Source organism: Pholcus phalangioides, unplaced genomic scaffold (genome assembly GCF_987345545.1).
Source record: "Pholcus phalangioides strain wild (caught in Gottingen) unplaced genomic scaffold, Ppha-v1.0 ptg000004l_1, whole genome shotgun sequence".
NCBI lineage: Eukaryota > Metazoa > Arthropoda > Arachnida > Araneae > Pholcidae > Pholcus > Pholcus phalangioides.
Genome location: NW_028301597.1, coordinates 494,153 through 782,510, shown reverse-complemented (window position 1 = coordinate 782,510; position 288,358 = coordinate 494,153). Strand labels below are relative to the sequence as shown.

The window sequence follows — 288,358 nt, the reverse complement described above, 5'->3', positions numbered from 1 at the left end:
CTGATATGATGGGTGGGGAAGGAGGGGGGGGGCCTGATAACTTTTTTAATGAAAGCAGTCGAGATTCAGCTGGCAAGCAACATTCTTCGTCCCTTTATAAAAACTTTAGAAGAAAAGCTGGAGAGAATTCTGAATATTCCTCAAGAATCTAACAATTCTAGGATCATTTCCATCGATTAAAACTCTGATAATATTGACGATGTGCTATCAAAAGATGCTCATTTGTGGGGAGGAGGCAAGCCCTTAAAACCGACAGAATATGCTCTATAAAAAATGCATTTATGCCCTAAAAAACTGAAAATATGCCTTAAAAACCTAAAAATATGGCTATGTAAATAGGCTGACTATATTTCCCCGAGGAAAATACAGGAAATTACTATTCATTGTCAAAAATGATGCCAAAAAGGTACGCAAATAAAATTGCCAATCGGTGCTGACATCGCCGAAAAATCGGTAGTCATTGCCGAAAGAAGTATTGCAGTTCCAGTTATTGCAAATGTCGCCGAAAAACCGTGAATAGTGGGAAATGAACTCGGAAGAAAAAGAGAGCTTGCGGGGAAAAAATCCCTGAAATATGCAAAACAATGCTCTTAAAAAAAATATGAAATTATACCTTAAATTCTAAAAATCATCAAAAATGCCTTAAAATTACAGAAAATGCTGAAAAATGACTAAATATAACTGAAAATCATGAAAAATGCTCTACCGCATAAAAGTAGTGAAATATGAAAAATCATGGCACATTTTTGTAAGTCATATAAATCCTGTATACCTATTCGTGAGTGAAATCTGGAGAGATATGGATTATGGATTAGAGATATGGATGAGCGTTTCTTCAAAATTTCTCGCATCTACATCATGAAATCCAACGGATTTTGTCATTTTTATTACGTCATATTTCCAATTCGCAAGCCCATTACAAGATTAAAATCAAACTACAGGCCGAATTTTGCGGGTCGCAACTTCGTTAATTAACTTTTCAAAATCATGTAAAGCAGTGATTCCCAACGTGGGCGTTAACGCCCCCTGAGGGGCGATGGAATGTTCTGGGAGGGGGGGGGGCGGTAGAAACTACGGGTAAAACATAGGATCCTATGGGTTAGATTTCGTTCGAGGGCGATGGGAGAAAAAAATCTGAAGAAGGGGGCGATGGGACAAAAAGGTTGGGAAACTATGGTGTAAAGTGAGGGATGTGTGTATTGAGTGTGACCGGGGTCGCAACTAGATACTTCTTCAGCCGGAGCAAACACGCCCCCCCCCCACCGTAATGTAGAAGGAGAAATTGAATGGTGAATTCGGTGCCGCCCCCCCCCCCTTCTAGTCCAGAGCCCGGGGCACCAATCCCACTTGCCCCCCCCCCCAGTTGCGGGTCTGAGTGTGACCACTGTTCTTTCTACCAATAGTGATCCAGGAGTCATACACCTCTGTTATAATATGTTTACATCTCTCCTCCATCTGCATGTATGGGGTTTGCTTTCTAAGATGAAGCAATAAAATCGAAGTAAGGTGTACAACCCCATCTCGCGAATTATTTATTTTTTCGAACCGAGCGCAACTCAGGTCTATCGCCATCTATGAGCAATTTACTACCTAGTGAGTTGTGCCGGAAGTGTAAGTGTGTGTCTACCTAACAGTCCCGAGTGCGTATCTAGAGTTGTATCTGATTTTTCTCGCCCAGTGCTGCCATTTATATTTCAGAAATGAAGTGAGGGAAATGTAATGATTAATTTACATTTCTGTACTAGGATGGCAAAATGTAACAAGTCACTATTTCAAAATTTCACGAGGGCAAATTTTTAAACAATATTTTGTAAAAATGTGATACTGTGGCTTTAATGACTTATTGCCTCCTCATGAACCGAAAGAGATGGACGAAATTTTGTCACCTTCCAAAATTTGATGAACCAGAATGTGAGCAACTCAATTTTCGGGGAAATATGACTTGTGTGTGACATTTTGCCATCTGACCACAGATTTGTACTAATTGTAGGTCTGTTGTTTTCTGAGGCGAGACTTATTTAAAAGATAGATTTTCTCGCATTCGCACTTCGAAAATGGGAATCACAGGAACCCAACCACCACTGTTGCGCTCGAACCAGGGACATCGCGATGCGAGTGTGTCACTATGACAACTCGGCCGCCACAGCGGCACGAACTTTTATTATAAAATTTCCAGCTCTCATAGTATAGTGGTTGCTAAACTTTCAGACAAGTGACGTCACGCGCGCAATGCTTTTTAATACATAACCAAGCTCTAGACAATTTTTTCTCCGCCATTGCGGAGATGCATTAAAAGTGAAATGTCATTCGTACAAATTTGTCTTTGATGTAAAAAAAGGGGATTAATTATTATTTTTCGTATCATGTTACCCGCGTTTATCTTAATTCATCGCGAATGAAAAAAAATTTTTTTTTGCATTTCCCGTTCATCTATACATACGTTTACATAAGGGGAGGGGGATAAAAGAACTCACATACATTTATTATTTTTGCGTGCGTATGTGTGAATCTACGTGCAAATTAGGATAAACTGGGAATGTTGTCGAAAAATGCAACTTCCTTATATTCTCGTTTACATAATTAGTTAGTTCTCCGTGATTTTCCTTCGCTTCGTTGGAGATTAGAAAGATATACTGTGAGTGTATGTACTACTTCTCTCTGTTCTACCAAAGCAAGTCATATTAGGTTTGCATCTTCTTTCCACTTGATGATTTTCAGCCCTAATTACATGTTAATTAGAATGAGACCGGCCAACTTGGCGGCTAATGAGGCGGCTCACACCCATAATTTGCACGACGACGACGTAAGATATCTTAGACTCTGCGGTTTCGCGGGAACATTAAGCAGCGATTTAGCCTCTTTATCCATCCTTGACATTCGCCAGCTTTGTGTCGTCTCTCCCCCCCCCCCCCCCACATATTGCTTCTGTAAACTCCTACCCTATATAGCGCGAGGGAGCATTTTTATTTTCTATTTTTCACACATTACAGGGTGACTACGAGTGAATGATTGGAGTGAGATTTGAAGATTTCTGTATGTGCATGCTATTTATGTAGAGACATACTCGGGTGTTTTTTGTTAATTTTTCTTTGTTTTTTGCATCCTAAAAAAGTGCTCGATGTATTATTCACTTTTTATGGTTCTGCAACAAGAGCACCTCTGTATCATGCTCGTCTCACATGTGAATGTCAATAGCATGTCCCCGTTGAACTTGATGATACGCACTCAAGACCGCCCTTACCCAGACGCGAGGCCCGGTGCGAAAGTAATAGAGGGGTCTCTTCAAGCTGTGCGTCTTAATTTTAAATTTCATTCCGATAATTTTCAATTATTTGCTTCATTAATTTTGAATTTTAATCAACTCTGGACTATTTTAACTCATTAATTTTCAATTATTTCACCCATTTACTTGCCATCATTTCTTTGGATAATTTTTAATTATTCCTTTGGATAATTTTTAATTATTCCTTTGGATAATTTTCAATTATTTCTTTCAATAATTCGATGTTTCCATCAAATCCGAATTTTCATTCATTCTGGAATTTTCACATTAGTTTCAAATTCTCATTAATTCGGAATTTTCATTCATTTTTGTGTTAATTTACGCTTCTGTGAGTGTGCGTGAATTCCATCGAATTATGAGTTCATATTTCTGTATAGATGTTGTTCAACATCCCCGTACATTCTGTGATAATTTCAATTTTTTTTTTTTTTTTTTTGAGAGAGAGAGAGAGAGATGCCAAAACACAGACTTTTTCTTTGTATGCCATTTTTTACCTGAAAATTACAGTAAAAAAAGTTGAGAGATATAGTACAGTATCACAAACCTGACCACAGTATCTCTTTAACATTTCGGTCATTAACACGCGACACGGGTCAAAGCTTTTTCGGTTTCAAAAATGCTCAAAAGGCGTTCGAAAATTAACTTGCGCCAGTTTTGGGATTGAAAATGAAGTGCGTAACAAATAAAAAAAAATCTAAATTTTTATACGTTCCCCCTGCCATCCAACTTCCAATTAGAAAGTTGTTGCCCCGTGTCTCCTGAGTCCAACAAAAAAAATCAAAAGTGTCAAAAAAAAGTCAAAAGTATTCAATTTTTTTTTCAAAAATATTGCCCAAATTCTTTTGGTGCTGCTTTTCCGTTACTGAGCAACCACAACAAAGTAGAAATCAAAACTGTTGAAATAATCTGTAGAAGTTATTTGCAACTTGCATACGCAAGTATATATATGGGGATATTTCTATTTTAAACTGATATTTCCTCGTAAATGGGGAATATAGATGCACTAAGAAATAGGAAAGATGCATTTTAAAAACACATCTGCTGTTTTTTGGGTGATGATTTTTTTTTAATGTATATTTTTTTCATTATTATTTCATATTTCAGAATTTTTAACTTTTTTCAGGAGTTTTTTAAGTGCATAACTTATTTTGGATCTTTTATGCATATTTTGGGGGGGGGGAAGAGATTATACATATTTTGGCATTTTTAAGCGCATATTTCGCCACTTTTTGTAAGGGCATAAAATCCGGGCTCTACACATTATGTTTCCAAAATTCATGATAGTTGTCGACGTCAGGTTTTTCAAACAACGAAGGACTCGAAAAAAATGATAACATCGAATGCAAAAATGTCCATTTTAATTATCACAAATAATATACATACGTATGAGGTAATCGATAATCACATCCCCTAGTGGCATCAATTTTCGCACAGATATCTTTGGCTAATATTTCAAGAACCAAAGATATATATATATATATATATATATATGCACACACATATCCATCCTCATTCAATACTTTTATGGCGGTGTTTCTCAGCCGAAAAACAGTAATGGCAGAGAGATCTGGTAATGGATTCTAATGAACACTGCTTCTTACCATCATTTCCCCCCCCCCCCGTAGTCTCTTTCAACAATATTTTATTCTTCGTGGCCAATGTGTCTTATCTAGGGGCTTCCAACCTAGCTGGAACAAGCTGCCTATCAATTTGCATCCCCCCCCCCCACAAGGGTGGAGCCGACAGAGCTCCAACCTTAGGGACTAAGGACGATTCTTATCATTTTTTTTCAAGGAAGTGGGGGCCTACCAAAGATCCAAGCCTAAGGGCCCTGCTACAGGAATAAGAAAGGGGTATGTAGACAGCCCTGGTTGTATGGACAGTTCTGCTGGATTCTGGAATTAGTCACGCTTTTTCTCATCATATTTCACTTGAAAGTTCTATGGTTTCACATCTGATTTTTTTTTTTTTTTTCACATCTCTCTATGCCTACCCTAAGCTGTCTGTCATGGCTCTACCTCATTTGATTATTTTTGTCACACCACGGTCATTTTCTGCACACGGGGGTTAATTAGACCGGGGCCTGCAATTTATTGCCGATTCCCAAGGCAGCCTTTTTTTTTATATTCATCAAGAGGTTGGTGCGCTAACCCGTCAGTGCGGGGACTCCGTAAGGATGCAATCTTTTTCTGTGGTCATGTCGCCGTTTTTGTTGTACCCCCGCGCCAGGAAAGTTTCTGACTGGGATGAACTGAATATCGAACTCGCAACGCCTCTAAACATCCTTTAGGAGAGTATCTTATCGACCTTTGCTTCCACGTCCATGGCTCTCCCTCAACATGATTTTTATTTGTGGCCCCCTTTAGAATATCTCAGGACCACAAAGGAGTCCATATGAACGCAGGTTTAGGACCACTGGTCTAGACAACTCTTTCAGCGCTAGAGCAGTGTTTCTCAACCTTGGGCCAACCACAAGGGAGCCTAATGGCCTCCTTGTAGGTCCTGAGATATTCCAAGCGGGTCATAGGTGAAAATCGAGTTGAAGGGGGAGCAAAGCAGTTGACATGTTGCTAAGGGGGTCCCACAAAAAGACATGCAAAAAATTCAGACGTAGAAGCTTCTAAGTGAAATATGGTAGAAAAAGTGTGATCACTTTCGGAATAAAGCAGAACTGCCTACAGAACCAGGGAACTTCCTGTTAATGATTAGGGGCCCCACACAGACACAGCAAGAGGACTTGGAGCAGCGCCGTCTTAAGAGCATCATGGCCAATTGACTTTTCTGTGAGTCCCAATATAAAAAGTTCTCGAAAATTTCAATCAGTTGTCATTTTTGTCAGGCCCTCTTCTCTTGAGGCTATCGCGCCGTGCCCGGGTGGGCCCATGCGTAAAGATGGCACCGACTTCTAATGCGTAGGAGGTCCCACGATAATGGCATCTGATACTATGTTTTCGAGAATAAGACCCTGCATACAATCAGATTCATTTCAATGCATGGGCAGGGCCGTCTCAAGAACATCATTGGCCCCCGGGCCAATTTGTCTTTCTGAGGCCCTACCTGGAAAATTCTCGAAAATTTCAATTAGTTCCCATTTTTGTGAGGCCCCCGGGCCGTGCCCAGGTGGGCCCATGCGTTAAGACGGCACTGTGCATGGGCCCATCCGGACATGATGACCCTAAGCCTGATGTCAATGGGGGTGGGGGGTTACATGATGTGATCTGATACCATGATTTCCTAGATAAAGTAAATATTCAAATTGTTACTTCCAGCTAATTACGGAAGCCCCGAACGTCATTTTACCAAGGGTCCATGGTGTTCAGACCGCATTGCATAGAACACCCCCCCCCCCCCCACAAGAATCCTCATTGAATCAGGGGCTGACTTTACTCATGAAATTCTTTTATTATGAATTCGATCAAAAAAATCAATTCAATAAGTAGTAAGTGTCTCTCTCCTTGATTGGGAAGGGGGTTCTGGATAAGACAAGGGGGCACACGAGAAAAAAAAATAAGGTTCAAAGGGGGCCATGGTCAAAGAAAGGTCAAGAAACACACAGCCCTAGAGCATTTGCCGGAGAAGCCCTCGTTCCCCACCCACAGGGGCCGAAATGTTTACGTTGCTTCTTGTGACAGAGCCTGGGTGTCTCGCGGTTTCTCCAGCTCTAGTCAAGAGAATAAAAAGGTTGAGAAACGCTGCCCTATATTGGTAATATAGTCTCTATACACATTATACAATACATGAAATTTGAATGTTTTGAGAGGAATTGTTCGTAAAATAACGATAACTGCGGTTGCGAGTTCGAATTCCGGGTCGAATTACATACACCATATATCAAGTGCTTTTCTGTCCCTCATGCACATGAATATCGCGCATCTAATCGCTGCTTGCGGAGTTGAAAGTGGTTTGTTTCACCTTGATTGGCTATTGAAGTGTGGGTATATATATATATGCACTAGGATCACGTTCGGTACTTTAAATAATTCACGGTTTGGTAGCCTCTACGGCAGTTATGGCACACACGTCAAAATATCCATCTATACGGTAAAATAATAGTCACACACATTCGCGTTAGAAACAGTTGACTAATCACACGAAAACCGCCGCTCCTCCTGTAATTTTTCCGTCTGAGCGAATATCTGCAATCGCTTAACCATCAGAAGCTGTTGAGTGGTGCAGTCCTCCTTCGTTTCCATCCACTTGAGAACTGTGTCGAAAGCTGCGCAGGCTTCTCCTATGGACGGGCAAGCGGAATCTTCCGACGACGTATCGAAATCCGCGCCATCCCTCTTGGATTTCAATAAATTGGAACCGATGGCATCGATCCGGCATCTTTTGGAGCTCTCATTGAACACCGAATCGACATCGTCAGGAATGATGACCTCTTCCTGCTCGCGAGCGTTCGTGGAAGAAGAGCGTTGTTCATCCTCAGTGGCGTCATCGTCTTCGACGCGACACCACTGCCGGACGCTGTCTTCTTCGAAGCGCAACGGAAAACATCGGACAGTCTGCAGTAGTTCGGAGAGATAACTGATGGGAGCTATTTTCAGGATCGACTTGGCATGTGGGAACACTTTGCACCACGTCTTCATGATGACCGCCGGATCCAGCGAATCCCAAGCGTCCGCGGCGTAGTAACCACAGTCCTTGAACGGCATTTTGTTCAGCACGTCTTGCAAATCAAACACGCTACCCAACCGTTGGTCATTCAGTAACGTGTTCTGCAGCAATATCTTGCGGTACTGTGCCGTGAAGGATTCGACGAAATTTCTGTTCAGCAACTGAAACGATTGCGGCACGTCCGTGGGCATGATGAACAGCCGGAAAGATCCGCCTTCCCTGGAGAAGTTTTCGATATCGTCATCCACGAAATTGTCCGGAACGACTAGTAACACTTTGGATTTCTTGTCGGTCGGACGGTTCTTCTTTCTGACTGTCGGCACGAAATTGCAGTCGTACCAATGCGAGAAAACAGTCGAGATGTTTTCCAACTGTGGGTGGACCTGCCTGTACCAGAAAGGAAGGGCCACCTTACCAAGGACGGACGCGGGTTCTCTATTCTTGCTGTAGAATAGCAACGGCAGTTTGTGAGATCCATTGGCATTGGAACAGAACAAGATATGACAGCGGTTTCCTGTGTTAGCGGAGGAGGGCAGTGAAGTCAAGTCCAAGGTCGCGCGAACAGCGAAGTAAACATCGTCGATAACAAAGTTTTCCTCTGCGAGCATGTTGGTGAATTTCTCCTTGATCTCCTTGGCCGTCAATTCACCCTCGGACAAGTTCTCGCTCCTTTTCTCCAAGGCTTTGATGCCGAACCGGGCCTTGAATCGTTTCAGCCATCCCGCACTGGCCTTGAATTCCGGATCACCTGACATATCGGCGTTCATCTGAAGGGCCATCTTGCTCAGGGTAAAATTGCAAACGGCACCTCCTTCTGCCTTCTCTCTCTTGAACCACGAGAACAGGGCCTCTTCCAGGGCGGCGTTGTCCCCTTTTTTCATGGTCTTCCTGAGGTTGGAGCCATTATCCCTGGCGAATGCGAGGATCGAATCGCGCTTCTTGCGTATGTCGCATATCGTCGAGGCCCCGATGCCGTATTCGTTCGCCAGGGCGGTACTGCTCTCGCCATTGTCCAGTCGCTGGATAATGTCGGCTTTGTTCTTCATGGACAGCACGACGCGTTTTCGTTTCAGAAACATCTCCATTTTTTCTGCCTCCATTTTCCTTTTTTTTTTCCGACGACGGCGTTATCGTTGCCGGAACAGGTTCCTTTTATGAAATGAGTGAGGCCCTCGCTCGATTCTCTCAGCGGAAAAGAGCTCGGTTAATCGGAATTAGATGGCGGGCTCTCCCGGAAAAAAAATGAAAACAGGTTTTTTTTTTTGCCTACGCTCTTTTACACTCAAGTTGCTCGGCAACCTATGAAGTAAAAAATAAAATAAAATACTTAGTGCGTGTGGTGTGCGGGGTGGAGAAGAGAAGCTCTTACACACACACACAACACCGAGAGCAGATGCTTGCGGCAGCGATCGATTCGGTTGATCGACCTCTTGTAGAATCAGGCCTTTCGGATAATCTCTAAGCGGATAATCGACCAATGGCATAGCGACACGAGGGGAGCGTGGAGGCGATACGCATGCGCAAGGGTGGATTGGATGACAAAAAAAAGAAAAACGGAAAGAGAAGGTCGAGTGTTAATACTTTTTAGAGGGGCGATCTCCCATTTAAAAATCTGGGTATTTCAAGATCTTCGTTCAGAACTATTATAATACAGTAATTTCTTTTCTTTCGGGGAAAAACTGATGTGAATATACTGATACGCCTCTAGAATATGTCACAGGCAGAGGATTGCGCAGGAGGGCGCCCCATAAGTGAAATAAATGGATCAACGAATGTTTTTGTAAATGCTTTCTTGATCAATTTCAATTTTAAATGCCACTTTTTCGAAGGTGAGTAATTCGAAATTTCTCTAGATGTTTCCTGTATTCTCCCTCTTCCCCCTTATCCACCGGTAGGTCTGCTCTACTCCTAAAGGTAGGTACTGCGGTCAAATTTCATAGGGATTCCACTTCTCAGTTCCCCCTCCCCACAAGGGCTGGGCTGGCAGTGGTCTAGCCCGGGGGGAGCGGGACTGTTCTTATCACTTTCTGTCTTTTCCCACAATAAATTCACTATAGAGAGACCTGTGAAAATTCTGGCCAAAGATAAGAGTATAGAGCCCCCCCCCCCCACACGCTACCGGATGTCACGCCCATTCTCTCGGTAACGAAATGAAAATATATATATATATAGTAATTACAAATATTTTTTGTAACAATAAAATAAACATACCTGTGCGCTTCTACCATGAAAATCTAAATAGGTAATATTCCAGTATTATAACAAAAATCATTCGTCCGACGAAGATGTATTGAGTGATTTTCTGCGAAAAATCGTTTTTTTCTGAGAAAATAAATAAACAAATCTGATATTCAAGCATAATCACGGAATTATTGCTGATATAATTGAAGGTTATTGAATGATAATCAACTAAGAACTGTTTTATTCGATCGAGACACCATTTGAAATGGAACTACACTGATTTTTCAAAGGCTACATCAGTGGTTTCCTACGTAAAGATTGCAGTGTTTTGCAGGAAAAAACGTAACCCCCAGAAGGAAAAAAAATCTGAAATCCCCTTTTGAGAAAATTCTGCGTACGCCTATATGCACACATTATTAGGATTCAATTAAATCGACCAAAGTCACCCTCAGGGGGTGTGCGGCAGGTAGGTACGAAAACCCCGTATCTGTCGCACTCCTTCAGGCGAGGGGGGGGGCACACGGGGTTCGCATACGTGGTAATTTTAAAAAAATTAAATTTTTCAACAACAATAAACAGGGTAGCTATGTTTCAACTATATAAATAATGACTATTTCAAATAATACATCAAACAAAAGAGGACAGGTCTGGTCCCGTTCAACGCACACGAGCTCTAAAGAGAGAGGGTTCGTTGTTGGTTTTCTAGTCTAATGGTCTAGGGGCGCTCACCTGGAAAGTGAGAGGACGTGGGTTCGACTTCCCGCAAGACGAGTTGAATTTTCTTTCCTGAATTCATCTTCGTATCAGCCAGCCGTCGAAACCTTCTTTAAAGAGAATTATTCGCAACATAAAAAGGAACCCCCCCTCCCAGATAATTTTCCCTACGGGCTTCGCATCTGGTGGTGACCCTTGAATTGACTTAATCTTGAGGGTTTACTAAAACATTTTATTTTTGACTTGAAATTAATTCATCTTGAATGATAATTCAGTTATCATAAGCTACAATTAAAACAGTAGGCGGATTAAGTACAACTAATTTTTCAGCTTATTTTTTTACCCTTAACCCTTTAAGCAGCAATGACGAGATATCTCGCCTCCATAAAAGCCTCATATTTTAGCATTGACAAGCCCAGATGTTTGTAAAGTTGATTTCTCTATGGAAAACGTCTCCCTATATCCCCCCCCCCCTCCAGTTTGCACCTGCTTAAAATCAGAAGAAAGCCTACTTCGTTAGAAAAGGTATAACATTTTGAAGGGCGGGGGGGGGGGTGTTTTAGTGATTTCTAATTACCGCTTTAAGGGTTAATACCTTCTTGTTTAGTTATTTTTTCCTTCCTTTTCCATAAATTACAAATGCCTTTTTGGCTGCTCATTTCGATGATTTTTAGTGCTTACACTTCCGGGTCCTAATCATGACTTTCTCAACTGAATCTTTCGAAGTAAATTAATTCAAAATTATATTAATTATAAATTATAACCAATTACAGCAACCCAAAACAGAAACGATAACGAAGAAGAAACTGAAGAAACTACTCCCTCCCTCCTTCCCTCTCTCTCTATCAATTTTTTGCAAAGCATGACCTGTGCAAGTCTGAGTAATCAATTTCCTGTCATCGGTCATTTCATTTCATTGGTCATTTGGGGGTGACATTTCAAGCCAAAGAAAACCTGAATTATCACAATTTACTTCACTTCGATAACCAATAAGTGCTCGAAACCTTTTCCATATCTCGGATGAAACACGTCTTTTGTCTCTCCAGTAAAGTGATTATATTTTCTCTCCAAACAACGAAACAACTGTTATATAATTTTTAAATTTTTCTTAAACCCATTTCATTATTCCTTCTGATTCGCTCCAATTTTTGGTTGGTTTTTTTTCTCCTGCCCCTATAACCTTCTTTTATTTGAATTAAACTATGTCGGCATGTTTTGTATAATAAGATTTTCTCACGTTTGATCGGCAGTTCCATTTCTCTGTCTTCTCGAGGCCCAGTTCAACACAATCCAAGTTGTCAATACAAAATAAAAAAAATTGAATTATCTTTTTATTATTTTCAGATTTATTCCGCGCACTTACGGAAGTTTAATTGGGAAATTTTTTCGAGCGGAAAATTTAAATTGCATTTGGAAAAAACCGATGATTCAAACACAAACATTCATAAAAAAAAAAATTTATAGATCGAGTATATATTCTTTTTAATAACTTCATTGAATGTAATACTGTATGTTCGTGCTGGGGTTGCTTCCAAGTAAAACTAGTTAATCAATTTTATTTTTGAACAATTCAATTTTATTTTTCTATTCCGAATTATCCTCAGAATCTTCGAATTATATTTGATGGGAATCATTTACGTGCATTACATTCTTATTTATTTATTTTTACAAGGAACTTGAACTCTAAATTCTTGGATTCTTTCAAGCATGTATTTTTCCAATTACTCTATAAATAATTTATTTTATTTTTTTTCATTTCTTTTTCTATACGGAAGAGAGGTTTTTTTTTCATGTATGATCGATCTGATGTGGCTGTGAATTATTTTGTTCAGAGATAAATTTCTGTACTTAAAATAAAGGCACGAAATTAAATTACAGTATATGTTTTATAGTGTACAAAAAAGGATGGACGTGAAGTCCTGGGAACTTTTAAAAAATTAATAAAAAACGTCAACCAATTGACATGAAAAGGTGCAGTTTGTGCTAAAATTACACAGGTTTGTTTATTTGTTTGTTTTTTCATAAAATTTAAAAAAGGTTAAAATTTCCCTCACAGATGTCGCTGTAACACGAAAAACTCGATATCAACACGCAGAATGTAACACAACATAAACATCATTAATATTTGCCCGAGCTAAAAGGTACGCTTATATTGAAATGTGATAGTTCTATGTAATGCAAATTGTCATGAGCATTATTTGTGCATTTTGGTGTTGAATTTCATATTTTTCATTTTACAGCGCCACCTGTGAGTAAAACTTGAACTTTTTTTTAAATTTAACAAGAAAACATTCTCGACCATGGTAAGTAATTTAGTGCAAACCGCACCTTTTTTATGTGAATTGATTGATTTGTCATTAATTTTTAAAATATGTCCAGCGCTTTTTTCGTCCTCCATGTATTGCTACGATATTCGGTATAATATTTTAAATTTTAGTATAATATTGTAAATCCCATTCTCTAAAAACAGTAATAATCTCACATTTTATAAGCAATTTGAAGCGCTGTTATAAACTATAAAACACAGTTCATGAACTTATGTTCAAATGCTCGTGAATTTTCAAGAACGTTTGATTAAACCGAAATACTTTGATCTTTTTTTTTTCCTTCGTTAATCTGTTCCGGGGATTTCAATTGCATTTTATCTGTATTGTACTTTTTACCTTGTTCTTGGAATAAAAAATTCACGAAAAATCTAAACTACAGAAAAAATTTACGCATGACAACCATACACTTTAATTTCTCAAATTAATTCATTATTCTCATTTAAATGTTAATTAAAACAATCGTGGATACAGATATATTAAGGCACTAAAATAAGCTTTCATCAATGAGTAATACATGAGTATACCAAACATCTATTTTTTTTTTTTTACCTTGAAGTTTTCAATATAAAAGTTCATCAAGAAAAACTCTCACCATGGTCGGAATCACAAAGAAGGTAGTGATATATATTTGGGAAGTAAATATTGCTTCAATACATTTATTATATGTGCGTTTGTTGAGGCTTTGCACGTCTTCGGTAAAGCCCTGTGTAAACAGTACAATTCGAAATGATTTTTTTCGGCTTTCGATACGTGTTGTTAACTATGAAAAAAATTATCAGTTCGGAAAAAAAATTGAGCATTTAACCTTCCAACGGGCGCGCGTACGAGAATTAAAGGAGAGTGCGTATCTCCTACATACGCGCACCCGCTGGAAGGTTAACGGTTAATAACCCCCTTTATGGTTCACACACCCCCCCCCCATTTAAAAGCATTTAATTTCTTGTTTTTACAAAAATGGATGTAAATGAGTGCTGCTTACATATTTTTAATTGAAATATAATAAATCAACGCAGCAATCAATTAATTTGAGTGAAGTTTTTAATAAGCTAAAATGGCTAGCTTTTTTTTTATGGTAAAATATGCAATTTGCCTTGATTTTTATGTTGTCTATGAACAGGTAAAATATTACTTAGCAAAGTTAAATAGAGTTATTTCTCCTTTAGATAATTTTATTTTCAATCCCCTCAGTTTTTAGTGCGATTTTATAAATCTCCGAACACGTAAAATTTCAGCAGTTCTTAAAAAATGTCATCGACAACATTAAATGCAGCCACATTTTGTACTGATGCTGCACTAAAAGATATATTGTCTAAAATATAAAAATAATTAAGAAAAAAAAAAACCTGTATAATTTGTTTGGCTTTTTTTTTTCTTTTTTGACTTTTTATTTGCCATATATATTCAAATTTACACGGGATCACACATAGAAGGTAAAAGTAGTCCTCGATGGATAAGTAAGTTCTTACTGAGCGATTGATTGACACTGACTCAATTCACTATGATGACACAAAATGAGTTTTTATCGATGAGTAATAGATGAATATACCCAATCATGCAAGATATACGAGTATCTTTTTCTCCGTCAATGGTTAAGCTTGGCTATTCGTACAAGACGGGACAGAAATAATAAGCACTAACAAAAACAAAAACAAAAAAATCGATAGCTCGTAGTGCGTTTCATCCCCTCATGATCTTGTTGAGCCACATCATGCAAAGAAATTCCAAATAACTCAGAGGAGAAATGTAGACGAGATGCAGATGATAACGTTGTATAAGAGAACAGACTCCAAATGAGGCGCATCGTTCCGAAAGAAAAACACAGAACTAGTCATTTTGGCGAACAAAGACTAGGATCACATATTAATGCATTATTTATGCTTCTCTTTTCTCTTTCGCAAAGGAAAAAAAATTTCTTTCTTTTCAGACTTGATGCATGAGAATTGAGAGACGAACAAAAAAAAAAATGTGAATTTGTGGATGGTTATGATCCAACGATTTGAACCCGTCTTCCGGATTAAGTACTAACATACTACGTGTGTATAGGCCTATACTTTTTTCTCTCTCTCTCTTTATCCAGTATTTATACGTAACCATGATTTTCTTTTTTAGAGGTAACTCATTCAAGACTAATCCTCCCCTTACATCAAGCTATTCTAGCATTAAATTTGTAAGCTGGAAATCCTCAGAAATTGGAGGAAGGATGACATCTTTTTTGCTATTCATCCACTTTTTTTTGATGTGGTGGTTCTTATTTTTTTCCGTAGGATTCACCAAAAAAAAAAATATTCGGTTTTGCGTTTGAAAAGAAATTTCACAACTGGTATGTTTCGTCCCGGGTACATTTCACCCCCGGACATTTCGCCTGTCTTTACCATATGAGTGACCGGGTAAATGGGTGACTGTGTGAGTAACCAAGTCTTTGGGTAGTGACCGTATGAATGACCACACTCACTTGGTCTCTCATACGGTTACGTACTTTCACTCACTCATACTGTAACCCATTCATTCATACGGTCCCTCACCCCCTTCAATTGGTTGCTCTCATACGGTCACTCATTCTCTCACTTGGTCACTCACACATTCACTCGGTCACTCATATATATATATAGTCACTCTCTCTCTCTCTCTCTCTCTCCCTCTTACTTGGCCACTCACTCACTCGGTCATTCATACGTTCACTCACAAATTCACTCGGTCGCTCATACGTTCACTCACCCACTCACTCATACAGTCACTCTCTCTCTCTCTCTTACTTGGTCACTCACTTACTCATTCAGGCAGGCGAAATGTACCGGGGATGGAACGTACCAAGGGTAAAATATCGGTAGCGAAATGTCCGTAAACCGACTCGACTGTGCATTGCACCAGAGCTGATATCATCATATCCGAGCGAAACGGTTGATTCAAAATAAGCTGATTATTTTATAATTCAGTTGAACTTCACGTTAGGCTCAACACTAAATTTCTGCTCATTTGATTCGAAATTAGTCTCATTTATTTATATGAAAAAAAAACTTAAAACATGAGAAGTCGGTATTCGGTACTCGTATGTGCAGTTGGAAACAAAAAGGCAGGTATTCCAATCCAGTATAATCTCGTCAGAACCAAAATGCATGAAGCTTGTTTCCGGCCTGGTGCGAGTATTGTACCATTTTAATCGCTGAATACACGAAACACGATACAGCCACAAAATTATGCTTTGAAAAAAAAATAGGTTTCACATTCGAAATAGGTGGTTATTAGATTGTGGTAGGATGCTAGTATTCGTGCGACTAGTAGTGCGGAGCTGTCCCCTCCCCCTCCCCCTTTCCTGTAAATATTATTCATTCACATTTTATGTTTCGTGCGATATGCCTGCCATCCGGTCAATTGTAATTGGTGATATCAGTCGCATGACCACGTGATTATTTCTCACGGATATTTTATGGAAAGAAAATATCTTTCATTAGATGAGAAGGGAAGTGCAAATAAAAATTATTGTATTATGTATGCAAGTTCTGAATTGTGTACAATGTTTATATGTGCGGAGTGTTTCACACGAAGAGTTTCCGAAACGAGTGAAAATTGTGCGGTTGATTTTCGAAGTGCAGTAGACTTACTATGATCAATCTGGTACATATTACCCAGGGTTATGCCGGATAAACGAAATCACCAGATTACTGAAAGGCAATTCAAAGGAACCCATTCAAATAATATGAACTTCTGTTCGTAGGCACGCATACAGAACCCGATATCTACATGGGCAATCAAGGCATTTGTTCAGGGTCCTACGATTTTGGAGAAGCCCAAAATTTAAACAATGTACAAAGTGCATAGGTAACAGGGCGTATGTCATTTCACTGGTGAGCCGTCGATCCTAAAGGCATACTTCCAATTAGAAAATGTATCCAAATAACTTTTAATAATACTCAGATATGTCATTCATGTTGCAAAGAGATGTATAGTTATTAAAATAAAAATGTTAACTTTTTCATACGTACACCCTGTGCCCAGAAAACCCAATTAGAAAGTTTTTGCTCTGTGTCTCCTGATGACTTTATATGTCACATTTATATGTCAGATTTTTTCTTTCCCTAGACTGATGATTTAAACTATGACTGAAGCCAAGGTAGGGAGAGAGAGCTGCAAGTGGAAAAGGTTTAAGAACCACTGAAATAAGCCATTGAATTAAAAACAAAATGGATGCGTTTAAGGTATAAGTATGAATGCTTAAGTCTAACGCCCCCCCCCCCCCCCACGCCGCAATCTAAAATCCAATCGAAATCTATTCTGAAATCCGATTTCTAATGTGTTCTCTTTTTTCCTTTCTTTTGATAATCTGAGTTGGACTAGGTCTCGTTCAGCTCAGATTATCCAGACTCCGCTGTACAGTATATTTCAGTGATTCCCAACGTGGGCGTTAACACCGCCTAGTTCTAGTGGGCGATAGAATGTTCCAGGGGGGCGCGGTAGAAGATACGGGTATGACATGGGATCTTATGGGTTAGATTGCGTCCGGGGGGCGATGGGAGAAAAAGATTTCTGGTGAAGGGGGCGATGGGACAAAAAAGGTTGGGAAACTATGGTATATATGGTCATCTGGCAAAATTGAAACTATCGAAAAAGGTATGAATATGAAATTAAATCGAAACTAGTCAAATAAAAAGAAAATTTAACCAATCGTCAATAACCGAAATTCGTTTCTGGACCGTTTCAGTCATTGAGTTGAACGTTCGGTGCTCTGGAATTCCACTACGTGGGAAGTTGAATGGAAAAAAAAAAATACTGTTGGCATACACAGGCACCTTAGAGTAAGTATGTCATGCATTGGGAGATTTTTTTGAGAGGGAAAAAATATTCATTGAAAAAAAGAAAAAAAATCTAGAGCTATGAGATAAGCAGAAAAGATTATTCCCATCTGGGACGTCTTTCAATGTGACGTTTTTCATGACGTCACAATCAACTTTATAGCGTAAATTTTTTTTTCCTCTTCCTCTTCTCTTTTTTTTCCTGCTCCATCTTTAACTTGGAACTTGTTTGGCTTGGTAAAAAAAAAAGGCGGTCCGGCCTACCGCATTGCAAGCCAACAACCAACTCGCTGTGAGTAGTACAGTTGCCGCTCGGCATTCAAAGTGAACATGCACAGGACGGATCCGCTAAAACTCAACGAATCGGTGAGTCACCCATTAAGATAAATTTCTTCTTCTTTTTTTTTTAATAAATATTATTTGCTTTCGATGATCCACAAGTATATTATCTTTGGAAATATTCATTGATAACTTCATATTTATTATCATGCGTATAAGAGAAGGTATTAAGTGGATACGCAGGTTCTTTAAAAAACTACGCTAGTTGCAACAAGTGCATTTATTATAATCTCTCGAAGTAAGCCTGTAAAAAAGATGATTTTTCCTTGTTTTCAAAAAATGATTCTCTTGTGAAGGGGAATTGGTTTCGTGAATGTCACTTCTCGCAAAGGAAATTACAATCGAAGTTAGTCATTAATTTTATCTAAATTTTATTCTGTTTGCGTAAAATCTTTACTCCTTGAAAACATAATTTTCAACCCCCGAATCTTAATCGTATCTCTGAATTTAATTGTATCATTGGTATTTTAGGAATTTGTTGTTTGAAATTGAACAAATCTGTTTCAAATTTAAAAATAAAAAATTATGAATTGTTGATCTTGGACGTCAAAGAAATATGAAGTTTGTTTACGTATAAGGGAATCTATTTCTAACAAACTGGAAATTTTATCTTTACGCAATTCAGGTCAAGGCAATGAATTTATGACCTAAAAATATTAAAATTAGCCTTCTAAAAAAATATTTAAAATGAGAATTTCCCCTCCCTGAAATGACGAGACACGAATAATACGGAAAAATTAATTCTGTGCCGATTTCATACGGTCATTATATTTACAATAAAATACAATATTTTTTCTTTTTTTTTTAATATTACAAAAAGAAGTAAATTGAAATTGAAAAATTCAAACTGAATAATTTTATGTATTAAGTGGATATGCTGGTTCTTCATAACTACGAACTATGCTATTTGCAGCAAGGCTTGGAAAAGATTTTTTTTTTTTCCTCTTTTCAAGGATGATTTTCTATTAAAGGAATTGGTTTCGTTATTCATTATTTTCACTGTGAAAAATTATAATCGAAATTATGAGTAAATTATGAATTGGTTTACGTATAGGGTGACGCTATTTTTTACAAATATGAAATTTCATCTTAGCGCAATCGGGCCAAGATATAGTGATATCGGCTTAAGGTATCCGACTACCTTACTCAGCTTTTTTCTATAAAATGATACCGAAGTGGACTTTAATAACATTTTTTCATATTTTAAGCAAAATTCATGTAGTATTTGAAACACGATTGTGTGTGGAAAAAAAATTCTATGAATGAAATGTTTCGTTATTTTCATAATACAATTCGTCAGTAATGATGCAGGTTATGGAGTAAAATTTAAAGGATTGTATGGTTTGCTCATAATTCATACTCGAATCTGTTGAAGCAAGCGTGAATTTCTTGGAATTTCATTTAACGTCTCGTACTAACTGTAATTAGACAAGTACGTGTGATAGACCCCATAACCTTAACAAAATATGGCAGAATATCACGCTAAAATTTTGAGAATGATACAATCGATAGATTTTTAGGAATCATGTTTCAAACTCAAGTAAAATGTCTAAAATAGCATTATTCGTAAAATTCGTAATTCGTTAATAATTTTTATTCACTGTTTACTTGATGCAAAAACGCAACGCTGAAGTAAAGGTAACTTCGGTTCTAAGCGTCATATAAACAAAACAAGGTCAATTTTGGAATCACAGAAAATGGGGCTTTCATTAAAAAAAAATTAATGTTTTCTATTTTCTTCCAAAATGATGTTTTTGATGCATTTGGGTACCGCACCTTAATAATTGCGTAAATAGTTTGATTGATGTGTGAGTTTAATTAACTGACATTTTACATTTTTGAAACGATTAAATTGATTAAAGTCTATTTGCAACACAACAAATTAATTAAATATTTAATTCCGTATCATAACGCAATGTATCATGTAGTTTTCAATGTGTTATATGTTTTGCATTATTTTAATATGTTCGTAAGCCGATATCACAACAAAGGCAAAGAATTCGTGATCAGAAAATATTAAAATTATTTTTGTCAAAATATTTGACAAAATAAGCACTTTTTAACTAAGATTTTACCAGACGAATATTAAGAAAAAATAATTTTCTCCCTGTTATCATAAGGTCATTATATTTACGGAAAAATACAATATTTTGTCTGTTTTATGTATTGTAATGATAAATAAGTTGAAAATGAAAAATTTTTGAATTCAATAACCAAGTTTCATTCTGTAATATAGCTAAATAACTATTTATCAGGAGCATTTCACAGTACGTATCGGTGATGGAAAATCATATTTATGGTTTTGTGTATAAATTTTGAAACCATTTGCAATTGGGTATTATTGTTCTATTGTTTCAAAAGCGCGAAATATTTTAGTCTATTTTTTAGTCCTCGTAAAAATATACAATTTTTTTTGTATGTAATTAACTTATTTTATGCATAAATCGGGATTTTATTAAGTGCCTGTCTAGAAAGAGAAAATGAAGAGCATATATTAAGAAAAATAATTATGAATAGAATTGTGTTAAAGAATGTCTGAAAAAATCTTTTAGTTAAAATAGCCCTTATAATTTATTTTGCTTTACGGTAGTTACTAGAAAATGTTATTATAGATTATACCATATCCCCCCCCCCCCAATATATTTGTCATAAATGCATGTCTGTCGTTTCGACATTTTTCTCTTTTTTTCTGTGAAAACTTTAAAATCATCAAGTTGAAGAAGATTCAATGAACTTGAATTGAAAAAACTTTTGAATTTTTATGTATGCTCAGGGCACTTTCCGCACCGCGTTTTTAAAAGTTTACGTAACATTTCTTTGTTTCTTGGATTTAAATGAGGTAAATCACACTGCCGTTTGTAATGCGCATCCAAATGGCATTTGCTTGAAATCAAACATCAGACTAGCTTAATGTGAATCTTGTATGCAACTTGAATAGGATGATTTAATTGAGGTGTCGATCAAGACCTCGTGTGCACGAAACCAAACCCTATTATCGGGAAATCTAGGGCGCTTTAGTGACTAACAAGCGTAATCCTTTCAACTCATTGTATAGTTGATACGAGTATGTTACAATTAATCAATAGTAAATTACTCCAATAAATTGACAAAAAATTAAATTATTTTTTTGTCCGTTCAAACAAATGTTAAATTTCAAATTGAAAACGTAATAAAGGAGATGGTAAATTATATACCTTGAGATAAAAACATGGTAAAAGATGGTAAATTTCAAATTAAGATAAGTTTATATAAGTTAAAATTAAAATTCATGTATTAAAGGTTCAAAAGATTTCTTTTTCTATAATATTTTTAGTGTTTGTCAACTTGTCCATTGAATCGCATTTCAAGGATTATTCAAAAATTCAGATAATGATAAACCCGTAGTTTCACCCACCATGAAACGCAAAACATGTTGCTTATGATCATTGTCAGTGATAAATTGTTAATTAAAAGTAGCGAATATTAGGATGAATCATATATATATATATTAAAAGTTGTATTTTTCTAGTAATTTTTCAGAAATAACTGAATTTTTTTTAAGAAGCAATTTTTAATTCAATCTATTTTTTAATAATTTTTATTCACGAAAATTCAAAATTAAATTATATTGTTGATCATAAAGATCAGAGCTTCAGTGACAATATATGCATGATTGATAAAAAAACGATGAGAAAGAACAGTAAATGCACACCACATAAACTAACTCAGTTGGTCATTTCCATGGAATCCGTGACATGAATAGTACCATGAACTTGTTACTATCCATCAAACTATCCGTCAAAAAATATGCGGAAGGGAAAAGTTGCAACATGTCAGATATGATTTCAAAATTATCCACGAAATTCGGGCATCTTTTCGGAGAAAATGAGGCGATACACTTTTTTTTTTTTTAAATCCAGCATCGCGGTAGACTCAACTACTAGCCCATTGACTGAGTGGATTCTTCTTGAAAATTGTTGTTCGAGGTGAGGTTGTTATGTTACCTTGGAAATGGAAGTAACTCTAACTGTCTCATCGGATGATGATGTCACTCAAATATTTATGAGAGGAACTCTTTTCCTCCTTCCGTTCAAAAATACTGATGTCGGTATATTGTGTAAATGTGTATGTTACCATCTTTTATCTGTAACCGATATCAGATAAGATTATGTTCGTTTTTTTGTTCTTTTCTGCTCCAACTTAACCGACTGAATCGCGTGCATTTCTCAAGCAATCGGGTTGAGCACCCAACCGTATCAAGTAGGGCTATAGGCGTGAATAAAAGAACGACTCGGGGAGCCCCCTCGAGGCTCGATTCAGATTTATAAAAGATTATCCTTTAACAAGGCTTCCGGATCATTAATCCTTATAGATCCTCCCCGGAATTATATAGCCCCCACGGTAATGTTATCTCATTAGGGTGTCTTTTTCCTTGTGAATATGTATCGGAGGATAATAATGTCTTACTAATGAATCAAAACACACAAGACCTAACTAGCATCAATATCATGACAGTATACGATAAGGGTGCTCACCCTTTTGGTGAGCGCTGGCCACTTGAAAGGCTTTTCACGTGCTCACGGTCCACGATGAAATAAAATTGTTCAAAATCCCCGAGAATATGGAATAGTATAATATTAAATGATAATAAGAATCAGAGTCGTCCAAAGGGTGGAGTGGGCAAACGAAGCCTCGACACGGGTACCCGAATCAAACAGAGGCCTCTAATCATTGAAGTTATTTTAATGATATTCTGAAAATATTCGTTGAGTTTTTGTTAATTTCTTCAACATTTGATGGTTGACGATTCCCATACTATGGTTACCAAGAAACGGCAGTTTTTAAAGACGATAAAAGTTAAAAAAAGGAGCACCCCCCCCCCACCTCTAAAAATAGTCATGCCTCGAACACTGCGAACCAGTCAAGGTAGCCCTAATTAGATTCCCATTTCCGGATGAAATTAACGCCGCCGCCTCCCCCCCCCCCCCCCCACGTCAACATTAGACTTCGATTCTTTCGAAAGCGGAATAGTTTCCAGTTGAAATATATAATATTGCACTGCATATTGATATCCATCAAAGACTGCGATATTGAATAGACTCCTTGCGTCAGATGCCTTAAAGGGTCACATTTAGGCAGGTGGACACGGGTTGAGCATGTATGGTACATCAAGTGGTTCTCAACCCGGGACCATGTGGGTCCTCTTTGAAAAAACGAGGGGTTTTTTTCCGTGGGGAGACCTTACATGATGAGATCTGGTACTATTATTTTCAGGAGTGAGTAAGTAAATATATAAGCTGTTTCCGACCCCTGATAATGAAACTGTGGTGCATGGCGACCTTCCCGCAAGAGAAAATTTCACCGAATTCTTGCTCAGGGGTCTCTGGAGATCAAACTTATTTATAAAAATTTTGTTCACTCAAAAAAAATGAATAAATACATTCAATAAGTAGGGAGTGTCCCACTTAGTTGAGGAGGGTGTGGATAAGATAGAAAGCCACAAGAATAAAATATAGTTCCAAAGGACGAGAAAAGGTTGATAACCACTGATATACAACGTGAAGGGTAATAAATACCCAATCTTCGGAATTAGAAAAAATTTTCTTCCTTTTAATTTGAATTTTCCTTTGGTTTTTATGACATCTTTGTGCAAAAAGATTCCACTATGACGTCAGTAAGAGGAAGAGATCAATTAGCAAATTTTCATCCAAATCTAAAAATCTTCTATATTTTAGTCACAGAAAATGTTGAAAATTGAATTCCATAGCTTACTTATACCGTACGAATATAAATAGAATCTATATTCACATGAAAAAAAATTGTAGATGATAATTGCGATTTTAAAGAAGCTTTTGTCTCGTTTTTGATTGCAAACGCGTTTCAGTCAGTCCATAAATTACGATATCTGTTCCCAAAGTTGATCGGAATTGAGAGAAAAATGACGCTAAGAGAAAGAAATCTGAAGACCTAAATAACATCAATATCATAATAATATACGACGGGATATAGATACCAGACATTAAAAACTAGAAAAAAAAATATTTCTTCTTCCTCTTAATTTGAATTTTATTTTGATTTGTTTGACGTCTTTTTCCACCGAATAGAGATCCATACGCAAATTTTCGTTCAAATCTAAGAATTTTCTTACTTTAGTCCCAGAAAATGTCGAATATGGAATTCTACAGATTATACTTCATGATCTGTATTCGTGAAAGCATAAAAAATTTGTTCTTGTTGAAAATTGCTATTCTAAATAAACTTGTTAGTGTAATCACAAACTCGTATCTCACTCCGTCCATTAAAATTTCAATATCTATTCGCAAGGTTGATCGGAATTGTGAAAAAGAAATGCCGCCAAGAGAAATGTAAAGACCTAAATAAGATCAAAAAGCGCTGAGAAATGTTTAGACTTAAACGATGTGAATATCATGACAATATATGACGTGAAGGCGGGGGATATAGATACCCGATATTAAAAATTAGAAAACATTTTCTTCCTCTTGACTTGAATTTTACTCTACGACGCCTTTTTCCACTAAATGGAGATCCAAATTAAAAAAATTTCTGCACTTCAGTTACGAAAAATGTTAGAAATGTAAATTCCACAGCTTACTTATACTGTAGGAATATAAGAAGAATCTGTATTCATGAAAGGATAAAAAATGTGTTTGTTTTTGCAAGAAAATTGCAATTTTAAAGAAGCTTTTGTTTTGCTTTGGTGTAATTACAAACGCGTGTCACTCCTTCCATAAATTACGATATCCGTTCTCAAGGTTGATCGGAATTGAGCCAAAGAAAAAAAAAAATGGCTCGGAGAAACGTTCATTAGTTTCGTTGAGAAACTTGAGAAAAATGTTTTTCTTTCTTTTTTTTTTTTAAAAACAAGTTAACTTAATTTCTTGTGACTTATTTATTCCAGACGCCATTTCAATCTGAGACTTTTGCCTCGGAGAAACATGCGCATTATCGAGAGTGACTTGATGGATGATCAGGGTGTAAACATTCCCCAGCAGTTTTCTCAATGTTTTTTTTCCTTCTTTCAGGCTTTGGCTTGTTTACTTTTTTTTTTTGGCTCCTGTTGCTGTTAATAGTTTTCTAATTAGCAGAATGGATTAATAAATCAGATAGCCTTCCGTCGCATTTTTAAAAACGTTTGTTATTTGACTCTTTCTAAAGTCGTTTTTCGAACCAAATACGATTTTGTGAGCCGAAAAAAAAATCAATTTTTCGTGGAGCTTTTGATTAATGATCGAAAATACTGAAATTTTTACTTCTTTTCTTTTTGTTTTTCTTTGTTCTCTTTAAATCCTAGGAGTATTTAGAAAATTTCATCGCCGTGATCTTAATTACGTCAAGTAATTGTATTAACATGTTTAACTTGAGCATTTTTTAAAAAATCTTTACACAGATCTCGTGAGGACTTAAATTAAGAAAAGACACGTTTCGATGACAATACGGGGAGTTGGAATTAGCGTTTGAACCTCTCGCTGCCATTTAAAATTTTGATATCCTGACAGCGGAGTGTCAAATTCCTTGAAAGTTCAAGAATTTGGTGTTATATCTATTTGCGTGAAACTATGTGTAATACCCGGCGCGGGTTTTCTCAACAACGACTTCTGGAATGTTTACTTTCGTTAGTGTGGTTCCCTAACAATACGTTTCAGACATGTTTATCCCTTGACAATAGTTTGCCAGTTTCTTATGCTCCCAGTCAGTGCTGTAACTAGATGGGGGTGGGAGCTTCCCCTGACGGCCAAATTTAGAGGGCGGCAATTTTAGGTGGAGACAAAGAAAACCATCATAAATTTGTCGAATTTTATTGTGGTGGAAAATCATGTTTGCCCCGGGTGGCAAAAATCGTAGTTACGGCCCTGCTCCCAGTATATGGAGGAAATCCGGGCAGCACCGTATATTTTTGCTAGTCTATATGTATAAATTTGATTTTCTGTCTATGTGCATGTTCTATATACAAATCTACAATTTTGGTCCGATCTTCGGCATATTTTGTATATACACCAAACAGGACCCTACTCGAACGATAAACTACTTTAAAAGTTCATCAGAGCTACGAAAATGCACGAAATGGGCATAAACTGTCGAGCAGCAATGGTTGATAAGTCTCACCAATACCTTTTAGAATGCTTATACCTTGATGGAGAAAAAGAAAACCATGGTTACCATGGTTCCTAACAATACGTTTTAGACATTCCTTTATCAATGGTTTGTTACTTTTTCAATGCTCCCAGTATATTGAGAAAAACCCGGGCAGAGCCAGGTATTATAAATAGTGGATAAATAACATTCGATAGAAATTTGTCGCTGCCGTGAATAGAATCTTTGGGCGTTGCCCCGCCATCTCGTAAAGGAATTTTTCATTTTTATTTTTTTTCCGTTTGATTGTTCCTTTTCGTTGAAGTAAATACTAATAAAATAAAATAAAAAAAGAATCTTAAGCAAAGAACTAACTCAAGACGCGTTGCTGAACCTGCTACGAGGAGCAGGGGTCGAAGTTCAAGGTGGATTACTACGTTCGGGCTATAGAACTTGACTCAGTATAGAAAAAAAAATGGAGGGGGGAATTCCCCGGCTGAACCTGCATCAAACAGCAGGTTTTCCAAGGTCTCTCTCACATCCAATCACTTTCTTTTTATATGCCTTTAATTCTAAAAAAAATCGCTTACCGTACGCACCTTGAAGTACGGAAAATGTGAGTTCATGGAGAGGAACACACACAATGCGGTCTTAATGCATGGCCAGGAGGCCTCAAGTGCACAGGGAGCCTCGTGATATTGAGATCTGCTTAAGATTTTCGAGACTAAGCATGAAAATTAGTAAGTAGGCATTTATAGTCAGGTGGGGGCCTCAGAAAAATCGTTTTGCCCGTGGGCCCCATGATGCTCTTAAGATGACCCTGTACAGTGCACATAAAGGATGTTCAACCTTTAGGACAGTGCGGGCCCCTTCATTTGTTTGAAAACGTGGCACGGGTCGCTTGAGCTATCTAGAACTACACCGCAGGTCACTTAAGTGAAAAACATTTCTGCCGCGGATCATTTAAATGATCTGTAAATGTGCCGCAGATCACTTGGGTAATGTGGAAATGGAAATGTGCCTTAAATTATCTGGGAATGTGCGGCGAGCCACTTAAGGGACGTGAAACTGCACCGCGTGTCACTTAAGTAATCTGGAAGTACCGCCTTAACGCATGGGGCCCAACCGGGCACAGTACGGAGGCCTCAGGAGAAGAGAGGCCCCCACAAAAATGAGATTTGGTTGAAATGTTCTAGAATTTACTTGGTAGGGCCTCAGAAAACCACTTGGCCCGGAAGCCCATGATCCCCTTAAGACGGCCCTGTGTGCCACTTGGTTAATTTTTACAAAACTAGGTTTGCAGTCGTAGCTCCGTACGGTCCGTAGGCCATTGGTCGAACATGTATGCTGGACATGGTCATTTTGATCATTTTTGTCAAGCTACGATCATTTTCTGCACACGAGAGCTAATTAGACCGGGATGTGTAGTTTATTGCCGATTCCCAAAACGGCAGCGTTCGTCATTTTTGTCTTTTAGCGCCAATCCTTCGGTGTGGGACTTCCTGCGGTAGTTTACAATCCATCGGTACTTTAGGGGGAATATGTTATCGACCTGAACTATTGCGTCTTCTTGTACGTACAGAATCGTGTTCACATCACGTTAACATGTGTAATATTCAGTAATGAGGCAATTCTGTTAAAAAAAAAAATGGGCGCTTTGTGTGTCATGAAAAATGGGAATCAACATGATAAAACAGTAGTGATGTCATTACTTCGATTTCGTTTTTGTTCGTTTTCGTGGAAATACGCGACATAATTTCGATTGTGAATACGCTAATCGATTTTGCCTATCTTTTTTGGTATTGGCGCAATTGGGATGGATAAATAAATAGCTGTTTAATCATTAATTCACCAGTTTGTTTGCCATCTGCGTGGATAACTTGAACGTTATCTCCTTCAAATTTTGCTCAGGAACCGTTGGAAAAATAATGAATGTGATTGAATTTCATGATTATTGTTATTATTTCGCTCTCCACCAGGGCTTGACAAAATTGATGAAAAATTCAATCACCGGAAGAAATTCCTACCTCTCCGGGAACTGATTGTCACTTTTTGATGTTGGCATGAATTTCGAAAATTTCCCCAAACCACTAGTAATCGCTCGTGCAAAATTTTAGGTACTAATTAATATCAATTTTTCAAGCGCCACGTGACCTTCCACCTGAGACGATTTACGGAAAATTCATCAATAAGAAAAATCGCGACAAACAATTCACCGACGGAAAAGTCACCGGAAGGAAAATTCATCAACAGTTCGTCACCAGTGAATGAGTGATCGAGTGATTGAGCAAGTGAGTGAATATATTGTTGGTAAGTTGGTAAATGAGCTAACGAAAAAGCTAGAGTGAGTGTGTGAGCGTCCGTTTGAGTGACAGAGCTAGAGTTTGAGTAAACAGAATAACTACATGAATGATTGAGTGTAGGGGTGAGTTACGAACTGAGTGAGCGATTGAGGGAGTGACCGTATGAGTGACTCACTCACTTACTCATTTGGTCACTTACTCATTTGCTCACTTACTCATTTGCTCACTTACTCATTTGCTCACTCACTCACTCACTCACTTACTCATTTGCTCACTCACTCATTTACTTACCTGCTCATTCACTCATTTGCTCACTCACCAACGCCCCTGACTCACTTGACCAATCACTCACCCGCTTACTTTCTCACTCACCTGTTCATCCACTCACTGATTATTAAACTTTATAGATGATTTTTTTTGTCGATGAATTTTCCTTTTGGTGAATTTGGTGGCGGTGAATTGTTGTCACTGTTTTTTTGTGGAGGTGAATTGTCGGCGATGAATTTTTTGCACACGGCCTGAGATTTGTCAAACCCTGCCGAAAATATATGATTTTTGCTTTAGGCTGTTCGAAAACCTACTCCTGGTGAAGTTTATTTCAATAATTTTCGTTTTTTCTCTTTCATGAACAGAGGAACCAATTCGTTCCAAGTCCAGGAAGTCCGTTATCACTGGAATCTTGGTGCATGGCCGATTTTGAGAGTTGGCTGTGCGACAGTACGACGGTGCTCCGCTCGTCGTACTCCGGCGTCAACAGCCATGACGAAATGTCCGTGAACAAAGTTTCGTACCAACACCCGATGCACGTAAGCGTACCGTCACCATCGTCTTTACCGGGGCCGATGTCGGCCGACAGTCCGACAATGTACGAGTCACCTCCACCACCTTCATTACTGGCACAAGCAGCGACCTTACACCAGCAGCAACAGCAACAATCTGCTCAGCAAGGCTCGTCGTCATCATCATCCAAGGGCCAATATACGTCTGGTCCGGCACCTTACGTACAGATCAAAAGAGAAATCGACGAAATGGGTTACGGTTGCTCCGGAGGCAGTAGTAGTGGTGGTGGTGGAGTTCCGAGAACCATGGGCTCACCTATGGGTGGTGACCTGCTCGGTGCCATGACAATCGAGACGCAAAATATCGTGAAGAAAGAAGAGACTGACGAGATATGCTTGTCCAGGGACAAGATTGAGCAACTCAGATGTTTGGCTTTGGAACAAGCCGCTAAGGATATCCACGAGGCTTGCGCTAAACTTGGAATTACACCGGGTAAGAAAATATTTTGCTATTATTTATTTTATTTTCAATTTCTATCGTTAAATTCGTTTTATCCGATGTACGGAAAATTCACCACCAATTCATCGACAAACAATTCCCTGATGGAAAAATCACTGCTGAGAAAATTCATCGACAACAGTTTGTCACCATTGAGTGAGTGACCGAATGATTCAGCAACTGAATGAATGTGTGAGCGAGTGAGTGACCAAATGAGTTGGTGAATGAATGAGCCTCCAAATAATCTAGTGAGTCAGCTAGTAAGTATAAGCGTATAAGCTAGTAAGTGAGCAACCGCATGAGCGACTAAGTGAGTGGGTGAGTAACTGTTCGAGTGATTTTATCAATCGCTCATTTCCTCGAGTGCTCAGCCACTCGCTCATTTTCTCAGCTGCTCACTCACTAATTTCCTCAATCGCCCCATATCTCACCTTCACTCACTTTGCTCATTCAGATACTCCAGTGGTTCTTAAACTTTTGTCACCCGTGGCTCCCTTGCCAGATTCATAATTCATTTACGGCTCCCCAGAATAATTTGATAGATATTTTCCAAAAAAAAACCACTTTAAAGCATAAATAGGCACACAAATCAATTTCTCCAGCTCACCGCAATGCCTCTGACAAAGGTTGGCGACGCCCCTGGGAGCCGCGAAGCACACTTTGAGAAACACTGACCTACTCCCTCACTCACTCGCTCATTCTCTCATCTGCTCACTCACTCGATCATCCACTCACACATTCACTATATCACTTTGTGTAAGAATTGTTTGTCGTTGAGTTTTCCGGCGGTGAATTGAAGGCGATGAATTTTCCTCACACGGGTTTTGTCCATCAGTTTGATATTTGAAAAATAGCCAAACTAAAATCCCCATGTTACGACTGCTGTTGTGCCATGAGTACCACATACCACTACTCCTCATCTGTAGATACGTTTTCTAGTTCCCGTAAGTTCGTAAAAGGCAGACTGTTGCAACTCCTAAATGGCGGAGGATGAATTTCAAGAGGATGGCTCAAAATATAAGTTGAAAACCCATTCTGTACTTGGGCGTGTTTAGGTTTGTAAACTGTCGCTACCGGGATCATTGAACTCGAAGGAGGCTGTTTCTGTTTCAGGGAATTTTTTGCACCTTTTCTTGTTCGTTTGTGTGGTATACAGTCGACACCCTTAGAGAGTCTGGGCTGCCTTATAACATAAACATTAAAGATACTCTTATTTTCTAAGAATAAGGCTTTTCTTTCAAAAACAATACACATGCATATGCATCTTCTTTTCTCTTCTTCCACCTTCGACTCGAATAATGGGCAAGTAACTATTGCGGACCTGAATTATTTGAAAGCAAAAAAAACTTCTTTTTTCTTCACCTTTCCTTCTCATCCGTGTTTTGATTTCAGTGACATTGGTCCGTCATCGAAGATGGGAACAACATTTTCGAATGAGTTTGATGAATTCATTTCTTGATTTTTTTGTGCCTTCGGGGCTAGAATTCGGCAAAAATGCTTGGCTGACTTAGTGAGTATCATTTGCACTTAGTAGCTGTTATTGGCTTCGTTTCTTTCTGAACCATTACAGCCCTAGTTAATCACTGTAGAGCAATTCACCAAAATTATTGAATGTCACACAACAGCTCTGTAAGGTCATCAGATTTTCAACTCAAAGTAAGGATATAACCTCTGATCATATTAGTTTCAAAGGATAATTAGACATACAGCAAATCGGTGCCCGCTGACTTCCAATAAGACTAAATATGGGATTTTCAACGTTTTTCGAGTTGCACGCATCGTTTATGCCGATTAGTAGTCGACGAGTGCACATTCGGCTACTCAGGCATGTACCAAAAGTCAAATATGCATTTTGGTATCCTTGGAATTGGAGATGTCGATCAACCGTGAGTACGAAATCGGGAACATGCATCGAACATTCTCGGGTGATTCTCTTGGCACTGCGATGCTCCGTAGGCAACCGGGTAAAGAATTACTTCATTGTAACGATAAAAATGAAACCACGCCAGGGAATTCGGGCAGGAGTGGCTCGAGACAAAATTCTCACCCGTGAGAATTTTCTTTTCGGTGCCCCTCCGCAAAGTCGCGATTGTGAAATTATCCTGAAATCTTTCAGATTTGTATAGGCCATGCGTATACACACAAAAAAGCTAGTTTTCTCAGCAAATTATTTCTGTCATGGAGGGGGGGGGGGTGTCGTTAAAGGGTTAAATTTTGCTGAATCGATATCCTGATCCATGGGTTGGTATCTAATGTCACACAATCAATGCTAATCATTCCATCTCCAATGCATTCATAGAATTTAACAGGTGATTTTTTTTTTCCAAAATGTTTCCTGCAATTATTATTATTCCTGGTTTTTCACCCCGCACGGATTGCACAGCCAGAATTCGGGACCAAAAACAGAACGTTTGACCAACCTGTCACTGATTCTGAAACTTTAATTTCTGTCACACAATTTGCCATAATAATTCAATTTACAAAAGGTTTTTCTCATTGATTAATATTTTGCAAAATGCAGGTTTTGTCTACCTTAAAATGGTGTCGGAAACATGTTGTCTGAACTTAGGACAAACCTCAAAAATTGGCAACCCAACAGCGAGGTGAATGTTTAGGTAAACATCATGTATTTAAATGAATACAAATCTATCACAACATTGAAGAAAAACAAACTGGAGTAATGACCGACCTGAGTAACGCTTCGGTCATCTCTTACGTAGGAAAACGCGTTTGTGGAATGTTTATCGACGTATACGCCACCCTCGGTGACAAAATACATAGTATGTACTAATAAATGAGGAAATCTGGCATATCACATGCTCACATATTATAACTAGGTCGTTCATCCCACTTTGTACTTGCATCATGCCGTGTTTTTTTTTTTTAATGTGTATCATGAGAAAAAGATGCAACATGGTGGGAGGGAAAAAAACTCTGAATTCACAGGGGGGTTTTTCCCAACTGAGCGTATTTCGGTTTATTATTTTTGCCTTCACTGCGACCAGAAATCCATTGACCTATTTTGGAAAAACCAGCGCCCACAAGTGTACTTACTTACTTACTACTGCGCACAAGGAGCAAATTGTTGGTGTGGAACAAATAGCCACGGTGTGCGCCAGAGAAAAAGATTTTCCAAGACCCAAACTACAGTAACTGACTTGTGGAAACTGGGCCTCTTTTTTTTTTTTGTTCCAGCCTCCAAAATACGTGGCACTTTTCCTCCTCTTCTATTTCTTTGAAGGTGTGACAGATTTATTGATGTCTTTGTTCTATTCCCGCGAGGAATTCGGTTCTTAAAGCTTTTGTTAAAGCTCTTTTTATAAAATAGAAAGAAAAGATTGTCCATGATGCATGGCCAAAGTTCTTCAACTCCGAATTGCTCGACCACGAAGCTTGGAAACGTATGCGTTGAGACGTAAGTTTCGGGAAGATTTTCCCACAAGAAAAAAATAAATAAATAAAGTCCTTAATCTACTACACAATAGGAAATATTAACCTTAAAAGGAAATTCTCTGTCAGTACGAGTTAATAACTATTTGTTTAAGCGGAGAGTTTATCCCAATAAATATTCCGCTTAATTTATGTGTTTATTTCAATGACGTAAGGAGATACCGAGTTGTGGTAATATAGGAAAATTTTCGAGCTATTTTGAAAGGGAGGAAGTAAAATATATATACATACTACACTTATGCATTATGTAGCGGTTGTCACGAATATCCGAAGGGACAATAAATTGAAACTAGCCGGAGGTGAAATGTGTTTCAGGATTTCAGACTACCCATGCAATAGGATGTTTTGAATTTCGCGTTGGAATTTGGCAAACTTTTTTCGAACATCATCTTCTTAATTTAGAGCAGTGTTCCCCAAAATTAGCAATAATTTCGCCTCCAAAGTTTCGTACCCGACATTTTGTCCCCCCAGACACTTTGCTTGCCCTGACCGTGTGAGTGACCAAATAAGTGACTGTATGAGTGGCCAAGTGAGTGACCTCTGAGTGACCAAGTGAGTGATTATATTAAGGATCAAGTCAATGGGTGAGTGACCAAGAATGAATGCGTTAGTCACCGTGTGAGTGATCGCATGAGTGAATAAGTGAGTGGGAGGGTGAGCGTATGAGTGAGTGACAGTATGTGACCATATGAGAGATAAAGTGAATGTGGTCATTCATACGGTCACTCTCCCATTTATTTGGTCACCATTATAATATACCATAAATACGCCATGTTTTTTTAAAACACGCTTTAGAATATGCAATTATGTATAAGAAATGGGATTTATATACATAATTAGAAATATTGCTGAACAGCTCTTAACTTATTGATGAACAACCGATATCTAGTTTTCGATTTCATGAAAACTAGCATCCCGTAGCAATAATCTTCAACCTGGTGCTTTTTTGAAGTTTTTGAGTGTGCTCGAGGTTTGTACTAATAAAACCTTGAGGTTTTGATAAACTCCCGAATTAGACACTCCTGTTCGAAAATTCACAATATACGGCCTGAGAATGGGCACGCGTCAGATTCGCTCTATGTAGGTGCTCTTTTTTTCTTCTTTTTTTTTATATCAGGCATAACAGATACACATAACTTACAAAAGGAAAAGAGCGGTTTCCAACTTGGGTAAACAGTTCCATTCGGTATTTCCTACATGAAGTTTATAAAAATTTAGTCTATTTCCTGAAAACGTCGACGTTCTCATATTATAACTTTGCGATATTCATTGAAAACCGGAGTTTCTAAGAAGTTCAAAGGCTCAACAAAAATTGAAAAGATAAACGATAGATGTTATTGAAATTTTTCTCAAAGCTTTGAGGACTCATAAATAAACTTCTTAGAATTCCCCGACCAAAAATCTAGAAATGATTTTTTTCATATTAGTCTTAGATTTCGTATCTGGGATGTAGGTATATATACCATCTTTGAATAAAATAATTGCATTTGATCGAATAAACGTTCAACTAATGGACGATGGGGAGATAGAAAAATAGAAAAATAAAGAATAGAGCAGTCTATACGTGACTGACTGATAAGCATAAGTTTACTCTTTATTCATTTTGGCTCGTCTCTTAGAAAGATTCTCTCAAAAGATAACGGGCATTTTAGTCTCGTTAGGAGTTTTATAAGCATAAAGGGATTTTCACTAACGGTCTTCTTTTTGTAATATCCTTTTTACGGATTCATTTGAACGTTTTCGAAATCTCATAAATAGATTTACCCTTTTGGAAGTTTTCGAGAAACTTGTTCGAAAGTTGATTAACCAAATAGAATTCCTCCCTATTTTCAGTATTTGTGTGTGTGTGTGTACATATCGGCTCTTGCGAAATTAGACTTCAAAGTCAGACTCGGAGGGAAAAAAACTCTAATAATGCTTTCGAGCTGAAAAGTATTCAGTGGTGTATTGTGCAATTCTTTTATGGATGAGAATAAACGTGGCGTGATCATAAGCTTTTATCACAAAAGAGAATGCCTTTTTTATTCTATTTTCTTTTACTTTTTACTGACTTGGCAGGTGCTGTTTTAACGTGTTATACCGATAACGTGTTGAGCGTTGTGACAGACAGCAGCAAAGGCCGTGTGTATTTATTTCACTTCATTAACGTCGGTTTTCATGCGTTTATAACAAAATATATCTCTCTCTCCCCCTTTCGTTGCACAGAAATTTTAGGAAGAGGAGGTTGGAGGAAAAAAACAAACTCCGACGATAACATCATGAGATGTGTCAGACCTTATCTGATATTGCAATTTTGGATTTCATCGTCACGTTTCATTGGGATATTTTACATTCGGGGGAACACACATTGTGAAAAGTGAAGTCCTTATCTCTCATACACCAACTAACTTTCAAAACTTTGATCAGAAATACATACTTGCAAATGCAAAATTCGAATAACGAATAGATCTAAGATATTGAATTTGTTTTACTAGAGATATTGCACCCTTGTCCCCCACAACTTACTATAGAAAATGTTTGCCCTAAATTTGAGGACTCGAACAGAAAAAGGTTCCACTCCATGTTCCTACTATAAATTAAATATTGACCGAGATGTTCGAATTTAAAATTAATGATTTTCATGACGTTCAGCAAACTTATTTCAGTGAAGAAATTCATAATTTAGTGCAGTGTTTCCCAAAATTGGCAATGGCGCCCCCTGGTGGACGATGGAATGGTCTAGGAGACGATGGAAGCTAAGAGTATAACATCTCACGGGTTCATTTGAGTCGGAGGGCGATGAAAGAAAAACATTTCTGAAGAAGGGGGCGATGGAACAAAAAGTTTCGGAAACTGTGTTTTAGTGGATCAACTATTACTTAACCACACATGCACCTCGTAAACATTCCTCTAGAGAATTTCTAACAAATTGGTATGTTGTGTGTATGCGCGTGGCCCTAATGTATTTGTATTATCAGAGTTAAGCTTGTTTCGTGTTATACTAGTGCTGCCCCCTGTCCTCAAAATTTTTAAGGAAAAGTGGAAATGCCTGCATTTTTAGAGAAGCAACTGTTAGAAGAGAGGTTAATGAGTAAAGCAAAAATACCATTTATTTGAGATTCAAACCAGGAAATAATCAAGTTCAAAGTCTAAATTTGTCTTTAACCCTCTATCTATTGACGGTATTTTAAAGTATCAGGTTAGATAATTTGTTATGTAATTAAATAAATTCACATATAATTATTTAATCCATCTTCGTTGTTTAAATGAAAAAATTACCTTCTAAATAGTTTACGTGATAATTATTTGCTATTATCATTTTATATTTCACTATTATTTATTGTTATTATTATTTTCTTCTTATTCTAATTTTTTTAATCTGGTATATCAGGGGTTTTCAACCTTTCAGACACGATGGGCCAAATTGAAACTTCCTTCGAAGCCCGCGGGCCACCAACTCATGTAATTTAATGACATCTTAATGAAAGAGGCCAACGGGCCCCTAAATTAAACAGGGACAAAATAATTGAAGACTTATTTATTATGAAATTGTTTCTTTTATTAATTACCAATATTTTAGTTCTTAAATAATTTTTTTCTGAAATTCAGAAAAAGTTTTTGATTAATTACTGATTAAATTAATTAACTTTAATCTGAAATCACTTTGAATGATTCTTTTTAATTATTTATTCCAGTTATTCTGAAATTATTTTCTTTCTCGATATATCTTTAAATCATTTCTTTCAATAATTATGTAATTATTCTTTCATTGGTTGTGAAACAATTTCTATTAGAAATTACGAAACTATTTCTCTCATTGATTGAAAAATTATTTTTTTCACTAATTCTCTGAAATTATTTGTTTCAAAAGTTTTAAAATTACTTCAGTAATTTTGAATTTTCATCAATTTGTTCCGGAATCATTTCTTCTATTTGTTGTAGAATTATTTACTTATTTGCATGTACAGTATGAAATATAAAGATGTAAAATAAAAAACTGGTTGTCATAAAAAAGTTACAATGTGTAACAAAATTTCTTTCACTAGTTCCGAAATTATTTCCTTCATTAATCCTAAAAATACTCGGCGGGCCACGAAAAAAAGTCCCGATGAGGCCAGCGGGCCAATACATTCGAGACTAAAGGGCAGAGATATAGTTAAACTGTATAATGAAATTTTTCTCACATGCATTCTAAAAGCATACTAAATGTTTCAATACGTAATATTCATGATATCTCAGTAAATGTTTCATTTAAAAACATTGAAATGTATTCCTATTTTACTCATAAGGTGAAAGATAAATAGTTTCTAGTTATAAATTATGGAAGTTAAGATGGAATCGCGTATAGAAAAATATAGATTTGTATTTCAATTATTTTCAAAGCTCCTGGGCATTGTTCTGCACGATGCAGTTCAATTGATGGAGCGGAATTATTTATCATAATAAAAATAATTGATTTATAATACTTTCATGAACAAGTTACAAATGTTTGCTCGGTGAAAAATTATTAGGCAATTTTTAAGGGGAATATTTCTAGATATGTGAAATAACAAAATAACATAGAAATGCATTTTTCATAATTAATACGCATTTTTCGAGTTGTTGTTTTAGTTCCTGAAACTTAGATATTATAATCCTCTCGGCGGTTTCCTGCGAAAAATATTTTCCTTTTTTCTAAGAACACTGTCATTATTTTATTGGATTCAGGACTTGATTTTCGAATATTAACGGTCTTTTTTTTATCCTCTAGAAACATTAGAGGCATTAGAAGCATTTATGATATGAATGTATATGTACGTGTACAGTATATATTCGAATTGCATAGTGTTCGAGAAAACTATGATTCTTTTTCAATTCTGAATTTTGATCAGTTTCAACCTAAATCGTATCGACTTAATTTATAACGAGTTACTTTGAAATGAAAAATGTCCATATTTCGATTCATTTTCTCTATATGAGGGAATTTGAAGAATATCCAAAGCTGCCCTTAGGGAGCTGTCTCTCCGCAGGGCCTCCAGCTAAGTGTGGGGAGGACCCCTCCCCCCAACTCGCGGTAATAGAAATAAAAAATTTGCGCAATAATAAAAAAAGTTGGCTGTTCTTCAGCTATGGGGGAAAGTCTATATATATATATATATAATATAAAGAATTAGCGGAAATTATTCGACCCGCAAGAGGCCCCCGCGATTATTTTCACACCAGGCTTACACGTCTGGTAATGGAAACTCTGAATATATATTTTCTGATATTTTTCTCTGTTGGGTATTTCTTTACATCCTTTGTTTCCACTGTCGCCCACGTGGGTAATTCCATTTTTCTCTCTCGTTTCCACCGCGTCCCATAATGTCCACCGGCGTCCTTGCAAACAAAAACCTACTAATAATGACAATTACAGGTGAAAGGAAACACGGTTCGATTACCATACATGACGTAACATTGATAATAACATTCATTTCCGGTGGTTATAATAATATCCCATGGATTTATTACTGTGTAACAACCATTGTTGTGTGTGTGTGTGTGTGTGTGTGTGTGTGTGTGTGTGTGTGTGTGTGTGTGTGTGTGTGTGTGTGTGCATGGTTTCATACATACATTTTGGTTCTCTCTCTCTCTTGTTGGATCGGAAGGACTTGAAAATTATCGTGAAAGTTTTTTTTGTTCGAGTCCATAACCAAATTCTGGATTTGGTGTATGAATTGACACGGTTCGATGTTCAGTGAGTTGTTGCCACCATCTGAATACAGCGGCCGGAAAATCATTGCGGTTTCGTCTGGTTTCCCCCCCCCCCCCATTATTGTCTATTTTTGGGTCTGGTTGATATGATGTGACTTTCTTTTAATCCCAAAATAAATCAACTCATTTATAACAGATCAAATTGCTGGAAGCAAACAAAAAAAAAATGTTAGAGATGTCTTGGACATGATGCACGATAGGCGTCATGAGAGCTCGTGAAATCGAATTACATTAACGACGCCACGACGTCGTTACGCCCTATCCTGGAACCCTGCTGGTCTTCTGGGTGTAGTTTTCGTCTTCTCTGCGTAATTTATGCCATCACCATTTCAAATAAAACAAAAGCATTCATATTGGAAGCTGCGCCATAAGTTCATATTGGAGGCTTGACAACTCTCCTGACTATTTACTGAAGGCCACTAGTGCAGTGGTTCTTAACCAAAGGTCCTTAGAGAGGTTTTAGTAGGGTCCGTGAACTTGGATGAGAAAAAAATGAATTGTTTTTACATTATTGAATATTATTGTGGCCTTCATTTCATCGGCAATGGGAGGGGAGGCCCTCTGGCCTCCGTGTTATTGGCACAATGGGTCTGCGAAACGCAACAGGTTGAGAATCCCTGCACTAGGGATACAAAAATCAATTCTCGTAATAAATGACAAAATTGAAATTAATTATCTTGACATATTTTTTTAAATTCCACAAATATATAAAAAAAATTTTATTTTGATATATTTTAATTGTACATATAAAATATTATATATTTTATTTAATGTATAATATTATTTTTATTTTAAAATAAATATAACATTTTTTATAATTATTTAAATGTTCGGGTAGATTTTTTGCACTTATTACAACTTCAATAGCTTTGCTCCTTATTTTTTTTTCTACTTATACGAATATGATTCGCCATTTGGGGGTTTCCTGGAGAGAGTATTTATTTTCTCAAAAAAAAGAGAAAAAAATAGATTCACTCACATATCCTACCCCAGGGAGCACCATAAAAATCTCGCGAAAAGCAATTTGTTACCCATTTGGCGCCAACATTGAGTATTTTACATTCTTACATGAAAGAACATACTTAACCTTTTACGCGGCAATTATAGAAATGGCTAAGCCCCCACCCCCCTTCAAAATGCCATGTCTTTTTTAATGAAGTTGACTTTCTTCTGATTTCAGCTGGTGTAAACTAAGGGGTATAGGGAAAAGTTTTCCATTGAGAAACCAACTTTACAAAACATGTAGACATGTCAATGCCGAAATAAGAGCCGAGATATCTCGTCATTTCCATTTGAAGGGTTTTATATGCATACACATGAAAGCCTTAAGTGTATGCATACCCACTAAACAGTATGTTTCATCCAATGGACCCAAAACGCTTTCTCATTTTCCAATGAAGCCATAAATATGGTTGCCCTTAGTATATGCCAATGTGTATTTTAGAGACAAAATACAACTTGTAATATTATGCGTGATGTACTATTTCGTATTCGCCAAGTTGCTACGAATAAATGTTATCGATTACGATTATTCGAAAATTCAATTTTTTTCCCTGTCGTTATGTTTATAGACCCTGTTTTATGGACGGCAAGAGACGTCAAGGCTTGGCTCAGATGGGCTGCCAGGCAGTACGAAATTGAGCCGATGTATCTACAACGCCTGGAAGCGTTCGATGGCATCACCCTCTGTTCACTGTCCGAAGAGTTCTTTCTGCGCAACTTGCCCCAAGGCGGCGACAAACTCCACGCACAGCTTGAAATCTGGAAAACAGGTGAGAATCCACTACAAATTTTTATTCATATTGTTGTTGTGAAGACTCATATTGTCCATATAACGCAGGGCTTGACAAATCTTAAAAACATTTAGGTGCCAAACAAATTACTTACAGGCCCTAAGATTATATTTTTCTCCACAAAAACGATCTACAACCATTATTTTACTACTTTTCCTAAACTTATTAACCCTTTTTTTTGTATTAGTAGACATGCTAAATTTTGCTAAAACATGATACTCCGAAAATTTGTGTAGTCTTCAAATTTAGTAATCACTAATGAAAAATTTTAGGTGTCAATACCACTTTTCAGTCGGCATGACGACCTGGCACCTGGGATTTGTCAACCCCTGATATAACACAATTAGAATCGAAGTCGATTTTTTTCGTACTATGCTCGTCCAATACGCCGGAAAAACAGTATTCGAAAGTAAAATAGTTAAGCATAACGTCATCTTGAAATTATGTTAATTATCTATTGGATCATCTCTTTTCAGAAACTGAATAGGTTATGTGTAGGGTGGTTCCATCTTTGTTCAATTCTTAAATTCGCTTTCTGGACGTTCAAAGTGATCATTGTTGGAGTTGAAAAAAAAAACTATCATTTATTCCCCAAATTACGAAAATCCCATCGGACATAATTAGTGATTCAATCATTAATAATGATAAAATTGTAAAAAAGTGGGAAATTTCAGTGTTAGAAATTTGAAAGTAAAATGTTTTGTCTTGAGAATTTCCCGCTAGTATTTCGTTCACGTACTTGAAGAGGGGAAAACAAAACATTCGATATATTTACTGATTGATAAAACAGAGATGAAAGATGCATTGGAGCTTGAAATGAGTGTTTACAGAGAGAGGTTGCCATAATATATACCCTGGTTAATGCTTGGAATAATTTTCTTTCGATGAGGGCTCATCGGTGGGTGAGGGAGAAATATACAATGCCATTCTAATGCAACTTTAAACAAAATGGCGGGAAATGACATTGTATTTCTTCCTCGTCCCCGATAAGTACAGTTTCCTAAAAGACCAATCTTTTCATCCATGGTAGCCAGTGGTATTACTTATTAACTCTCCCCCGCACCCGTTGCCCCCCCCCCCCCACTTTAAAAAATCTCGGTGGAATTCCATTCGGAAACGTTTTCCTCGCGACATTTTCTACGACGCAGACTTTTCTTGACGAGGTTTAAATTGGAATTTTCTAAATTTCGTAATTAACATCGTCCTTTTCTAATTTAGCTTCCGCTGACATCTCTCGAATGAAGGATTGTTAACGAACCGGGAAATGGAAGGAGGCTCGAAAACTTAATATCACGCGAACTCTTTCTCTCTAAGGAAAGAAGCCTCTTGTCACTCAACCCAGCAAGATGCTGGGTTTTGTCAGGCGACTCTCGAATTGACTTGGACCTAGTTTAATTTTTAATGGGAATTAAAATTAGAATGGACGTGGAAACTATTTATGCGCAGGTTTTGTCTTCTCTGTGGTACTTGGTATCTAAAGGTATCCGAAAATTCCAAAAACAATGGCTTGTCCTGAGAAAACCTTACATGCTTAGAGTTAAGAAGTGTGCCCCGTCAATAGGTTTTTAATCAAGTTTTCTACCATGCATGCGCACTGTCGACAGCTGCTTCGAAACGCTTTTTCCACAGCTGATGCGCTGACTGACCGATGTGGACACTGTGGTCTGCTGAAGTTGGATTTTTGTCGTTTTCGATTCGAAAAAGTTTACACATAATACGAACAGGCAAAAAATGAACTGCCGAGTTGTTTACTTCAGAATTCAGAAGGCAGATGGCGGCACTTCTGGAACACATCCCAAGATGGTCTCTCTGTGCAGTCAGCGGTCGAATCTGTCTATCTGTCTGTCTGCTAGTGCAACTGCACAATGACTAAATTTGTTGCCAAGGCCTGTATGTAAAAGGGTTAAACGCCATGTACGAACTGAAAGTCTCACACAATTGCGACAATTTAATAATACTTCGAATGCTACTTAGGACTTAGAGCACCATCCGACATCTGCAGAGCTACTAACGGTGCTCACATTGAACATCATTAACTTTAAAACTTGACGAGTTGCCCTCTTCAATGCAACTTGAATGTGTAAGAAATCGTGTGTGGTTCTCTCACTGCAGGCCTTAACTTTTATATACCTTTACTCAGAACACCCTGTATTTTACCGAAAGTGTTTTCACCGAATTGAGCTGATTCTTTATCAATAGTAGTTGGACCAAAACAAAATCATCATGATCATGATAATCTCGCATTCATCAGTTTTCTTATCTAGACATTTTGGGCATCACTGTCAGCTAAACCATGTCCTTACCATCAATTTCAGTTTGAAAAAAAAAATCGACCTGGGACAGCAGAATCAGCCTAAAAACATGGTATGACTCATTGGTTTCTAATGTTTTCCACCAATGTTTAAGCAAAGGTTTCGGTGACTCGCTGTTGTTCTCGATCACCATTATCCCAAGGAAAACTTGTCACATGGGCGTTTTCGTGAGGAGATCCAAACTCTTGATGGTGATGGTGTTTCCGAAAACAGACAACAACCTTTCTTTTCTTTTTTCTTTATCACCTGTGTTTCGCAAGCAGGTTACTACGGGACGAGCCTTTAATAAGCTACCATCACCATGCATTGAATAATCGCCTATTATTAGCTCTCTTACGCAACCGTGAAATTCCAGCTACGACGTCGAGGTTCGTAAAAGAAAAAGATAAATATACCTATATCATATAACCATAAAAAATAAGAAATGGTGTCAAAACGAGTTTTTTTTTTCTTTCTTTCTTTCTCAAAAACAAGGGAAGAAAGAAAGGAAGAAAATCAGTTTTTCTAACCTGATGAAAAAGAAAAGGATGAGGCTCTATACCTATCTCTCCCTTTGAAACGGGAGGTCATTGTCCAAGGCCGTGAATTCAAACGTATTGATCCAATAACAAGTCAAGTCCAGAAACTTGAATCTGCGCTGCGAAATTGTGTGATGCATCTATTTCAGTTCGTATTGGGAAAAAAAATACTAATTATCTCAATAAATAAGGATTCAAATACAATTGTGAATAAAATACAGGGTGTCCCGCAAATTTGTAGATAATTCAAAAAATAATAAAAATTAAAGGATTTAGTGTACTTGCGAAAAGTTATTCTTTTTTTTTTTTCTGTGGTACACAGAACAAAAATTATTTCAAATTTTCGTCGATAGAGCACTCTGCACCAAGCAGAATCCTTTTAAAATGCAGGATATTCGATTAATGCTCATTTCTAAATTTTTCCTGTTACTGGCGCAAACAAAGGGTTTTCATTGTGGTACTGACATTGGTGGATAAAGCACTATTTTTTGAAGTTGTTTTATTACAGCCGCGGATCACCGATTGAAGCTTTACGAACGTTTCAGATACAGAAGAGATTGGAGAAAGGTTCGGGTCAAGACTCCTCTGATTTGCTTTCGTAGAGTGCCCTCTGCGGACAAAAATTCATTTCTATTTTTTCTGAATCAAAAAAATCCCCTATCGTGAGAATAATTTTTTCGTAAACTGCAATCAAATATACTAATTCCTTCAACTTTCATGAATTTTTAAACTATTTACAAATTCATAGGACACCCTGTATTTTATGGTAGTTTCTATAATGTTCCCATTTTCTCAGCTGTCTACAGCCATGGAATTTGAGAATTCTTGTTGAAGAGATAGATCAATGAAGAAGTAGACCAGTGCTCGGACTCACAATATTTCCTGGAAAAAAAATAAGAATCCCATAGGTAATTGGCAAAAAAGTTGCCAAACATAAGCAAAGTTGTCAGTTGTCAATGAAAATCGCTGAAAAAATCGCCACTTGCGAGAATTAAAAGCTCTTGCGCAAATCGCAGTGGATCAAAATGTTGAGTTAATCCCGCTTTAAGCGGATAATCTTAACAAGAACTAGATGAATAGAAATTGAAATAAGCTTGGTTGAAAATGAGGGAAAAAAATCGGGGCGTTTTTTAAAAAAAAAAATGTTGGGCTGACGAAAATTATAAGAAAACTGGGAGAGTTTCCAGGTCATATGGTCACCCTAATCATGATACATTTCCTTATGCAATGACAGCGTTAAATGCTAACTTTTGCGATTATGTGAGTCATTTCCTCAAGCTTCATTGCAAAAGGTATCTAAACATCTTTGCCAGAACCATTGCTATTCTCCACTTATGAATGTGACTTTTAATACCCAACAGCGCACAAGTGTAGAATTCTTTTACGAGGAAGTTATTCGGCACCAGAACCTATTCGTGGGGATTTTCTGTTTTGACGAGTCTTCGAAAATGTTCACAATATTTGCATTGAAAAGTTTCCAAAGTCTCACGGCTTTCTTATGGGTAGCTACTGGCTGTAGACAGCTGAAAACCGGGACTGACTCTACACAGCCCGTATACATCTCATACTCCAGTGTGTAATGCTTTCCAAAACGCTCTTGCACAAGTGGATCTCCAGGAAAAAGTCTGTGTTTCAAAACGAGGAAAACTCACGAGATTATTGACTAGACGAGACGAGAATCCACGGGGAAAGAAAAATGTTAGAAACCATCAAAAAGCGTTTATTTCCTCTTTTCTACAAAACTCAAAAAAGAAGGCAATTTTTGAAACGTTCTATATGCAAATACACGGGTTTGTTTGTTTTTTTCACCATATTTTTTTCTCTTTTTTGGAAAAATTTACACAAAGGGGAAAAAAATATCGAAACCTTGAAGATCCCCCTTTTTTTTCCATATTTTTTACATTGTTCTGTATATACGTAATATGGGAATCTATTGCTGAATATGATTCGAAAATTGTACCTTTTCATACTTTCATGCTTAAATTAAAAAAAGTATTACGAGTTGGCTAAACAGCTTTAAAATCCTCTCTGTGTTCTCGATCAAGATCGGTCTGATAGAATGGTTTCATGAATTATAAAAAAAAAAGCCATCTATATGGAAGGAAATGTGTATATTAAGTACTATATATATCCATAATAATAACTTATAATGAGAGAACCACGCATACACTTATTTATGAAAGTGTTATGGTGTCGATAAGCGATTCTCCGAGTTTTCTACCAAAGTCCCGCATGTGCACTGTCAGCAGCTGCTTTCGTAGCTGTCGCGCGCTGACTGCCAATCAGCACATGAATGCCACAAGGCAAACATCATGTACGAACTCAGTGGAATGTGGAGGCTCCCACATCCGTATCAACAGTTTATTTCTGCAGCAGTTACTCTAATAACTCCTCAAATTCTATTAAACACTTGGCAAGACACAATCGAGCACCATTTATTCATCCATAGAACCAATAAAGGTGCTCCCATTGAACTTTATGAACATGCAAATAAATTTGAGTTGCCTTCTTTAATGCAACTAAAATCTATCTATAAGCCTTTTGAATAACTTTAGCCCGGACAACCTGTATAACGGTTGATCAAATGAAACAATTTAATCTGAATTCACTTTTTCACGAGCATGCAGATACTAACAACTATGAAAACTTTGGTTGGGCTGTTAGAATGATTCATTGAGCAAGCTTCATTAAGCCATGCAGACTAAACGACATGCTTTCACATGTCATTTGATTTCGTTGCACGAAGACGCTTGTTTGTGTCACATTACGAATATTGTGTAGGATGCTCCAGCAAGAAAATGACTTTCTGCACCACCTATAACCCAATCTGTCACCGTGATATTTTTATTCGTTCAAATTCGTTGACAAAAGCTCTAAAAATACATGATTGAGTGCGAGCATTTTCGTGCAGCAAAATCAGAACACGCGAAAGCAGGATGAATCACTTAGTCGTGGTGGTTTTATGCATCTTATCCAATGTGTCTAACGTAACTTATTCGTGAACGATATCTGCGTTCTGCTAAAGTCAGATGCCTGTGGCGCTCGCTTTCTAACGAACACAAGTGTTACAGATTGCTTTGATTAACCTTGCCATACCATCAGAATTTCTTTTCCAATTAATAATTAAATAATTAATTTCTTAATTAATCTATTTGGAGGGTTTCATTATGTTGCAGAAATTTTGGTGACATCGGTATGTGTTGAAAGTATCGGTATGTTATTAGCTTTTCCCTGACAATTGAATTATTAATGACGATTCATACTGTATTCTAAATTTTTCGATTCTCATTTCAGCTGCCCATATGCAACAGAACACTTTGACCCAAAACCTCATAGCATTCCGACCAGAGGATAGCATGCTGGACATGAGTGTAATCCTCGGTGCTATGCAATGGGGTAACAACGGCAGCAACAACAGCAATAACAGCCCCGCAACAAACAACAGCAACAGCACCACCACAACAGCCCAACAGCAGCAGCAACAACAACAACAGCATCAACAGGCTGCAGCAGCTGCCTCTTTCCATCGCATGTCACCTCCTGCTGGTTCAAGGGGAGTCATGATCGAATCGTCTTCAGCTCCATCTCCGGACATTGTTCATGATTTCGGCAGCGAAGGAATGCAAAGCGACGGTGAGTGCAGTTGCTATCCTCAAGATAATCATTTTTCCCTCAACTATTATACATTTTCCACGCAATCGTTTGTAGCGTATTTCAACTAGTTAGAAGGATTTTATCAGTGTGAATTTGCAACACTGACAGAATGCGTATGCTCATGCTCTGTATAACTAATTCGTTGAAAGTTGGTAATTGGCATATCATGGACCATTGGCAAGTGCAGATTCGGATAGTGCAAATATCCTCAGGGTTCGCAGATCACTGCAAGAAGATCCTGAGAACTTTTTCAATGATAGAGAATAAATTAGAATGAAGAGTTCATTGCAAGTGGCTATTGTGCGGTGTGCTGTCCTATGGTGTGATGAGATTGGTTATCGGTAAGCAGAGGTGCCGCGAGCTATATGAAATTCCAGTTTCATCATCAATGGCGCTGCGAATGAAAAAGTTTGGAAATGCCTTAGAGCACAGTGTTTCCAAAAGTGGACAATATCGTTCCCTGGTGGGTGATTGGATGGTCCAGGGGGCGATAAAACCTGCTGGTTTAACATAGCATCCTATGAGTTCGCTTTTGGGGGGGGATGAGAGGAAAAACATTTCTGAAGGATGGGGCAATGGAACAAAAAGTTTGGTAACTATGACTTAGAGCATAACTGCCAAAACCTTGCCTGGGGCTATTTGAGGTCCCCCAATAATTAATGAATATACAATGCAATGCACTGTTCCTCCTCCTCCTGCACATGTGCTTGGGTCCCGTATATACAGGACGACTTACACCTTTCATCCTCCCCCCCCCCCTCCAATGTTTTCATCATGTTGTTATCTCCACCTTAGAGCAGTAATTCCCAATGAATATGCCGCAACGTCCTTGGGTGCCATGAGATATCTTGGTAATGACATTATAAAAATTGTAATGAGGCTGTCACGTCTAAAAACTGTGTCACAGCACTTGAGAGTGTGGTCTTGGAGCCTTGAGACTGCAAGATATTTCAAAATTACCAAGTGTGCCGCTAACGTAAAAGATTTTCCTGCCTCAGATTCAGCTTCCTCTTTGAAAGCACAATTTTTTAAAGTGGTCAATCAGTATGAATTTCTTATAACATGGCATGTGTTAGAGAGATACAAACCACATCAGACTGTACCTACACTTTCGTCGTCCATCAAGGCCTTTTCCCAGAATGGATTAATTCTGCTGCTACATCAGACAGAGCTGGAGGTTCGCGAACTTTGAGATGAGGATGAAAAAAAAAATTGCAAAGAAAAGACAGGGCCCAGATCCCGGGCAAAATTCCACAGCAGCAGGTCCACCCAAAAAACTAACAGAAGTGGGGAAAAAAAAAGAAATTACATGGAACAGCTCATACCATGAGGTTGGGGAATGGACTGGGGATGAATAATGCTGTGTGTCTATTGCTGAAGAGTGTTCTGGTTTGAAGCCATTTTTTTTGTATATTATTTTAACTGCTACCTTTGGTGTACCAACTTACCACCCCTCATCTCCTTCTTCAGGTATATCCATCCAATATCAAGCAATTCATCTAGTCGTTGTGGGGCGGCTTCCAAAAGTCGTCGAACAGGTCGAGCGAGATTGTTTCGGATCAGTTTAATGGATCGTAGACTCATGCACAAGATACTTGGTTGGTGGGAAAGGAGAACTCACTGTTCGGGTCATGAACGGTCGTTTTCTTATAACAGCAGCAGCAACTGTACGCTGTAGAAAAGTTTTTATTTTTCTTGTGGAGGCCCTTGTTTGTCTTCTTTTCCCCCCCCCCCTCCTTCTTCCAAAACTTTACCTAGTCTTCTTTTTATTATTATTCCCGGGGACTGTTTTTGCATTCATTCTACGGACCGTAGGAAAGCAAGAAAAAAATCTTCGAAAGTGTTTGAAAAACATCAATAGAAAAATATTTAATGATAATGTTTTTGTTTTGCTATTTACTGAAAAGTAGCGAAAACACAGGCCTGAAATAGATCGTCCATGACCAATTTCACGTTCGAAATTTTCAAGATCAAAGCTCTACTTGCAGATTTCTCGCAGCAAAAAATTTGTACGTGAAGTATGGAGTCTTTACTAGAGATCTTCGGTCTTTTCAAGGCGGGAGCACTGTTCATTTTCTAAGATAAAAAACAAAGGATTAGGGTCCAATCTAATTTACTCTGAATCTAAAAAAACAAAAGAACTTCCATTATAATTTCACAGCTACCTAAATACATCAACCCCAGCAACTATGGTATACAGTTAATGATAGTGACTATGCTCATCCTCAAAATAGTCCAGACTGTATAAAATCCTTCTAATAGAGTGACACTTAAGACCAAAATTTCTATTCCTCTAAAACAGGGGTTCTTAACCCATTTGTGTTTCACTAACTACGAAATGGAGTCAGTTCCTCAAAGGCATAGTGTACTTTTTTCGACACGGTATTATATTTTTGGATCCTATATAGGTAGAATCAAAGCCTTTATAGAATTTTTCTCTTTGTTTTCCAATATACTTATAGATCATTAGTTTATAGTCGAAGCTCTAAAACAACCTGAAGGATCCCGTAGAATCCGGACGCATTTTTCTTTTCAGCTTATGAATCAAAGTTCTTCAGGGACATAATGACGAACAAATTAGAGATTCGAAGACATTTTCTTACTATTTAACGCTGTGGTTTCTTTCAATCCCCCCCCCCCCCACCAGCGCTTTATTTTGTCAACTAATATTTACCATCATATTACGCCATCATATTTTGCCTACGAGTAATCGTCACGGTTTCAGACATAAAATACCTTCTTATTTTATTCAATTTAAATCGTGAAAGGGCTATTGTGATGCACAATGTATCCATTGGTGCTCGATGTCGTAGACATCAAGACTCTCGTATCGTATCGTGTTCATTGAAGGAGGTTCTTTGTGTTGTGAGTCATGGGAAGTTGGTATTACCCACTTCTTGAGCATCATAAGATGGTTTATCCGTGGTTTACTAAAAGAAAGGAGGGGGGAAAAAAGTCATCCCATTTGGTTTCCATGTGGTGAAATTTTTTTATTCTCTCATGTGTGTCTTTTGTATGTTTTTTGATCCTCTGCTTCCCATGATGCTTTTTCTTTTTTTCCCGTACGTGTACTCAAAATGCACACGAAGCTCTCAACTTAACCTTTGACCCAAGTGTCTCCTTACGTCTGTTATGACGTCAAGGAAACACTTGTGCTCCTTATCTAATCCTCCTTCTCGCGGGAATATTCCTTCTTGTTATTTGTATATTTTTCTTCTTTTTTTTCAATGTTTTTCCTTTTGTTTTTGTTTTTTTGCCGATTCTAAAACTGCCTCTGTTAAAATTATCACCACGTGGCTATTTCGCTGGCGTAGTAGTAAAGTGCGATAAGTACTCCGTCGTCCTCTTGTGTCATGTATTTATTTCTCCCTCTCTCTCTTCGCTATAGGCATTCGTTATTTTTTTCTTACCCCTTTCTCTGTTTTTTTTGTTGTTTTTTTTTGTTACAGAAGCCTTTTTTGAATAAACTTTTTGTCTTGGAGAGAGGGAAAAAAAACAACGTGTTGGGGTTTTGACCCGAAGCAATGGCCCGATAGATTCCTCCACACTTGGAGTTGTTGATTGTATACAATACACTTGACCATTGTCTATAGCTTAATCCTTAACCCGTGTGTTCTTCTAGATATTTTACCACAGACCTGCTTTCAAGTTGACAAATAAGACCGGGTTGCATCAGCGGCGCTCAAAGTGTATGTCGTAGCCAATATTGATGAGCATCTGCTTTGTACTTAAATGCGGCTCTTTTTTCCCAGTTATTCTCATATCGAATAATAAAATGTTTTTGGAACCATTTTTCAAGTAGGCACATTTGGCAGTCATGTGTGCATATTTAAATAGCTTCCCTTAGGTTCTCCAAGCAAGTGGGGCCAGACCAGTTTCTTAAGTTTAAAAGGCGTTCTGCACACTCGGCGATAGAAATATATGGTTTTTGAAATACAGGACAAAGTATCTTTTCTTCAACAACGGAAATTTTTGAGAAAAACTAAATATACGTGACGAATTAGTGGAAATAATATTCGTCCCACAAAAAAACTATTAAGAACCACTGTCCTAAGCAGACGAGCAAATATTTACCAGAAGCCAATTGGCATTCACAATGGGAAATGATCAAAATCATCAAAATACTCATATTTCATCAGTTAATTTGCCGAATCAATTTCACATCAAATGACTCAGGGAAAGTCACAGATTGAACATCTATAATGCAGATGAAAATGAATCACCATCTTAACGTCCGAAACGTTATTCGTGATGTTTTCTCCGTTAACTTTTCGTTGCTATTGTTTTTAATAACACCATTTCATTGAATAAGACCAAAAAAATCTATATGAAGAATTTAATTCAGGCGTTTCTTCCACAGTCTGAAAGACCTACTAATGTCGATCAGTTATCTTTCCATTAATTATGAAATTCTGTTCAAGTAACATTAGTTAATCAACAGGAAAAGGAGGGAAAAACCCACTTCATGTTTATAACAGAAACTCAATGTCACCAAGATTATGTAATAATGCCGAGGCAGGAACTGCCATATTGCCTGCAGGGTTTTAGTGGGCAAGGCCAGCAGTCCAACCTTATCCGTGACCTAGATAAAGAGTAGAAAATAAAAACTAAGAAATACTTTTTTTCTTTCTTTCTTGGAGGAAAAAGTTATGTCAAACCTATTTATAACTTTTTAAAGACTCCCTCAGTCACCGTTTTCTTCTTTTTTCCAACTTAATTTATCTCTTGAATTTTTTTTCCTTTTTTTTTTCCATTTTTGTCCTGATTCTTTCGGTGCTGTTCTAAGCTGCTGTTGGTCAAACAACGAAAACAATTTCTTTTAGTTGCAGTAGGGAGCTTCAAGTTCGCGTTGGTGTAAATAAACACTGTAGTCACGTGTATGGTGTAGGTTTTTAACAGTTATTTTCAAGAAAATTTCTTAGTATATATATGTATGGGACTGAGGAGGAGGATTATGTAAAGAGGCATTCTTTGGGTGTATGAACACTTTGTTTTTCTTATTGGTACGCCCAATGAGGAGAGTAGATGTTGAATGAATTATTTCTCCCACATTTTGCGACCTAGAGAAAGAAATATATGTATACACAATATGCGTATAATAGAAGAGTAGAACAAATATGTTTTTGTGGAATCAGCATTTGTCAATTGATAGAGCAAGGTTAGGTAGAGCACATTGGCTTCTTCAATTTTTTTCTTTTAGAGCACCGTCTATGCTTTTTATCTGAAAAAAAACACTCACATGGTGACTCTGATTTATACTCAAAATAAAATCAGCTATTCTCTAATCCAACTTGAATGGGAGAATTAATGAAGACTTCGCAAGCGAAAAACAGGCCCAATATACAGCACATGTTTGCAACTGGTGTTTCGTAAAAACTCTGGGTTCCGTGAAAGCTACTCCGTGATTTCTTAAGCTAGTGTTTCTTAAAGTGTTCATCGCGGCTCCTGGAGGTGTCTCCAACTTTTGTCAAGGAAACAGCGACAAGGTGATGACATTCATGTGTGTCTATTAGTGCTCTGAAATGGTCTTTTTCTAGACTATTGTAGGGAGCCATGAAAAAAACATTATTGTACCGAGGAAACCGCGGATGGCCAAATTTTGAGAATCACTTTCGTAAGCCAGGGCTTGACAAATCGGGAAAAAATCCAGGAGCCAACCAAGTATTTTAGGACTCAAGAGCGTATTTCTTTTGCCCAAGCTAGTAATCACTCACAGAAGTGTTACTTGATAATATTTATTCATGATCAATTCCTATCTGAAAATTAAAACTTGGTTTTTTCCCCCTTCATTAGATGACATCAGTGACGAGTCATGTGACATGGACAGAGCATCGAACACCGGGCGCCCAGGCTCTCACTCCCACATACACCTGTGGCAGTTCCTGAAGGAGCTTCTCGGTCAGCCTCACCTCTACGGCAGCTGCATAAGGTGGTTGGACAGACCCAAGGGCATCTTCAAGATCGAGGATTCGGTCCGAGTAGCCCGGCTTTGGGGCAAGCGCAAGAACCGACCCGCCATGAACTACGACAAGCTCAGCCGATCCATACGGCAGTATTACAAGAAAGGCATCATGAAGAAAACCGAAAGATCGCAGAGGCTGGTCTACCAGTTCTGCCATCCTTACGGACTGTAACTGATCGATGGGAAATATGAGGAGAATCTCGTTCTCTGCATCAATGTAGCTGGTCTACAACAAATGCCCGGTGCCAGAACGAATTCCCTCCTCTCCCAAATATTGTATTATAGAAAAAAAAATTTAATTTTATTATTTTTTACATTTTGATTCATTTTTTTTTTTTAAGACTGGCGACTCTGGTGAGAGGCTGGTACTCAATCCGGGCGTCTTTGAATAATGTTTTGATAATGATGCCTTTTTCTTGTATAAAGTTTGAAACCAGGGTTCGGGAAGGTATTATTCCCTGTAAGAACCCAACTTTTTTTTTTTCTTTAAGGTCCGCAAAATCGTGTCGATTGTAAATCGAGATCATGATATTTTGCGGGCTGGATTTACCGGGTAATTTGCGGTATCGGCTGGTTAAAATTTCGGTGAGCCCGTACAAAATTTTATTTTTGTATCGGGATCCTGGAATGGTCGAAGCATTTCTGCCCGGTGAAGTTTGGTACCATATATCGATGATATATCAGTTGTATGTTCTAAGAACATCACAAAAAAAAAAAAATTGATGAGTGCCTCGGAAGCATGGTTAATGTTTCGCGGGTGTTTAAAATGTACGTTTTTCATTTTTGTATATGTGTATTTTGTTGGGTTTTTTTTCCCTCTCGTGTATTGTATACGAGTATGACTGGTGCATACTCGTATACATCGTAAACAACAATTTAAAGTGGTACGAAACTTTGGTCATGTTTTTTTACACGACTTTTTTTTTCTTTTTTTGCCATAAATGCATGCTGTGTTTTTTTTTTCCTCCTCCTTCCATGTTAATAGGTAATTGGTTTGATAAGTCTGTATTGGAATGTTTCTTAATTAATGTTATGTCAGTGTGTGGACTGATTTTCCTTTCATTTTTGGTACAACGAAATAAAAAACGATGTTGTTACAATGGTTTTTTTTTTCCTGCTTAGTTTCTAACGATGTATAATGTTCGAAATTGTAGTGTTTGATTAAAACGTAGATGTATTTCCTTAGTGGAATTCTGTAGATCAATTTGATTGCAATGAAATAAAAAATTATGGGAAAATTTCGATTGTTTTTGTTTTTTTTTTTTTTTACTGTATTTTAAGTCTCGTTGCTTATCGTCTTGGATTATTTTAGGGCAGAGAACAGTGTGACTCTCTACCTGGGGTCGGTCATACGCCCCTCCCCCGTTGTCCTGAGATATTCTATGGGGGGGGGGGGTGAAAACAGACCGATTTATAGTTTTGCCGCCTTTCTTCTATTCTAGTGTTATTTTCTTGATTAGTCATTCCTCAAACTTGCAATCGCTCCGAGCTATAACCCGCTTAGCTCTCGTCCCAGTAAACACGCTTCTAAATATCACTCCTTTGGTCCCTCCCATTATCAAATGATCACGCACTCTCCAGGTGAGTGTTTCTCTACCTGTGGTCCGCATGCAAACTTGGTAATTTAGTTCCAGCTGAATGAAAAATTATTTAATTTTTGTAATTCACATAATTACAGATAATAATTAATTACCCTCCTAATTTGAAACATAAAATTATACCACCTTATCTGAAGGTAACCATATTTCAACGAGAGAAGTACGGGAAATTGAGATCCTAAATACGGGATATCGCTAGTTTTAGACGAAAAATTTAATTTACGACAAATTTACTGATTCTTGCAGAAATTGCTGAATGACGAGGAAGTAAAGAGCTGCTGCAATCCAGTAAACAAAAATTTATTTCAATAGAAAAACAATCACATGACTTGGGCATGATCATAATTCATTCACAAAAATAGGAGAAATCGGTATATTAAATACGATGAAATCGGAACATCTGCAATTTCCATCAAAAACGTTGCCATAAATAGGTAAAATCAACAATTATTGCTTAAAGATTATCAAATAGTGAGTATTTAAGATTTACTGGAAACCGCAATGAAAATTGAAATGTAGTTCACGAAAAAAAAACTTAGATCATGGAACACATAATGATCATAATGTAATTTAAAAGTTATAAAAATTATCTTTATTCATAACTTTTTGGTGAAGATAACAAACTCAAATATGGTTCGTTGAAAAAAACGGGATAAGTGTGCATAAAAGTCGGATACAGCAATATCACTTAAAATACGGGACATTTCTGTATATAGTGATATATATTTTATTCCTGCATTTAAATTTCCGGTATTTTACGGGACCACTTCACTGATGTTGTAAGTTGGTGGTCCGTCGAATTGTTTGACATTTTACTGGTCCTTGGGTACAAAAGGTTCAGGAGAGGCACTGCTCTAGGTCACACTCTTTTAGTCCCTTACTGACCTGGTTCCTCGCTCTCTGAATCATTCTTTTGGTAACGCACATGCTTGCACACGCCCTAGATCACTCGTTTGGTCGCTCGTCGACCTGGTCCCTCTCTCTCTAGGTCAGGGCTTGTTTCTGACAGGTTCATCCTGATTTCATGCATTCGTATATCAAACTTTCAGTAAGGGTGCTGCTCTCTTCTTGTGATGATAGATACAGGGACAATGCACGCGACTGTAAAAAGGTTGAAGACCTCTGGCTTACATGTTGAGATCCGGTACTATGATTTTGGAGAGTAAGTACAGTGGATCCCACATATAACAATTTTTAAAAAAAATTATGAAAACGTTGTGAACGGGAAATCCCAAGTATGCTAGTAAGAGTTGGTGAGACCAATTCGTACTGAACGGGAAACCGTTCTAAATGGGAACTTTATAAGCGGGATCCAAGGTACTGTATATAAAAATGTAAATTGTCACTTGCAGCCAAGTGCGGGGCATCTTTCCAGCACCTCCTAGAGATAGAAGGCCTCTACGCTGTTTGCCATTCAGACTACCAAACAAGTTTGCCCTATTTTCAAACACAGCATCCTATTTCTTATTTTGGTGTAGAATGATACAGGTTGGCTCACAAATACCGCATAGTGATTGGATTTGAAGCATAGAAATGGCCAATTCTGAGCCCAATCATTTCTTTTCCTCACAACGATAATACTGGCACAAGCAGGGAATTTTTTTTTCCCAGAATATTCTGAGGGAAAATGGACTACTTGTTGACGTCACAAGCAGACTGCGGAGGCCTTCTATCTGTAGGAGGTGCTGATCTATCCCAGAACACCACTTTACCTAGAAGCCCAATGATGTTAAGCGGGCTCTGCATAGAACCAGGACAAGAGGAGAAATGCACTGAACTCTTACCCAGAAGTCCGAAGACCGACCTTATCCATAAAAAAAAATTTCACAATAAATTTGATGGAAAAAATGTAATTCAATAAGTAGAAATTGTCTGATTTCTGCATGGAGAGGGGGGCTTAATAAGAAGAAGGGGGGGGGGGGGTTCGCGAGTGATAAAAAGATTGAATAGCACTGTTGTAGAGAAAACCTTCTTTAAAAAAACCCACGATATTCCTCTCTTCTTTAGATAATGTCCTAGAAATAAACACCAATTGCTAGACGAGAAATTAAATGTGAGAAATGTGGCAGCTATTAAAAGCCTTCCTAGACAATTTTCAACGAAGAACAATAAAACATTCCTCGAGACCAAACACAGCGCGGTAAATTAAAACAGAAGTAAATATCTAGCGACAACCAAATGCAATTTGCAAATGTTTCGCGAGAACCAAATTCTTCCTCGAGAAATTGCGACTCTATTTTTTGTGTGTGTTTCGCAAAAGCATTTTGAGAACATAATTTTAGGTTAAGACAGCATAACCTTCTTTGAGGCTAACATGAGAATAACCAGAGCTGCATGGCTGATTTTATGAGTCTCTCGCATATATTCTTATTTACTTCCTACAACCGCCCTCTTATTAATGTAATTAAAAGATCCTTTTTGGCCAATGTCATCCAAACTGGGCTCTGCCCGCTGTTGTGGGATTTTGACGCGCCCGCGCGCGTGTGTGTGTGTGTGTGTATAAGAGGGCTCGCAGCTAATTCAATGCATGAGTTCTTATTTTATAATTAAAACTATACCTTGTTTAACCATGGTAATTCCCCGTGTTTTCAAAATTTATCATCAGTTTCTATGGATTAGAATAGCGTTTCTCAACCTATGGTTCACGGACAAGAGGCGGTCCGGGAAGATGGTACAGTTGGTCCAAAGGCAGATTTGACAATTTAATCCTAACTCAATAAAAAATAATTCGATTGTGAAATTGATAATCGTGAGGTGACCATATTTCATAGGGAAAAGAATACGGGAAATTGTGATCCTACATACAGGATATCTCTAATTGCCGCCAAAACATGCAATTCTACATAAAATTACCAATTATTACCAAAAATTATTAAGATTAAGAACTATTGTAAATCACTGTAAAAAAATATATATTTCTCGAAAAAAAAACCGCTAAAACTTAGTGATCACATTTCCTTTATGATAAATACATAAAACTTCTCTGAGATCTCGAATACGGCTGAATTCAGAACATCGCCAATTGTCACCAAAAATATTATTACCAGTTGGCAAAATTTTCATTTATTGCTAAAATTTGAAAACAAGTCGCGGACCACTCAAGTGATCTGGAAATGTGCCGCGAACCACTTGAGTAATACAGAACTGTCGCATGGGTCACTCGTTTCCATGCTCTGCAACTGTGTCGTGGGTCACTCAAAAAGTCTATAAATGTGACACTGATCACTCAATTGATCTGGTCGCGTATCATTCGCGTGATGTATAACCGAACCACAGACCACATAAGTGTTCTGAAACTATGTCGCGGGTCACTTAAGTGATCTGAAACTGCACTAGTAAGTAAGTCATTTCATTTCACAAATTCAATTCATTTTCACAAAATTAGGTTAGAGGTCACGGGCTACATCAGATGATTCCGAGGGACATTTAGCACGTGGGCCATGGGTTGAGTATATATAGATTAGAACAATTTTTTTCAACCGCTGGACAGTGAGAACTTCTTGCCGGTCCGTTATTTCTGTCTTGTATCTATCGTAGGGCTGGGAATAATCTCTGCAGTTCGGTTATTTTTCTCTGGTCCGCAAATTATTCATCCGATATATTTATCTATTGCTCAGTCCTCAAATTATTTCTTCCATTAATTTTATTTTTTGCTGGTCCGCAAATCGTTTATAATAAATAATTCAATTTTTCCGGCCGAAAACACATTTTTCCTATTTATTTTTTGCTGGTCCATAAATTATTTCTAACACATATACATTTTTCGCCGGTCCGCAAATTACTTCCTTCGATTTATTTTTTTCCGGTCCGCAAAATATTTCTACCAGTCCGTGAGATTGTTCAACTTCTTTCACCAATTCGCAGTTGTAAAAAAAAAGTTTGAAGAACATTGTAATATACATTACCCATAGTTATAAATCACTTAAGGAATAAATAGCGCGTGAAAAGAATGAAAGAATGCTTCACATAGCATAAAATGTTTTACACATTTAAAAAAGAACTGACGAGAAACACTGATTCTCTGAAATTAGTTTCGGAGTTTTATGTCATTTACTATAGGGTGTCCAATAAATTCGTAAATAATTTGAAAATTTATAAAAATTGAAGGAATCGGTATATTTGAATGTGGTTTGCGAACAAGTTATTCTCACCAAGGAGGGAAATTTTTTTTTGGGTACATGAAAAGAAAAAATAGTTCAAATTTTTGTCGATGGAGGGCCAAGAAAACAAGACCGACAGGACTGATTGCACCTGAGAGAACCTTTCTTCAATTCCTTCTGTGACCAAAACATAGGCTATCCTGGGCGGGGATAGACTTGAAAGTGTCGGGGGAGGGAGAAACCCGATGATGATTGCTGGGGGCATGATGATGATGATGTCAGTTCATATACATTAGATCAGACCGCTCCCCCTTTGACGCTGCCCCCCCCCCATGTAAACAAAACAACTTCACCTATAATGCTTTGTCCACCAATGTCAGTATCCAATGAAAATCTCATATTTGCATCAGTAACAGAAAAATTCAAAAATGAGTTGTTAATCGCGTACCTGTCATTTTATAGAATTTCCAGTGATTTGCTTTTGCGCTGGGCCCTCTTTTGATATAAATGTTAACTTTTGTTTTCCTGTATCAAAAAAAATTATCCCTTCGTGAGAATAAACTTTTTCGCAAACTGCATTCAAATATTCCAATTTCTTCAATTTTTATGAATTTTCAAACTTTTTACGAATTTATGGGGGCTCCCTCTGTATTAGCAACGATATACAACTCCTAGTCCTGTCAATTTATTCTTATTCCTGCATAGTTATCAGGAAAAAAAAGTTTCATTTAATCAAAATAGAGGCAAACATACATCAGAATATCAGAACCTAATGATACAGCATCTGATGCTCATCACGTCTTTATTGTGTAGCATTAGGTTATAAACGATGGCAACGTATCCTGGTGCAGAAGAAAAAAAAAAGACAAGATCCTTGGAACAGACAGGCGAGAAAGATTTATACAAAAAGCCCGGGCATTTCGCGTAGAAGATCTTGCCACACCAGTCGGTTTGTCCAGTCAAAGGTTGTTGGCTCTATCCCGTGCTTGAATGCATACGCATGTATAATATTATGGCTTCATACATACTACATAAATTAATGCATGCCAAGCATTAACGAAACGAGAAAGACGTTTTGGAGATTAATCGCTCGAATGATTAATTCTTGTTACGTTTAGATATGCGAATCTACAGGTGTACTTCTGACGGGCAACAACTTTTTCTTAAGACTTTTATAAGAGTTGTGTGCGTTTGAAATGCGCGACTCCTCTAACCCGTGACGAGGCAAATGATTCTTGTTTCATAAGTTTCTTCTCTTCATTTTTCTTCATATGTGCACGATTTGAACATTTCTCTAGTCATTATTTAACTCTAGAGTTATTATTCTTCCGAAAAGAGGACACACATAAATTGAGTTGTTCTGTTATAAGAAGTCTAAGACCATTCTCTAATTGCATGCTTTATACAGGTGTTTCATTCGCGCGTCATTCGTTTTAATGCTTTATTTTTCTTGCTTGGTTCATACCTTCAGAAATTTTAAATATTGACTTTTATAAGTAATCATTCATATCTAGCTTTGTTCTCTTCGAATACATCGCTTCTTTCACTTATTGTTGAAATTACTATAAACCTTTGCCTTGACGAGGTCAGTTGCTGGTTGCAATATACTGAGTCTTCCCGAAAATTTTGCACATTTTTTTTGTTAGTCTGTGAGTTAAAAACAAAATGTGTTTAAAATGTTCAGCTCTAATTAAATATTATTACTTCTCTTTTTCACAACTTTGAGTTATTTTTCCAGTCATTTCCAAAATGATCTAGAGGTGAAAAATTCATCTATTTTGTTTTTTGACAGCATTACATGGGCGAATAATTTTTCCATGAGATGGATTTTAACAGGGAACGAAACAAATGAAAATGAGATATTCTAATGTCTGATCAGAACGGTGGATGTGGAAAAACCCTCGCAGTCTATCTGGTGGAATTTGGTTAGAGTGAATAGAGCAAAAAAGGAGGCCTTTAAAATGGGCCGTTCACGGTCCGTTAAAGAAACACTTCGTGCATTGTTTTCCTCTGAGTAATTATCTCATAAGAAAATTTTTCATCCATCTATTTTGGTCTTGCTCTTTCTAATATATGTTTATTTTTTCAGCTCCGAAAATTATCTGTACTATTTGTTTTTTTACCGGTACGTAAATGATTTCCAATATAGACTGTATTTTTTTATATTTGCAACTTTTTTTTACATTAACATTTACACATTTTACAGATACATTATTTGCTTGAAATGATTATTTGCATCATGCATTTTCAATTGATGAGATAGATGTATGGAAATGAATAATTCTCCGAAGAAAAATAGAAATTTCACGAAATATTTGTTAAGTGTAATTCTATGCATATTTAGAATTTCTAAGTTTCAAGTGGCCAAGTCTTCGGTTTATTCTTGAGTACCGCCGTCGAGACATCGTCGTTCACTGCAACGTCATTAGCACCGGTCCTAATTTTTTAGACGTCTTCCAAACTTCTTTTGTGTGTCTCATCATTCCTTCTTACAAAAAAAAATGTTCTCAGTGCCCCGTTGTTGCTAAGTCAACCCATTGTATATCATATCTGTAGCTTGTATTATTCCCTTCGTCTATTTCGGTGCTTCGAAAGGGATGATATCATCCACTTTGGGATACACTGTTCTATACTAAAATTTCTAATTTGAAACTTCATAAAACCTTGAAGCTGTTTCATGGGACGCGCCACCTCCATAGACTTTCAAACATGTTTCTACAAGTCTGAACTACTTTGAGAATAATAACATTAAACATTTAAGGTGCAACTTCTGATCAGTAAAAATATGTAAAAATATTGAAAACACTACTACTTAACCGTACAATGCATCTCATACACATTCCCCTCTGCGGAACAGTACACGTCGTGTTTGTATGTGTATGCGTTGCCGTAACGTATTTATGTTGTCAGCGTTGTGCTTGTTTCATGCTTTCACTTGTCCTGTCATCTGCTTCCATATTTTGAAGTAACGATGGTAAATGCTTGTATTTTCATGTCATGTAAATACATAGGAAAAACTCTGCACATTGATCACAATAATATAAGGAATCGACACATCTGTAGACTTTCAACTTCCTCGTGTTGCAATAAGATTTTAACAACAAAAACTAGTAAGAAAAACACACCAGCAAAAGAAACACACCTTCAAAAAACGCTATAAACATTGGAAGAGAAAGACCTAAAGTTTCTAAAATAATCATATGCAAAGCCTGTTTCTCACAGGTTTGGGCCTTGGGCAAACTAAAATTCGTGGGCCCCTTTCTGTGTACAAAATTCTTTGAAGTATAGTTACAGAACATTATTGTGTATAACAAAAATTATGTATAATTAATTCTGAAATAAATTTTGACGTATGCGATGGCCTTGAGCCTTCATAAATTCAGCAAAATGAGAAAGTGGCAATATCAGAAAAATGGGGGGGGGGGGGAAACTAAAATATAAAAGACAGCCAATTTTGACGGCTCCTGAAAATTTGTGTGCCCTAGGCACATGGCCCGTTTGCCCATGCAAGAAACAGGCACTGCTCGTATAAGGAAACTATAAAAGGGTAAGGTGTTATTTGATAGTGTAATACTTGAATAACAATAAATAATCAGTGCTATTATATACTTGAAATTCCGTATGAATGTTTTGGACAAAAAAAAACTTGACAGTAAAACTGAGTTATTACGAGTAAGAAATGATAAAATATCCGCACCAAAGTTAAACATTTTCCTGCTAAAAGAACTACTACATAGTCTATTATTCATACATAGTCTTGAAAACAATGATCTTAATTGAACCATCGAGGTTTTTTTTCTCCGTTTAAGTATTAATAGTTGGGACAAAAAGAAATATATTTTTTCTTTCTGAGGCAACAAACACTTTACTCTACAAAATATCTATATCCTCAGTTCGTAGTTTTGTCATTATGATAATCAACATCAACCTTGCAGCATAAATAGCACATTAAGGATAACATAAAACAATAAAGAGCCAGAAAAAGTGAGGAAAATTCTCAAAAAAATGAATTCTAAGGGGAAATTTTTTTCATAAAAAATGTCTCTCGACCATATTTTTTTCCTCAATATGCATTACTGAAAATTATTATTATCATCATCATCTGATTTTTTGACGTGGATACGTCTCTAAAATTAGCAAGCTGGACCGAAACGGCTACATTCCGGAAAACTCGGCCTAACGAAAACATTTGAAACTAGGAATGCTCAGTCTTTTCAAGAATGTGGTCAACTTATGTGATTTTTGAAACTTATCAAAATAAAATAAACCATTAAAAAAACGTGGGTTTTTTATAATTCTTAATAAATAGCGAAAAAAAGCAGTTTTCGAACATTAAACGGGTCAACCAAAAACCCTGTTTTCTTGAATTTATCTCTATATCCATTAGGACTGGTCCGATTAATCGGTTAATCGGTCAATTGTTAATCGCAGTTAAAAATTTTAGTTGAGTTAATCGATTCGATCGATCTGATTAAAATTTTTATTCAGTTTCCCGAAAACCCCTGTTAGCAAGCGCGGATCCAGAGGGAAGGGAGGCTATCGCCCCTCCTAAGAGCAGAGTAATATAATAAAGTTTGTCTGCCTCGTAAAATGCAGGATCATCCGATGAACTTACACACAAAAGCCACTGAACCGATATCTATTCACAGCTAAGGTATCTGCTACGGCTTCATTCACAGCTACAAATGCCTCCCTCAGCTTCAGTCGCCCTGAAGATGTCTACTTCACAGGCACGGGTCCAGTGAAGGGCGATGAGAACGACCAACTCTTTCAAGATCCAAATAAAATGGGAAAATTTGTCTGCCCCCGTAAAATACGGGACAATGAACGAACTAACACAATTCGCCCCTTCCGTCACATCGCCCTGGATCCGCGTCTGTATTATAGGTTACTGCTCAAAGCACAAACCCCGAAACTAGACATTGTGCCTAGTTTGATCACCCTTTTACAGTCGAATCCCGTTATGACGAACTCCGAGAGACCACAGAAATCACTTCGTTATAACGAAATTTCGTTATAAAGAAATTCCCCAGGTTATTTAAAAAATGTCCCTATGTAAACTTCTCTGAGGGATTAGAAAAGTGTTCGTTAGAACGAGATTTTCACTATAACGGTATTCGTTAAAACGGGATTCGACTGTATTGCTATCTTCAAGATATAGATTTTAAAAAAAGGAAAGATATTCTGATTTTTTTCCTTTCACAAGTTAACCACACAGTCAACCCTTTTTTTTCTCCTTTAATTCTGGTATCACGTTACCAGCACCAAAGGATTCACTTCGGTAGAATCAGCGAAAAAAAAAGGTAGCACCAGTCGTCGTCGTCGCAAAGAAGTGAGTGACCTTGGGAGACATCTTATTACCTGTAGATATGGAGGTTCCTCCACTACCAGCCACAACAAGAAAAAAAAAGTGGAGGAATATAATATACACACACAAGCGCAGGGGTATCCATGGGAGGGAAATAAGGAATATTAGAAGGAATGCTGCACTGCAACTTTTATAATGGCTCCTCTAACGCCACTAAATAGTGTTTGGATACAATCTACTTTTTTTTTATCAGGTTTGGATGGAGAAGCTTATTTTGAGGTTCTGAAACACTTTTTTTCTCCCTCCCATCAAGTCGAATTATATCAGCGAAGAAAGAAGAGTGAGCATATAACAGAGATGATTGCGTCGTGGATAACACAAACCCAGCAGAGTCGAGTCCTACGGAGAAAATTGCTCTCCTTGAATTAGGGTGGATGGCGTCGTTTGGCCGACGACGACGTCACTTCCACGCGTTATAGCCTTCTCTATTAATGTACGTAATATTTGACGACGAATGTAAATGGGCTTGAATTGAAATTCATTCCTGTATATTTATTCCTGTGGTATTTCGTTCCTAAAAACCCTAGATGAAACAATCCAATTTGTAAATCCGTAAACTTGAAGATGGAAGGTTATATACTCAATTATCAGTAAACGAAAAAGATGATTCATTCCCGACACATCGGAATTGTGAAAGTTCGTTGGATCGTCCCGTATTTTTCAGAATATATTTTCATATTATTCGGGAGAGGCGATCGTTCTTATAGATTCCGCAACCCCCCCCCCCCTCATCCTGAGCAAAGGTAGGCATCTTCAGCTGCGAAGGAGCGGAGGCAGGCCTCCCTCTTCAGTTTCAAATGCAGCGGAGGCATACATGCAGCTGTGAACGGAGTGGGAGTAAGTATTTTCAGCTGTAAATAGAATGGAGGCAGGCATTATTTTCAGCTGTGAAAGAAGCCGAGGCACAGGCAGCTTCCGCTGCGAATGGAGTGAAGATAGGCAACTGCGAATGAAACGGGGGGGGGGGGGGGCAGTCGAATCCACAAGGTGATGTGTTGGAAAAGTAACTAATTGTGTAGGTGCATCGGATCACCCCGTGTTTCACGGGACGAACAAATTTCTCTTATATTATTCGGCTCTTGGAGGGGCGATTCCCTATCCCCCCATCACCCTCCGTGCTTGGCTTTAATGTTAAGGAGGAGGAAATAACCATTATAATTGACTATTGTGATGAAATCATACGAAACTGAATCAACAATACAGAAACACAAAAGTCTTGAGAGGATTAGAGTTGGTATTTTCATGAATTTCTAGTAGTAAATACAAAGTTGAAAACCTCATCGAGACCATCACTATGAGTTTGATTTTGAAGTCACTTGGCTTTATCACGGAAACCAGCATAGTTTGTTGGATCCTAAATGGGTTGAAAAGAATGATTCACCCACCCCAAATAACAAGGTGCTATATTTATATTCACACGTGTAGTGCAGAAGCAGATGGAAATTATTTATGAAGATGTTTTTTGAGATAAACTTTATGAGGGGAAACTTCTTGAAAAAGATTGCAAAGTGAAATATTGTGTAACGGGGAAGAAACATCAGAGTCTACGCAATTTTTCTCATACTTCACAATCTGGTGAAAGATTAAGAAAAAAAAAAAATTATTAAATGCACATCGTAGTTGAACTTGGGCCAATGAGTAACCTTCAGATAATCTCCAATGTCACTTGTTTTCAATATAGACAACAAATACAGTGATACCTCGGCTAACGAAGATGATTCATGCCGGAATCCTCTTCGTTAGCCGAAACGTGATTCTCTATAGGTTTCTATGGAAAATCGTTTGATTCGTTCCAGCTTCTGCCCAAAAAATTTAAAGTTAGATTTTTTTAAAACCCCAAGGGAAGGCTATAAAAAACAATAACTGATTGAAGGCGGAAATGAAACAGGAAGATGATAGAGAGACGCTGAAGATCTTTTTATTTCCCAGTATGTACACAACTAACGTTTAAGCTCGCGTTGACACAATCCATCCATCGATTTCGTAGGGTGTCTCCATCCATATGTGATTTGGTCGGGGCTCATTTCTATGTCGTGCATGCAGATGGAAAAGCTATTCTTCTAGAATGTCCAGACTATTCAGTTTGATGCTAAGATATCACGAATGTGGCATATTTTCAATATTGACAACAAATACAGCGATACCTCGGCTAACGAAGATGATTCATGCCGGAATCCTCTTCGTTAGCAGACACGTGATTTTCCACTAAATGAACGCGTGCTATGAAAACATAGGCTCCCTTTTTTTCCAATGCATTTTCTACTAGATGAATCTTTCATTTCACATGAAGTGGTTCAAAGAATTTCAGAAAGTGAAGTGTAGGTACATCTGGAAAAAGATTCCGAGGCGGACACGAGTTAATCGCGCTCTAGTGACTAATTCTGATGAGATGGATGTGAAAATTCAGCTCACGACGTGGCTATTTTATGTTAGTGCGTGCATCCATATCAACGAAAATTTAGCCGAAACAGAAAAATCACGAAAAAAATCTTCGTTGGCCGAAGAATTCGTAAAACGAGGCGTTCTTTGGCCGAAGAATCACTATACTGAAATCTCTTTACATTAATTGCAATCATTAATGGCAATCATTCAGGCAAATGACGGGAGGGAAAAAATGTGCAGCTGCACAAGGTAGGAAAAAGTTTAAGGACTGGAATGTATTTATTCATTCATTTCTCAGAGATGTTGTTGATTATTCAGAAATGAAAATTTGCATGAAATTTATTAAAAAATTTTATTATTTATTATTTATTTTATCATTTATTAAAGTTTTTTGATTGGTTGTTGAGCATCACATGTTCAATGCTTGCTTTCAAAGATATTCTGCCATTAAAAAGTACAGGGTGGACAAAAAGTCCGTAGAAACTTTAAAAATGAATAAAAACCGAGAAAATAACTAAATAAAAAACGGTTTGCAGGGTTAGCATCGCTAGGTCACAGGAATTTTTTTAAACCAGGAAAAAAGTAACTCAAAAAACAGCCGATAGGTGGTATTGGTACGTGCGACTTCGGTGGAAATATGCAAATGAGACGGTTATAAGAACTTGCGCTCCCAATCCACAATCAGTTCGCCGTTGTAAACCGTGCATGTGTACCTGCTGCACTCTGCCGCTGCTGGATTTGTGAATTTGTGACTCGTCCGCAACGTGTTATTCCCTGTGGTGGTGGTCATGTGGAACACATACTGTTGTAATAAACGATTTGTAGGCATTCTGTTCGTTATTTACGTATCTTTTCTTTGACTTGTGTACGTCAGTGCCTCCTACCGGCTATTTTTTTAAGTTATTATTCTTTTCCTGTCTTTAAAAAATTCCCGTAAAGATTCCGTGCGCGATGCTAAGCCTGCAAACCGTTCTTTATTTCGGTTATTTTTCCGTGTTTTATGAATTTTTAAAGTTTTTATGGACTTTTTGCCCACCCTGTATTATGCATTTAAAAAAACCAACAATTTTAAGGCCTATAAAACAGAACTGAAAAATTACGCGAGGCACGCAAAAAGCTTTTGCCTAACTGCGAGCAACTGACACAGTTGCTCGCAGTTAAATCAACTCGAGGCCTAAAAAAATTGGTAGTGTCGGACACTGCCTCAGTTATTTTCGTAAAAATAGTGTACAGTAAATTGAAATCAAATTTTTCGTAGTATGAAAGGCTGTGATGGTGACCTTCGCTTACGTTTAAATACGTCAACAATGTAAAAAACAAATTGTAATCCACATTCATACTTGACCCAGACTCATCAAATGCTGCCTGAGTTTTCCGAGTGCATTTACATTCCCTACAGGCTCTTCCCCAGTTCCTTGGCCGCAAATTACTGGCAAACCGTCAATTCTAGAGGCATACTTCTAATTAGAAAAAGCATCCAAATAAAGTGTTGATTTTAGATACGTCATTCACATTGCAAGGTGTGTTGCATAGTTATTGAAATTTAAAAAAAAATAACTTGTTATTCCGCCACCCTGACCTTAAAAACCCAATTAGAAAGTTAAGTTTCATGTTTCCAAGTGCAATATTCGATATACGTGAATCCAAAAAGAACTAAAAATGAGGGAAAGAATGGCCTAAACCATTATTTTCCCAAACTTTTCACTCCATCACCCCCTTCTTCAGATTTTTTTCCCTCTTCCCCACCCCAACTCAAGTGAACTCATAGGATCCTATGTTAGATCCGTAGCTTCTGTCGCCCCCCCCCCCGGACCATTCCATCGCCCACTGGCACACACTGGCCAAAAAGTAACGGAAAAGATCATTAGGGGTCATTCAAGTATAACGTCAGCAAATTTTTTGCCATTTTTGATGTCAGCAAAACACTGCCCCCCCCCCCGCCAGTAAAATTCCGTAAGCAGCTTAGAATATTTCATAACTTGAAAAAACAGGTGGTTGATGGCGTAAGCAACCTTCAACACCCCTCCCCCCCCCCCCCCGTCATCAAAAGTCAGGAAATCAGAAATACTTGAATGACTCCTTATGCTATTCTTTCACCCTTTTCAGCGATTTTTTGAATTCAAATATATCAGCGAATATTGCACTTGGGTACGTGAATTTTTTTTTTTTTTTTTTTTTTTTTGCCTCAAAAGAACTGCCACAACTTTTTAATTGGATTTCAAAACAGGGTGGCCAAATATTTATATTTACATTTTATTTTAATAATTATACAGTCCCTTGCAACATGAACGACGTGTCCCAGGTCTACATGTTATTCGGATACTTTTTTTAACTGGAAGTATGCCTCTAAGATCAACGTTTCACCAGTAATTTGCGGCCAAGGGACTTCAGGCATCCCCCCCTGTATATTCGCAACAGTACTTACTGCGCCTTGGTTTTGGGTTCGGGACTTCGGGTCCGATGTTTTCTGTGTCATTCAGTTTGGAGTTTTTTGCTCTACGTATTCGTGCCTTCAAATTCACAGCCTCGTATCTTTTACAGTTTTTAAGGTACGGGCTTAAAGCTGAAGCTGCGTTGTAACACCTTCTCTGCTCTTCAAAACAACACTTGATTCACTCGGATAGGATTTAATCTGAGATATATACAATATGTACATATATATACAATTATACATATGATTCATTTTATGGAAAAAGTTGTCGAATCCAGAAATTTACTTTGCTCGCGCGTAGTTCACGACGTCTGGCTGCCACGAATATTGGAATAGTGTTGGCATGAACCACCGTTAACATTGCCATCCGGTCCCACGTTCGAACCGGGGGAAGAATACAGATAGCACGATATTTTCCCTAACGAGCTCGAGGTGACCACCGAGAGATGGCGCCCTCATTTCCAACATAACTAGTTAACGGCAGTAAATTACAGTACAAAGAAATGGCCGGAGTTGGTGTGATTTGAAGTAGACCAAGATGGCGACGGAATGTCTATTTTTAGCCGAGTTATTATGTTTGAGATTACTTTGACCGAAACTGTGGCTCATTTGGATGCTTTCGCCTCTCCTTACCTAGCAACGATTTTAAAGACATTTTCAGGTCAAAAATCCCAGCCAGAAAAATGTCAGGAAAATATCAAAAACAGGGAAAAGATACCCCAGTACCACATTTTCTACCTAGAAGTGCTTGGGAAAAGTTTCGCAACCATGAAAAAAACAAAGTCAAAAAAAAAAATCCACTCATCAATGGAATTTTTTTAAGCCTGCACCAAAAGGATATACTGACTTCACTGAATTGCCGAGAAACTTGGAAAAAATCTCATGACATTTCTTTCAGATTGTATAAAAAATCATGCATAAAATTTTATTTGTCAAACAGAAAAATTCCATAGCCGAATTCTAATATATATATATATATTAATTTCCGTCTCATTAATCACTGATAGTAAAACAAGTTAGCATCAATAATAACAATACTGTTTGGTTATTGGAGGTCTAATAATGCCGCTCACTCCCGCTCACACACACATGAATGATGATGATTGATGCGATGAAATGCGAAGAGAATGATGAAATATCGTATTTTAACGTGTATAAGGAACCCCCCCCCCCCCTGATGTTTTGAGCTTAAAATTTGAAAACGGTTTTGATCAAATATCTTTATTTTAATACATTTTAAAATAGTTAATATATTATATCAATATATATAATATTTTTTTATTAATCATATAGAAACCATTAAATTCCTCATATCACTCCCATCTCATAACACACGTCGCAATCAACTACATCAACTAGTTCCTCCTCATCATCAGAGTCACTCTCAAGGTATTTTTTGCAAGGTATTTATAAATTTGTTAATATCTATAATACTATCCATGTAAAAAGAAAGCCCTCCTATTTTTTGAACCCAAACGTGAGTTCCTTTCACACGGTTAAAATATTTTGATTGGTTCCCCCCCCCCCCCATTGGTCATTGCGGTCACATTCACATATATTCATTATTATTTGACTTGTTTTTTCTGCTTTCAGGTGTGTTCCCTCAGTTTATACAGATAACTACCGAAAATTCTCAAAATTATTACGAAACGAAGGAATATATGCAGGAAATTACAGTATGAGAAAAGGCATGATATATCCTTAAGATGATATCTCATGAATTGTGTATAAAATTTTATTTGTCTAACACAGAAAAATTTCATTGCCGAATTCATACATATAATATTCGCTAATTTATTTATTTATTTTTAATTTCCGTCTCTTAAAACGATCAAAGCAGGTTAGCGTCAATAATAATAATGTTTGGTTATTGGAGGTCCAATAATGACGCTCACTAAATCACACACGCACGTGAATGATAATAATTGATGTGAAGAGATGTGAAGAGAATTATGAACTAATTCCCCCCATTGGTCATTACGGTCACATTCACACATGTTGATTATTATTTAACTTCTTTTTTTTTTGCCATCAACGTCCTTGAACTGTTTCAACCCTTCCGAAGAACGTGTAAACACGCGAGATCCTCGAGGCCTCGTACGCGAGTCAACAGCGAATTTGGTCGTCGTCGTTCTCTTCGGCCAAGGTAACGCTGTGACCTTGACAAAGTAACAAATAATCATGCTAAAAAGAGAACTAACTTCGTTCGTACTCTAGGCCATCTTTCCCTCTCTAGGTCACAAATGAAAAAATAGAGAGAATCATCTCTCTCTCTCTCCAGTAAGTAAACCTACCTGTCGCGAACACACTATACACATCATCCCTCTCTTCTTACGTATTACGCGTGTGCACATGTTGTCTAGGTCAAACTCGAAATGTGCCAATTAGGTTCATCTAGCTAACACACAACAGCAAAACACACACACACACGCCGACGCTACTTACATAAAGTAGATCAGTCTCTCTCCTCTCTACATTTCTATGTATCGGCGATTATGTACATATAACAAGCTTCTTTTTTTTTCTTCTTGTTATTGTAGTTCTTCCTTCCGAAATCTTTGATCTGTGACGAAACCAAATGGGCTTTAAAAACTTGGCTCGAAGAAAATGGCCATGAAAATCGTTATAAGATGTATTTCGAGTATGTGAATCAACGGGGAATTGTGTCATACGTTTCGCTTCGCCAGATGCAAAGCACATACTTTTATTGTAGATCTATATACACACACACACCCATAACCAAAAAAACGTGGATGAAATCATTTTTAGAGGTCTTTGAGAAGTTCACTGGAACAATTAGAATGCAATAAAAAAAATGATAGCACAATCCATGATTGTTTGTATTTTCCGTTCGTGATTTAGAGGCCACTATGGTAATAATAATATCCCAAATGGGCGATAGTATAATCCTATATGAATTATCCAATATCAAAGTGGTTCGTTATTGAACAGTTCGGAAATATTATAATTAGATAGAGACGGTTGGGTGAGTGAATATTTCTTTGAGGAAGCATCTCTCTATGAGAAAATTATAATGATCACTGCGCTACAGGGGAGTGCCATTTTTTCCGAAATGATTTCACAATGCACTTTTCAACCCTTTACTAATACTTCTAATAGCACTGTGAACATTAGAAAAAAAAATTGAAATGACATACATATACTTCTTTGATCACGCTTCGTCTACTGAATTCTCAGATATACAGTCGACAACGCTTATTAAAATCACGGGTAATGTTGTCATATGGGTATTTTTATCACTTTTCCAAAGAACAGACCAATATCATAACATGGGAAAAATCGTTTTTTGTTATCGGGTCACTGTTTTCTCGTCTGAAGGTTCTAAGGTTGAAGTTATTTTTCACCCCTTAAAGTTATCGTTATCAGGTTGCAACACTATGTAGGAGGCTAGAAGGTGTTTTCTTCTCCTCCTCCAATTGTTGAAAAACATTTCTGAACTCCGTAATTGGTCCATAATACTCGCTGTGATCGATGTAGATGTGGAGCTGCTTTTGCAATTATCGTCCTATAGTGAAGAGGCAAATGAATGACGAAAAAAATTCCTTTCCCTCAGTTCTTGATCAGTCTCTTTCAGTTGACCAGATTCGAGGCGTTCTCGAGGAATCTGTGAAACTTATATTGTACAATTAAAGAAACTAATTGATGATAATATCAGTTATTATAATATCATATATTATGTGTTTAACAGTTTCACTCCAACGCCCCACAATGTGGCTGAATGTTATCATAACCCCCGAGTCCCGATGTGATCACATTAAGCGGTTTGGATGTATATTGGCACGTAAATGTCCACTCTTAGCCGACTCACAGATTGTTCCTGTATCTGTCGCCAACCAATCTGAAATACAGTCAAACCACGTTTATACGTCGCTCAATTATATGGGCTTTCATATTTATACCCCAATTGGTTCCAATACAATTGGTTAGAAGTAAATCCCAATTGGTTAAAATAACGATGGGAAACCTCAATTATTCGACGTTTCCACTTCGACTCGAACTCCAGATCTTTTAAAAATTTACAATTATATAAATAATCAAATGCGTGCAATTTTTCTAGACAGTAAAAATAGTTCTTCTTGCATATTGCCACCGCAAACGCCATAAATTTCAGGGCGATTTCTGACATGTATGAAAATAGCCATTAAGCTGGATTATGGCATTTAGAGTGACACCTAGATGACATTAGAGTGGCATTTAGAGGACACCTGAGTGATTTGTTTGTTGCTTGTTTTTGAGAATACGTAGACGTGGCGAGCCCTAAAGAAACGGGTTTCATTTGCTTGAAAGATGACCATATGTCCTCTCAGAATTTTTTTTTTTTTTTATCCCGATGTATTCAGCATTATCTCCAAAGGTTGAGAAAGTCCACATTATAAGCATTTGGAAGATACGGGTCTGCTAATAAGAGACATATACGCAAGCGGAGTATCAGTTCTTTCGATGAATTTCCAGTGAAATTTTCTTTCGTTGCGGTGCATTCTTGCTGACTGTCAAAAAAAGTTCAGGCTTGTGATTTTTTTTTTCTTTTATCTTCAAAGGAATAGTGTATGAATAATCGAGATACAAGCACAAAAAGGTAATATTCCGCTAGTGTTACTTCTTTAAGCAATTGGAAATGCGACTTGAAAATTCAAAATTTTTTTTCCTCGAATATATATGATTGAAATGAGTTTTTTAATAATGGAATTCGAGAGACAATTAAAAAAAACCACATTGAATTTTGCAATATTTTGTATGTCTGTTGGGAAAGGGGGGGTCATTTAAAAAAAAAGTTCTTAGTTGTGCGACTTTGACATTTTTACGACGTTTTGACCAGGCCTCTTTGAACGTCTTATAAATGAGGTTCCTCTGAAAGTGGCTTTTGCGGGGTTAAAGTGCATAAAAACTTCTTCAGGGACGCGTTTTAACAATCGATCAAAATTATACGAGGATTTGGTAGAAAGAAATGATGCCATTTTCCAAAGATTTAGGGTTCGAGTCAAAGTGGAAACGTTGAGTAGTTGTGCGTCGCATAAATCAAATGTATTGAAGTGTACAGGAATGAATCGTGACTGAAGTCAAACGTCGTATAGACGTCTAAATGGGGTCTCGCTGTGTTTTAAATTATCCTACGTCCAATATCGTTGTACAATCAATAATGAAGAATGTTTTTGAAAAAAAATTTCAAAATGCAGATGGCATTAGTCATGCAATGCTAGATGCTAGACCAGTTTCCCAAACCTTTTCTTCCATCGCCCCCTTGTGAAAAAAATTCCCTACTCATCGCCCCCCAATTCAATTCAACCCATAGGATCCTATATTAAACCCAAAGCTTCTACCGCCCACTTAGAAACTTCCATCTCCCCTCAGAGGTCGATATCACCCACTTTGGGAAATACTGTGCTAGACTACGTGCTAGTAGCACGTACTTCTTGACGTACGACCGATGAAGCTAAAACATGGGCGCTTTCAAGCAATGGACACACCAGAAATGACATTTACCGATGCATGCTGAACATTGCAAGAGACGATAGAAGACCAATCACTTGGATGAGAAGCCAAACAAAGGGACAAAATGTCATAGAGACAATAAAGCGATTGAAATAAAAAAGATAAGACAACTGATGGACCCCAACTACAGTATTTCGAATCGGTATCATCAGAATTCTGTATGTCCGAATTCTGAAGTAAGATTAAGATGAAGCAATAATAAGATGAAGCAATGAGATCCGAACTGATGTTAACAGTATAACTAAAAAACATCGGACACAAATGAAAAAAGTTTAGAAGAGATCTACATCCAGCAATAGATTGAAAATGGTTGAAGTTCATGATGATGATACATATTTGGGCATCACCCTTGAATTGTCACTGTCATGAGAGAAAACAAGCAATCGAGGTACCTTGTGACAACTCTTATCTCGATCAGTCAAGGTGAAATTATGCTGGAATTCAAGTAACAAGAGTAATACAAAGAATACACGTCTCTTACGTCGTTATTCTTGCTGACATGTTGAACGATAATGTCTTACATCGCTCACGACAAGTTCGAGATGAATGTCATGGTGTATTTCGCAAAGGAATTATAAATAAATACTGAAGTATATAACGTTCATGAAGACTTATCTAATCTGAGAGAGTTGACTGATTTCTGCAGGTGTTTTTCTTTTGCTCTGCTCACCTGCGTTCGAATTTATTATCTCGAACTCTCTCCGTACACCAACGTGACGTTATTTTGTTTCGGGCTGAACTTACGTAACTCTTTCTCATATTTCTGAGGTGTATAAAAAATTATTATAACCTTCATACACAGTTTGTGCGAAAATTGATAAACAAGCGGAATAAAAATAAAGATACAAAAAACAGCTCTGATAACGACAGAAACTGAAAATTACCCGAAGGAAAATGATACCGTTTCCTTAGTTACGTTTATTTACTGAAAGTTTTCCCTGGAAATGCTGAATATAGATGATTATGTTTTTACTACTACTAATAAACTGTTCAAGCACTACCTCTCGTTCCCATTCCTCTGCGTAATTTTCTAAACGAAGTGATGCAACTCGGGAGTATCGTGCGTGTAGATGTGTGTGTGTGTGTGTGTGACCTCAACCCTCAACATATTCTATGTCGTTAAAGTTTTGCATGTTTTTTTTCCTCGTATACTACCGGTGCTGCCATCTGTCTTCCGTACTTTCAAGTGAAAATGGTGGCGCCTGTAAAAATTTTTTTGTCGTGTAAATATCGTGTTGCCTGCTCTCTGAAGAGAGACTTTTCAAATATGTAGCGTTTTCACTGGTTGTATTCAGACAATTAAAGATCATTCTTTGCAGCTTCACTCCCTGAAACTGAAATATTTGCCCCCTCATGATTGTATCACACAACCTTCATTTCTCATTTTTGCTAAGATATTCAAAATTTTATGGTGACTGACTTGAATTTAGATTTAGCTGAGTATAAGGCATTTGGCTTTCCAACTTTGAGGTGTGAATGCGAGCCAGAGTCTCCCATTTTGAAAGTCTCTACACAGAGAGCAGGCAAAGCTGCCTGCTCTCTGTGTACATATGAATTATTATAGTGCATGAATTTTTGTGTACAGAACACAAAAATTCAGTCATCTGCCATTTTTCACATTAAAGTACGGGAAACAGATGGCAGCACCTACTAAACACGATTATTTTAACAATATAAATGCGTAAAGCCCACACACATATACTCAGGACACACGGCATGTATCAATTCGTTAGAAATTCCCAAGAGAAATGTTTACGAGGTATATGCATGCTAAAGTAGTAGTAGCATAAGACATGAGGTTCAAACGTGTACCTTTGAGCCAAAGTACATCTTCAGTCAACTGATGCTTTGCATCAGGCACGTTCAACCTAGTGATATGTTCCTCACGAGCCCTGCAGTGTTCGTCGAAGCATAAAAGAATGCTCGATGCTTGTGCCCGATTTCGTACTCACGAGGTATTGATCGACACTCCATTCGAAGATTTGTCATTATACTGATTTGAGTGTGAACATATGTCAGAGCTGCTATATAGGTGCTTTCCTTCTGGTTGACCTATTCAGAGCTGTATAACCATTTATCAGAAAGTCATATAGAAACGCATGAAGCAAAGAAAAATTTAGAGGAAATTTGTAGACAACCAGAACATGCTAACTTTGCCCATAGAGGGCGATCGCAACTTGAAGAATCCTCAAGGTTTTGCAATCGTAAAAAAAATTAATTACTATTAAAGAAATTATCAAGAAAGTTTTTTCAGTTTTTTTTCCGTTCTTTAGATGGATATCATCGATCGGAATTAGCACAGCCTCAGTCTGACACACGTTTTGTCCTACTGGAAATCTATCCTGAAAGATTTGTTGCATGGTATGGCATTCAAATAAAGCATTACTTATACTGAAAAAAAATGAAAAATGGATAATTAGCAGTGAAATACCAGCAAATACGGTATATTTAACCGTCGGTACCTATGAGAGAAATAGCCCGGTAACTATTCCGATGGGACGCTTACTTACTTACATTCCAAACAGTCATTTCCTATTCGAATCATTAGCGATGCAAATTATAGGCTCATCCTTCTGAGAACTATTATAATTATTCAAGCTTCTCCCTCTCCCTCCGGCAGTATGACTGCCCTCTGCTAATGATCGCGATTGCTGAGAACCCAAAATGATCGTTGCATACTCGACTAAGCGGATGGTACTGGTCGATTTTAAAATACATGCAAGAATACGCGAGAAACAAATTTTTGTTGTTGTTGTTGTAAATATGTATGTGTGTGTGTGTGTCAGAATGCATGAATTATTTTTTCCTTTTATTATCCTTCTTTTTAATTCATCATAATTATATTTTTGAAAATAATTAAAATAATTTCCTAGAGTTTATCAGTAGATATTCTAAATCAAGTGAAAATGGAATTTAAAAAATTTTCCTAGGTTTCGAAAATTGAACACCAGTTAGTGTTTTGAACTGACAGCTAATAAAGACTGTTGCGTGGTTTTTCGATTATGGCAATAATTTTGACTAATTGCGTCTTTTAGAAATTCATCTTTTTTCTGCTCATTTTTACGTAACATAAAATACCTCATTTTGAATTGCAATGATGCACATTTTTCATTAACGTGACGCTACTTACATTTTCGATGAATACATCCTATTACTAAGATAATATCTTCGTGAACAATAAATGATTAATTGTAACACAAATAATGAACGAGGAATGCACTTATGTAATATTACTTTTTTTTCATACATATTACTTGAACATTAATTTTTAATGTAAATACCGCCATTTTTTAATGTAAATTTTTAATGTAAATAAATCAACCGCTTTTACAAGGGGACACCAGTATCGATTGGTGAGGGACAATGCAAGGTTATGGTGTCGCAGGGAATTTTTCTCTAATAGGGTTGTTAATAAATGGAATAGCTTACCCCCGGATGTAGTAATTCTAACACAATTGACACGTTTAAAAAGAAATACGATAAACATGTTGGGGTAAATCGAGAAGCTATCCATTCTTAGAATAAGACAACCATAAGTATTCTTTATGGGCATTGTATAATATTTTATCATGTGTATATATTGTTTATAATTTGTGTTAATTGCATTTTTAATGGGGTTGCTGTATTTTTGAAACATATGACATCCATATTTTTATGGGCATCTTTTTATCAGCCACCTCGTTGGGCATTTTGCCTGTTGTGGCGTTGTATTTGTATTTGTATTTGTATTTGTAATTTTTATTTATTTATTTATTTGTTTTGTTTGTTTGTTTGTTTATTCATCATTCCACCAACAGAAAAAAATCAATCCAGTTACAGTTGGAAAAAGTGAAAAAAAAAGAACAAAGTGCACAAAAAAAAAACGAATAATAACAAAATATAGCTTAAAAATGCATAAAGCACACGAATAAAAATATAGAGCAGCCTACGCCTCGGTGGACTAAAATATAAAATATATAATATAACTATATATAAAATGAAAAAAAATATATAAATAAATAAAATAAAATTGAATATAAAATATATGAAATTGAGAATAAAAACAGAAAAGTTTTATAGTTTAAAAAGAGGTGATTTCTCTAAAATTTCTGCAAAAAGGAATAAAAAATATCTAGATGCCCTGTTCGACTATTACGTATATAGATGACTGAATCGATAAATGGGATCAAAATTACATATATAAATTTGTTCTGTAACTCTTAATTGCAAATAAATTATAACATCTCGTTCGATACATTGGAACATGTATCGTGTTTTAGAGAATAATCGAGCACTTCAATTGTCGAAAAAAATATTTCGACGTCAGTCACTTTTTTCTTTTGAAAAGAACGACGAAAGAAATCGCTCTGGAACTGTGAGTACACCGTACTAGTCACATTTGCTACTATTAGGGTCGTCAGATTTTTGTATTAAACACGGACAGCTAAAATCAGGTAGATCATGAGAAGTAATTGTTTGCTACTTCTCGACATTGATAATGGACAATTCGTTTTTCGATGGTCCTGTCCGATATGTATCGACACATTATATGAAATAAATGAAGTACAGTCAAACCTCTCTATCTCGAAACTGCCGGGACCGAAAAAAATTTCGAAATAATGAGTTTTCGGGGAAAAAAAAAACGCCAAAAATGGTAAAAAATTCGATTGATAAGGGCTAAAAATATACCGTAAAACTATATTTTACGACTTACTAATGACATTATTGGTTAAGTTACACAATCGAAAAATGTTCAATCACACTATATGCAAATACACTAAAATACGTTCGATTTTTTTTTGTTCAATTCAATTTTATTTGCATACCTTATTTAAAGTAATCAGCGTGAGCTTAGTTTGATGCGTATTTTTTTTGCTCATTGAGCCTTTACAATTCCATCTATACTAGCAGGAGAGCTGCAAATATTTTGGGCCCTACCTTTTAAGTTTGCTCCAGAAAATGACAGCGTTTTTATACATCATTTTTCACTGTTACTTTCTTTTCTAATTCTTCTGGTGTATCTTCTGTATTTTCGTTGCCCGAGTCGGCCAGGCAGTATTTCGCAATAGTTCGCAATATTCAGCAATAATTTCGGTATCAGTCAAGGTGCTGCAAGTTTGTATTGAACTGTCCATTTCCACATAACCGGAAAATGAAATTTTTCGCTTTAAGTGTTTTTAGTAATGCCATAATGTTTGGAGATTCATTGAAATTCGAGTGAGCCACCAGATCTGATCTAATTCATCACTGAGATAACTTGCTTTAATAAAGCTGCGTCTGCGTGTTTGGAACCATTTTGAGTTGTCTGTTGGATGACTTTTTGCCATGCTGAACGTCATCCACATGCCATCCACCCCCTGTCAACCATAGTATCCGCCCACGATTGACAAGACCCATCGACACAATGGACTGTTTTACTAAATAATCCTTTCTTATGTTTCTTTTTCACCTCCGGAGAAAAAACCAAATTTACGCGAAAAGAGAGAGAGAAGGAAATTCCGTGCTTTTTATCATTCGGCTAGGCCTTCGAGATAGAGAGTTTTTCGAAAATCACTTCCAGACAGAGAGGTGAAAATGCATTGAATTAGTACAGTAAATGCAAGGATTTTATTATTTTTTGAGATATGGAGTTTTTCGAGAAATAGAGTTTTTAAGAAATAGAGGTTTGACTTTATATATCGATTTGTCTTTAACACTAGGTTTGCCATGTGAGTTGACACATACCTATTTTTACCAAAGGGGTCAATGACCCCTTTCGGTATTTAATTAGAAAAAATATAAATTGACCTATCTAAAGTAGAAAGAACGAACCTGAATAAAATCACATCAGTTATAATATAATTATTATTATTGTTATTATTATTTTGATATACTAGCGTAAAGCATTTTTTACGAATTGCAATTTTTTAACGAAAAGTTGACACTAACAAAAGTTAACACTTGGTGAACCTAGTGTTAAATGAGAAAAAAAAACTTGTTAATAAAATAGTCATTGAAATGATAAAATTGTATTCCATAAATCTAAAATAAGTAAATGCTTTGAAGTTTTTTGTTACTTGGTTGAACATAAATCTTGATTTTGGTCAAATTGTCAACTTTCGCTTGACAAGATTCCGTCTGGATTATGGTGCAAATAATTTCACCTAATGTTGAGGTCTAAACAGGGACTATTGGATAAATAACTCGATTATGAATGATGGTTAGTCTTCGATGTCCATACTTTATGAATTGAAAATGTGGTAAACCTACTACTATAAGCTACCTGCCTTTGCACAAGATGATTTACATTAATAAGATCGTATTTGAAAAGGTGCTTGGAATATTAGGAAATATTTTTTTTCTTTCAAACCGAGCACAACTGCGATCTATCACCATGGGCAATTTACTACCGAATGATTTGTGCCGGGAATGTGCATGTGTGCACTTAACAAGGTGAGTGTTGGGCGTGAATTTTAGTACTGCCACCTATTTTTCCAACTGTGAGTGAAGTGTAATAATTGAATGATTGATTGTATCGATGTAGGTCTGTTGCTCCCAGTGGCCAGATTTTTAATCAGGGAGATAGTAGGCCTGATTGCTGTCGCTGGGAGAGACTTTTCTAAATGGGATACCGGCTCACATTAACGCCTGAAAGTTTGGAAACTACAGAAAATAAACTGCTTTCTTCCGAATTAGAAGGACAGATGACAGCACTTCTCAGACACACACATATAAAAGGCATTCTTCAGAAACTAACTTCACGTTAGGTGCATAATACATACACATCACACTCTAACATGCTCCAATCCGTTAGAAGTTGCTCAGAATAATATTTACAAGGTGCATGTGTGGTTCAGTAGCGGTAGAAGTTTCGAATACCAGCAGAGCTAACGCTATGCTGTCACTTGGAATGAATTTTGCACCTTTTCTGCCCGAAAAGATCTGAACTACCAACATGCTATACAACGTAATATAACTGATTACTCTTCGTATGTTCTGCATAACATCATAGTGTAGTTCAAACAAACAAAAAAAATTAATTCATCGAAGGCGTCAAAGAAAGAAGTCCTACAGATAAACACAAACAAAATTCAGTTTTAGCCAAAAAGCATTATAGTGACATGATTTCATTGAGGAAAAGGAAAAAAAAAATTCTTCACAAAATCGGTGAAGAAGCGGAACAATGAGGAAGCATAATTATCATATTCACTTAAAATGCGTGATCCCCCTCACATTCTCTCTCTCCCCCCCCCCCACTCTTTCTTACTTCAAATACCTTTGTATGCTATTCCAAAACATCGCACGTGTTCCTGTCAAAGTCTTTACGAAGATTATTCAAGAGCATCTACAAGGTCATACACGCATTCATTCAATTCTGCACTTGGCCAACAAAAAATAAAAGAAGTACAGCAGAGTCTAATTCTTTTGAATATTCATGTAGTGCGATGAGATGTTCCGCCTTTTGATTACTTGGTAAATGAACTTTGACATTTTCTTCACTGATTCCTCTTTTTTTCTTTTGCTTTTAATTTTGCCTTTATTATAAATACCTTTGCCCATGATTAAATAAAAACTCGCTTGTCTGTTTTAAAAAAAAAATAAGAAGAATTACACACATGTTGAATGAGAGAATAACCGGTTTCTTTTGAAAGCTTGTCACAACACTCTACTAGATATATCCTTGAAGTTCACCTAGTTGTGAGCTTGGAAATAATAAATTAAGAAGAGAACCAAGACAAGTAAAAGAACCAGCCCCCTGGCGTCAATCCGGTTACCAGTGCTTGGCAATGACAGCCTGACCAAAGATGGCGGATAAAGACGATAGTGAAAGCCTTTGGTTTTCATTTTGAAGGGGGGGGGGGGGATGTCTCACTGTGATCAAAATAGAAGACATGTCAAAAGGCTAATCGAATGCTGAAAAATCGAGAAATGCTAATGATGTATGAGAAAATACATGCCGAAAATGTGCAAAGTATACTCCAACGTTGACTTCGATAGCAATAATATAAACCAGATGAAATATATATACCGCGGTTTTTCTCGTCCTTTTTTTCGCCCATTGCGCTTTTTGGGCCATAATTTCTTCTCGTTACACCCGTGTCTTATCCGGAGCACCCAATCTCATCCAGGATCCAGACCCTTCCCACTTATTGAATAGATTTTTTTTTTCATAGTGAATTTATAGTGAACACAAGTTTTATAAATAAGCCTTCAGATCCCTGGGCTAAAGTTCAGTGAGCTTCCCTCTTATCCTAGTTTTATGCAGGGAAAATCTGAACATGTATTCCCCGGGCAGACTGATGTGGCAGTAATAGACTGAAAGTAACGGATTGCAAGCTTAAACACTCTCGAAAAATCATGGTACCAGATCTCATCAAGAAGACCCATTCCGGGATAAACTCAGATTGACCCCATGTCAAGACGGCTCTGGTTCTGTGGCTAGTTATGCCGATTCTGAAAGTAGCTACTCTTTTTCTCGCTTAAGAGTTTATATCTTCATATCTGAATTTTTTTTTTTTTTTCACAGCTCTCTGTGCCTCCTCCTCCCTAACTACTCCTCACGGCTCCCTTTCCACTTTATTTTCACCAATTAGCCCATGAGAATATCCCAATACCACAAGGTGAGCGTATGGCGGCCCCACGTTGAGAACCACTGACATAAATAATAATACAGCGTTCCAATTTCCGTAGACGTACGGGCTGACTGTAAAGCGAAGATTTAGCTTGGGAAAGGTTCAGAGAAGTCATCATTAATGTATTAAAAGAAGTGTCTACGGAGCTGGATTGAATTAAGAAAGGAAGTAAAATCAATAATTTCTCTCAGTCATTTGTGTTTTATTTTTACTGTCAGAAATAATCCAAATAAATTGAAAGAAACTGATGCAAGAACCAGAAGAAGCTCACGTGCAAGTAGTTTTGAAAAATGAACCTACAAAAGAACAGTAGTATATTAGAAACCTTGAAGAAAATTTCCTCCAACAACACAGAGATAGAAGAATTACTAAGCTATGTTGCCTGGGACAAGAAATAACTTTGGACAACAATGCCACAAATAAATGCATGAGGATCGGGATTGGATGGAATATTTTGGAAAAAACAACGCGATTCTAAACAGCAACATGCCACTTTGCTTGAAAAAGATATTCAATCAGTGCGTGCTTCACCAGCACTGACTTTCGGAACTAAAACACAGACTCCAACAGATAAAGCAATACAAAAGCTGCAGTCAAAAAAAAGAAGCATGGAAAAATGTATGTGAGACATTGAAACAGGCAGAAAACGAATCACTGGGATGAGAAGTCGAAAAAGGTTATACATACTATTATGTCAAGAAGGGAATGAAACATTTGAAATAAAAATGGGCTAGACACGTTGTTACTACTACTTAACCGTATGTTTGACCTAACGCAGCGGTTCTCAAACTTTCTCCACCCATGGCACCCCCTCACCCTAATCAATGCTTTTTCGTGGCTCCCCAGACCAGTTCAAAAAAAATCTCTCTTTAAATATCCTTTGTCAGTCCGCCGCAGCTCAGTTTGAAAACCCCCGTTCTAACTTACTTATGGTGGCAGAGTTGTGCTTGACAACATTTCGTGTTCTTGCTGACGGTGCCCTCTGCGTCCCCATGTGTGAAGTGACAGTGGCCGATGCCTGAATTTTCGTGCTACGTAAGTATCTCATTGAAGGTCTGGACAATCTCTATAGAGAGACTTTTCAAACAGGCTTAATTAACTAGATGACAAAAACATCTGATGGAAAATCGAAAAATTTAGACCTACATCCACCAATCATTTTAAAATGTGTGGGGAGGACGGCAGAAACGATCGTGCGAATTTCGCTTCAATCATCTGAAAAAAACGAAACGATCACTAAAGAAAAAAACAATTATATATATATAGTGTGTATAAAATTTCATAAATTGCATCTCTAATTCCCTAAAGTATATTTGAATGCGGAAGAAAGGATAAAATGTATCCATATTCAAGCTTAAAATTTCTCGATGAAATTGTACGCGAGAACTAGTTAAGAGAGAGCGCAATCTACTGTATATTTTAATATAAATACTATCTTATTAGTGTATGGGATATAAATGGCCTTTTTTTTCATTTGTCATTAAATAGGAAGAATAAAGTTTTCATGCATGAATCTTGGAACTCGCACGAAGCCCTCGGCGATTCTCTCGTGTGTCCTCGATCTTCCTTTTCATATTCATATAAATATATGCACACACACATATATATATAAAAGTTTATTTACCACTCACGTTTGTGATATAAATAGGAACGAGTTACCATTTTTATTGTGGCTCTTGAAAAGAGAAGGAGGAGTAGGAGTTCTCTTCCGCAAACGAGGACTTTTGATGTGTCTCTCTTTCATGGTAGAAATCGAGATTTCAGCAAGCGACTCGATATCGTTTCAAAAACTGTGCCCGTAATTTGTGGTTCTCCCGAATCGCACAATTTAGGCGAACGCATAAAACTTGCACTGAGAGAGCTCTCCTACGCATACATAACCATCGTAATCGTAACCTATCGCTAAGAACGCGGAATGATCGCTACCCTAACCATTTCGGTGCCTGTACACGTTTATAGTTGAGTTCCCCTATTTCGAAGAAAAGTCTTCAATTTTTACAACGCTGTACGACTTCCATTTCTTTCTTTCTTTCGTCTCTTTTTTTAGAAGTACTGCGAGTAGAAGTATCGAATCCATTTCCATGACTTCTTTAAACCTCTCCTTTTCAAGGGCTGTAAAAATAAAAGGAACAGTAAAACCCCTTGCTGTGTGTCGTTTTGTGCTACGACATCAATGGTAGGACATTGAAGCTTGTGCCACTATTTTGAAAGATGATGATATTCGTCTACAAAAGGAGAAGGGAAAAGCCTATTTATGAGTGAAAAAATAGCTCTTGTCGAGTAGCCAATACAAACTACTGTACGTGCATGAGTTCAGAGAATAAATTGGAATTATACTGCGCTAACTTTTATATTATCGATTGAAACTCGTTCCAAAATGCAATTTCCGTAATGTATGAGTAAGTACTGTATAGTGAAATATAGACTCAATTTTTGCAGCTATCTAACGTTGTTTGCTTCCGAAACTCACAGATTGTTGTTGTTTTTTTTTATTATATAAGGATACAGAATGACTACTTAACTCCCCTTGTCGCATTTTACTGGCGAACCGTTGACCCTAGAGCAGGGGTTTCCAACCTAAAGTTTCTCGTGGAACCCTTGATAGTTATAAGGCGGACCACTTGATGATGATGATGAAGTTGTTCCACTTAACAAACAAATATTTGAATATTTATCCAAAACAAATGTCACTACTGTCGTCTCAAAAGCATCCTAGCCCAAGGGCAAAATGTAAGAGGGCTTTGGGCATCACCTCTAAATAAAACATATTTATTGTCATAAATCATTGTGCCAGATCTTATCGTGGAAGCCCTTATACAATGGGGGTGCTGATAGGGCTCCAGTCTTTAGGTTCGAGATGATCGTCTCTTTCTCTCTCTAATCATTTTTTGCTTTGTTTCTCAACTACAAATTCATAATAGATGGGTCCACTGAAGATCCCAGCTTAGGGTTCTTACTGTAGGATGTGGTGGACATGGATCCCCGTACTGTGCCCCGATGAGACTCATGTGTTTAGATGGCCCTGGGTGGTTCGTAAATTACCCGTAAATTCTGCAATCCCAGAATTCTCACTTCTCAGTGGATAAAAAATTTTCAAAAAAAGAATCAAGAGGTTTGATTATAACCATCACCACACGGTAGAAAAACTCCCGTACAAGAAGTATGGCATATTCTTCAACAAAAAGATGCTAATCATTGAATCATAGGGTGTTCATCTGAGTTGTCGGTGAATATCTTCTGAGTACGGAATCCTCAATGGTTTAAAGAGAGAACCATCATCCCCCCCCCCTTCCCAAGGGCAGACCTGGCAGGGCTCTAGCACGGGGACCCGGGACAAATCTTACTTTTGTTTTGTTTTTTTTACACTAAAAATGCATTCTAGAAGAGGACCACCAATATATCTCAGTCCAGGGAGCCTGGCTCTAAGTTTGGGGGAGGAGCATGGATGAGCACCGACATTCTCGCGGGGAAAGGAAAAACTTTATTCCTGCATTAAATGTGCCCTCTTAACTTTTTTTTCCCCCAGACAGTGGGCGTATTCTATTTTATTTCACCTGCTCAGATTTGATGTTTCTCTGCGCACAGAATTTTGATAATACCTCAATATCTGCACGAAATTACGAAAACAATGAAATGCTACCTTATACAATTCAGGTATCCTTCGCTTTACGGGATTTCTCTAAAACGCGATTTTGAAAAGCTGGTTTTAGAGATTTCCACCTCAAAATTTGATCTGTAGTTTGATTTTAGTCCGAAAATGGGCTTGGAAAATTAGAGGTGACAAAATCCGTTGGATTTGTTGATATAGATGAGACATCCATGTACATGGAAGAAACGCTCAAATCCAACTCACCAGATTTTACTAATGGGCATCTTTTGGTAACACATCGACAATGCCATCAAATTTTTAACCGAAGAAAACGATCCTAATGAATCTATAATTGTTATATTTGAGAGGGATATATATTATATTATATTATATTATATTATATTATATTATATTATATTATATTATATTATATTATATTATATTATATTATATTATATTATATTATATTATATTATATTATATTATATTATATTATATTATATTATATTATATTATATTATATTATATTATATTATATTATATTATATTATATTATATTATATTATATTATATTATATTATATTATATTATATTATATTAAATATATATATATATTATATATTGATGTGATGATATATATAATATATTATATTATATATATCAGCACTTAAATTGTTCTTTTTTATTAATTTTTCACTGATAAATACAAAATATTTTAATTCAAAACGCACTGGTCAAGACACTTCTTCCTCTCACGCAATTCTTAAAAATCTCACTGCCATTTTTCCATCAGCATAAGACAACTACTATAAACTCGGAATCATAACAGAAAAAAGAAGCGTTATTGATTTGTAATTTTCTAGAATTTTTTTTCTGAATATTTTTTTTTTCCTCATTTTCAGAATACCTCATTTTCTTTGAATAAAATTTGTAAGGGGGAAAAAATTGTTTCTTTCATTCTTGAAAGGAATTTTGATCTAGTTTTTAGTTGATCGCGGCTCTTTACAGCCGATCAAAGTTAGAAAATGACAAAGAAGAGGAATAAGAATAAGAAATGTCGAGGCATTTTCTTTTCATGTTTCATTCAAGGGGACATGAAAGAGAGTGGGGAGGGGGGGGGGGAGTTGAAGAAGAAAGGCATGCATGTATGTCTTGAGAAATTCTTTGCTATCACTAGACTCTCCAAAACTTGGGACACGATTCTTTTCCACATTCCATTTCTGGCCCAACGGTTTCTTTTCCCTTTTACGCGTTACTGAGTCAATCGTCTTTTCATTTTGAGTTGATTTTTGTTCCGAAGCCATTTTTCTTTTTCATTCTTCTCTTTCTTTTATCTTTTCCCCTTCAGGAATTTTATTTATTCTAAATCTTTTCTAAACACCAACCTCTAATTTTGTTGTTGTTGCTTCTTTTATTCCTCAACTTTTCTGTTTGATACGATCCAAAATGTCCAGTCTTTTATCAGTTCTGATGGCAGTATATATAAAAATAAAAAAATAGATAGCATCACGTTTAAGAATGTTATAAATTGCATTCAATTGGAAAAAAACATGAAATCTCTCCAATAAATGCTCTGCCTGAAGCACGTTTTTATATTTTTTTTTCTTCTTTTATCTCATGCTACATGCTTTCTTTTATGTATGTCATTCTCGTCTCATTTGTTTTACATGCAATGCATAAAAAGTTGGGGAGGAAAAATTGGGCAATTTTGTAAGTGATGCTCGACAGTCTCATCTATTTCGAAGAATGTTGTACATTTCGGAAGCGGAAGAAAGGAGAAAGAGATTAATAGCTCACTCCATAACTACTGACGAAGATATTCCTATATTCAAATCATTGTTCGCGAAAGGCAAAAAAGTTTGACTCTCGAAAATGGAGGAGCATTTTCATTTTAACGTTACATACGAGCTGTTTTGATGACGTGTTCACAAATAAAGGTTTCCAGATTTCAAAAGGCGAAATACGAGATACAGTGGAACCTCCCCTAACGGACACTCCCCGTTAACGGATACTCTCGATAGCGGACAGTAAAATTAGATAAACTATGATTTTTTTTTTTTTTTGAACTCGAATCAATTTTTGCCCATTAATCGAGAATTTATCGTATTCAACGGTTATTATGTATAATCTCAAGCTCGTATTGATAAATATGATAATCTGGAGATCAATCACTTGATTAACGGAACATAACTATGGTCGAGGATGGTGATTCCGAATGGTAATTGTTTGCACATGTTGATACGTGTGAAGAAAGAACATTACAAGATTGATAATGTTATTATGTTTTTATCTTCTTCACACTTATTTTAATTTAATTCAATTTTCATTGCAAAATACATGTAGTGCACGCATGTACGGGTTAAAATAATTAATTGGTCTAATGAAGAAAAGAAAGGTTATAAATTTTCCCATATTCATCACACTTTCCATTTTTATTTGGGAATTTTGCATAATCCAGGTGAAAGTAATAAAAATGTAGTGAAATTTCAAATCAAGCTTTCTTTATTGAGACAACTGGTGACTATGCATAACTACTGTACCGATGTTCACTTTTACATACACACGCACGCGCGCACAGCAACATATACATTTTAACATTAACATTTGCTGGAACTATTAGCCAAACGTCGTATAAATGTGAAACCTCCCCATTAGCGGACAAAATTTTTGGTCCCAGGGATTTCCGTTATCGACAGGTTCTACTGTATTCGTTTTTTGCAGATTACAAACTTACAGAACGAGAGAAAGAGAGAGAGATAGCAGTTCAATCGTGATGTATTTTTTCTTCCCCAAATTTATCTCTGAACTTATGAGTACAAACCGGCAAACCTAATCATGTGTATTAATGAGGAAATTCTGTGAAATTCACCCTCTTTTACGTTTAATATATGGCAAAATTACTGAATTTTGTTTTTATTCTTTCAGTACTTTTTTAAATTTTTATAGTCACATCGCAGTTACAACTACAAAAAAAAATTAAAAAAATAAAATTAATAGATAAACATAAAATGTAAATAATACTATAACCGTACATGCACCTCGTAAACATTCTTGGGGAATTCCTAACGATTTGGTTACATGCAGGAAACGTGTCTACATGGCCCTACCCTATTTGTGTTGTCGGTGTTATCTTGTTTTGCATGTCATGTTTCTCTTTAACAAACACCAACTCCGGTCAACACCATCTATAGCAATAGGCCTCAGCGCGAAGCTCGTGACGTCACTGAAAAAGTTATTTCACGTATAATCATTGGATATACTGCAAAAAAAACTAAAGATATCGCACGCATCGGCCTGCTGTATCCAATGGCTACAGAAATTGGCAGTGAAATGACTTCTTCAGTGACGTCACGAGCTTCGCGTGGAGGCTTTCTTCTATAGGGGGGTGTATAAGGCTTTCTTCTATAGGTGTTACCCAATCAGAGCCTCAGTTGCTCCTGTCATATCGCTATACAGCAGTTTGCTACCGAAGGAGTTGGGTTGGAAATAAAGGTGAATTCTACCGGTGGTCGCCCGAGGCTCGGTGCGGAAAAGAACTTGTTATCTATATTCTTCCCCATTATCGAGCCCGCGGACCTGGCGACAAACTTCAAGGTGGTAGACGAGCATCTTACCACAGTGCTACTCAGGTGCTTTTTTTGCGTGTTGTATTGGTACTGAAATCTGTCTTACATATTTTGAAGTAAAAATGGCAAATGACTGAATTTTCATGTTCGGAAAGACTTTTTCAAAAGTGGAGACCGTTTCGTAACTCTAAGTTGGAAGAGAGAACCAATTTCTCAGCTGACCACGGTCTTCGAACCCGGATCCTCACGCTGAGCGTCCAGCGCGATGCTCACGTGATCGCACAGCGACTGCAATATTAAATACTTATTTCGACGAAATATAAAGTTTCAATTTTCTTCTGTTTGTATTATTCAGAAAGAAAGTGTGAAATTCTGTTAAAATACAGGATTAACCAAGGATCTCGAAAATCTTTCTCGGACGCTGAGACATTTTTTTTTAATATGAGACGTCAGAAAACCTCGAATGCAAAGTCTCATACTGGCAGAATTACGTTCTTTTCTGGGGCTTCTGTCGGCCTGTACCAATAAAATGCTATTATCATGGAAAATAAAATGTTCTCTCACTTACTTTTTTAGCTTTTGAAAAGTCCCGTCACACTGACCTGAATTATTAGTTAGTTAAAATTTTATATCATCATTCGCAAATTCCAAAGTCATTGCAGTCATCATCAAATAACAATAAAAATCAAAAAATGAAAAGACAATCCACCGGCAAACACCAGGAACCACAAGTATTTTTTTTTAGTTATCCAATCAGAGCCTAATCGACCGAATGATTGTAAATCGTCGATAAAAAGGATAATGGACCAATACTTTGGTGTGTGTGTGTGTGGGGGGGGGGGGGGGGAGAGAGAGAGAGAGAATCTAAGATTGTTCTATTTGGAGAACGTTCGACATAATCGCTGTTTTTGTAATTCGAAATAGCTTGTTTCAAATAGAATCGAAATCCAATTCGGCATGTATAAGCTTCTCCAAAAAAATCTAATCTTAAGATTTTAGTACTGAATAAGATAAATGAAGATACAATTTGTATCGAAACACACAGTTGAGATCGTAACTAAGTACTCAAGTGAGATTTGTTAAGTAGGAGCCTAATCCTCGTGGATATTTTTTCCCAATTCCATCCGAATAGAGCTTAAACAGTTGAAACAACAATTTAAAAAAGGTTCTCCATTTCCAAATGCCATTTGATCTATTTAAATGTTAAATTACAAGGATTTTTAAGGAAATGAAAAATCAGCCAGACTGAAAATTTTTCGAGAATTTAAGAGAGCAAAGTTTTTCCTCTCTCTCTTTCTTTCTTCTTTGAAACTTTTCAAAAACAAGATAATAAAAACGCTAATGAGATATTTCCTGTGAAGCGAATCGCGTTCTTGGTTCATGAAGAACGTTCTCAAATGAATTTTCCATCGAAATCTTTCTTCATGGAAAAGAAAAGGATAGTCATATATATAATTCGAAAACCAGTCTTTTCTTTAGATTCGAATAATAAAAGAATCAAACTAATGCAGAAACATTTTAACCGTGAATAAATTGATAGAATTTGTTCGAAAAGGAAAGTTTCTCTATTAAATAAATGCAAATAATGGAGGGGGGCTAAAAAATCGATAAATGTTAAATAACAACAACTACAATATTTCAAGCTCACAAAAGCTTTCAGTTGTAGCTGGGTGAAGAACGGCCAAACAAAATGATCTGACAACAACTTGGGGAGAAGTTGTTTTCTATGTGTCCTTCTTCTTACATAAGAAATAAAATATTCAACTGGAGTTTTATTCTTCCTTCTCTTTCTTTTAAGTATTCATGTGGTCATTCTACACCAGAGACAAACTTTTCTTGCTTGTTTGTCACTTCCGGTGAAGACCTAAGCCACGTTATTTATTCCTTCATCTACCATATCCGGACAAGCATGTTTCTGAGGGAGGATGAAATACATCTTGGTAATATAACTCCGCTCACATACATTCATAGCCAGTCATACCAAACGCTTGAATTTCCGTAATAACTGCCAAGCGATTTTTTTATGCGCAAGTTTCATATGAAAATAAAAATTTAGTTTAAAAATTTGTTGAGAGAGAGAGAGGAATGATTTTTTTCTTTTCTTACATTTGTAAGAAAATGGTCATCAGGACCGCAACAACGTGGGTTGCAGGTCAGGTGCCCCGGACCAGAAGGGTGCTGAGTGGGTGTGCTGAATTCCCATTTTGTTCCTTCAAACTCGGGAAGTGAACACCAAACTGGGTATTTCTTCGGGTGACAGCACGATTTTATTTTCTAGTTACAACCCTTCTGATGAGCATGATCATAAGCGCTGGAACCTGGGACTGAGACTATTTCGATCCCCCCCCCCCCCCCCTGAACTTCAAGTTATCCATCTGTCTGTTCCAGCTTCCAAAAATCCTTAGTTAAAGCTGTGGAATTTTTTCGATGCACTTTTCACGGGCTCATAACTAATTCTAAAATATCCTAACCCACATGAATTTATGCAAATAAATATCAAAAGAGACAATATGGAGGCATTAATTTTCATACTTGAGAAGATATAAATGAAATCAATGATATTGCTCGAATATCCAACTCAAAAGTACAGGTTTGGCTAATTACTTCATATTTAATTTCCTGGGCTTCGTATATCTCAAAGCGAACTGAATATTTCAAAAATCGAGAATTCAATACAATTTTTAAAATTATTGATGGGGCGGAAAATCCCACTAATTTCCGCATTTCTACAGTAAAATCGACAATTTTAGCACTGATTTCTATGAGGATCACCCTTTTCCTGACTCTCAAAGCGATGCTGATGATGATTATGACGTCTATTCAAAAAGCCTCATTACTGAGAGTATATTGAAAATGTGGCAAACCATTATAAAGGCATAAACTATTATGCATATACTAACAGGATTAAAGAAGTGACAAACCGTTGTAAAGGCATATACACGTCTGAAACGCATTGCTAGGGAACCACGGTAACCAAAGTAAACGTTCGGAAAGTGATTGTTGAGGCCCAAAAACCATTGTTGCTGGACAGTTTTTTGCCCATTTGGGGCATTTGCCCTGGGCTGACGAAATTTTAAAGTAGCCTATCGTTCAAGTCGGGTCCCATTTGGTATATATGCAAAATTTGGCGACGATCGATCTAAAATTGTAGATTTGTATAGAGAACATACACACACACAGACACACACAGAAAATCAATTTTATATATATAGATTTTGCAGGAAAAAACGTAACCCCCCCCCCCCCAACCTCGAGAAAATTCTGTGTACGCATAATGTTATGTTCACATTCTCTATGTTAGTCATCCAAGTGATCTGGATTTTTTTAAACCCGACATATCTCTTTAAAATTCAAAGCAAAGAACAGCTTTGCGAATATCAGCGCAACAAGAAAGATTTCTTCTTTGAAAGCCCTCTGTGATCCAGGATTTTTAAGGGTTCCGTAGCGTTTGATCATGCGAAATCCCAAAGAAACTGTCACGGAACACCAGTTGGAAACCCGTGATCCAGTGATACGTGTGAATTTTAGTGGTATAATGTTACAAATTGTGATAAAGTGTAATGATTGAACAATATTCCGTTGTAGAGTCCATTGTTCCGTATAATGTTTTGTTTTTTTTGGAAAACCTCAGAAAACCAACTTCAGCCGACCATTACTGTGTTGCCACCTGCGACGATCGAACTGAGTTCCTCGCGATGCGATCAGCTAACAAACTCAAAATTTTTCGTAGAAAATTTCATCCGTTTCTTTCACAGCAGTTGTTCAACAGGGGAATCTCGTATAGTACAGTCGAATCCCGTTTTAACGAATACCGTTATAGCAAAAATCTTGTTTTAACGAACACTTTTCTATTCTCCCAGATGAGATTACATAGGAACAATACAAATACCTGGAATTCCTTTATAACGAAATTTCGTTATAGCGAAGTGATTTCTACAGTCTCTCTGAGTTCGTTATAACGGGATTCGACTGTATTTCGTTATTTGGTGTTTTAACCCCTTATTTCGCATATGGCCAACATATTTAGACGATCTGTATTTGAAGTATCGGCGATAAATGTAAAAACTGGTTTCCTTGTTCGCATGTTACAAATAGAAGATAAAAAAAATGAGTGCACAGTAGATTTCTCTTACGTGATCACGCACATCCTTCACCTTCCCCTAAGTGTTCTCACGAACAGTAGAAAGATACATAATATGTGGAGGAAATAGCACTCATTAAACATGAGTGTAGAAAGAAGGGGTAGGGGGGGGGAAATCAACTTCCGTTCATAGGGTAACAATTTAAGCTTCACGATTATGACAAAAGAAGTAAAAAAAGAAACAGGTAGAGCCCGAATGAATTTCTTCCGTTTGCGTTTGCACGAGATATCTCGTCCCTGATCGTAAAGGAGTTAAATTTGATGCTTTTACGCAACCAATAAACTTCACTCAAAAAATAAATTTAAGTAATGCAAATACTGTTTTTATCATTTTTCTCAGCAGTTTTTATTTGAATTTATCATTATTAGATTATCATTATCACATAGACAATTCCCATATGATTTAGCTCAGCGTTTTTTACTTTAATACGTAGATTTCATGAAAATGATTTAATGACCATATTTCATTGAGAAATATAAAATTCGGTTAATTGGGATCTTAAATAATCATCTTTAAAATACGGGACATCACCAAAAAACTCGGCACAATCACCAATCGTAATTAATATTCCAAAAAGTTGAGACCAAAACGCTAAACCTGCGTGGCAAATATATGAAATGGATATTATTTATAATTTCCGCCATAATTATCGTATTACAATTTATACTATGATAACGCCTGTATATATCCACGACTTCTGTAAATATTAAAAATTCAAGTGAATATCCTTAAAAAACGGAACAAATGTATTAAAAAAATCGGAATAATGAAAATTACAGGAATATCCCGTGATACGGGACACAAATGGTCCGTCATATTGTTGCAGACATTTTACTGCTTTTCAGAAAGAAACTCTCTGGTTTAGCTTAAATCTATTGCGTTTGGACGAGGTCATCAACGCGAAGCTTAAATTGTTACCCTATGAACGGAAGTTGTTTTTTCTCCCCCTCCCTGTTCTTGCTATAGTCATGTTTTTCATAGTCTGCAATCGAAAAACAAAAAGCTGTGGAGGAAAAATAATCTTTCACACGCTTTTTCGCTTTATATCTCGATTACATAGAATGATATATTTTATTTTATGTGATGGCATAAGGCGACGCGAGATTGTGACGAGGTGGCCGAGTGGTTAAGGCGATGGACTGCTAATCCATTGGGCTCTGCCCGCGTGGGTTCGAATCCCATCCTCGTCGTGTGACAAGTGATGTTTTTTCACTTCTGTTTGAACGATTAAATACTTTTTTTTTTTACCTCTTTATCATTTTCATTGATCTCCCACCATTTAAATGATTAAATTCCCCTATTAAATGACTACTTGGCAAAAATATGTGCAGCAGCAAATTTTCGAGGAGACTATTCTAATTGCTGAAGATATTCTTACAACGATCGAGGGCTTTTATCCTTCCAGTTTTGTTTCCCTCCCCCACATAAGCCCACAATAATCTACTTCATTTTGAGGTTGACATCACCGCACACAATGTACATACTATAATCACACAATAGCACAGCATATTAATCAGTTTAATAAAAAAATTCAGAAAAACAATATATCCTTCACAAATCGCATGTTTCGTAAGCAACACCTTTGATAGATGGCGCCATGTTATTGAATTATTTTGGCTTTTAATTTAAGTGTTTGAAAGCGGAAATACAGTGAAACCTCGCTACGACGAGATATATATAAACCCACTAAAATATTTTTTTCAAATCTAATTTGAAATTGTCTAATGTTAAACTCTAGATACAGCGACATCATTTTTTTCTACGAAAAATCCTTCTATAATGACATTTTTAAAGAGGTTTTGAAATCGCTACGACGATATTTTTCACTTTTCGATCAAAATCCTTCTATAATGACATTTTTAAAGAGGTTTTGAAATCGCTACGACGATATTTTTCACTTTTCGCTCAAAATCGTCTTGAATTCAGTATTATTAGTCGCTTGTTTTTGTTCCGAGAGCGTCTAGTAACACCGGTATTTTGCAATTTTCCCACTCTTTTCAATTTTTTTTTTCTTCTCATCTCTACCCCCTCCCGTTTCAAGCAAACCCATAGGACCTAAAGAACAGCTTCTACCGCCCTTGGACCTTCCCATCGCCCCCAGGTGCTCGATATGGCCCACTTCGGGAAACCATGGAGCAATGAATGACAATGTACTTTTTTAACCTCCTTGTCGGGAAACACTGCACATGATAACCGAGTGTTGAATTGTTGAAGTTGTCGATATTGCCACTTTCTGTGCGAGACACAAAAGTCTATTACGGTAAACTTCTTTACTGGGGCAATGCGTCTAAATGAATATTCTATGGCACGTAATGATAATGTTGCCTCTCGATAAAATGATAAAATCTCTACAATATTTTTTTCTTGGTGAGCAGAGTATCGTTATATCGAGGTCTCGCACTGTATTTTAAGAACCGGTATATATTCATTCATTTGATTCATTCATAACAAAACTTATACCCATTTAGAAATTCAGACAAAAAAAAAACTGGTTAAAAATTTATTAATACAAGACAATACAAAAATAGCAGTTGGGATCTAATGGGAAAAAAAATACACAGATAATGTGGAATTCCGGAAGTCAGAACGGAGAAAAGTTTCCATACAAAATACACAATTTATATTTTATCCAATCATTAATTGGAGGAAGCTCTTTACATCACAGATGATGAAGTTTTGTATTTGTACTATATAGTTTCAAACATCCTGATGAATGTGATTGATTTTCAGAGTGCAATACATTTTCTGAGTCGATTCTTACCACACTAATTACGTAAAAAACAAGCTCTTTCATTTCAATTTGAAATATTCACCTTCAGGACAAAAAACGGATGTCTCTTCTCAATTTAAATAATGATATTCAATTAAGCTTTGTAAATAAAAAGAGCTAATACATGACAATAGTGATATCTTCACTTTCAATGAGAATTTTTTAAAGCAATCACAACTGGCTGCATACGCATTGATTCTTGTAATAGTAATGTATGTATGTGACATCAAAGTTCAAAGGAATGATGAATATCATCGACAGATGTTCCAAACATATATACTGTCGAAAGTCACAGTTACACACTCTTCTAATATATATATATATATATATATATATATATATGTATTTCAAATGGTCGCTCATGGAAATTACATTTTAGACCTTTCACTCCTACCAGCACATTTAAGTACCACACAGGTTCTGAAATTGGTAGTGAAAGGGTTAAACTATGAAATAAGTATACTTCAGTGTTCAAAGTAAAATTTTAAAACATCCCTGAGAGAATCAAATGCAAACAGATACAGTATTGAACGTGAGGTATGTAAATACAAAATATAGAATTACTTTTCTTGATTCTGAGATGCATCCGTGCAACATGTTGGATGATTCAATGCGCAATGTCTAAGCAAATTAAAAGTTTCTAGATATAAATTGCTGGCAAAGGCACCATATAAAAAATTTAATTTGCACTTAAATGCATGTACCACCCACTCAAAAATTATATATGTCTGTGTGATATTCACATGTAATTTAAATATTTTTCTAACTTAAAGTATGTGTTTATAATAAAAAGTTAACAGATATATAGAGACTTCAGTTTGCACCCTGTACATATATGCAGGAAAAACTTCTGCATCTCAAATGATCAAAATAATTTTTATTTATGCATATTCAGAGAATCAAAGGTATGTGTGATCTAAGAGAATGCAAGTTTGGTGACGAAAGATATAGTGTAAAAATCTTATAAGCTAATTTTGATAGATATACATGTGTATGGTAGGAAAATTGTATAGATAAAAATAATCGAATTTCTACTATGTTTAGCCCTTTATTAGTGTTGAAGGTCCTTATTCCAGTCGTTTTATAAGTGTAAGAAGATATTTATTCACATTCTAAATGGGTTTCCATTTCTCCCTTTATTTTGAGCAAAGGAAAGGTTCTACAGTACTTTAATTCAATTCTCGGTCAACTGTTCTCAGGGTAAAAAAAGCTCAAATAGGCATCTCTTGTTCTTAAAAGCAATAATAATTAATTAATCATTTTTAATTCATGCAAAAAATTAAATACCTATTACAAGAATCAAACAGCAGCAGTTATTTCACTTAGATAAAGCATTATGTTATAAAATTTGTATACAATTCTCTAACCCCAAAAATGAAGAATATTATACTTCAATATATGGATGCTGCATTCTCCAGTAAATAACTGAAGAAGGGTAAAAAATGAACTCTACAAGCAAGAATAATGTAAGCAAATAATGTTATACTGATAAGTATCAGATTGCCGATATATATTATAGTTTTCACATTTTTAAGATTCAAATACAATTCAAAAACAGTGAGAACTACAATGAAGATAGTGCATGCATAATATGATACATTTGGCACACAAATAGAAAGTAAAAATGAAGGGAAAGAATTGAATTTTAAAAAAAAATCTGCTTAGTAAAATATCACAAAAAAAAACGATGGCTTGGATAAAATGAAAAAGGTGGTAACATAATTAGATGGGTGGTACAATAATAAAAACTGAAAAAAATGAGTTGGTGGGTTTTTCAGTGTAAACGCATATGATATTCACAACAAAAACAGTGAACTTTCTTTTGTACAAAATTTTGAGTGTAATATGACATATTTGCTTCATGACTTGATACTGATATGTAAACTCTTGATAAGAAATAATTTTTAGAAAGAGAGAGTCAAAACAAACGAAATTACGAGCACAAGGCTGTAGAGTGCCTTCTCGGGGCCCCAAAGCAACTTTTTCTTGACCCCTGCCCCGGAAAGGGTTATGCTCAGAAAAAGAGGAGGGATTGTCTCCCCCTCTCATTTTTTCATGATTCATTTTGGAATTCAACAATTAACTTTGGTAGCGAGTCTCTCTTGCAGATTATTCCAAACAAAAACTCAAAATTTCTAAAAAATATGAAAAATAAGTGCTCCTCCTCCTATTCGGCTGCTTCTGCCTAGTTACCGACCTGTTCAGGCAGAACTATTTTTGAACCGATATGATTACAAAATGTAACAGTTCAAAAAAATGGAATTCACCCTACCAAAAAATGAATTTTTTGTCCCAAAAATTAGGAAGTTGTCGTATATGAGAATAAAAAATGCTTGTATTATGAAGTCTATCATTTGCCTCCATATTGGGATGGAAATTCTGAAGTTGTCTAATGACAGAGTTGTCTTGTGGTCAGGTAATGTGTGTGTATATATATGTCTGTCCCTCAACTCTAAAAGCCTTATCAAAATTTGCATCTCAAAGTTTTGATATAATTTTGTAACAAAATATAGTCACATAAAATATTTTCTTATAATTGTGCATACAATACAATATTGAAGGAATCTATAACATTTCAAACATAAAATTCTCCAACCAATACGGAATAATTTCCCAGAGTTACAAACATCATAATGAACATCAACCTATTCTAATAATCATCAATTCATGCTTATTGCTCATCATCCTTCATAGATTTAACAGATGCCTTTCTCTGTATTTAACAACTAATATTCCACTTCCCCAGCACAAATTACAGTCAAATGTTATCTCAAAGTACTTTTGGAAATTATTGATTCAAATTATTCAAAATCTGTGTAATAGAACTTCAATTTATGGAAAATATATTTCATTTCAATTGTATATGGATCCCACAAATACATCACAATCAGTTTGATGCATAAAAAATTTGAGATATACAGAAATTTAATGATATTTAAATGTTATATTATACACATATTTTTCTCAGATTTAAATTTTTCACAAGGAAAATCACTTGATATCAAGATTGAAATTTTGATGAATTTGTTGATTCTATCCTTCAGTTTTTGACAAACCTTTTTAAAAGGTGTCAAATGTGCATGCAAAATAAATTTCAACAAAAATTGTCTACAATAATGATAAAAAATTTGTAGTTAAATGATGAAATATGTATAATCTGCCTTTCTTTAAAAAAAAAGAAGTCAAAATTTATAACATGTGAAAAAGTGATTGCACAGCATTAAACTTTCAGTTGGATTATACCATTACAAAGAAGAAAAAACCAATAAGTGGCACTTTTCCTTCTTTCTCAAATCAGAACAGTTATGTTCATAGAATATAACACACACACTAAAAATATCAATCAACAAAGTGTATATATAAGTACAATCACAATCTAAACCTTCACACACAACAACCACACAATCTGCTTCCACCTTATTACAATCTAAACATATTCACTCATACAATGATTAGTTCTATTAGTATGCTTCATAGTAAAACATGTTAAATATGATTACTCATGCAACATCAAAAACTCAGAAACTCTGGACAAGACATCACTCGGCTAATGAATTTTAAAACCATTCGATAAAAAAATTCAATGTGACATTAAATTTAATTAAAAATCATATTGATCAAAAAGATATGATTTTTAAAAAATTTGAAAATCTTTTTTTTTTTTTTTTGTGATTGAAAAATCAAAACGTCATCAATGTTGATATTCACTGGTACACTGATTTCCATAAATTGAAGGAAAGAAAAAAAAATTATGAATAGCAAACAAGAAAAAAAATTCATGAACCCCCACTACAATAAATTACTCATTGTTCTGACTCGTGTATTGTGGGTGTCTGGAGTCAAGGAAAAAGTGAAATATAATGAAAGTGTGATGTAACAGATAATTTTATCTAGGTTAGCTAAATTTTTAACAATGGTTCTAATAGAAGGGACAAAACATCCAAAGATACAATACAACGGAACGAGGGGATACTATATTTTCATAAATAATGAAGTACAAAAAGAATTATCGATCTGCATACATATTTTAAACAAGTGCCAGATAAAAGTTATGTTGATGTTCAGAATATAATATCAAATTGGTCATGATGAAAGAACATTTCGTCATCAGAAAACATCACTGACCATTGCTGATCTATGATCTATAATGATTATCTAAATCTATAATGATTATATTAATTTTATCTTTTTGTTGCCTTCGTCACAATTCTGTTCTTTTTATTAAATAAAATTTCTGAACAAATTTCAGGAATGCTTTGATATCTCTCTCAGATGTGAGGCGGGGTGTGTCTTGTCCATCAATGTTATCAGAAACAAGTACAGTCTAACATTAACTGTCTGAACAAACTGTGATTGGCCAACCAAAGAGTAAGCTTTTGCACCAACTTTACCTTAAATCTGCACTTCCAGGAAATACTGAAGATAAGGAAGTATAACTAAGTTGTACACTCATACATGTCAGCTGGTGTGAATTGTTTTCTTATAAATTAAAATACTGTTTATAAATTTTAATTAAAACAGTTATAGAATTTTCCTTTAATTTATGGAAACCAACCAATGAAATTTTAAATTTCTGATTAATTGAAAACAATTGTCTATTGAAAAAAATGTCGAAAAGAAAACTAAAAAATAATAAGTACTTCACAGTCATCTAAAGCAATAAACACATAAAAATGGCAAAACAAAAACATTCCTTGGTTTAGCAGTGTGTTAAATTGTATACAGAAAAAAAACATAATACACCCAAAATATCTAGGGTATGTGAAACATGAATAACATGATCTGAAAGGATGCTGGAACGCTTCCCTTTTTAATGCCTTTTTCTTGCTAAAGTACAAACTATAATCATGGCAGCTATGATACCAAAGAGTTGAACGAATGCAAAAGTCACACAGACTATTCCGATCAGGTACATTCTTTCCATCAGCCAGGAATGGAGCTTAGGGTAGCATCCCTTTGAACAATTTAAAAATAGAGAGAGCGAGAGAAATCAATATGAAAATATAAGCAAAATGCATTTACAAAGAAACAACTTTTTCAATCAATCGTGTTTGTCACAGCGTGGTCAGATTGGTTGAATAAATAATAATTTAATTTCTGTAAAGCATAAAAAATTATTTAATTAATGAATTTGTAAATTTACATAATGGGACACGTCATTGCAGCACCCTGAGTTAGCGGGAGAGAAATTTCATTCCCCACCCCAAGAGGAATGTGTTGAATGCACCATCAAGTAAACTAGCAGATCAAGATGTCCCAGTGCACTGCTGTGCACTGTTTGGGAACCACTGCCTAATGGTGTTCTGTGGTCTACCTGCCTTATGTTAGTTGGATGTCTTAACCATTTGGGTCTTAATATGCTTTTAAAATTTTTTTTTTTCTCAATATATGAATGCTATCAATTTGATGGCAAATTCAGATTATACTTTCACAGCTGTTGGTTTTACTTACATCATTCAGCCAATGAGATACTTCCATTCCCTGACCACATGAGGTAGTATTAGAAAACTGAGGTAGACAGCATGAGGATGGAACCCAATTTTTTCTCGGCCAGGCAGAAATTCCAAACCAATCTTCATAACTCCTGACACCACAACATTGAAACTATTTTTTTGAAATAAAATGTTTTATTTCCTTTGAAAAATATTTTTAAATGATAATACTAACGCAGTGTTTCAAAGATTTTTTTTTTTTTTGGATATGGATAGGAAACATCTTTCAAAAACAAAATGTACAGACCATCGAGACTTGAAATCTCAGAATATTATTAAAACTCCATATCATTTACAACTTCAAACAGAATTTATAAAGATAAGTCTTATCGCTTGATATTAACTTACTTCAATTTGTATATGATCCCACATTTCTTTCAAACCATGTCTATTGTCCGTAGTATACATGATCTGAATACCAGCCAATAGCTCATCTTGTAAAACATTTCCAATCTTAAGAAAAAAATATTAAAATATACATATATATCAGCTTAAACAGGTGTATGTATCAAAAATGAATTTTTTTTCAATATCTGAAAACTCAAATTTACAAATTAAAAAAAAACACACATACTATCACCATTATAAAGAAAAAACTTACATGTTTGCGATAAATAAATCCTAGGGTTCCAACAGTAAGTTCCAACAGCAGAACAGTTATAACTAATATGAAATACTGGGAAACAGAAACAAGAAAGTGTGTTCAATATATATACAGCATGTTATTATAATTATTTTATGTATCAAAACGTTATTTAAAACATACACACACATTTCCTAGGAACAACAGTGTTCAAATAAAAATAAATTATTCAGACAGCAAAAAATAGTGTAATATACAAACAGAGCCGCAACTGGATGCTTGATCAGCCGGGGCAAGCATGACTTCATTTTCTGTTGATCTTCTGAACAATGTATAGACTTATCAAATGTTTATCTCCTCACAGTGAAGTTTTGTATATAGGGTTGCAACTGGAAGTAGGTGGTCTGGTGCCCCAGGCACTGAATCATGCATGCATCATCATCATCAATCATCCTGCCCCACCCCCAGTTTCGACCACTCACAAGGTCCAAACACTTCCATTGCTCCTGATGATTTCCTTTCAGCACTTTCCATATAAACAAACTGAATTGCAGATTTCTTTAAGAAAAAAAGAAAAATGTAACAATGAAATTAATCTAGTCAAACCTCTTAAGGTACTGTATTTCTCAGTAATAAAGTGGATTCCACTTATAACATCTTTAAAAAAACATTGTAAGCATGATTCAGTGCCTGGGGCACCAGACCACCTACTTCCAGTTGCAACCCTATAGACAAAACTTCACTGCGACGAGATAAACATTTAATAAGGCTATACATTGTTCAGAAGATCAACAGAAAATTTTAATCTATATACAGGGTGTTTCAAAAAGAATCATCATTTAAAAAAATCATAACTATTCAGCTTTTAATCCATTTTGATCGAATAATGTATAACGTATGCCATGCATCCCAAGGTGGATATATTGAGCACCTTTAATTTGATTTTTAAAAAAACTTTGATTAGCCATGTAATATAAAATTAATCTTAAGTGTCTATGTTCAATATTTTTCGTTATGCATTTCAAATCAGATGATTCTTTTTGAAACACCCTGTATATTCAATTCTAACTCATCGATAAAACAAATGAGATTGAAAATCAATTAAAATATGCTATGTTTTTAAAGAAAGTTGATTTGCACATAATTGTGGAAAATATAATAGTTTTGTGATTTAATGGAAGGGCACACATAAATTTGGCCTGGTAGTTAAACCAATCATTCATAAAATTTAAAAAAATTTCTAAATAATTTTACATACAGCTCTTAGAAGACATTTGCTCTCAAACCAAGATCCACAACAACCGAGAAATCCCAACAACAGGGCTATCACTCCAGCTGTAATTATCAAGCTATTTCCACTCAATATATGATACGATGACAGAAGAGTGTTATATCCCTCACTTACAAGGTGCAACCATACACCAACTCCTAGAAGACCACATCCAAAGACCTAAATGAAACAAATTGGAGTTATTAATGCAATGTGTACTCATCATAGGTGTAGGTTATGTTTTTGTTCAAAAAAATTTATAATTTATTTTCATGGTTTCTATTTATTCACATTTTAAATATTCATCAAGATATAGTACAGTCCAGTGTTTGCCAATATGCATCTAAATGTACGATTCATGCAATAAAATTCAATTTTACTCCACTAAATTTCATTGAGGAATGAAAATACTCCTTAAAATTTTATGTGATTTCTTTAATAGTTATTTCTCACTGATAAGAAAATGCTTTTCTTTTTACAAAAATACTCCTCAAAATTTTGTACAGGAGTAATTTTGAAGAATTTTACTCTTCACAATTATTTTTTCGGATAGCACTGATGCAGGCTACTGAGTGCTTACTTCCTCTAAATATCCTAATTAATTCTGCTGAGAAACCATTATGACTTCCAATAAATTCTCTCACATTCAATACCAAGTCATCAATTATAAAAATAATTAATAATGGGGGGGGGAACAAATTATTTTGGTTTATTGAAACATCCCATATCTTATGGAACAGATCACCTTCCCCCCCCCCCAATACTATTTGGATCTTGGGATGCCCAATCACCCCTTCTAGATCCCTTTCTGGTACTGTAAGTCCTACACAATTGGTTTGTATTCTAGTAAGCATGGACATAAACTTGACATAAACTTTGCCTCTCCAACATTTGCCACCATCTCTATAGTAACCTATAGAAATATTAGATTTGAGAACCCCCCCTCCCACTATTTCGAATAACTTTACGCTTATGCTAGTAAGGATTCGTTTTTACATCACTAATGAAATTTTATGAAATGAAAGCAACTCAGATGTTCGTCATGTCTTAGAAAAAAATACCAATCTCCTATATATTATCCACATTAGAAAAAAATAGCAATCTTTCTCCTGTATATCATCTACTTTCTCAAAAAAAAATCATATTTTGAGTATTATTTTTGAAAGTAGTTACAGCATTTTTTGCTCTTTCAAAGGAGGCAGAAGATAACACATAGATTATAGATAGGAAATTGCGCTGTACTTATTTTCTATCGTAGGATTTGAAAAATTTGAAAAATTTGACAATGATAAGTAAGTATCCATGTGTAACAGAAACATTGATATGAGGAAAACATTATGGAGACAGGAGGAATTAGGGGTTTGCGAGACGTCTGTATACATACAGGATTCTAGGGTGCATTCTTTGGATTCATTTATGGATTTCATTGTATTCATTTATGTGTATGAATCGCAGAAGTAAAGGGGGGCAGTTCCAGCACCTATGGTGTAAAAGTTAAATGATAATCTTTTTTTTTTCTCTCACAAGATTTTTTTCTTCATTAAAAAAAGTGATGATTATGAACACTGGAGATTATATTCTCAATGAAACCCTTACACATACATGAAAATACAATGAAACATTTATCATCCTGTATACATAGAAATAATTCAACTGAAATGACAAGGTAGAGTGGGAAAAGAAAGACATACCCAAAACATCAAGTTGACACAGCATAATACATGACGTATGCAGCTGTAGCTGGACATATTTCATGTTTTCTATACTGAGCTACCTGGAATTGATGAAATTTATAAAAATTTAGTTGCACGTTTTCTTTTGAATTGAAATTCATATCACACAGCCTGACATTTTGGTAAAAAGGTTGTCCAAAAAATTGACCTTCACACTAACTCTGGTCATATATTACCATATTGTAATTTCCAACCAATGGAGTTTGGTGGGAAATGAAGGTGCTATCTCTCAGTGGTCACCCCACGCTCTGTAAGTATTGTTTCTGATGTTCTTTCCTGGATTTGAACCCGTGGGCCTTGACAGTAACCTTCATAGTGGAAGAAGACCGCGTCACTCTGGCACAAAAACTAACCAGAGCGGTTTTGTGATTTTTATGGATTAGTATTCTCCCCCCTCCCCCATTGCCACAGTGGCAACAGTGGGGTATGGATTAGTATTAGAGACACTATGATTAAGTTCAATTATACAAGATCGCACAATCGATCGTTCAAGATTATACTTATCTGCTTGGATTTTTGTTATGGCCACCAGAGGACAGTGTGGTTGTCCTATAGTCAGTAAGAGGGTGCTAAACATGAAATAGCTGTTGGTATATTTTTGTATTCTTGTTTGCTAGTTTTTCCTCCTTTTTGTGAACTACTACAGATGTTACAAAAATTGGTTCATGTATTGGTTCATGAATACGGAAATCCGCGAATAACTGAAACCATAGGTTTTTTTTGTATATCTCATTTAGTGAACATCATGAGAGAGAGCAGGGTGACGCAGAAGTAAAAAGGAATGTCAAAGAGGGTGCAGTGATTGTTGGCGATGTTTTCTGAAAGAACATTGTGATTTATATTTGCCATTTTTTCTTCTTCACATCATCAAGTATGTTGACAAGGCTTCCTCCACTAATTTTTCTGCATGTGAAGAACGTAAAATAAAGGGATCTATGTTATGAAAATAATCTATTGCTGATTTGAGCTTGCGAAGCCCTTCTGCTATGTTACTTTTGGTTGAACTTGTCTTCTACTTCTTTATCTTGATCTTCATCTCTTTCAGTTTCAGGACCAGTTAGCTGCATTAATTCCCCCTCGGTCAATCTAGTATCAAAAGAACTTTGAATAGCATGTATTCACTCTCAAGGTACCTCTTGACTTCCGGTACGAAACACTGTTTAAACCAATGCAGGAAAAGTGTTTTCATAATCCAAGCCTTTTTATTGTTCGTCCAAAATACTGGGAGCTTTGGCTTATCCTTCCCTTCAATGCTCATGGATTCACAGATTTGAAAATGATGGTGGGCTTCATCATGTACCCATTCGCATTTGCACAAAACAACATAGTAAGTCTATCTCTACTTGCCTTAAAACCAGTAGCTCGCTTTTCTCTCTTGCTTAACTTCTTTGCGGCGTTTTCTTCCAAAATAATGTAGTTTCGTTAGTGTTAAACACCTGCTGATGTGCATAACCCTTCTCTTCAATAATTTTCTACAAAGTCTTCAGAAATTTTCTAGCTGTCTCCTTGTCGGCAGAAGCTTGATCGCCAGTAATTTTTGTATTGCGTGATCCGAATTGCTTCTTAAACCTATGAAACAACCGTTACTTGCATAAAATTATAATGAAATAGACGTTTCATCAGCCTTTTCCTTATGGAAGAGTAAAAATTTTCGCCTTTTCTGTTATAATACTGTATTACAATCAATTGGAATACCTTTTTTTATCAGTCTTGTACCCACAAAAAACAGCATTTTCTGTACGAGAAACACGTGGATCCCGTAGGCGCTGCAAAGTTTTGACTGCCACAGGTGCAGCTACAGCCACGGCTAAACAAATTTCAGATTCCTTTTTCTTGATGTATTTCACCGTAGATTCGTTGATTCCGTAATGGCGGACCACAGCAGGTATTGACTTACTTTCACCAAGCATAGTTTTCGTCAATATATCCAATTTTTCTTATCAAGTTTTCACTTTTATTAGTCTTTTCAAAGCATTATCAGTAGCATTAGAAGAATGATCCATCCTAAACAAACACAGCTCAAATTTTGTAAACAAAACACATGAATGACGATTGCTGAGTGTTGTCAAAAAAAAAAAATTCCAATAAAGGAAAAAAAAACGCGAATACGGGGAGCCGACTGTATTGGAGAACAGTGTGAACATCTCATGATGGTGTTATATCCTGTTTTGATCATAATATCTGAAAATTCTTCAATGCTGTATAGCAAAAGAAATGGATCCATTGTGTTGGGAATATTAACTACCTGTTGTTATGTGATCACGTTCTCCCAATTCAACCTATGTATCATGGCAAAGAAAACTTGGAGTTTTTTTCTAGGCAATTGTGAAATTTTTATGTCTATGCTCTAAATCAGTGTTTCCCAAAGTGGGCAATAACGCCCCCGGTGGGCGATGGAATGGTCGGGGGGGGGGGGGCAACAGAAGCTATGGATTTAAAATAGGATCCTAAGGTTTCACTTGAGTTGGGGGCGATGAGATGAGAGGAAAAAATTTCTGAAGGAGACGATGGAATGAAAAGTTTGAGAAACTATGCTCTAAATGAAGTCCCCAAACTGCTTCAATAATTCATAGACGTACTGTATTGTGTGCTGTGGGTCTATTTATGATTTCTCTCTAAATATTTTTTCCCCTCATATTTTTTTAGCATTATGCCATTTCATTATGCATCTTGTATTAAAAATTGAATATATTACTAATTGAAAAATAGCATAATCAACAAAACTTACGTTTGATGAACACATGGAAAATTTTTCAAGTTGAAGCCATACTTCTGTTTCTGATTTGTATACTAAAAATAGAAATTGTAACAAAACATTATAATAGACCAATATGAAATTGGATTGCATTAAAATATATGGATAGCAATATATATATACTGAAGTCAAAAAATTTTATATCTCAGAATTTTATAATGCAGAAATTGACATTCTTTTGAGTTATCAAACTTTGATTCATGGAAATTGGACTGCATTAGAGATGTAGAATATTCTCGGAGAACGAGAATATTCTCCTGGATGTAAAAATTGGAGAATAATCGAGAATATTCATTTTCCTTTCAAATAATTCAAATTTTTTTACTAATTTTGTTTATATTGTGAAATATAAATCAGTTTTCAATGCCTGAAACATTTACAACAAAACAATTTTTGGTATAATCACCCCCAATGACAACTTTAGTTCGAGAATATTCTCAGAGTATTCTCCAGGTCATGATGAGAGGTTTTAAAAATTTGGTTTTAAAGATTTTAGAAACCTTTAGTTTTTTAGTTTAGTTAATTTAGATTAAAACCTTAAAAAATTATTTTAAAATTAGATAAATTTTCAGAAATAAGTACAAAACAAAAGAAATTAAATCAAAGTTGATTGATAAAGGAAGCTATTCTTATATAATCACCTTCATTCTAAGATATAGAACTGTTGTTTTCTTCAATGCACATACACTTATAAATATAACTTTTAATTCTATATCACTCACATTTCTTTAAAAGTTGTGCAAAAATCAAATCTGTTGGTTTAATTTTCTTGCTTTCAAACTTTAATATTGTGGTGTCTACAAACTTCAATATTTCCATCTTCTTGACGGGAAGAGAGACGGGGACAGAAATGTTCTCTCCTCTCAAAGGACTATTATAAATTACTAGAGAATATTCTTATTGAAAATAATAATTATTCTCAAGTTATTTATTGAGATTATTATAATACATGTTATTACTGTATTATAGTTACATGTTATTACTTGTATTTGTATTTGTATTTGTATATATTCTTGATAATATTCTCTGGAAAGATTTTTTTGGTAACTGAAGAATATTCTCATCAAGGAGAATATTCTCTGGAAGGACTATTATTTTAATAACTTCAGAATAATTATTATTATTTTCTATAAGAATATTCTCAAGGATATTATATGTAACTATATTATAAATAACAGGAGAATATTCTCAGGAACTTACAAAAATATTCTCAAGTTATTTATGTCCTACCAGAGAATATTCTCAAGACTCATTTTACATCTCAATTCAATTTTACATCTCTAGACTTTGACCTTTGAAAACCAAACACACCCCCGCTTCCCATCTCAATGAGATATTGAAGCGTTCCTGGAGGATGGGTGTGTCTGGAAATTTTATTAAATATCTTCAGAATAATAAATAAAAAATATTACATCTCTAGACTGCATTAATAAAAAAATCATTAAATACAGAATACCCACAGAATTGATTAAGAAATCATGATTGGGTGTAGGCTACCCTACATAAATCACTGAGCACCCACAGGTCTAAACCACTTTTTCTCCAGCCACGGGCATATGACTTAAAACCTCTACTCTGAAGCAGGGTTTAAGCTACGGTCGCATTTTTCGCAAAATGCGAAAGAAAATCGTAGAATGCGAAAGAAGTAGTAGCCATTTTCGCAAAAATGCGTACAGGATGCATGAAACGAGTAGACTTCCATCCATCAATCATTACATTAACATTGTAGCATTTGGCTAAAGCTTTTCCCTTAATTTTCGCCTTTTTGCGAAAGGAATTTTTTATCCAGCTTAAACCCTGCTCTGAAGGTTTTATTTTCTAATTAAAATGCATATCACATGTATTTTAATTACTTGTATCTTCAGTGAGGCTCACTGTTAGACAGGGCTGGACAAATCCCAGGTGCTAGGTCACCATGGGCACTAAAAAATTGAGATTGCCTATTTTTTTTTAATGTTTGATAACTCTGAATTGAAATCTCAGGACCAAAAAATTTTCTGAAACTATGTAGCCTGTCTGCTAGCAGGGGAATTTTAGGGAGTCCCACATAAAAGTCAAAGAATACGCCTATTTTAGAACAATTTTGTTGAGGGGAATGCTTGGCACCTATGAAATTTTGGTAGCACATAATATTTTTCCAATTTGTCAAGCCCTGCTGTTAGATTTATGTCTTTTCATGTGTTTGTAGTCTTTTTTTGTTTACATTGTAATGATGAAATTTAATAAAGTTCAGTGCTTAACACTGAAGCTATCTTAGCTGCACTATGGACCTTCTTGGCTAAAGGCTCATTTACATGGATTTAAGTGATTCAGCAGTCAACTAAGTTTAAAGTCATCAAGTATTCTAAAACCTGTCCCAATGTACCTTTACATTCTTTTATTGGCACACTTCTTATACACGTACACTCACGTATCCAACAATCACCTACAACCAATTTCTCATATTCTTCATCCAGCTCCTTTAAAGCAGCATCAAACAATCAAACATAGAAGCGTATGAGAGGCTATACACTTGATATGCCATGAGAAAATTCATCTACCTCACTCAGTCAGTACCTTTACATTGACATACATTCTAAAGTACTTAAAGGCTTAAAATTTTGGTAACTAATAAATCATTTAACTCATGTAAACAGCCATAAGTGATGCTCTGGGTCCCAGCTAAAAGAACCAGTTTATCCTAAACCATTCTTATTCCACAGAATCATAGTACCTGGCCTCCAGGCCATGATCGAGCTACTCCATGCACTAAGACTGTGGTACTTAAGACATACATCTCCTATCAAGAATAAAACGAAAGGCCTGTTTACATGCAGTAAGTGATTTAGTTGGTAACTAAATTTTAAGTTGCCAAGTACATTACAATGTATGCAGATGATAAGGGCCGTTTACACAGGTTTAGTTGGTAAGTGGTAAGTGCATAAGTGATTTAGTAATTTAGAGAAATAAAGACGGTTCTATTTTTTTTCCGGTTAAGTAGACCTATGCGCATGCGCCAGTGGGCATGACCTGCCACTCATAGGGGTCTTTCCACTCTCTCTCTCTCTCTTTCATGGAGGGGTTTATTTTGATCTCAGGTGTGAACTTGATTATGCTCCGTCGTCTCATACCGTTTCGCTAGAATTCTGCGGAAATACAATATGGTGAAGTGTCCAGGGGACAAAACCTTCAAGTTTGTTAAAGAATATCTTTGCTATGAATGTTTGCTGAACTATAGAAATGAAAACTACCTTAGCAAACAAGCTAAAAATCATTTGATGTTGGAAAAAGCTATGAAATATTCGGTCGACGTGCTGCCAGGAGTAAAAAAAATTGAAGATTAAAAAATATATCGGGTGCTGGTGTGGAGGATTTATTATATATTAAAACTGGACAGGGGAGGGGGTTGGAATATTTCTCCCATCCAGAACGAATTTGCTTCCATCTATTGTAAAAATACAAATATTGTAAAAAATACATCCATTGTAAATCAAATATTTAACATAAAGATAACATCTGCATTAAATTTTTTTTTTAAATTTCAAAATTCTCAAATAATTTTTATGCTTAATGAGTTTTTATTATTCAATTTTTAACCCTTAGAATTTCCTACGAATGCCAAGAATCTTCTCCTATAATCTTTTCGGCTTACATATAATTCATAATTTAAGTCCTCTTTAACTTTGATTAAAATATCATATAATTGATATTTACATCAGTTTATAATATGCTGTGTGTATTCTTCCCCCCCCCCCTCTTGTATAAGTGAAAGTGAATAAATTTATTCTACTTTAAAAAAAAATATCATATAATGTGGCTCTGATCACAGAATTCGTAAGTTCTGCCGGATTACCTTCATCCATTGTTACGGAAGCTATAAGCTTTAAAAAAACACCTCTCTGAATGCCAGATAAATAAAAAATTATTGCTATTATTCTCCCGCGCATTGCATCTCTCTCTCTCCCCTTGGATTTGAGTAGACTGAAGTGTGCATGCACTAGTTGCTCTTGGCCTTCATAAAAATTATCCAATGAGCATCTACTTAATCACTTATCATGTGAACACTCTCTTTTAGAACAATCTGTAACTTAAAATTTAATTACCAACTTAATCATTTACCAAACGGGCCTTACAACTTTCTGCACAATAAATTTGGAACACACAGAATTGCAGTACCACTCATGAGTTTGTTTTTTTTTTTTCAAACCGAGCACAACTCAGGTCTATTGCCATAGGCAGTTTACCTAGTGAGTTGTGCCGGAAGTGTAAGTGCGTGTACCTAACAGTCTGAGTGCGTATCTAGTGTTGTGTATGATTTTTCAGTGCTGCCATCTATATCTCAGAAGTGAAGTGAGTGATGTGTAGTGACTGAATATTTGTACTGTTTGTAGGACTGTTGCTTATTTTGATTCACATGCTTCCAACAGCCATGAAGCATAGAACATAGCCCCTTCCCACCAATCTTGCAGCAAAGCTCCTTGGCTGTATATTTATTGAGACACGGGCCCTGCATAATAAATTTATAGTGTGAAAAAACAAGGGGGCATGGTTTGACAGTTATAATAGCCATAATTTTGCCTCATACTTCTTGCTTGAAATGGGCCCAAAAATAGATTGCACGAGAGGATTAAAACACAAGGGGTATAAGCGCAACGCTAAGTAGAGGCTATATGGAAAACACATAGACAGCCTGTAGCACAAGGGACAAATGGATTTGCCCCTTTTGCTTCAAACACTTGATATATAAGTGAGAACAATTGTTTCTTTCGCGTTGCTATAGTTTATTTGTGTGTTGAATGGTGTTCGTTGAATACATCACCAAATGTTGGATGAGAAACTCGCTAAATTGAGATTAGTACTGATATTCTTGAGTGTTTACTATGACAAAAAAAGTGTTTAAATAACTGAATATTAAAGAGCATTGGAACCACGAGACAAAGAGTTGTCACTCTGTATTATATAAACATCTTTGTATAATGAAATCCTCCTTGAAAAAGCAAATGCACAAAATCAAAAACTTATTTTTAAAAAAAAACGTTTATCACCCATAACGATTTACAATGATGACTAATAACACGTGATAATGTTTATTGTCAACAACTCACAGCTCATGAAAGGAAGGTTGGAGAGCGGATAAACAAACAATGGTGGACAACAAAAACGTCGAAACAAACTTAAAATTCCAATTACAAAACGAATAAACAACATAAAAGGTGGCTGGGGTCTTTGAAAAACATAAACAATATTTTTCATTGTTGTCCAACACAAGATATTTAGTCTTTATGACTTCTCTCACGAAGAGTCTGAGACACTGTAATCGAATACATATTTTTATATTCGTAATCAAACTTCCATATTATAAATACTGCATGTCTATTAAAAAAAAATGCACAATATTCTTGCTTAAAACATTTTTATCAATAATAATAATAGGAATTGATTTTATTCTTTTATTTTGTTCGACCTTGAACTTGTCTTCTGCCAACTGGTGGTCGGTCCGTGACATGACCTCCGTGCGAAAAAAGAAATCCGCATCATTGCAACGAATGGCGGCCTACACTTGTTGGCATGATGTCTTGGACGACATAACGGCACGTTTGAAGAAATCCAAAGCCCTCGTTAAATTCGCCAAGCTCAAAACCAACGAGGAACGTGTCGATTTCTGTCTCAGGGATGACATCTCCAGGTCTGACACCATTAGACATTTGTTTATATATTTTGAAAAAAATTTGTTTGTTTTGAAAGTTTTATTTTGAATATCATGCATATGGTGAACTGCATTGCACTGTGATTAAGGGGGTATTTCTTTGAAATTTGATTCGAATTTCAATATTAGGCGTTATTACCCCAATTCCCTTGTTATTCTACTCCTTTTGTTGTTGAACTAAATTGATTTCCAGTTGTTAAACATAAAGGGTCTACCTTCGAAAAAATCTGTGGCAGAGATTTCAACAAGATTCCTACATAACGTGGAAATTCAGGGCATATGCAAGTTTTTACTTTAAAATATGGAAGACAGGTGGCAGCACCAGTATAGCACAAAACAATCATGACTCTCACAAAATAGATTTCAAGACCACCCCCACATGCAGTAGTCTCAATCCTTCGAAGTACTGGAAAATAATAGAAAATGACATTTTATATGTGGGGTGGGATTATCTATTCATAGCTTTGGAACATAGCTGTTCCATAGCTTTTTCACCCTTAATTTGATGATTGTTTAATTCATTGAGCTACTACCAAGACCCATCCATGGCACCCACATGGGTGGTGGTAAGATGCTCATGTACTACCATGAAGGTCATGCTGTCAGGTCTGAGGTTCAAATCAGGATAATACAGATAAGATATTTTCCCTAATAAGCTTGAGGCGACCTCTGATGAATGGCATTTGCATTCCTAACTCATTAATTGCAGTATAGTGATATGGTCGGAATTGGTGTGTGGAGAAGTGGTCCCATAGGCATAGAATTTATGCCTTTGAGGCTGGTTACATTTATTCCTTGTCTATGTCCACCCCTGACGTGGGGACATCTTCAGAGCATCATGGGGTCCCAGGACCAAGTGATTTTTCTGAGGCCCTACCTGGCAAATTCTCAGAAATTTCAAGCAGTTCTTATTTTTGTGAGTCCCTTTCTCATGAGGCCCTGGGCCATGCCTTAAGATGACACTGCCCTGAAGGCTTGATATGAATGCTATTTTCACACCACAAATTTGCTATAAAGGCCTGTGAGAAATTTTGTTCAGTTCCACCAAAGTATAGGAACCAATACCCCCTTCAGTCTTTCTCAAGACCCCCCTTTCAAACTGAAATTACTCGTACATATTCCCAGGAAACCCTTATAGACCTGTTAGAAGGAAATTCCCCAAAGCAGAATTTACCAAAATCTGTGGCTTACATCGCAGAACCATCTCAGGAAAAATTTTAAGAAAAAAGTTTTTTTGTTGTTTTTTTGCATGAAAAACACTATAAATAAATTTTTACCGCAGAACATTTTCATTCAGCTGAGGGCTCATTGCAGAATAATGCAAAAAATTCTGCTTTGGGAGAAGACATTCATAGTCCCTTGAGGTCAATAGTGAGTGCATTATATGTTTATATATGTAATATAGTGGTGTTTCGTCAGAACATAACTCCAAAATCACAGTTTTCAGATATGAACATTTTCATTGTCATTTAAAAATCAAAAATATGGCATACACACAAATACAAATGAAAATATCATACATTAGCATGTTGTTTAGCCGTACGCACATATTTGGGCATTTATCTCACTTCTAATTAGTTATAATTAGCAAGACTTACTTTTACATAAAAATACATTTTTTGGAGATATCATGTTCTGACCAAACACCACAGAATGTTTGCTTATTTTATGCATGTTTGTATGCATACATAGCTTTGAGATTTTGAGAAGAAATTTAAAAAATTTAGCACCACACAGATTATAATCAAAACCTTCGAGTTTCAAGACTCAAATTATCGAGACTCCTGTACATATACACAACATATTCATTCACTGTTTATAAATTCCCTGGTGGAATGTTCACAAGATGCATGCACTGTTAAATATTAGTTATAAGACGTAAACATGTAAAATCTCATGAACCTGGTTTTGTGCAGATATTTATTTATACAGTGAAACCTCATTACAATGATACTCGATGCAATGATAAATATCTCTACAACAATGTTTTATTATATCTTGTTTAGAATCGTCTATAATCTATATGAGACTCTCAGTGCCCTTTTTTCTAATCAATGTTTATCTGCTGCTCTCCAGAGCAATTTAAAAAATAATCTTTTTGAAAAACCTTCGTTAAGCAAAAAAAAAAATTACTTATTATTTACAAATTTCTTATACCTTCATCGCGACTGAAAAAACAGCGCTGTGCAAGTAAAAAAACCAGTGGGTACTTGGTCTCCCAATTACTATTTTTCTCCATATTAGTATTTTTCCTGGGTTCTTTTCTAGTAAAAAACAAACACGTGCTCATATTCATCCCGAGCCCCATGTCTAGAGCTCTGTCAAGATTGCCCAGGTTGGGTCCATGCTCTTCCGATAGATCCAGCTTTAGCCCATCTTTAAAAATACCATCTTCATGCTGTTTTTGAAATCAATGCTCAGCTGTTTATAATGTACAATTTCAAGCATAATTACTGTTCCCATGAAGTAGCCTACTTGGTTTATTAGGATATGTTAATTGTGAGCATTATTATATCATTTCTCAGGAGTAAAGTCCAACAATGGCTCAGTATCATGTCATCATCCCGCCACAGGAAGTATTGGGAGAAAGCTTCAGAACTCAGAGCTGATGGAAATGTGTGTTTTCAAGAAAAAGAGTATGCAAAGGCTGTGGAGCTCTACTCGCAGGTACTGCTCAGGAAATTTAAAAAAAAACCATCAAATAGAATGATATAAAACATGAAAGAAATGTTCAAATATTCTATTTGATAGATTTTTTTTGCTTTGTAATTAAATTTTTTACCAGTTCTCATTTTATACTGTCATGCATATATAAGTTAAAGTATGCTATGTGTAGAGACAGGAAGTTTAGGCAAAAAAAATGCTAGAATATGTGTTTTTCTTTTGCCTATTTTCAAACATTTTTTAAATACTTCGACATTTTTATATGCAAATTTATGAGTATTCTCTGGCTTTTCCGGAGAATTTAAATATTTTTAGCATTGAAAACTTCCAAAAAAATTTTCTTTTTGAATTCTTCAACCCTTGATATTGGTACAACCCTTAAATTGATACAATCATCTTGGAATATCAGCAATCGTCCATCTGAAATCATATAACAGATGAATAAAATATAAACTATCTACACCGATGGGCAATCAAAATTATAAACATGATTATAGCCAAGTAAATGACACTTGATATGTCCTTGTCATCAATGATCTAATTTGTCTCTTCTTCACAGGTGAACATGAACTTTTTACTAATTTGGGGCCCTTTGAAGGGCCGCAGACACTTTTTTAAGCATAATAGTATTTACTTAGCTAATAATGCAATTATAATCTATTGATCAAACAGTAAATTCAGTGAGTGCAGTCAATTTTTTAGCCAGTTTTTGGACCCTTATTATTGTAGCTTTTATTTACTTTTCTTTTCTTTTTTCCATTTAAATGCCTTTATGCCTATTTTAGGCATTTTCAGTGCCTTTTTGCCTACCTATTCAACCATTTTTAGTGCCACAATTTCCAGGCTCATGCTATGTGTATTCCTCATTGCATTTAATATATCTGGCTTGCTCTCTAAAAATTAATGAGCATTGTAGTTTTTAAATTTGTGATGAAAATGTATTTTATCCTTATTTTACTTATTTCTGAATATTTCTTTCTAGAGCATATTGGCAGCTCCCTTTCCAAACACAGTAGAAGCTGGTGCTCATGATGAAGAGCTATCACTTGGATATGGGAATCGGTCTGCTGCACTTTTTCATATTGGAAAGTACAAGGTAAATACTAAAGAAGTACAGTCATACTTGTTTAATATGCTCACTGTTAATATGAACATTTCTAAAACCATATTTGGTTTGTTATTTGCTTGTATCATAAATTGTATGCTTTTTAAAACAATAAACTAATAAGTCTTGTTAATACAGCCAAATATTTTGTAATTTGTGTGATTAAATCTTTTTGAAACCTTTCTTTTGGTGATAAATAAGGATACATGTGTACTGTACGACTAGTTTTCAAAATTATGAACATGATTTTTCTTTTTAATCTCAGGAATGTTTGGAGGATGTTGAAAGAGCAATCAAATATAATTACCCTCGTGAGCTCAGGTTTAAGTTGTTGCAAAGAAGAGGACAGTGTTACGTAAAGCTGAATAATCCAGCATTAGCTTTACAAGGTTTGGAAATTTGAATTTCATTTCGTTTTTCTTCATTCTTTCAAACCAATGAATCTTTTTTACATTCAGTTATTTTGGGTTATGAATTAGCTGACATGCTAGCTAGAAGGGTTCCTAAGACTCTTTATTGGTCCTAAGTCGCCCAAATAATTTAATACACCATTGGTGTTTGTGGCATATGGTCTTACCATACGCATAAACTTGTATTTGGCCCATAGGTTTGAAGACCCCCCCCCCCCAATATTTGCCATCTCCATATGCCCTATGTAAATATTAATTTTGAGGGGGGATACATTTCCAACAAGTTTACGACTATGGATCTTACCATTTGCAAAAGAAACTAGTTGGTGCAGGGGGGAAAAATTTCAAAGCAACATTGATTGTCATAAGTTTTCAATGAGTGATTAAGTGAGTACATCAAAATTTAATCTTCAAGTTCCACTTCACTCATCTCCTATTTTATTTATTTTTTTATTTTATTTATTTTTTTGCTTTGAATGGGCAAATAAGATGTAAACACACAAACGAAAGTAATCATTGAACTCACTTTTTTCAGCTTTTGATGAATCAATTAAGCTGCTTGAAGATGCTCGCCTGGATTCAAGAAAAATAGGTAAGATTACATGGTTTAATTTTATATAAGATTTGTTTTATTTTTTGTCTTTATACTTTGAGTTATCTTATTCCTAAATCTATATAAAGTTAAATGTGTGTATATATATATATATATAACTAAATCAACATTTTTGTTTGATCTTTGAAAACTTCGGTTGCAAAAATTTTGAATTTCCATTCAGAAGATTGAGTCATGCAAACAAAATCATGCTTTGAAATTATAAAGATGGTAATATGCACATATATAATCATATTTTGTATGCATACATGTCAAAAAATATTCTACAAAAGAAGTAAAAATTGTTTTTACTAATATCCAATTCATTTTTCTTCAAGCTCGTTTGAAAAAAGATATTGAAAGCTCAAGAAATGCTGTTGAAATCCCTGAAAAGTATGTTTGTGGTCTTTTCTAGTCTTGTATCGATTTTGTACAGTGTAGATTTTTTTCATTGAAAAATAAATAAAATCATTGTGAATGAGAAAACTAAGAAATTAAAGTTGGTTCTGAATAGCAACTCTATTGCCAGAGACATTTGGGTCTATTTTCCAAACTTTTCACAAAGTTAATGACAAGAAATGTTTGGCCAGACCCCTGGTTACCGATTTGAACTCTTTACAAACCAAAAGTTGATAGCTAGGAGGTCAAAATCAGTGCATGCATCATTAAGGAGCCCCATATCCTCTAATTGCTTAAAGAAATTTTTAGGTAAAGAGAATATGGATTCTTTTATTTTAAGGGCAATTGTCATTTCATTTGATTTGGGAATGAGGGGTTTACATTTTTGTATTAAACTAAGACACTGTAGACTCACTCATCTGGCACATATTAGACCAGGGTAGCTCCATATTACTGTATGGTAGGTGGGAAAAAATATTTACATAATATAGTTGAGACGCTTGTTATAACAACCTCACGTTATAGTGACCATTGGGATAAGTCTCGAGTGTTTTCGTAGAATGACTGTCATATGAATGTTTTACTTTCAATATAATGTCCATTTTTGATGAAATGAAGGGGATCGTTATATCAGGCAAAGACTATAAACTTTGGCACACAGACATGTGTCATTGCTCGTCGATACTTGAAAGGAGCTCATTTGAAAATGCTAGATCACAGAACGGACTAGGTTAGCGCAAAGCTGGATTACAGTCTTATATCACTATCATTTTTTTATAAACCATGAGACAAGTACGTTTCTCCAAAAATAAGACTGACCTCCAAAATAAGCCCTAGAATAATTTTTCAGCATGCTCCTAATATAAGCCCAACCCCGAAAATAAGCCTTATTTAAAATTGTCAGACTCATTTAGTATGCCTTTTCAACACATGATGGATGTATCGAACAATACTTTATTACTATTTATTACCAATTAAAAATATAAATAAATGATGTTATTGACATTAACACTTGAAAAATAAATTGTAACATAAATTATAATTAAATTTTCGTTAATGCCCAAGCAGGCATCCTTGGACCAGAGGTAAATAGATAAATAAACCTTTACAGATAACAATAACAAACAGATTAATTTTAACCTTTGGCTTTTATCAAAGAAAATGAAGAAACTTGGACGGGTTAAAGTTACAGTGGTGTAAGTCAATAATCTTCATTTTGAGAAAAAGGTTTTACTAGAACCATTGTCATAGGTGCCCATGTTAAAAATTTTGTGATTTCAAAATTTAGAGCCGAACTATTGAAGCTGTTACTTAGTTCATTTTTCTTTCAAAAGTTTAGCACTTCTAGATTGCATTTCTAGACTTGTCAGAATTGTTTAAAATGTGACTTACACCACTATAACTTCAAAATGTTCTCTCAGGGTGTCCGATGATGAATGAAAAAGCAGCATATGACGTATTTCAGCTACCCAATGAATGTCATTGTCATAAGTAAACAACCAGTACAGTTTGATGCCAATGACTGAATTAAGCTATGAGTATTTCCAGCTGGCATGAATGCATAGCCTCGTTTTGTCCTACAAATTTAAACTGGACTTCTTTATTTTAAACGACGTCACCCAAAAGAAACCTTTTATTGTAGTCAGCACTTGCAATTTTTTATCAATTTTTGTGTAACTGTCATTCAAAAATGTCTTCAAAAAGGAAAAGTTATTCTACCGAAAATAAGCCTTAGATTTATCAGGATGCTTCTAATGTAAGCCCTTCCCCGGAAGTAAGCCCTGATGTATTAAGCAAATATTTATGTAAGACTTGGTCTTGTTTTCTGGGAAAAACAGTATTTCTTTGGAGGATTTCAGTATATTTCATCTAAATTAATTTTAGGAATGATGTCGGAAATCAAATTAAATATTGATTAACAATGGGGAGAAAAATAGTTTTAAATTTAATGTTACCTGTTTCTTTTTTCTCCAGCAAAGAAAATGATGAAGAATCAACTGATGAACCTATGGTTCCTTCTATATCATATGGCAATCATTCTTCTCTTTCTTCAGCATCTGTTGCCCTGGATGTACAGTATGACAAACGAAAAGGCAGATACATTGTGGTTAGCAAATTTTTTTTTTTCCTTTGTAAGAATTGTTTTACCCCCCACCCCACCCCCCAATAATGCATAAAGAAAAAATGAGAAATTCTCAGATATGTAGACAGCATACCATACTTATGTGATTGTTTCTGAAAGTTACTTATATCATTAAAATTTTGGCTCTCAAATTAAATTTCATATACAATAGAAGTCTGTTATAACGATAGCTCACAATCACAGGAAAAGTTATGACGAACTTTTCATAAGCAGATATTTTTTGCATTATCTCTTTGACAATGACCTGCAAATAACTCGTTATATCCAGATTGTCATTATAAGCCATACTCGTTATAATGGACTTTTACTGTATATAATATACTGGAGATCCTGTTAGTTTGTTCCCATCATCCTCTAAATATACTTCGTCATGCAAAAATCAGTTGGCATGGTATAGTTTAATGTATTATCTGCCGAATAAAAGTAATTTTGCTTACAAGATTGCAGTAATTGATAAAGTGGTAGTTTTAATATCTTTAAAGCTCCCAAGCTTTTGTGTGTTGAATTTATTTATTAGTACTGGGCCGCCATAATAAATCTGAGGTCGACAAAGCAAAACATGCCAAAATCTGTGACGTATGTCACAGAACAATCAGTGCTGCTGCAGAAAAATCTACAAATTTTAAGTGTAGAAAACACATGGGAATTTTTACTACAAAACATTTCCTGTCAGCCAAGAACTCATTGCAGAACAATGCAAAACATTCTGCTTTTGGGTCTGTGGCTACTTTGCACCAAAGCTGAAAAAAAAAAATTTAATGATACCTAGTGGTTATTCTAATGAATATTTTCAAACAGTTTCAATTTTGTCCTACAGGAGATGTTATCGGTCAGCTCTGTATTTGAGCTACTGATGCATTCGTCAGTTTGTGACTAAAAATTTTACTTTTTTTTGACAAAAGCTCCAGCTAAAATTCAGAAGCCAGCACAAATATGTTTAGCAAACAGTATTGAAAATAGCAGATGCATCATATCATCAACTCAAATACATAAGTTGACCGATAATGTCTCATGTTGAGCAGAATCGAAACATTGAAAATATTCATTAGAATAGCCACTAGGTAGTATATTTTTTATGGGCATTATGATATCCCATAGTATTTTATTGTGTACATATACTTTTTAGATTTTATAATTGCATTTTTAATTGGGTTGCTGTATTTTTGAAATATATGACATTCATATTTGTTATGTGCATCTTTTTCTCAGCCACCTCGTTGGGCATTTTGCTGTTGTGACCTTGTATTTGTATAGGTAATGTTGAATCTTTTTTTCAGCTTTGGTGAAAAACATCCCTGTTGATGTAAAGTAGCACTCAACTAAAGTACTTTTTCTTGTACATTTCATGCTTATTATTTGAATATTTGCTGACGAATTGAAGTATATATTTTTCCTCTAATAATTGCATTACTAGCAAATCGAGACATATCAAAGTACCACTGTATTTTTTTCATTTCAATAATATTTTTGCCATTCAATCATGTTATGATTTCATCAATCATGCTGCAGCCTTTTCACTTTTATACGGAACTGCACCTGCTATCATCACGCATTTTCTGTGAAAGAGAGTTTATTTTCCATCAGTCTATTATATTAGGTTGCCAATGTAGTGTCTAATAAATCCAAATTGCAATATTTTTCAAAGTTTTTTTATTAAATTTATTATAGTAGCTCTTAAACTGCAAGTTGCAGACTGTTGTGACACATTCTGCCTTCAGAGAAAATTAATAATTTTATCTTACTGATTATAGAAGTTTGAGAATGAATATTTTTCATGCTAGATTTACATTTTAATTTTATTAAATAGGCAAACAGGCCAATTACTGCTGGGAATACGTTATTTGTTGAAGTCCCTTATGCCTCTGTTCTTTTGCCTAGTCAGTATACAACTCATTGTCATCATTGTTATGTTCGTGCTCATGCTATTGTTCCGTAAGTGCCTAACTTCTATACTGATGTTAGTTGCAATTTATTTTTTTCTAAGTCTGTAATCTATATAAATGCAATGGCCATGCTTTGCGACAGTTGAACTGGCTTGTAAGAAAAGTTATAGAAAGTTGTAAAAAAAATGTATGCATGAAAAATTCTATAAATCTGAACTGGCTAAAAAAAACTTTTTCCATGAATAAAAAGTGAAATTTATTTATTCTTGGCTAACATCAACATATTTACACGAAATGTGTGAATTGAAACTAAATTAATTAAAATATTTACAAATCAGGCCTAATTGCTCATCTATATTAGTAATATTAATTGTTCTTAAAATGAAAAACTGACACACTAGACACAAATTGTGATTAACAACTCTTGTTTTTTCCCATCATCTTTATTTTTACAAATACAAGTTTTTAACCCGAAATCACACACACCAGAAGTATCATCTTACCTTTTTATATTTTTTTCACAAAAGGGAATGGCAGGTGAGAGGAATAGATTACGTAAGAAAGATAGAGATAAAAAATAGGGGTTATAAATATACATCACAGCATGGGGAATCATTTATGTGAAATACAACTGTTTGTATTATCTTTGTGAATGATTATTGCAATTAGGGAGTTGCAGGTACCAAAGGAAGGAGGTGGAAAAATATATGCATGTTTGCCTCGGCTGACCAAGCATATCTAGTTGGGGCATTGTTGCCAGTCTATAATATGTGTATGCATGTATGTGCAAACACAAAATTATATCTGTTTTAATCTTTCAGTTGTCACCAATGTGCTCAGGTTCGTTATTGTTCTCAAATTTGCTGTGATGAATCATGGGAAAAATACCATAAGTGGGAATGTGGAAACCTTGATTTATTCCACACTGTAAGTTGAAAAGTGAGTTTCTCTCTTTATATGAAAATGATGTGCCACACATAAATTTGATTCAGATTCTTTATTTAAAAATAATCACTAGAAATGAACTGATTCTTTATTTGAGAATAATTGCCAAGGACCAGCTGATTAAGAATACAATGGGTCTAGCTTACAATGATTTCAAAAAACTGTCATTGTCATGAAAAGTCTAAGGTGGAAAACGCCTTAAACAGGAAATCTCAATCACAGTATTAATAAGATTTGATACCTCAAAAATAAGTTGTTCTAAACTGGAAAATGTTGTAAGTGGAAATGTTATGTGTGAAAATCACTGTAATTTCCAAAAACCAACTGATTCTTTAAGAATAATTCCCATAAACCAGCTGATTCTTTAAAGTAAAAATACTTGTACCTACTAAATCCTTTCCTTACAAATAATATTGTTTCTACAAAATCAAAAATAGTACAGTTGAACGTTAATAAAATGATACTCAAGGGACCAGAGTATTGTCATACCATATGATGGATTAATCATATGAATAATCATAAAGGATTGATCTTTGTAGATAAAATGTATCAAAACTGTGAAAAGTGCATCCATACCTGAGAGTAATGTTGTTATATAGACAATTATTGTTTTAGAGTTTATCTGATTATTATTTCAGCATGTAGTAACAAATTTATAATTCTGTAGTTTATAAAGAAATTACCTTAGTGATTGTACATGAGAATCTTTTGTTTTCAGTATCTAAGAACTGTTAATTTTTAAAACTTGTGAAACAGATTATAAATGTTGGTCTTTTCTAATGTGGTGGTGTTTTTTTTTAAGGTTGGACTTGCTCATCTTGGCTGCAGAGTAATTCTTGTTACAGGGTTGGAAAAAATAAAGGGTCAGTGCTATCAATCATTAATATATATTTCATGAATAATAATAATAACGTGATCCACACATATTCCCAAGGGATCAGCATGATCCGTCCAGGGAATTTGTTAGTGTTAGTAAACATCCATGCCCGAACGGGGATTCGAACCCAAACCTGCACAGTGAGAAGCTAGCTCCCTAACTGTTTTTCACAGTTAGAACCTAACTGTTTTCTTCTGTTTTTCACAGAAGAAAAAATTGTTTTTTTTTTAACTTTAATAATTTTTTTAATTTTTGTTTTAGAATTTAGGGAAGAAATTTCCAAGTCTTCTGATGCAACTACCGCTGTGCCTAGTTCTTCAAGTGAAAAGTGTTACGACAATTCATATCGATCTGTTTACAATTTGGTAGCACACATTGATGACATGCATGTAGAGGATACATTGAGATATGCTTTGGTGAGTCCAAGATTTATTTTCTGAAAAATATTATAACTTTTTATGTAAATTCTCTTGGCTATAACCAGAGTAAACCAGGACCTGTGCATTGTTGTGCTATATATTTTTACCGTTAAAAAGTTTCAAATAAAGCTAGATGACCTTGCTAAAAATCATCCAAGTTTTGAAAAACACTTGCATGCATTACTATATGCCAACAAAATGGGGCTTTTCATTTATTCACTGGTTTTAGAATTTTTTTTTTGGCGTGTTAACTTTTACAAAGAACATTTTGTTGGAATGATATGGCAAGAGAAAGTAAAGAAAAAATGACATATGTGCCAATAGAGGTTCTTATTTTACTGTTCATAAAAAATGTGAAATTTTAATGCAGTTAAATAGCAAACTTAACACAGTTTTTAGAAATACTCGTAATAGCTATGATCTCATATAAATCAAGTTCAACTGCGTTCTGAAATTTCTTAGGAATAAGCTGCTCATGGGACAATGAAAGAGGGAAAAAAATGTCCTTAACCCTGGTTTTTTTTATCAAGTTCAACATTTTCAGTTTTTTTGGATAAGGTATGCAAGATACTTAGGCTAAGCACAAATTGAGTCGTTTGCAGCGTTCGCGAGTGGGCGGGACCCGAGTGCGATGACGTCTACACGCCCCACGCGTAGCGAGGGAATGCGCATATTTGAACGCGTTTCAAGTGCAGGAGCTTTTTCAAAAGGAAATGATTTCGAGGCCTGCAACCTTGGCATTTAGGAGGCTCCCGGAGCCTGGATATTATATATTGGTCATTAAAATTTACATTAATGAAGACATAACATTAATTAAAATATAAAGTACGGGAATACGCTGAAAAATATATTAAAATACCGTATATAAAAACGTGAACACGAAGAAATAAAAAAATCAGCATTGATGACAATTCGAAATTAATGAATAATTAAACTATTGAAGATTCCGATTTTTTTAATAACTTATTCCTTAAAATAACATAAATAATGAAAATGTACATAAATTAATGAAAACTATTTACATAAATTAATCGAAATTGAAAATAGATAAACATTAACGTAAATTTTGAAGGGATAAAAATTTTAATCAAAATTCAAGGTTAATGAAAATATAGAATTTATGAAAATTCAAAATTTAGAATGAATCACAATTAATAAAATTAAAGATTATTATATAATTAACAGAAATTGGAATGAATGAATATTCCGAAATTAATGGAATTTAATTGATGGAATTTTTCCGAAATTAATTTCCTATATTCATCCCACAATGAATGAAAATTTGGAACTTGTGAAAAGTTGAAACAAATGAAAGCATTGATCACAATTAAAAATTAATAATTCCAAAACTGCTGGAAATTCATATTTAATTGAAAACCACAAGATTAACACCAGAACTAGTGAAATTAATAATTAAATTTCAGATGTAATGAAAAATTATTCCTCTATCGATCAATAAAATATCATAATTAATGAATATTCGGAATTAAAAAGAGCCAAATTCAGAAATTTAATGGGAAATATTTCGTAGGCTATTAAAAAAATAAAAGTGGATTTTTTTCTCTAAAAATTATGGAGGCATAAAAATTAATTAAAATTCAGAAATAATGACAATTTATAAAATTTGGAAACAATCACAAAATTAGTGAAAATTTGGTGTATCAATGAAAATCCTGAAATTAATGAATTCCAAAATTAATGAATCCCAAACTGAATTCCTAAATTAATGAATCCAATAATGAATTCCTAAATTAATCAATCCCAAAATTAATTCCAAAATTAAAAATAACTCCATAATGAAAGAAAATTTAAAGCTAATGAAAAGTCAAAACCTTGGAAAGAATAATAATATTTAATAAAAATTCTGAACGAAATAAAATAATTCAGGAATTAAAGAAATAATTGATAATTCCATGTTTATGTAAGTAACGTTGATATTAATTAACATTTTTCATAAGAGAATGCGAACTCTATCAAAATTACGGTTAAATTTTTAAAAAACCCCTACCGAATATGAAGCATCGTGCGCATGGGACACGAAAATCTGCGGCTCAACGGCAGCGCCAACGAGTGCACGCATACATGCGCTTAGCGTAGTATCGCCTCGTGTCAATTTGCGCTGTCCTTCTGATTTCCGTTGGCCGCAAAACAGAGTGCTGCCCAGCTTCGTGTCACAAACGCTGCACGTGCCTCAATTTGCACTTTGCCTAACAGCTTGCAGGCCACAAACTGGCGTGCTTATTGTGTTATGTGCATTGATATTTTATTTTAAAACACTTTTCATAGGCTGAATTGAACCTTTTTGTATACCTGAGGTTGTGCCTCATGATTTAAGCTAAGTAGAAAAACAAAACTTCCTACTTACGTTGAGGAAATAAATATTTTTGCACCTATTTTTGTTAAAATATTTTTGAATAGTTATAATTCCTACTCACACATCATTTCTATCACAGATGCGGATAAAATATTAAGATTTTTAAAAAATAGGCAGTGGCTTTAGATTGTAGCCTAAGAGCCAAAATTTGATTCTTAAAACTATATAAGTCCATAGGCAGAGATAGACTTGAAAGCATGGTCATTATTACTGGTGGGGGGGCAGATGATGATGTCAATTCATATGTACACAGATACATTACATCAGTCGACTCCACCTTTGATGCTGGAGATACGGGGGAGGGGGATGTCCCCCTGTATCTCCGCCCATGTATAAGTCATAGCTTTATTGAAAAAATTGCAACAATCTCAGTTTGCATGTATAGCTATTGTCTTTTTTGACTACTATTATGTGCACATTTTATTTTATTTTTCACTCCACACTTTATTTGTTAATGTTGCATGTGTGTTCTGTCAAGTCAAATTTTGTGAATTCCAATAATTAAAATGTGTAACATATTGCTTCATATCACATTTTTTGTTTAATGTAAAATAAAAGTTTCTTCATATGTTCAAGGTAGTGTTTGTCGTGTACAATGTCTTTTAAAGCAACTGTGCAAACTTGGATATTATATATACAGACATTCGCCAACATTGGCTTAAAGCTCGTCAGTAGTCATGAATGTTCAGCTTTGCCATGGGGGATGGAACCCTCCCCCCCCCCCCAGAATAACATTGTAGTACAAAGTACAATAAAAAATAGTCACTCAAAAACTAATTTTTTTTTCATTTCAAAGTTCATTAAATACTGCACCTCAGTGGCACTGGAACCTAGAGGGACTCTGGCCACTAGACCCCCCACCTCCTGAAGCAATGTTCCTAGATCGCTGAGTCCCTTTATAATTCATAAATATTCAATGTGATCCCAACTTGCATACCCCTTTATGGGCCATATATATGCACGTCTAGCAACCCTAGACACCACCCTGGTTTCTCCGTATCTGAGCTCCTGTGGCACCTACGGCGAAACATTCTTTCTGACACAAGTTCTGTGAGCTCGACCATGCACTATGCAAATGAAGCTGGGTCCAGACTCACCGCACTGAACCATTCAAAAACTTGTTTTTATTCCATGGGATGGGACTGTTTTGACAGAAAACAGGTGGTTTTTGCGTGTTTGGGCATTGAGTACAGCCAACACCTCCTATAGCAGAAGTTTTTCGTGTGAAACTTGTGACAAGTCATCCATTTCACCTATAGTAAGTGGATATACTGAAAAAAAAAGTTAAGATTTCACAAACATGGGCCTGCTATGTCCAATGGCTACAGGTAAAACAGACGACTTCAGTGATGTCAAAGCTTCGCACTGAAACTTCTGCTTTAGAAGGTGTTGGTAGAGTGACAGGTTTAGACGCAGCTTTACAGATTGCCTTCCGTGCACAGACAAAACAGATTGGCTCCAAATTTGTTTTCTCTCGAACTCACTCTCATGAGTATACAAATTCATTGTCACAGTAAAGATTGATGCAATTTTATAGAAATAATAATAAAAATAAGTAAAACACTACAAGAAACTCAAAGACTCTATTTTTTAAAACCAATTTCCGTATCATTGAGACTGTTTCCCATTGCTTCGTAGTTCGTTGTGGCCTCCGTAGAAACTATGGACGTAGCTATGTCCATTGCAGTTGACAACTCTGTATATACAAATTCTTTGAAGATATGTGTTTGCAAAAGTTTAAAGATATCTAGTTATGAAATAGTATGTACTGTGACTGTACATGTATAATAATGTGCATATGAGTGTTTGTAGTTTCTCAGAAAATCTTTTCTTTTTTTTTTTATTCAGACAGCGCTTTTGATGCTGCTTTTATTTGACAAGTTAAATTATTTTCAAATGCTAGAGAACCAAACTCTTAGAGACAGATTGAACAGTTGCACGCTAACTGCCAGGGTGGGATCTGCACCATCCACGCCAACTCACAAGTCCCGAAGCCCCGTCCATTCTCGTCTGTCTGTCACATCCATTGATGACAGTGATGTCCCAAGCAGTGCTCCTAGCACAGAGTTATTCACAGGGGGACTTATCCTGCACCACATTGTTCAACTTGTGTGTAATGCCAGTGCCATCACGCAATTACAAGTGACTTCACACTCTGGTGAAGGGGGTTCTGTCTTACACCAGCGTCAAGTCAAAATAGCCACAGGCATTTATCCTTCTGCTAGCCTCATGAACCACTCTTGCAAACCAAATGTTATATCTAGGTAATAATAAGGTTTTAAATAAATTTCTTTTTTTCTCCAAGATATTTTGTTTGATTCTACATTAGTAGGATTAGCAAAATGAAATACATATATTTTCACTGTATGTATTTATTTTTCTAGTTTTCATAAGAATGTGCTTATAATTCGAGCAGTTGAAGATGTGGTAAAGGGACAAGAAATATTCAATTGCTATGGTGAGTGCTTCTGCTGCTTATGCTGGTTTTTCAATACACTTGCAAAAACCTTTTTCGTATCAGGAAATATAATGGGGGGGGGGGGAAAGAGAATATAATAGAAAGGAACAAGAAGGTCTCTAAATTCATTTCAATATTCTAATAGCTGTACAAATCGACCAACAAAACCCTTGTAAAGTCTTTGCATGTTATCTCTTTGTATGTTTTTTACAAAAGCACAAAGAAAATTTACATTTCAAGTGTTCCCTTGTTATATACAAGGAGCTTATTTTCAAAAGGAAACATTTCCACTTTCGCTAAATTTACAGAAGTAAAACTTGTATTCCTCTAGATTGCGTTTGCTTTACAGAAGTAAGCAATCGCCTAACAGGTAGCATGTAGGAATGGTAGAAGAATATTTTAATACTCTGTTTCTTGATCAACGTTCAAGAGAGTTATCCACATTTGAATTTTTTTTGGAAATGTTCTATTTTGAACGAAAATTAGTGGAAATGTTAGTTTTTGATTAAAATTTGAGTTTGTCAAGTGTGAAAATTTCTACATCACCTGTTAATTTCAGAAGGTTTTAACTAGCCCAGGAAGGTACCTTTACTTCCCTCTTGTCATTAACATAAGAAACATGATCATTCTACAATGGAACCTCCCATAATGGACACTCCCCATACAACTCCACAATTTTGATTTACATTGATGGGATTCAATATATCTTACTACTCATTAATGGACACTCCTCTTTAGCAGACAAAATTTTCGGTCCCATAGGTGTCTGTTATCGAGAGATGAAAAATACCAAAGTGTATGTGAAAAAAAGGTGGACATGTTCCCTTTTGATAGGCACGACTAACTTTACATTTTTTTTCTGCCAAAAATATTCCTTGTTTGCATAATCTGGCAAAGCTTATCCCAAAAAATTCATAAACCATTAAAAAGTACATTTCAGGAAAAAGTGGAAATGTTTCTTTTTTAAAATAAGCTCTTCATATGATGTGTTTGTTCATTAAGGTATTTATCATATCTGGATATAAACATAATCGAAGAAAAATGCCTTTTCCATTACCAAAATGCAACTTATTTATGTTCTTTAAAATAAATATTCTGCATATTTGTGTACCACTGTTCTCATAGTTTAATTAAGGAATATTGATTTTATTTATTGATTGAGGACTTTTATTCTCTTGTAGGCCCACATTTCCGTAGAATGCTGCGTGATAATCGTCAAAGGGCTTTGATGGAACAATATTTTTTTCTTTGTGACTGTGAAGCATGTCTGACTGAGGATGATAGAGAGCAGAAATTTCAGGTTGGTGGTGTAACAGTGTCGTTTGGTTCTATTTTAATTTTTTTAATTTATGTATGAATGCTTCTAAAATTGCAGGATTAATATTTTGTTTTCAATTGATCAACTGGCCAATTAATTTCTCCAAATGCTACTACCCGTAGTGCCTCTTTTTTTTTCAAAAATGGGAATGCTTTTTTTCCTGGAAATTTGAAGCTATTAAATTTTTTTTTATTAATTTTTTTTATGAAAACATCCAAACTGAGTTTATCATGTTTTTTCTGTACATTTAAAATCATCATAAAAAAATCAATAAAAGTAATTACTAATTAGTGTTCTAAATATAAATATTGAATTCTTAATTAAATGCAATGACAGCATGAGTTGTTGAAGTTCCAAATGAATGCAGAAAAATATTTTTTCGGTAATTCATTTTAAAAACAATGTATTGAAATTTAAAATAACATGTAAATCAAATATTTTTTCCTTGTATGTTACTAATATTTTGAAAGAAAGTATTGGAAGTCTAGTATTCAGTTTGTGTGTGATATATTCCAAAACAATTGACTCTGACACTAACCAACATCACAATCAGGGCACCAATATTTGGTTGCTTTTCATTTTCCAGTTTTAGAGCACACAACACACTTATAAGAGAGCTTTCTTGTTGCCATCATCAGTCAGCCATTATCACCGTCAAAAAAGAACTAACCAAAAAACTAAAAATTAATTTGAATGTATCAAATAAAAATAGTGGAACTACAAAATTACCAACAACCTTCTAATGAGATGCACAGAGACAAACTGAGTTGAAGACACACTTGTTGAACTGAAAAAGGACAGTGCATATTTATATGTGTTTTATGTGGCTGGCACAACATTATGTATAGGCACCACTGTTAGGTATAGCTGCGACAACCACATGACTGGTTAAAAATCTTTCTTGAAGATATACAAGCATAGCATGTCTAAATCATGCATCCTCTACCTGTGGATTTGTCTGATATGATCTACAACTTCCAAAACTAATAAGATTATTATTATTTTACACAAATATTCCAGTTGTTAAACTGTGACAGATATTCTATTCTAGAGTTCTGTATTGTTTTCTCTAGATCAGGATTCTTCAATGCATGCTCTGCTGAGCTCTTTGATAACATTTATTTAGTACAGCTTAGTCACCTGCTGTCAGACCAGACACGACCCAGGCTAGCTTCAATGAAATTTTCTGTTGCCTGCTTTGTGTCATTTTAATTTTTCCATGGAAAAATTTTAGATCATAAATTTATATTTTGATTTAGCTTGACGATTCAAATATTTGTTTCTCACAGGCTCTGAAATGTGCTTTCTGCAGTGGGGCATTAGGATGTCCTGATAGTAATAATAGAGCTGCTTGCTATGACTGTGGGAAACCACAGGACTGTACTCTGTTATTACAGGTGAGCATAGTATCCATGTATGTGTGTGCAACACATTTTACCTTAAAAAATATATTGTTATATGTATAAACTTTTGAAAAATCAGTATTCAGTGTATGTACAAAGTTTTTACTTTCTTTTGGATACAGTATAAAATTATGTGCGTCTAAATTTTTTTTTAAATAAGTACATTTTCTTATACTTTGTATTTGAATGTTGATTTCTTTATTTCCCAGAAAGTTTTTACTGCACATGATATGTTTGTTCAAGGTCTTCAACTTGCAGCAAAAGGGTCATACAAAGGTTTGTGTAATGTTTTATAATTTATTAATATTTTGGCTCACATATCATGAATTTTCTTTGTGGGGGGGAAAAAGCTTGTTTAAAACATGGCTATCTGTTAAGTGTCTATAATAACCACAATTTTTATGGTCATAAATAGTTCCGAAATGCAGTTAAACCTACTCATTTGATATAATGGGGACCTTAATAAATAATATTAGGGCTAAACATTAAAGAGATATACTTGTTTTTATTCATTAAATTTTACATGAGTATAACAAAATTAGCTTACATAATTTGTTATTTGTTGCATACACCACCTCACCTTATAAACATTTTTAAATATGCTTACATAAAAAACCATTTTTTGATTGATCCAGTTATAAGAAGTTTTACTGTAAATAGGAACAATGTAGTAAAGCATACAAACAACATTTTAAAATATAGAGTTTATGAGAAATTTATTAGAGTTTTTACTTAAAATTTGTTTTAATTTGTGTTTTTATTTTTTATATAGATATACGGGGTGATTCAGAAAAGATTGGAAAAACTTTGAGAGGTGATAGTACACACTAATACATCATGCCATCAAATAATGCATGGTCTCTAATGGTCAATAATGCATGAAACGCACTAGCATGTTTTAAAACAGCCTCTACACAAAAGTTAAAACGGCATATCTGTTGAAATTTATCGGGAGGAAAAGAAAACCATGCATGCAAATGTAACCTGGGGAAAAAAAACAGTATCAAATCTGCATCGCAATGAATAAAAGGCGCGGGCTGGGTATTACTAAAGTTCGCCATTATCCCTTATGTTTCAACTGTTAGAACATTAGAACAGTTGTATGCTGGAATAACTTCAAAGGGCTGGCGTCCATGCCTTTTATTCACTGTGACATAGATTTGCATACAGTTTTTTCTTCAGGTTACATTTGCCTGCATGGTGTTATTTTTTCGCCTGATAAATTTCAACAGAAATGCTGTAGTAATGTTTGAGGAGCGGTGGTTTCGAAACGCTCTAACACGTTTGCGTTTCATGTTAGGCCATGCATTCTTTGATGACAGTTGTTTGTATTGATGTCTACTATCACCTCTTAAAGTTTTCCCCATCTTTTCTGAATCACCCTGTATATATATACACACTATAATAATGTTTGATTGGTATTCCAGATGCCCTTGAGAGGTTGAAACGATGTCACAGGACCAGGGAAAAAGTGATGTATCGTTACAATCGTCAATTAGCTGAAGTTCGGGATCAGTTGGCATGCTGCTATGCTACTTTGGGTAATCTTACATTATTCATAAATACAGTTATACCTAATCCTTTTAATTCAAAAAATGTGTATATTTTTTATGGATGAAAATACATGTTTCCTCCTCCCCCCCGAAGGTGTGAGATTCCAGAGATAATTTAAAAACAAAAATTTTACGCATTTCAACACTCGTGCTGATAATTTTTTTATGAATTATAAATTAGCTATAAATTATTGATTTTGGTCTAATCTGTTTGTGTGTGTTGATAAAATGACAGTAGTGGAATAAAAATGACGAAAAAGTACATAACTCACTCATGTTAAGCTGCCATTTTAACTTTTTCTTGTTATATTTTTAGAACTACCGTACTAAAAAAATCCCTGCTTTGTACAAATTAAGTTTTTTATTTTTTTTTTCTGTTATGCTTTGTTTTAAAATGCTTCTGATTTTGATCACCATATAACCTTGTTTATTTGCAATCACCTTAATTTAGCTGACATTATTTTATTTGAAGAAACTTGAAAAAATATATATATTATATATAGGGAAGATGATGCCTGCAGTTGAGTACCTTCGTCCAACTCTTGAAACCACAGAACAGATTTATGGATCAAACAGCATAGAATTAGCAAATGAATTGCAGAAGTATTCTGACCTACTGATCAATACTATTGCTCAACTTGCCAAAGATGGACCTGTTTATAAAGAAGAAATAATGTATGTTTTGTTTTAGTTTTTTTTTTTTTAATCTTCAAGTTACATCTCTGTCTCATAAGCATGAATGTTTTTCTTCAAGTTCTATTTCATTGTTTTCAGGAATCTAGTTTATGAAGCCCATGAAGTTATGGATCGTTCGTACAAGGTTTTTGCCATACACTATGGACCATACCATGAATCTTTGAAAGAGTTGGTAGCAAAAAAGGAACAACTCAAAATCTTTGAGCAATAAATATTTTTGTCATGAAATTCTGCTGTTGTGACCGAGCCATTTTTTCAATGCATTTCTCTTCTGGCTAAAAATAAATAAAAGCTGCATAGCCAATCAATGTTTTTCTTGTGAAACGTATTTTGAAATTGGCATCTAATTCAAATATCTGCAGATCTACGAAGTTGCACTTCTTTATTGTAAATAATATATTTCATGTTTTGTTATTCATTAGAATGTGTATTTTGTTTCATAAATGTAAATCAAGAGTCATTTATTTGTGTAAGCCAAAATATAAATAGGAATCATATTTTCATCAAAAGATTTGATAATTAAATAACATTCTGATTTTTTTTTTTTTTTCTTAATAGTATTTTCATTTTATACCTAATAAAAGATATAAATCATCTGTTGTAAAACAAATGAAGTAAGCTATGCATATATTTCCTGCGCACACAGTTTTTCTATTAACAATTATATTTAGACAGTCATTACCATAGAAAATGTTTTTTAAGTTTGAGTTATTAAGTTATTTACCCTCAACCTTTAGTTGTCGTAGATTAAATACCCTAGTAGTGTAGCACATGTTTCAACATAAACATAGTTATATTATAAGTAATATTTCTAAACTAAATTAGTAGCAATTCTCTATCATCATGCATTACACTTTCTTTCAATAAAAAAAAATTTCAACACAATACAGAAAAACAATAAACTGATAACAAATGAATAGTTTTTATTTCTTATTTAGTCAATAATATAAACATAGTCGATAAAAATAAAAACATTACTCAATAATACATATTCCAAAGCATTTGTATTACAAACTTGCCTAAAGAAAAATTTTCCACTAAGGTTCAGGTCAATTTCTATTCAATAAATTTTCAACGTAATGATGTTTTTGTGGCATTTTTTAAAAGTATATTGATGCGACATATCTTTTTATTAATCAATTTTCTGTAATGTCTAGCAAGAAGCTATAAATACTTAGATAACACAACCATAATTTTTTTTATGGGCTGTGTATTATACAGTAAAACCTCTCTTTTGGGGGCAAAAAAAATTTGTCCGTAAATATGGGGGATCGTGTCTGAGAGTATCCGTTAAGAAAGTTTTTACTGTATTTATTTTTATTTTTTGGTTGTATATGTTTTTATATTGGGTATTTTGGTTACACAGTCGAATCCCGTTTTAATGAGTACTGTTACAACAAAAATATTGTTTTAGCAAACACTTTTCTAATCCCCCAGATAAGTTGACATAGGAACAATGCTAAAACCTGGAATTCCTTTATAACAAAATTTTGTTGTGATGAAGTGATTTCTCCAATCTGGTGGAGTTTGTTATAATGGTATTCGACTGTATTTGGCATCTATATTTTTTATGGCCATAATTTTTTCAACCACCTTGTGGGCCATTTGCCTGTTGTGGCTTTTGTATTTGTCTAGAAATCTATTTTCGTAGTGACACAAAATAAAAACTGTTATCAATCTCCAAATTTTTTTGTTCTTTTTTTCGTCATTTTTATTTAGTTTGAAAGGTTTTGAAATTTTGATTTTGCAAAAATTTTTCATGTTAATGTTTTTTACAATTTTAACTTTACTTATCTATTATATTGACCACCAAATCTTCCCATACATTTTTGTTGATGAAATTCCATAGAATCAATATTAATTGCCATAAATATTATTTTATTCAATGTTTCTCTCTCCATCAAGTTTCTGATTCAACGTAATTTGTTGATGACATTGTATGCAAAGGAAACAAGCCAAATCCTCAAGATAGTCTTATTTCTATCATGTGTCTTATTGTGTGTACATATTATATTGTGAATACTGCAGCTGCATTAAAATTACAATCTACTGCAGCATCTAAAATTGTGTAAGCATGTCTAATGTTTGTGTGATTGAAGAAAGTTGTGTTATTTTTTAATGGAGATTGTCTTCCAGAAAAATATTATATATTTCTTTCTTTGGAAGTCATCAAGTATTGAGATATTCAACATTGTATTCTTCTATGCAAAGGTGCTTAAGATAAATCATGTTGAAAAAATAATTCAGATGTGAAATGTTTTTCACTGCTCAAAAAGATGCTTGTATCTGTGACTTTGTGTTTCTATTGAAAATTTTCTTTCTTTTCTTTTTTCCCCAATTGTCATAAGTTGTTTGGTTTAAAAAGTTCTTCATATTAGTTTGATCCTTCAAAGAATCTTCATAAATTCATAAGACTTACATGTTCATATTTATAACGTATCTAATTTAAGGTCAGTGATTGATTTTTAAAGGTCTGTTAGAAAGTGTGGAGAAAATGGTAAGTATCAAGAATTCAAAATATTGGAAGTTTGTTGAAAAATTTATTGAATAGGTGCAATTTGTAAAGCTGTGTGTTGTATTGACTATTTAACAGAAGAATTGTTAGGCGAAGTTGCAAGTAAATGTTTTGTGAAATAATGAAAGCTTGTGAATTCTCTTGAAAGAAAAATAGTTTACCACTATTCATAAAATATCCTCTATTATTCTATTCAGTTATGAGTTTTAAATTGAACTAAGTTCAAGCATGACATAATTCACTATTATTTTTTTCTTGTGGCTGCAAAATGATCATAGAAATTTATTCTAAGCACCTATAAAACATTTCCACCGCATACTGTGTATATTGTCTGTTGTACTTAATAAGTTTGAAGCTAAATGTTGGATTTTATAAATTATTAGAAATATTTATATATATAACTGCATCATATTGTGTTCTGTGGATGGTGAAATGATTCTGTAAATGACAATCTCTGTGGAAATGTTATGCATTCTTAGTTATTAATATGTTGTATATATTTTGATGCATTTTGTGCTTTACATTCTTTTTTTATTATTGGTGTTACTAGTCAAATGTATGTTTGTGATCAATTGTTTTATTGCATGTAATTATTTGAAATTGTGCTTTTTCTAAATTGTTGCAGTTTGCATAAAAAAACATATTTTTATATGGGAAGCCTTTTAAAAGAAACCGCTATTTCAATTGTGTGAGCATAAAATGTTGTAAATTGTGTTCCCTTCCCCCCTTCCAACTTTTCAAGATGCAAATATCGGCTTGACATTATTCATGCTTTTTCCATTTTGTCCTTGGCTCAAAATCTATACAATTTTTCTCGCTCTCAGGCAATAAGGCTGTTTTGTTTTGACTTTTTCTTAAATTTGTTATTTATTTACAAGTGGAAATTTAAAATAAAGGAAGTATGCAGTGAAAGAAGAATTTCCACACTAGCTCATTTTTACCATTCATTCATCCATTTCACTATAAGAGGAAATGGAAAAGATGAAATATAATTCTTCATAACCTGGGAGTGAAATAAACAAAAGAAAATCAGATCACCCAAATACTTTACATATTTTCCCCTATTTTTATGATAAATGTTTTTACATGTTTGAATTTTGGACTTGTACATCATTCTTGTACCTGAATTATGCAGTTTTTGAAAAAATGAAAATTTTTTGTATGATTATATCAGCGTAATAACTGGTAATAGTCTGTCCAATATTTATTTTCAATTTTTTTCAATGATAAATGTTGACATGTTATTACATTATACTTTAAATTTTTAAAGCCACAATGCTTCTCATTTAAGGCTTTAAAATTGTTGTTGGGCATCAAATTTTTTTTCAGTAAACTGGTAAAAAAAAACCCCTATTTTCATTGTTTTTTTCTTTCTGTTAGGGCTATGTGGCTTCATGATGATGTGCCAGGAGCAATAAACATGATTGTTACACATTCACTGAAATTCATAAGCGGTTATGAATCAATCGATATGATCAGTCACAATTGTGCTGCTTATATGATCAAATATGCCAAATGCTCATTCAAACTCAAAATTTAATGTACAATTTTCACTATTTTATTCAGATTCACATCTTTAGTGTAGACTAGAGTAATTAACTTAGAGAATAATAGGTCCAGGTTTTGCTGCGTCCAATCTGAATATTTTGTCATCCTGTATTTTGTAAGAGTTTTACATATGTGGCATAGATAGATACATCAACGAATAATAAGTAGTTTATAGCTTATTTTCTAAATACCAAAATGTTCTAAAAACTGTGTAATTTTTTTCTGGCGAATCACTTGATATCCTCAGCCATCCAGTTTTTCAAAATTTTTCATTTGTTTGATTGTGAATACAAAAAAACTGAATTAACAATTACCTTGAATTCTGGTAAATACTTTGCTCAAAATATTAGCTCAAAAGATAAAACTAAAAGCATCAAAATAATGTTAAAAGTTGTCAACATAATCTCCTGAAGCAGGTCTGTTCCCAACTTCCTGTGTGCCCTCTTATGCACCACCAGTTCAAACTTTGGCATTTAATATTTGGATTTTTACCTTCATATGCTGGTTTAAAATAAAAAATATTGGCATTAAAGAGATGGGCAGAAACACCAATCATAGCAGGAATATGTGAGCAATTAATATGATCACATGGAGTGGACGGTCTTTAACCAATCATCTCATTCAAGCAATCTCATTCTTGGGGCTTTCCATTTTATTGATTGTGAAAGCAGACTGACAGTTTTATTCATTACTGCTCCTCACAGCTTCTTCCCACTTCATGCCCATATGAGTGCCTGATTATATATTCTATGTGCTTTGATGCTTTTATTTGTCAAAACCTGTGTATGTACCAAACGAAGCTCTTCATTACCCCCCCCCCCCCCAAAGCAGAATGATTGCTTTTGAAGTTCCACTCCAACACAAAAAAGTTCTCTTATGCATCTTGAGAACAAATTTGGTTTTACACAAAAGGAGTTCAGTCAACTCTCTTCATTATAAAAAAAAATAAAGATCTGTGAATACAGTGAAACTTTGTTACAATGATACTCAATATAATGATAATCTCTACAACAATATTTTTTTCAAGTCTTGTTCGGAAATGTCTATACTCTAATGTTAAAACTGCTGCCTCTTGATATAATGATTAATAATCCCTCTACAATGATATTTTTCTTGGTCTGCAGAGTATCATTATATTCTAGGTTATGTTACTATGTATGTAACACATCTAGGTTACATACATCTTTATATGTATATGAAGATGTATGAAAAAGATGTGTACTGTTATAATAAACAGTTAATGCCCTCTTCTTAAAGCCTCCAAAGCTCACAATTCATGAAAGACCAAGAAGTTTCCTAGAATGTCTTCCCAAAATACCACTTTTTTATTTTTGAGAAAATACTGATGACTTGGAGAACTGCTTTAGTTAAATACCAAAAGAATAGTTGGAACGTCTCGACTAAAAACCAATACTCAAAAATTGCATTTTGGTCTTATAAAGGCAGTTCTAGTGTTTATGCAAAGAAAATAAAATCATTATTAAATATATTATTATTCATCGAGGTTTGGAACTTTTATGAGGGAAGAAAAACATTTTTAAAAGTAATTTTGCTGTTGTTCAAAAAGGATTTCCAAAACCTGTATGAAATTCAAGTCAAAGCTGTTAGTACTGTCATATAAGTATTTTTAAAGAACTCTGGGCTGATTAAATTATATATAAGATTATATTCAGAAGAGCATAATTCACCTACTTATTGAAAAATTGATTGTTAGAATTTTGAGATAAAAATTATGATGCACATATATAATTATTGAAAATTTTATTTCATTTTTTTCATATACATAACAATGCTATTTACAATCTCGTATGTTTTTTTTAAAAAAGGTTAGATACTAGAAAAATATATTAGAGTGTGTAATAATAAAATACTAAAATTCTATATTATCTTTAACATTCATATAGTGAACAAATTTTAAAACTTTCATCGTAAATATTAAATAAATTTTCGAATTCCTTATATTGCTCTGAGGGAACAGTTGTTAAATCATCGCTATTGTTACAAAACAATCAAAAAAGGGGGAGCCAAAGTATGGCAATCATGGAATTGTGTTTTTTCAAGCAATATTGCTTTTTTTCCATTAACGACAATATCTCTGCTTGAGAAATATTAATTGATTATCCTTGAGATTTTCCTCTCATTTTTTGAAATGTTTAAATTCTTGAAATTTTTCATTGCAATTACAGAATTATAATTTTTTAAATTCCTTCTGGAAATATATTCAAGGTCAATAACAGATCAAGAAAGGAATAATGATCTTATGTCATTGTGATGATTGTGATAACAGTTATTGAAATTATATTGATTCCAAAATTGGATGTTCATTTAATGTTCAAAAATGTATTCGGTATGTGTATCCCTGGCATAGGTATTAAGTTATTAAAAAATGTTAGGAAGTCTCAAACCAATATTTCTATGTCTTATGGAGATGATGGGGGGGGGGGGGGGTCCCTGGGTATACTTGACCAAGCCTTTCATGGTTACAAAAATAATAATCTGAAATGGCAGAAAAAACAAGTAAAGTAATAAAAAAACTATGCACAAAATGTGCATAGAAATATGTCTTCTAAGCATATCTAGGGGTAAAAAAGCTACTGATGCATATCTTGGGATATGATATATTCTAAACATCCTATGCATTTCAAGTTGTATACATGTTTTGTAGGCATGCTCAGAGGGTAAGCTAGCCTTCCATACACATTTCAAGAAAATATGTACTTCGCTTATGCGTATTTGGGGTATGCAAGTCTGTGAGCATTTGGGGGGGGGGGGTACTTAAAGGTAGCCACTGTATTATATAAATCGTATCAAAATGATTTGAATTCATCTCAGCTAAAGTTGGGTTATACATTTCTTTAGAATGCAACCAATGTTCTATTTAAAGTTACAGATTTGGAGGGAGGGGAAAAACTTCACATTTCTCTGTGATTGATTACTTAACAGCCATTCAAGGTATTTATAATTTTTTTAAATTAATGTTGAATAGAGCAGTGCACAGATTATAATTTCAGTGTGTAATATTCGTTGTGATTAATGAAATTTCAGCTAGACCTTATTTTTCGAACCTCAAATCAGCACCGATTGTCTCAATAGATTACATGAATCTATTTTTGCAGTGCCAATTTTCTAAAGCTCAAAGCAAATAACTTTATGTGAAAAGAAGATATGAGAATACATATTTTGCATTGTTGGTGTATTCTTAATTTTTCAGGCTTTATACAAATTTTTTTCCCTCTTTCTTCCAGCTTTCAATATTATACAGGGTGCATAGCAAACAGGGGATATGGCATTTTACTGGGGAACCATTCATCCTAGAGGTATACTTCCAATTAGAAGAAATATTCAAATAACATGTGGAACTCAGATATGTCATTCATGTTTCAAGGGTTTGTATAGTTATTAAAATAAAAAATTAACTTTTTATACAGTCCCAAGTATGCCCTAAAACCCAATTAAAAAATTGTTGCCCTGTTTCTCCCAATTGCAAGAAAAAAAATTCCATGCTTCTAAGTGCAATATTCACTGAGACAGCAGTATTCAAAAAATGGAGGAAATTTGAAAAAAAACCAGCATTATATATGAATGTGGGTAAAACGGTTTTTCTGCATTTACAGCTGCTTTTTCGTAACTTTCCTCTATTTTTCATATTTGAATATCAGTGAATATTGCACTTAGAAACAGGGAACTTTTTTTTTTGTTGGCAACAGGAGCAACAGAACAATTTTTTTCTTGGGTTTTGGGGCATACAGGTAGAGTATAAAAAGTTAATTTTTTTTATTTTAATAACATACAACCCCTTGAAGTATGAATGACATATCTGAATATTACACGTTGTTTGGAAACTTTTTCTAATTGGAAGTATACCTCTAGGATCATTGGTTCATCAGTAAAATGCCATATCCCCTCCCCCGTTTGCTATGCACTCTGTATATATATTTTTAAAAATTGAAATTTTCACTTTAAAGTGATCTGTTCATTTGAATATGAAATCTTTTTTTTTATGATAGCATTAAATATGTTTAATTTGCTTGTTTTTTCTTCCTAAAGTTTTATTATTTTGAATGTGTAATGTAAATATTTCATTTTAAGAATGGTTGTGTTTAGAAATCACAAATAATTTTCAATCTTTGGTTTTAAAAGTAATTTTTTTTTTTGCTATTATTATCAAAATGGATGATTTAACTATTGGTCCTGCATCTGAGCAAGTATCGGTCATGAAAGCGCTACTAGGTAAAATATTTAGATGAATAGTTTAAGCTCTTATATTCTATAAAGTCCTCTCTTGATAAACGGAATTTCATACTTATTCTAATAGAAAACATTCTTAGCAATTTTATGCACTTTGGGAACTCGTCCTATTTCAAGACAAAGATTAATATTGTTATGAAATTGTTATATCCACATTATCAACGTTTGATCTGTCTGGAGATTCGAATTGTATTTTTCATGTCTTTCAATTTAATTTGATTATGAATTTTTTGTGTGTTTCATATTGACATCCTGTAACAAATGATGTATAATTTCCCCCTTGTTCCAAGATCTGTTTCACAAAAAATTATATATAATTAAAAAATATTGTCAAACAGCTTCCTTCTTTTCCCCCATACTTATGACATTTTTGTATGCATTAGTTAATAAAAAAATCTGCTTGATGAAATGAATTGTATCATGATTTTATGTGCATGAACAAATTTTTAGACCTATATGAAATGATAAATACTGTAATTGGCTGTGTGCATGTTTTGCGAACAATGTATAGTTGTTAACCTTTGAAATAGTACTCTTGTATATTTTTAATTCGTAGTTCAAAACATAGATGGCAGCACTATAACAAACATTACACAGGCAAATTGCATGCTAGGTTCACAGCACACACATTTAAACATGTACCAGAGGTTCCACAGGGAATATAGACGAGATGCCTGTATGGTTTAGTAGTAGGAGTCCAGTATTTTAGAGCTGTGTTTCTCATCCTGGGGCCATATTCCATGGGCCCTCCTTGAGGGATATTCTAATGGGGCCCATGGGCAAAGATACGGGGGCATGGGAACCAATGCCCCCTCCCCAACGTCAAAGGTGGAGTAGACTTATCTAATTTATGTGTGTATATATAAACTGACATCGTGTGCCCCCAGACTTTCAAGTTTTATCTCTGCCTATGATGGAGTCAACGAGTGGAAAATCAAGTTGAAAGGAGGGTGGGAGCAGTGCAGTTTTAATGCATGGGCCCAAAAGGGGGAACCTCAAGGGAAGAGGGGCCTCACAGAAATGAGAAACGGTTGAAATTTTTTTTAATCTGTCAGGTAAGGTCTCAGGAAAATCACTTGGCCCGGGGCCCATGATGCTCTTGTGATGGCCCTGGGTGGGTGTCATGAGGTGGTTAAGGAAACCCCAGAAGAGTTGTAGAAAAATTTCAGAAGCGAAAAGAGAAAAGCTTCTAAATGAAATATGGTGGAAATATATTATGGTCCTTTCAGAATCCCATACTGCAGAAATGCCCATAGAACCAGTACCATCTTATCGCATGTACCCCCATCTGGGCATAGCCCATGGGGCTTACATGATTATATCTGGCACTATGACATTTTCGAGAGTAACTATGAAAATACTGTATGTTACTTCAAGCAATACTTCGTCTGTAGACTCGTGATGTTGAGCCAACCCTGCATCGAACCCATCACAAGAGAAAAACTCACTGAACTCTAGCTCAAATTTAATCAAAAAATCTATTCAATGAGTAGAAAGTCTCATTCCTGGATAAAATGGGCTACGAAAAAAATGTAGTCCAAAGTGGGAGAAGCACGGATAAAAATAGAACTCTTATTCGACCTGGTCTACGTGAAGGAATAGTTTGGCCTAGATTCAGTTGCAAATATTGTTAATATGCAAAATATATTTTAAAATGGTCGAAATTAAATGCAGTAATTTCGAAATTTAAAGTAATTATGGACTTCTTTGCCAATGTTACTGAGCATAAGTTGTTCAAAGTTCTAATTACTGTTAAAATTTATGTTTGTTCATTGGCTAGAATTTTGATCTTTAATTGTAGGGCAATTCGCAACTTCTTTTTTCCTCAAGGCGTTGCAGACTAGAAGTTGGTGTATCTAGAGTAGCGCAGTGCTGTCTTAACGCATGGGGCCGACCTAGACACGGCCCGGGGGCTTCAAGTGCAGAATGGGCTTCATTATAATGAATTCTGGCTATAATTTTTGGTAGTATGTAAATTTGTAGACGGGTGTTTCTAGCTAGGTAGGGAGCCTCAGAAAAATTACTTTGCCAAGTGCCCCTGCTATTCTTCTCTTAAGTTGACCATTACTACTTTAAAAACTGATTGTCCATAGAGAGAAAAAAATCTGGACATTATTTTCTGTTGTACTTTCTTCGTTACATTCCGATTCATCTCCGTGCAACTTCGGATAGACGAAAAAATTACTAGAATTATTTATGTACGATTCGTTACAAAAGTAACGAATATGTATTCTGGAACGTAAATCAGCAAGACTCGAATGAAAAACATGTTCTTGTTTCAAATGTCGCATGCCATGCTATCATGTTGTAAGATACTGATTTATAAGCAAAATTTGCATTCCGCGCAGCTTGGTGAGAAATTTCGCAGCGTATCCGGTTTTTTTCCGCATTTCGTATGCGATCTCTGGCCCCAGAAGTCAAACTTCGTTACACTATCCACTTCGTTTGAAGGCAGTGCTACTCGGAAAATTTGAATATCAAATGCCGCCTTCTCAACGTAATCAAGGAACACGTCTAAACATTCAAAATACTTCCTTTCTAAACATAGTGGTTGTTGCCGCTGAACGTGCTTGTTTGTAACGTGGAGAGAGGGAGTGGAACTGAAAGGAAGAAGTGTATGTGTACAAAAATCCTATTCTGCAGAAGTGTTGGACCTGCAACAAAAGACTGAATAGTGAAAGATGAAGGCGGGGAAACGAGAAAAAAAAACACTCCTAAATTAAGTTTGTGCATAAAAGAAAAGACACGTTGTAGTGTGTCCTACATACACGCACTCTCCGCCTTTGACTTCGTTGATTAAGGCCTGAGAGTGAGCCATAACAGAATTCTGTTACCCTTTAGAAACTGCTCTTTGATCTGATTGGCAGCCATTTAATCACCACTATTCAGGGTGCTTCCGCGGAGCTTGTCAAACTTCCTGTGATGACGTCACAGCTGCTCAGAGGTCTATTCATTTCGGATAACTCACTTATTTGGAAGTTTATTGGGCTATTCAAGTCTTTGATTACGTCCTCCTCTCTGCTGCTGAAAGCATTCGGGAGAGGTACATTCATTTCCCCCACCCCTCGCGTCTTGTATCACAATGCTGAGGGCACCTACTAAAGTTGTTACTTCTCTTGAATATAATAATGACGACTGTTCATTCGTAACATGCCGAAATACAAGTGTTGACTACAATATTTTGCTCAAATTATCGCTGCTTCATCAATATTGTTGTTGACCTCGTCCCGCGAGAGCCCTCGGATACTATCAATGCCTATTTGCGTTGTGATTCTATTCACATTTGATCGATTCATAGCAAAAAAAAAAAAGGTTTCGCTTTTTTCTAAGCAAATATCGTACAATATACAGCTAGGGGTGATCGCCCCACCAAAGAACCAGCAGGAATACAATTGTTTTTTACCGTAACACACGGGACTTGTATTCACTGTACATCATCCTCTACTCCCTCTCATTCACCTCGCATCTGCAGGGCTGGATCATTTAACGGAATTATAATCCACTGTATGCTACTTAATTTCGCCTAAAACTACTTGATAAAGCCTTAGCTTGAAATTCTATCGATTCATAAGTATTTTGCACCAAAACCATTAGCTTTAGTAGGACCTGACTTTCTCGAGAGGGAGGGGTTGAAATCGGAGAAACGTGAATATTCCAGAAATTACGGATTTCCTCGTCAAGCCCTTGCCAAAGTTATGCTCAGCTAACGTCTCATCAACAAGCACACTAAATCACGGGTTGCCCAATTGATGTTCCGCGGAACCCTTTCCAAGATTCTTTTTGGATTCCGCATGATCAAACACCACAGAACCTTTAAATATCCCGCAACGCTTTCAAAGAAAAAAACTTTCTTTCTACTGATACTCACAAATACGCTGTTTTGTTTTGAATTTTAACGAGGTAGTGTAGATTTTAAGAAATCCAGACCACTTGGATGACTAACCTAAAGTTTAACCTAAACTTTTAGCTTTTTGGGTATGGTAAAATAGCATTAGTAAAAATTTGCAATATCCAAGTTTTTAGTGTGTCATCATATATAATTTTTTCGTGTGACATACCTATGAAAAACCAGTCACTCATTTCAGTTTATCTATATACTGTATATAAAATTTATTTTCTGTGTGTGTTCTCTACAAAAATTATAATTTTTGACCGATCGCCTAAAAGCATCCCCCTGAATCAGGGCCAATTTTGGACATTTTTCAAGTTTAAGTTAATGACATTTTAGTGATAAAAAACGCTCCCTCTCCTTCAGTTGGCACCCTAAAAAATCGGTACATTTCAGTTGGTGCCTTCTGCGGTCTGGTATTTCGCAGAATTCAACATCCGGCCCTGACCTGAATTGATTCATAAATCAAAATTTACTGCGTGAAATTTTGAGCACCCATAGGCTCAAAAAAGTTGAGACTCCCTGAATGTATGAGCCATACATGCAGATAGTTTAGAACAGTGTTTCTCGACCGCGACCCGGTACCGGGCCCTAACATCAGTCAAACCGGACCGTGAATGATTAACACTTTCATTTTTACCCATTTATATTCGTGTGTATATGACCGTGTTTTCCAATCCCAAAGAAGAAATTAGCCGGGCCGCGGGCTTCCGCAGGTTATGAACCACTGGTTTAGATGGCCGCAAAAAAAAAACCTAAGGATGAGATAGAGATGATATTTTTATGTAGAAGATAGATGCATTTCTCTCGCATTGGCTAATTAGGCCTGCAATGTGACTTTATTTTTCTTTAGTCTGATGAGGATGATCCAAGGAAGGGTTGGACGAAATAAGAATCAAAGTGGAATACTCAGTCGAGAAAGAACCCCGGTTTAACGAATCAGTTGACGTTTTTTATTCGTTGAATCGAGGAAAATCATTATATTGAGTGGCGGATCTAGAGCTCGCTGTTGGGAGGGGTGATTTTAGAAATTGCTAAAGAAATTAGTCGAAACACAAGCTTAACATGTCCCACATTGTCCGTTTTTCTGGGGTTTTTTCTCCATCCCTGTTTTTGAAAAATGTCCCGTTTTTTTAGTCGAAGTTTTCTTGAATTTATTGTTTAATTTGTTATATTGAAATATTTTCATATAGAAGTTCCGAAAATGGCATGAATTATCGAATTTATGCTATAATGGGGGGGGGGGGATCACCTCCACCGCCGTAGCGGGGGAGAACGTGTGGTTCTGGTCCCCGCCCCCGAAATGGGAGAAAATGACCGAAAAAAGAGAAAAAGATGGCCAAATCTATTTTTCTGTCACTTTTGTCCTCCCCCGAACGAAATTTCTGGCTACGGGCCTGATCAACCCCCCACCAGGGCCGTAACTATGATTTTTACCGCCCCCACAGCTTTAAAATTCGATAACTTTGTTATGATGATCTTTGTTCGCACCTAAAACTGCCACCCCCTAAATTTTTCCGCCTGGAGCAGTTGCCCGCGACCTCTAGTTATGGCTGGCTCTAACCCCCCCCCCCCCCCCCAATTGATCCGCCCCGAATTCGATATATCGGGTTCCGTTTGTATATACATAAATAGACGACTTAAACTAAAGATTCTCATCGGAAGTCGATTTTTATTGCACGTCTGATTCTTCTTTTTTTAGAAGCGCTAAAATTGTACATAATTTTATTAATCTAATATATTTAACGTTTAATAATTAAATTCCGAACTTTTTTTTTTGCCCCTCAAGCGGCTTGAAACATGTCGCACAAGAGTCGCTCGATCGGTATCGACCCGATGGTCTTCCTGAAGAATACTTCCTCGATAAGGTGAGCGTTGATTTTCCTCGCCATGGAAAGTATCAGCAGCAGCTTCCCAAACCTCACTTTGGATGGCGGCTGCTTCGTTAGGACATATTCGTGCAGCATCAGCTGAGTCTGGTCTTGCAACAGCTCGACTTGCACCGGGTCCCTGAGGCCACTAGCTTCTGGAGGAGGAAAAGACATCGAGGCATAACCGTACGTGGTAATTATGTATATCATGTCATGAATAATGCAGGAGACATATCCTACCTGGTCTGAAGAGTACGAGAGCCTTCAGGCAAGAAAACTCCGTGCTGTCGACTTGTAAGGACACCAACTGGGACATTATGTTTTTCATTTGGTGCAGCTGACTTGCGACTAGGGGCCTCTTTTCGGCTGACTGAATGCTGCTGACGGACAGGAAACCTGAAAGAAGAAAATCGCGGACTTTGATGCATCAAATTTTTCTTGCTATAAACTTTCAAGACATTTGCAGATGCATATTCTAAAGGTACGTCTGCACACACGCGCAGACGGATTTGTCATTTGTGCGATTCTCTGAACTCTCGTATGCGAATGGGAGGACAGATTGCAATGATTTACGAGCAACGAAAGCCGTACTTGAGATTATCCATCAACGGCCGGTGCATCGAAAAGACTTGTGCCTGTGCATCTTGGATTTTTTATAGCTAGGGCTGCACCGCTGCGATCGCAACCGTTGCTAACCTTTTAGAAAGTGCGGGCCACTTCATTGGTATGAAAACGTTGTTGCGGGCCACTTGAGTGATTTGGAACAGCGCCGTCGCAGGTCACTTAAATTATATAAAAAGGTGCCGTGGGTCACTTAAGTTCACTGGGAATGTGCCGCGGGCCACGTAAGTACAGTGGAACTGCACCACGGGTTACTTCAGTAATGTGGAAATTGCTTGAGTAGTCTGGAACTGTGCCGTGACTCGCTTTAGTGGTCAGGAAATGATTCACGGGTCTCTAAGTGATGTGGAACTGCACCACGGGTCACTTAAGCGGCTTAACTGGGAATGTGCCGTGGGTCACTGAAGTGATGTGGAACGGACCCGCTAGTCAGTTAATTGATCTGGTAATGTGCCTTTTAGTTCATTTTTGCCAAATTAGGATTGAGACCGCGGGCAGGGCCGCAACTAGATGCTTTAACGCATTTTGGCTCCCCGTTGTTGAAGGAGAGATAAGAGGGTGAAATTCGCACCCGCTCTGATCCATCTCCCCTAGTTGGGTCTCTGGCCACGGGGCTACGTCATATTACTCCGAGGGCCCACAGGTGTAGCATGTATGATGCAGACGTAACTTAAGTCGGTTCGACTCGAGATTTTACGTACCTTCTTGCAGAGGGAACCCCCACTGAGCTGCGCACAGGATGAATATGTCACTCCAAGAATCTTCCAGGAGAATCGCCTGATCTCGGAAGCAGAGCTGGATGAATGACGGGATCCCTCTCATCCACCTCACGGCAAAGAACAACAGTTTTGCAGCTGCTTCGTACACCGTGTCGAGAGGGCTCGGTGGAAATGGTGCCGCCATGAAGCCCATCGGCAGCGTTACTCCCGGTAAGGGACCCAAAGAAGGTGGGGCAACACCGCTCCTGATGTAAATTTCTGGATCGAAGGAGATTATCGGCGGCCTCGGTATCCCAGGCACGGCTTCTATTCTCGAAGAAAGCGGCGACTGCCGCTGGAGTCCCAAGAAGGACGTCTGATGCTGTGGCGGAATCACTTCGGGTGCTTTGGAAGCCTCCGGAATGACCGTTTCCTGATGAGAGGAAATTTCGGATTCATCGCTGGTGATGCATTCATCAACGCTGCACTTTTCGGTGACGCTGGAAGGAGATACATCTGCAGGAAAAGAGAAACGGGGAAATAATTTGGCATTGAGGAAATCAAGGTTTTCACACGAGTAAACTATCTTCACAGCGCGGATCCTACCTCTTTTCGTGTCAGTGTTGTTGTCGCCGAACTTGGTTCCGGAACTGCATTCCGATGGCCGAAAGCTCTGTAGTAGTGTGTTGCTTCCCACGGTCCTCGAAGGGGTCGTCCTGCTGCCGAAGGTACCGGGAGCCACAGTCGCATAACCTCTAAGCCCGATGATTTCCGTTGCCGGTTGGTAGAGAGGACCCATCGTCAGCGTCGGTGGTGACGAGAAACATGTCGGAGGTAAAGTGGTCGTCCTCGGCTGGAAAGTCGGACCGTCCGAAGTGCTGCTGACGAGTCTCGACCGCCTCCTCGGCTGGGAACGAGACGCCCTTTCGTGCTGAACAGCTTTTTCCAGAAAGAAGAACGGGGAAACTATAAAGTTTATTAATTACAATAACAAAATATTATGTTTCAATTAATCATTTCTGTACATAAAGGTAGACATATTCGTATCTCTTGTGGATGAATGAACGTTTCCCAACAATATCCAATTCGCACGACTGAAAATGCTTTCCAGCACACAGTTTCTTCCACTCAGAAGAAATTCACTGCTGTATATTCTCAACGGCGTCGGAGCCGGGGGTGCCGTGGAGCACCCACGGAAATTTGAAGAGCGTTTCTGAAAAAATAAGTAGAGGCCCGAGGGTTAAACACGTTTATTTTTTAGCAAATATTGCCCTAAAAAAAAGTGGAATTTTTTTGTTTACTTCAGTAGAGAAGACAGGGCAACAACTTGGTTTTTTGAGCGCGTTGTGACCAAAACAAAGAGTGGCGTGCTCCCATCATCCAGGAATGAATGATGAGCGTGGCAGCGCGCTTCATCATCTTGAGATGATCTGAATTTTTTTTTCAAATAAATTTTGTAACAGTGCTATCTATTCATTACCTCCTAGAGATATCCTAGAGATCCTAGAGATGTATCTCTAGGAGGTAGTGATCTATCTTTCCACAAGGAACAACTGAAAAAATTGAATTTTTTTTGCAGCAGCTTTTATTTGAGAATGCTCAAATCGGTGGCCCTAGTTGCATCCGGGATAGCAATACCATTCAACTCGTAAGTGACAAGTGGGTTGTTCTAACCAAAATGAGTGACCATGCACTTATTCCCACGGAAGCTCAAGCTCCATTCTGCATTTCAAGTTCGTCTGCATATTCAAATTCATATGGAGCAAAGTTACATGTTATGGTTATTGTAAAACATTTAATGTGCCCTCTCGACTAGCACCGCCCCCCCCCCCCCCACGCTGAGTGAGCTGAATGTAGGGCACTTGTGATTGTCACATTTGCATCGTCGCTGCAGGAATGTCATAACAATTCTTGTTCGAGAGCGGGGCCGTAACTAGGATTTTTGCCCCCCCCCCCCACACAACTTTAAAATTCGATAATTTTATAACATTGTGCATATAGTCCCACATAAAACTGCCGCCTCATAAATTTTACCTCCAGGGGCAGTTGCCTCCCCACTAGTTCCGGTCCTGTTCGAGAGTCCCGTTGGTACATTCTAATTTATTAGGTGTGTTCAAGTGTGATATAGTAATGTTTGCAATCATGTTTGGATCTGTTAAAGACAGCGAGTAAATTTTGACAAATTTCCTGAGTGATACATACGTTCATGTATTTTACTTGTATAACTGCCATCTTTTTTTTTCCTTCTTCATTACTAGTTAACAGAAATACGCTGCCCGTATTTTTTTTTTTTGTGATTTTTAAAATCTATTATCTCTCTATTAGTATCTCTTACGAAAAGAAAATTAGACGGTACCAGAAATTTTCTCAATATTAGTGGTTTAGATCAGTGTTTCTCAACCCCCGGGCCGTGGCATCAATCGTACCGGGCCGCGAGAATATATTCATTACCCTTTCATTTTTCAAAGTATTGTATTTTCACGAATAACTAATTGATTTATTTCACTGTTATGGTACATATTATTTTAGTTTTTCAGTCTAAAAATCATACAAAGGAAGATGAAAAACCCTCCTAGAGTTCCAGATCAAAGGCTTCCAGCCGCAATTGTAAATTATAAGAATTTGGAGGATTCCTCTTCCCCTTATCGCACTGAAAATCGTTCGTTTTGTTGCAAGGCCCAAAGGAAAGGAATATATATTACCATTGAATACTAAAAAAATATGTTTCAATAACTATTATCACAAAACTTATTATTATACTTCTATTATTATTTACATACTATTAATATCAAAATATTATTATTTACATACTATTAATATCAAAATAGTATTATTTACAATAATGCCTAATTATGCTAATGCATATGCACACATAATCCGGGCTTTACTAATCATAATAAATTTGGTAGGAAACTGTTTCAATGTGTGCGAAACAGATGGCGCCAAAACGTGATGAAACGTTCAGTTTGTTATCGTTTTCTGAAAAGAGAAAAACTCGGTGGAGAAGAAACCCTTTATTTTTCTTTGGTTCAAATTTCGAAATGGAGTTGTTGAGATGATTTCACATTCATGGTTAATTGTGAAGTATTAATCATTTCAAAAGCTATTTCATCAAGAGTAAAAAACGGTACGATTATAATATAATATATATATATATATATATATACAGGGCCGCAACTGGATGCTTGGTCACCCGGGGCAAGTGCACATTTGGCACCCCTTGTAATGTTGGAGAGGGTTGAGAACAAAATTTGCGCCCCCTTTGGTCCAGCATCCGGGGCACGAGACCCCCACCTGCTCTTCCCGACTAGTTGCAGCCCTGTATATATATAAAAAAGAAAAAAATGGTCGTTTTTTACATTTGGAAACAAATTTGTCTTTGCAAAAATAATTTGAAAGAACATCTGCCCTCCCATGGTCGGAGCCCGTTTTAGGGAACTCTGCCTACGATGAGGCTATCCTGATATATCGAACGAAATTTTTTGTTTCCCTCGAATCATAGGTGCCGGAACATAGGGCTGATGCCCTTTGAGGGCCCCCCGCCCAATAATTTCTGAAAAAAAATAATGCAATGCATCTTATCTCTCCTATGTACGCGCTTTTGAGTCCCGTATATACGGGACGACCAGCAACTTTCAGCCGCCCCTTCCCCAATGCTTTCTTCATGCCTGCACATCTGCCTCGAATATAGTGAATCTATATTCTATAATTTTCATTTCTCTGATTCCTTAAACCCTATTTGATGAAATACATAGAATTTTATGGATCCAACCGGGATTACACATAAACGTTTGATAAAAGATCTTTTATGAAACTTGAAAAATGCAACCAATGAGGCTATTGGTTACATACACGCTCGAACGTAACTGATACGCTTATCTGTTGCACTTTTTCGTTTTGTAAAAGATCTTCTATCAAACTTTTATGCTGTAATCCTCGGCCTTAGGCATCACCTCCGGTATTCCACTATAAAAGTTTGGTGAAAGTCCTTTTATAAAACTTGAAAATGCAGCCAATAAGGCCACCGGTTGCATTTTCTAGAATGTAACCAATAACCTTATCGGTTAGATTTTTCAAGTTTTATAAAAGGGATTTTATCAAACTTTTATAGTGTATACTTTTATAGTATATTATATCAAACTTTATAGTGTAAAAGTTTGATAAAATCCCTTGTATAAAACTCAAAAAATTCAACCAATAAAGCTCATAGGTTACATTCGACCAAATGAAACTGATAATCTTATTGGTGGGATTTTTCAAGTTTTATAAAAGGGATTTTATCAAACTTTTAAAGTGTTAGGCCGGTATTACACTATAAAAGTTTGATAAAATCCCTTTTATAAAACTTGAAAAATGCAGCCAATAAGGTCAACAGTTGCATTTTCTAGAATGTAACCAATAACCTTATTGGTTAGATTTTTCAAGTTTTATAAAAGGGATTTTATCAAACTTTTATAGTGTAATACCTGCCTTACATAAACTCCATAAATTCTGATACACAAACACACAACGGGGGAAAAAAAAAAAAAGTTTTATGAACCGCAGTCGGCAGGATTCGAACCTACGCGGGGAAACCCCAATGGATTTCAAGTCCATCGCCTTAACCACTCGGCCACGACTGCATGGAAGTAAATTGCGTTAACTTATCATACATCAAAATTGTTTTAGAAATCCGGTTTTCGGTCGGGGAAACAATTAGTCTTTATTATTGGGCCAAATTAAGATTTAAATTCATTTTTCTACATTTTTTTTCCCCTTCCGATCCTTTATAGTTCAAAGATCTCAACCAAAAAATTTCCCTGTGTGTTTTTCTAGACTCTCCGCCCCCCCCCCCTCATATCCATGGAAACACGCCATCAAAAAATTAAAAGCAACTTTGATTCTTCCTCAAAAAAATAGATGACTTGAAAAACTAAATTTATGTCATAAGCACTTAAATGAATGGAATTTTCACATCATAAACACCAAGTTTGGGAACTCACAAAAAATATCAAGTGGCTTTCAAGGAAGAAAAAAAAAATTTTTTTAATTAATAAAATTAATGTTCCCAATCGGGGCCAAGTTAAAACATGGGCGGAGATACGGGGTTGCTCTTAGCGTCAAAGGTGTAGTCCACTGATCTAGAACTCCTTAATACATGTGAATGAAGGCGTCTTAGACTGATCTAATAATTATGAATTGACATCATCATCATCATGGTGCCCCCCCCCCCTCAGCAATAATGATCATGCCCCCCAGACTTCCAAGTCTATCTCCGCCTATGGGTTAAAACTATACTATATAAGAGTGCCCTGTTATTATACAGTTTTAACATTCTCATGCGGCCTTTATCTCATCTCTTCAAGAATCGCTTCACCCTTTTGTTGTGTTTTCTTCTCTTTCCTTTCTGTCTCCCTGTTTTAATTATTATGGCAAAAGTACGTGGATGCGCAGACGACAGAAAAGATAGCGCGCCACACTAGGAAAACACGAATGAATGAAAACACGATTGAGTTTATACGTTTCTGCCGACGCGAAATGGTCCTATTCGGTTCACGCGGGGCAGAAAAACCTACTTTTAGGAAAAACCGTGCTAAAAATTAAAGGAAAGAAAACACTACAAAAGTAAAGAGTATATCGGTGAAACGCGTGGCGCACGACGCATTTGAGTCCTCCAGAGGCAGTCGACCAAATACATCCGACGTGACGCGCTGGCGTGAAGCGTGTTGAGCGATGTAGGAAAACAGTCGTACTCAAAGCTGAATAAAGATCGTCAAAATCTTGAACCGCTTTGGTCGTACCTCTTTTCCTACTACCGGAGAGTGGGTGGCGTCTCGCACTGGGCGATTCACGTTGCACGCAGCAAAAAAAATCAAATAGCCGGGTTGTCACATGGCCCCCACAAGGGGTGGGCTGACAAGGCTCCAGCCCTGGGGCCCGGGACGATTTTCATAGTTTTTTTGCTTTTCACGCTATAATTCATCATAAAGGGGCCCGTGAAAGTCTGGTCGAGGGGCCCGCAAAAGATCCCAGCCTAGGGGCCCTGCTCAAGGATGTGGGGGCCATGGGTTTTCCTATAGGAGCAGGTTCTTTTGCGCCGCGTGCACTGAATGGGGCAACTTCGCGTCAGCAGAAACGTGTAACTTTATGACACTACGCGTTTGTGTTTTCCTAGCCTGGCGCACAAGACCGCAACTAGGGGGGGAAGAGCAGGCGGGTCTCGTGCCCCGGACCAGAGGGGGCGCAAATTTTATTCTAAAAACCTATTCTTCAAAATTACAAGGGGGCGCCAAAATGCGTGAGGGTGACCAAGCATCTATAGTCGCGGTTCTGCTGGCGCATAATCTGTCGTGTCGTGTGCACATCTACGTATTTTTTCGCGTTAAAAGACAGACAGAAAGGAAGGGAAAGAAAACACAACAAAAGTGAAAAGAAGATCCGCGAAATGCTCGGCGCACAACGCATTTGACTCCTCCAGAAGCAGTCGGTCAAATACGTCCGACGTAACGCGCTGGCGTGGGGCTTGTTGAGCTCCGTAGGGAAACAGTCGCGCCTCTTTTCCTCTCTGCTGGTGAGTTGACGGCGCGCCGCGCTGGGCGAATCACGTTGCACGAGGCGTTAGAAATCTACTCCCAGAAAAACCCGGCTTGTGTGCAACAAACAAGTTTTCCCGTTAGATATATGCTCAGAATAGATAGATTGGCTGGGGGAAAAAAATGGTGAATGGAAATTAAAGATTTTGGGAGTGATAGAAGAAATCACGTGATGTAATTTTTCAAAATATTTTCTGAAGTTTATTTTTGTTTCTTAAATTACAATAAGTCGCCAAAGTACAAGCAGTCGTGGCCGAGTGGTTAAGGCGATGGACTAGAAATCCATTGGGGTCTCCCCGCGTAGGTTCGAATCCTACCGACTGCGATAAGAATTTTTTTTTTTTCCTGCATCAACATTTATTATAAAGTACCGTATCTTAAAGTGTGTAAGGGACCCCGGGGGAAAAAGGGCCCCGAAATTTGGAAAAAAAGTTGAAAGGATAATCTGTAATGTTATCCATGCATAAGAAACCCCTTTTATTTTTGAAACCCAATTTTTGGCAGAAAAGTAGGGGGGGGGGGGGGAGTTCCCTTTATAACAGGTATCTTCAACCCGTTGCTCGCGAGCACCACGGTCACGGTGCTCCCTGAAATACCCAGAGTGCTCGATACTCGTGTCCGATTTCTTGCTCGCGAGCACTTGATCAACGTTCCAATTAAACACTTTGTAAAAATTGTATGATAGAGGATTTAAAGCTTCCTAATTTTTGTATGCATTCGTATGTCAAACAGGCCGTAAGGGGGTGCTCTTCTTTTGATGATGGGTATAGGCAGTGCTCGTGACTGGGAAAAAGGTTGAAGACCTCTGATTTATACACGTTTAAAATACGGTATTTCCTTTTGGAGAAATAGATTTTTACACGGAAGATGAACTCACTGATTTGGTTGGAAGGCACATGGTTTTTGTGCAAGTATAAAGAATTAATTTGCATTTTTTAGCAATGAAAGAGCAGTAGGTTCGAGGTTTATATATATAAAGAATTACGTGTTTAATTAATTAGTTAATTTCTATCCTTACAAGATGCTCGCAACTGTTCTTTTTGATATTTTTTTGTGTACAAATGACTCGAAGAATTGAAATTTGAAAAAGAAATTGGATTAAAATTTAAAAAAATTCAAGATTTAAAAATCGTAATTTTTTTTTTCAAATTTTTTAATCAAATTTATTTTTAATTTTAATTTTTCCAATTTTAAATGAAAAAATCAATGGGATGACAGAGCCAACGTCACCTATCGGAAACGTTTGAAAATTTTTTCCCCATATATGGTATGAATTTTAGTGCAAAATTTTCAAATTCATCAATTTGTTTGATTTTTTAGGAAAATTTTTTAAAAAAATCGAGTGTTTCTTTTAGTTGTTCATGCCTGCCGCGTTGTTTGTTTCTGAATTCGGCAACCAGATGGCAGCACTTCTTGAACTTATAACTACCATTCCTCCAAAACTAGGGCTACCAGGTTCGAAAACTTAGAAAGGGGGACTGCGCGCAGCACACTTAGTAGCCTCACTTATTACAGTTTTCACAACAGATAGCGCCACTGTTCTGACTTCTATTAGTGAATGCGCGGGGGGGGGGGGGGGAACTTATATCAATGAATATGTTTCAAAGTGGCAAAAAAAACCATTTTAACCAGAAAAAAAAGCAAAATAAAGAGGACAAAAGGGCGAATTTTCCGAGACGTAGGAGGACGCTTGAAATGACATCAAAAAAGAGCACGTCCTCCTTTAGGAGGACAAATTTATAACTTTATTTGGTAACCCTATCCAAAACAAACAGCACGTTAGGCACACAGTACAGATTCAACCAAAATTCCGACATGCACCAACTCAGAAATTCCGCAAGACCTGACTCTTCGGTTCCTTCTTCCCCTTCTCCCACTGAAATTGTTTTTTTTTTGGAAAGTGAAAAGTTTCTTTTCTCCACTTTGTTTCGCCCCTAGGTGGAGACAGGGCCGCAACTAGGGGGGAAGCAGGCGGGTCTTCTGCCCCGGGTGCTGGACCAGAAGGGACGCAAATTTCACACTTTTACCTCTCTTTTAACATTACAAGGGGGCGCCAAAATGCATGCTTGCGCCCATGACCCCACATCCTGGAGCAGGGCCCTAGGCTGGGATCTTTTGCTGCCCCCCCCCCCCCGACCAGACTTTTACGGGCTCCTTTATGATGAATTTATAGTGTGAAAAAGCAACAAAAATTGTGAAAATTGTCCCAGGGCTGGAGCCTTGTCAGCCCACCCCTTGTGGGGACCATGCTTGCCCCTGCCGACCAAGCTTCTAGTTGCGGCTCTTGGTGGAGATTGACTTAAAAGTCTGGGAATAGGGGGCATGATGATTATGATGTCAATTCATATATACGCATATGCAGTAGGCGCATCGATTATCCCAATACCGATCAAACGAAGCATCGGTTAACTGAAAGCGGGAAATTCCAATTTGCGCGCCATGTAGAAGGTCCGCTAGCGGCCGCAAATGCTTTTCCCAAATGTGGATACAAAATATATACACAGTTTTGTGTCTAACATCACTGTTTTTTCATTTCATATTGCGGTTATAATACTGGCGGTGCTATTTTTTTCCGTAAATGATCGGTTATTCGAAAAATCAGTCAGCCGAACACCCCCAGTATTCCCAAATGTCTCGGATAATCGATGCTCTACTCTACTGTACATTAGATAAGTCAGCTCCACTTTTGACGCTAGTGGGGGAGCCGCCTATAGTTCACCCCTCCTCCCCGAAATAGCATGGCAGTTGTCCTCCTCCGAAAGAAATTTCTATATACCAGTACACATGCACATTTTTCCGACACAACTAATTCTCCAATAAATTGTCCATGGCGATAGATCGAAGTTGTGTTCGGTTTGAAAGAAAGAAAGCAGGAGCTTCAGTGTAAAAATGATTCGTTCTGTTCCAGTGGTGCGTAAATTTTTTGGAGCGCGACCCTCTTTCGAAAAAAAAAGAATTTATCAGCGACTCCTACATAAGCTAACCATATGGCCCGCAACCCCAAAATTGGCTGCCCATATGTCCGGGTTTTCCGGGACATTCCGATTTTTCGCCAGTAAACGTGCTGCCCCGAAAGCCCTTTTCGGAAAGCTTGTTTCGATTTTAATTAAGGGATATTGTGACTTCCAAATACAAATACAACGCCACAACAGGCAAACTGCCCAACGAGGTGGCTGACTTAAGAACATCATGGATCCCCGAGCCATTTTTTGGAGGCCCTACCTACTACTACTACACCACACATATGCCCCCCCCCGGAACCCCCCAACGAATCGGTACATGCGGGAATGTGCGTGTACGTGTAGTGAACCTGACGTGAAGTTTTGTTGTTTCTCTGTAATGCTTGTTATGTGTAGTGCTGCCATCTGCCACTAGTTTTTCTAACTATGAGTGAAGTGTTATGATTGAATGATTTATTGTTGTAGGACTGTTGCTCTCTGTGGCGAGACTTTTTAACGGGGAGATCGGCTCGCATTTGCGCCTTGAAGTTGGGAACCACAGAAAACCCAACTTCAGCCGACCACTGGTATAATATCCAAAGATATTAAATTTTTTTAAATATCATATTAAAATATTTACTTTGTTTTTTGATGTACTTTGCGTCCCTTATGCGAGATGGAAGTGTAGCGAGGTGTATGGCCCTTGATGTTCGCAAAGTGATGATTCTATACTTGAAATCGACCATAAGAAAAAATTGTTCGTCAAACACATTCCCCCCCCCCCTCCATAAATTCACATAATACTTATCATACTATTCTGTGGTTTTTTTCATTTTTAAGAAACATACAATTTTGAAACCGGAAGATTCTCTCCAAGTCACCCTGTAAAAGTACCAACTTGGTATCGTCCACCGCATGCCAGAAGCACGGATGTACAAATTTTTCCTTTTATTTTTTTTATCAGGTGTTTGGATACCCTGTTGTGCTATCTATAATTCTTATCTGAAAGTTTTTATTTTATAGAATCTCTCGCGACCCCCCTACATTGAAGTAACCCCCCCCCCCATCGCAACCCACGGTTTGCTCACCACTGCTTTATTGAACACGAGAGGGAAAAGCTTTACGCTGGGACTACTGCTGCCACCTATCAAATAAAAACAAAACTATCTGCTACAATTCTCTAAGTGGAATTGATTGGTGGTTTTAAACTGATGTGCAGCACGAAAATAAATAATATGAAGTGTGATGCCGGATATGTTTGTTTTTACACTACATACCGACTAAATTTTATGCGCCAAAATACCGGAAAAAATGTTTACAAGAAGCTTTTACGGCAAACATAAAAACATGTAACAGATATTTTGGTGCATTAACTTTGGTACACCTCCTAACCAGAGATCATGGCGCGCCGCTCTGTCTCAATGAAGAGATTTTAGCAGATGATCTCGAAGAAGCCTTGGGCAATGCTGGAAGCTCTGAGTGTATGCGTTGTGTGAACCTTCTATGTAATGCTTTTGTTATAGTGCTGCCATATGCCACATAAAATGTGCTCCGGTGTGCATGAAAATAAATTATACATGGTATCATAACATATTTTATTCGTTTTCATGCTTACTTTATTTTACTACCAGACACGCCCCGCTCACTCCCCTTCTGACATAGATGTGAAAGCGTTCAAAGATAGGACACGCCTGTAGATCCAGCCAACAATTTTTTTTTTCGCCAACGGGCGAAAATGATCGTGCCGTATATTTTTCCCTCCAACGGACGGGTGTAAATCAAATCTCAATAAAAAATCTAGAATAGATGACATGATATCGTCGGCGTTCAGGTAAAAGTCACCAAGTCTTAAACTTTGCAATTTTTAAATAGATGCAATTTATACTTTTGAGTCATTATGAAAAATAGTAGAAATTATTTTACAGATTTCTAACTTTTACAATAGGTTTACTGATGTTTAGATAACTAGACTCTACTACGAAGCTGGGCTGGAAGACATCTCGGCAACGGGATAAGTCCAGTGGCAAAGTCCTGGCGTTCATGATGTTCAGATAACTGGTTTATGTCAAGATAAAAATTATTAGACGTTCTAATCGAGGACTGCAGTAGCCCGTCAAAAGGTTTTTTCTTTTGTGGACTAATGTCTTTTGCTTTCCAAAATGTAAACTGATTCTATCAAAATTATTTTGACACTAACACTGATTTTATTGCCGAAGATATTTCAATAATTTTAGGGTGACTTTGGGGCGCTCCCCCCCCCCCCTGGCTTTTGAAAATACACACAAAAAATATATAATATAATATATATACTAAAATTATAAATACATTGAGTGTACATGTTCTTTGCCCCCCCCCCCCCCACCTGGAAAAAGTTGAAATGACGGCCCTGCATAAGCAACATACAAATCACATTGAAACTGTGCGAAATGTAAATCAATAATACACTTAAGATCAATACGTATAGACCACTGATGTCTGATGATGATACAAATTTAATAATGTAGTGAATAAAATTATGAAAATAAATAAAAAAAATCAACGCTAAAATTTGAATGTGAGGCGTTTGAACCAAATACATTAATAACGCTGCTGCTGTACAGTATTTTGGTTTCGATTCAGACCACCACATGTGTGGGAGAAAAGTGACTCTTCAGTATTTTCTGGAGGTGTGGCCAGAAAATTGTACAGACGTGTGTTCCACTTTCTAAACTACCACGCTTACCATTTTCTTCATGCCGTGTACAACAACGAAAACCACCGTGATGATGCATATGCCAAAACGTATAATTCGCGCAAGTAAGATCTGCAACTAATGCCTTCTATTTTTTTTTTTTTCATACCGAGCACAACTCAGGTCTATCGCCATAGGCAATTTACTACCTAGCGAGTTGTGCCGGAATTGTAAGTGTGTGTACCTAACAGTCTGAGTGCGTATCTAGTGTTGTGTATGATTTTTCAGTGCTGCCATCTATATCTCAGAAGTGAAGTGAGTGATGTGTAGTGACTGAATATTTGTACTGTTTGTAGGGCTGTTGCTCTCTGTGGCGAGACTTTTTAACGGGGAGATCGGCTCGCATTTGCGCTTCGAAGTTGGGAACCACAGAAAACCAACTTCAGCCGACCACCACTGTGGCGACGGTGGAGCTCGAACCCGGTCCGTCACTATGACCACTCGACCACCACAGCGGCTAATGCCTTCTATTGGAAGTATAGTTCACTAACTGTGTGTATAGTCAACACTGCTTGAATTAGAAGTTAATAATATAAATCACCAAGCCCTTTTAATGGCTCATGCACATCGATAGTAAATCGTCAGCGTTCAAGCAAAGGTCACCGGGTCCAGTTTCGAGATCTTGTCAATTTAAATTTGAGTCGTTGTGAAAAAAATGGTAAAAATTATTTTAAAGATTTCTAACTGCTACAGTAGGTAAGTGCTTCGTGGTCCATATCATGAGGTAATTAATTGCCTAATCAGCAGTCCACCAAAACTTGAGTGACTTTTGCTTGAACGCCAATGAAATCTGCTAAAAAAAAGTGGATCGCTGAGTGGACTTGATGATTTCTGCCAGACGATTGAAATGCCTCCAGGACTTGGTGAAATATGGACAACTCTGTTGCTTAGCAATGGAAATTCAGTTTTGTTACTAATCTTTACCAGACTGTCAAGTATTGATTGAAACATTTGACGCTGGGGGTAATTATCTCGAAATCTCAATTTTTGGACTTGGTGACTTTTGTCTGAACGCCGACGATATAATCTTTGTCATGAGCGTTCTTTGTGCGCATGTCTTGTCGCTTCCATACTTCAAGAGATTTCAATTGATATCCTCTTGGCACAGTCTTCGTGTTCCTGAGTCGATAGCCATCATTGGCTACTACTGAACCAGACATGCACCTCTTCCATATTCCTCTGCGGAACTTCTAACGAATTGGTACATATTGGAATGTGTGTGTATGCGTGTAGTGAACCTTCCGTGAAGTTTGTTTCTGAAGTATGTTTGTTATGTATAGTGCTGCCATCTATCATCAATTTTTCTAACTATGCATGAAGTGTTATGATTGATTAGTATACCGTTGTAGGACTGTTGCTCCCTGCGGCGAGACTTTTTTAACGGGGAGATCGGCTCACACACATTTATTGGCTACTGTCTACATGTTGATGCTCTAATAACCTTGCCTAAACGTCGCGGACAGCTCTTCCGGGCAACAGCCGATGGTAATGATGGCTGCATACACCGTGTTTGAAACCAACTAACTTTATTTTAAAAATTATAACAGATAGTTTTGTTTTCATTTGATTGGTCGCATCAGGAGACTCATATTTTTGTGATAGATATTTTTGCTCCCTAAAGATCCGAGATGATGCTAACCGTTTCAAGCGAGGAAATAAGAACCAACGATTCCAAGAATTCATAAAATATTTCATGGTTTTTGTTTTGTTTTTTTTCAATCTGAGGTTATGAGAAAAAGGTTTCGGTTTTCAAAGAAATGGATCGCCTTTCTTTTTGTGTGTGTGTGTATGTGTTTACCCCGATGTGAGACTTTCCAGAAGAGCTCGAGTGAGAAAGAGATGGAGAGGTACTTATACATAACCCATCGATAAAAGCTCTTTCCTCTCACCCATCTCTCACCAGGAAAAGGCCAAAAGATTTGTTCTGTTTTCAGCAGTGGCTGCTGCTGCTTCATCGTTGGGAAATAGGCGGTCTGTCGAGAGCTTTATCGGTCCACACACATACGTATGTGTATTCGTTGCCCGCAATCGCTTTCTTCTTTTTTCTTATTATTATTTTCGGTGGCAGAAGCTGTTCACCCTTCACCGATCCCTAAGTGCAAACTCTGGTCCAAATATCGAGATGTCATCGCAAAGCCGATCTATAGGAAGCGTGGGCAAATCGGCAGCTGTGATCTGGCTCTGATAGGTCTCACCCCGATATACTGTTCCTACCTACCTACCTCTCTCTCTCTTCCTTTCTCTCTCGTTTCCTCCAAACTGAAATCAGTGATTCCCCGCTCCGCCACGGAAACTGCGATTTTAATTAGAGAAAACGATTCTGGCTCTTTACTTTAATAGTTGTTGCTAATTGAGCAATTTAAAATTGGGATGGGACCGAAACTTCGACAGGTAGAATGTCAAAACAGCGATATTTTAGAAATTGCATTTTCATGAAATTTGTTAAAGTGGTAGCATTTGACGGGAAAACAATCTTTTAGGAAGTGAAGAAGATGTGTGTATAGGCCTACACTCTTAATTAATTCTATACAGCAGTGTTTTCCAGCCTTTCTTAAAACAAGGACTACTAAATTGTCTGAAACAATTTGACGGACCACTTGTGTCCCGTTTACGGGATCATGTAACCTGTATAATTTTCTTTGTTCTGATTTTATCCATATATTTGTCCCGTTTTTTCAACGGTACGTATTTGGATTTGTAATAATTACTAAAGTCGTAATATAACATAAATTATATTATGACGAAAAATTTAGAGACTTTCATCCAGCAGCGGATTGAAAATGATGGTTGATGATGATGGTGATGATGATGTTGCTAATTGCATTTGTAATTGGGTTGCTATATTTTTTTTGGAAATATATGACATCCATATTTTTATGGGCATCTTTTTCTCAGCCACCTCGTTGGGCATTTGCCTGTTGTGGCGTTGTATTTGTATTGTATTTGTATTAGGACGATTATGGCAAAAATGATAAATATTCACCTCACATATTTGTCAGGTTTAACGTTTTTTCCGCAATTTTCCAGCAATTTTAATTACGATCGGTGATTGTGCCTGCTTTTGGCTATGCTTTTTGATGACAATTGGCTATGTTCCGTATATTTTACAATTATTATTTAAGATCCCAATTTACCGTATTTTTCCTCAGTGAAATATGGTCATCAAATCATTTGAATATCTTTTTCGTGAGGTACTGTACATTTTTGAAAACTGTGATTTGCAGCAACAATTTATTTCCAGTCTCCAGCAATTTTAGCAGTAATTAAAAAATTGCATTTAAAGCAATAAATTAAATTTTTTGGCAAAATTTAGTGATATCCTGTATTTAAGATCGCAATTTCCTGCATTCTCCTCGATGACGTAACAGTAAACCTAAGTATGAAGGTGGTATAATTTTATTTGAAGCCTTATTTTGTATTACTAATATCAGTTATAACGGGTGAATAATTTTATCAGTCGGACCACCGGTTGTGCCTGCCTGCGCACCACATACGGTATGAATTTCCGACTGGTGTTCCGCGGAACCCTGGGGTTCCATGACCGCTTTTTTTGGGGTTCCACATGGTCAAACACCATGGAACCCTTAAAAATACCGGAACCCAGACAGCGTTCAAAGAAGAAAACCGTTTTGTTATCAAGAAAAAGCAGCTCTCAAAACTGTTCTTTATTTTGAATTCTAATGAGAAGATAGCGTTTTGTTTTCTTTTAAATCAGACCACACACGATAAGTATACAACTTAGGAAACAGTAACAAATTACATTTTGTTCACTTCGAAATTTCGAACCAGAAGTTCATGAATATCATTTTACGTTTCATCAGGAAATTATAAGTTGTACATGCGATGATATTTCTTGAGAGCGAGGATTGTCGTAAATTCTGTTGAGAGCGAGGATTCTCGTAAATTCTGCACGTTGTGCAGTAGTTCAAGTTATAATGAAACATGAATAAAAATGAGAGAAAAGAAAAAAGGATCGAGTGTGTCATCACTAACCTACGTACTTACCTTCTCGTCGCATGCATACGCTGAGGCATTTCTTGAGCCTGCAGGCCTGGCACTGGTTACGCCTTGCAACGTCCACTATGCATTGGCCTCTCTCTTTACACACATATTCCAAGTTGCGGCGTATACTTCTCTTGAAGAAGCCTCTGCATCCGTCGCACGATGGAACCCCGTAGTGGCGGCCCGAGGCCTTGTCCCCGCAAACTCGGCACAGAACCTCGGCTTTTTCCACGCTGATGTTCATTGCGGGAGGGAAAACAATTCCTCTAGGAATAACAGAAATTTTATATAAAAATACGCGGATGAGACGTGTGAGGATCAGGGCCGTCTTAAAGGAATCATGGGTATTCGGGCTAAGTTATATTGTGAGGCCCTCTACTTGGCTAGAAGTACCTGCCTACCAATATTTATTAGAAAAATATATTACCAGATCTCTCATTATAATGAGGGCTCCCTACGTAGGGATACTCGAGGTCCCTAGGCCGTGTCCGAATGCATGTTACCAAACTTTACATTTCTATAAGTAAGGAGGAAATTTAGATTCCAGTGATTTTTTGATCGAAATGAGTTACGAAGGTGGCAATACACTCATGTCCAAAACTTAAGCATAATGCACAATCTACCACTCAGGATTATGCGTGCAGATGGCAAATCCCTAGGTGCGTAAGCAAGATCGCCTTTTTGGAGGGGGTGTGGAGGGAGAGCACATAAGATTTGGGAAAAATGGGGTGTATAAGAATATCTCTTCTCTCCCAGAGGAATTTTGAATTACTAACCTTCTCAAAAATCATTTTAAATTAACAGAAATTGATTAATAACCGATAATAATTAATTAATTTTGATATTTTAATTTTTTTTTCTTTACGAAATTATTTAAAAATGTTTTGATCGTCTGGGGGAGGAGAAAGCATGTGCCCCTCCGAGCTTACCCCCCAATGACCATGTCTCCACCGATTCTGACGGGAAATCACCAAACACCGTATATCTACAGCAGTATTTCCTTAGAGTGAGCAATATCGCTTTTTGTGCGGAAGGATAACAGTTGTGTGGATACAGAAAAGGGTATCGCTCAGGAAAGAGGGAGGGCGAGGAGAAAAAAAAATTCTGGGGTAGGGAGGCGATGAACAAAAAGAAACACTATGATCTAATTCTACACCATGATTTCCCAAACTTTTTGTTCCCTCGTCCCCTTCCTCAAAAAAATCTTCTCATCACCCCCATCCCAATTCAAACCACCCTATAGGATCCTATACAAAACCTAAAGCTTTTATCGTCCTCTTGGACCCTTCCATTGCACCCTGATGGGGATGGGGGGGGGGCAATATTGCCCGATTTGGAAAATACTGATCTGCACAAACCATAGTTATGCTAAGCCATTGGATGAAGTTCAATAAGACGAAGGTTGAATGGAAAGTTTTCCTTATATATATATATATACATTGCCTATCGTTATTTTTTATTTTCCCCAGCAGACCAGAGGCGGCTTAAGCGAGGGTGCAAGGCAGGGGCGTAGCCAGAAATTTCGTTCGGGGGGGGGCACTTTCATTTCGGGGGGGGGGACCAAAGTGACAGAACAATGGATTTGGCCATCTTTTTCCCTTTTTCGGTCATTTTCTCACATTTCGGGGGGGGGGGGGACCAGACTCCCAAGGGCGTAGCGAGGGGGGGGGGGCCCTCGCTACGCCCTTGGTGCAAGGGGTGCGGTGCACCCGGGCGCAAGTTGTATTTTTACGGTAAAAATTCACATGACATCACGCTTTCGTTGAGCCATAATTCGACAACAGAGAAGAAATCTCGAGAGAATATAGACAGGGCCTCCATCAGGCACGGCTCCAGACAGAATATCTACGCGGACTTATTTGCATTGCACCTCGGGGGGGGGGGGCAATATTGCCCAATTCGGAAAATTGACATAAATTTTACTGATCTACACAAGCCATTATTATGCTAAACTTTTGGACATTGGTGTACGTCAGCATTGGCGGAGTTCAATAAGACAGAGGTAGAATGGGAATTTTTCCTTTTATTTTGCCTATCGTTACTTTTTTATTTTCTCATGCAGACACTTAGTTTTTGTGAAAAAATTAACGAATGAAATACAAAAAAGGTATAAAAAACAGAAGAAAAGCTCAACGTAGAAAGAAACATTGGGGGGATGAATGAGGACGGGGGCAAAAGAAAAAAGTGGTCATTTTAATAGTCTAAAAAACTCCACCGAAATCCACCGAAAAGTGACGTAATTTTTACGTACGTCGGTCATCGTAACCAATCACGGGAGGCTAAGTTTTTTCCCATGCTCGTATCAATGTAAGGCCTGTTAATATGCTGCCTGGATGGGACCCATGCGTTAAGACGGCTGTGCTGAGGATAAATATAACTTCCTAAATTTTTATACCATTAACTCATGATAGAGAGATTCCGGACATCCTTGAAATCAATTCAATGCAGTCGTAATCTCGTTATAACGAACTCCAGATCAATTTCGTTAAAGCGAAATTTCGTTATAAAAGAATTTCAAGTTTATATATGCATTGTTCTCCTATGCAAACTTATCTGGGGGGATTAGAAAAGTGTTCGTTAAAACGATATTTTCGCTGTAACGGTATTCGTTAAAACTGGATTCGACTGTATTTGTTATGATAATACTGTTTCTCGATGCGAAATAAATCGCAATATCCTGTATTAACCCTTCGATGCATGAATTCAAATTTCACTCTGTGTTTCTATTATTTTTTAAACTCTTTTTTAACTGGAATTTACTTTCTTTGAACTAAAATAGGAATAAAAAATCATTTATCAGTTTTTTCCCGGACGTCAACTAAGTGGAATAGTTCATAATCATTTGATTATAGCTATACATTGTGAAGGGTTGAGTGATTTCGGTGTCTTGAAAGTGCTATTGCGGCCACGTTCTCATCAACCGTCCATCGTAGAGGTATGGCTCCAATTCAAAAAAAATGCTCAAAAGGCGTTCAAAAATTACCCTGTACCAGCTTTAAGAGTGAAAATACAGTGTGTGACATAAAAAAAATCTCAATTTTTATACGTAGTCCCCTAGTCCTCTAACTTCCAATTAGAAAGTTGTTGCCCTGCATCTCCTGATGCCAACAGAAAAAAATTCCATGTTTTCTAGTGCAATATTCGATGAGATATTTGAATTCAAATATCGAAGAAAAGTTATGAAAGAACGGCGAAAGAACTAACGGACACACACAACGCTCCTTTCCCTCATTTATGCTGTCCTTTTCCAAACTTTTCTCAGCTTCTTGAATTCGAATATCTCAGAGAATTGGGCACTTGGAATTTTTTTTTTTTTTTTTTTGTTGGCCTCAGGAGATACAGGGCAGCAACTTTCTAATTGGAAGTTAGAGGACCAGGAACCATACAATAATTTAGATTTTTTTATTACACACTGTATTTTCCCCTCTCAAAACTGACGCAGGGTAATTTTTGAACACCTTTTGAGCATTTTCTAAATTGAAATTATATCTCTACAATGGACGGTTGAATGAGAGAAAGGCCGCCATTAACACTTGCATAAATCAAGGGGTCCTTATAATCTCTTTTAACAGCTACCTAAAATCAACAATAAGGTCAATCAATCTGGTTTTAGAAATCTGGTTAAATTTGGCTATTGAAATTCACCCGATACCGAATAATAATAATAATAATAACACCTAATGATCGATTAAGAGAGAATTGGGTATTACTTGATTAGGAGAAAAAGGGAAATACTATTCCTCAAAACTCTGTTTCATTATAGTGAAACTTCGGTATAACGATTCTCCGCTGACTAAAAATGGAATATCGTGATAGAGGGATTAACGTTAACTCCAGAGGTATCACCACATTTTTGCTGTTGTTGGCATCTTTTCTGAACCGGCGATGCACTACCACTAGAAAATGTATTTATTAGCTTCAAAAAAAGTTGTTATTGATTAGTTGATTAATAAAATTCAGTTAGTGCATTGCCGCTGTGGTAGTCGAGTGGTTAGCATGACGGACTCGCATCGCGTGGATCCAAGTTCGAACTCCACCGTCACTATGGTGGTGGTCGGCTGAAGTTGGTTTTCTATGGCTCCCAACTTCGAGGCGAGAATGCGAGCCGATCTTCTAGTTAAAAGTCTCGCCACAGAGAGCAACAGGTCTTTTACAGCGGTACAAATATTAAATTACTCCACTTCACTTACAATATACAGGGTGATTATAAAATAACTATCCCGACATATGGGCCCCTAACTATCATACCATTCACAGAAACTGAATGAAATTTTGGCATAAGGTATTTTGATGTATGCGCTCAAGAATGATATGGAAAACAACAGTGTCACTCTAACAGTTACGGTTACAGTGAGAAAATTTCGAAAATATCAAATGGCAACACCAAGTTTTTTGTATTGGAATGCGATCTCCATTGTGAAAAACCCTAAATAGCGTTCGAACGGCACCTGTAGCATGAAAATCACCGGCGGTAGGTAGGCTAAAAGTGAGGACAACCAATAAGGACAGAGAAGCAGCATAAAATAAAGCATTTTATTGTGTTTCACAAATTTTCCACATGACCTTGTGGAGGACTAATCAGGCTGGGATCTCAGCCGACGAAACGGTGTGACGAATGAAACGAACATTAATGCTCTGGTGCACGGCAAAGTCCTTTTTACTTTTTCCTTGCCTAGCTCCGGGAATTTTCGTGCTACAGGTGCCATTCCAACGCTATTTAGTGTTTTTCAGTATGGAGATTGCATTCCAATACAAAAAACTTGGTGTTGCCATTTGATATTTTCGAAATTTTCTCACTGTAACCGTAACTGTTAGAGTGACACTGTTGTTTTCCATATCATTATTGAGCGCATACCTCAAAATACCTTATGCCAAAATTTCATTCAGTTTCTGTGAATGGTATGATAGTTAGGGGCCTATATGTCGGGATAGTTTTTTTATAATCACCCTGTAGATATGGCAGCGCACAAAATATTCACACGCAACCCTATATATGCACTCAGGCTGTTAGGTACTTATACTTGTGGCACAACTAAATCGGTAATAATTGCCCATAGCGATAGACCTGAGTTGTTCTCGGTTTAAAAGAAAGAAAGATGAAAAAATCATAAAGTTTATAGATGCATTGCTCCCATAAACCGGGTTTACCGCATCCAACTTTGCCTTACACAGAAAGTAGCAGTATCAACAACTTCATTTACACTTTTCGGTCAGCGGATGACGCAAAATACCGATGTTATTATAAATCCTAATAAAAACAAAACAGGCGACGAGTTTAAAATTATATTGAAAGGGAATTTGAGCGAGGTGTTAACCAACATCGTTGCAACGGTTTTCAAATATTCATAAAAAAAATATCGTTATAGAGGGGATTTCTCGTGGTATCGAAAGTCTGATATTCGACTGCAGGCAATAAATTCCAAGCAAGATTTCAAAAAATATCGTGTTGTAGAGCAGGGATGCGCGCACACAGCCTCTCTTTTTCAGTCCGCGTTCCAGATATGTGGTATTTCTGGCGCTCTTTGACCGAAAGAGAGTTTTGTATAGAAAGAGTGACCATATGGACCGTATTTTATGTGATAGTCCCTTCATTTTGGTCGTCCCATCACATTTTTTTATAAAAGTTTTCCCCCCCCCCTGTTTTCAACAAGGCTTAAAATTAAAAAAGCTTAAATTAGCTGATCTTTTCGAAATCAAGAATTAAGATTATTTTTATGACTTATAAATTATATTATGATAATTATCACTCGATCATAATTATGGTCATATAAATATATTTATCTCGCATATTTGTTGAATATATACGTCTTTTTTCTTAAATAAAACTTTGACTTACAATACGCATCATTTTCCGTGATTGGCGATTTCCCAGTAATTTCAGTGATAAATGATGGCAATTTTACCTGATTTTGACAATTTTTTTGACTGTGATGACAACTTTACTTTGCTTTTGACAATTTTTTTCGACTGTTATTAGCAACTTTACTTGCCTTTGGTTTTTTGACTGTTATTAGCAGCTTCACTTGCCTTTGACAATTTTCTCAGAAGTACACAAAATGGCAACTAGAACATGAACAACTGACCATATTTGCCATTAGTGTATTTATCGGGTTGTGTGTCATTTTGGCTGACCATATTTCCTAGAAAGAAATACGGGAATTGGGAATCCAAAAACGGGAAAATACCGGACATTGCCAATTATTGCCAAAAGGAGCAAAGTTGTCAAATATAGCTGAAATTACGAAAAAATCACAATGGTGCAAAATGAAACTACTGCAAAAAAATTGCAGAGGATTAAAATGAATTCCACGAAATAAAATGTTCGCCAAGACAAACGTGGGAGATTAATGTTCGTATTTATAGTTGTAATTATCATAATATAATTTATGGGTTGAAAAATAATTTCAATCTTTGACTTCAAAAAATAAAAATTTAAGTAGGCTTCGTGTAAAAAACGGGAAAAACCGGGACACTTTTGCCAAAAAGTCGGGACACGGTCAGAAAAACAAACCGGGATTGAGAAATACGGGACGTATGATCACCCGATGTGTATTGATACTTTTCTACCGGAACACTTGTCGCATTTGGCCCGCACGCCGGAGGTTGTGCACCCCTGTTGTAGAAAGATTTATCGTTGTAGCGAGGTTTCACTACTACACCACACACACCTCGTCCATACTCCTGCGCGGAACCTCTAACGAATTGGTACATGCGGGGATGTGTGTGTAAGTGTAGTGAAACTTGACGTGAAGTTTGTTTCTGTGTAATACTTGTTATATGTGTAGTGCTGCCATCAGTTTTTCTAACTATGAGTGAAGTGTAATGATCGAATAATTTATCGTTGTAGGCCTGTTGCTCTCTGTGGTGAGACATTTTAATGGGGGGAGATCTTCTCGCATTTTCGCCTCGAAGTTGGGAACCACGGGAAACCACCTTCGGCCGTCCACCCCTGCGGTGACGGCGGGGTTCGAACCCGGATCCTCACTATGACCACTTGACCACCACAGCGGCAGCGAGGTTTCACTGTATTTATCTCTAGATTTTGTATTCCTCGCCTAAAAGGAAAGAATTCTGTTCAAAATGCTTTCGATCGGATTATTATTATTATTTGTGAAAGGATTTTCAATGCAGGTCCAAAGTTGAATAAAACCGATTATGTGTCTCATCATTGGCACGGAAGTGAAAATAAAAAGCATTGCAATGATAGAAAATAAAATGGGGGAAGAGGATAGAGGAAAAGCCAATCGTTGGTCTCACGCCCCTTTCAATTTTAGCCTTTTAAGCTTTCCGCCATCGTATTTAACGGGTGGGAAATGGTACATTGCAAATGAGAATGGCGCGAGTGGAAAGAATAAAACCTTTCCAGAGTCGTGGCCAGAAAATGAGAGCACCCTCCCGTGGATATAAAAGCCGAGAAATCGCGGCACCTGCATCAATTCTCATGAACTAAATGCTCTCTCCATTGTTAAGCCATTTATTGTCGCCGAGTGTGTATATATACAAACGCTATTCGAGCTCTCTCTCTCTCTCTCCGAGGTGAGGAGGTGACACATATTGAATTGACGGCCGTCACTCTCTCAGTTTAACACGTATCTGGCGACCACCAGGGCTAGTGTTAAATGTTCATACGACGACGATTATTACAGAATGTGAAACACTACTTGACGTTGAAAAATGCAGAAGTTGGAGAATGTACCTATTTAGCTCACAAAATATGCATCTCTCTCTCTCACACACATTTTTTTTATATAAAAATTTACTTCTTGTCGTTGTGGGTAATATACCTGAGGCCGGATTACATTATAAAAGTTTGATAAAAGATCTTTTTTGAAAAATGCAATGTACCGGTTATGTTCGCGCAAATGCAACCGATAGTCTTATTGGCCGCATTTTTAAAGTTTTATAAAAGAACTTTTATCGAACTTTTATATATTGTAATCCCGGCCTGAGACCATACCCCTAGATCAGAGGCTTTCCGAACTTTCCACTTGGACACTCAATCTCAGGGGCACTTCAGAGGTAACCAAATGTCGTGACACACTGATTGGGGGATAACCAGTGCCGTCTTAACGCATGGGCCTACTCGGGCAAGGTCCGGGGGCCTCAAGAGAAGGGGGCAAAAATGAGATTTCGTTGAAATTTTCTAGAATTTACCTGGTAGGGCCTCAAAAAAGCCACTTGGTCCGGGTGCCCATGATGCTCTTAAGATGGCCCTGGGGGATAACAGCCCTAAAGGTAATGTTTTCCTAAGAGTAGGTATTTTGCACAGCATATAGTGTGAAAGTGGGGATTGGGTAAGGAACCTAAAATTCAAGTTTTTAACAAATCCCCACCCTCACACTGCACGCAGTAAAAACCTGCTCTTAGTAGAGCACCGTTTAATACTACTGTATGTTTAATTCAATAAAACATCGTCCCGAATTATCGTGCGGTAATGACCACCAACACCAAAAACAGTTCACCTTGCGGCTGGGCCATGCTGGAAAAACTCTTCGAGTATCTGGGCTCAGCGGGTATCCCCGACTCAAGCCGCAGGATTCACCCCCACCGGGGCCCCACGCCACTCCACTGCTGTATCTTCTGGTGCGGTAATGACCGATCTCAGGGTGCATCCGTTTGTGAATCACCGCCCTAGATCACAAGCGTAGGAAGGCCGTCTTTACGTATGTACCTTCGGGGGCACGACCGGGAACATCAGCTGCGTAGGGGGCTCCCATTATACTGAGATCTGTGTGAGATCTGATACTATGATTTCCAAAATTAAGCATGTAAATCGGTGAACTGGTGCTTTTAACCAGGTAAGGGGTCCCAGAATATCGATTGCCCGCGGGCCCTATAATCAAAAGTGTGGGTATGACAGGAGTCCAGCCCGGGCACAAGGGGATGATTCTTTTTTTTCTTTTTCACATCATTAATTCACTACAGAGGAGCCGTGAAAACCTGACTCGGTGGCTCACCAAAGATCCCAGCCCTAGAGCCTGCTGTAGGCAGTCATTTGTAGTCATTTTTGTTAACAATTCGAAACCAGTGTGTGTTGAGCCATGCAAATCAACTGCGCACCCCAAATCAACTCCGCTATTCAGCAATAACTAAGCTTGTCTAAAACTGTTTTGTGAAGTCGTGTCTAACCGGCCGGTGTGCGCCCAGCAGGGCTGTTTTAAGAGCGTCATAGGCCCCTGGGCCGAGTGATTTTTCTGAAGTCCGCTGTCTTAGAAACACTTCCCTACCAATTTACATACTTACTATCAAAAATTGCGCGCAGATCTTGTTTCCATGAGGACCCCTCTGTACTCGAGGTCTTCCGGGACGTTTCCGGGGGTGTGCCCATACGTTAAGACGGCACTAGCTCCCAGTCTTAGGGTGTGACCATAGTGCGTCCGTATTTCAGATTCTGGAAACTCGCGTCGTCTCCGGTTGGTTAAAAACCCGAATTTAAATTTTTTTTTCAACTTCAAATTCGGGTTTTTAACCAATCAGAGACGACGCGGGGTTTCAGAATCTGAAATACGGACGCACTATGTTCACACCCTTACACAGAATGAGTGAAAATTTGAAATTTAAGAAAAAATGTATATAGGCCTACTACACACATAGCTTTGTATATATCCTAAAGAACATTACGGTATTTCCTTCCACCTCCCCCCCCCCTTCAGTAACCTAGGCCCCCATTGCGCATTCTTATTCGTGTATGCTAAATAATGATTCGAACGGAAATCATGAATTATGAAAAAAGTAAATAGATAAAGGGGGTTAGGAATGAAAGGTTTCGTCAATACTCGCGATCCATTGTCATGTGACATGACAGCCACGCGTCCGAATCATGAATAAGTGGAATCGATTGCCGCGAAGATGAATCGATTATCATTGAAGATAATTAAACACCATATCGAGGTCTTTCCACGCGACGACTCCTATTATGCTCGCTCTTTTTCACCTCTCACTCTCTTTTTTTTTTCTGTGCGAATATCAAAGGTAACTACACAATATAAAAGCGGATATGGTGTAGGGCCCCGCCCCATCGCTTGGAATCGTACACAAGGTGAGCAAAGTCACAGGTTCAACCCCCCTCGTCACTGGTGCCATTGATTAATCGCAGTGGCAACCAACGAGCGTCTGAACGTGTTCACGGCCCCCTGTGTGTACAGATGTAAGCTATCGAACGATGCTTTCACCTCTTTACCCACGTGCGGGCAATCATGGATCTTACTTGGAAAGGCAGCAGCGGTCGCGAGTCAACCACACATCAAATATACACAAAATCTCCCTCCCTCCCTCCCCTCCTTACATATTTTCCAATCGTATAAATATTCATTTTTTTCATGAAGCACCTACCGAAGTTTTCCCATTTTTTGCGCAAAGCTTACAGGAGTTTGAAGGGGGGGAGGGGGAGGAGGGTTGACGAAAATAAAAAACCGTTCATTACTTCGTGCAGAAATGTATGCTTCGTAGCCAGAAGTGGCTTAAGGTCGGTTGAGGTCCCGGGCACAGAAGAAAATATTGGACCCCTTAATTAGAAAAAGTGTAACGTTGGAGTTTTTCAGAAGTCGGGCACAGGGTGCGCGCCCGATGCTACCGCCATTAAATCCTCCTTTGCTTGCAGCTGCTTTTATTAGAGCGATGTTGAGTAAATCCCCCCTACATAAGCCTCGGTCAACATTATTGTACACATAAAATTCATAAATGTGTCATAACAGAAAAACAAAGACCCATCTTAACAGCATCATAGGGCCCAGGGCCGAGTAACTCACCTGAGACCATCAAGTCTGATGAGAATTGCTATGCAGGATCATCACAGAAGTATCCTCTTATTTACCAAGAAATCTCCTTGAGTGCTACCAAAACATATTCACGAACCATAAAATATTACGCACTACAGCAAATATATCGATTTGTTGAGTCCCCCCCCCTCCCCCCCCCACCGTCTCCCACACCAGCGTTTCTCAACCTTGTCAACCAAGTCTGTTCACGGACAGAGTTGGAAATTCAATTCAAATTAAGTGAAAATTATAACTTTACGCCACAAATTTTATCACCTAAGTTCAAATCGGGGTCTCAAAATTTCGTGTTCAATGGACCCTTTTGCGCCAATAAGACACATAGGCCAGGGGACCTCCTCTTGCCGAAAGATGAAGACCACAGACACCTTTACAGGATAATATTCAATATGTAATAATAAAAAAAAGAATAAAATACAAAACAACTTTTCTTTCTAAAAATTAGTTTCGGCACAACATCCAGAAAATCCTATTTCTCAATAAGTTGATTGTTTTCTCATCCAAGCTAATGGATCCTTTGAAACTTCTCCATGGACAAGGGTCTGTGCCCTCCAAAGTAGAATGTTTTGCCTTGCTCAGCAACAAGGCCCTTGACTGTAAATGTTCTGTGGTAAAAATTCCCGTAATACTGTTTTCTACACTTTCCTTAAAATTCTTCCAGATTGTTTTGCAGCAGCGGGGAGCCTTTTGGGGCGGGGAGAGTGTCCGTGGACCATTAGTTACGAACCACTGTTTTGAATGAGAATTTAGACGCTTTTCCTCCCATTATTGGAATTGCCTTAGACATTCTGCTGGAACTTGAATATAAAAAGGTTGGGAAACACTGGCTGGCTCAGGCAATCTTCCCATGACGATTCTACAATGATAAACTCATGCCAGTTATTCGAACAGAAGCCATGTCCTGAATTTTCTCATCTTCGTATAAACACTATTGGCCTGCTAAAATTAAATGCATCTTCACGATAAGGAACTTTTTAATATCAACGTGGGCTGGTGATATCGATGTGTACCTGTTCGATGCTTTTGAAGAGGTTCTTTGTTAGATTATTGCTGAACCAATGCAGTAGCCTATCTACATGCATGGAATATTATTTACATTATGGCAGGTGGTTCTCAAACATTTGACACACTCGGCTCCTTTGCCCAATTCACGGCTCATCTGCGGCTCCCTAGAATAGTTTATTACAGTGGTTCTTAACCTTTTTTTCTCTCCCGCACCCCCCAGTGCAATGCGATTTACCTTCTCGCACAAACTTGGATTTTTATGTTAGAAAATTCAGGGTTTTTTTTCTGTAATTAATTACATTAATTATCCAATAACTAATTTCTATGAATTCTTTTACTTATTATTTAATGCCCTTTTTGGCTATGGCTAATATTTAATTTTGGCTTTAATTTTTTTTTTGAAAATTATTACATAAAAACGAAAAGCTAAAAAGAAATACTATTTTTAAACATTTTTTGAGATTTGGGAAAAAAAAAGATTCACGACTGAATAGTTCTTTACTTATTGATTCCAGCCGCAACAACTATAAATTAATGTTTCTTCGGCACTTGACTGAATTTTTTGACGTTTTTCCTGAGTCACGTGTTTTCACGACGGTTTTCGAATATAAGCACAACATGCTAATGACCTGAGGTACCAATTTTAACATTCCTGAATAGTCTCTCAGGGAACATGTTGAAATTTCTTTCCCCTCGCACCCCTAAAAATGCTCTCTCGCACCCCGAGTTGAGAACCACTGGTTTAGTAGATATTTACGCTTATAAAAGAATCACTTGAAAGCGTGAATAGGCACACAAATCAATATCTCCAGCTCACCGCGACGCTCTGACAAAAGTTGGCGAGGCCGCTAGAAGCCACGACGTACACGTTGAGAAAACTGAATTATGGGCTTCAAATATTGTACTGAAAACGCGTACTCATTTAAGCGGTTTCATCCACTTGTCCGATTTTTCATTTGAATGTGAACTAGGCAAAGAAAAAAAAAATTATCCACTTGGCCTGTTATTCTGTTACACCAAGGTTTCTCAAAGTGTGCGTCACGTCTCCTAGGTGCATCACCACCCTTTGTCTGATTCATCGCGGAGAGCTGGAGATATTTATTTGTGTGCCTATTTATATCTTTACATAAGTAGTTTGTTTATATAAGTGTGAAAGTATCCAATAAACTCTTCTCTGGGAGCTATAGTTGAATCATCAATTAGGCAAAGAAGTCGCGGATGACGAAAAATTGAGAAGACAGTAGTCGTTACCAGCTACAGTGGTCTGACCGTATTTCACTTTATAAAAGCAGTTTTAAATAGAAATATGATGATATGAACGAATAATAAGCATTTTTTTATTTTCTTTTATGTTATGCAAATAAACGGACTCGTTAATGATATTTTGATCGATAAGTTCAATGACGAAAGATACCAATACCTAAAAAAAATTATTGGTTATTTTTCTGTTATGTGATTAGATTAATTATATTTTTCATCAGAAAGGTTCGATTTTAGCGTGCTCAATCAACATATCAAACTAAATTACCGTTACCAAATATTCAAAGCGTGAGAAAACTCAGGTGTTATGGGTTTCGGTAATACCTATTGACTTACTGTAGTTCACATGATTGGCGCATGGAGGAAGGGCTGCGGCGAAAATCAACATTTTACATGATTCTTCGCTACCCAAACACACACACACACCTCCTACACTTTCCGTTCCGGATACATACAGTATTATCATAATATTATATGACAGGCAGGTTGAAAGACAAGGAAATAGATCGGTGTGTGTCATCTCTCTTTAATTCTATCCGATGCTCGATCGACATGCATGTTTGTGGCACGGATCATCGTGAGTAAAAATTTCATTATCGCACACGTTATCGTACGTATTATTCGCATGCGAAGACGTGTACTTGTCAAGTATGTACAACCCGATCTATACCGATGGGCTTTGGTTTCCACGTGATCGACAGACTCGCTCACGGATGTTACGAAACCTGCCTCACGAAATACAAAAAAAAAGAAAACACAGATGTTTATAATAACCACTGTACGATACATGATCTTTTATTATCGTTAATCACACAACCAATTAACAGTCACGCGGGAGTGTCCGCGCTGCAACGAATGCCATTCGATCATTTGTTTTTATCGGGTCGTACCTTAATGATCATTAGTCTCACAAGCACGTTTGACGATCATGAGATAACATAATAACATCTACGGAATCACCACCTTGAGACAAGACCGTGGCCAGGAAAGTGAGGGGGAAGGTTCGGTTCTGCCTCGCCAAAGTTGTGAGAAAATGACTTCTAAACAAGCGGTTCTCAAACTTTTGCCACCCGATTCATGGTTCATTTGCGGTTCCGCAGAATAGCTTAGTGGATATGTTATTCATAAAATAGGGTCATACCTCCTCTAAGGCCGCGACGCCCTTAGGAGGCACAACTCATACTTTGGGGAAAAACTGTTCTAAATTTTTTGTTCCATTTATATATACCGCCCTCTTCTACAAATTTTTTTCTTGTTCCCATTGCCCAACTCAAGAGCTGACCCATAGGATCTTATACTAAACCTACAGCTTCTACCCCCCCCCCCCTCCGGACCATTTCACTTAGAGAAAAATAAAAATTGTTCTAAGCTAAGCACAAACATACGTGTAATTAACCACCGTTTTATTACCTTCGGGGATAAGTGAGTTGCGTGCCGAAAGTCTGTTAATACTAAACCGTCCTCGTGCGTATCTAGTACTGCCATCTATATTTCAAAGTGTGAACTTCGATCATTGGGCATTTGTTCTGCTGTAGGTCTGTTGCTCTGTGCAGAACGACTTCTAAACCAGGACATCGGCTGATTCGCTCCTCGAAGTTAGAAAAACCAAGTACATGGATGTAAATTCCACGGGCGACACATAAAAGTTCTATTCAGCTCAACTCAAAACCAAGTACAGCCGACGACCACGCGCACTTGGGTCCTTGCGATGCGATTCAATCACGATGCCCGCATAGATAGTGTTAAAATGACTTCACATACAGCTGTGATCTCACTCAGAATAGAGGGGCTTAACTCAAATTACTCGACATATTTCTTGGAAAATGGCTAATCATTATTCACTTCCAGCTATTCAAACTCAACGTTTAACTAAAAAACGCTTTTGATTGATTTGTGTTCAGTGTATGCCGAAATGGCCTTTAAAAAAGAAGAGAAAAATAATCTATTGATTAATTTGCGTCGATATTGCAGTGCGTATTGTGTACGGATCATTTCAGTTTGGCACACATACGTGTATATAACTCAGGTCTTAACTTGAAAAAAGAATCAATATAAAACCATTGAAAACAGTTAAAAATTACGGTACACATACGTGTACCACTGGAGCGAAGAGGTTAATATAACCTTAATCATATATCAATGATGAAATCTTAAGAAATGTAAAGGGTTGTGTTTGTCCCTATAAAATTGGTAGTTCTGCTCACATCTCTCGATACGCCATCTACTGTATATATAAAGCTTACATTTTATTTTTTTTTTTTTTACAAATTCAATTCAATAATATTTATTTCTATTCCAACCTTTCTGTGAAAGAAAAATCGGCCAATAAGACTCAGCATTATACGGCATGATTCCGTATTTCCCCTTGCCGCATTTTGCTGGCGAGCCGTTGAGGCATACTTCCAATTAGAAAGAGTATTGAAAAAATCGGAGAAAAGTTGGGAAAGAACAGCATAAACTAAAGGACAACGCTTCTTTCCGTCGTTCGTACTGGTCTTTCCCAACTTTTCTCTGATTTTTTTTAATTCAAAAAAATATCTCGGCTAATATTGCACTTAGAAACGTGGAAATAATTTTGTTGACCTCAGGAGAGTTTGATCATTGATTATTTTTGTCGCAACGAGGTCATTTTCTGCACACGAGGGCTAATTAGACCGGGACCTACAATTTATTGCCGATTCCGAACAGCAGGCTTAATTACATTAATTTAAAATTACATTAATTTATTAACAGATCTATCAGCGCTATTTTGGCATCCTAAAATTTAGACTTGCAATGCTGATATAGAACAAAACAGAAACGACTCGACGAAAAAAACTGATATGGACCAAGACGGTGTACCGGCAACCCCAAATACTTCTTTGCTCCCACCCACGATCAACATTACAAACCTTTGGAAGCCCGCGGCCTCGTAAATCTCTTTTGCGTAAGAGAAAAGCCCGGTCATACACACAGGGCCGCAACTAGAAGCTTGGTCACCAAATGCAAGCACACATTTTGACGCCCCGTTGTTATGTTGAAGGAGAGGTTTCAAAATGAAATTTGTGCCCCCTTGGGTCCAGCGCCCGGGGCACGAGACCCTCCTGCTCCACCCTAGTTGCGTCCCTGCATACACATAACTAACGAGAAATTAATGGGAAAAATAAAACTGCGAATCACTCACGGTCCGGTGCGACTAGTGTTAGTGCCCGGTGGTTGAGAAACACTGAGAACTAGGCTATACATGCTCGATCCATAACGCGCGGACCAAATATGGCCCTCAGGGGGTCATCTGATGTGACGTGTGATCTCAAGCCAAATTCTCTAAGAATAAACTAAGCGGCACATTTACAGATCACTTAAGTGACTCGCGGGGCCCCGGCACAATTATAGATAACTTAAGTGGGGCCTTTTTCCCCTCTCCACTGACCTCAATAAACTCGTCTAGGATTTGTACCCATCAAAAGGAACCATACATAATGTTTTTCTCATAGTAGAGTAAAAAGATACTCATAGAGTTGGGCACGGGGCGGAAACTCGCTTGAAAATTATTTTTCTTATAGCAATATGCGTATACAGTATTTTTTTTTTTCAGACTCCATGTCAGAAGTGGCAGTTGTTCAGAAATCGTTGTTCGCAGGTTATTTGTAATGTTAAGTTTACGGACTTCGCCAACAAAATGTGGCCATTAGAAAAGGTTTTAATGCATTTCATTTTACATGCAAAAAAGCCCTCTGTCAAGGGAAGTTCACCTCACTGCCTGGTTATTAGAAGTTAGTTTTTTATTTGATAAGTCGAAAATTCGTTTTACCTTTCAGATCAGCAAAGATGTTTTCTCTTAAGTGAAGAGAGATAGAAAAGATACGCCACTGACGTACAAATATAAGAACACTTCAACTTCAACGGAACAAACTTAATCTTTTCTGTTTCTTTCGTTTTGCTTTGCTCAATTTATTTGAGAAAAGTGTTGTTTCTGAACCTACAGCGATCGTCTTTGCCGTGAGAATGGCCCCAGATGAGGAAAAAAAAAAAAGACAGATTATCTCTGGACTACTTTGTGCAATACAGATAGATCAATCACTCGAATACACATATACTGTATACACATATATAAACTCTTCTTGATTTCAATTTTTCTCTTCCGTGAATTAAACGCCACGCGTTAATTTTATTTTATTTTTTCCGAGTTTTAACTGAAAGTAGTTAAATGTACAAGGAATTAAAAAAATTCTAGACTTCTTTTTGTGAGAGCGGGGAAAAAAAAGAAGGTTTCGTGACACACACAGATGTTCTTTTTTCCATGACATTTGATGCGGATTTCTGGTTAGATAGATAGAAGATAAACATTTATCAGTGTTATTACCGATCTTAATTTTTATTTTTTAGTGATAGAGCCGCTGCGATCGAGGAATCGGTGACTGCAACAGGAAAAACAAAATCGGTTTTCAGCGAACAGTGAAAATACCAAATGTCAAATGATTTGCATTCCCAGTTAGCCGTTAATATTAAGCCTCCGTTTAATCTACATTTCAAGGCATTGATTGAACCGGAATTGACTGAGTATGTAATAAGTAGGGCTGGGAATCGATTAAAATTTTTAACTGGTTAATCAGAAAGTTTTAATCGATTAATCGAATTTTAAATGAATATTTTCAAGTGCTATTCATTCGTAGCAAACGTAGTGTTGGTAGCTATATAACATTAAAATTTATGCTTTAAAAATATATTCTATTCATTTCACGCATCTATCCCCGGAATGGATGTAAACAAATAAGAAATAATGGCCACCCGCTTGAAGCTATTTTGATATCGTCCCCCTTTATACCAGAAACATGAATGTGAAAATTTCTGAAACTTGGAAAACGACTTTTGAATATTTATTCTACCTATGTTACTATGTGGAAAGTTGTTGTCCTAAAGCAGCGGTTCTCAACATTTTTTGACCCACGGAGCCCTTTCCGGTATGTAATTTCTATGGCGGAGCCTCGGAGGCATATTTTTTATTTATTCATCGAAGTGTGACTTATTTTCATTATTCAAAAATATTAATAATTATTTTTTTCAGATTTACTTTGTTTTTTTATTTTCTTCGAGCGGCCGCGGATCCCCTGGGAGTTCACACGGAGCCTTAAGGGCTCCGCGGAACACCGGTTGAGAACCGTTGTCCTAAAGTGTTTTTATTTAAAATGTGTTCCAATAGGGGATACACATTTGCGTTTCTGCAAAAACGTAGCAAAATAAGTGATGCAAGCAGCTGATGAACTCAAAAGTGAAAAATTTGCACATTCATGTCTCTGGCATAAGGGAAACGATATGCTGAACATGCTTGCCATATCCTGGAATTTCAACTTGGATCTTGTCGTTTTTTTTTTAAATCAGTAATTTTAGAAACTATCACTAGTTTTCGGTGAATCGACTCATGTGTTTCCTCAATGTCTAAAAATTTGATCAAAATATTGATTCAAATATCTTCAATTATAGTCACTTATCTGAAATGTTATGTATAGGAACAATTTAAGATATTTAATCTGTTTAATCAAGTTAAATTATATACTTTTAATTAAAATTTTAAATGAATTTTGATTGAATTGATCGAGTCGATTAACTCAACTAAAATTTTTAACTGCGATTAACAATTGATCGATTAACCAACCCGATTAATCGATTAATCTGACCAGCTCTAGTGATAAGTGCTGCGAAGTCATGAAATTAATGTATAAATAGCTTTAATAAGAAAAAATATTGAAGAAATAACCTTGTATAGGGAAATATATAGGGAAAAAAACATTGTTTGATGATAATTGAAAAAAAAACCTCATGAGTGAAGGTCTAGTTTCCGAAATTCTTGCCCAATAATAATTTTTCAACGTGTAAATTACAATTTCTTTAATTAAAACATACATACACAGTGAAACCTTGCAGCAACGACACTCGATATAACGATAAATCTCTCCACAACGATATTTTTTCAAATCTCATTTGGAATTGTCTATAGTTTAATGTGACTTCTCTCGATACAACGATATCCTTTACTGCGATAAATCCTTGTATAATGATGTTTTTTTTTATAGATTTTAAAACTGCTCTATAATGATATTATTTTTTATATTTCCCCTCAAAATCACTTTCAGTATATTTTTAAATTCTTACCCAAAGTTTACCGAAAGTTTATTGTTATAACCGAGGTGTTGTTACAATCGAGACTGGCGTTTTCAAAACCTTTTTCCGTGTCGTTATATCCGAGATCGTTTCTTTTTCATCGATGTTAATGGAATCAAGGTTCATTAGCATTAGTTTCTATGGGAATCAGTACGGACCACCAGTTATTGACGTTATCGACAAGGTGTCATTATATATAGCCGAGTTTTACTCTTATTTTTTTTTTTACTTTTAAAAAATACTCCACAAAATTTCGATTTTCTCTCTCACTTCACTATATATTTTTCTATTAGGTATTTGAAGAAGGAAAAGTTTTACCGGAAGATCCTATGGGGACATACATACACATGTTTAGTAGGCGTTAAAGTGAGTTTCAATAGAGCTAAATAAGTTTGATCGGCTGCTCTCTTGCTCCGTAGCTCCGTAAGTGAGAAAAAGTAAAAAATATATAAGATTGAAGATGCGCATGGTGGAGATAGGAGATTCTTTGATCTTGAATAGCCGAGAGTAGCATACAGAAAGCATTCCTCTGGAGAATTCACAAAAAGTGTAAAGTACAAGTGAAAAGCAATTCAGCAGGCTTTTCACGGTCGGTGACGTAAGAAATTTCAGAGCTATGAAGCGTAGTCTAGACGAAATGAAGCCAAACGTTTCGTCTACACCAGGGGTTCTTGACATTTTACAGCAGTGACCCATAGGCGTACGCAGAATTTTCTCGAGGGGGGGGGGTTCAGATTTTTTTCCTTCTGAGGGGGGGTTTACTTTTTTTTCCCTGCAAAATAACACTATAATCTTGTCTCAATGGGGGTTAGAACCCTAAAACCCTCCCTTTGCGTACGCTAATGCCAACGACAAGATTAGTCTCGCGACCCATGAGACTTTGTTTTTCGAAGTAAGTGAAACCAGTGATGCAGTATGTACATTTATAACAGGACTATAAGTGGATTTGTACGACTCATTTAGGAAGACGCTGCGAATCAAGTCGAATCGAGTTTGAGCTGTGACCCCATCAAGAATCCCTAGCTGCTAGTGAAGTTGTACGATATATTTCGGAAGCCCCCAGTGAATAAAGTTTGGGTCGTGGCTCCCACAGTTCAAGATCCCCTGGCTGTTAATGGATTTGAATGCCTTATTTCGGAAGCCAGTGCGAATTGAGTTTGGGTCGTGACCCATAGCTCAAAAATTTGGTGGGTCTGCTGAAGTTGGTTTTGTGCGGTTTAAAACTTCGAGGCGAGAATGCGAGCCAGTTTTCCCTTTTAAAAGTCTCGATGCAGCGACCAACAGGCCTACCACGGTACAAATATTCATTCATTACACTTCATTCACAATTTGAAATGTAGATGGTGACACTAAGAAATTCCCATACAACACTAGATACGCACTCAGATTGTCAGGTGCACACATACTTCCAGCACAAACAACTCAATCGGTAGTAAATTGCCCATGGCTTTAAACCGGCTTAAGTGAGGGTGCAAGGAGTGTGGTAAGCCAGGGCAACTGGTTTAACGTGGCAGCAACCTAGGCTTTTATTTAGGTACATAAATTTTTAAAAATTTGAAACAATAAAAATTCACAAGACACCACGCGCTGTCACACTCTCTCTTGAGCCATGCCTTGACAACGAAAGTGGTGAGAAAATTTGAGAGAACAGACAGGGCCTGAGCCGCAACACTAGAAACAACAATGGGCAATCACATGGGACAAATGTGCATTTTCGTGCCCCCACCAAGTAATTTTTTTGGTAGCATGCAAAGTTGGAATTCGGTTTCTCACTTGTGCAAGGAACACAAACATTCACTCTACCCTAGTTTCTGCCTTATTAGGAACCCTGGCGTAGGTATTTTAGCGTTAGTGTTCAACTCTATGTTGGAGGGGAAATTAGTTAAAAAATTTAACCACAAAGAGGAAGAAAGTATGATGGCTCATCATAGAGCTATAATGTGGAAAAGGTTATCTGGGATAATTGAAAACGGTGATATAGCTCTGTACCAAAAAACAGGACAGTTTCTTTAATAATGGAACGTATGATTGAATGTAACGTAAATACATTTTCTTGAGAAAACAATTTGTACGGTTTTGGACGGATAAAAAATCAGGTTTATCCCAAGGCTAACCTAGGCTAAAAAACACTTTCAGCCTCCCACCAAGGTCGCATAAGGTCTATATTGACCTTACCAGTAATACAGCTTCTCTAAACTTAAATTTGATAACAATAATAATAATAATAATAATAACCTTCGACAGCGAGGAAAAAAAACACATAATTAGAATTAATGACATTTCCAGAATTAGAGAAAATAATGGCTGAATAAATGAAAGATATTTTCAGAATTTAAATGAAAGATATTTTCAGAATTTAAATGAAAGATATTTTCAGAATTTAAATGAAAGATATTTTCAGAATTTAAATGAAAGATATTTTCAGAATTTAAATGAAAGATATTTTCAGAATTTAAATGAAAGATATTTTCAGAATTTAAATGAAAGATATTTTCAGAATTTAAATGAAAGATATTTTCAGAATTTAAATGAAAGATATTTTCAGAATTTAAATGAAAGATATTTTCAGAATTTAAATGAAAGACATTTTTAGAATTAGTGTAAAAAAATGATGGCAGACAGACATTTTTCCATAATTAATGGGAAAATGATGGCAGAATAAATGAAAGACATTTCCAGAACAAATGAAAGGCATTTATAGAATAAATGAAAGATATTTCCGGAATTAGTGCAAAAATAATGACAGAACTGATGAAAGAACTAAGTGAAGATAGTATGAGAACTAATTCTATATAGAATTAATGAAAGTTTAAAATTGATCAAAAAAATAATTTTCAGAATAAGCGCAAGCTTCCAATAATTTGAGGGCCCCCCGTTTGGTTTGGGCTCTTTCTCAGGCCCCGTTAAGACGCCACTGACTTTGTTTCAAAGAATTTAAAAATAAAACATTCCGTTATTGATGAATAGTATTAAAAAAATCGAAATCAAAGAAAGACTCACGGAGTAGCGAAGTCGATTGTGTTGTTTATATCAGGTCGCGGTTAAAAAGACGTTGAACAGCCCTCCAGCATCATAGCTTTCTATAATAGTTCTTCTTTAAGTTCTATAATTCTTCTATAAGTTTCTATAATATTGTTTAAAATTGTGTTAATTTAAAGTTTCTATTGATATACTAATATGAGAAACATTGTTTTGTTGCATTCGAAAATTTAGAAAAATATTGAAAAATTTTACCTTTATTTACACTCAGTGACGAGGGCGAATGATCGTCTCCCAGTACGCGTTAATCAAACTTTTTTTTTCTTTTCTTTATGGTCACTGTCACCAAAAGAATGATCGGAAGTAAATTCTCTTTCCCCTGGCACACCATAAATATTTTGAGCTGCCTCATCAAGATATCTTCCCCATTTTCCGTTTAGACGCCTCCTTCTTTTCCCAAAATCCACCCTCGTAGAAAGTGGGCGGAGTTTGTGGAAGGAACTCGTCAATAGTATGTCGATTATCTTAAGAGCATGGGCGGAGCCAAAATACTTCATTGGATGCTGCGAACCCAGAGATGCAGCGAATCGCAGAATTTTTATTTATTATTTTTTTTTCCTGGTGATCCCTTTCGGCTGCCATGGGGGCAAAAGCTCAAGGGAAAATACATTTTTCCAGCGAAATCTCTTCATTTTTTTTAGTCTTTTTTTTTCCTTGCAGTTCTTTGGATTATAACCAGAGTCATCCGGCCAAAATTTTCTTCCTTGTTTTTTCTTTTTTCAAAAAATTTGGAGATAATGAAAGATATTTTCTTGATTAAAATTTTTTATGAATACATTGGAACTGTTTTTTTCTATGTGTGTTACACCGTGTTTTTAAATCATCAACAAAAAAGAAAAGAAATTATAATAACTGAAATAATTACCGTAAAATAGTGCAACTTTGTGCCGCTTTTTGAGGTTTTTCAAAAAGAGTATCAAACAAATTTATACCAACTAATTTATTTCAAATAATTACAAAAAAAAAATGAAACATCATTCATATTCAAGTACAAAACGACCAAGGAGACATTAGTTCCCATACTGGTTGTTACAATCAAAATGTTTGTGTATGTTAAGATTACTACAATAAGTTAGAATTCTTGACAAATAGATTGAAAAATTATATTTAATGAAACAAAAGTAAAAATATGTATTATAAAGATAAGTGAAAAATAAACGACAGAAAACAAAAGAAAATAAGAGAAAGGAAAGAGAGAAAAATTGAATCTCTTGTATAACAATAAGTGGTGGCAAGATATATACATTTGGTGTGAACATAGGCGTACGAAGAATTTTCTTGAGGGGGGGGGGTTTAGATTTTTTTTTCCTTCTGAGGGGGGGGAGTTACTTTTTTCCTGAAATCATAACACTATAATCTTAGCTCAAGGGGGAGGGGGGATTATAACCCCAAACCCCCCTTTGCGTACGACAATAGGTGTGAATAATAAACACGTAACGAGGTTGAAGGTGCTGCTGTGACGCTTATGCGATGTAAGAACATGAAACAACATACGCAGAATACAATAATGTACATCCATGCCAATGAATGCATTTGCAATTGTCTACATTTTTCTGAACAAAAAGTTGGACATGTTATTTGACAGAATTTTTCCCCCTTTTTTCTATTTAATTCATACCTTGAGTTGATAAAGCAGAGGGGGGGGGGGAAATGAAAGTTATGTTTAAGAGAAAAAGTCTGAGGATTAAATTAAAAGTGGATCTCAATGTCTGGAATTTGAAAAAGATAGAACTTTAGATTGTTTTTTTAAACTCGAAAATGTAGTTGCCTCTTTAATCTAAATGGGAAGGGTATTATAAAATTTCGGAATGAGAAAACTGAAATGTTTTTGAGTATAGTTTTATGAACTAAAGGTAGTGAATAAGTGGAATTAAGGCGGACGTGTGGGATGAGTTTGAGAGTAAAGTGAATTGATTCTTCTTGATTATCATTATTGATCTATAAAAACATAAATAACGTAGAGGTAGAGGGGATCTGGAGTTGATGGAAGTTGATGATTCGTTTGATGGGGTGTTAAAATCAGATGTCAATAGCCTGATCATTTTTTTTTTGTAGAGGCAATAAATAGATACAGTAAATGAGAATGAAACATTGAGTAGTAGTAGGTTAGTAGAAAGATTTTACTCTCGATAGGTTTGAGACCTTCGTGAGTTACCTTGAGTTACCTTCTCCTTCAATTATGCAATTACAGTCGATCCGGTTATAACGTTCTCCTGCTTAGTACGACTTATTTTAGGGCTGTCAACTCTAAGTAATTTTCACTAAGATTTCCCGTTTCAAGCGTTTTCCCGCTTACAACGTTTCTTCACGGCGGTTTTTTTTAAAAAACGTTATAAGCGGGATCCACTACTTAACCGAACATGCACCTCGTACATTCACCTCAACGGAATTTCTGACGCATCGGCACATGCCGGAATGTGTGTTCTGAGTGTATGCTTGGCCCTAACGTATTTATGTTGTCAGAATTATGCTTGTTTCGTGCTGCCATCTGGCTTCCATTTTCTGAAGCAAAGATGGAAATGCTTGAATTTTTATGTTTTGTCAGTATCGTGTTGTAGGCCTGCCTGCTCTCTTCTGAGAGACTTTTTTAAATAGAAGACCGGCTCGCATTCGCGCCTCGAAGCTGGAAAACCGCAGGAAACCAACTTCAGCCGACCGCCACTGTGCCGTCAACAGGGTTCGATCCTGGATCCTCAGGACGAGAGTCCAGCACGATGCCTACACGACCGAACTGTGGCTTGCGGGATTCACTGCATTTGTCTAAATGTTTTCGATCTGAATCTGACACATTTTTGTCACTGCTTTTATCGTTTTTACGTATCTGCTTTAACCCTTTAAGACCGGGAAATTTCTGAAAACATGAATGTTTGTTAAGTAGGCCTATTTCACCCACACGATCGATCGAGCTCAGTCTTAAAAGGTTGATAAAAACCCTCCAAATATTATTGACCCTATTTTTTTTTCTTTTTACTTGTTTTATAAATTGAAGAAGAAAAACAATGAAAACAAGTTTAATTAAGATTCTTTTATTGAGGAACTGTTGGTAGGTTTGATACTCATCTACCTTTAACAATTTTAAACCCTCTTATAACATTTACGGCTTCATGTCAACTAGGTACGTGCTATTGCCCGCATATTTTTTGCTGAACTTATTTCACTTACAATTTGATTTTCGCGATACCAGACGATGTCAGCAGGGTCTGGACAGGTGCAATACTTTCCTTCCTTCACCATAGCGGAAACTAATAGATCTCCTTCGTTGTCTGGTAACCTTCAGTCCTGGATAAAACTTCCTACAATGTTTCACAATAAGGTAAATGTTTTCATCCTTTTGTTGTGCATCACCTTGTACATTCTCCACTACATCATCAAATAAGTGGACGCTCTCAACTTCATCTGGGCTTTCAACCCGATTAGCGAAAAAAAAGGAGATGAAAATATGAAAATTGAGGAAAAATTGGTGGCACACGAAGTTGAAAACATAAAATTCTGATTATTGATAACAAGTGATACTACGCGTAACTCAGTACCCCTAGTGGCTTCTGATACATGCTGATACAAAAAATTTTCGAGCACCAACTTAAGAAAGTCTCTTTCATACTGATTTCCAGATGAAAGGTTCTCCCAATCAATACCCGGGTAATTGAAATCCCCTAGTATGAGAACCCTCTTTCGCTTACACATGTAGGAAATTTCATCATGCATTTTGGCGATATAGTTTTGATCCCTATTCGGTACAATCCACCGAATAGGGATCAAAGAGGGTTCTCATACTAGGGGATTTCAATTACCCGGGTATTGATTGGGAGAACCTTTCATCTGGAAATCAGTATGAAAGAGACTTTCTTAAGTTGGTGCTCGAAAATTTTTTGTATCAGCATGTATCAGAAGCCACTAGGGGTACTGCTATTTTGGATTTAGTTCTTACTAGTTCTGAGGATCTAGTTGAACATGTTTCGGTGGGGGAAGAGTTTTTTTCCAGTGATCATCGTATCGTCAGATTTCACTGTAACTTTTCCTCGGGTAAGGTTGATAACAAAAGACTGGTTCCTTGTTTTCGGAGAACTAACTTTGATGTTTTGCGAAGAAGGTTAGCGGAAGTTTTCAAAGACCGGTTGGAATCAGTAGGGGTGGTAAGTCAATGGGAAGAATTTAGTACGAAGCTGTCCTCTGTTTTGCACGACGTCATACCCTTTGTTCGAAAAAAGCGAGTTTGTACATCACACCCTCTATGGTTCACGGATAGCGTGCGGAACCTTTATCTTGAAAAGAAAAGAGCATTCAGAGAGTATAAAAGTGGACGAGGTGACCTATCATTGTTTACTGATAAAAGAAGACTGTTGAAGAAAGCGATAAGGGATAGTAAAAAGCAAGTTGAATCTAGGTTGGCAGATAACATTGGCTCTGACCCAAAATCATTTTTTCGATACGTCAATAATGGATGTAAGGGGACAGTTGGCCCCCTCTCGATAGGAGGCTCAAAAGTAGAGAGCAATGTAGGCATGTGTAGTGCTTTCAATGACTTTTTCGCGTCGGTTTTTAATGGAGATAATGATATTCGATATACGGGTGTTGCATGGGGTAATAAAACGCTCAACGATATTCAAGTGGAAGACGTGGAGGTCCTAAATCTTCTAAGAAATGTATGTGCAAGCAAAGCACCAGGACCAGATGATATCTATCCCAGGGTTCTCAGGGAAGGTGCTAATGAATTGTTGGGGCCAGTCGCACAGATATACAGGAGTAGTGTTGCTGAGGGTATCGTCCCGAGAGATTGGAAACTGGCTAACGTTGTTCCGATATTTAAGAAGGGTAGTAGAGAAGTGGTGTCTAATTATCGTCCAGTGAGTTTGACGAGCTCCCTCTCGAAAATTTTGGAAATTATCATCAAAAGGCAGTTTGTGAAGTGGATAGACGAGAATAATGTATTGTCGGATAATCAGCATGGGTTCAGGAAGGGGAAGTCATGTGTAACTAACCTCCTTTGCTTCTATGATTACGTGACTAAGGCTTTGGGTAAGAGCAAAAATGTCGACGTTGTTTACCTTGATTTCCAGAAGGCATTCGATCGGGTCCAACATGGCAAACTCTTGAAGCGTTTACACGAGATTGGAATAGGGGGCAACTTGCTGAATTGGATAGAATCGTGGTTAAGAGATAGGTCGCAACGAGTTATGGTGAACGGGGAATTCTCTGGTTGGACAGACGTCACAAGTGGAGTTCCTCAAGGAAGTGTCCTTGGCCCCATACTTTTTTCACTTTTTATCGACAAACTCGATCAGGGTATCGATGGAATTACTAGCAAATTCGCAGATGATGTGAAGCTAATGGGGGTAATCGGAAATGAAAGCGATAGGGAGTTGCTCCAGACCAACTTAAACAAGATTGCAGCATGGGCAAATGAATGGAGCATGACGTTTAGCGTAGATAAGTGCATGGTCGCTCATTTTGGTTCGAACAACCCACGGTTCTCTTACGAGTTGAATGGTGTCACTATCCCGGATGCAACTAGAGTCACCGATTTGGGAATTCTCATTGACGAGCGACTTAAGTTTTCTGAACATTGTTCAGCGGTTGTCAAAAAATCGAATAGAATGCTTGGTCTCATTTTCAAAAAGGTCTCTTCGCGTTCTCCTAAAGTCATTCTTCCGCTTTTTCGAGGCTTAGTTCGTCCTGGACTGGAGTATGCTGTAAGGTTTTGGAGACCATACCTACAGAGGGACATAGACTTGGTTGAAGGGGTGCAGAGAAGAGCTACGCGTGTCCTTATTGGCACACAGGGCTTGAGTTATGAAGAAAGACTTCATTTTTTGAATATGTTTACATTGGATGAACGCAGGTGTCGAGGAGATATGATCGAAGTGTTCAAAATTTTCAATGGGATGGATAGGATGGACCATGAACTTTTAGTACACCGCCAATCGACTGCTTTTACAAGGGGACACCAGTATCGATTGGTGAGGGACAATGCAAGGTTATGGTGTCGCAGGGAATTTTTCTCCAATAGGGTTGTTAATAAATGGAATAGCTTACCCCCGGAGGTAGTAAATTGTAACACAATTGACACGTTTAAAAAGAAATACGATAAACATGTTGGGGTAGATCGAGAAGCTATCCATTCTTAGAATAAGACAACCATAAGTATTCTTTATGGGCATTGTATAATATTTTATCATGTGTATATATTGTTTGTAATTTGTGTTAATTGCATTTTTAATTGGGTTGCTGTATTTTTGAAACATATGACAACCATATTTTTATGGGCATCTTTTTATCAGCCACCTCGTTGGGCATTTTGCCTGTTGTGGCGTTGTATTTGTATTTGTATTTGTATTTGTAAACAAAAACAAAAAAACGTTTATAAAAGCACCACCCAATGCACCAATTTGTAGTAGATAACATTGAAATAAGCATTATACAAGCATTACAGTATACTTTTGCCAGATCTCTCAGGAAACCCTAAATGGTCTAACCTAGCGGTTCTCAATTTTTTTTGACCCACGGAGCCCTTTCCGGTATGTAATTTCTATGGCGGAGCCCCGGAGGCCTATTTTTTTATCTTATCCGGAGGCGTAAGTTTGACTTATTTTTATTATTCAAATAATAATTAATAATTATTTTTTTTTCAAATTTACTGGGGTTTTTTTTCCTTGAGCTGCCGCGGAGCCCGCACCGGTTGAGAACCGCTGGTCTAACCAGAGGAGACTCTTCTCAGTTTTTGATGAACACCAAAAACTTGCAAATCACCAATAATTTTCTGATAAGCACGTGGGATAACTGGGAAAGTTATTCTTACCCAACATTACCTGTGCATACGTGCACCTTCCTACCAGTGTTTTTCCGAACTTCTACTTTCGCAACCATTCACCGCTAGAACGCGTTGACGTTTGGAAATCGCGTGTGACACAATGTTGTAACCTTGGTACAAAGTTGTACCATTTTAAGGTACTAATTAGTTTTCAAAAGTTGAAATTATTAGACCGAAAAAAGGAATTATTAGCATGGAAAGGCTTCTGGTGCACTCTCTTACCCACTCCTAAGGGCATACAGGTTAAAGTTCTGTAGATTCAACGGCACCATCCTGCTCAGTGCAGCAAATACGACAGGGCAAGACGGAAATACGTCCCAAATCGAGTGCCGGCGGAGCTGGAGTTCAGTGGGGGGAGGGGGGGGGGTGCAACCTCTTATTGTCCTTACTCGGTACTGAAAATATTCTCTTCAAAATAAATTCCGTAACTTTTTACTCTGAACACTCAATTTTAAGCAGTGCCGAAATTACAGGAAGGGGCGGGGGGACGGGAGCTACCAAACTTGAGGGAGTGGTAATTTTAGGGTTGAAAAAAAATGAACAAATTATTTTTACTTTAAAACATAATGCGAAAAAAAAATTGTTACAGATCTTTGAAATTTTACAATGACGGGAGCAGTGGCAAAACCAAGCCTGCCCTCCTGACATAAATCCCTAGGTGCATGATGAAAATGCATTGAACCCGAAGATTTGAAGATTTGGAGTGCCCGAATGAATATCTTTCACACGTGTCATTCAGGGTCTCCCTTCAGAAACATATCAAAAGGATCTTATCCTCCGAGAAAATAAAGAGGTGGCTACTACTACTACTAGTAATGCAAAAAAAAAATTCCAGAATAAAGAAAGAAAAAGAGGCAACACTTCATTTTAAGTGACAGTAGCGTAGGAGCCGGGTGGAGCTGTGGGTGCTTGAGCACCCCACGGAAATTTTTATAACGGGTCCGAGCACTCCCCAAAATTCATTCATAAATCAAAATTTACTTCCTTAATAAGCAACCACGTTTCCTAGAAAGACAAGCACCCGCAGATTCGGAACACTTTCGACGCCCCTGGTAAGTGCCCATGCCCAACTACTGTATATCTCTGAAGAAAATACCTACAGACTGAAGTTTTCGTTGATAAAATACTCCCAAAAAAAATTATCTATCGCTTGAAAATTCCTTAAATATGACCAATTGCTCAAAAATGCCCAAAATATGGCTTGTCATAAAAAAGTATGACATGGCATAAAAATTCGAGCCCTATCATTACCATCCATGTATAATACAAATACAACGCCCCAACAACAGGCAAATTGCCCAACGAGGTGGCTGACATAAGAACATCATGGATCCCCGAGCCATTTTTTGGAGGCCCTACCTACTACTGCTACACCACACATGCACCCCCCAACGAATCGGTACATGCGGGAATGTACGTGTAGTGAAACCTGACGTGAAGTTTTTTTTTGTTTCTCTGTAATGCTTGTTATGTGTAGTGCTGCTATCTGCCACCAGTTTTTCTAACTATGAGTGAAGTGTTATGATTGAATGATTTATCGTTGTAGGACTGTTGCTCTCTGTGGCGAGACTTTTTAACGGGGAGATCTGAAGTTGGGAAACACAGAAAACCAACTTCAGCCGACCACCACTGTGGGGTTCGAACCCGGATCCTCGCATCGCGAGTCCGTCACTATAACCACTCGACCACCACAGCGGCAGAAAGGTAAGAAACCCTTATCTGTTTTTATTTTTTTGGCGGAAAATAGGTTCTTTATACAAATTGAAGTACTGTATATGTTCATATAAATAAAGCAAAATACCGTGTCTCCCGCGCACATAATGTTTTTCAAAAAAACCGCCGTGAAAAAACGTTGTAAGCGGGAAATCTCGACATGTATTGAAGTTGAGACCACTAAGTAGGAGAACATAATACGACGTAGGAATGTCATTTTCCCAACCACGTCATGTCATAGTGTGTAGCGGCCTTTAGTGCACAGTTGTTCTCGTTATCTAAGCCAGGGGTCTCTTCAACCTTTGAAACACGGCGGACCGAACTGAAACTTCCCACGAAACGCACGGGCCACCACCAACTCATGCAATTTCAGTCGCTGTGGTGGTCGAACGGTCATAGTGACGGATTTGCATCACGAGCACCCGGGTTCGAGTAGCTATAGTGGTGGCCGGCTAAAGTTAGTTTCTTATGGTTCCCAACATCGGGGCGCGAATGCAAGCCGATCCCCCCAGTTAAAAAGTCGTGCCACAGAGAGCTACAGTCCTTCAAGGGTACGAATATTCAAAATCATTGCATTTTACTCACTTTACTTCTAAAATGTAGAAGGGCGCGGTAGGCCCAGGTCGATAAGATTACTTACCTAAAGTAACAAAGGATGTTTAGAGGTGTCGCGAGTTCGATACCCGGTTCGTCCTTGTCAGAAAACTTTCCTGACGCAGGGGTACAACAGAAATGGCGACACGACCGCAGAAAAAATTTCTACCGCATGGAGTCCCCCATCGAGGGGTTAGCGCACCAACCTCTCGATGAGTATAAAAAACAAGCCTGCCGTTCGGAATCGGCAGTAAATTTTAGGTCCCGGTCTAATTAGCCCTCGTGTGCAGAAAATGACCGTGGTGCGACAAAAATGATCAATGATCTGAAATATAGATAGCAGCACTTTCTTTCTTTCAAACCGAGCACAACTCAAGTCTATCGCCATTGGGCAATTTACGACCTAGTAAGTTGTGCCGGAAATGTGCCTAACAGTCTGAGCGTATCTAGTGTTGCCTGATTTTTCAGTGCTGCCATCTATATTTCAAAAGTGAAGTGTAATGACTGTATACTTTTACTGTTTGTGGGCCTGTTGCTCTCTGTGACGAGACTTTTTAACGGGGAGATCGGCTCGCATTTGGGAACCACAGAAAACCAGCACCACTGTTGCGACGGCGAGGCTCGGATGCGAGTCCGGGGGATTTTCACCTATGACCACTCGACTCGACCACCATAGTGGGAGGTACGGGGCACTAAAAAATCAGGTGCAACAGTATAGTAGTGCTCGGTTTGAAAAAACAAAAAAGAATTCGTGTAATTTATTGGCATCTTAATAGAAGTGGCCAATGAGACCCCCCCCCCCCGCGTTAAAATAAGGGATAAAAATAACATCGAAGACTTTTTATTAACTCTGAAATTATTCTTATTAATCATCAGTTTTGATTAGTTCTGAATTAATTCTTTTTTCACTGATTCTGGAAAAAAAATTCTCATTTAATTACTTGATTAAATTATTTAATTCTGGGATTAATTTTAACCTGAAATCACATGATTTAAATGATTCTGTACTTATTTATATTATATTTCGGCGAAATATTCCAAGAAATTATTTTAAAAATTCAAAAATTTCATCAAATCTGGAAAATTTCGTAGCTATTTCTCTGAATTTTCATCCATTTGCTCTATAATCATTTCTTTCATTCTTCCCGAAATTATTTATTCTAGAACTCTGTAATAGTTTTTCCCACACAACGTTTCCAATGTTTTTTTTCTGAAAATGTTCTGCGTTCCACACACCCAGGGGCAGGCTTAAGTATTTTGCGGTCCGGTGCGAAAACAGTTTTTCGGCCCTCTAAAATGAAGTTTCGCAACTCCCCAGTAACCATGAGTGCACACCTGGCTCACATTTGCACCTAGTAAGTAATGAATATTAAACTACTATCTCGTGGTCATAAGAAACATTTGAGAAAGACATTCGACAATAAACTTCAGCAATAGTTTGCTCACTGCCCAGCGAAATAAATTTCAAGTGTGCCCCCCCCCCCCCCAGGCACTTCTCTAGCCTGACAGTCACAACCTTTATCTGCCCAGGGCCACAACTAGATAGTCTTTCAGTCTGGCAATCACGAATAATGCCTCCCTCGTGTAATTTTGAATAATTTTAAAAGAATTTAGCGTCTCCATCTGGAGTCCAGCACCCGAGATACTAGATCTATCCTCCGCATCCCTCTTTCGGCTTGGCAAGGAGGAGGAGGAGGTTCTCTGAAATTTTGAATTTTAGATTTCTTGGACAGAAATTTAAGCTATTTGCTTTGTTAAAAACGTTTAAGTCGAAATGTAATCAAGGTATTTTTATCCCGTTTTGCGGCCCGGTGCGCCCGCACCCTTCGCCATGGCTGTCTTAAGAGCATAATGGGCCCCCGGGCCAAATGATTTTTCTGAGGCCCCTACGTGGTGAATTCTCGGAAATTTCAACCACATTTCATTTTTTGTGAGGCCACTTTTCTCTTGAGACCCCCGGGCCCATGCGTTAAGACGGCACTGCCCTTCACACCTGTTTAAGTCCGGCCCTGAACATCCCCCCCCCCCCTCCGAGGGCCAAATGAGGCCCGCGAGCTATGCATTGAACACTCCTGAGCTAAGTAAGCTCTTGCCAAGCAGTCGTGGCCGAGTGGTTAAGGCGATGGACTAGAAATCCATTGGGGTTTCCCCGCGTAGGTTCGAATCCTACCGACTGCGGTAAGGAACTTTTTTCCCCCTCTTTGAATAACATTGGAAGTTATTCAAACTGAATGATCAATATCATGTCAGCATTCTTTTAATAGAAAAAACATACGTGCACACAGTGGATCCCACTTATAACGTTTCCACTTGAAACGTTTTCCGGCTAGTAGTCTACGACTTATTTCCGTGGTCAAAACTTTCACTAATAATTTAATACTCATGTGGGAGATTTGCCGTTTAAAGCGTTTTTCCCCAGTTAAAGCGTCGTGATGGTGGTTTTCGAAAAAGTATTTAAACGTTGTAACTGTCGTATTTCCGAATCAAAATTAAATAAGTCTCCTCACCTTATAACTGAAAAAAAGGTAAATTTATATTTATATACACAGCGGATTCCGCTTATAACGTTTTTTTTAAAAAAAAAACCGTCATGGAAAAAACGTTGTAAGCGGGAAATCTTAATGCGAATTAGAGTTGGTACCACGTAAATGAGTTGCATTAAGCGGCAATATGTTCTAAGCGGGCGGGATCGACCACGGCAAAATAAAAGAGTCAAGGGCTAAGCGGGAGGGGACTTGGGGAAATGTGAGAATGTCCCCCCCCCCCCCCTCCGAAATGAAAGTGGCCCCCCGAACGAAATTTCTGGCTACGCTCCTGAAGAGAGGGCTGAAGTGCCTAAATACTACTGACGTGAAGAGGGACCACGTAGTGATGCGTTTGATGTAAAATTCCACGCATTTCCGTTCTTCATTTGTGAGTCTTCTGTAGGTACGTTCACACATGTTGAATGTGAACGTCTGAGGAACCCAGGGCCGTCTTAAGAGTAGCCTATTATAGGGTCCTCGGGCAAAGTTATTTTTAAGAGACCCCCCCCCCCCTAAATATACGGAAATACCCGCGTACCTATTTACAAACTTAGTATACAATATAGCGAATTTTTCTTCAACGCAGCATAAAACTGTACGCGGAAGCATTCTGTTATTTTCAGGCTCTAAATGACCAAATTATTTACGTACTCAATATACGAGACAGCCTTGAAAAGTAGGGTTGCATGAGGGCGCATGTATCTTCGGCTACGTCCCTTTCATGTGTTTACAACAGATGGCGCCACTACACCAGCAATGAACATTTGTTTGCTAACCAAAATATGCGTATACAGTTCTCACAAATGGCTTCAACGGGATGATTACCCACTGCGGGTACAGTCAGTGCCTTCTTAAGGCATGGGCCCACCCGGGCACGGCCAATACCTTCTAAAGCAGCTCTAGAAGGTGTTGGCACGGCCCGGGGGCCTCAAGCGAAAAGGGGCCTCACAAAAATGAGATCTGGTTGAAATTTTCGAGAATTTGTTTGGTAGGGCCTCTGAAAAATCAATTGGCCCGGGGGCCCATGATACTCTTAAGACGGCCCTGGGTACAGTGGAACCTCACAGTTAGCGTACACCTTCCGTTAACGGAAACTTTTTTGAATTACGTCGACGGGCCCCAAATTTAGTTCACTACGATCGAATCTCATTTTAACGAATACCGTTATTGCGAAAATTTCGTTTTAACGAACGCTTTTCTGATCCACCAGATAAGTTTAAAGTGCAAAAACCTCGAATTCCTTTATAACGAAATTTCGTGACAACGAAGTGATTTCTTCGGTCTCTTGGAGTTCGTTATAACGGGATTCGACTATTCATTAACTGACGAAGTTTTCGGTCCCCATGGTCTTCTTTATCGAGAGGTTCCACAGTATTAATAAATTTTCAGGTATTGAGTGTTATTTCACCCATTTTTTATCTCTGAATTGAAGGAAGAGATTGTGCCCGATTCTTTAATAAATTACCCAAGGGCTGTCTTAACGCATGAGGAACGAAATTCAGGGCCGCTGACAAATAACATTTGCCGCTTGAACAAATGTCACATTTTTCCAAGCGGAAATTCGAGCAATTGGCAAGGGCCACATAATTTTAGGAGCCTCTCTATGCTTAGGGCTTTGCCCCGGACCACCCTTCCCTCCGGAGGAGGATTAATGGTTTTCCTCCTACCACTGCTTGACTGCACATAAACCTTGCATGCATTCCTCTGCAGAATTTTTAACGAATCGGTACATGCACGAACGTGTTGTATATGTGAATACAACATGAATACATTATGCGTGACCGCCAGGGTGGGCAGGTGCAACATGTGCAACCACACAGGGTCGACTTGGAAGGGGACTAAATTCAAATTCTTGCACAGGAATGGCTAGCTACGGCCCTAATGTATTAATGTTTTCAGAGTTGGGCTTGTTTCGCGTTCTCGCTGGTGCTGCCACCTGGATTCCATATTTTGAAGTAAAGATGGTATATGATTGAATTTTCATGTTAAGTATCATGTTAAAGGTATGCCTACTCGTTCCGAGACTCTCTTCCAAATGAGATGAAATACTTGAGACCGACGAACATTCGCTCCTGAAAATTGGAAAGCCAACTTCAGCCGACCGCAACTAGGCTGGGGCATTGTCCGGGCGGAATGAGACCTCACAAATAATGTAATTTTGCACTATTTTTCCCCCTCTTAAGTCCCCATAATGTCTGCCCTCTGGGCTCCGAGAAGGCACGCTACGGCCCTGGTGCCGTCAACAGGATTCGAACCTGGATCGTCACATTGCGAGTCCAGCACGATGCCTTAAAAGACCGCACAGCGGTGGTTCTTCCGCCTCCCTTCTAGTCTTGTTCTTATTGAATACTCATTCCTCCAAATAAGCAGCCTTGGGCTATAACCCACTTGGTGCCCCCCACCGTAAACATGCCTGTGTCTAAATCACTCTTTTGGTCGTTCACATCCCTCGCCCACCAGCAGAGGCGGATTTCACGGCGGGCACGCTCCCGGGGCCCCCGACTCTTCTATAAAGGACCCCGAAAACCCCAAACTTCACACTTTTTCTTTAATTTAAGGGGCCCAATATTTTCTTTTGCGCCCGGGGCCTCGACCGACTTTAATCCGCCACTGCCCACCAGGTCTTTCGGTTATTCACATGCTCAGTCTGTCTAAGAGGTCAGGGGTTTCCAACCTGAAACTTCTCACGGAACCCTTAATGAGGCTGTTCCATGGAACTCAAATTTTGAATAAGCTTTATTTATAAAAAAATAAAACAGAAGTTGTTCCCCCTACTGCCGTCTCAACAGCATCATAGCCTCAGAGACGGCTCAAAGCCGAAACACACTACACTGAAGTGACGTGATAATCATACCACGTCAGAGACGTGAGTTCTGATTCGGGGAAATTCTGTGATGTGGAAATTACGCTACGTGGGAATTTCTGCGTCATATAATTTCCACGAATAAGAATTCACGTCTCTGACGTGGTGTAATTATCATGTCGCGTCAGTGTAGTGTTTCGGCTTTAAGCCGTCTTAGTTTTATTTGTTTTCATAAATTATTGAGCCAGATCTTATTGGGGAAGCTTCTATGAAAGTTGTCCCAGTGCCATGCCCGGTTAGGACTCTTGTTAAGACTCATTTTAAGATTTAATCTCGTTAAAATTCAAAATAAAGAACAGCTTTTCGAGTATCAGTAACAAGTTTTCTTTGAAAGCTCGAAAGGATTCCACGATTTTTAAGGGTTCCATGGCATTTGATCATCCGGAACCCCAAAAAGCTGTCACAGGCAGGGCCACAATTAGATGCTTTGTTAGCCGGAGCAAGCAAACATTTTGGCTCCCCAGTGTAGTGTAGCAGTTAAGAGCTGAGTTCAGTACCCTCTTTAGCCCAGCGCCTCGGGCACCAAACACCCCCCCCCCCCCCAGTTGCGGCACTGGTCACAGACAGGGTTCCGCATGATCAAACGCACAGAACTCTTAGAAATCACTGATTCTGGAAAGCTTTCAAAGAAGAAAACTTTCTTGTTGCCCTGATATTCGCAAAGCTGTTTTTGTTTTGAATTTTAACGAGATATTGTCGTTTAAAAAACCCATACCACTTGGATGACTAACTGCAAGCATCTGAGTGACCAAAGAATGGCCTGGTGGGCAAGGGACGAAAACAGCAACCTTGAGGGTGTGAAAGCACGTGAACAACCACAAGAGTGATTTAGACACAGAGCCATACTTAAGGTACGGGAAAGAAATAAATGCCGTGAAATTCATCAAAATTCATCAAGATGGATTGGCGAGTCTTCATATTCTATAACAATTTAAGTAAAAGTAGGACAGCATAGTGTATAGCCATTTTAAACAAAACTCTCCACCAATTAAGAAGCAATGATGGAGAAGATAAAGGCTATAATGTGCTCTGTACATCGAACAAATCTCTGAATATGATAAGAATGACTATATCGGAATAACATGAATCATTCTATAAATTATGATGTAACAACGTATCTATCTACAGAATTTAAGAAACAGTAATGGTTGTTGAAAGAAATAAAAGCACAAAATCGGGTGTTAAAATTTATTCCAACCTAATCATGAAGTGATTTCTTTGTAGAAAGGAAAAAATACACTGATACCAGCTCAAATTTGAAAATATTAAAAAAATGATTGAGCATAAGTGCACAGACTCAAATTTATTTTGTACTCATGTCAGCATGCATCATTTCACCGTGACACGCAAACAACATCTGTAAAAATGAATTGACAAAATGTATATATCCTCGAACTTGAAATATTTCGAAACGTACATGAAAACAAATATTCTCTCAAACCTTCATTTACCGCAAAAACACAATATTTTCCCTTACCTTAATATTTATACTTAATAAAATTGAAACTTTTAGCATTTCATACAGAATCGATACCTCTTTAAAGTATTGACAGGTAACGGCACAGCATTATATGAATTAGGTTGAACAAATACACTGAAGTAAAAATAAAGGGCACCTTCTGTTCAGGGATATTGAAAACTAAAATATTCTCTAAAAATTCTCGCTGACATTGTTTGTTGGATTTCTATTAATTCCGAGAAACTTTTATTTTTAATCAGTGTGTCATAATACACCATTATATCCTAATATGACTTCAATAAAAAATTCAAAACAAATATGAAGTTTCTCTTTTCATATAAGTGTCTGAATATTTAGAAAAAAATTCATGAGAATTCTTAAAATTCTTAGAAACTTCATATATTTAGAAAATTCTCCATTCTACAATAATAGTAATCAATATTTGTATACACAAACGTTATTTGTAGGGGGTAATACGACTATAGCAGGTCATGCACATGAATGAATAACATTATCAAGCATTGACAACGAAAAAAATATAAAAATATACTCGTGAAAGAGGCTTCTGTTATTCAAATGATATCAATGAAACATTTACACACCAGGCTGCTTTAAAATTGTCTATAATTTTTTTTAAACAATTAAGCTTGGTTGACTATGCCAAACATTAATTTCAATAACTCCAAAACAAAAACTCAGAGGAGAAAGAAAGAATAAACTGATAAAAGAATGAATTTAAGGTATTCAAAGCACGTTTCTGGCAGTTCTTACATAAAATGTCTTGAGATTCGTTATACACGTTTTCAATAGCATATCAGTTTATGCTGCATGAAAAAAAACTGAAATAGGCAATGAAGAATAAAAAAAATCCCCAATAGGTAAAACTTTGAAAATGTGAGGAGAAAGGGAGGGAAAAAGCCTTTTCTTCACAGAAAATGCTTGGAGAAAATATTTTCCTAATCTCTAAAATGTGTGGAAGCCCCAGTGTGAGTGAGAAAGCAAGTCAACAGGCACAGGTCATTCGGAAATTATCCAAGAAAAGAGAATGGGGGAAAAAATTTCATGTTTAAAATTTAAATACAGACTATAATGAATATGATCATGAATAAATTTAAAAAAAAAACAAAAAAACTTATCCTTCACCGGAATCAATGAAAAAAAAAAAAAAAATTTATCGAGAGGATCACAGTCACCTATCACGAAAAGGAAAATTTTTTAAACAAATCACAGCATCTATCCTTTCCACACAACTCTTAAGAGTGGGGGGGGGGGGGGGGAGGGTTTGATAATGAAGGGGGAAACAGGTAAGTCAGGGATAATTTAAAAAAATAACTAAGTTTTAACAATTATTTTATTATTAGAGGGTAAAACCGAACTAATCAACGATTATAATTAATCATTTTATAATCTTCAAAATAGTGAAAAAAATTTAATACATATATATATGTGTGTGTTAATTTACATCTTAATGATGATTTGAATTATAACAATTACCAACAAAACACAGAAGAAATACAGTCCATTAAGATGGGTGGAAAGGAATAAGCTGCAATATATTAGACACAACACCGCAGAGAAAAGCAAAACATATCACAAGCAATAAAAATGCAATGCACGATAATATCAACTAATCACTTATAATTTACTGTTATTTTAGAAATATTCAATGGAGTCTGAATCTTTAGAGAATGGAAAAAAAAGTAATAATATTACTACAGATCAGCACAAGACGAGAATGAGATTCCAATAAGATGCAAAGAAGTAAGATGGGATAAAACAGACAAGCCACTTACATCTAGAGACCGCAAATGAAACAGAAATCACAATTTTTTTTTATCACACACCGCAAATATTTTTTACATCACAAATACCTAAGAAGTTGTGCTTATCACTAAAAGAACATTTTCGATACAAGTAATATTTTCCCCCTTGATATACACACAAACATACAGATCTAATGTAATTTCTAGAGCTGGTGGAATTCTTTGAATAGATATTTTTCTTTACCCGTTGAGATGCAGGATAATAGAACATAAAACATAGTTGCATGGGCCATAATGGTAAGCTATTGCTTTATATTTGGTACAGCTTTCATTTTCTCCAATCTTTTAAACTTCCCATGTTGTTTTTTATAAGAAAACGTAAGATACAAAAGAAAAAAAATTTTCATTTTTTGTCCTATTACAATAGGAAGCTCTTTTGTAATCAAGATATATTATTCTATCAGAAACGTTTTCTAGATTTTGTGAAGAAACAAAATTAAAAAAAAAAAAACGTAACTAAAAAAAATTCTATCACAAGCTTTTCTCAACCCTATGACCTATGTATACAAAACAAACGGGCAAGCCCTTCTTTTACTGGTCGAGACAAAACTTACTCGATTACAGATATAACTTTCATACATACTAAATAACAGTCTGATTCGGTGGACTCAATGCAGTGCTGAGTATTGCTGTTTCTAAATGGCACCTACAAGTTTCATAAGTCCATCAGTGGTCATTGATTTTGGACGCTCGATTGGGAGGCCGAGTCCCCTGTCCCATACAAGGGAAGCCAAGACACCGAGAGCACGGGATACACCAAAAAGCACAGTGTAGAACTGCATTTCCTTCATTCCATAATACTGCAAGGAGAAATATATATATGTGAATATAAAGAAATCTTGATTTAATAATATTCTCGGAACCTACAAAAAATATTGTTGTATAGGGGCCATCATTATATTGAGAGGAATCACAATCCATCAAAGCTGTTGTTGAATGTTTGCTTGTGAGAATGTTTGGAAAAATTTAATAATCAAATGAAGAAAAAATTAATTTGAACAAAAATTTAATAAATTAAAAATTCAGTTTTAAAAGCAATAAAAAAATGTGGTTTTAAAAGTATGCATTCCAAATGCATTTTTGATTGACGCAATTTTGTACTCCATAATAACAATCAAAAGGTAATGTGTATTGTAGCGAAAATTTTAAGGAATTACACGTCCCAAAAATTTATAGACTCTTGTTTCTTCTGTATAACTTTTTTAGCATGTGGCGTAATGAAATGCAATTTATTCACACAAAAGGAAAAACATTTTTTTCCCATAATATAAAGAACATTTTTCATAAAATAATAAAAAATGAATTTATAACTGTCAATTTGTTAAAATTGCATGTCCTAAAAGTTAATGGAAACTGGTGAATGTATGTAAATTTGAAACACTTAATCGTAAACGCATGGCCTGAAAAGCAATAAATGCAGTAACATGGAATAAGATGCGAGAGAGACTTTTGTTTACAAGACAGCAAAATCAATGTAGCTTTCTGTATACAAGATTAATGAAATTTTAAGATTGAAGTTGAAAAGTAAGCCTATTGAATATTTTTCAAAGGCAATTATTAAAATTAATTAAAATTAAATTATGCAAAAGCATAATTTATCACATTTAGCCCGTAACACACCTTACAATCCAAAATCTCACTCAGGAAGACCTCTATATATGACTTCATATGGTAATAGGTTGATAATGGTGTCTACCCAGGGGATGTTTGTTAGTGGAACTGCTCGGGCCCATGGTTTGAATATATCGCCAGATACGGCTTTAAGAATTAAAAACAACTGGCTTTATGGTTCATATGAAAATTGTTCATCAACTAGCCCTCTCAAAGTACTACATTCAAACACGCAACCCCCCCCCCCCTCAATTTTGAGTTGGAATAGACTCAAAACCATGAAGTTATGAAATGGAACTTGGATGGTTCCAATGTATATACAAGGTATTGTGTCACGATTTGAGGGAATAGCTATGCTCATATTTCAGCAGATATCAGGGTGGAGGTTCTGTGATGGTATGGGCGGTCTCCACATTCAATGGACACACATCTTGAACAATCCTGGATAGGACACAGGACGCACAAAAATACAGACACACTAGGAAATCATTTCATTCTTTTTGAATGAATTTTAGGGGGAGCATAACTGGTGTAGCACCAGGGCCGTCTTAAGAGCATCGTGGGCCCCGGGCCAAATGATTTTTCTGAAGCCCTATGTGGCGAATTCTCTGAAATTTCAATCATTTCATAAAAAGTATGCAGAGAAAATGATCCATAATGTCTACTCCAGTGGGCAGGGCCAATCTTAGAAATTTTGCCACTCTCTGGATATGACTATTTGAAAAGGGGTTTCTTTCTCTAAATGTCTATTATCCTAATACAGTGGTTCAAAGTAAGGATCGCTACCCAGGGCCGTCTTAAGAGCATCATGGGCCCCCGAGCCAAGTGATTTTTCTGAGACCCTACCTGGCAAATTCTCGAAAATTTGAACAGGTTCTCATTTTTGTGAGGCCCCCTTGTTCTCTTGAGGGGCCCATGCGTTAAGACGGCACTGTCGCTACCCTCTTGGGGGGGGGGGGAGGCATATAGTCTAAAAAAGAACCACTTCAAAGCACTAAACAGGCAATCATAAATCTCAATAGCTTGCCATGATATCCTTGATAAAGGTTGGCGATACATAAATCTGATCAAAACAAGGAAAATAAAATATTTTCGAAGCATTGTTAAGGCCGCTGCAAAAAATGACACTTTTTTATGGCAGCTTGTTTACGAGAAGAGGAGTCCCTGTCAGACGATTCTAATAACAGACTGAAGGAGAACAGATATAGGTATAGAGCCAGGCCTGTAGTTAGAAATTTCGTTCAGAGGGGGACCACTTTCATTTCGGAGTGGTGTGGGGGGAGGCAAAGTAATAGAACAATGGATTTGACCATCTTTTCCTTCCCCTTTTTTCCATCATTTTCTCACATTTTAGAGGGGGAACCAGACCTCCCCCCCCCCCTCGCTCAGGCCTTGTATACAGCATCGGCTCTCAAACTTTCTTCAACAGAGGCTTACTTGCCTTAGTCAAAGTTTGGCTTCACGGAGCAACCTAAAAAGAACCAATTTGAAACAAAGAACAGGCACATATGAATATTGCAAGCTCACCACAACACCCCAGGAACTGTGATTCCCATTTTGAGAACCACTCTTATACCAAAGCGAGCAGTCAAAACATTCCCAAGTTGAAACAGCCACCACGCTGGAAATAGGCCTATCTCTAGTATGGTGCTAGCTGAAAGGGGCATTTGTCAGAAGATAAACAAAGAATTCAAACTTGCTGAGGCATTCAGCCAAAAGAAAAGTCAACTGGAAAGATGTTGATAAAGAGTGAAAAGATCTTCTACAAAGAAACAAAGGAACCTAATTTTTCATAAACCAGCTTCTGTAGAGACCTGAACCTGAGGAACCAGATGCACACAAGTTCCAATCACTTATGCAATTTAGGACTTTCCTGAAGGATGAATGTGACTAGAAAAGATATAGTCCAACTGTCCAGCATATCTGTAGAGACCGGCTTCTGAGAAGTTTAAATAGTATTTCAAAAGTATTGTATTTACTTGTGCTTTATTTACATACTCGTGCCTTTCCCTCAAATGATAACTTTTGGGACAGTGTGTAAATGTGATAAATGTGAGGAGGAACATGTTTTCGAACAGGGGTGTACAAGCTATGGCTTGTGAACCAAATACAGCTTGCCAAGGAATTTCCCTCAGGTATACGTGAAGGCACTTGAAAAAAATACCAATCCATGAATCTTGATAAATAACACTAATTTGTGGACCAAGAGTGGCATCTCATTTACAAATTCTACAATTATTAAAATTTTCCATCATTTGCATTTAATTCAATCCTAAATAACATCCTAATCCCACAGAATAATAATCAAAAATTTCTTGAACTTCTGGAAACAACGATATGCTTACCTGCAGAAGCACACCACTGTGGGCATCAACATTTGGCCAAGGGTTCTTCACTTTTCCCAACTCCAAAAGGATGGGAGGCACGACTTTGTAAATGCTGGATACTAACTTGAACATGGGGTCACTGGGAAGGTGTTTAAGAGCAAATTCCCGCTGAGCCACATATCGAGGATCCGTTTTTCGCAACACAGCATGGCCATAACCTGGCACAACCTGCAATGTATAAAGAACAATAATTTTAAATTACAAGATTTTCCAAAAATATGTGTATCAAGTAATAATATATAGTAACCTTTCCTTAAACAGCAATACATTAAAACAAACATTAAGATATTTCTAGCTTTTTATTAAAACCACTGTTGAAAATTCAAATAATTCTGTGTTTGCATAAGTGAGTTCGACTGTAATAATAAAAATATTAAAACTTTATAAGGAAATATAAAATCACCGTACTTGTCCAGATTTAAGAGTCTTCCAGACAAATTCCTTCAAGTGTTCTTCAGTAACATCATTCCCAAGTTCTTTCTGCAATTTCGTCAGCCAAACCAATACTTCCTGCATATTATAAACAAAAGAACAGCAGTCATAACTTGTACATAATATCAACATAATTAAAATTATTGGGAAAGGATTGAAATTTTAAATTATTGAAAAAAAGAAACAAATTTCAAATTTTTTTAACTTCATTAAAATTTAAAGAACAGATTATAACGCTAGCTATACCAACATATGAAAATTATTTTCTCTCTAATTTACTAGAAGTTCAATTCATTAAATTTAATTGCACTTTTTAATTCATTAAATTTCTAGAACATAAAAAATATCTCTGAACTTTAATGTAACAACTGGGGGCGATGCCCAAAGGCCCCCCTCAAGCAAGTTAATTAGAGGTTGAAAAACTAAAAAATGTAAAGATTTGTGCCTTGGATATTAATCTGGCTCTTGGGCATCTGTAGCACATGTTAGTCCCATTTAAAGCATTAAATACGTTCTGCTAATAGAGAAAACCCATGATGATCAAATTCCAGTTGGTCACATTACAAATCATAGTAGCATATATGTACGTAGCTATAACCATATACCTGATTTGCTAAGCCATGAAGAGGTCCAGCCAGACCATTCATTCCAGCAGAAAATGACAAGTAGGGATCAGATAAAGCACTGCCAACAAGATGTGTTGTGTGAGCACTTACATTACCACCTTCATGATCGCTGCAATATTGAAAAAAATTTAATGTTCTGAATTTTTCAATTTTTTTTCCAATATAGTAACATAAAATTCTTGCCTATAATAGCTCTTCTTTAATGGAAAATATTTTGACCAGGGGCATATACAAAGAATAAACCTTTGCAGGGGGGCACAAAAGGCTTGGAGGGACCCACAGAAATTTTCTTCACTAGAAATTTTAAGTCGCCACCTTCCAAAAGACATTTAAATTAATAGAAATTGGTAAATATATAATATAAAGGGTAATTTTTTTTAAATATGCCAATTTTTGTTGCACGGGCAAACAGGGCTCTGAAGTTAGGTGCCTTTTGTATTATAGGCATGCTTCCCCCCTATCCTTCCCATGCCTGTCTCAAAGAATACTTTATATATAAGCTGTGGTGGTCAAGTGGTTATAGTGCCGGACTCGTGATGCGAGGATCCGGGTTCGAACCCCACAGTGGTGGTCGGCTGAAGTTGGTTTTCTGTGGTTCCCAACTTCAAGGCGCAAATGCGAGCCGATCTCCCCGTTAAAAAGTCTCGCCACAGAGAGCAACAGTCCTACAACTGTAAATCATTCAACCATAACACTTCACTCATAGTTAGTAAAACTGGGGGCAGATGACAGCACTACACATAACAAACATTACACAGAAACAAACTTTACGTCAGGTTGCACTACACGTACACGCACATTCCCGCATGTACCGATTCGTTGGGGGGTTCCGCGGGGGTGGGGGGGGGGTGCATGTGTGGTGTAGCAATAGTAGGTAGGGGCTCGGGGATCCATGATGTTCTTAAGTCAGCCACCTCGTTGGGCAATTTGCCTGTTGTGGCGTTGTATTTGTATTTGTATTTGAAAATGAGCCCCCAAAAATGCATATTTGTCCAGGGCCTGAACTTATGAGAAACAGGCCTTGCCTTTGATGAGAAGATTTAGATTTAATTTCTGTTCAAAAAGTTTATAAAACCTCACGATGAGAATTCTGCTTATAAACCCACTCAAATTCTCAGATTGTTATTTTACAGCTCAGAAAAGATTGAGTTGTCCATTCAATTTTTGCAGAAATAAACCTGCACATAAAAAATATTGAGAATTCAAATGGCTAGTGCACTGACTGGATCAGTGAAATTGATGAATGTATTTTTCTATGAAAAATTTTCTGAGTCTGTGCACTGGCGATCAGCACAATCAAATGATACAATTAAATTAAAAATATAACTTCATACAGCACAAATTCTGATTTTATTTTGTTTTTACCTGTGAATCGTGAGGTAGAGACGAATGAGTTCGGTGAAAGTCTGGTCTTCATAACCAAGCATTGATGTAAAGTTTTGGGACCAGTCTTTGTTTACATCAATGGCTCCAATACTGCTGCCTTCCCTGTACAAATTCCTGTATATTGTTGCAGCAATGGGCGTAAGTTTTGCAATGAGGCTCATGGCATCATCATAGACGAGCTGAATGTTTTTTTAAATAGAAGCAACATACATGAGCACGGACAGTACATAATTCACTTATAAATAAATCGATTCAAATGCTATTGTGTCAATGAAAAAAAAAAATGGAAATCATAGTAGGGAAACATTTTTTCAGATAATGAATCTGCTATTATTAAAAAAACTATAAATAATAACACTATTTTTTATTCTTCAAGTCTGCGTCTCCAAAAAACATGCTCCTGACGATTTGCCTGAAGACGGATTTAAGCTATTTTCAAAAACCTACTCACATGAAAAATTTATAATGCATTCACATGCAAATTTATAAAGTGAATTTATGATTTCAGTTTTACTGAGATATTCAAACTACTTAGTTCTACTTCAATGATCTAATCCAGTGGCTCTCAAACTTATGTGATCATCCACGACTTCCTTGCCGAGATCAGTGTTCATCAACGTCTTCCCAAAATAGTCTAACAAAGAATTCTCTAAAGCAGCGTTTAACCTTTTTTGCCCGTGGGCCCCCTTTGAAGCACATTTTTTTTCTCGTGGTTCCCCTGTCTTACCCACAGTCTTTGACCCTCATCTTGAAGCAAGATCCTTTATACATATTGAATTAATTTTTTCAGTAAATTTATACTGAATGAAAATTTTGCAAATAAGATTGGCCTCCAAACCACTGGCCTAGAATTTATTCAGCTCCCCGCTAATCTGAGTTCTATTCAGGACCGTCTCAACACCATGGGCTCCCCTAGGCAGGGTTGGCAAAAACACTTATTTTTTCTGAAAAAACCCAACCCACTGGGTTTTTTCAGGGTTTTTGATATTGAAGCATAAGGAAAGAAAGTTATATATGCTGTAAATAAGTGTAATAGACTGGGTAATTTATGACAATTATTATGTATATAAGTATATTAATAATAATTAGCACAGAACATTAAATCAATATTGATAAAAATTTTAACTGGTTTAGTGTGTGTTTAAAGCACAACCAGAGTTCAAACACCTCTAGTGGAGAAACACTGGTTCCCAAATGATAAAAAATAGTATAGCAGTTTATTAGAATTATGATTAAAAAAACAAAAATCCTAACAAAGCAAATAAATTCTGAAACACGTCAATCTTATTCTCTGAAAAAAATAATGTAGGTCAAGAGTTAATGTTTTTCTAGATATATACCTTTGCTTTACCTGAATACTAAATAAGTTGTATTTAGATAATTTTAGTTTTTGTATTTGTTTGCAACACTTTCTTTCCTTTAAGAGGGAAAGGGAAACAAGAAAACAGTCCATTGAATGGACTATGGTGAATAAAACTGATAACAAATGGCAAGTGACTTGTAAGTTTTGCAATACCATAGTTAGTGCAAAAGTGGAAAGAATCCGTGCTCATGTGAATAAATGCAAGAAACCGGAAGCTCATTCCTTGTTTTTGTGTTCATCAAACACTGATGATAATGAATCTTCATGCAGTGAAGAGACATCTACTTCATTCAAAAGAAAGCAACCTCTTGAAGATAATGTTTCTACATGCAAAAATTTGAATATTATTCTGGATGCTGGAACATCAAAACCTAAAAACCAAAAGGCCAATGTTACAATTTATTGTTAAAACAAGTAACCGCCAGAGGCTAGTTCTTGATCGAAAAGTATCCAAATTTTTTTATGCTAATAATATACCTTTTAATATAGCCGATAGTGATGCATTTAGAGAAATGGTTAATGCTTTGCATAAGGGTTATAGCCCTCCTAATAGGAAGAAATTAGCTGGATCATTATTAGATGATAACAGATGATACAAATTTGTAGCACGACGAATTGATGCTGCGACGAATTGTCCTGCGACAAGTTGAGCGCAACGAATTGACCTAGACCCATTATATTCCAAACCTTATCAGTGGACTGCCAAGTGAAAATGAAGCCAAGAATTACACCAGCTCGAAAAATCATCATCAAACCTCTCTAAAATAGCAAAATACCAAATTAGTCTTTGACGTAATAGCCCTTTTAAACATAATTCCAAAAATTGATACATGAACGATTTATTGCAAAAAAATAAGTCAAAGACACTAAACAGATGCTATTTTAAGAAGTTTGAAGTTTTTGTAAAGAAAAATTTTAAAATTTTTCCTGTAGTCGTCAAAATGTCTGCTATTGTTCTTCTAGTGTTAATACATGCCATGCTGGATCCGTAGGCTCCTTAGCCATTTTTTTTCCTTTCTTTTTTAAGGGAAGGACCAAACTGACAGTACAAAATAAGACACAGGATTTCATATCTGTTAAATTATACAATTTCTGGGAAAGGGGGTGAGTGCAAACTCCTAGGTCTAACATATCCCCCCCCCCCCCCCCCCACGAAAGGGCATATGACAAAATAGCACGGTGTCAATAATCAAAATGTTTCTCACTATAATCTAAATAGACTTTTAGTCAAGAAAAAAAATTTTCACTTCCTCACCTCCCAATAAGTTGACTTTGGTACTCCTTCACTATACGCCTTTGCAAACTTGCTATCGGTGTTGCAAGCAGTGATAGCTGCACTAAACTGTGAAGTTGGATGCAAATGAGAAGGAAAATTGTTCAACATGGTCACAACATGGGAAGGCAAGTCAGCTAGCTGAGCCCATTGCTTAGATAGATGCTTCACCTACAAGAATTTTTTTTTTTTTGTTACAAATCTCAATATTTTAATAACTTGGAAATTGACAATTAAAAAAACTATGAAAAATATAACCTGCTGATCAGTTGGCACATCGCCAGTCAGCAGAAGCCAAAACAAGCCTTCTGGGAGCGGCTCCTCTCCGCCAGGAGCTTTTGGGAGCTTTTCCCTACACTCTGGAATAGTGAGATCACGAAACCGGATTCCTTCTTCTGGATCCAGATGAGAAGTCTCGGTGACCAAACTTTTCATACCACGCATCCCTCCATATATCTAGAGGAATAGTAATATAGTAAATCTATAATTTGATAAAAAAGTCTTACAATATAATCAAAAATATACAAGCGGCTTAGAAAAAAAACAATTGAATGAAACTTAAATTGCTCAAACTTCATTTCAATAAAGAAAAAACTTCTTATAATAAAGCTGTGCTTATATAGCTTTAAATGTTAATTTTCAGCTGTTCTGGCTAATCGCAGCCTATTTACTAACTTTTGTTTTCCCTTACATTCTGATTCTGAGAGAATTTGTGAAAAAAAAACAAACAGGTAGGCTGTGTCATGGACATGGCCGCAAGTTTTAATGTAAATATGGCCTACCTTTACATGGTAGGTACTGACATTATGAATTTGGTATGTAGGATGTCCTTGGAATAATTAACAGACAATACGAATGTTGGCAGTTTGCGTTGCAAGCTACCCGAGAAATGTTATAGCTTTAAAAAAAACTTCATTACAAGTGCGGGTCATGATCCTTGTGCCCAGACCGCAAGAAGTAATAGAATCAGGGCAGCATCATTGAATTTGTCTCAAAAATGTTTATCAGATGACACCATTAGCTTCTGTTTGTGTTGCGAACCTCTTGAAATATAGCGTAAAACAAGTTTGTTACGAATACAGGCGGATCTGGTGCTAAGACTAAAAGAGGTAATAAACCACAGTGATGTCATTGGATTTGTCTCAAGAATATCTACCGTTGTCTTCTATTTACATTGTGAACCTTTTGAGATATAATGTAAAACAACTTTGTTATAAAAGTGTGAAATGAGCCTGGTGCCCAGAGTGATACGATTGGATTTGTCTTAGCGGGTTCTACTTACAGACATACAACACATATATTCCAAATACTTCTTTAGATATGAGCGTTTATAAATTATTTCGTTATGCAATGTTTTGCTAATGCACCCAGTATCATCACGATTCAAAAGGCATTCACGTCAAAGGAGACATTTATGAATTTCTTTTTTAATAAAGCTGAATAAATTAATTTCAAAATGATTAAATAATCAAAGCTTACTAATACTCTCAGAATATGGAGCATGTAAAATTCAAGAAGAGAAATAGAACACTTGTTTTAAATTTTTCTGCGTAGGCTTATTCATTTGCTGAATTTCACTTTTGAATTGTTCAATGTAAATACTGGAACTATATATAGCAAGTAGTACACATACCTGAATTTAATGGTTGTTGAATAGATTTCATAAAAAAGATAAATCACGTTTAACTCATTTGGAGGAATTGCGTTCAACAAATGAATGGCAGAACCATATCAGCTATCATACAAAAGGAAAACTTACTTGATCAACTGTAATTTCACCAATGACTTTACTCCCATACACTTCTCTGAATTTTTTTATTGATTTCTGATGCTCAATCAGCTTCTTTGCAACAATACCCTTAAGATCCTATGTGAAATAACAACGACTTTACTAATCATTGCATTAAAAGACGCCATCATTGCATATTAGGCATGAAAATTAACAATTTAAAAACACAAGCTTTTCACATAATCAAGTGAAAACATTCTGAGAAGAATCAAGAACATGAGAGCTGAAACAAAACGTTTTTTTCCTTCAATAATTTACATGGTATAATTGGATGTTGGCATAATTGCATATATTGGATTTAAATACTCACTGTAGTATCAGTGAAGCTTCTTGTAGCATTGCAGAGAGGCGCTGTGACTGCCTATAAAAGAAAATCACACAATCTACACATATGGTCAAATATATATATTGTGCATTTCAGGGGGGGGGGGAAGCTATATAATGGGTGAATAAAAAGTGGGGGTGGGGATCATATTGGTTTTTATAACATGGATAAGTAGTAGACTTGCTATATAGGGCTATTGGTTTTAATAAGGTTAACAAACATCCCAGGCCCCTAATGTTCACAATTGGTATAATCACCAAAACATTTTCATGTATATGATCAAATGCATATTAATTTAGAGATGCAAACATGTTCCCTAACCACTCCATTGCTGCCTGGCAGTCGAGTGGTTGGGGAACTAGCTTCTCACTGTGCACGTCCGGGTTCGAATCCCGGTTCAGGCATGGATATCTACTAACCTAACACTAACAAATTCTCTAGACGGGTCATGCTGGTCCCTTGGGAATAAGTGAAGATCACGTTATTTAAAAAAAAAAAAAAAAAAGAGTAAAATTCTCGAGAATAATCTTTAGGAGAATATTCGAGAATATTCTCTGGAAGGACTACTATTATAAATAACTTGAGAATATTCTTATAAATTCTTGATGAGAAATCTCCTGTTATTTATTGTATAGTTATATATAATAAGCTAACCTTGAGAATATTCTCTGGAAGGACTACTTTTATGAATTACTGGGAAATATTCTTATTGAAAATAATAAGAATTACTCTTATTCTTAATAAGAATTCTCTCCTTGATGAGAATATTCTTCGGTTATAGAAGTCCTTCCAGAGCAGTGTTTCTCAACCGTCGGGCCCTGACCTCATTCATATCAGACCTCGAGTGATTAGAGTTTCATTTTCTGTTGGTTATGTATTTAACCGGGCTGCAGGCTTGGAACGGTTGAGAGCCACTGTTCCAGAGAGTATTCTTAAGAATATTTGAAATATAACATGCATCATAATAAATATAATCTCTATAAATAACTTGAGAACAATTCTTATTATTTTTCGATAAGAATATTCTCTAGTATATATATATAATTGATAAAAGTAGTCTTTTGAGAGAATTATTCTTAAGAATAGTCTCTATTCCCGTCAAAAAGACCAGAATATTGAAGTTTACAGCCCACAATATTAAAGGTTAAAAGCGAGAAAATTAAACCAACATGGCCGAATTGTGTAACTTTTAGAGAAATATGAGTGAAACAGAATTTAGGTGTATGTACATTGAAGAAAACAAGTTCTGTATTTTCTTCAAATGATCGTGATTATGTAAGAATAGATTCCTTTAATCAATCAACTCTCATAATGACCAGAGAGAACTAAAAGTTTTCATTGGGGTGAATGTGCCAAAAATTACTTTGTTTTAAATGTTTCGGGCAATGAAAACTGATTTATATTTCATAATGAAAAAAATTTATTTAAAAAGAAAATGAATATATTCTTGATTATTCTTCGTTTTTTTACATCCAGGAAAATATTCTCGTTCTCTTCCTCACATCTCTATTAAGTTGTTAATTTGAATGAGGACAACGTAACAGTTTCATAATTTATGTCTGCAGTTCCACTAATACGTAAAAGGACTTTCTTCCCTGCAAAAAAAATTCTTGGCCCTTAAGTTTTTTGGCTGGTACCTAAATTTCTTTAATTTGTCAAGCCCAGGGGATCTTAGTAAAGCAAGATGTCATTAAAATGAATTGCGCTGCATTTAATAATTATTTCATTGCATCCAGAAATGGTTCTAAATTTCAGTGTTATTAATACTTTAATTATTTAATGCTTTTTGTACACAAAACCTTACACAGGACTAGTGATAACCTCTCATCCAGCAAAATTTCCCTAAAAAATTTCTCCTTTGTGACTAAATATTTCCCCTCACATTCCAAAAAATGTGCTGCCATCTACTGGGCAAAATGTATAGTCAAGTATTTTTACACTAGAAAAATATTGCACTGCATTTTTTAGATTTTTTACACAAATTTTTTTGTTTTATGAACTCAAAATTTCCCACAAAAATGCTAAAAAATTTCTCTCACAAATTTTTGCCTATTTCTCCTATGAATATGGGAAATTTCCCATGAGTTACCATCACTGCGACAGGAATTACTTTTGTGGGCTAAATTGATAAATTCAAGGTTTGAAGGAAAGGGGGATATATAGAATCACTTCCGGAGAAATTTTATGTCAGTAAAATTCAGTGTTTCAAACTAACAAAGTGCATGGCACTTGATGTGTTCCAGGGTTGTTTGGTTTTAACCACGTTGGTTTAAATCATGGTTTAAACCTTGGTTTTAACCAAGTGGTTTTTTTCAAAAAATCAAATAAAAGTCGCCTAAATATCATTTTTTTCCTTGAAAAATATCATATTGGTTCATTATTAGCCAAAATGCTTCATTTTTACCACATTTTATATCCTTGGGGTACATTCTGATGGTATATCTTTAAATGACATAAGATTTTATAAGTGGTTTTTTTCAAAAAGTCTCATAAGAGAGGCCAGAATATATATATATTTTTCATTTAAAGTATCTTAGTTATTTAAAGTTATATATAAAAGCCAAAATTTCTCATTCTTACAACATTTTCTAACCTTTGGCTACATTCTGGTGCTCTATCTTTAGCAAATTCATGAATAAGGATTGCATCACACATCTAAATGTAGTGGTGTATTATCTCACAGGGTTTCTTTTTCCGTTCACAAAGAAGCAGCTACAGTAGTGACACCATCATGCTAGGGGCAGGTGGTCCTATAATCCAATAAAGACACCAGCTGTCCTTAAAGGACAAAGACTAGTGTACTAGTTGTTACATTACCTCACATACATTTTCATTTTCTTTCCCATAAGAAGTAGCACATCTCCTACTGTATATCTCCTAGTCTTAATATTCAATAGTTGTTTTTTTTTTTATACTTTCACACACACACACTGTTAAGCCCAGTTAATCAAGGTTCTACTGTATAGTAGTAACAGATTTAAGAAAAATAATCAGCTATATACAGGGTGATTATAATTTAAGTTTTGATTCCAAAACTATACAATAAGTACTGATCAGAATGACTTGAAAATTTGCATGGATACTCCTGAAGCAATGGACGTTTCTTTCGCAAAAGAAAAAAGTGCAAAATGTGCAAGTAAATGATGCTGTACTTGGCCAACAGTATAATCTGTTTTGTGCAACCACATCATTTCGACACTTCCACAGCATCAGTGTGTGGATAGAACTTCTATCAAGATGCACATTGCTGAAGACCCATTTTGAAAGGATGCATCTTAACCCTTGCAACTTCTGGCTGTGAGGGTACCTCAAAATGTTATAAACAGTGGTCAGATTGCAAACTTTGGTGAATTGCAATCTCCAGCACATTCCCTATATGTTAGAAGTTCCTCAGGAATATAAACGGGGGGGGGGGACGCGTTTGGTTTAATAAAGCTGAATTGCAAGCACATCCACATTATGACCATGGCATACTCCGATTCTGTTGTTGAACAAGAATTTTTGTGCTTTCAACCTCATAGCCAGAACACGTGGTGGACAACATATTTAACATTTCTTAAATAAGTTGTAGTTATTTGTTCAATTTATTCGTTTTTTGTGATGTTTCCATGAATTATCAAATCATGAAATGCTATTATTAAGGTATCATTCTGCCATGACTGACTATGGTTTCCATTCTGCGAGCAAATTTCCCACATGTTGGATGATGTCATTAATTTTACATTTTTAAGTATTTTTTCCCCTTTATCAAATAAAATTGAATTTTTTCAGGAATATTCATGTCAATTTTCAAGTCATTCTGACAATCGTTCTGTTTTTACAGTGTTTTGAAATCCAAACCTTAGTTATAAATCACCCTGTATATCGTAAATCATCGTTAATTAATCTGCATTATTTATGCTTCATTAAATACATTATATTCACCTAATTTTTATTACTTTTTGCAAAATAGCTTCGTAATTAAGTATACTGAAAGAACCGGAGAAAAACCTTTATATATTATATGATTAATAATAACATTAAAAGAATTTTCAAACACACAGTAATCCATTGAGTTAAGCAAAAAATAATTAAATTGCAAAAGTTGGTTTTTGTTAAAATGTAATGAATATTTATCGATTAATTAGCATGGGAATAGTGTTAATTATATTAATAAACATTTTGTTTTAGTTAATTATTGGAAGTTTGAATGATTTTTCAGAAATTTCATTGTTTTTAATGTTAATACTATTTAAAACAAAAAAAATGGTTTAAACCAAAAAAAACCTGGTTTAAACCAAAAAAACCCGGTTTTTTTACCAACCCTGATGTGTTCACATTGGGACTCATGATTTCTGATAATAATAACCTATTGACAGATATATCCAAAAGAAATCCTGATTGTAAGTACAACCACATGTCCCCATTTTATTGAACAGGATGTGTGTATGAAACCTGAATTCAGTTTCTTTCTTACACTACTGTTTTTCTGCGCTGTTAAACCATGCTTTTTTCATATTGTTCTCAAACAGGATACTTCTCTTAAGTTTTTTATTTAGCCATTGTGAGGAATTGGAATAAACTGTCTAATGTATACCACAAATTATGGCACTTTTGTTAATATATGTACATTCCATAGATTCCCTTTTGAAAGCCTCCCATCAAGAAAAGAATGAAAGGAAATGGAACTATAGATACAGAACGATTCCAATCTTAAGGAAATTGATATTTTTTTGATATTATGCCAAGATGAACTCTGAAAGAAAAATCATCTGGTCTCCACTAGGACTCGAACCCAGTCCCTCTTGCAAATCGGGCAAGCATGCTACCATCTCTACACCATGATCCTACATTCATTATTTTACGCACTATGGTATGAGGTGCTGAAGTAGAGGCATTTGTAACCTCTCTTAACCCATTAAAGACGACTTTGATTCTTAGAAAGAAGAAAAAAACACCGAGTGGAACCACTCCCACCATTTATTGGCAAAGAAAACATTTATGGCAAATTTTCTTACCAACCTGCGTGAATGGGTTAATGCTCCCAGGTGGGATATTAGAGATATATATATAAATGTTAAATAAGGACGGCAAGGCTGTGCCTCCAGTAGTGTAGATGGTAGCATGCTTGCCCAGTTTGCAAAAGAGCCTGGGTTCGAGTCGTAGTGGAGACCAGATGACTTGTCTTTCAGAGTTCACACCTTGGTATAATATCCGGAAAATGTTTTCTTGATATATTGGGCTGAGAAAAAGCTTTCAATTTCAATCTTATATATTTTTTAACTAACAGATTTTTAAAAGTAACTAGCAAGCTAATAACTTGCTTCTTCTTATCAATTTTCCTTGTACCATTGCATTATTTTGTATAGCAGTATATAAAATTTTATGCAAGCTTCACCAATACACCAATATACAAGCTAGAAAATCAACCATTCTCACCCCCCTCCCCAACCAAGATTTTTCTTCATTATCACAAAATCCACAAGTGAAATCAGCTGACATTTCTTTTACAATAAAACAGTTGCCTTAAACATTACAGGCTTTTAAAGAAAGGTGCACATAACAAGATACAGGACTGAGATATACAATTATATGTAGTTATATTCTGTGTGTGAATACTTGTTTCACAGAATATTCTTGAAGAAATCTGATATCCCTCTGAAACTTCACTATAACTTTGACCTTTGAACACCAGATAAGAAAACTGCCAATGAAGAAAGAGCACATCATAGATAACACTGGAGTAGCAACATACACACGTCATACTGTGGAATAAATGGTTACAAACTCAGCAGAAAAACTTGATAAATTACTGAGGATATAGTCACTGGAATTCTATGACAGGTATGTGGCATGAAGCATGCTTATATTAGTCAAAGTATAATTTGATTCTCATTCAAAACAGGTAATTTCAAGAAACTCCAATACTGAAAATGTAAGAAAATATATCTCTTGATTAAAAGGCATAAGCCTATCCAATAAAACATTTCTATTTAGATATGTATTTACAAGGGGTATTACATTAGCAAGCTATAGCCCAGTGCGGAAAGTTTGGAGGGCTGGCAAAAAAGAATGTTTTGCATTGTTCTGCAACAAGCCCTGAGTTGGATGGAAGTGCTCTGCGGTGAAAGTTCCCATAATGGTTCCTATAATGGTTTCTACATTTCTCTTAAAATTCTACCTGAAATTGTTCTGCAGTAACATCAATTGCTCTGCGACATGTTTTTGGCATATTCTGTTTTGGGGCTTGGCTCCTAAGAAATTTGGTTGAGAGAGGCCCTTTTTTTTTTTTTGTCAAACCCTGGTCAGATAGACTAGCGTTTCTTGACTTTTTTTTTGCTCATGACCCTCTTTTTTTTGGATCATACTTTTTCCCTTACGGGCCCTCCAAATCTAGGAACAACACTATTATTCTATTATTTTTCTACTTATATAGCGAGTGACTATACCATACCTAAAGGGTGGGGTGACCTTGGTTCTCTCTCAGAGCTTAATCCCTTTAACTGAGCAAATACAGTCAATGCTCGTTATAATGACCCAAAATGTTCTGTCCAAAAACAATGTTATATCATATACTATCAAAATTTTTTTTGATAGTAATATAAAAGAAAAGATATTCTGTTAGACATAAGTTTATTTGAGAAAAATTGATGGCAGCACAACACATAACAAGCATTACACAGAAACAAACTTCACGATAGGTTCACAACACGTATATACACACATTCCGGCAGGTACCAGTTCATTACAAATTCCATAGAATAATGGATGAGGTGGTGCATGCGTGGTTTAGTAGTAGTAAAGACAGCCTTGCACTGAACTTTGTCAAATTGCATTATTACAATGTAAACACCTCACTTCACATCTCAAAGATATTGTCAAACACGCACAACATAAGCCATACATAAACCGGTTTTTGACTCTTGTCATGTTAAAAATCGAACCCTGGCTACTACTATTAAACTGCACATGTGCCTAGTAAATAATATTCTGAAGAACTAACAAATTTGCAGACAAAATGTGACTTGCATTTCTTTATTTTTACAACAAGGACCGTAGTTTATTTAAGAGGGAATTCCTAAAAGAGTCCGGATACCCAGAGAAACTTATGCCCGTATCGATTTATCATTTCAAAGAGAGTCCTGGCTTTATTTTTTTTCATACTGAGAATATTTATTTATACTATTATTTGTAATATTATTGTTGGTTTCCACTTCTGTTATGTTTTCAATGCTGGATTTTTTTATTTTTGGCATCCTTAGTCAGTCATGGCCTTGGCAACTTTTCCTGAGGCTGTTGGAAGTGTTTGGTGCTGGAAAAAAGTCGCCAAGGGATCTGTATTATACTACACCTGTTTCTCAGAATGTACTTAACATGTTTGTTTCTGAGAATGCACGATATGTGTTAAAATAAAGCAGTCATCTGTCTTCTGAATTTGGAAGCAACAAGGCAGGTTAGCCTATTTTTGCCTGTTTCGTACTTCATCAAGTACTGAATGTTGTAGACCTGATTAATTTCTCTGTACGTAAAGACTTTTTTACATGGGGGATCAGCTTGCATTTGTGTCTTGGGAGACCTATTGCAGGATGGGGGAGGGGGATACATAATTGCTGTAGCCTACATACCAATTGAGAAGAGTATCCTTAATTCATTACACACACACAATAAATACGAGTTTCTAGTGGGGGCCCTTACAGTGCAGTGTTCTTTGAGACAAAGGGGGTCACAGAGGAAAAAGTCACGGCATGTGTGCTGTGCCTAACATGAAAAAGGAAATCAATCTGTGTGTGCTGGACATGCGAGCCGTTTGGAAACAGACCTTGAATACACATTTCGATCAGCATTTCTCAACTAAGAAATTTCATTGAATTTTAAAATTTTTTGAAGTACTACATTCCCTATCATATGAGATAAGGAGTAACCATCAGTGCTGTCTTAACTCATGGGCCCACCCGAGCACGGCCTGGGGCCTCATAAAAATGAGATCTGATTAAAATTTACTAGAATTTACCAGGTAGGGCCTCACAAAAACCACTTGGCCCAGGGGCCCATAATGCTCTTAAGATGGCCCTGCTTATATCATTACTTATTTTTTTTAAAGTTTTTCCCTTTAATTCAAGAGATTGCTACTCAAGTTCAAGTGGTACTTTATATATATCTACCTTTACCTGTATCTACACCCCCCCCCCCAAAGCTAGATTGAGACCAAGTACAAGAACAAGTATATCAAATCTTTTTTTTTTTTTGTTCACCTAAAATGATTCAAAAAAAGCAATTTTTGAATTTGTGATGCATTTATGAGCCATGAGGGAGAAAGAACCCATACATGCGTTTTTCCCTAGCATTAACGAGGAACTGTAATATCCTACTCACTACCCCTGAGGGGAAAAAAAAATCCTCATAGACATAGTTTCATATCAAATATAATAAATATAGATCATATTGTACCTGTGGCTGCAAAACGAGTCGGCCAGCAATCATTCGAATCAAAGCCATTTCTTTTAAATGGTGTGAAGTTTCAAATAGCTGTAATTATAAATACAATAAACAAGAATTTTTAATTATTAAAGAAGAGGAGGAGGAGGACACCGGCAACTCCAAACGGCGAAGAGGAGGAATCCGCTACCTTCGACGAGAAACAACTCGCCGCTTCATTCGGAAGGACACGAAGTATTTATTGATTATTTCTGCCAAATCGGCACATTCACGCCAAATACGGCACCTGGACTTCCAGTTTAACTGCACGATTACAGTTCGTTCAAATGCAATATTTAGGAGAGTATTAAAATTTCAAGGAATTCAAGGACAATTGGAAAAATAGGTTTTTTAATTAGGTTAATGAATTTCTTACATTAAATATAAGTGAATGTAATTAAATAAAAAAATTCCAAGATCACGTTTGACATTGAGACTCATGTATAGGGTTACACAAATCTTTCCCCCAACCCTGGAAAATATCATGGAGTCTAGTCAAGTCAAGTTGAAGAAGCTAAATATAATAATATTTATTAAAAAACATTCGGTATCATACAGATTTCTCATAAATATGTTTTTAATTCCATTCGAAATCAAGAATATTCATTTCAATGCCGTAATATTCGAAGTTTTCCTAAATCTAAATATATTGTATTTAATGAATATATTTTCGTAAATCGTTTGGCAATGGTAGTGAAAGGGTGCGGTTATGCAATCGGGCCTTGCTAGATATAGGTGCATGAAACCGAAAACAGCTTTATGTATTGAAGGGAAGTGATCTAGTAAGCCCTATTGCGAAGTACTTTTATAAATTCAGCTGTTGTGTTATTGACAGTTTGGCAGTTTTGAGAAATAGTGAAGAGTTATTCTTAGCCATTTCTAGCTGCAGTTGGCGGTAAGCGTTATCAATACTGAAGTAAGTTGTTTATTATCTCGGATAAGCTCTCTTTTCTGAGATATGGTCTAATCTTGACCGAGAAGGACAAGCGCGTATTCTTACTGTGAGCACCAGAGGTCTCCAACCTTTTCCCCAGTCGGGAGCACCCGCAAGTTTGACGTATGAATGCGTGAAGTGAAATCAGGATGATTTCAATCGTTGAATACTATTCTTCTGAAATGTTTAATTGAAGCGTTGATGATATGCTCGCGAGCACGAAATCAGACGAGCATCCAGTACTTCAGGGGAGCACCGTGGTGCTCGCGAGTAACGGGTTGAGGATGTCTGGTGTACTCTAAATTAAATTTGAAGGAACATTCGTTATATCAATCTGGTATAAAATGTTAGTTATCACACAAACAAATCGATCAATATTTTAATATGTCCATGTAAGGTCCCAATTCAGATTTGATGGGGTCCTGGGTAAAGCAGGCACAGTGTGCATCTCGTAGCATGGCACATAATGTGATCTAGTATAATTTTTAAGGGTAAGAATGAAATTAGTGTATATTTTTAGCCTAGCGGTCCCCCATAACATCACTTGACCCAGGAGCCCATGGTAATGTTAGGACCTCCTCTATCATAGATATATGGTTAGTGATCAGTGTCGCAAGTAAGGAGGGAGCAAGCAGTTCTGGTGCCCCATGCGCTGGATTAGAGGGGTACAAATTTCATCCTTTAACATCTTCAACATTACGGGATGGGGGGGGGGGCAAAATGCCCGCTTTTCCTTTCTGACCAAGAATCTAGAAAATAGTTGCGACCCTGTTAGTGGTGAATGTGTAATGCTTAAATTTGGGCTCCAAAAATTATGATAGAGCAGAGCAGTGGCTCTCAAAGTGTGTGTCATGGTGAGCTGATGATAATGTGTGCCAGTTTGATACTTTGTGGCAGCTCTTCGTTAGACTATTCTTGAGAGCTGTGGATAAACGTAGATTAGGCCCAAGTGAGCCTCGGGTGGCAGGAGTTTGAAAATCACTGAAGTAGACAAATGCCTCACTTGCTCATGGGAAAATTGGGTCCAGATCCATGTGTTTGAAGTTTTCTGCCCAGGTCCTGGTGTACATCCAAATTATCAAGTCTACTGTATAACTATGTTAATAAAAAAGACAGTTTGCAATAAATTTAGGCAATAGCACCCACTGCCCAAAGAAAAAAATTGTGAGAATGGGCCCAGATACTTGAAGGTTATTCACTGCTCTACAATCATTGCCCCACAAAGGTGTGGGGCTGATAAGGCTCCAGCCAGGATCAGTTCTTATTTTTTTTTTGTTTTCCTTTAAACCATAATTGTTAATCCATAGCCCACCTGCCAAATGTGACCTGCGACCTCAAACCTAATTTTTTAAAAATGAAATAAGTGAATTTACAAAGCACTTCAGCAACCTGTGCCACAGTTCTGCATCACACAAGTGGCCCACAGCTAATTGACAGATCACTCTAGTGACCTGCTGCATATTTGCAGTTCAAGGGATCCGTGTCACTGTTCCAGAGCCCTTAAGTGACCCGCTACACATTTTCAGATCACTTGACCCACGAGACATTTCATGGCCCCCACATCCTGGAGCAGTGGACTTTTGGTGGGTCCCCAGACCAGACTTTCATGTGACCTGTTATAGTGAATTTATGGCGGGGAAAAAACAAAAAAATGATGAAAATCCTCCCGAGCCCCAGAGCTGCAGCCCTGTCAGCCTCCCCCTTGTGGGGGCCATGGCACATTTTAAGATCACTTAACCCACGGAACATTTCCAACTCACTTAAGTGGCCTGTGACACGTTTTCAAACTAATGAAGTGGCCCACACTCTCCAAAAGGTTGGGCATGATATTTATAAATTATTTATAGAGGGATCCTTCAAAGAGCACAGTCTAGTAAACAATATATTTTTGCATGGCATCACAATGGAAGGACTGTGATTGCTTACTCAGGGCCGGAACTAGTGGGGGGGGGGGGCAACTACCCTGTGCTGCAAAATTTAGGGGGAGGGCTGGCAGTTTTAGGTGTGAACAAAACACTGTTATAGAAGAATTATAAAGTATTAAAGTTGTGTGGGTGGCAAAATAATGCTTGCCCCGGACAGCAGAAATCCTAGTTATGGGCCTGGACTACACGACCGTAACTAGAACTTTTTGGTGTAGTTTAGTATACATCATTAAAGGAAGAATTTAGCGCTCCTTCTGATACAGGGCGCCAAACATGTGTGTACTTTTAGCTTGGAAGTCAAAACCCTGAGCCTGTTGGTTCCCTGTCTTGCAGAGAATTTTAAGCTACTGCTTTATTAAGAAAAAGTCGAAAATGTTACTCGATATAACTTAAAAAAATTTTTATTCCATTTTGCTGTCCCTAAAATTTAACGGCCCGATGTGGATGTGCCTTTTGCACCTGCCCAAGTCTAGTCCTGTCTGTGCCATTCGTTGAAAATTTTGAATAATTTTATTCTTTCTTTCGTCTCTCGATCAATGCTGGGCTTCTCATGGCCAATATTTCACTGATGCTGCATGTTCTTGTGAATTTTGCTCCAGTTCTGTCTCTTTGAAATTTTTAAATATATACAGTGATCTCTTGCTTCTGTGTTGTGAAAAGGAACAAAGAAAAAAAGATGTAAGTGAGAGAGATGAAGTAAATAGCATTATTTACCTATATCTTTGAGCGAGAGTGCAGAAAAATCATTTTATAATGGAGAAACCATATAAGTGAGCGATCTCTGTATTTATCTTATTGTCTGAAAACTTTTTGATACCAATAAATAAAGTTTGTATGAAATTGCTCTGGTTTTTCGTTTGTAGCGCAGTACTCATACATAGCAAGATTTCTAGGAGTTTTTGATGAAACAAGTAAATGCTGTGTGGGAAGCATCTAACTTGTCAATATTTATAGTTTCTTTTTTTTTTTTTTAATTAGATGTTAAAATTCTTGTTTTATGCAGAGTGGCATATTCTTTGCTGCGCTCAATCAAATCTTCTGAAAACGGACGAAAACTTGTAAAATATCAATGAAATGATTAATCGAAGTGAGCACTCCAACGTCGTATCCCTTGTTCTTGTGAAAATTACAATTTAAAAAAAATTATTGGATCACTTATTGGATCTTTAATGGTTCAAAAGATGAATAAACAGTATTGATGGGAGGGGGGGGGGATGAATTATTGTTATTCCTGTATGAAATTTGTTAAAAATGCTAATTTTCACTTACTTGATTAGTCTCACTAGTTATAAAAGCATGAATAATTTAACCAGTCATTTTACTAACCTGAATCCGGGGTCATCTTTGTAGCATCATGATTGCTTACCAATGTGCATGCTTAATCTCAAAAATCGTAAAATTTGTTTAAGGGGTCATATACGTGGAAAAATAAAAGAAACTTTTTGTGTGTGTGTGTGCGCTCGCGCACGCTAAAAGTTCCAATTATTGAGATGTAAACCCCCATTCCATAAAAAAAAACATTTTTAAATGCAATATTTTTTGAGAAATTAAACATAGAGGGTGCACACGTAGCTAACAGCACACACTGCAAATTACTCGTGAGCCATTCCCTAGAGGCATAGGTATTTCTAATTATTCGAAATCGTTTATATTAGTGCTGTTTTTCCCTTAACTTTTCTTCATTTTTTTGAATTCAAATATCTCCGCGAATATTGCTCTTAGAAACGTGATTTTTTTTTCTTATTTTTTGGCTCGGGAGAGACAGGGCAACAACTTTTAAATTGGGTTTTCAGCACACTGAGACTATAAAAAGTTTATTTTTTAAATATTTTAATAACTATGCAACCCCCTTGCAATATGAATGAGGTATCTGATGTCCACACGTTATTTGGATACTTTTTCTAATTGGAAGTATGCCTCTAGGATCAATAGTGAGCCAGCAATTTGTGGTGCATATAAAACCTTTGTTTTGGTAAGTTTTCATTAGCTCAAAAGTTGTCATGTTCAGTGAATGTACATAAATAGGAGGAAATCAACCATTTTATTTTTTAATTCAAAATAATTAAATTTTCACTATTATTTTGAGTTACATAATTTTTACAACTTTGAATTTAATTTACATTTTGCAATTTGTGAACCACACCCCCTCAATCATCACTGACAAATGCTGAAAACTTCAAAGTCAAATATCTTGGTTAATATTCCATTTAAAAATGTGAAATGTTTTGTAAATGACTTCCCAGAGCCACATTTACGTTTCACTAATTGGAAGTTTTAGCACAGTCTGCATAAAACTTTTTTATTTTTTCATATATACGACCCCTTGGGAAATTTAAAACACTTTGAGCAACCTCGCGAGATTTAAAACTTTTCTAATTGCAAGTATGTTTCTAAAAAGTCAAAAGTTAGAGATCTGTGCTTTGCAAACAATTTGTACATCCTGTATGTTATAAACACAATGAGGGGAAAATGATGTAAAGCAGCGGTTCTCAACCTTTTCTGACTTGCGAAGCCCTTTTCAATGTATAATTTCTATGGCAGAGCCCTGTTTACCTCGAGGAGCCCTTTTTAGTATATTATTTATATGGTGGTACCCTTTAGGCCTCATTTTTTTTTTTTTTTTTTTTTTTTTTTTTTGTTTACCAAATTTATTGATTTATTTTATTATCGAGTGGCTGCGAAGCACCGGTTGAGAACTGATGATGTAAAGGGAAATTTAAATGAAGCTTATTCTCTTGCTATTATGATGTGCATCATCTCTCTCCAATAATACGTATTTTAATTGATCTTATTTAAGCAACAATTTTTGCTTCTAAACCAATGATTAAAAACAATACAATTTCTAAGAATTCGCTCTTCATGATTCCACACAAAGGTTTTTAAATTCACTTATAATGTGTTCATACAGTATTTTCCTGGGATTACCTTTAGTATTGTTTTCTTCATGATCTTTTGGGGCATATTAAAAAAAGGGCAAATGTTTCGTGCCAAACTAAAGTCACAAGGTCGAACTCCTCAGAGATGACTTTTCTTTCAGAGTTCACCTCAGCATAATATCCGGAAAATAACTATTTCCTTGTCCTCAGAGATTATGACCATATAATAAAAATTTTGACACTATAGAAAAAAATATCTGAAATTTGGTGGAATGCATTCGAGTGCATAGAATGTGCTTTTCCCAAACACTCCCTGCAGTCACTCTCTTCAGCCCTGTCTCCTAACAGTTTTCAGCATTGATTTTTAGCATATTAAGCCTTTTCTCTTTTTTTAGCATTGGCTTACAAAGTCAACATATTTTTTCAATTTTATGTTAGTGGTGAATAAAACGAGACTTGGATCATAGGTTGTGGTTCGTCTGTAGGTAATATACACTCTTCCTTCAGGAGAGCTTTGATATGTGCAGTACAATGTGTCCGGCTTTCAATGCTCAATGTAGGCATTTAGTGCTCCATGGTACATTTCTGATGCAAACTCTTGAATGAGTAAGTGCTTGGTTGTGGAAATGTTGTAAAGTATGTTTTGGGGCATTTCTTGTCAGATTGACCTATCACACATTGAGCACCCTAGGTTTGGGATGCCTTTTTATTTTCATTTTGTTCCGATTATTCAACCTACTCTTTTTTGTTTTATCTTATTTTTATTTTGATTCGTTATATTTTTTTTATGAGAAAGATGGTTAAATTATATCTAGGACGGGATGTTTCCTGGAAGGGACCATTAATTTTCTGTTGTGTTGTTGTTGCAGGGAGCGATTGGGCGCACGCGACGGTTAGGATAAAATGAGCTACTCTCCTACCAAAGGGCAGAAGGTACTGCTTTTGTGGGACTCGCCCGTCAAGGAAGAATGCCTGGTCAAAACCGTGGATGAATTGAAGAAGATGGTTGGAGATAGCGGCACGGTGGCCGCAGAGAATATCGGTCGCCTGAGCGTTGCCTCTCACGAGAGTTCATCTTTCGACGTGGTTTTCTCCGGGATCGTGAGCCCCGCGGCCACCGCACATTCGACGGACCTCTTCGTCGAGATTGCGAGGCTCTTGAAGCCCGGCGGTTTGTTCTTCGTCAGGGAATGGATCACTGATCCACAGAGTCGGGTCAGTCCCAGGACTTCGGCCAAGCTCGCCACAGCCTTGAAATTGTCAGGACTGGTCAACGTTCGGCAGTTAGCAGGCATAACTTCGGAATTCGGCACGATACAGAAAGTCTTACGAGAGGAGACCGGCGAACCGCCAAGCGAAGAGTTCGTCCTGGCCGCGTCCAAACCGAAATTCGAGATCGGCTCTTCGGTTTCGCTGACCAAGACATCTCAGCCAGCAGCAAACCCGAGCGGTGCTGCTAAGATATGGATGCTGTCCGCTGACACGTTGGACGAACAAACCGAACTTGTTAACGAAGACGACCTATTGGACAAAGACGACCTCAAGAAGCCAGATGCCAGTACTCTCAAGGCCGCAGCGTGTGGCCCTACTAAGAAGAAGGCCTGCAAGAACTGTACCTGCGGACTGGCAGAGCAGCTGGAGAAAGAAGCCGCCGTGGGTCAGGCTGAAGAGCAACAGCAGTCGTCCGCTAAGTCTGCTTGTGGCAACTGCTACTTAGGTGACGCGTTCAGGTGCTCGAGTTGTCCGTACCTTGGCATGCCGGCTTTCAAACCCGGCGAAAAGATCGCTCTCACTGGCCAGCAGCTAAAAGCTGACGCTTAATTTAAATAGACAGTGATCATTCAGTGTAGATCTTACATTAAGACATTTTCTTTTTTTCAAGTACCGCAAGTTGTTTCAAGGATGAGATGTAAATTTTCTTCGAACAATAAAATATGTCCGATAAATACAGAACAGGAATAATAATTTACCGAATCGTTTGTCATGAATGATTCCAGATGGATATGAGTGTCAAAAAAAAGTGGGGAGGCGAAGATTTTTGGCGAAGTCACTTAAATGTGGGTCTTGTGGTCTTTCAAGGCAACCAGTGAAAGTTCGAAATGAAATCGTTGATATATTTAACTGTATCATAGAACTTTGCCTTTTACAATATTTTTCTTACCAAATCTTTCAAATTTATTTGTCCTATTGCCCCCCCCCCCCCAAGAAAATGATCTTTCAACTTGTCTTTTTCAAACCAACCCACAAGATCATATGATGTGACAGTAGGTGCCCCCCAACTTGAGGGTATACCCAAGGCCAACTCAGTTCAATTGTGTTGAGTCGCCGTGTTAGTGTTTTTGCATCCACAAAAGGCTGGTTGCACTTGCATTGCAGGGAAGAAAAAAAGGAAAAACGATTTAAAAAAATCAAAAGAACACTCCTGGCTCCTTACCCGAAGTTCGTGTACTCCCGTCAAGGGCGTAGCGAGGGGGGGGGGGACCAGACCCCCGAACGAAATTTCTGGCTACGCCCCTGACTCCCGTCACCCTCATGAAAATATGTGTTAACAAATCGGATAAACTCTGATCTCCCAAAAGGGGAACTGACATGTCTCTATGTTTGGGTCCAAGCGATCGACCTTTTTAGGACATCCGAATCCAAGGGCGTAGCCAGAAATTTCGTTCTGGGGAAACCCAAGTGATAGAACAATAGATTTGGCCATCATTTTCCCTTTTTTCGGTCATTTTCTCATATTTCGGGGGGGGGGGCAGATCCCAAGTCTCCCTCGCTACGCCCTTGTCCGAATCACATGCCACGTAGGGCGGCAATATTAAAAAAATTTTACTTTACCAAACTCTGAGCTTAATTGCTGAATTGGGGGCTCAAAAAATCCTCGTTGAATTTTTGAAGTGGAAAGAAACCATCCGAAAATCAATGTGTTGCACGGAAATACCCAATGACTGCTATAGTCATTGGGTATTTCCCAACCAGGCAACAAAACAGTGCTGGACAAATCTATTGCCCGACGCATGTAAAAATTTTGATCGGGCTTGTATTTTTTTTACTACTAGGCATATGAATCCCTTGAGATTTGTCCAGCCCTGCAAAAGAAGCATATGTGGAAGTATGTGCGTTGATTTTCTTGGAGAAACCTTGTGAAAGAAGTCTTGCTTTCTAATTGTTTACAGTGTGTAAAAAATACGGACATTTGAAGCCGATACGTGCGGGGGAATTGCCCTCCATCCCACGTTCAGTGAAAATATTGTATTATTGGCATGGGTGGGAGGACGGAGGTGGACATTCGCTTTGCAAACTCTCCGTGTTTAACCTTCTCCTCCCGTTTGAGGAGTCTGCATGTTTTTTTAATTTTCTGGATCTACGTAAAGGGCCCACAAAAAGCCCTGGCCTTGGAGCAGGGCCGTCTTTACGCATGAACTCACCCAGTCACTGCATTGGGAGGGGGTTACTCATTATAATATCTGGTATAAATTGGTGAGATGTACTTCTAACGTGAATAGGGAAAGCTCCAAAGCAACAGTTTGTTCGGTTAATCAAAGCCGCTTGAACTCTTAATGAAGCTTCGGTCTCAATACAGTGTTAAGGCGATCCTGCCTAGGAGACGCGTTTATGGATGACCGGAAGGGTAGCTTCATTAGTTTAACAGCCTTGACACGACCTTGGCAAACTTCAATGATGCCCCTGGAAGCAATGATAATCACTTTCAGAATCACCGAGTTTAGGTGAACAGAAAAGTTGTCTGTTAACACCCCCATTCAGATCTGGTACGCACAAACGTGCTGGTTACTTTTTCTCCCTGTTGATATATCGTTGAAGTCAGCTGAACACCTCAAGGTGCAAAAAATATATATATAGTAGGAACAAAAATCAAGAGATATGAAGATATATATAGAATGAAGAAATAGCAAGAATAGCTTTTTAGTAAATATATATTTTCAGGGCCGTAACTAGGGGGAGCGGGCGGGTCTCGTGCGCTGGACCCGAGGGGCGCAAATTTCATTCCGAAACCTCTTCAACATTACATGGGGGGGGGGGGGGCGTCAAAATGCGCGCTTGCCCCGGGTGACCAAGCATCTAGTTGCGGCTCTGTATATTTTGCACCTGGAAAATCCAAAAATCCTGGAAGTCTGGCTGAACTCACTAAGGTTGAAAAGGAATGCATTCAAACTTGGTGAATTCGAAATCCAAATCCACTGGAAAAAAGTTCGATGATTTTTTTCCCTAACCAAAAAAAGTTTTTCCTTTTACAAAAGTTTCCCAAATTTCAATAATTGATCTTAGCTGCTATGTTATTCCACTGTTCTGGACTCAGCATCACTGCAGAATTTCTTGATCATATTTAAAGCCTGATTTACGGAAAAAGTTCATGATCATCCATTTACTGTTTACATCCGAGACTGTTTCCCAAATTTTTTCTTATCATTCTTATGTTATCAAGAAAATACACTTTCATTAACGTATTACAATTTGTACTTTCCATACTCTTAATGGCGACAAAAAGATTCAATTTTTGAATGTTACACCTTGATCTATATGTTGAAAAGCAAAAAAAAATCGGTATTAAGTACTACAGTCTCGATCTACTCCAGATGAAAAATGTTAAAATGAACATTAAATTATCAAAAAAAGAGTGGAGAAAAACATAATTTTTAAACTTTTATTAGTCTTTAAAAATTTATTGTTTAATAACGTAAGAAGAGCAAAGTGACTAGTAGAATTTTTCCAAACTAAATTTAAAATCATGATTTTTTTCCCTCCAACTTCGAATTAAACAAGAAATTTTGACATTAAATTAGAAAACTCAAGGGAAGTTCGTAAAAGGTTAATTCGAATTTCGGATAATTTGAACAAGTTCTACTGTATATACAGCGAGAAGAAACGCCCCCCCCCCCCTCACGTTTGTGTACTATCTGGGTCTTGAAGGGTTAAATCGCATCGGATCTCAAAGTGCTGGCGGGGAAAGGATATAGAAGATGAAAAAAAAATTTTACGATTAAAAACAGATTTATATATGCATGTGGCCTTTCATGGGTCTAGGTCAATTCGTCGCGCTCAACTTGTCGCGCGACAATTCATCGCAATCAATTTGTCGCAGCGTCAATTCGTCGTGCTACAAACTCGTCGCGGTACAAATTTGTCGCAGAGTCAGTTCGTCGCGGTACAAATTTGTCGCAGAGTCAGTTCGTCGCGGTACAAATTTGTCGCAGAGTCAGTTCGTCGCGGTACAAATTTGTCGCAGAGTCAGTTCGTCGCGGTACGAATTTGTCGCAGAATCAGTTCGTCGCGGTACAAATTTGTCGCAGAGTCAGTACGCCGATCAAATAAATTTTCAAAATTCAGTTTTCATGGTATTCATGCCACACTTCCCGCTTTCTGGTGGGATCTCCATTTCTCGCAGCGAGGGGCGTTGGGCGAACTCACCAAGATGATAAGTTATGATAAAATAAATTTTCAAAATTAAATTTTCACCGTATAAGCCGTACTTCCGCTTTCTGGCGGGATCTCCATTTCTCGCAGCGAGGGGCGTTGGGCGAACACACCAAGATGATAAATTACGATAAAATAAATTTTCAAAATTAAATTTTCACCGTATAAGCCGCACTACCGCTTTCTGGCGGGATCTCCATTTCTCGCAGCGAGGGGTGTTGCGGGAACACACCAAGATGATAAATTAGGATCAATGCCCATCCCAAAGCACAATTTGCCTAAGGGGTCATTCAAATATTACGTCAGGATCGGGGAGGGAGTTTCGGATTTGTTGACTTTTGATGGCGGGGGAAGGGGGAGTTTGAAGGTCGCTTACGTCATCAACCATCCCTTTTGGAAGATATGAAATATTCTAAGCTGCTGGTGAAATTTTGCTGGGAGGGGATGGGTGTCAGTGTTTTGCTGATTTTTGCTGACAAGGGGGGGGGGGTCAAAAATGGCTGAAAATCTGCTTACGTAATACTTGAATGGCCCTAATTCACTATTGAATATGTATCTGCCATGTAGAGAATACATCTTTGAGGAATTTTTTACCGACAATATATCTAAGGCCAGCATTACACTATGAAAGTGTTCTAAAAGTCCTTTTATAAAACTTGAAAAATTCAACCAATAAGATTATCGGTTGCATTTGCTCGAGTGTAACCTATGAACTTTATTGGTTGGATTTTTTGAGTTTTTAACTTGAGCAACTTATCCGGTGCAAATTAAATTTTGAAAATGTATGTGATCGCAATTTATCATCTCGGTGTGCGCCTCAACTCCCCTCGCTACGAGTAATGGAAATCTTGAGAGAAAGCGACAAGTGTGGCTTATCCGGTGAAAATTAAATATTAATTAAATTAAATTATTAATTATTTCAGGTTCTTGTGGAGATACTGTAGTGGTTAATGTTGGTGGGAGTCTCGATTCCACATGGGACAGATACAAGTTTACACTTAAAGAGAGCCTCCGCTGTACTGTAGTTTGGGGAATATCATAAACACCGACATTTTTTTACAGAATTTTAAAATTTTATCATAGAAAAAATGATTTTTTTAACATTTACAATAATTGAATAATAAAACATTAATATCAATTGCAATTTTAATTTCGATGATTTTTTTCGAAATGACAAAAAAAAAAAATTAGTAAACTGTGTGCATTTCTTGATGGAAAAAAACTTTTCTTCATGTTTATTTTTTCACGTATGAGACAAAAAACCTACATACAGATCGCGTGACGAGTTGACTCTGCGATAAATTGACGTCCCGACGAATTGGTTACACGACAAATTGTCACTGCGACGAATTTGTACCGCGACGAATTGGCTCTGCGACGAATTTGTACCGCGACGAATTGGCACTGCGACGAATTGGCTCTGCGACGAATTTGTACCGCGACGAATTGGCTCTGCGACGAATTTGTATCGCGACGAATTGGCTCTGCGACGAATTGGCACTGCGACAAATTGATGCGCGACGAGTTGAGCGCGACAAGTTGAGTGCGACAAATTGACCGGTTACGGGCCTTTCATAGAGGTTTCACATCTCTAGGTGAATTTTTTTTTTTTTTTTGGCCGCGTTTTATTTAAAGTGGTTTGCATTGTTTTCATGATGACCTTCATGCTTCTCATGCATTTTATGAGAAATTGTTACCAAATTCTCCTCCGTGAAAATTCTAAAAGCGAAATTCTTTTTTCTGATGTCGTGCTTTCGTGACTTGGCTGTTATTTCTTTCTTCCCCTCCCCTCATTTTGTTATCAATCAGTAAGTTACTAATGCCTACTGACTTCGAGAGGATGGTCTACGTTTTCTCTTGTACTTAATCTTTACGCGTGAGGGAATTTCTCACCAACAGCAGGAGCACGAAACTCAGAAAGATTCAACGCACATACTTTTTTTTCTCTTAACTTCCCGATGACGTCGACCAAGGATAACATGGGGAGAGAGATCTATAAATGACTTCTTCCCCTTGTACTTGCCTACTTGTTCTATTATTTATAGAATATCGATAGTGCGAAGTTGGCGTTTGCTCCAGACCCTTTTTTTTCAAACCCCGTATAAGTCGGTGATAATTTTTTTAATCTTTCCTAAACATTTCTGAAGTGGGACATACTTAACTGTGTCAATCATTTCTCTATACTGTACTTCAAAAGAATTTGGATAATTGATTTTAGAATTCCAAAGGAAGATTACGCAAAATTAGTGTAGGGCGCTGTGATTTTTAGAATAAAGCTCGGAAAGATAAAATACAGTCGATCCCGTTTATAACAATTTCCCGCTTATTACGACTTATTTTCGTGATCCTAACTCTGATTCTCATTAAGATTTCCCGTTTAAAGCGTTTTCCCGCTTTCAACGATTTTTCATGACGAGTTTTTGAAAAACGTTATAAGTGGATCCACTTGAATGTGCACACCTGCTCTTAATTTTTGAGTCATTTATTTGAAACCCACGATTTGTTCATATTTTTTTAAATATCAAAATCTTCTCGTGATATTTCTTACAAATTAGAACCCAAGAATATAACCAAAATCATTTGCATTATCACATCAGGTTGTTTACTCTAATAAGTTTGTCTTTTTTAAATGCAAAAACACAAGTGGATTTTATACATAATTAGAATATCTAAATGAAGCTATTACGTATTTTCTCCACCGTTGAAAGTTTATCAAATATGTCTGTTCAAACAGTTCATGCATTTACAGAATATATGCATGGTTAAACTTAACTAAAGCAGTGAAACGCCAATGTATGGCTATCACAAGCAAAAACTCACAAAATGAGTTTCTGTTTGTGAAGTTGTGTGATGATATTAGAATTTCTGTTTATAATCCACTGATGTGCATAGTTAAAGCGTTTTATTAATACGTGTATTATTTTATCGAATACCATATTTATATACCATATACTTTTGATATTACAAAAAGTGTAAAAACTTTTCTTTTCTTCAGATTAGGTTAAAACAGTGGTAGATTAGCTAATTAGCATCAACTACCGAAAAAGCACGAATCTAATATATTTAAAAATATTTTTTTATATATTAAAAAAAACAAAAAAAAACTTTGCGCTACAGTTAGCAATGGACTAGTAACATTTGATTAAAAGAGACATAACGTGTAATGCATACACTAGTATCATGACGAATGTTGTCAAGTGATCTGGCGTACTACTATCAAAGTTTGTAAATCAAAATATTATTCAATTCTACATATTTTTAATTGAAATTTTCTAATTGAAAAATATACAACCATTTTCCGATTATACGAGTTTATTCGATATTGATTTTACGATATTTATTCGAATGTACGTACATTTCAATTACAAAATTGTCAATACAAGGCAAATTCTTGATTCGAATTGTTCAACTGAAATACGACAAAACAAAAACCCTTTTTACCCTAGCGGTGCCTGACGCTCAGATTCTAATATTTAATTAAAATTTAAAATCCCTTCTCAAATGGCGGTAGTATCATCCATTTATTGAGCTGTGATCCATTGAAACGATGATGCAGGGCATACATCACCGTAAGGTCGGGCCTTGGGCAAGCATAAATTTCGGGCTCCCCTTATATATAACGTTCTTTGAGGTTATGCTATTAGAGTTGTGAGCGTTTGTTTCCTACAGATGCTGCTATCTATTTCCTTCCATATTTTGAGGTAAAAATGGCATGATATATCATGCAACAATTATAATCAAATAGATTCTTATATATATACTATAGCTTACTTTGCACTTTCACCAAGGTATTCAATTTTTAATTTGAAAACTCGACATGCAGAACAAACTCATAATTTTTTACTTTGAAAATAAGCATGATGAAAATATAAACAAATGATACATAAAGATACAGTGAGGATCTATTTTGTTCCAACTAACGTATATTTCCATGAAAAAAAGCATTTAGATATCATTCGTGAATCAAAATTGATGAATAATTATCATTAACTATACTAACATTCTCTTTACAAATTAATAAAAACCATGAACTGCTGTCAGATATTTATTTAACACTAGAACAGCCGAACTTTAGACTAACCAAAAACCGCCGTTAGGTGCCCCCCATAAAAAATTCAAGTCCTATCAAAAGTAGCGGTTGTTTGATTGATAAATGATGTTGACATCGCAATATACAATAATATCTCGGTATAACGTTGACCACTTTTAATGCCACCTTGATTATGACGTCAGTTTTCCGTAAGTCCTGCTAGCATAATTGACAAAAAGTTTTATTCGTTATTAATACAATACGGTATCAAATTTGTGTGGGTCAAAACCATCACTAAAATTGCCTTTTTTTTCGTCTTCAACGGTGCAGTGTCTCTATTGAGTTCGTCATATTGTAAATTCTAAGTAGTATCACTTTCAAATGAAAGTATATGCTGAAAGTTCTATAAGTTTGTTTTGACCCAGTAAAATTCTTTGGTTAGAGTTCAATCTTTTTAGAGGAGAAAACTTCGCTCACTTGTACAATTGCTTATGGTTATAGTCATGGAACTTCATAGAGCAGAGCATTTTGGAATGTTGCTCTGTCAAAAAATTATGCAACTTTTGTAAAATTTCACTGGTTTTCTCTCGATTCTCTTAATTGGCAAAAATTGCTGAAATTCTTCAGAAAAATCATCATCCAAAGCATTATAATAATAAAATTGTCGCTGGAACACTTGGGCTTTTTGGCAGACTTCATTGGTTTTGCAATTTAAGAAAAAAATTTTCGAAAATGTTCTCATAAGCAACTTTTCTAGATGTCAGTTGCAATATCAATGCATCACTTAATGGAAAATGGCATGCTACTCTATTAAAATACAAAAGACCGAAATTTCTGGGGCCCGGGCACGTGCTCCGTTCACCCATGCAATAAATAGGTCCTGTGTATGAGTAGACAGGCTTCGGTATCATGAAAGATAAATTATAGTAGTACACCAAAGCACATGTCTATCAATACCCAACGGGGCGTATCTAGTCACCAGTCCATCATATAAACTTCGTTTACTTCCATCCTATGAATTCTGATTATGTTATTCCGTTTAGTGAAATGGGCAATGAAAGACGGGGAGGAGTTAAAAGGAATGTTGACTTTTACGAGAAAAACTAAAAGACTATAGAAAATGAATCCGAGCGAAGTTTCGGGAGAAACGATCTCTCCAAAAGGTATCATATATTATTTTGACGAGATTGTTGATAGTTATTAACGTTTTTTTTTTAATGAAATTCTTCAGAGCTTTCCTTAACTGAAATAAAGGAGTGAATACCTTAGGCTACAAAACAGATAAAATAAGAAGCTTTGCAGCTATATATACATAATAAAGGACTGAACATGGTTAGAAATTTGCATGTTTTATCCATATTATTGTGCATAAACTTAATAAAATGAGTTCATAAATTATTTGCACTTTGATCACTGACCGCCTCAGCCTACACGTGTCGCTGAATATGCACATTCATTTTGGTTGTTCCGGATATGAGGTTGTATTGTATACGTACTTAATCTGTTCGGGGAAGTTGTTATGCAAAACAACTAAAAAGAACATTAAACATTACTCATGATATCTAATACATAAAAAAAGATACGTGTAAGTAAATGTTAACGAGTTGCTTTGCAATAAAACCAAGTTTGCTTTTTTTGCGTGTCGTCACGTCAAATGAAGCCGTTCTTTTAACTTTTCTCTAAATATAGACTGAAAGGTAATATTAAATAGAACTTCTTTTTCTGGGAAATGTTGCAGACCCTTCGTTATTGCGCTTACGAAAGACAGTGTAAATGATGTTACTTGGTTTCGCCACCATTGTATTTTCCTCGGCCATTGCGTAATTAATGCGTCGTCATGGATAACGTTATTTCCTGCTTATTATCGTGATAGACGCGACAGCGTTTTCCTTTGAAAAAGCCGTTCGTTAGAGCGATCGCGTCGGAATCAAAATTCGTGTTGTCGCCCGGCTCCTATATGTGATCATAACCATTTACAAAAGCATACCAAATGTTTGTGGTGTGCGGAAAAAAAAAAATGAAAGTAACGCAGATTGTGTTTGCTTTACGAGTCTATAGATTTGCATTAACGTACGCGTGATAACCTTTTTTTTTTCCTCGTTAAAAAAGTGTACTTCCCGCGTGCAAAGTGAGTTACTTTTGCCTGAAATTAAAAACGGATTACCACACGTACACCATTTGAGAGGCACAGGTGTTCTGAAAAACGTTCATCTAAATTATTATTGTCACACGGGGTTCCTAGCAACCTGTAAAGTCAGGGAAAATGTGAAATATTTGCCAAAATTTGGGAAAATATAAAATATTTGATAAAAGTTAGGGAAAAACAAACTCGAAAACATTTTGGACGGTTTAAATTTTAGGCGGAGATAGACTTGAAAGAGTCGGGGGGGGGGGGGCGCCACGATCATGATTATGTCAATTCATATATAAACATATACATACATTAGATCAGACGACTCCACCTGTGATGCTAACTCCACCTCTCCGCCCATGGTTAAGATGTTGAATTATATATTTCTTCAGGAATTTTTATCATGAAGGTCGAGTAGATTTTGCTAGGAACCCTGTTTTAGTCATAGTTAACAACAGAAAAGAAGTATACTGTATATACTCGTGTATAAGCCTTCTCCCCCCACCTACTACCATTCGTGGTCCGCAAATTACTGTTCTTTCTTATCATGTTCTCAGGATTGGTATATTTTATGAAATGCCTTCAACGGAGGCGCCACGTTAATGCACGGGGATCACATGGCCACTGCATCGAGACCTCTTGATGCATGTGAATCTTAGATGACATTACATAGCAATTACCATCGTGTTGAACTTACAAGGCAGTGTTTCCGCAAAGTGTTTGTCGCGGCTCTTAGGGGCGTTGCCAGTCTTTGACGGGGCGTCGTGGGAAAATATCTACCAAACTAATCTGGGGAGCCGCTGATGAACTATGAATTGGGCAAAGGAGCCGCGGGTAACAAAAGTTTAAGAATCACTATTATGTTGTATGGTCTCGGTGCACTGCTCGGCTGGAAAAAGGCCCCCATGATGCTGCAAAATATGACATGGTTTTTGTGGGCCGGGTGGAATCTTCTATTCGGGGTCTGAATTAGTGCACCCTTTACCATGGAGGGAAGGAAGTGTTGATGAAAACACTCTTTTTTTTTTTTTTCTCCATCAAAACTGACTAAGGCCGGTATTACACTATAAAAGTTTGATAAAATTCCTTTTACAAAACTTGAAAAATCTAATAAAGTTATTGGTTACATTCTGGAAAATGCAACAGGTGACCTTATTGGCTGCATTTTTCAAGTTTTGTATAAGGACTTTTACAAGGATGACGTCACTCTCCGCTACCATATGAAGGTTTTTTAACAGCTGGCTGTTGCGGAAATATATTTTTAGACCACTAGACTAGGGCGTTCACCCGGAAAGTGAAAGGACGTGGGTTCGATTCCCCGCAGGGGCAGTTGAATTTTCTCTCTTTCCAAAAAAATATATCTCCGCAACAGCCAGTTGTTAAAAAACCTTCATAAGGACTTTTACCAAACTTTTATAGTGTAATACCGGCCTAACGAAAAAAGTCAACATCTCTAATATAGGAACTAGGGCTGGTCCGATTAATCGCAGTTGAAAATTTTAGTTCAGTTAATCGACTCGATTTGATTAAAATTCGATGGAAATTTTTATATTTAAAGTTTCTGAATTTAATTTTTTTTTTTTTTTTTGAAAAACCGATTAGATGTCTTATCAAAAATATTCTGTATAGAACACAATTTATAAGTGACATATTAAATATTTGAATCAATATTTTGATAAAATTAGATTCAAAGAAAAGTGATGATTTTTTAGTTTCCAATTGAGTTTGATGGGAGTTTTAGAAGTCGACCAAAATGTATCGTCTTCACTATGAACAGTAGTTTTTCGTATTCTTGGAAGCATCAGCTCATCTCCTCACAAATACCATTCGAAAGGAGTTTCTAGGAAACCATGCAACAGTATAATCGAGAGTAATTTCAAAATCAGTGAATAATAACCAGAATTAAACCGATTTTTTAGAAAAAATGACGAGATCCAAGTGAACAAATTACAAGTTTTGGCAATTATGTTCAGCACCTTAAATTGCTTGAACGGGCAGCCTTAATTTCGTAAGCTGTTCCTATATTTGTTTGTATCTACCGAATAGGTGAGTGAAATGAATAAAATATATTTCTATAGTATGTATTAATATTATATGGTCACAAAAATATTCGATTAATTGATTAAAATTTTTTGATTAACCAGTTAAAAATTTTAATCGATTCCCCCAATTCAAATAGGAACGAAAGGATAGGGAAAAGGGAACAGGAAAAAATAGGATTCTGAAAAAAAAAAAACTTGTTTTATACGGTTCGATACGTTGCAAGTTTTCTAATTTTCGGAAAATTCTCAGCTGCGATTGAAAGTCGCATGAAAATGCTACAGCTTTTCACATTCGGCCAAAATCATACTAGGAAATATGAATATTTTTTTCAGTTTTGTCAACTTCAGAACCGCAACTAAAAACGAAAATTTAATCTGCGGCCAGTGTCCATTTTGGCGACCCCTCCCCCCCACCACTATTTTGAACAAAAAAACCGTAAACTCGGTGCCCTTTCTGATCTAGCGCCCGGGGCAGGAAGAGTCGGGCCCTTCTTCATCCAACCCGACCAAAAATTAGAAAAAAAATTAATATTTAAAATTAATAGCTGACAAAAATTAAAATAGCGGAAGAAAACACCTTTTAAAAAAAGTACTTTAACCAATTTCTTTCTGTTAATTTAAATGTTTTTTGAAGGGTGGTAACTCCAAATTTCTCGGGAAGAAAATTTTTTCCCCAAGCCTTTTGCGCCTTCAAAGATAGATCCTGCGTACTCCCCTGGCCCGGAGCACCAGAACCTCCTGACCTTCCCTAGTTGCGGCCCTGGTCGGCTCTTTCATTTTGCGTGCTATCAGTCATTAATTCGATTTTCCCCACACACACACAAAATATGTATGCAGTAGAGCAAAATTCTCCCGAGAATTCCATCATTCACTATCCCATTTCGGACAACTTTTATGGTATTCTTAAAAGATCGCTATTCGAAGATTTAAATGTCATGGGGAAAAAATTACCGTTAATAATTTTTTTTTCGTTCAGGTACCCGTGAATGTGAGCGACACTTGAGAAGTCATGTGAGTCGTGCTGAATTTATTTTTTTCTTCGTTCCCCCCCCCCCCCCCCTTGAATATGAACACGAAATCAATGAAACATGACCAGCTATGGCCTAAATAAGTATCGTTCCTTTCCCGATCAATCGCACAAATTGTCTGTCGTAACAAGCCAAATATAATAGTAAATACCAACAGGGGTAACGAATAAACATACCGTATAAACATACCGTTCGGGTTCTCTATTGTTCCAGCTGCGCGTTTACGGAAATAGAAATAATTCAGCCACATCCCAACTTTAAGGTAGTGTATCATATTTTATCGTATTTTAAACCTTTACCAGGTTAATAGTTTTGCATCTACGTACCAGCGAGTGCATTTTTCTTTTAAATTTTCCACGAAAGGCGCTTAGGACTTTTGAATTTTCAAAATTACTCAGTGATAAGCTTTTTTTCAGGTAGCTTTTTTTCCACGGGGGCTCCGGGCAAAGGGGGACTAGAAATGTCTTGCTTATTAATTCGCATGCTTAATCTCGAAAATCTTCACCGGATTTCACTATCATAAGGCCCCCCCCTCTACACTTGGGGCCCCAGCCGTGCCCGGTCGGACTCTTGCATTAAGATGACACTGGCTCAGGAGAAGCCGTTGTAGTTTAAAAAAAAGTTGATGACCCTTTGATGCAGCGGTTCTCAACCTTTTGACCCACGGAGCCCTTTTCCGGTATATAATTTCTATGGTGGAGCCCCGTAGATCTATTTTTTATTTAATCATCAAAGTTACTGACTTATTTTTATTATTCAAAAATAGGGCGCGGTAGCCCGGTCGATAAGATACTCGCCTAAAGTACCAAAAGGATGTTTAGAGGTGTCGCGAGTTCGATACCCGGTTCGTCCTTGTCAGAAAAATTTCCTGACACAGGGGTACAACAAAAAACGGCGACTTGACCGCAGCAAAAAATTGCTACCGCAGGGAGTCAGTCTCCCATCGAGGGGTTAGCGCACTAACCTCTCAATGAGTATGAAAGAGAATTCAAGATTCATCGAAAGACTGGTTATTTGTGGACCATATGCGTAATGGCCATCTGGTTGACCTTTGTCATTCACGAGCTAATAGTTGATTGTTGACGCCGTCCATGTACGGTGCCTTTCAACATATATATACGCTCCAAGGTTGAAATATTCTATCTGCTTCCATAGCTTAGATGGTAGAGCACTCGTCCGGCAAGCGAGAGACCGGGGTTCGAGTCCCCCTGGGGGCAGTGATGAATTTTCTTCCTTGTAATCTTCATCTCCACAAATAACCAGTCTTTCGATGAATCTTGTATGGACAAGTGGAGAGGACGTTTCTATATGTATGAAAGAGAAGTCTGCCGTTCGGAATCGGCAATAAATTGTAGGTCCCGGTCTAATTAGCCCTCGTGTGAAGAAAATGGCCGTGATGCGACTCAAATGATTATTCAAAAGTATTAATAATTTTCAAATTGCTGTTTTTTTTATTTTCCTCGAGTGGCCGCGGAGCACCGGTTGAGAACCGCTGCTTCGATGTAACTTATGGTTTTATTGAACCCCTTATCCGAGATGTAGCCTGACATCACCGATAACTGCAAAATGGATTAGGATACTGCAGAAGTGTTGAACCAATACCACCGATATCTTCATATCTAGCTATAAGATGGTATTAGTCGAACCCGCGGGCAACATACGGCCCAACAAGCGCTTCATATGTCATTTCATAAATTCAAACGGGCAGGCCACTCACTCTGAAGAAAACGCATCAAACATTGTGGTGGAAGTGTTAATCACTGACGGAAAAACAATAGGCATAGCCCACGAGTGAATATATTTTCTCTCTTACTGATGGGCCGAAGAGAAAGGCTGGTGGGCCAAAAACCCAACCAGTGTTAAAAAAATTCTGGAAGCACTTTCAAACTTTCCAAAATGTTTTTTTCCTTCTTCTAATGCGGCTCAGACAGCTAAAAAAGTTGGACACCCCATGACCCCAACAAGGGAGGAGCTTTCAACGCTCCAGCCTAGGAGACCAGAAATGATGAAATGATTCTTGTTAGCTAACACCAAAAATTTATTGTAGATGGGCCCGTGAATATCTAGCCCTAAGGTCCTACTGAAGGATTGGGGGCACGTGGACACCCCTGGGTTACCAATGCCCGTAGGCACCCCTGGGTTACCAATGCCCGTAGGCATAGCATAATTTTCTCGAGGGGGGGTTCAGTTTTTTTTCTTCTGAAGGGGGAAGAGGAGCCCCCCCCCTTACGTCAATACTGATGCCTGATCCTTTTCTCGATTTAGTGATTCATATTTTAGAATTTTGTAAACCAGTGATTCTCAAAGGGAGTGACATTGCCTCTTGAAAAGTGGAGGGGGGGGGGGGTTCTGGAACGGAATAGTAGGTTGTGAAAACTATGGGTATATATATAGAGACTATTATATATTATTATATTATATAGTGATAATATAAGCAGAGCACGATTTCTGCATGGGCAAGTGGGGTATTCTCCCAGAGCGCAATGAAAAAAAAAATATATATATATATATGTTGTATTTGGTTAGTGAATGACTATCTTTGACCTCCCCCCCCCCCCCTCCTCAAGTCAAAGTCAGGCCCTGACTAACCAACTTGGCATCAGGAGGAATGGTTCTGAAAAAAAATTTTCCGAGAGATTGGACAAATCATTTCGAATGTCTATGAAATTAAACTTCTGATTCTCACATAATATGATCATCACTAACCGCTTCTATTGGATCATTACAACTGTCTCGTCGTGTTTACGCTTCAATAACAGCCTGTTGTCCTTGAAATGGGTTATTTAAATGACTTACTCCGAAATGAAATGATTAATTAAATATTCAAGTGTTCTCTCGTTTCAGATCGCATACTTGGCTAGGTTAGGTTGATGTATTGTGACCTGATTTCTCTCTTCCCTCCTGGTAGCGCTTGTTTTTTAAAATACGTGCTAATTGTGGGGCTTGTCCTTTGAATGCACATCCATCTTTTCGATCTAGGAAGGATTTAGTTCCGCTTTTTTCTTCACTGTTTTTAATCAGTGGCCCGAATAATGATGACTAATTATACATGTCGTATGTCGCGTAGTTTGTTTTTCTTATGCCATTTTTTTTTACTTTCTAACTTTTTTTGGAGCATCGGGTTGGCAATATATGTTTCTGTTCGTCTCTTGAGCCATGAAGTTACCCACTGACGCGTTGAGCCAGCGCTGTCATAGCTATAAACCATATTGCTAAGCTTAAAAATGATTAAATGCGCATATGTAAATTATGCAAATTTCGCTATTCTCTCCGCGGATATGTCCTGAGAAAAATATTCCTTGTACACTGATAAAACTATGTGAGCGGTAGAACCTGGCCCCACATCAGGGGCCGCAAACGCCAAAATTAACATCTTGCGCCATCCTGCTCCATTAGTGTACGTATTTTCACATTTTTCTGCGCCAAATAGCCAAAATAGCGAATTTTGCTTCAGCATGCCAGGAATTTCAGAAAGGACGCCAAAAATTTTTTGTTCCTGCTTGCCGCGGAACGATTCTTTTCGAGAAGAGTGTGTTTTATTCGTCTGTACTTAAACTATCGCCTTATTTAAACTATCGGCCCGTCCATCGTGAAACCCCGATAATATCCGTGATCGTGCAACTGAAGATGGATTGCAACGGTCTTTCAGCTTTAAAAGCGCAAATGTGAGTCAGTTTCCGTTTTCGAAGAAAAAAGTCGCCACTGGAAGCAGTAGAAATTACTGTAGTCCATCGTCATTGCGTCAAATTCTGATTTTTCGTGAAAAAAAATTTTCATTACGGGAGTAAAAAAAGAGCATGTCCGCCGAATTACGAATGCTAATTTAGAAACTAATAAAGAACCGAGTAACCAGCGTTAAATCGCCAATATTGTCAAATAACGAGTGTCATATCTCCAAATAACGAGTGCTGAATCGCCAAACATCGTGTTGATCCTTCCGAAATCCTCTCCCATTTTGCAACAATCACTTTCCGAGTATAAAAAAATTGAAAACTTTTAGAAAATATTTGGAAATATTTAGATGCCCATTTGAACTACTGCTGTTCCAGGCAGCAAATACTGCCCTAAGTAAGCAAAAATCATCTTAAATAGATTGGTGTGAACAATTTTATGACAGCCGCTCTTTCAAACAAGATGTCAAAAGCCTGAAACACCAAAAGCAAAAAAACAAGCTGATGAAAAGATGTTTGATAGCAAAAGACAGTGCAGTTGTTTTATTTTGAAAAGGGGTCGGGGTTAACGAAAATATTCCTGTAAGTTAATTTCGCTGCTTCAATTTATAAATATCTGCACCTAGAGAGAATCCTATATTTCTCTGCTCCAAAAAGGACCTTGTCACTTCCCACTTCTGATGGGGTCAAAATACAACATTATATCATCTCGGTACAATAGACTGTCACTAATCTGGCACATATCAAACGTTAGCAGGGTGTGCATGCGTGTTTCCGATTCTGAAAACCCTCATCGTCTCCGATTGGTAAAAAACCCGAATTGTTTTAGTTTTCAGGTTTCGAATGACTAACGGGAAAAATTTCGTGGTGCTTCTCCAATTCCGGCAATCGGACTAATGGAAATGGGGGAACGCTCCGTTCATTTGCATAGCGTGTCGCCGCTTAACGCGAACCGCCTATGAGAAGCAGAAAGAATCCACGCGTGTTGAACTAGTATTTGAACTAGATTTGTGTGCGATAGAATATGCTGATTTATTGATTAAAAGTAAAATGATATTTGTCAGTTTTATTTTGGAAACTCAAACTTGGTACTCTGGTAAATTTGCAATTGGTAATTTGATAAATATTGAGATAATATAGTTCAACATCAGTTAGTAGTTAAAAGAAAAAATGACGATATTCAACCATATATGTGTTTTTTTTTTTTTTGGTTAACGAGAACTTAATCAAAATTTTTTGTTATAGTTATAAAATAATTACACTAGGCCTATATATTTGGTTTTTACAAAGGCGGTAAAAAAACCTATCAAAGGTAAATACCATAACAACCCTACAGTTGACATGCATCTATTTTGTGATCGGAAGAAATTTTCAATCCTCCAAATCCATCCAACAGATCGATTAATCAATAATATTAATTAACTAATTAAAAAATTGACTATATTAACTTTATTATTTATTTAACTGAACCTCTTCCCGAGGCAAGTTTCTGGGCCCAGAGTAGATTGGAAAAATAATAAATTCGAGATCGCTCTCTTCCCCCCTGCTTCATACTTTGTGGCAGGGGTGGACAATACCTGGCCCACGGGCCCTCAACAAGGTAAAATTAATTATCAAATTAAAATTAATAATTTGCAAGGTGTTAATTTTAATTTGTGATCATTATTCGAGCTATTCTCGTTCGACAACGGAAAACCACTTACATTTGTTATTGTTAGTGACGAAAATAATTTACCATGTTTACCAAGGCCCCGAATGATGTTGCTCTAAAAATCTTGAAAAATGATTTTGAAAAAATGCCATCTCAAAGTAATAAAACAGTTGTCTAGTATGTTCGAATGTCGAAAGAAAGCATTTTGACAGCATCAAAATCATGTATAAATTTTTTTCTCTCTCGTTCAGATTTCATCAGAAATAACAATTTTTCTAATATACGAGTTATAATTAATGAATCGGTCTGGAACACTGGCGTTATGACCCCCACAAGGGTAGAGCTGACGGGGCCCCGACTTTTGAGCCTGAGACAAATTTTATTTTTTGTTTTTTCACGAGAAATTCAGTATTGAGTCCCGCGAAGAATCTGATCGGACTGCCCTGTTGCTAGATCTGGGGAACCATGACTGGCGTACCAGAGGAGGCGAAATGCGGTTTTTTCCAGTAAAAAACTAAAAATTAATCCCCACCCGAGGAAATCGTGTGCGTTCATACCTATGGTAAGAAAGCCAAAAAGCATTTTTTATTTTCCAAGAAATTCAAACACATTTTTTTATAAGTGCCTAATGCACACACACAATCATTATTTATATAATTTTCTCAATCTTTTCCATTGTTAAAAAATTTGGAAAGTGAAAAAATATCGTGAAAATGCCAAAAAATGCCCCAAAACTAAAAAAAAAACCATTCCACAGTGGGAAAAAAAAAAAAAATTCAAATGTCATCAACATCCGGGTCCTGGTTATCGCCATACTCCTTTTCAAAGACACAAATTGCTCATAGAACTTGACACATGGGCAATTTGTTTTCCTATTTTTTCTGCCACCTCGTTTGGCAAAGTGCCTATTTTGCCAAAGTAGTAATTGAAAAAAAATTGGAACAAATGTTTCATTTGAGAGAAATTAAAACTATGAATAAATTTGGTGAAATAATTTGTAGAAGAAACTAATTTTTGATGCATTATGTACCTGTGACTAGGAACGCAACCAAATAAACAATGAATATGGTTTTGAAGATGGAAGAGAATACAATGCCCACACATAGTGCAAAAGCCAAATCGAAACTGCTTTTTTTTTTTACTTCAGCATTTTGTTCCGTTTTTTTCTCTCCCGCCGGTTTGACGAGTAAAAAAATATACATATAAAGTACAGCAGCGGAAAACCGGCTCACAATATGTGCACCCTCTCGGCCCGATAAACCACACCCACTACCCGGTTCGGAAACGCGTACACTATTAATACCTCCTAGATAGCTAACGTAGTATCTAGAAGATATTGACACTATACGCGTACTCTTATGGGGGATTACCGGAAGGTAGTTGGAAAAAGAAAATTAAGTAATGTAAACTTCTGTGCATAGACACGCACAAGGTAATTGCCGCGTGGGTAAGCGAGGAATTTTTCCAGGGCCCCAATGAATTAAACAACAAAAATTCATTGACTAACGACACACAATAACAAATTTAAACTTTTGTGGGGGCCCCACTTGGCTCGGTGCAGTTACCCTAGCCTAGTTACTGCCCTGCCTCTAGGCTAGAGTTCACTCGTTGGGAGCAGCATAAAAATATTGTATAGGGCCACAGATACCTATAAGCTTAGCCAGTAGAGATTCTAAATAAATTCCGTGCACGTAAATTTTTCTATAATACCAAAATAGTATTTTAATTTTTGTTCCATTCGTACCGGTTCGGGACAAATCTGCAAACCAGGATTTTTTTAGGAATTCGTCAATCGTTGGAAAATTTCCTTTCGTTTTAGAACCTCAGAATGTAAGACAATGAATCTGGAAAGGTATTAAGAAATCGTTGTTGTGACGTGAGCTCTCGTACAACCTGAAATAGACGCTTTTTTCGATAAAATCGCGTAGAAATCTATTGTATGTATTATGACGTTGCGGGCAAAAACTACGTGAAAAAAAAATCCATACAAGTTAGCGTCACTGAACGCAAAAATTTCCTTGTTAGCATGTGACGAGTGTTTCCGATCAATTTTTGTATTGGCGAACGTTAGCTCTTCACTTGCAAAACGTGCAAAGACTAATCCACTGATTTTATCGGGAAAGTTACGGTACGGACTGGAAGGATTATTTTCCCTAATTTTGAACAACAAACAAAATTAGATACATTTTTTGCTATTTTTCTTGAAAAAAAAAAAATCTTGGTAATGGTTAAAACATAGCCTCCACAAGGGTGGGGCTGACAGGGCTCCAGCTTGGGACGATTTTCTCGTAGTTTTTTACACTATAAATTCACTAAAGTGTCTTTCGTGGAAACTCTGGCATCCAGACCCACAAAGCAGTATCTAGGGCCGCAACTAGATGATTTGGTCACCCGGGGCAAGTGCGCATTTTGGCGCCCCTTTGTAATGTTGAAGGAGCGGTTTGAGAATAAAATTTGCGCCCCCTCTGGTCCAGCGCCCGGGCACGAGACCCGTCTGCTCCTCCCTAGTTGCGGACCTGCCAGTACTATCTTAACGAATGGACCCTCCCGGGGGCCTCAAGTGTAGAAAAGGTCACGTAAAAATGAGATCTTATTAAAATTTTCCAGAATGATGCATATAAATTGGTAGGCCTAGTTATTTTAGCCAGGTAGGTAGCCTCAGAAAAACAACTTTGTCTGAGAACCCGTGATACTCTTAAGACAGCCCTGCGCAGGGGCGTCGGAAGTGTTTCGAACCTGTGGGTGCCCGTCTTGAGATTCATGTAGGAAATTTCGATTTTGAATCAATTCTGTGGGTGCTCGAACCCGCTCTACAAACTTCCGTGGGTGCTCGAGCATCCACAGCACCCCCGGCTCCGACGCCACTGGCCCTGCGGACAAGGATTCCAGCCTATGGGCCCTGCTGCAGGATGTGGGGACCATGGGTTAAAGCAGCGGTTCTTAACCGGTGCTCCGCGGAGCACTTGGGGCTCGTTGTACACTCTCCAGGGGCTCCTTGGCCGCTCGAGGAAAAAAACAGTAAAATTTAAAAAATAATTATAAATATTTTTAAATAGTAAAAATAAATTAGTAACTTTGGTGAATAATTAGCCTACGGGGCTCCGCCATAGAATTTTTATACTAAAAAGGGCTGCGCAATGTCAAAGAAGTTTGAGAACCGCTGGGTTAAAGAGTTCTGACTTTGTCCGAATAATTAATCCTCTTACTCAGATTATGCGTCGTGGGATAGTTGTTGATGGCTAACCTTCACGACCTATCACTTATAGGTCTCCGTCTGGGCCTGATTTCTGCATGGGCAAATGGTAGGCCCCGTAACTAGGCAGAGGAAACTGGGGCACTGTCCCATTCAAGGTCCCGAGCAGTATGGGGCCCCTACGATAAATATAAACTTATTTTGCATACAAGATATATGGAAGACTGGATGTTGTGAAGATATTTATTATTTGAGATGTTAATTTTTTTAAGGAAGGAAAAACTCATCTCTGCCTCTACCAGGAGTCGAACCCGGGTCCCTCGATTGCCGGATGAGTGCTCTGACCACTAAGCTACAGAGGAGATAGAGATTTTCCTTCGCTGGAGCGTATATATGTGATATTTTCATATATATGCTAGTGTATATATATTCTTATTTTGCATAATAATCTCTGGGTTATCCCAAGGAAAGGACTGCCCCGCAGCTTCGAGAAGGCACGTTACAGATTCAGAGCCGCTGAACTTGAACATATTTTCACTGACTAACCAAACACATTTTGGGCATTCTTTAAATCCGAATTGAGCACTGCTTTCCATACAAAACCTGATGCTGTTACCGAAAGTTCCCCATTCAGAAATAAATTTTGGCACTGCCATATAATGTTGCACTGAAATATTTGTTTTGTACTGAAATTAGTTTCTTTAATAAATAAAAAGTAACCTGTGTGTTCTTCCTGATATTTGTAATAATAAAATATATACAAATGAATGCCACATGCGTTCTATTTTAAATATATAGATGACAAAAAAATACTTCTCTACATTTTCTGAAATAGTAAAACTTTATCCTGTATCAAAGTAGTAAATTGTTAATGTTATAGTTCTTTTTTTGTTTTAAAGTGAAAGATGTCGGGCAAGATGCCTGAAGGTTTTGGAGCTCCTAAATCCTGTGATACATTCGTTGTCCTACCTCCTGGAACTGCACTCAACTGCATAGTTTTTGGTAAGAATTCTGACCGACCCAAAGGCGAAGTCCAGGAAGTTGTCTACTGTGCAGCTGCTGACCATTCCCCCTCATCGAAATTAGAGGTTTGCTTTGAATTATATCATTCAATTACCTGACTACCTTTAATTACCATTAATTAAAATTGAGAATTCCAAATTTATTTGCCTTTCTTATATGATCATTTTGTATGAATCTCATATTGTTTAAAGATCCTATTTTTTGAAGGACAATTTGCCATTTGGTTTAAAAAGAATGGTGCATCAATTTTCTTTCCTAAATTACTGCCGTAAATAAAATTATATGCAATTAGGTTAAGATCCCCTCACACCCTGACTCTTTTGTTTTTGTGAAAGCCTCAAATTGTTTTATTATCAAACTTTTGTATATGAATGTTCCGAATAGAAGAATCAGCAAAATCAAATAGTGTTCTTTCTGAAAATCTATAGGAATTAATCATTAACAGTCAAGCGTGCAGATTGTATAGTACCCTACTCTTGATGCAACAGTTGTTCTGTCAGTTATAATTTGTAAAAACTAGTGTGTGTGTGCGTGTGAGTTCTCAAACTTAATTCACCCGTGGCCAGAGGGGGCAGACATGAAGAAAACATTGAGGAGGGCTGGAACTTGCTGGCTGTCCCGTATATATGGGACTCAAGCACGTACGCAAGAGAGGGGAGATATATTGCATTGTTTTTTCAGAAATTATTGGGGGCTCAGCCCTCTTACAAAATTTATTGGGGAGCTCAAATGGCCGCAGTCCCAAGGTTCCGGTGCCTATGCCCATGGCTCCCTTGCCCTGGCCAATGTTCACCCGCAAATTCCTCCCTTCTCAGAAATTTTCCCCTTCACTCCTTCCTCTCTAAGCTAAGTCAATGAGTAGGATCCCATGTTATATCTGTGGTTTCTTCTGCCCTACTTTCAAGGGGCTGCATCACATTTTTATTATATATATTAATTTCAAATGTTAAAATATATGATAAGAAATTGAAAAAGTTTTCATTTGTTTGCTCACTGTTATTTATTTTTTCTTTCAGTGTACTTACATAACTATTGATCAAGTTGAACACACTCATGCAGTAATACTCAGCAAACCAGCATGGATGTGGGGCGCAGAAATGGGTGCGAATGAATTTGGCGTGTGTATTGGAAATGAAGCAGTATGGACTAAATTGAATGGGCCTGAAGATGAGGAAGAAAAACTGCTTGGAATGGATCTACTTCGGTAAGAGACTGTGTGTGACAGATGACTGTTGTCATAAACATTTGTAAAATGCTATTCATGGGGGATAATATTTGTATCTAGAATGTTTTCAAATTTACATATTAAGAAAAATGTTTTGCTATGTGTGTTCATATTCACTATGTATACTATTTAGATCAGGGACTCTATTTAGACTGTTTTATATACTTTAAATCAGGGGATAGCCAACCTGTGGCATACCATGGTGTTGAGAGTGGTATGAGGTTTGCCTCAAAAGATTTTCAAAGGAAAAAATAAAAAGTTTGCATTTCTCAAATTCAATTGAAGTTTTTTGGGTCACTGGGACGTTCATTTAAAATCGGATACACTTCCATACACCATATGTTGAACATCTATAAATTCTAAATGAGACCAGTGATGAAAAAAAATGTGTGGCACGAGAAAACATTTAATACATTGGAGAGGCATATATATGATTTTTCTGGCTTCAATATTTGCATGGATGAGGAAAAAGATTGGCCATTCCTGGTTTAGAGTGTTTATTGTACAGCACAAAAACTCAGGAAAGAGATAAAAAGCATTTATACCATAATATTTTTGAATTTTTGGATACAAAATTGAAATCCGTGTGATTCTGTCAAATGTTCTTGCATTAGTTATATGTAACAAATATATTTTTTACCCTTCCATAAAGGCTGGGTCTGGAACGATCGAGTACAGCCAGAGAAGCTTTAGATGTGATCACATCTTTGCTGGAATCTATTGGTCAAGGAGGACCTTGCTCAGACATTGTACCTAATTTCACATACCATAACAGTTTTCTAATCGCTGACAGAAAAGAAGCCTGGGTGCTTGAGACTGCCGGGAAGTTATGGGCTGCAGAGCAAGTTACTGGTAAGATAATTATTCCTTTGTTCACTATTGATTCACAATCAGTCAGGATGGAAACATACTTTGGTGGCATAAATTTTTGTGCTTAAATAGAGCCCACAGTCTGTTTCTCTCATGGGCAAACAGCTTATGTTCCCAGGGCCCAGAAATATTCAGGGCAGCGAAATTGGCTACTTTTTGTATTATAGGCATGAGCCTCCTCTCTCACCCCTCCCTTAAAAAATCCTATATATATATAATATAGGAGGACCCAAAAATTCATCTTCATCAAGAGCCTGAACTTATGAGAAACAGGTTCTGATAGAGTCTGCGCTACAGGCCGATATGGGGTGGGGCGATTCCCCTCCTCCCAAGGAATTTTCAAGGAATTTGTATTGTTAGCATGGGCAGGAGGTGGGAAAAAATTCCTCTCCCATTCACGAAACAACCCCTTCAGTGATTTCCCCCACCTGCATTCAAAGAGCCTGTATTTGCTTATGGCTAGTGCTAGACTCTAGTTAGTTAGCGGTCAGTGCAGGCCGGTAGCCAGAAATTTCGTTCAGGGGGAGGGGGCAAAGTGATAGAACAATAGATTTGGCCATTTTTTTTCTTTTTCAATTCAATTCAAATTTATTTTAAAATTTGTGTGAATACATGTTATATGATATTATTGGCAACCAAGGAGACAGATGTCCCATACTGGTTGTTACAATGAATAGGTTTAAAAAATATAGTACAGTGATATTATTTTCAGATATATGATGAGAAAAAAATATAAAAAAGATAGTAGTTACAGATAAAAATAGTATAATTAACAAAAAATGAATATGTTAAAAATTGCAATATAAACAATAAAGAATATTCTCATGCAACGGCGGAGGTGCTATAAAAATTACATATGAATAATATCAACATGAGTTCTTAATATAGACTTAATATTTACCCAAAATACACAAAAGAAAAAAAAATATGAATATCATGTTAACGATATACATAATAAATATGGAGCCAACACATGAATTTGTACAGGATTATGGGAGGTGATTTAATTAAGCATAATGTTAGAGGATGTAATCAGAAATGGGACTCAATGTTAATGAGTTCGAGTAGGTAAAGTTTGAGGCGTTTTTTAAAGGAAGTAAATGCAGTAGTGTCAGTGATTTCTCTGGGTAGATTATTATAGAATTTTGGAATCGGAAAGCAAAAGTGTTTTTTAAGAATATTTTTATGAACTAATGGCAGTGAGTAGATGGCATTTAGACGAGCAGAAGTACGGGATACGTTAAGAGGTAAGGAGTATTGGTGTTTTTTTATTATTAATAAGGATTTATAAAAGTAGAGGTAACGCACTGGGAGAATTCTTAATCGATGAAATTGATCAATTAGAGGGGTAACATAATCATTAGTGATGCATCTGATAGCTTTATTTTGGAGAGAAATAATAGGCTTAATATTAGTTAGATAATCTCCTCCCCAAACTGAGAGACCATACATTAAATATGATGGTCATTTTCTCACATTTCAGAGGTGGGGGAAGAACCAGACCCCCAAGTCAGTTTATTTTCTGTAGTTCCCAACTTCAAGGCGTGAATGCGAGCCGATCTCCCCTTTAAAAAGTCTCACTTCTGAAATATAGATGGCAGCACTGAAAAATCAAACAACACTACATATGCACTCAGACTTAGGTACATACATACAGTTACACTTCCGGCACACCTCACTAGGTAGTACATTGCCCATAGATGGTGATAGATCTGAGTTGTTCTGTTCTAAAGAAAGAAGAAAGAAAGAAAAGACCCCCCCCCCCCAAGTTCCCCGCTACGGCCTTGGGTCAGCATCTAATATAGGCCTAATTTATGAGCATAAAAATATTTCCAACATAGGTTGAAAATGTTTTTATGCTCATAAATTAGTTGGTTGTGAAAATTCTGGCTTAAACTGCTGCGAAGAGATCTATTGCCAATGGGGGATGAAACATTTAAGAATAACTTCCCAGGATTGGGGGAAGGAAGGCAGACACACCTGAAGGCTGCAGGCGATGCACCAAGGGGTAGTCTTATTCAGAGCACATTAATCTTCAACCTGGGGGTGGGGAGGTTGTGATGCATGCTTGCCTTTCTTGATGCTATGGCACTGGTCAGCCATCATCACAGCTCTTTAGCCCAGAATTTTCCAACCTGTGTGCTGGCCACAAAAAGAAATCAAAATTTTAAAACCAATTAGAGAGAGAAAAGTGCTCTTTGTGTGTGTAAATGGATACTTATTATTTTTTCCCCTTTTTTTCCAGAGGGGTATAGAAATATCTCAAACTGCCTAACAATCGGCACAAAAATTGATCTCATGAGTGCCGATCTGAAAGAGCATGCTCAATCAAACGGTTTCTGGGACCCATCGAAAGGAGATTTCAATTTCGCTGAGGTGTACGGTACAACTAGTGACACTGAAAGACTGAAAAATGGAAAAATTTTGTTGCAGAAACTCTCATCAGGAGGTATGTTCCCCATTGATTGGATTTTGATGCGATTTATGGTGTAAAGAGTGCAAACAGCTGACTTTGATGTCGCTAGTTAGCAATGTGATTTTATATCATAGATCTTTAAATCTCAGAGACATTTGTAGAATAATAATATTTACTCAACTGTAATCACGAAACTATGTCAACAGAATGAAAATGCGCTGAGATAAAGCTCAATCAAGATTTTTCTTTAATGAAACGAATTGTGCGATGCAAGGTGTTAGATTTTTTCAGTGATAAAATATGCATCGTTGATAATAGAAATCATTGCTTAAACAAGTACAAAATTTTAAAAAAATTACATTTCTTTTTGCAATATTTTTTGGCTGAAACCTATATAAGTGAACCTGATGTATTTATGTCTGAAGTCTATCATCTTCATGAAGTTTCTAGTTTCTGAAGCCTGGACAGCATGCAAAGTAGTCAACCACTTTACGAAAACGCTAGTCTTTGCAACATATTTAAATTTATTTCTTTATAAAAATTAGTTTCCGATACAAAAACTATTTTTTTTTAATCTGTTCTCATTTTCCAGGAGATTTCAATACCTTATCAATGTTTGAGGTTCTTAGGGACTGTGAGAGTGGAATATGTTTAGGCCTTGATGAGGATTTTCCAACCACTGGGTCACAGGTGAGTTCTTTCAAAAATAATCTGGAACATGTTTTAATTTTTTTAGGTTTACTTTTCACGTATTATATTTAATATTTTTTCTTTTGCAATTCAAAGGTTTGGATTTTTTTATGGTTTCTATTTAGCTGAAATTACCACAAATGTTCATGCCCAGTAAAACTCTGGCGCTTATAATTTTGTCTTTATTTCAGGAAAATTTTTAAATCTTGTTCATTTGTCAATATACATTTATTATTTCTACCCCTCATTAGGTGTCAGTGTTGTCTCCTTTGGATTCTCAAAGATCCTGTTGTCATTGGTTTACTGGAACACCAGACCCAAAACATTCCGTTTTCAAGCCCTTCGTTTTTTGCACAACTAATAAAATCTCTCGTCATATTGTATCGCCTTCAATCCCTGACAACGAGGATCCAGCAAAGGTGATGAATTCATATTTTTCAACGAATTATTTGATTAATATTTTTGCAATGCTAGATAAAGCAGTATTTCTTTCAATTATACAAGATACTTTATTTTTCCTTCGAACTCATCTATTAGAAGAAAGTGGTGTTAAAAATTATTAAGTGATTGCCGTTATCATAAGTGTACCTTCAGTTAAATAATAATCAGCTTCCAATTAAAATTATTTCATGTAAAATATTTCTTTTAGGTATCTGTGACGTATAAAATTTAAATTTTGTCTTCTGCTATCTGGACATTGAATGAATTACATACAATTTCAAGGCTATATGCCAATGTCCGGGAAATTCACTTTCCCTAATTATCGACTTATATCTGTGGTAGAAATCTTCAGAGGTAAATCCTACTTAGTTGCCATTACTCCCCAAAGGAGCAGATAGGCAAGATGTGACCCCCCCAACAACAGTTTGTGAGGAATTGATCCATCATCCAACTTTACCGACAAGTAATCAGAGCCAAGATTCAGCTGACTGCATTTAAACTTCAGACATATATACAAGTAGCAAGTCTATGCAATCAGACATTTTAATGGTTCTGAGTATAACATAAGATGAATTTTGTTGCTCTGAGTGTAACATAAGATTTAAGAATTTTGTTGTTTTGACAGCTGGCTTTTCACATTTTTTATACATTTTGTTCATTTTCTATAGTTTTTAATTAGAGAAATATATATGATAATTCAGGGCATGGCACAAATGAATGAATGTACAGTAAAGATAATTCATTCTAGAATCGCATTCATTAGCCAAAACACAATTTCTTATAGGTTTCTACAGAAATTTGTTTAATTCGTTCCAGGCACCACCAAAAATTAGAGCATCAAGGAGAATGTCCAAACTGTTTAGTTTGATGCTAAGAGTCATGCTTTGAAAAAAACGTGTGCTCGTAAAACATAGGTTTTTTTTCAATGTATTTCCTCTCATCTTAATCTTTCATTTTACATAAAATTATTCAATAACTTTTAGGAGAAAAAAAAAATAGAGCTACATATAAAAAAAAAGATTACAAGGTGGACATGGGTTAGTCGGGCTCGAGTGACATTCTGATGGTGATTGGCGCTAAAACTGACTTCACGATACAGCTGTTTTACGTTAGCATGTGCATTCATATCAACGAAAATGTTCAGTAGCTGAAGCCTTATTCATTAGCCAAGGCTGAAAAATTATCAAAAAAAACTTTGTAAGAAGAGGTATCCCTGTCCTTTTTTTTCAGACTCATATGTTTTGATGTCGCTGTGAATTAAATATTTTTGTTTTATTTTTACAGACAAAACCAAGATTTCAGAAAAGTGTGGATCGTAGTCACTTGCTTTACAGGAAACACCAAAATGCTTATTCTATCCTGTCCGGCAATTCAGAAAAAGGCAAAGAAATAAACAGCGTCCTCAGAAGACTAGAAACACAATGTGTCAAGGATATGGATGACTTTGTAGAGAACTTCACTCCTGACAAAGCGCAAGAAGTTGAAGACTTATTCAAGGATTTGGTTGATTCGGAAATCAGATTTTACCAGTAACTAAAATTCTTGCATGATGCAGCTTGCAACTATTATACAAATAACATATGCTTAAGTGTGTTATGTACTCAACTGTATACTTGTTTGTAAGTTAAAAACTTTCAAACCTACAAACACACATTAAAACATAAAATCAGTTCTATTTGATACAACCCAAAAAATAATACAAAGAGTGGTAGTTTAAAAGAGGTTAAGAATGCTTCATGTGGCTCATGTAGTTATTACGCTGGTAATGGTGAACAACCAAGTTCGTTTAAATACAAGACATTGTCTTTAATCAAAAATTTACTGAAAACTTTTGTTTTGCATGGAAATTTCAAATGAGTTTCACTGAAATATATTCTTGCAGTCAATTGAATAGCCTTAAGTCGAATTTCCATGGCCAGCAACATGCATGTGGGTTTATGGTTTAAGTAGCTTAGAATACGACCATATGATACAGGTAAGACCAGATACACCTCGCCTTACATCTTTAGAAGATTTCAAGGCGTTCTCAGGAGAACAGGTACATCCAGCATTACAGTACTATCATGATACAGAAGGTCTGCTTGATGTTCGCCCAAGAGACTATAGTTTGTTCACCCCAACTAGTCCCCAATATCTGAGACATTTATTTACTTTTTTCTTTCTTTTAAATCAAGGACAATTCCGCTCTATCGCCATGGGCAATTTATTACCAAATGAGTAGTGCAAGAAATGTACATGTGTACCTAACAGTGTGTCCGTATCTAGTGTTGTGCATGAATTTTAGTGCTGCTATATATTTTTCTAACTATGAGTGAACTGGAATGACTGAATATTTGAACTATTGTAGGTCTGTTGCTCTCTGTGGCGAGACTTTTTATCAGGAGATTGGCTCGCTTTCACGACTTGAAAAGTCCCATTTACTTACATCTGACAAGAGCAATCAAGGCAACCTAAAATGACACTAAACAAGCCAAACCAGTTGTTGGGAATAGTACGAGCTTACGTTTGTAATCCCTCTGGTCACCTCCAGATGGTGAAGCTGATCCGTTACGTGACTTTTCGCTTGTCTTCTTTTCCCTTGTATCTTTTTCCCCTAGTATGATATGTTCGTTCGACGCCTACGCATGTCTCGTCTTATATTACGTAAAATAAAATCGTTTTCTTCTACGCATTTTGCTCTCCCAATGTAAGCTATTTCGGCCCCGACACCAGTTGTACGACCACTCATCATCCTCGGTTTTCCAGCCAAAACCAATGGGCCTCGCATCACTGGAATGCAGCTCAATTAATAGTCTCTTATCTTATGACTTTCCAAAGAGATAAAATTTTATTAATGATTAAGTTTAAGAAATGAGAAATTTAATTTCCTCTAATCATGTGATATTATGTATTGAGTTCCATGACTATTTTCTGCAATCACTCGTTAAAACTGTGCTCGACTTTTATGCTGGTAGCAGAAATTCTATATACTACTTCACCAAACAGAATCTCTGGTCATATTGTAATTTACTGCCATTAATTAGTAGGGTTCGAAATGAAGGCATCATCTATCAGCGGTCACCTGAAGCTTGTTAAGGAAAATATCTACATTCTTCCCTGGGACCGTGATGACAACCTTCACAGTGGTAGACGAGCATCTTATCACCACACCACTCAGGCACCAATTCTATATACTGGACCATATATTGCATTGTAAAAAGAGATGCACTAATGCATAAGTGATAGATTACTGTAAGGGTTTCTTTGTCAATAATGCTTTTAATAAAAACTCACCATTTTTTTATAAGAGGGAAAACTGAGATTGTGCATGATCTGAGAGAAATACATTAAAAAAGTGTATAAATGAAGAATTATGTCTCAACTACTAGAACCCCCACATGCATCTTGTAGATATTTGAAATATGTATGTCTCAGATGAAAATCGAAGGTATTTACAAACACATTTTTGTCACTGCAAGAGCTATAAATATGCCGGTATTTTTATACTTTATTTTATAATTTTTGTTCTCTAGTCAGGTTTACATTAGAAGTCCCCCCGTTATATGTAGCTTTTTAATCCTATTTATTGAATTTTTGTTATTGCAGTTATTATACATGAAATATTGACGATATATAAGTGTGTATAAAATACACATTTGCTAAAAAGAAATTTAGAGTTATGCGATATATAATTGATTACACTAAACATCCCTCAGCTTGGATTATGGAAGGGTCCTCCTTGGGATAAAAGTAGTAGGAATACATTTTTCTTATGACATCAGCAATTTGAAAACTGGGATCAAATATTCATTATTTTCTAAATTATGTTTGATTTGACGCTACTTATATATATAATGCAAAATATTTTTTCTGATTCAATAAAATCAGACGTGTATCAGGGCTCCCACTTGTCCTACTTTTTGGTAAAATGTCCTACTTTCTCAGTTTTGACATACTTTTCTTACTTTTTTAACCACAACCTATCAACAAAATTTGTATACTTGATTTTGAGGAAGGAATCATTGATATAATGTAGTAGATGGCAGTTAATGTTTCTGCTGAAGCAGAAATTGTATGGTTTTTTTAATTTATTTCGGGGGGTGTATGTGGACCATTTTTTATTTGCTAAGTTTGAAGGTTCAACAGGTAGAGTAGTGATTAAAAACTTCTGCCTGGTTGAAAAAAAAGTAATTTTGTATTTACTACTTCATGGTCTTGGACAGTAACTAACATTTATTATTCAAAATTATGGTGCACATTTTGTGTATAGGTGAAACAACAGTGTTTGCATAGCAAAGCAGTTGGATACATAGGCCTGTTTATTCTAGGTTTGGTGATTCTGATGCTACCCAATAACATTCAATTGTTTTCTGCATTTTTAGGGCATGCAGAGGCGTAAACAATATTTATAATGCTCGGCAACAAAGAGCTAGAAATGAAAGTGCTTTATTTGTCAAAAACAATTACATTGGCATTGAGCGCCAAAATTTAAACAAATCCTTTTAAAAAGGGATGGACAACGCAGTAAAACCATCTGGTCCTCCTTGACTTTGTAAATTACAAGGTCTGATGTACATCATTTTGCACTGTGCTTTTGTAAGTGTGTCATTCTTAAAAAACGTCCTCATAATTTGCTGTATGCATTGTTGAAGAGAGTTGACAGACTGGACTGTGGAAAACTCCAAAAAAAAAGTGTGTAATATATATTTTGAGGAGAGACAGAAAAGAATTGTGTGGTTCTTAATATATACCATATTTTGGCCAAAAACTGTTTTTGTAACTAAGTCATTTCTGTCATTTAGCTTTGGTTTGAGTCATTCTTACAGGATACTGAAATAGTGCTATGGGGAGATAATTAAAAAAAAAAATTTCAGGGATTTTTTTTATATTATGCTATGATTATGCCGTCTAAGAGGGGTACCCCCCGTCCTACTCTTAATTTTTTGAGTGGGAGCCCTGCATGTGTATAAATTTTAACTAATGCTGGTTTTGGGATTAATCCTTTGGTAAACAAGGTTTTCTCTGAATAATTAATGAAAATCATGTTATCAACATTCAATTATTTGAGAAAGTAAATGGCAAGTTAAATATCAATGAAATTGTAAAGATTTTCAGATTAAATTGAAAAGTACAGATCAGTCGCTGTCACTAACAGCTTCATGCAATAGCTCAGAATAGCAAAAAATACAGAGATTAATCAATTTCTTTATCAATGTGACCCTAACAATTAAAGTAATATATTTACGCATGCTTTATCAAGTTTTCTATATCTAAGTCGAATCATTCACAAATATTTTGTCCTGTTCGGCATCAAAGAACTTGACTCATTGTCATATTGCAATTCCTGTACATTGAATTGCAATCAAGTGCAATCCATCATTATAAACTTGGCACTTTTCTTGAATCAATATAGTTAGCATATAGGAGATATCTTGTTACAATAAAATGAAGGCTCAAATGATATAGGGAGTAAAATTGAAATTATAAAATATGCACTTATGAGACGCAATTAATCGTCATCTACGGAGTTAACTGCTAACAAATTATCAGATGTAGAATACAGGATTTTCATGTGCGTAGGTGAAATAAGAAAAATCGCTTCACAATCAAAATGTGATCTTTAGTTACAATCAGGCAAGTTACTCAATGGCAAGATGTTTAGTGAAGCAAATGATAATTATACTTATGTAAACATAGTAATTAGTCCATGAAACAAGACCAGTTTTCTATGTGTAATGATCTGTTAAGTATTATCTTTGCACTTAGGATTTTTTCAATTTTTATTTTCCCGTTTATTATGTCAAGTGTATTGCTTTGCTGTATGTTTATGAGCTGTGATATTAAATTTCTTTTTAAAAGTTACCATTTCTGCTTCATAATTCCGTATCTGAAATTATTTTAGAACTTCATCAGGCTTTTTGCTAGTGTTCTTACTCTAGTTGATAATCTTAGATAATTTTACTTAAATTACATTTTAGTGAACCCTGTCAGACCTGAAAAAGATGGACACTGTTTGAAACAGAAACCTGTTGGAATCAGAAGATGGTTCTATATAGGACCACAATCAGGTGCTTGATCAGCTAAGGAAGCAATAATTTTGGCACCCCCCTTGCAATGTTGGAGAGATTAAATGGTGAAATTTGCACCAGACCTGCCTGCTCCCCTCCCCCCCCCCCCAGTTATGGTCCTGGTCCTATAAATGATTAACACTTTCATGTGTGTGCCCTCTTTTATAAAACTAAATATTATTTCTATTGACATTCTTTTTCTCACAGGTTCCATTGTAATTTTAAATCTGAAACCAGAAAATATGCAACAGATTAATGAAATATAAATCCACAGAAAATATAGCGACTATAACATATGCCAGAAATGTCAACCATATGGCGAAACCTTAACTACACAAAACCATTTGATGCTGGATTTATATTTGATCTTGTTAAAGTGATATATTTTCCTTTTCATGAAATAGTTTTATTGGTACTTCTGGCTCTTCGTTAATGAGATTAAACTGAATTTTTAAAATTCAGGGTGTAAAGCATTAAAGCAGGCATTTCATCATGAAACTTATAAGAATGGGGAATGAAGAGAATTTTGAAAACCTCTTTTTAAAAGGCAGAAAATCTCTTCATAAGTTATGGTGTAGAATCTTGGGGTTAATGAAAAAACGTATCGGCAGCAAGACACATTCTAAATTTTCAACAAAATAATTTGCTGAATATAAAATATTGGTACAAAAACTAGTACAATGAGTTGGATCTTTTATATTGAAAATCCTATATAATGATACAAACTATAACACATCCACTATATACAACCTCCGAGAATAAAGTTCGGTGAATGAAGTCAGAACAAATTAATAGAGATATGAGGAAGAAAAGAATGAGAATATTCTCCTGGATGTAAAAAAAATGAAAATTCATTTTCTTTTTAAATAAATTTTGTTTAACATTATGAAATATAAATCAGTTTTCATTGCCCGAAACATTTAAAACAAAGCAATTTTTGGCACATTCACCCCAATGACAACTTTTAGTTCTCTCTGGTCATTATGAGAGTTGATTGATTAAAGGAAGCTATTCTTACATAATCACGATCATTCGAAGAAAATATAGAACTGTTGTTTTCTTCAATGTACATACACTTAAATTCTGTTTCACTCATATTTCTCTAAAAGTTGCACAATTCAGCCATGTTGGTTTAATTTTCTCGCTTTTAAACTTTAATATTGTGGGCTGCAAACTTCAATATTCTGGTCTTTTTGACGGGAATAGAGACTATTCTTAAGAATAATTCTCTCAAAGGACTACTACAACCTCCTCTGACAATAAAGTTTGGTGAATGAAGTCAGAACGGCCGATCTGGCAACACTGGCGAAGCAAAACGCTGCACATGCGTAGCGGCAAGTGTTGACCATCTGCCGCCACCGTTGTTCAGTTGAGCGTTGTTTGTGTTCCGTGAAAGACTTGTTTAGTGCATTGGTTCTTAACTGAGAACAGGAAAATCCACAAGGAATTTCTACCTGAGGGAACGACGATGAATGCTGCAAGGTACATTGAAATTTTGACCCGTTTCATGAAACGTCTACGCAGAGTACGACCTCAGTACGCACAACAAGGTTCATGGTTCCTTGTTCACGACAATGCTCGCCCTCACACAGCCAATATCGTCAAACAGTTCCTGGCAAAAAAGGGGGTGGTGCAAATTGAACATCCACCATACTCGCCAGATCTCAATCCTCCAGACTTCTTCCTATTCCCACGACTCAAACTCGCTTTGAAAGGAAAGCGATTTGACGATATTTCTGACATCCAACAAAACATGACGAGGCTTTTGAACTCAATCCCAAAAGAAGACTTCTTGCAAAGTTTTCAGGACATGTATAGGAGATCTCAGCGGTGCATAGTAATGGGAGGTGACTATTTCGAAGGACAGTAAGGTAACTTTCGTTAACATTTCATCTACGTTAATGTTACAGGACTATTCACCGAACTTTGTCAGAGGTTGTATATAGCAATATTAATCTTTGATTCTAATACACTTAACGACTTTTAGAATGTTTAATTTTGTTACCCTGGTTCCCAAACTATGCCCTTCAGACATGTTTATTCCTTTACGATGCAGTGGTTTTCCACTTCCTTAATGATCCCACAGTGCATAGAAAACCTGGGCAGCACAGGGTGTTATTGCTAGTGTTTTAGTGGGGTTTTTTTCCTTCATAGAAGTTAACATACAAAATTTCCATTTTGAGAAATTCCAAAAAATATTTTGTATGCAGGGTCTGAATAATTATTGAGGATCGATCCAGTACACGAGTTACTACTTTTTAAGAATTTCATTTCTAAAAAAAAATAAAAATGGAGGCGGTTAATATATGAGGTTGGAGGAACTGCACTGCTCTGTTTGAGAACCCCTGGTTTACACTACAAGATAAAGAAACACACATTGGTTGACAACAAAAAAATTTATAAAAGAAATATTCTCATATACACTAAATGTGCTTTTGAATTATTTTCGCGTAAGTTTTGGCACAAAAAAATTTTGAATTCGTTGCACGTATACCTACAACAATTGAATATAAATTGATAGGGAGCCAATGACAAAATATTAATGAGACATGAATTTTTTTTTACCATAAACAAAATAGCATACAAAACATTATAGACAAGTAAAAAAGAAAGATTGAGTGATACATATATGATATGGTTATGAGTAGAGCCCGGATTATATGCACTAAAAAAGTGGCAAAATATGCTCTAAAAATATGCAAATATGCACTTAAAAATGTAAAAATATGCACTTAAAAATGCAAAAATATGCACTTAAAAATGCAAAAATAAGCACTTGAAATACAAAATGTGCACTGAAAATTCCAAAATATGCATTAAACACCCCAGAATATGCATTAGAAATCTTGAAAAAGTCAAAAATTCCGAAATATGTATAAAAAAAGGGAAAATATGCATTAAAAAATACACCATGCAAAAAAAGCGAATGTGTTTTTAAAATACATGTTTTCTATTAGTGCATATGTATTTCATTTTTACCAAAAAATATCCCCTCATATATATGTATACAGCATATGCAAATAACTTCTACATATTTTTTATTCAGGCATTTTTTTAGTTTTCAGTTTGTTGTAGCTGCTCAATAACGAAAATAGCAGTAATAAAAGAATTTCGACACTATTTCTAAAAACAAAATTAACATTTTGACACATCTCTAGAAATAGCCTTACAATAAAACAGTTAGTAATCGTAAAATATTTTATAAATATGTATTAATTCACTAAATTTCACATATGGGGAAAAAAAAATCGATGTTATGAAAATATTATGAGCAATATTTATTTGGAAAATTATAAAAAAAAAAAGTGAGTTTAAGTAAACCTTCAAAAATATGCACTTATACTGGAAATTCTCATTAATACTAAAAAAGGCCAAAATATGCAAATGCATATGCACATATGCATTTGCATATAATCCGGGCTCTAGTTATGAGCATCGTACTGCTGACATATGAAACAGGTTTGACGTACTAAACTGAAAAAATAAAAACAAGAAGTTTTTTTTTAACAGAATTCTACCAACACTTTTTTTTGTATAATGATTATGGCATCATATTCTTATATGGGTAAGGTTGTGTTAAGGTCACTTAGGAATATTTATGCCATGCAGTTCTTATGACATTGGCTCTTTTTTCCCCAACTGATTTGCAACCTGTAAAAAAATAAATTAAACTTTTTTCAAAGTTTCTATTGCAAGTAGCGAAACTATTAGTGATATAAAATAATACGATAGATGCTCGCATCTCAACAGATTCCGAAATCCTGTGTGCACACATCCATGAATCTATGTAAGCACTAAAATGCATAGCTTTGCATATATGCAAAAGGTCTTTTAGACATTCGTTACTGCAGCCAATTTAAAGATAAAAATTCAAGATGCAGTCAGATAAAAATTCAGAATTAACTTTGCACATAAACTAAGGTTATTTCTCTTTAATTTTACATCTTGAATTTGCTGGTAGATGTCCCAATTAATGACAATAACTATTTGTAGCAGAGCATGAGTAGGCTGTGATTTCGCTAATTTGTTAAAAAATGTTTTTTGAAAATTTCTTTTTTTTTAACCTAGAAGTTTCCAACCTGAATTTTGTGATTCCAACTATAGTAAGAAAAAAAGAAGGTAGTTCTATATTTGGAATGCAATATTTCTTTGGTGCATCTATTTTATGAGCGAATTTTGGGGGCCTATATACAGCCTCTTTAAGGCCCTGTATAAGAATAATTTTTTTTTTTAATGATTTTTCAGGCTTTCTATGCGTGTCATTCAACTATGTATGAAAAAAATTGAGCATTCATGGGTTAAACCTAGGGATATAATGACAAACACCAAAATTCAAAATGCACTATAATAAATAAGAATAGTTTGAGGAATACGCACTGAGGGAGTTAATATTTTTCTCCGGTTTCTCCTATCTGAAGCTATTTCTTTCTTTATCTGTATAAAAATAATGTGCAACATCAAGAATAAAAAACTATTTGAAATTCAGGCAGTGCACAAAACATACAATAAACACTAAATTTTTGCAACTACGAAAATGAAATGAAATTTCCAACTTGCAAATGAGTAAAGCTCACAGCCCTACAACTGACAACCATTTGTCCTATAAGACAGCCTTAAATAATTTACTTTTGGATACCAAATCTCTTCATAGACTCAAAAGGGAATTATATGAGATACTGTTTATCTATGTAGTAAAACTTCGTTTAACCATCAGTTTCTGTTATCTGCCATAAAAAAATGTGTGAGTATCAACAAACAGACATCTTTAAAATTGTCCACAAATTACTTTTACACCCTTCTGTATAAAGCTGGAAGTGACTAATCGGCAGTGGCGGAGGAGTTGAGCTTGATCTGCCGTGTCACAAACCCATCACTAACCAGTTGCTATTGTGTTACATACTGGTCTCAATCGTCACACAGTAGCCTGCGTGTTCGAATGATTGTTTCGCTTTGGTTGGAATGTGACAAAATGGATGGAGGCTTTAAATTTCAAATGGTGATGAATTTTTTTTCTAGTGTGAATACCATTGAATTAGAAAATGAAGGATCAGTTCTTAACCTAAAACCTACAACTAGCCACTCAGAAGCAGAAACAATGTTCTCAAAGTGCATCGACTAGTTAGAAATGAAAGAGACGGCAAATGCAACACAGACCCTACTTCTGCATAAAATACGGAACATCATCACACATAAAGCTTGAGCTTCAAAGACACAGAAGGAGGTGACCGCTTATTTTAAAGTACTATAACGTAGGTTTATATTATTGCAATAAATTTCTGTGCAACTCTTATATTGAAGTTTATTTTTGATTGTTTTGTAAAATTAAATATATGTATGTATGCATTATTCACTTTTAAAAGATTTTATTTCAATTTTTGTCCCTAGCCCGCAGTGAAATCACGCTACTGTAAACATGTATTAACATATTCCCATTATCCACCTATTTGGTTATCCGTCATAGCCGTGGTCCGGACAGTTAATTGAAGTTTTATTATATAATGACATGTCCTAACTGATTCATCATTGCTGAGCCGAAACTGCTGAAATTATGAATAAGAAATTTGGTCAGTAGTTTCATTTTATAAACAAAGACCCACTGAGAAAGGACTTTTCGAAATTCAACCCCTAAGGGGGTCATGAGAGGGTTAAAAAGTTATATATATAGAAATCACGCTGAGCCGAAACCACTGGAGCTATAATTATGAGATTTAGTCAGTAGTTTTATTTCATGACATACAAAACTAACGAAATCATACTGAGCTAAACCACTGAAACTATAATTCTATTAACATGCAAAAATATAATATACAGTCTAACCCCAATTTACCACCACCATTTATTTAGAGAATTCTGATGTTATAACGAGTTTGCCTTTATATTGAATCATGCCACTAAATCAACTACACGTGTAAAGCCCAGAAATATAAAATTTGTATGATGAAGATTTCTGGCAATAAGCGGGTTTGGCACAACATCAGGGGCATTATAAAGGTGTTCAAACTGTGAAGAGAATTTTATGTTTCTGAGTTTTTTCACAACAAACTCATTATTTTTCCCCATCTGTGCATGGGTTCAGAAAATATTTCATACCCAACTCATGATAGATGGGTTGATCACTTTCTAAGGAATATTATTTTCCACAAAAGAAGCATTTTTTTTAACAACCATTTTGATATTTCATATTTAAACGTGGAACTCAAGTTAACATTGTTTCAATTGCAAAATTACTGTTTCCATGGTGACCTCGTCACAGGTGATATCTGGTTCAGCCACCATATTATCAGCAGCTCCCAGACCTGCCCCCTTTTCGATACAGATGGACAAGACATTTGGCACCATTGTTTATGACACATAAATGGTAAACTTTGAATAATCCTTCATCATGCTCACATTTTTGGCTAATTCATCTCTTTCTTTTTTATCCCGCATAAATTCTTCCAGTTCTTTGTTCCTTTCTTTGACTGCTTTTATCCGCAGTTCCTGCTCTCTCAACTGTGAAAAACATTACACAAGGAATCTCAATAGATGTTTTTCAACAAGTTATCAAATTAATCAGGCTGTAATAAACCAAGACAAACTGAGGTCATTAAATAATATCGCACTCATCGAAAACTGAATGAAATCATAATTTCGTATTTCAGTTTTCTATAAAATACTGTGATTTCCAGTGTATAATAAGCAAACACAAATTTTGTTACTTTGAGGGAAAAAATATAGCATAGTCCACAACAGCGTATAATCAGTGCATACAAATTTCATTTATTGATAATGAAATTTTAAATAATGGAAGGGATTGTGCTTTTTGTAGAAAGTGTACGGATGTGAGCAAAAAAGTCAACATTATAGATAAATCTCAAAAACATATATATCTATATATAATTTTTTTTTTTCACAAATTCATTTTGAAAATATTTCGTTTGTTCCAACCTCTCAGAAAAAGAAGCTGCAGATAAGATGCAGAAGCATATAATCTGCACTAAAAAATTCCAATGTTTTTGATGTATAATCTGTGGATTATATGCAGAAAAATACAGCAGTTATTGCTAGACTTTCATGTCCTTATTTTGCGAAGGTGGCTGCCAACTTCAGACATGTTTATTTTTCTATCTGAAGTATTTAGTTTTTTAATGAAATACACACACAAGAACAAACTCTTCCTTGTTTATCTTTCTTCTATAAGGAAGGGGGGTGGAAAAGATGGTAAAGTGAAATCTTGATACGATACTCCACTTGGCAGGGCTGAACAAGTGCCAGGTCGCAATGGTGCCAATAAAAATTGCTATTGGCACCTAAAATTTTCCTTGTCTAGTTACCAAATTGCAGGCCGAAAGCAGTCCAAGATGTTTGGAATTTATAGCAGCATATCTACCAACATGAAAGAGGGTCACTATGCCCTGAAAAAGTAAAAAAAGCAGTATTTTTGGACCTTTTTCTTCAAGTAAAAAAAACTTTTGTCGCCTAGATTTTTTTTTGCAATTTGCCATCCTTGCTCTACAGACTATGAAAAAATATAATTGCAGAGGGATTGTTGTATCGAGAGAGGCAGCAGTTTAAATACAATAAAACCTTTCTTTTACGGACACCAATGAGACAAAAAAAAATTTGTCCGTAAAAGAGGGGTGACCGTAAATCAGGGGTTTGAAATGTATACTGTTCTTATGCAATGGAAATTATTATTTTGAAGCAAAAGAGGAGGTAAACGCATCTGAGTGCTGACCATTAAGAGGGGTTTCATTGCATTAGACTATGGGAATTTCCAAACAAGACTCAAAAAAATATTTTTGCAAAGAGAGGAGGGCTTTATCATTATATCAAGTATTGCTGTAGTGAGATTTTACTATATAGGAAAGAAAGAACAGTTTTATAGAGAACTAAAATATTAGTGAAATACAAATTACTATTAACCATAATCTACACGTTTCTACTACTGAGCCCTAGTAGCACCCTTTACAGGGTGCATGTAAACATTTGTTTTTTGAATTTGACTAAGATAGTTATTAATAGGAAAAAAAAACCCATGATTTTGCATACTGGTTTTTAATAATGTAAAGAACTGCAAAAAATACTGTACCTGTTCTCTGCTGAGACCTTCAAATTTTGAATCAAAATCCCACTCCTTGTCTGCAGGAACAACATTTCTGAAATGAAACAAAAAGCATAATCATTATCTCTATATTACACAGATTAATTTCATATTATTACAAGAGAACACAAAGAATTAGACTAATGGAAATAACAAATTCAGTTAACCATTTCATAATGGTATTTCAGGGGAATGTCAACTATAACTAACCTGTACTGAAGCAAAAGATCTAGCGCATCTGATATTGAGACATTAGACTGGAAAATTAGGTCAGCGTCATGCTTGGAAAAAAAAAAGAAAATTAATTTCATTTAATGCAACATTTTCTACGTTTAATTTTCAGTGGAAGAGAAATGTAATTTCAATGTGAACAATTCTTAGCATGAAAATCATACCAATCTTCTCATTGAAGTTTAAAGAAATGATTCTCAGCAAAGATGAAATTTACTTCCACAAAGTAATAACATTTAAAACAAAAGTATCGCAAGTAAATTCACTCAGCACTGCATGAAATTAGTCTCTCAAGGACAAGAATGAGCCATGATATGTAGAGTCACAACCGAGGAGTTCAGGTTTGGTTTCTAGAATTTTTTTTTTTTTGTTACGAAGCCAATCCTGAGATCCAGCTTAATGACTGCACATTAAATTTTTTCCATCTGGTGTCTTTATTACTATTTTGCCACCATATAAAATTAAGGCACAACTTCACTCACTTAGCTGGGAGAACTTTCCCCCACATGACCCTGGGAAATGTTCCCCCATTTCTCTTAGGATGGGGGGCATTCAAAACAAAAAATTGCCTTTTCTTTAAAAAGGCATTCTGAAATTTAATTTGGTTGTTGAATAACTATATGACTTTTTTTTTGGATTATATGAATATAATTTATAATATTTTTTGTAACACAGCAGAGCTTCTCCATAACGGACAACCATAGGACAAAAAGCAAAGGTGTCCATCACAATGGTCAGTAAAATACATTGAAGCCTGTCAACATACTTGAAAAAAGGTATCTAATGGGGAGCGTCCATTACAGACGATTCCACTTAACTGATTTTGTTTTCGTTTAATCAAACTCAAGTCTGTGGTGACCCCCACACACACAAACGCTGCCTCATTCTGACAGTTTTTTGTTGGTATAGAATCACATTTTTTTTCCTTTATGAAACATCACCCGTGAGTCTGTGTATTTCAAAAATTTATGATTTGCCTATTTCATGTTCCAGTTTCGGTCTTCACTTTAGTTTTTTTTTTTCACTTCAAATTTAAAATTAAACAAAAGTAATTTAATTTGAAAATTCACTAAGTAGAAAAACAGTGAATGAAAACATGATCAAATGACAGCAACAAATTTTAATGTCTGCTAATAAACATCAGAAAAAAGTGAATTATAGTATCACCGTGATGCGAATGCAGTAACTCACCACTCTCCATCCATTGCACAAAAGAAAGTTCCGAGCAGGTGTATGTTTCCAAACTCTATCATGGAATGTGCTGTTTGATATCTTGATCGTTTTGAACTTCTCATCGCCTTTAAACAAGTTTCTGAGGGATGGAAAATTAAAGAGGGAAAAAACTCACTAAGTACAGTAACAAAACGAAAAGAATAATAATCTGTTTGGTTCAAGGATTTTCATAATTTTTTGCATCTCCAGCTTCCTACAAGCTTCCAAAATCTGCATGCACCTCATGTGGATTCTCTTCCTATATCTTATTTCCTATCAATAAATATTAAGAACAGTGCTGTACTTGACAGATGCGGAACCCGGTGCAAAAATAATAGTGGGGCTAGAGTCGTCTTAATGATTTCTGGGCACCTTAGCTCTGATTTTATATATTCTGTGGGACCAGGGATTCGGCATCCAAAAATTCATAAATTATTACAGAATATACAAGTGCTGAAAACATCTATTTTTTTTAGGATTGTGGACAGAATTAAATACAAATTAACAACTGATGAAAATTTTAAATTGATGGTAGAAATAATTCCAAAATCAATTAAAATTAAGACCTGATGAAAAAATTTTTCTGAGAACTAATAAGTATTCAAAATCGATAAATCAAAAATATAAGAAATAAATTACATAATTCCAGCAAAAATGAAAATTCAGAAGAAAAAAAATTCCAGAAACTGATGAAAATTCAGAAGAAAAAAAATTCCAGAAACTGATGAAAATTCAGAGTTTATGAAAGAAATTGTTATCGTAAGTGTGAGGACCCAAAAAACGGGCTGGTGCAACTGCACTTGTTGCACACCCCTGAGGGCAGCTCCGGTTAAGAAACACCTCGTTACTCATATTAATTTTGAAATTTGTAAATTTTGGTTTTCACAGGAAAATTTGACAACCCCTGATTGAGTTTTTAGTTAATCATGAAAGAAAGATGTAATGAAGGCAGGAAAACTATTCGTAAAAAATTTCTAACACATTCTGCGTGAACGATTAAATTTGAAACTTGAGAAAACGAGATTTGATACAATTTAATCAAAAACCACACAAATATCATGCAGTTTTGATTGTTTGAATTCTTAATTGCAATTAATTAGTAAATTAATTAGATTAATTAGTAAATAAAACATTGGATACAAGGTCAATGACAAGGTTATAAAAGTAGCAAGAAATGAGCTCCAAATCTGATAATTCATGACGGCCCGCCCCTCTTCACAAAGGTTGGGCTAACATGGGCTCAATTATTAGTATTATCACACTATAAATACACTAAAATGGGGCTCGCCAAAGATCCTAGCCTAAGAGTCATGCATTGAGGTGGACCTGACACTGCATTTTAACCAGTGAGGTTCAGAAAAAAGCGCATCAGTTGCCATGAAAAAAATCTAAACGTGCTCAAGAAACAAAAGATACTTTGTGCATAATACTTTGTGATCATACTTTTGTGCATCTCTACTACTTTATAGAACTTTTTACTTCTTACCATACAGAAAAAAAGTTTATATATACTGCTGTAAATACTTGTAGCCATAAGAAAATGACAAAAAAAAAAAAAAAAGATTATGTAATTACGACAGCGAAATACCTGTACAATGTGATCAAAGTCTCGATTGCTGTTCTTCTTTCTTTACTGTCAGTTTCTTTAGACAACCTGAGGAGAAACTCCTCACTTTTTTCAGCCATGAATGAAGTTTCAAGTAAAAACTAAAAGCAAAAAAAAAAAAAATATTAACCCTTATAAAAACATAACATGTATAGGACCTATTGATTTAATGCACAGTCAAAATGTGATATAATGATATTCAAGGGACCAAAAATTTGGTTCAACTTTTCTCATTAAACACCCTCTGGAACAGAACATTTTTTTTTTAGTTATAAGATGCATATATTCATTTCACAATAGGTTGATAGGTTTCACTATAACCACTATATTCACTATATTACTGTATTTCAATCATGAGATGAGACAACGACAGTATTTTTCTTTTTCAATCATTTTCTTTTTCTCCTGACTTTTCAGTTCTGAACTAAAGAGACCGCTAGACACAAAAAGAAATTTTCGGAAAGAATAATTTTCACATGGTTCCCAGCCAAAATCTTATTGATCATTTCTCTGACCAAAACTCAAAAATTTTCTAGACCGAACTCCAGCAGGAAGAACCATAATTCAAAATCTTAACATTCCAAACCTCAGATTTGTGATTTTCAAGTTTTTTTCCCCTTCAGAGAACTTTTTCCTTACTTTTCTAAATATATTTAACACTTTTCCCTGATGAGTTTTCAATTTCCTGACTTTCCAGGTTGCTGGGAAAACCTGTTTTACTAAATCGGGAAGATAAATTGAAATTTGTTTAAGTGGAATCAAGATGGGCAAAAAAGACAATATCCAGTAGTGTGATGGTGCTTACAAATCTATCAACAGTGATACTCATATTATAAATTTTTCCATTGTTCAAGGAATGGAAAAAAACTATCATTATACAAGATTTGCACCACAGATAGAATATATTAACACTGTGGAAAGTGTACCAGTACGAGTAATGTTGTGTATAATATAGGTGCTTATTGTTATAGAGAAGTGTTTCCTCAAACATGCATCATGGTTCCTAGGAGGCATCGCAGCAAGCTTGTTGACATTGGTTTCCTATTCAATGCTTGGAAGTAGTTCTTTATTAGACTGTTGTAAAGAGGGTATTGTTATTTAGGATTTTCACTGTATAAGGAAGCCAGAATGCACCTATATTCATCAGAATAAGACACATTGCAAGCTAAAATTGGGGCATTGCAAATCCAACTTCTTCAGATGGTGGGTACCATCTGTGAAGGACTTCATTTTCTATGATGCAATGAAATGTCAGACAAGCTGTTTCAAGGAATAAATAGTAAATGACACAGCTCACTTTCATGTTAGGTTTTTGTTGAAATGAAATGCATGTTTTCTCTTTCTTTCTTGCTTATTTCTTCAAAGGTATGAACGAATGAAAGTCGTGGTGAAGAAGTAGGATAGGTGGCACCACAGGTGTATGCAGGGAAGGACACGGAGGGAAAAGAGGCCTGTGCCCCACCCAGAGCCGATCAAAAGTTGAGGGGGGGGGAAAGTAATATTTCAGTGAAATTAAAATATCAGAAAAAAATACCCTTTATAAACTATATCAACCAATTTCTGCTAATTTAAATGCTTTTTGAATGGCAGTAACAAAAAATTTCTCGGAAGAAATTTTTGTGCCTTTTGTGCTCTCCTCCTCTGGTCAGCACAGAATCTCTGTTAAGGTCCTCCACTTGGAGGGCAGGGAGGTCTGGTGCCTTGACACTACTTCACCAAACACCACCTCTGGCCATATCGCTATATTACAATTTACTGCCATTAAACGAGATAGGTGGAAATGAAGGTGCTATCTATCAGTGGTCACCTCAAATTCTTTAGGGAAAATATCTTATTTATATCCTCCCTTGGGTTCAACCCCGAAACCGTGACAGCAACCTTCACGGTGGTAGACAAACATCTTGCCACCACGCTACTCGGGCGTGGTGCCTCGACACTGGCTTTTATACCTTTTCCTTTCAAAAGTAAGCAGGGGGTACCAAAATTTATACTAGCTAGTTTTTGTTTCTAGTTTAGCCCAGTCTCCATTCACAAAAGGACAATAGCATTGTCTTTCTACAAAATCACACCATGCCAAAGAATGCAGATTTTTTGTCTCATTGTAGAGGACCAACCAACAGCCTTCTTCACCAATGGTAGCCACCTGCAACCAGGGTCCTCTCAACGCATGGACCTCAAGTGCATAGGGGGGCATTGTGATTATGACATTCTACGCTATAATTTTTGAGATTACGTGTAAATAGATAGGCAGGTGCTTCCAGCTAGTAAGCGGGCCCCCCAAAATATTATTTCGCATGGGAGGGAGCGGGCCCATGATAATTTGAAGATGGACTTGCCTTCATCACCTCATTTATTGTGAACAGGTTGTGAAATGGAAAAAGAAAACCCTGGTTTCCGAATTTATAAAACCTAATTAAAACTACATCAAATATCTTGACGCATTGTAATTTGAAACACAAGCTTTATTCACTGAATATAGAAGTCGCTCATCAATGTAAATTTGTCCTTTAGCAATTCTTCCCTATTCTTAATCAAGAGTTGGTCACTCCCTCTAATCTCATTCGAAAACATGATAACGAGATAATTACAATAAAAAGCCTATTATACAAAATAACATATTGTTCTTTCAAAAGAAAAGGGAGTCATTTTTATTAGTTTTGCATAATATAAAATAGGTTGAATACTTTATAAGTGGATGCTTCTCATCTGGTAACATGCATGGAGGAATGGGTACATAGGCCATATTCCAAACACTGAGTTTCAGTTATGGTTTGTGAATCAAACCACGAGAAATTTTAGTGTTGCCAGAAATCACAAAAAAAAAAATTAATGAAAACAAATTTAGGATTGGGTCTTCGTTTCCGAAAGCTTTGTATAATCATTATTGTATTGCAACGGATTGAAATTTTCCTGGTGATGTTTTAAGTTTATTTCAGAAGTTCAATAAAATATCATTCAAAAAATTCCAAAAAAACAACTAAAAAACTTTTAGATTGTAATAATAATAAATTGAAATTATCATGTAGAGACGGAAAGATCAAGGAGCTGTGTAAGTCCTTAATCAATATTTATTTCATGCGCGTTTTTTTTTTTTTTGTTTTCGTATACGTAAATGGGATAGCTAATCGAAAAATTAAAATTGCTGATCGGAAACTCGTGATTGTTTTCAAAAATAAACTTGACATGACCAACGACGTGAACGTAATAAACGGCATCCGGAGGAATCGTATGCTGTCTTCCCTGATGGACGATCATCACAGTAACGTGAATGTCGGGCAAGACTTCAAACTTAAATGCGGTCGTGAGTTCGAAGGCCGCGCACAATCTGTATTCAGCGGTCTGGTCCTGGAAGACTCGAGTTTGGACAAGACGTTCGCCGCCAATCACGACGACGACGATGATGATGATGTAGCTGATGATACAGAATTCGTGAAACCTTCTTCCAGAGCTCCGAAGAGGCGAGGACCCTTTCCAAATTACACAAAACCTCCCAAGAAATGGACAAAATATTCTCTGTCAGATGTCCCTGATCATTCCGAGAAAGCTAATTCCAAAGCTGCCTCTGATTTTCTAGCCTCTATGAGAAAGAAGAATATGGATGCGAAGAAAAGAGGTGATGACGATGATTTCAATACTGTGCGTTTCACTAAGAAGTCCAATCAACACAAAGACAGTTCCTCTTCTTCGAGTGCTCCCCAGACCTCAGCATTCTCGAGAAGTGCACGTGTGATGCCGGAGTGTGTTGTTGGACAAAAAAATGTGGTTCGGCAGAGATGTAATATTGTACGGAATGAGAAGAAAGAAGAGGTTCACCTCTCGCATTTATTGGATGAACGTGATGAATGAACATCGACACCATGTCAGTCGAGCCAGGGTCTTCTCAACAGGTTTGGTTGCCTGAGGCTCCATTATTACAGAACAGGGGATGCACAATATTTTCTGTCTGTGGGCCCCCACACACTAGGAGGGATGCAGGAAGGTTTGCCGTTCCTGCTGCTCAAGCGAGGATTCGGGGGGGGGGGGAGCAATGGCTTGCATAGAGCCCGATAATATCAGAAAAATTGGTGTGTTCCAAGGAAATATGGGACAATTCCTCAAACATATACAATGAATCGCCCCTCCTAGCACGTCGCCATGAATCTGTGCCTGCAGCTGCTGGAACCAAAGAGGGTACAATATTTTCCCCCTTTATAACTGCACCTTCAACATCAGCTTACACCAGGGCATCCAATAATGTGTTTCTCTGCAAATATATTTGTGTTAATCTAGGTTTACCAGGTTTAAAAACTTTGAAAGGAGGATGTCTGCGTGCAGAGGGACTGACCAAGCACGTATTTCGGTGCCCCCTTGTAATGTTGAAGATTGAAATTTGTGCCTCGCTCTGATCCAATGCCAGATTCACCTGCTTCCCCTAGTTGTTGCACAGCCTTGTTAATGGCACTTTCCACAACAGTAAAAATGAATATTATGTTTTTCTCCTTCCATAGCTGTTTTTTTTTTTACTGTATTTCTCTTATTTTTGCATGAGTTGGGCCATGGTTAGACATGGTTTAGCATCTGCCCTGCTTGGAGGCATATTGAGTTCTTGTGTTTTGGAAATTTTGACGGCGATTGGTCAAAGTGTGTAAATGTGTGAAAAAAGAAACAAAAACTCTTCTGTCAATGAAAAGGTATATGTTTCAATGCGTGAAAAAAAAATTTCTGTAGAAAAAAAAAATCGAACACCCGAAAAGGAGGACAAAAGGGTGAATTTTCCAAAACGTAAGAGAACGCTTGAAATGACATCAAAAGAAGGATGTCTGGTAACCCTAGTTAATCCCAAACCTGATACAACAATTTAGTGAATAAAAATTTTTGGTTTTAGCTGAGTTCTTGAATATCAGGGTTTGATTGTATCTAATCGTAGCCCTGGTCATGGTGTCAGTAACCGGTACACTTGTATTGCATGGACATTACACTAGTTTTCTATCACCTTTCACAGGCTATAGGCTGTGCACCCCCGCTGTAAAAGTTTTGCCTTTAGCAAATATGTTAATGGACCTGTAAAAAACTAAAAGAGGATTTAAAGTTAGTAAAAAGCTAAAAATCATGGAAATTTTCTTTATACATATAATTGACTGATTGGGCTCTAGCGCAGTAAGAAATCTTGCCACAGAGAGCAACAGGGCTACAGTGGAACAAATATTTGATCACTGCACTTCACTCATTGTTTGAAAAATTGATGGCAGCATTAAAGTTCATTTACAGTGCAATTGCACAAATCATTCAATTGCACGTGGCAATAGACTAGAGTTGCCATTTGAAAGAAAAATTATTATTTTATGGTTCGTTTTTCTAACACTATAGCAAAGGTTCATTACTTGTGTTACATGAGAGTTATATGATGGCCAGTACTCTAGAAAGTAATTAGAAATGAAGAAAAAAAACAAGGAATGAAATGAAAACATGTTTGGCATAATGCACAAGGAACAAGACGAGCTTTGCATTTTTATTGTTATGCACATCCCTCAAATTTCTAGGGGGTTATAGCAAGCGTTTTGCACATATTTGGGGGTGGACGCACTTGAAGCATCAAAAGTTAAATCCTTTTACTGTACTGGTATGTACACTTAAGCATAAAGTTATCAAAAGCATTGGGAAGGGCCCAAACTTGGTATTTCTATATGTACTATGGAGATGGTGGCAAATATATTGGAAAGGGGTGGGCTCATGAATTAAATTTTTTTACATTGCATATTTTTTTGTCACTGATCATGTCAATAACAACGTTTTAGAAAGCACCTGTGTTTGAGTATGCACACCTATAAAATTATTTTTATCATTCTAAAAACTGAGCCTTAAAAAAAGTGAACCTTAAACATGCCTTAAAACATGCACAGTAGCGTGACTTGCTGAAAAAAGTCTTGTTTGGAAATATCCATACCATATTTTCCCAAACTTTTTGTTCCATTGCTTCCTTCTTCAGAAATTTTCTCTCATCACCCCTCCCCCAATTCAAACGAATCCATAAAATCCCATGTTACACCCCGTAGCTTCTATTGCCCCATGGAACATGTGCGCCTAGCGCGATCTGATGGTGAAAATTGGAAATTGATGTGGCTTGGGAAAAAAAATCATAATGTTTTTGAGGCGGACCTAGACTGTTCCATCTCCCATAAAATATTTTTTGATTCGAGTATATCCATCGAGTTTATATTACATTAGTAATATAAGCTCGATGAGTATATCTCCACCATGATGAATACAATGAAAAAATAATTAAATTAAAAAGATACAAAGCAAATGATACAATGAAAAAAAAGTGATAATATACCTCCACCTATTTATTGTAACAATATGTTATAAGTTTATTTAATAAATTATTTGGATTTTAACATCCGAAGTCATTTCCAGGTGTCCCTGCTTCTAAGAAAACTGAAAACCTAGAAAGCATGAGAGATGTTTGTTCATCTATTCAAAGAGGGATCTTATCAAGACCAGTATCTAACATTAAGTAATTCTATAATTTTTTAAAAAGTTCCTCGGTCGTGGGAATGTGAGTTTTTTCCTGCTGTCATAGGGTAGAGCCATCTCTATTCTACGGTAGAATCAAAGCTGCATAGAGTTTTGCAAGCGGCTTTGGATAGAATAGAGACGGCCCTTCATAGGGAGAGATTTCCGCCAGGTGATCGAACTCAAGAGTTAGAAAGCTTCTCGAAAAATTTCTTGGCGAGATTTTTTGGAAAAAGATGTTATAGTTGCCACCTTTCTCTCTTTTCGCATGTCTTGCTGCGACAGAATCATCGGAGGCCCGTGGTTCTGTCGACGCCCCAAAACGTCGTAACGTTTTGTTCTGAAATTGTTCTAAATGAACTAGATTATATCGTCTTGCGTGAAGCCAGGTCGGAGCGGCGTATAATAATGCTGGTCATATTATCAGTTTATAAAGGATTAGCTTATTGTGAATGGAGAGCCTTGTATTTTTGTGGCATATCTATATAATCATGATCTTATATAAGCAGCAGGCTATTGTCGCCTTGCCACGACCTCAGCTGTTTGTTTGGCGATGTCGCTTGTCAATTATGACGCCAAAATACTTAGTGCGATTGTCAGGGAAGAAGGGCGTTCCCTGAACTGTGATGTGTGCATTAACGGGAAGGTCTCTTCTTTATTCGTGACCCACATGGAAACTGTTTTTTGCAGCATTTAATTGAACACTGCTTCGTAGACACTATTGCTCAACTTGTCCCACAAGTTCCTTCCATGGGGATTTTTCAACCAAACGGGGCACTGTCATCACCATAAAGTGCTGTGAGGCCTCTGGGGCTACCGAAAAGTCGCTCACGGCGAAGTTGTGGACTATCGGGCCCAGGCAACACCACCTATAGCAGAAAGCCTCCGCTCGCAGCTCGTGACGTCACTGAAGTCGCCCATTTCACCTATAATCATTGGATATACTGCAAAAAAAGGTAAAGATTTCACATACGTCAGACTGCTATATCCAATGGCTATAGGTGAAATGGGCGACTTTAGTGACGTCAAAGCTTCACGCGGAGGGTTTCTGCTATAGAAAGTGTTGGCCCAGGACACATCCTTGAGCGATTGATGAACTAATGGGCTGTGAATTAGAAGAGATTATTAGAATTTTGGAGCAGCACATATATGGGATTCGGAGCAGATATTTATAAATTGGAGCAGTGAAATTAACAAGAATATTTTCGTTAACCCTCAACCCTTTTCAAAATAAAACTGCAGCATGTCTTTTGTCATCAAACATCTTTTCATCAGCTTGATTTTTGGTGTTTTAGGCTTTTGACACCTTGTTTGAAAGAGCGGCTGTCATAAAATTTCTTGCACCTGTCTATTTAGGATGATTTTTGCTTACTGACGACACTATTTGCTGTCTTGAACAGCAGCACTTCAAATGAGCTAAAAACATTTTATAAGTTTTTAATTTTTTTATCTGGCGATCTAACACTCGCTATTTGGCGAAATTAGCGCTTTAACGCTCGTTATTTGGCGATATTGATGATTTAACGCTCGTTATTTGGCGATATTGATGATTTAACGCTCGTTATTCGGCAACCTTGGCGATTTAACGCTCGTTATTCGGCGAAGTTTCTAAACTATAACATTCGTAATTCAGCGGACATGCGCTTTTTACTCCCGGAATGAAATTTTTTTTCACGAAACATCGGGATTTAACACAATGACAATCGACTACAGTAATTTCTGCTGC

The 288,358-nt window shown here is 36.5% G+C and overlaps 9 protein-coding genes and 4 non-coding genes across 25 annotated transcripts; 8 read left to right on the top strand and 5 right to left on the bottom strand.

The window, feature by feature from the left end:
• The first annotated feature begins 18,148 nt into the window (after nt 1-18,148).
• On the top strand, nt 18,149-53,784 carry LOC149086385 (transcription factor ets-4-like). Its single transcript, XM_089255206.1, has 5 exons — nt 18,149-18,275; nt 29,254-29,893; nt 40,633-40,833; nt 46,979-47,317; nt 53,132-53,784. Exons 1-5 carry the CDS (start codon nt 18,240-18,242, stop codon nt 53,470-53,472), a joined length of 1,557 nt encoding a protein of 518 aa, XP_089111332.1. The 5' UTR covers nt 18,149-18,239; the 3' UTR covers nt 53,473-53,784.
• Nucleotides 53,785-95,686: 41,902 nt separating this feature from the next.
• On the top strand, nt 95,687-95,768 carry TRNAS-GCU (transfer RNA serine (anticodon GCU)). The gene has a single exon. It is a non-coding gene; the product is annotated as a tRNA-Ser (tRNA).
• Nucleotides 95,769-101,016: 5,248 nt separating this feature from the next.
• LOC149086383 (tetraspanin-4-like) lies at nt 101,017-114,426 on the bottom strand. 2 transcript variants are annotated; one of them, XM_089255188.1, is made up of 8 exons: nt 114,266-114,426; nt 109,155-109,216; nt 106,385-106,467; nt 104,682-104,873; nt 103,442-103,516; nt 103,189-103,293; nt 102,800-102,952; nt 101,017-102,302 (listed from the first exon to the last, which is right to left on the bottom strand). In XM_089255188.1, the coding sequence occupies exons 3-8, from the start codon at nt 106,439-106,441 to the stop codon at nt 102,159-102,161; spliced, it is 726 nt and encodes a 241-aa protein (XP_089111314.1). In that variant the 5' UTR covers nt 106,442-106,467; nt 109,155-109,216; nt 114,266-114,426; the 3' UTR covers nt 101,017-102,158. The 2 variants fall into 2 exon arrangements, with proteins under 2 accessions (XP_089111314.1, XP_089111321.1); XM_089255195.1 differs by having other exon boundaries at nt 114,206-114,425.
• Nucleotides 114,427-114,684: 258 nt separating this feature from the next.
• On the top strand, nt 114,685-137,791 carry LOC149086382 (protein-lysine N-methyltransferase SMYD4-like). Its single transcript, XM_089255176.1, has 19 exons — nt 114,685-114,846; nt 117,393-117,534; nt 118,514-118,627; nt 118,902-119,025; nt 119,582-119,638; nt 119,977-120,031; nt 122,012-122,144; nt 123,988-124,112; nt 124,885-124,990; nt 125,811-125,871; nt 126,147-126,301; nt 130,527-130,942; nt 131,063-131,136; nt 132,318-132,436; nt 133,744-133,851; nt 134,067-134,133; nt 135,285-135,398; nt 135,914-136,085; nt 136,185-137,791. The coding sequence occupies exons 1-19, from the start codon at nt 114,707-114,709 to the stop codon at nt 136,315-136,317; spliced, it is 2,415 nt and encodes an 804-aa protein (XP_089111302.1). The 5' UTR covers nt 114,685-114,706; the 3' UTR covers nt 136,318-137,791.
• A 12,169-nt stretch (nt 137,792-149,960) lies between these two features.
• Nucleotides 149,961-184,716, bottom strand: LOC149086379 (photoreceptor-specific nuclear receptor-like). 2 transcript variants are annotated; one of them, XM_089231803.1, is made up of 6 exons: nt 184,571-184,716; nt 167,744-168,006; nt 152,103-152,435; nt 151,500-152,012; nt 150,418-150,573; nt 149,961-150,332 (listed from the first exon to the last, which is right to left on the bottom strand). In XM_089231803.1, the coding sequence occupies exons 2-6, from the start codon at nt 167,982-167,984 to the stop codon at nt 150,091-150,093; spliced, it is 1,485 nt and encodes a 494-aa protein (XP_089087929.1). In that variant the 5' UTR covers nt 167,985-168,006; nt 184,571-184,716; the 3' UTR covers nt 149,961-150,090. The 2 variants fall into 2 exon arrangements, with proteins under 2 accessions (XP_089087929.1, XP_089087930.1); XM_089231804.1 differs by having other exon boundaries at nt 149,991-150,329; nt 184,571-184,672.
• Nucleotides 156,037-156,118, bottom strand: TRNAS-UGA (transfer RNA serine (anticodon UGA)). Its single transcript has one exon. It is a non-coding gene; the product is annotated as a tRNA-Ser (tRNA).
• Nucleotides 158,312-158,393, top strand: TRNAS-AGA (transfer RNA serine (anticodon AGA)). The gene has a single exon. It is a non-coding gene; the product is annotated as a tRNA-Ser (tRNA).
• Nucleotides 184,717-201,168: 16,452 nt separating the features above from the next.
• On the top strand, nt 201,169-201,250 carry TRNAS-AGA (transfer RNA serine (anticodon AGA)). Its single transcript has one exon. It is a non-coding gene; the product is annotated as a tRNA-Ser (tRNA).
• A 4,384-nt stretch (nt 201,251-205,634) lies between these two features.
• Nucleotides 205,635-227,862, bottom strand: kdn (citrate synthase). The gene is made up of 10 exons (XM_089255077.1): nt 227,362-227,862; nt 218,920-218,970; nt 218,580-218,687; nt 217,079-217,276; nt 216,803-216,991; nt 214,164-214,363; nt 212,778-212,907; nt 212,149-212,250; nt 211,699-211,908; nt 205,635-208,542 (listed from the first exon to the last, which is right to left on the bottom strand). The coding sequence occupies exons 1-10, from the start codon at nt 227,407-227,409 to the stop codon at nt 208,378-208,380; spliced, it is 1,401 nt and encodes a 466-aa protein (XP_089111203.1). The 5' UTR covers nt 227,410-227,862; the 3' UTR covers nt 205,635-208,377.
• Nucleotides 224,668-235,076, top strand: CIAPIN1 (cytokine induced apoptosis inhibitor 1). Of its 5 annotated transcripts, none has more exons than XM_089255148.1 (2): nt 224,668-224,757; nt 233,993-235,076. In XM_089255148.1, the coding sequence occupies exon 2, from the start codon at nt 234,027-234,029 to the stop codon at nt 234,942-234,944; it is 918 nt and encodes a 305-aa protein (XP_089111274.1). In that variant the 5' UTR covers nt 224,668-224,757; nt 233,993-234,026; the 3' UTR covers nt 234,945-235,076. The 5 variants fall into 5 exon arrangements, with proteins under 5 accessions (XP_089111274.1, XP_089111290.1, XP_089111266.1 ...); XM_089255164.1 differs by having other exon boundaries at nt 224,728-224,848; XM_089255140.1 differs by lacking the exon at nt 224,668-224,757 and adding an exon at nt 226,226-226,366.
• LOC149086375 (secernin-2) lies at nt 224,687-268,803 on the top strand. 4 transcript variants are annotated; one of them, XM_089255098.1, is made up of 8 exons: nt 224,687-224,757; nt 257,196-257,384; nt 258,336-258,523; nt 259,197-259,396; nt 261,660-261,863; nt 262,423-262,520; nt 262,772-262,939; nt 264,246-268,803. In XM_089255098.1, the coding sequence occupies exons 2-8, from the start codon at nt 257,202-257,204 to the stop codon at nt 264,492-264,494; spliced, it is 1,290 nt and encodes a 429-aa protein (XP_089111224.1). In that variant the 5' UTR covers nt 224,687-224,757; nt 257,196-257,201; the 3' UTR covers nt 264,495-268,803. The 4 variants fall into 4 exon arrangements, with proteins under 4 accessions (XP_089111224.1, XP_089111244.1, XP_089111215.1 ...); XM_089255118.1 differs by lacking the exon at nt 224,687-224,757 and adding an exon at nt 226,238-226,366 and having other exon boundaries at nt 264,246-264,626; XM_089255089.1 differs by lacking the exon at nt 224,687-224,757 and adding an exon at nt 228,168-228,304.
• A 2,586-nt stretch (nt 268,804-271,389) lies between these two features.
• LOC149086374 (uncharacterized) lies at nt 271,390-282,923 on the bottom strand. Of its 4 annotated transcripts, none has more exons than XM_089255053.1 (8): nt 282,825-282,923; nt 280,123-280,241; nt 278,514-278,634; nt 277,302-277,372; nt 277,080-277,146; nt 275,399-275,500; nt 273,386-273,442; nt 271,390-272,659 (listed from the first exon to the last, which is right to left on the bottom strand). In XM_089255053.1, the coding sequence occupies exons 2-8, from the start codon at nt 280,218-280,220 to the stop codon at nt 272,621-272,623; spliced, it is 555 nt and encodes a 184-aa protein (XP_089111179.1). In that variant the 5' UTR covers nt 280,221-280,241; nt 282,825-282,923; the 3' UTR covers nt 271,390-272,620. The 4 variants fall into 4 exon arrangements, with proteins under 4 accessions (XP_089111179.1, XP_089111171.1, XP_089111193.1 ...); XM_089255045.1 differs by lacking the exon at nt 282,825-282,923 and adding an exon at nt 281,438-281,562; XM_089255067.1 differs by lacking the exons at nt 275,399-275,500; nt 282,825-282,923 and adding an exon at nt 281,438-281,522 and having other exon boundaries at nt 272,480-272,659.
• A 211-nt stretch (nt 282,924-283,134) lies between these two features.
• On the top strand, nt 283,135-284,624 carry LOC149086373 (uncharacterized). Its single transcript, XM_089255032.1, has one exon. It carries the CDS (start codon nt 283,216-283,218, stop codon nt 283,984-283,986), a length of 771 nt encoding a protein of 256 aa, XP_089111158.1. The 5' UTR covers nt 283,135-283,215; the 3' UTR covers nt 283,987-284,624.
• Nucleotides 284,625-288,358: the final 3,734 nt, after the last annotated feature.

Excerpts from the sequence above, each read along its gene's own strand:
- LOC149086385 (XM_089255206.1), top strand. The coding sequence starts at position 18,240 with ATGCACAGGACGGATCCGCTAAAACTCAACGAATCG. Across the intron at positions 40,834-46,978 it reads GCTTGAAATCTGGAAAACAG|CTGCCCATATGCAACAGAAC; the intron begins GTGAGAATCCAC and ends TTCTCATTTCAG. Across the intron at positions 47,318-53,131 it reads CGAAGGAATGCAAAGCGACG|ATGACATCAGTGACGAGTCA; the intron begins GTGAGTGCAGTT and ends CCCCTTCATTAG.
- LOC149086383 (XM_089255188.1), bottom strand. The coding sequence starts at position 106,441 with ATGTCCAGCTACAGCTGCATACGTCATGTATTATGCTGTGTCAACTTG. Across the intron at positions 103,517-104,681 it reads GCAAATGTCTTCTAAGAGCT|TATTTCATATTAGTTATAAC; the intron begins GTATGTAAAATT and ends TCTGTTTCCCAG. Across the intron at positions 102,303-102,799 it reads TATCTCATTGGCTGAATGAT|GGATGCTACCCTAAGCTCCA; the intron begins GTAAGTAAAACC and ends AATTGTTCAAAG.
- LOC149086382 (XM_089255176.1), top strand. The coding sequence starts at position 114,707 with ATGGCGGCCTACACTTGTTGGCATGATGTCTTGGACGACATAACGGCA. Across the intron at positions 114,847-117,392 it reads CTCAGGGATGACATCTCCAG|GAGTAAAGTCCAACAATGGC; the intron begins GTCTGACACCAT and ends ATCATTTCTCAG. Across the intron at positions 133,852-134,066 it reads ACTGTACTCTGTTATTACAG|AAAGTTTTTACTGCACATGA; the intron begins GTGAGCATAGTA and ends TTTATTTCCCAG.
- LOC149086379 (XM_089231803.1), bottom strand. The coding sequence starts at position 167,984 with ATGAACATCAGCGTGGAAAAAGCCGAGGTTCTGTGCCGAGTTTGCGGG. Across the intron at positions 152,013-152,102 it reads CAACACTGACACGAAAAGAG|ATGTATCTCCTTCCAGCGTC; the intron begins GTAGGATCCGCG and ends CTTTTCCTGCAG. Across the intron at positions 150,574-151,499 it reads GGGGTTCCCTCTGCAAGAAG|GTTTCCTGTCCGTCAGCAGC; the intron begins GTACGTAAAATC and ends TTCTTCTTTCAG.
- kdn (XM_089255077.1), bottom strand. The coding sequence starts at position 227,409 with ATGGCTTTGATTCGAATGATTGCTGGCCGACTCGTTTTGCAGCCACAG. Across the intron at positions 218,688-218,919 it reads GAAGCTTCACTGATACTACA|GATCTTAAGGGTATTGTTGC; the intron begins GTGAGTATTTAA and ends TATTTCACATAG. Across the intron at positions 217,277-218,579 it reads GTGAAATTACAGTTGATCAA|ATATATGGAGGGATGCGTGG; the intron begins GTAAGTTTTCCT and ends CTATTCCTCTAG.
- CIAPIN1 (XM_089255148.1), top strand. The coding sequence starts at position 234,027 with ATGAGCTACTCTCCTACCAAAGGGCAGAAGGTACTGCTTTTGTGGGAC.
- LOC149086375 (XM_089255098.1), top strand. The coding sequence starts at position 257,202 with ATGTCGGGCAAGATGCCTGAAGGTTTTGGAGCTCCTAAATCCTGTGAT. Across the intron at positions 257,385-258,335 it reads CCCCCTCATCGAAATTAGAG|TGTACTTACATAACTATTGA; the intron begins GTTTGCTTTGAA and ends TTTTTCTTTCAG. Across the intron at positions 259,397-261,659 it reads GGCTGCAGAGCAAGTTACTG|AGGGGTATAGAAATATCTCA; the intron begins GTAAGATAATTA and ends CTTTTTTTCCAG.
- LOC149086374 (XM_089255045.1), bottom strand. Across the intron at positions 277,373-278,513 it reads TGTGCAATGGATGGAGAGTG|CATGACGCTGACCTAATTTT; the intron begins GTGAGTTACTGC and ends TTTTTTTCCAAG. Across the intron at positions 273,443-275,398 it reads GAGATGAATTAGCCAAAAAT|ATAAAGAAAGAAATAGCTTC; the intron begins GTGAGCATGATG and ends ATTTTTATACAG.
- LOC149086373 (XM_089255032.1), top strand. The coding sequence starts at position 283,216 with ATGCGCGTTTTTTTTTTTTTTGTTTTCGTATACGTAAATGGGATAGCT.